The 288,358-nt window shown below is 37.5% G+C and overlaps 2 protein-coding genes across 5 annotated transcripts; one reads left to right on the forward strand and one right to left on the reverse strand.

Annotated features, from left to right (window-relative positions):
* Positions 1 to 69,348: 69,348 nt before the first annotated feature.
* LOC131061267 (GBF-interacting protein 1-like) lies at positions 69,349 to 113,065 on the reverse strand. 2 transcript variants are annotated; one of them, XM_057994844.2, is made up of 10 exons: positions 112,642 to 113,065; positions 108,734 to 108,777; positions 100,397 to 100,529; positions 99,693 to 99,825; positions 98,854 to 99,542; positions 87,310 to 87,709; positions 86,897 to 87,197; positions 70,909 to 71,067; positions 70,318 to 70,815; positions 69,349 to 70,228 (listed from the first exon to the last, which is right to left on the reverse strand). In XM_057994844.2, the coding sequence occupies exons 1-10, from the start codon at positions 112,790 to 112,792 to the stop codon at positions 69,938 to 69,940; spliced, it is 2,799 nt and encodes a 932-aa protein (XP_057850827.2). In that variant the 5' UTR covers positions 112,793 to 113,065; the 3' UTR covers positions 69,349 to 69,937. The 2 variants fall into 2 exon arrangements, with proteins under 2 accessions (XP_057850827.2, XP_057850826.2); XM_057994843.2 differs by having other exon boundaries at positions 70,909 to 71,073.
* A 26,116-nt stretch (positions 113,066 to 139,181) lies between these two features.
* On the forward strand, positions 139,182 to 227,787 carry LOC131061265 (transcription initiation factor TFIID subunit 4b). Of its 3 annotated transcripts, XM_057994841.2 has the most exons (15): positions 139,206 to 139,314; positions 139,582 to 139,627; positions 140,306 to 140,530; positions 140,857 to 141,416; positions 187,973 to 188,068; positions 206,800 to 207,032; positions 207,248 to 207,335; positions 207,454 to 207,589; positions 208,180 to 208,235; positions 208,311 to 208,367; positions 208,455 to 208,607; positions 226,838 to 226,897; positions 227,027 to 227,153; positions 227,273 to 227,386; positions 227,539 to 227,787. In XM_057994841.2, exons 2-15 carry the CDS (start codon positions 139,618 to 139,620, stop codon positions 227,721 to 227,723), a joined length of 2,100 nt encoding a protein of 699 aa, XP_057850824.2. In that variant the 5' UTR covers positions 139,206 to 139,314; positions 139,582 to 139,617; the 3' UTR covers positions 227,724 to 227,787. The 3 variants fall into 3 exon arrangements, with proteins under 3 accessions (XP_057850823.2, XP_057850825.2, XP_057850824.2); XM_057994840.2 differs by lacking the exon at positions 139,582 to 139,627 and having other exon boundaries at positions 139,182 to 139,314; XM_057994842.2 differs by lacking the exon at positions 139,582 to 139,627 and having other exon boundaries at positions 139,182 to 139,314; positions 206,870 to 206,973.
* Positions 227,788 to 288,358: the final 60,571 nt, after the last annotated feature.

Here is a 288,358-nt window from a genome sequence, read left to right on the forward strand (position 1 = left end):
TGTTAGGAGACAACATGATACTCAGGGTCTCCTTGATCATATTTAGCAAGTTGGATCAGGCACTTTCTTAGCTAATACCATTAGAGAACTATTTCGGGTCGGGAAGGAGAAATCACACTGGTGACGATTATATGAGGATTTAGTCACAGAGAGATAGAGGGAAGGTAGCTATCATACCACTATGAGGATGGATACTAGTAGTGGTGGAGTCATGGGACCTCCTCAGAGGAGTGGTGATCATGTGAGACAGGCATCTGGAGGATCTTCTCACCCACATCCATAGAGACGGACAAAGTCAGGTGGTAGTGGTACAGGATAGCCTTGACTTGATTTATATTGATGTATTTTTTATCTGATATCATTGTATACTTGGACTTTTTATTGTTTTATGATGATCTATATGCAGACATGGACTCTATATGATGAGCTATTATTATGCATGTTACTATATATGATGATGATCTATATGCATTGATTACATGGATTATGATCTTTTCTTTTTCTTAATGATGATGCTCTATATGATGTAATGATGAATGCTTTTGATTTTTTATTTTGATAATCATGGATGCAAAATGAAAATGATTTTTAACATAAAATGATGTGAATGAAATGATCTATATGGGAATGCAAATGAATGATTTTATTTCATTTTTAATGCGTAGGATGATGTAAATGCAAATGATCTACATGAAATGTTTTTTATTTTTATATGTAATGCTTATAATGATTATGAATCTAAGTGCAAAAATGCAACTAAATGATCATAATGAACTTCAATGATAATGCAAATAATGATGATGATACACTACATGATTTAATGAAATGTACTTAATGGTGTAAGGAAAGCACAATGCGGAAAATGCCTTCCTAATGTCAATTAACAGGGAAGATAATGCAAGAATGCAGTTTAAAACTTTTACAGAACGTTAAGAATAACATAGACTAAACAAATAGAATCAACACAGATGTTGGTCCTCTCAACTGGAATAGTAACTAAGGGATAAAACACAATTCAGAGATTGAATATACTTAATTAGCTAACTTTTCATGTGGCAAAGGCTCATTTAGTTATCAACTAGGGACGTAAACTTGAAATGGGCCAGCACTGTATGTGCACCAAGTTCATATTGCAACCATTTTATATAACTACAAGAAAGGAATTATTCTTAAAGTAAACACACAGAATCTCTAATAAACTAATACTTAATCCTATAACTGGAAATTGCCTTAAACAATTACTGTTTAAAAGATAAAGCTCTGGTGAGCAGGAGGAACTACTCTATTGTCATGGCTGCAGGAACAGACACATGAACTGTTTCCTATGGCTGCAGGAATAAACAACTGCATAAAACAACTATAACAGAAGTATGAAAACTAGTTTAAAACATACCAAGGATTACTAACCAAGTGAGCCCCCTTGAGTGAGTATTTCCAGAACTTCAGATTACACTTATCTAATCATCCAAAATTATTCGATCTCTTTATTTCATCTTTACTGGAAAATACATACATAACACCAGAAAATGGTGTATTACAAAATACTATCTTTTTCTTTGCTATCCTCAAGAGGAGAGAGATCCATTTTATTTAGAGGAAAGCTTATAACAAACTTCTAACCAACTGCCCACATCCCTACGGAATAGGTGAACATAATTTATTTAACAAAAGAAGAAGAAGTCAGCACAGGACAACGGAACAACATCTGTCCTATAGCTAAGAAAATATAGCATGGCCACCTCCTAGATCTAAGATCCACTAAGAGCAGTTATAAATGTTTTCATTAATCAATCTGCTAAAGAACCAGTCCAGTAATCCTAATCATAACTGCATTTCCTTGACTGGGTCTACATTGCGTTTACACACTTGATGATCTTTTGAACCACCGTCTGTCTTTTCCTCACCTTTGCTGACCCTGCATCAAGATGTTAACATGCGCAACAACATGTGTATATACCAATGTTAACATGATATAACATAAAACATATTTATAATTAACTTTAGGTATTTCCATAGACAGATCATTTAAAACTACTATATGACACCCTTAGGTATAGGTTAAACCAGTTTCAAAACACTTGAAAGGTATCATCTTAGGAAAACATTATAATCCAAATGCCATTTGTATATGGTGAAAATGGATACAATAATAACAATGTTGGAAGACTAAATGAATTCAACCACAAAACCCTAGCCTAACAACAACAAAGATCCACCATAACATATGAAGATTACCTAAGACAATGCAAATCAAATGAAATCACAAAGATTATACCATCACATGTCCAATAGGGTTTGAATCTCCATTCTTCCTATCTCCATTGATCTTGCTTGATATATTTGCTCTCAGATTTTATGTGTGCACAAGAGCTCAACAAAGAACGAAATGTGGTTGCAAGTAGGATCTCATATGAAAAGCGTAGTGTAGTAAAATGCATAAATTGATTAGCCAGTCAGGGTTTGATAATAAAGGAAGCATCTCCTTATATAGAAGACACTCTATGAAATGGAGGGATAAGATTGAGAGGTGTAAAAGAGGTCGGCTATGATTAGAGGGTAGGTAGAAGAAATAATAAAATAATGAAAGGGGTAGGTAGTGTATGAATTAAGAGATGAATGACATGTGTCATGGGTAGAAAAGGCTAATGAATTAATTAAATAAATAAAGATTTATTTAATTAATAGAAGAAGTGGGATAATTAAATAAATAAAATATTTATTTAATTTAAGAAAAGGGTAATTTAAATAAATAAATGTATTTATTTAAATGAGAAATAAGGCTAGAAGAGGATAAATGAATTAATTAAATAAATAAAGATTTATTTAATTAATAGAAGAATTAGGCTAAAGATAATTAAATAAATAAAGACATTTATTTAATTAGACTGGACAATTTTAGGTGTCTACATTTTGCCCCTCTTTGAGACAATGTGGCTTGTCGCGTTGTTTCAAAGAAGATAATATGAACTGATACAAAGTTACCCCAAGATGGGAATGATATGCCCCATCGAGAGATTGGATAAAAATGTGTGAAAAGATCGCAGACAATCTCTCGATAAGAAAGAAAGGCTAGAAAGGAGTGACCAAATAGAGTGATAGAGTCACGGGATAATGAAGACTGACTCGGGAAACGAGGGCTATGACTAGGGCAGTCTATAAGATAGACCATGAGGGGAATACATCCTCATTGTGATCCACACATCCAAGAGATCAGAGTGCAGAGAGAGAATAGAGAAACAACAGTCAGCAGTGATGGCATTGGTGCACAGATTCGATCGTGTTCGCCGATTTCAGAGGCCAACAGATGTAGGAGAGCTGGTGAGTACCATAAAACCTCCTTGTACTTTGTCACAATAAATGTTTTCATAAATGCATGCTAGCTAATGTAATAAATGCATGTTTATGTCTTCTAGGCCGAATCGACAGTTCTGTGATGAACACACGTTGTCGATTGGATAAGCTGCTGAGAGGATACACTCAAGCAGGTCTTCTAGGGAAGACTAGGATAGCAGATAGGGCTAGGATTGACAATTCTGTGATAGAACATACGTTGCCAATTAGGAAACTACTCAAGAGGATACACTCAAGCAGAGGCCCTAGGATAGAATAGATCAAGGCACTTTGTGATGAACAGGGAGTACCAAGACATAGTACTTTGTGATGAACAGTGAGTACCAATATGAGCAACACTTTGTGATGAACAGTGAGTGTCAAAATGAACAGCACTTTGTGATGAACAGGGAGTGCAAATATGAGCAACACTTTGTGATGAACAGGGAGTGCAAAACAGGTAGTACTTTGTGATGAACAGGGAGTACCACTAAGATAGATAGCAACACTTTGTGATGAACAGTGAGTGTCACTAGGATAGAAGCAACACTTTGTGATGAACAGTGAGTGTCACTTTGACTGACATGATTGCTTTGCTTGACTGTAGGAGTACCTGCCTATGCTGGAGTCACGAGAGAGAGTCCCATCGACGCAGAGATTACGACTAGAGCTGACATTCAAGGACCGAGCTGCTATTGAGGCTATGGGTCTGAGATATATCTTGTATGTGCTTGAGTTTCAGGCGAACATGGGTTTGCTGACTGCACTAGCTGAGAGATGGCACTCAGAGACATGCACATTCCATTTACCAATGGGCGAGATGACAGTCACCTTAGAGGATGTATATAGGATTTTGAGGATACTGATCAATGGGGAGTTGATACCCTATGATCGAGATGGAGACAGGGAGGCCCTGAGATGAGTGTTCCAGGATCCGGGACTGGAGATGAGGGCTGGATGCGTGGCTTGGGATACCATGACACAGACATGATTAGCATTACCAACAGTACTAGCAGTAGTGATCAGTGGATTCCTCTGTCCGGATAGGGAGACACGAGGGTTGGTTGTGTAGCCATATGTATTTTGACATCATTGTATCATGACACTTATGATTTTGATATATATATGAGATTCATCCTTGCGGCAGCTATATGCATGTGTACCTATGTGATGAGATGTTCCTGTGATGTATGTTTATGATTATGATATGGATGCAAATATGTATATGATGAAATGCAATATTTTTGTTCTTTTATGTTTTTATATGTTATGCCAATGCAAATATGAATGTATGAAATGCAAATGGATATGATAATGCAAATGTAAAATGTGCTAATATGTGTTTTGTGTAGGATGTGATGCAATTGTGATATCTATATGTATGTATGAAATGCTAACATGTGATAATGCAGGTGCAACTACATGAAATGTAAATGTTTTTGGTGTGTCATTATACTCAGTCACGTGATAGTGGGCTACACGGACTGAAGAAGGACGATGGAAGTAAATCAAGAAAGGGGATGGAAGATAGAAGATATGAAAGTGAAAGAGCTTCTTGTGCATTATCATCATTGAGCTTTATTATGGCAAAATAGGTTATGACAATCGAGGCATATGTTCGACCCAGAAAGTCATTGTACCTGTTTGCATGGAGATAAGACAGTCTCAAACAAGGAATGCCCCAGTTCATAGTAGACTCTTAGTGTCCTCATATCCTTGGACAATTCATAGCATTACTAAGAGACAATCCACAGACAACAAAGAGAAACAGGTTATGATACCCCATCCTTGCCTTTCTAGTCAAAGACATCCTGGAGATAGAATCTCTAGTCAGAGACATCCTGGAAAAGCTAAAAGACATGTCACCAAAAGATAAAATCAAAAGAAAACCAAGACTTGACACCAACATCCATTGTAGTCCTCAAGTTTAGTGTCTCTTGTCACTTGTATAAGTCTTATTTGATTGTGGTCACAATGTTTACTTTTACAAAAAGGATAGATCGCACTGAACCATAATGTTGTCTGAGTCTGTTGAAAGATTTGATTTGTTGAAGCCCATTGCTATTGCTGTGTCTCATCTAAAACTTACTGAATCCATGAAACTGATACTTTATTGCGGAGAAGACGGAACTTTATTGCGGATTTGTGATGCAAATGTTGCTTTATTGTGGATTGTGCGTGGATAGACTGAAGAAAACTGGAAGAAACTGTAATCCTCAAAATGTGTGATGCTCTCAGTTCCACACCCATCACTAGATGTAGGATTTTCCTTAGCCACAGATAGGAGCTTATTTATTATGGATGGGAAGGGGTGAAAAGGAAGGTTTATTATGAATGGCTAACCAATCTTAGGTAGATCAATAACAAGCCATGATGGGAATGGGTAAGTTTATTATGGATGGATAGGTTGTGAGTGTGTGCAAAGTGAAGGATGAAGGTGAATCCTGAAGGAGGGAGGAGCAATGTCCCTACACATGGCGCCGGTGACCCGGTTTTCACCATGGTACTTGCCCAGGGAGCCACCGAAGTGGTTTTCACTGTTGGATGAAATGTTTTTTTTTTTTTTTTGTGTCACAAGGCGCCTGTTTGCCAGGTTTTCACCAAGTAACAATTTTTTTATGTTTATGATTTTTTTTGTATTTTGAATTTTTTGAATTTTTTTATATTTTTTTGTATTTTTGATATATTTGATTTTTTTTTTGTATTTTTGAATTAGGATACTCTGAAGAGCTATGTGTAAAACCTGCGAAGGTGCATGCTGTTGATAGGATCCTCTAAAGGTTCACCCTCTGTGGTTGATAGCTGATATGCACCAGATCCATAGGCTGTTGTGATGATGTAAGGACCAAGCCAATTTGGTTCGAACTTGCCCTTCTTCTCTTTGTCTTGTTGATTTTTAGGATGTTCTCTGAGAATTAAGTCACCCACCTTGAATGTGCGAGGCTTTACCTTGTGATTGTAACTGTGACGTTCCTTGAATGAATGATATGTAGCTCGAGCGACTGTCTTCCTTGATAAAGGAACTGAGATATAATTACTAATGTGTGGACTACGTAGGCCCATATGCGTGTCACCTAAAGAAGTTTGGGCATCCCTGATAACAAAGTCCTTCAAGGAAGCTCCATTAAAGGTCCATGATGTATCGCCAGAAGGGAAAGGATGTGTGGAACAAGTGGATGAGTGATGAAGGCTTATGATTGTGAAAAGAAGTGAAAGTAGGATGACATGATGGAGACTTAGGATCAACAAGTATGCTTTTTGACTTGAAATTTTAGAAATTTTGCCCCCAGTTATTTTGATATTAGGGGAGATCAACTCTTGTTCTTTTTGCTTCATAGGAGTTTTATCCTTGACTTTGATTTTTTCAGAGTCCAATAGCTTTTGATTTTTATTTGGACTAAAGGACTTTTCTTTATTTTTGACTTTTAGATTTTTCTTTTCAAATCTTGATTTTTGATCCCCAATAAGTAAGGGCTTTTGTAATTCTTGTTGATCCAAGTCTGGAAATGGAGTGGAAATGGAAGGAGTGGATGAAGTGGTAAGGTTATGTGAGTTCTCAAGAGGGTTGGTGATACGCTCATTAGATTCTTTGTTGGAACCACTCTTAGGACTATTGATATGAAGAGATGCTTGCACCACTAGAGGAGATTTGCATTCAGACTTCGTAGCCACAACACTAGGTGGTTCACCCCCAATTCCTTGCAAATTGTTTGTAGATTGTTCATGTTGATTGAATACCTTAGAAGATAGTGGGAGTTGATCAACATGAAAGATATACTCACCACATCCTAGGTCTTTAAACTTGAACTTTTCTTCGATCTCTGTTTGTTTTGATGTAGAAGCTTTCAAGGATTTTGGATCCACATATGCTAAAGATGGAACAGCTTCTCGATTGGCTGGAATTGTTATTTCTGATCTAGGTCATAGATTATTGTAATATATAAATGGATTTGGGTCAGCTTTGACAGTCACTTCAACTCCATTGTGAGGAAACTTGATACATCGATGATATGTAGATGGGACTGCGCTCATCTCATGAATCCATGGGCATCCCAACAATATGTTGTATGTGAGCTCTAGGTCTAGGACTTGACAAACCACATCCTTTGTAATTGGCCCAACCTTGAGAGGTAAGGTGACTGTGCCTTTGGATGAACGTTCCTCATCATCATATGCTTTGATGGTAATTTTGTTTGTAGAATTCACAACTTTATCAGATTATCCCAATTGTTTTAGTGCTCAATGTACAAATGTTCAGACTTGCTTCTCCATCTATCAGGACTCGTTTTATTCGATGTTTGTGTACGAAGGCTTCAATGTGTAAAGGTGCATTATGTGGTTGACTTACAGAGGTGTCATCGGCTTCTGTGAATGTAAGGGAGTGTGGAATGGAAAGGTATCCCGCCATGGCTTGAAACTAGTCCACGTTCAGATCAGTGGGGACAGAAGTGTCTCTCAAAATTTTGTCAAGAATGGCTTTATGTGCGGGGGATATGTGTAAGAGCTCAAGGATGGAGATGAGTGCGGGTGTATTTCCTAACTATTCTACAAGGTCATACTCAGGTTTGGTTGATGAGGAAGCTGTGTTTTTAGCTGGAGCACCTTGCAAAGTGAATTTACCTTGACGGGTTGTGACATTACATTTAGAGGTAGGTTCAGAAGAAGATCCGATGCCTTTTAGGACAATCTTAGGTCTTTGGGTAGAATTCTCAGGGGTTTTGTCCTTGATGATAATGGTAGAGACATAATTGTCCATCGAGATGTGATTGATAGTTGAGTCATAGTTGTAGGATGCTTTGGTATAGTTGGTTTGATCATCTGTGGCTGCAGCTTTTCCCTTGTCATGTTTTGGGAATGGTTCCTTAAACATTTCATGTTCTTGATTGGATGAGTGCCCTTCAATCTCAATGTCACCTCTATCAATGAGATCTTGTATGATGTTCTTTAGTCGATGACAATTTCCTGTCTTGTGACCTTTGCTTTTATAGAATTCACAATACTCATCATCATTCCACCAATTTGGTTTGACCTTTGGTTCATATGGAGGAAAATCTAGAATTGTGATTAGTTTGTTTGCCACTAGCTTCTTGAAAGTTGACTCAAGTGGTTCTCCCAATGGGCTGTACTTCCTTCGTGATCTAGAAGTTGTTTGAGTATTCACCTGATTGTTTGTAGAGGTGGATCCTAAAAAAACTATTTTGGGTCGCACTGTATTGGCATCAACAACCCCATCATTGACTGTGTTCTTGTTTTTATTCCAAAATCTTGGCTTATCTTTTCCTTTAAAGTCATCTTTGTTTTCCTTGAATATTTTAATGACTACTTGTTCAATTAGGACCTTTTCTTCGCTAAGCCTTTTTCAATGACGTCCTTGAAGGTGGACAAACAAGCTTTTCTTAAGTCATAACCAATGTCTTTGTTAACATTCTGGGTGAACATTTCTACCATTTGTTTTTGTGGAATTTCACAAGAGCATCTGCTGGCTAGATTTCTCCATCTTCGTAAAAATGATGCAAAAGACTCTCCCTCTTTTTGCTTGGTGTTGCACAAGGTAGTGACTGATATGTCTGTCTCTATGTTGTAGGAGAAATGTTGGATAAATGCCTCTTCTAAGTGACCCCATGACTTAATACCAGGTGGAAGTTGGGAGAACCATTCCATAGCTTGATCACCTAAGCTCTGTGGGAATAATCTCATCAAATATGTCTCTTCTGAAGCTACCTCAATGCAAGCTGTGAAAAATTGTCTTATGTGTGCCTTAGGATCTCCTTTTCCTCTATACTTATCAAACTTAGGCATCACAAAGTGTGTAGGAAAAGGAGGCATTGGAATGCTCTTGTCAAATGGATAAGGACATATGTCTCTCATTGTGTAAGTTGGCTTTGGTGTATTTATGTCCTCCATTTTCTTTTGTAAGTCCCTGATTTGCTGTTCCAAATTGTTCTTTGGTGGAGATCGACTTCTTGGACCATACCCCATGCCTGAAGCACCAATTGGAGGAGGAGCATGTTGCATATATGGATGTTTTGATCATACACATGTTCATATGGAGGAGGTCTATAATGATGCTGCGTATAAGGACCACTTGGTATAGAGTCATGGTGAGGAATGGAATATCTGCTTTGTCCATGTATACCATACTCTATAGGCATGTCATGAGTTTGTTCTAGTGTGTTGCCCCCAAATTTGACGCGGGGTTTCCTTGTGTCCAAATTTTGAGCATGCCTTTGAATATCCAATTGCTTTGGTGGTTGATCCTTAGCATTGGTATGTGATTGAGCATATTTATCTACATAAGACTTCCATAATGGTTTGCGAAGATGAGTATCATATGCTTGACCATGTGTGTAAGGGACCTCTAGTTTTTGAAACAAAGATGATGGTGATTCAGGCACCATATGTGGTCCTCTATTGCCTCCACTATTAGGCCTCCTTTGATCCATGTTGGAGTGAGATTGTTGCAAAGGTCCATGTTCCATTATTTGAGACATGTCAAAATCATGAGGGATCTTGGTTCCACTTTGTGCCATCACTTGTAGAAAATATTGTCTATCTCTCCTCATTATTTCCTCAACCAATCGATTAAAATGAGGATTCATAATGGTGTCTTCCACTTCTGCTGAATGTACTGAAATGTTGTCCATATTGTCATTGTGTGTATCATTGTTGTTTGTAGTGTCCATGTGCTCAACATTTGGAATGTTTCTATAGGCATCCATGTCAAGTAATGTAGTATGATTAGAATTGAAAAACATATCATTGTCATACTCATAGGAGCTCATGTTTGCGGACTCTTGAGCCTCTTTAGCTTCTCTCCTAGATTTTTGGGAACGAGTTTCAACCATGAACTAGGTATTGACCAAGATGTGTGAGACTAGATGAAAATGGAAAGAGTATAGAAGACCAAGAGTTGGATGGAATGTAAATGAATCTAAGGTTTACTTGCAATGACCAAAGTGTAAGACCAAGTATGTATGTAGTAGAGTAGGTGTGGCTTCCAAAGAGAGGATAGTTTCTCTTGATGAGGTAAGTTGACCTTGACTCTAAGTAAGACCAAATGAGACCCAAAGGTGATAGACCTTGATGAGGGACCACTTAGCAAAATGTTGTTGTATGTAGTGTGTTGACAAAGTATGATGAGGACAAGCAAGTGACCTTTTGACTCAAGTTTAGAAAAATATGAATGTAATGTAAGGTGTAAAGCAATGATGGACTTTGTCAGACCCAAAGACAGGTTGAATGCTAGATGAAACCCTAGAGAAATAACCTAGGAAGCTCAAGAATTCTGAAACTGACTGTGTTTATTTGTTGGACTATAAAAGTTTTGCAATTCTGAACATAGACGTGCCTGTATACTGCACATACACAATTTCCTGACATAGACGTGGTTCTGTTTAACATAGACGTGAGTCTACAATTTTGTAAATGCAATGTTGATTCTAAGAACACAGACGCGTTTCTACCCTTCACAGATGCGGTTATACGACACAGACGCTATTATGTTAGACACAAACGCATTTCTGCAAAATTTGTGCAATTTTTTCCAATCAATGAAGTTGCTTTGTTGTGACCAAATCTGAATGTTTGACTATTTTTTTGTGACAAGATGACACAGTGTTGATGAGGACTCAATGTTTGCAAGTGTTTAGACTCCCAAAATGACTCAAAGAAAAGTGTGTTGTTTGATGTAAAAAAAATTGTTTTGCATACACTTGAAGACACAAAAGACACAATGTTTGTTGTTTGGTCTTGAATGTTTGATTGTTCAAAATAAGTCAAACACAATTCTTATGGCTGGCCAACACAATAGTTGTTGATCCCACCTGGATTTTTACCCCCAAGGCTACGCTATTCAGAGTGGATACTTAGATGCTTGACCCCACTGGCTCCACCCTCGGCACTCACTTCTCAGGGTAGCCAAGCATCAGTCCCCACAAAAACTCCTTGTGGCGAACTTTGTATCTCTACTAAGAACCGTATGTGTGTGGGCTGCTACCAGAGGTCCAACCTCCTGCCCCAACAACTAGAAGGATTTGGGCTTCTAAAACAAAAAGGTGCTAGTAAGGGCATCCGCTCGTGTGGCCATACATGCGGCACTTTCAGCTCTGTAAATACAGAAGGCTCCCAGCCGGTAGGGGTTACGCCCTACAAATGATCAAATAAATTTGATCAAATGGGTTTATGGGGAGACATAGTGTCGGTATGAACTTATCAGCACACGTTATTCATAGTTTTCACCATGAATACAATTATTTATAGTGGTTTGGAAGAAGATGGCTTTTCTTTTACTACCACTTGGGTCATTCTCTCCTCACTAGTAGTCCTAATGACCACATGGGGAGACAGGCCCTCTAAGGATTAAACAAAAAGAGCCTATTGCTCAAGACACAAAAGACAATGATTCAATTTTAGTGCACCAATTGAAGTGTTTGCTAGTCTATGAAAACAAGGCACACAATAAAAATAAAAAACCCCAAAGATTTGTTAGTAGTTTGGATTGTTTCAAATGATCACCCTTTCTTGCAAGCACACAAGTTAGGTAAATTTTAGATCCAAAAGACTTTGTGAAAATAGGGGCCTTCAACAAAACATTTATGCTTTCAAGACAAGCTGCACCAATTTCGTTAGCTAGATCTGAAAATGTTAGCTCAAAATAAACCAGATCTGAAAAACCAAATGACTAAAAACTGAACCAATGAAAACCCCAAAACAAAATTAGTGCACACAGATGCGGTTACCATAAACACAGACGCTGCTTCTAGACGCAGACGCGCTTCTATGAAACACAGATGCGGCTTCGGAACGCAGACGTGGCTTCTGGACGCAGACACGCCTGAAAACCCCACAAACGCGATTAGGGAACATAGACGCGATTTCTGGAATCTGCAAAAAAAAAAAAAATACTATCGAGGGCGCAGACGCGGTTCCAGATGTCACAGACGCGACAACAAATCAAAAATGTGATCCAAAAGCGCGCAAACGCGAAAATATCAAAATGTTGTCGAAAATGTCAGATCTGCAACTTCAAAACACAAAATCTGCAACAAGGATGTTAAATGCAAAAGGGACAAGTGTCCCACCGGGCATGCCAAAATGTATATGGTGAAAATGGATACAATAATAACAATGTTGGAAGACTAAATGAATTCAACCACAAAACCCTAGCCTAACAACAACAAAGATCCACCATAACATATGAAGATTACCTAAGACAATGCAAATCAAATGAAATCACAAAGATTATACCATCACATGTCCAATAGGGTTTGAATCTCCATTCTTCCTATCTCCATTGATCTTGCTTGATATATTTGCTCTCAAATTTTATGTGTGCACAAGAGCTCAACAAAGAACAGAATGTAGTTGCAAGTAGGATCTCATATGAAAAGTGTAGTGTAGTCAAATGCATAAATTGATTAGCCAGTCAGGGTTTGATAATAAAGGAAGCATATCCTTATATAGAAGACACTATATGAAATAGAGGGATAAGATTGAGAGCTGTAAAAGAGGTCGGCTATGATTAGAGGGTAGGTAGAAGAAATAATAAAATAATGAAAAGGGTAGGTAGTGTATGAATTAAGAGATGAATGACATGTGTCATGGGTAGAAAAGGCTAATGAATTAATTAAATAAATAAAGATTTATTTAATTAATAGAAGAAGTGGGATAATTAAATAAATAAAATATTTATTTAATTTAGGAAAAGGGTAATTTAAATAAAAAAATGTATTTATTTAAATGAGAAATAAGGCTAGAAGAGGATAAATGAATTAATTAAATAAATAAAGATTTATTTAATTAATAGAAGAATTAGGCTAAAGATAATTAAATAAATAAAGATATTTATTTAATTAGACTGGACAATTTTAGGTGTCTACACCATCTAATCATAAGACCTAAGTAGGAGTATTATATTAAAAATGTATAAAAAGTAGAGTCATTGTTTAGACTCATCATCTCCCCCTAACCTAACTTCTTGTTGATCATCCAGCAACAAGAAAATTTTGGATTCTGGCATTAATTCAGAAATTGCCTGGGGTAACCTACCCAGAACCGCCATTCTTTAAGCTCTAGTAGAATCCTTTCATTTTCTCCAATCTCTTCCAGTTGGTGCGTTCTTCTTCTTCACTATAGGGTGGGTCACTATCTCTACCACTCATTAGTGGCCATAGGAGGATTGGAGGCTGAAAACTGAGAGGAGGCCAATGTCGTCCCTTTGTCCTTCCCAAGTGCATGTACTTGGGTGCTCTGTTTAATGCTGCATAGTAATTTTGCATAGAGTGTGGCTCGAAGTACTTTAATTCATTTGTGAGGCTATCCCAATGTTGGACTATATGTTCTTTTGCTTCATGTCCTTCCCTTGGAGCCATTTGTTCATATTATTTATACACTGCTTCCCTAGGGGGTAGGATTTCCTTTACATAGTTTGGTTCATAAACAATCTTTTGCCAATCAAAGTAAAATCGTATGGGTTCTCTCGATGCAACCCTTAAGGGTAATGAAAGCTCAATTTCTTCCCTGCGATGCACTTGAAACTGCTCTCTCCTTTATATTTCATTCTGCATTCATCACATAAGATCCCTCAACTGGATATCTCCAATGTAAAGGAGAGGGTTCCAATTAACATCACCAGAGACAACATAGTTATGGACATACAATTCACATAGTAAGTTTTTGATTGTCGTAGGAGATGTCTGAAAAGCACTATAAAATTATTCTGGTGTTTGCAATGAAGAACTTAAATCCCTAACAATCCTCATCATTTGGAAAATGATGTGTTGTTCTTTTAAATATAGAGAGTAGATTCGAGGAGGAGCTCGACATTGCATCAGTTGTGGAACCATGGTGGCTATTGTTTCCACCTTAGCTTTAAGATGGGCTATTTCCTTGTCCTTCTACTCAATAACCTTCTTCTACCAGTCGATTATCATCTGCATTTTTACTTTCTCCAGTTCTCAATCCTCATAAAGAGCAAGTCCCACCGCATGACTAGTAAGAGAGGTAGGTGGTCTATGAGAAGGCGCCTTGGGTTTCTTCATTTCTATTTTACTCCCTGATTCAATAACCTTCTCTACAACAGATGCTAAACTGTTTAGTCTCTCAAAATCTACTTCTTCCTATAACTGCTCTATAATTGGAAGCTCCTCTTCTTTCTAAAGCTGCAGTTCCTGCTTTCCCCCCATATTTTGCAGTTCTTCCTCCTCTTCATGTTCCATTTGAGGTTCATTAGATGGAGAAGGAGGAATATCATGTTGAAGTGGACTGTATTGATCTCATTCTGGGGAGTCAAGCAAGATGGTAAATTTTGGCTTGGTTGATTGGTCTTGATTTTAATTCTTTTTACGGAGCCTACCACTACTTCTTCAAACTTTTCCTTTTCTGGCTGCAGGACTACTTCCTGTAACCACCTCCTCAACTACATTAACAGTTTCTATAGGAATTGGTTTTATAATTCTTCTCTTCTTGGCCACAGGAAGGGGTACATTCTCATTTTTACTTTCTGTGTCCTCTTGCTCTATATCAACTTGCTTTTCTTTGCCCTTTTCCTTCCATGCAGCAACCCTAGTTTTTCTTAAACTTTGAGGAGGAACCCCTGTTTCAACTTCTGTTTGTAAGGGTTCCTCTACTGCAGGAAGATTTTGTTCTGAGGATTTTAACGAGGATGAGGGTTCAAGAGGGGAACCAAGCTCTACAAGGTTTTCTCATTCCTATGATGGAAGTGGTTCCTCTATGACTATGTTCTCTACCCTAAACATTCTTGTTTCAAAAAATTCATTCCAGAGCATCGGAGAAACATCTCTCAAGGATTTTTCAACTAAAATATTAATTAGACAATGGTGAGAAACAGAGTGAGGCCTACCTTTCTGGGTCTTTGTTGCACTTATAGAAAAAAGGTTGTACAATAAGCTTGGAACGTTCATCCTTCTTCCATGGCGTAGATGACTTAGGAGCTTGAAGTGACGAGAATGCAGACATGAAAACCTTCCTTCACAGGTTAAATATTTTAAGACATACAATGCCACTACTCTCCATTCAGGCGGAAGGGATTCCTGCCTAGCTCCTTGCCTATCTACTACTAATGGGGGGTCTTCTGGACGTGTAAATTCTACCCTTGCACTATGTGCATCCTTGGACTCTGAGTACTTCTCCCCTTCTATTGGTAGCCCAATTACCTCTGCTATCCTTTCCTCTATAGCCACTACTCTTAAACGTTTTATTTGAGATTCTCCATTTGACAGCGTGCGAGTAAATTCCCTCGCAATTTATTCATTAAACTCTGTCAACTTTAAGAAATAATCCAGCCATCCATTGTTCCTGAATACTGGTTCACAATCCTGGTCCTGAAGGATAACTTCATGGATTGGCGCATGTCGAACAGGCGGACCACCCATCATAGTGATAACACTTCCAATTTTATAATGGTGTAAATCTGTTCAAACACTGCACTAAGTTCCACACTGTAATGTACTCAATGTGCCTTTCCTTGGTCGAAATCTAGCTACAATCTTAAAATAACTCCAAACAGACAGACAAAACAAAACATAAGATATGACGTCGAACTAGAAATTTTGAAAAATACAATGCAATTCGAGAGGACATCACAATTATCTGGCAGAATAACTATCAGTGTACTTCCCCCCCCCCTCAACCTAAGGTTTGACAGGTGTCCACACATGCAGAGGAGAATTAATATAAATGACTGTATGCAAAATATCATAATGAAAGTAATATGGCTTAATTATACACATGAAGCAAAAATAATAGCATAGGAGCATACCTGATATCATGCGAGAATGACTGGAACTTGGAGATATGACACCATTATGCATGGAAATTGATGTGATAATGGGTGAAGTGAAAGGAAAGAAATGAGTGAATACGGAAGGAGATATTTATTATGCAGAAAAGTACTTCCTCGAGATGCGAAAGCATTTATTATGATCATTTAGGATGGATATTAAGATGGAGTGGTGACGACCAAGCCGTCATCAGTGGCTGCAGTAATCTCGACATGCTGGGTAGTGGAAAATTGTCGTAGGAATTCATCTTTGCTCAAAGGTTTACGATATAGGCGTAGTCGATGACCATTGACTAACAATTTAAACTTAACAGGATCTATGGTAGATAATCTAACAACACCATTGGGAAATGTCTCAACTATCTCATAAGGGCCTAACCATCTGGTCTGACATTTGCCTAAGTTATCTTTTTACCTGGAATCATAGAGAAGAGCCCAATAACCCTGCTTGAATGATTTATCCTTGACATAATGATCATGCCATTTCATGCACTGATTCTGAACAGATTCAGTATGTTGCAGGGCAGATTTCTGTATTTCATCCAAAGCATTAAGCTACAGGAACCTTTCTTCTTGTGCTGTAGAAAGTGTCATATATAAGGAAATAGCCGTTCTCAAAGTTTTATGTTCAAACTCAATAGGCATCATTGCTTTTGTTCCATACACCATTTGAAATGGTGTAAACCCTGTTGTAGTTTTCCAGGTGGTTCTATAAGCCCGTACAGCCTCAAAGAGTCTGCTACACGGTCAATCTTTTCTATTAAGGGCTACTATTTTTGTTAATATTTATTCAAGCTCCCTGTTAGTAACCTCTGCCTATCCATTAGCCTATGGATGATAAGGAGTGGATTTCTTGTGCCTGACATTGTATTCATTAACGAAGGCCGTGATCAAAGTAGAAGTAAATTGTGCCCCTTAATCTATTACTATTTCTCTAGGAACTCCATACCGAGTAAAAATTTATTCATATAAAAACTCGACCACTTTATTATCTCGGGCGTGCTTGAAGGCTTTGACCTCTACCCATTTAGTAACATAATCAGTACAAACAAGAATATAGGAGCGACCATTGGATGGTGGATCGATTGGTCCAACAAAGTCTAATCCCCATTTGTCAAATGGCTTAACAACCACTTGAGGGTGTAGAGGCATTTCATTAGACTGAGTTGGTCTGCCCATTCTTTCACACCTGTCACATTTCCTGGTGTATTGAGTTTCATCCTTGTGCAAGGTTGGCCAATAGTACCCTGTAGTTAATATCTTAAAAGTTGTTCTTTTGGCTGCAAAGTGACCTCCATAAGGTTCATCATGACAAGCATGAATTATGTCATATGTCTCATCTTCCCCTATACAACGCCTCATAACCTGACATGGACCTGTGTAAAATAAGCAATCTGAAATCCAAGAGAAGTTAAGACTGTTTTCTACCAGCAGTCTCTTTTCTTTGGGTGAGAAATGTGGGGGTGTCTTGTTAGCTGCAAGGTAGTTGGCTATGTTAGCATACCATGGGCTATTGGAAATAATAGAAAATAGATGCTCATCTGGAAACGCATCATTAATGACTTCACTGTTGTCCAATGTTTGAATCCTTGATAGAAAATCTGCCACCACATTTTCTTTTCCAGGCTTATCAATGATAGTAATATCAAATTCTTGCATTAGTAACAACCATCTTGCTGATCTACATGTAATGGAGCTTTTGTTCATGAGGTACTTGATGGTTGCATGATTAGTATGCACAAATATTTGATATCCTATTATATAGTGCCTGAATTTATTAAGGGCATAGATGACAACTAACATCTCTTTTTTAGTAACTGTATAATTTAGTTCGGGTCCTTGTAAATTTTTACTAATGTAATAAATTGCATTTTTGAAAATACCTTGCTTCTACCCCAAAACTACTCCTTTTGCAAAATCAGATGCATTAGTATGAATGTGAAAAGGAACTGACCAATCAGGTCCTTTAAGTATAGGGGATTGAGTTAAGGCTTCTTTTAGTTTAGAAAATGCATCTTCACATTGAACCGACAATTCAAACTCAACATCCTTTGTCAATAAAGAATACAATGGCCTTGCTATTTGACTAAATTTTTTGATAAATCTCCTATAGTATCCTGCATGGCCTAGAAAAATTCTCACATCCTTTTGTTTAACAGGGGCAGGGAGATTAACTATTACCTCAATTTTAGTTGGATCTACTTGAATATCTGTTTGAGAGATTCGATGTCCCAACACTATTCCTTCCTGCATCATCATAAAACATTTTTCACTATTGAGGGATAGATTGTGATCTTCACATCGCTGCAATACTTTTGTCAGATTTTGTAATGCCTCCTTAAATGTAATTCCATATGTAGTAAAATCATCCATGTAAATTTCCATACAATCATGGGATATGTCTGAAAATATATTGAGAATTGCCCTTTGAAAGGTTGCAGGAGCATTACATAAACCAAAAGGAAGGATTGAATAGGCATATGTGCCCCAAGGGCAGGTAAAGGTGGTCTTCTCCTGATCTTCTGGAGATATTCTGATCTAGTTATAACCACTAAATCCATCCAAAAATGAAAAGTACTGCTTACCTGCTAGAGAGTCTAACACTTGATCTATAAATGGCAGTGGCAAATGATCCTTTTTAGTAGCAGTGTTGAGCTCCCTATAGTCCACACAAACTCTCCATTTGCCTCCTTTCTTGGGAACTATAACTAGAGGAGAAACCCATTGACTATCTGAAATAGGGTAGATGAATCTTGCACGAAGTAATTTTTGCAGTTCCTCTTTAACTATTTCCCTTAAAGTAGGATTAATCCTTCTCTAAGGCTATCTAATTGGTTTACAATCCTCTTTGATATAAATTCTATGGGTACACAATGTAGAATTTAATCCTTTCATGTCTTGATAATCCCATGCAAAAGCTTGTTGTTGGGCTTTGAGTAGTTCTATCAATGACAATCTTTGTTATGTTGGCAATTGACCATTGATATTCAGATTTCTCCCTGCAACAACTTCTATTGGAATTACTTATTTTGCATTTGATATTTCAGATAGACAAGAGGTTTGAATCTCTTGTGGTACCAATGTGTGAAACATATCTATGGTTGTAGGAGAATTTAATAAGCTTGCAGATGGAAGAAGGGTATGCAGAGGACTTATTGGTATACCCACTGACTACGAAGATGTTCCATAATGATTCCTTATGATGTTGGAAAGTACTGTATCATCCTCTTGAAGTGCTATGCATGGATCCCTTGATAACATCATTAGTTGTTGAACAAAGTTAATTTCCTCTGCTTCTTCTCCTATGTCTGGCCACACTACTTGTTCTTGGTCAAGTTGAGGTTGTGCTGGAGAATAGAGTGCAAGTGTTTTAGTAGTAATACCATCTAAAATTGTCATATCTCCAGACCTACAACTTATATATGCATCAGTTGTTGCCAGCCAAGGTCTTCCCAAAATAATTGGATATCCTCCTAATGTTGCCTTGGGAGAGAGGATTATAAAATCAGCAGGATATTCCCAAGAATCTAATGTGACAACAATATCTTCAACCATTCCTTCAGGCCGAACAGTTGAGCTATCAGCAAGCTGTAGGACTGTTGGAGTTGATAAGAGATTAGTAATGTTGAGTTGTTGCATGACATCCTTAGTCATCACATTTATTGCTGCTCCCAAGTCTATCAAGGCATTTTTATTTGAGTTCCATTAATAACTATCTTGACAATAGGGCTACTTGGATCATAATATTTAGGGACTATTATTTTTCCCAACATAATATTAGCCAACTGTCCTACTACATGCACCGTTCTTGGATCCTTTTTCTTCCTCCTAGGTTTCTTCAAACAAGCTTCTTTAATAGCTTTGCCATAGATGGGAATATCTTTAATAGCTTGGAATAGTGGAATTTTGACACATATATGTTTTAGCTGATCAATAAGATCAAAGGCTATATCATCTTGCTGCCTAGATACTTGTAATTCTAACTTTGAGAAAATGGGGGAGTTCTTATAGGTATATTTGGGGTTTCTGACTACTGAACTTGCTCAAGATTTCCAGATTTATCAGGCATGCTTTCCTAAGCAGTACCCTCTGCTGGTAACTCTGTTATGACTGGAGGAGATGGAGTAGGTAATGTTGTCCCTGATCTCAAATGAATATCACTTATATTAAGAGAATATGCAAGATAGTTATTAGGATCAGTTGAAAAGACTTGTTGCTGTTGTGGTTTATTATTTGGATTTGGAATAGGCTGAGTTGGCAATTGGGTTGGCTTGGGTGGAGCAGAATTAGGAGTTGGTGGCACTAAAGTTGGCTGTTGGGACTGTTGTTGTGGCTGGAGGAACCCTGGTGACTGTTTTACCCATTGCTGTCCTCCCCTCCATTGTGGTGACTGCTGCCAGTTAACTTGAGGGGGAGACCAATTCCCTTGTGGCTGCTGCCATTGAGATGAGGAATTCTAATAATTAGGCCAAGGATTCTGAGAGTTATTCCAAGACTGAGGAGTATAATTTCCAAAATTTTGGGAATATGGTGGTTGCCATTGATTGTTTTGTGCTTTGAAGTTCATATAATGATTAGAAAATGACAATGGATCCTGTGGCATACCTTGTCTTGGAGGCCAAGGCCTTCCTTGTGCAACATAAAAAAGTTGTTCATCATCTCCATAAATAGGCTTGAAATCCGGGGAACTTTGTTGGCTGTCAATTTTAGCTAACATTTTGCATCTACAGTCCTTCTTCTTTTGCCGACAGTGAGGACACAATTCAACAAGCATAGCCTCTGCCTCCTCATACTTCTTCTTTGCCTGCAGTGTATCCAATTGGGTAGCCATATTATTAATTATATCTTCTTTAAAATACTTCAACAAATGAGTTATTTCCATTCTTGAGACTGTTGAAGATGATTTGGCAATTGAAGAACCAGACCTATAGTGTTTTCCCCTTTTTGTTGCAGCTCGTGAATATTTTTGACAGATTTGTCTGATGTCATCCCATTGAACTTGAGTAATATCTCCTCCTCCCATTAGATCTAAGGAGTCAACACAGTCATCATCGATGCCCCTCAGAAATATCAACTTCATAGAGTCTTCACTTAAGTTACTATGTTTAGATTTGCTGACACTAAATAAAAACCTTTCCAAATAGTCTTCTAGGCTTTCATCTTCTTTTTATGTCATTTTGAAGATATCATCACCATGTCGGTCCATTCCTCTGCAATAGTCTTTATATTTATCTAAGAAGTTTGTCTTCATTACATCCCAGGTAGTGATTACATTTCTTCCTAAACTCATAAACCATCTCAAAGCAGCTTCTTTCAAAGTAGCAGGGAATAACTTGAGTTTATGAGCATCAGAGGTATAATCATAACTTCTGCATAGGATATCAAATTCAAAGAAAAAGCTGTCTGGATCCTCTGTTACCAACCCATAAAATTTTGGAAGTGAAGAGGCTGGTATGTTCTTCAAATTTGTATTATCATGCAAGTCAGGAATGGGAAACTCAAATGTTGTATTTGCAGGTGGAGGTGGAGGATTTGCTGCCATTGGTCCTCGATAAATGACTAAAGGTAAAATGTTTTATTTAGGGGGTTCGTTCAGGAAGTCTAGATCTCCTTCTGACAAATTAAAGACACTACTAGTTAGTACATAGGTTTCTACAAAAGGGTTTATTTTAGGTGCTTGATCTGATCTTATATCTTGAGTAGAATGCGAGGGAAGAAATCTTCCTAATGCATCCCTTCTCCTTCAATGCATGCAGCTTAATGAAAGAAATTTATAAAGAAAATTAAAAAACTTAAAGCTAATGGTTTACAATAGATTCTTAGCTTGGCACCATCCCCGACAACGATGCCAAAAATGTTGGTCCTCTCAACTAGAATGGTAACTAAGGGATAAAACACAATTCAGCGATTGAATATCCTTAATTAGCTAACTTTTCCTATGGCAAAGGCTCATTTAGTTATCAACCAGGGACGTAAGCTTGAAATGGGTCAGCATTGTATGTGCACCAAGTTCATATTGCAACCATTTTATATAACTACAGGAAATGAATTCTTCTTAAACTAAACACACAAAATCTCTAATAAAATAATACTTAATCCTATAACTAGAAATTGTCTTAAATAATTACTGTTTAAAAGATAAAGCTCTGGTGAGTAGCAGGAACTACTCTGCCGCCGTGGTTGCAAGAACAGACATAGGAACTATTTCCTATGGCTGCAGGAACAAACAACTACAGAAAACAACTATAACATAAGTATGAAAACTACTTTAAAACATACCAAGGATTACTCACCAAGTGGGCCCCCTTGAGTGAGTATTTCCAGAACTTCAGAACTTCAGATTACACTTATCTAATCATCCAAAATCACTCGATCTCTTTATTTCATCTTTACTTGAAAATAAATACATAACACCAGAAAATGGTGTATTACAAAATACTATCTTTTTCTCTAGTATCTCCAAGAGGAGAGAGATCCCTTTTATTTATAGGAAATCTTATAACAAACTTCTAACTAACTGCCCACACCCCTATGAAATAGGTGAACATAATTTATTTAACAAAAGAAGAAGAAGAAGTTAGCATAGGACAGCGGAACAACATCTGTCCTGTAGCTGAGAAAATATAGCATGGCCACCTCCTAGATCTAAGATCCACTAAGAGAAGTTATAAATATTTTCATTAATCAATTTGTTGAAGAACCAGTCCAGTAATTCTAATCATAACTACATTTCCTTGACTGGGTCTGCATTGCGGTTACACAGTTGATAATCTTTGAACCGCCATCTGTCTTTTCCTAACCTTTGTTGACCTTGCATCAAGATGTTAACACACACAACAACATGTGTATATACCAATGCGAACATGATATAACATAAACCATATTTATAATTAACTTTAGATATTTGCATAGACAAATCATTTAAAACCACTATATGACACCCTTAGGTATAGGTTAAACCAGTTTCAAAAACACTTGAATGGTATCATCTTAGGAAAACATTATAATCCAAATGTCATCTAATCATAAGGCCTAAGTAGGAGTATTATATCTAAAATGTATAAAAAGTAGAGCCATTGTTTAGACTCATCAACAGAGATAGAACACCAAGAATTACGTGGGAAAAACCTTTCGGGAAAAAACCCACCACCAATAGTTGAAACACTTTATTTCCAGTAAAAGAATTTACAATAACGTTTCCGTCTACAACTACAGGTATTCATTCTCAGAGTTTCATGAACTGGACACTACAATCGGCTCCTGAAAATCAGTTTCAACATTATAGTTATCCAATGGCTTCATATACCAAATTGTCGACAGTTCATTTGAGCAACTGCACCAATGTTTAAAGTCTAACCGTCTGCGTCGGTCTGCATTCATGAGAAAAACAATATCCCACATGCACCATGAAGTAGCGCTAGTTTGTATTCATATACACCGACAAGACCATCTTTAGTGTCCAAGTGTTTATCTTTTGGACTCCGGTTTGAGCGCACACCCATAGTCGGTCTCTACTCCATTAGCCATCGGTAAGACCAAAAATGCTTTGCTCCGATCTCCCGATAAACTAGTAGATGATCCACTAATGCGACTTCAAACAGGTCGGCTCCATCGATTCATCGGAATAGCCTTCAATAGGTAGACCTGATCTCCCGATGACACCACAACGAATCGATCGAGCCATTGACATAACCCAACAATGTCACCTCGATCACCGATATCAACCCGATCGTCGAAGGCGACCTCATCGGGTCATCGACAAGACAACCAAACAGCTATCCTGATTGTCTGATCTTCCTTGATCTGCTCGATCTCCATCTCAGCTGAGCTACTTTCTTTTCTGCCACGGTGTTACTTCCTGGTTCATCCGCGCATCTAGCTGGGTGCCACCTGACCTACCACTGGACTGCCACCTCAGTCGCCAAGTCGCGGGGAATAACTTTCATGCATTTCACCATAGCGGTATAGCGACAGTCGTTCGATCATCCTGGACTTGCTCACCCGTTAACTCACCTGAGCTTCTCTCTTGCCAGGCCCCACCATGGTCGCCAAGTCGTGGGGAATAAAATTCGTGCATCTCGCCATAGCGGTATAGCAACAGTCGTTCGATCATCCCGGACTTGCTCACCCATTAAATCGTCTGAGTTGCTCTTTTGTCGGGCACCACCACTTGATCGCCAAGCTGCAATGGATAATGTTCATGCATCTCCATCATGCGGTATAGCGACAGTCGTTGATCCACCTTTAACCTGCACGGTCTTTAACTCGCTTATTTTTGCACGTGCTTTGTCGCCAAGCCGTGAGGGATAAACTTCGTGCATCTCTCCATAGCGGTATAGCGATAATTGTTTGATCAACCCAAACTTGATCACCTGTTAACCGATCACAGGAAGAAGATTCCATCGGCTCATTGGCAAGAGTCACACCGATAGCTATTCCATCAGGATAGGTTACTCTGATCAGTCTGAACACAAGTCAAGTTAATTTGAGGCACATATTTCCAACAAACTCCCACTTGGTGAGGAATTCACTGGACCGAATACCATTTCAGACGTTACTGAGAATCATGGTTATGAAGACCCATAGAATTAGAACACCACCTGAACTTGTGAGTGCTCACCAGTTTCATCAAGGCGTCTGCAATATTTTGCAGAGTGTCTACCTTGTTAAGAATAGCTTTTCCATCTTCCACCATGTGACGAACAAAGTGATACTGAACATCAATATGCTTCGATCTGGCATGGAAAGTAGGATTATTTGCCAAACATATGACACTCTAACTGTCACTCCAAATTTCAACCTGCCTTGCATCAAAACCAATATCTGAACTCAAACACCTAAGCCAGACAACTTCTTTACAAGCATGTGTGGCCGCCATGTATTCTGCCTTTGTAGTGGACAAAGTGACTACAGGTTGTCGTTTGCTCATCCAACTAATTGCTCCACCATTCATGACAAAAACATATCCACTGGTGGATCTTCTGTTGTCTATGTCTCCTGCCCAATCAAAATCCACAAAACCACATACACTGAGAGTTTTCTTTGAGTCATCAGAATGACCATGATAGCACAAAACAAAATCTGAAGTTCCCTTCAGATATCTAAACACCCTCTTTATGACATCCCAATGTGGCCTTCCTGGATTCGATATAAACCTGCTCAGTACTCCCACTGGTTGGACAATGTTTGGTCTTGTACAAACCATAACATACATCAAGCTTCCAATAGCACTTGCATAAGGGATGTTCTTCATGTCAACAATCTCTTTTGGAGATTTCAGACTGTCAAGCACAGACAACTTAGTTCCCTGCAAGATGGAAACAACCTGTGATTTACAGTTAGACATATGAAATCCATCAAGAACATTGGTTATATATTTTCTCTAGCTGAGCCAAAGTTTCCTCTTAGATCTATCCCTTTTGATCTCCATTCCTAGAATGTAATTTGCTGCTCCTAAGTCCTTCATTTTAAATTTCATAGATAACTGAGATTTTAAATCTAAGATCATACCTTTTGTATTTCCTATGAACAACACATCGTCTACATACAAAGCTATGATAAGAATCTTATCACCTTCAGTTTTGCAATAAACACAATGATCAACTTTTGATCTCACAAATCCCAAGGATAAAACAAATGTATCATACTTTTGATACCTCATTCTGGGTGACTGTTTCAAACCATACAGAGACTTCTTGAGTCTGCAAACCAAGTGTTCTTTACCTTTTTCCACAAAATGCTCAGGCTGAGACATATAAATCTCTTCTTCAAGATCACCATGAAGAAACATTGTCTTCACATCCATCCGCCCAATCTCCAAATCATATGTTGTTGCAAGTGACAAGAGAAATCTGATAGATGACATCTTAGCCATTGGAGAAAAGATCTCTCCATAGTCAATACCTTCCTTTTGAGAATACCCCTTTGCAACCAATCTTGCTTTGTACTTGTCAATGCTTCCATTTGGACCATACTTCTTTTTGAATACCCACTTGCAACCTACAGCTTTCTGCCTTTAGGCAATGGCACCAAATCTCAAGTTCCAATTTTATCCAATGACGACATTTCATCATTCATGGCTTCCAACCAGGAATCTTCTTTGATAGTCCTAGGCTCATTAGTATCTGCAAGTAAAGCATAAGCACAATTAAAATTCAACATAGAATGACTATACTTATTAGGTGTATACCTATCAGGTTGTCGCCTCTCTCGAGTAGATCTTCTCAACTCTGGTGTTGAGGCTTCTTGAGGTTCAACTGGAGGCTCATCATCATGTTCTTCTTCAAAACTACTCAAACTGCTTGAAATCTCCTCATCTTCAAGTATCTCTGGAGATTCTTCCTTAGTTGGAGGAATTTCAACCTTAGCTTCTCCTTTCTTTCTTATGTTGTGATCTAGTGGCATAGGTTTCAGCTCATGAAAAATCACACTTCTATTGTACATAACCTTACCAGTCACCGGATTCCAAAGTTTGTATCCTTTCACACCAACTCCATAGTCAATGAAGATACATTTCACAACTTTGTTATCGAACTTAGATCTATTAATATCAGGCACATGAGCATATGCCTCTGCACCAAAAACACGAAGGTGTCTTAAAGAAGGTTTCTTACCAAACCATGCTTCCATAGGTGTTTTGTCAACCAATGTTGAAGTAGGAGAGCGATTCAGTAGGTAACATGCTGTAGCAACTACTTCAGCCTAGAATTTTTGTTCCAGCCCAGCTCCGCTCAACATGCTTCTTGCTTTCTCCATTAAAGACCTATTCAACCTTTCAACAATTCCATTTTGTTGTGGAGTGTAAGGTACGGTCTTATGTCTCTTAATTCCATGATCAACACAGTACTTGCCGAAATCTGCACTACAGTATTCACCACCATTGTCTGTTCTTAAACATTTAATCCTTCTCCCAGTCTGATTTTCAACAAGGTTCTTAAACTCCTTAAACTGACTGAACACTTTTGATTTACTTTTAATAAAGTACACAAATGCCCTTCTTGAATAATCATCTATACATAATACTTAGACTTAGACAGAGAAGGAACCTCTAATGGACCAAACACATCAGAGTGAACATAATCCAGAATATCAGAAGATTTATGAGAACTGGAATAAAACTGAACACTGTTATGTTTTCCATATATGCAATGTTCGCAGAAATCAAACTCAAAACTGCAATCATCCAGACCTTCAACCAAATTCTTATTCTTCAAATATTTTAAACCTTTTTCACCTATGTGGCCTAACCTATTATGCCAGAGAATTGTCTTCTCATTAGGAAGTTTAGTATCCAATGAATTAGCATTATGCATCATTACAATTGTCTTAACAGACTTTTCAGAGGTTACATTACAACATATAGGTTCAACATTTAAATTATACAGTGTACCAATGCGATCACATTTTGCCAATACAATGGAACCCCTAGTCATCTTGCAATCACCAGATACAAATGTAACTTGTACTCCAACATCATTAAGTTTACTTACAGAGAGAAGGTTTCTTGCCAGACTTGGTATATGAAGAACTCCATTGATCCCCTTCACTCTACCATCTGGGAATTGAATTTTAATTTTGCCTCTCCCTACAATCTCCAACGTAGAATCACTAGCCAAGTATAACTTTCCACCAGCATACGGTTCATACTTTGAGAACCACTCCTTGTGGGAGATCATGTGAGAAGATGCGCCAAAATTTACTAACTAGGTGTCATCTGAGGTAGGTACTGCCAGGGCTGCTACAAATGCATCTGCATCACTCTGAGAAGATCAGTGTCAAAATACTTCTTCTTCTTCTTCTCCTCCTTGCAATTCTTTCGGATATGCCCTTTCTGCCCACAGTTCCAACACTTCACCTTTGACTTCTTGCCTGGAGATTTTGATCTCTCTTGAGACTTGGACTTGGACTTCTTTCCTTTCTTCTTGTCTTTGTCCTTTGGTCTGCCTCAAACAGAGAGTGCATCTTTTGTTGCCTCAAAAGACTTCTTTCTCATTTCTTCTGACAAAAGAGTATTAACCACAGTATCCATCTTGAACTGGATCGTGGTACTATCGATAGCCATCACTAAGTGATCCCAAGAGTCAAGCAATGAACATAACAGTAGCATGCAATGTTCTTCTTTCTCATTTCTTCTGACAAAAGAGTATTAACCACAGTATCCATCTTGAACTGGATCGTGGTACTATCGATAGCCTTCACTAAGTGATCCCAAGAGTTAGGCAATGAACATAACAGTAGCATGCAACGTTCTTCTTCCTGAATGGTCACACCAATAGAAGTTAACTGTGCAACAACCATGTTGAATGCATTCAAGTGGTTTGCCAATGGTGTTCCTGCATCCATCTTCAGAGAGTACAAATTCTTCCTCAAGAAAAGTTTATTCACCCAGGACTTGCCTTGATAAATATCTCCCAACTTTTTCCAGAGAAGATGTGTAGTTTTCTCCTCATGGACGTTTAACATAACAAAATCAGCAAGACATAGTCTGATTAGACCCCTTGCCTTCTGGTCAGCTAAATCCCAATCCTCTTGCTTCATTCCTGTAGGTTTCTGCCTAGACATAGCAATCCAAAGGTCTCGGTCGACCAACAAGTCTTCCATCTTGAGTTTCCATAGTTCAAAACTGGAACCATTTAATTTCTCCATATCTATGCGCCCTAAGGTGCTTGCCATCTTAACCTGTAAAACAAACAAGTAGATACTTTGCAAGACTCCCACTAAAACAGAATTGACACAAAAAACTAACCCTACCCAACAAGGATAAAAAAGCGGGCCAAGCTTTGATACCACTTGTAAGGAAAGCACAGTGCGGAAACGCCTTCCTAATGTCAATTAACAAGGAAGATAATGAAAGAATGTAGTTTAAAACTTTTACAGAACGTTAAGAATAACATAGACCAAACAAATAGAATCAACACAAAGACAAAACACCAAGAATTAGGTGGGAAAACCCTTTCGGGAAAAAACCCACCACCAATAGTTGAAACACTTTATTTCTAGTAAAAGAATTTACAATAACGTTTCAGTCTTCAACTACAGGTATTCATTCTCAGATTCTCATGAACTGGACACTACAATCAGCTCCCGGAAATCAGTTTCAACACTATAGTTATCCAATGGCTTTATATACCAAATTGTTGACAGTTCATCTAAGCAACTGCACCAACGGTTTGAAGTCTAACTGTTTGCGTCGGTCTGCATTCATGAGAAACACAATATCCCACATGCATTATGAATTCGGGTCGGTTCGTATTCATAGACACCGACAAGACCATCTTCAGTGTCCAAGTGTTTATCTTTTGGACTCCGGTTAGAGCGCACACCCATAGGCGGTCTCTACTCCATCGGCCATCGGTAAGACCACAAATGCTTTGCTCTGATCTCTCGATAAACTAGTAGATGATCCACTAATGCGGATTCAAATAGGTCGGCTCCATCGGTTCATCAGAATAGCCTTCAACATGTAGACCCAATCTCCCGATGACACCACAACGAATCGATCAGGCCATAGGCATAACCCAACAATGTCACCCCGATCACCGATATCAACCTGATCGTCGAAGGCGACCTCATCGGGTCATCGACAAGACAACCAAACAACTATCCCGATCGTCTGATCTTCCTTGATCTGCTTGATCTCTATCTCAACTAAGCTACTCTCTTTTTTGCCATGGTGTTACTTCCTAGTTCGTCTGCACATCCAGCTGGGTGCCACTTGACCTGCCACTGGACCGCCACCTCATCAGTCACCAAGTCACAGGGAATAACTTTTGTGCATTTCACCATAGCGGTATAGCGACAACCGTTCAATCATCCCGAACTTGCTCACCTGTTAACTCGCCTGAGCTTCTCTCTTGCCGAGCCCCACCATGGTCACCAAGTCGTGAGGAATAAATTTTGTGCATCTTGCCATAGCGGTATAGTGACAACCATTCGATCATCCCGGACTTGCTCACCTATTAACTCGTCCGAGTTGCTCTTTTTTCGGGCCCCACCACTTGATCGCCAAGCCATGATGGATAACGTTAGTGCATCTCCATCATGCGGTATAGCGACAGTCATTGATCCACCTTCAACTTGCACGGTCTTTAACTCACTTATTTTTGCATGTGCTTTGTCGCCAAGCCACGGGGGATAAACTTTGTGCATCTCTCCATAGCGGTATAGCGACAATCATTCAATCACCCCAGACTTGATCACCTGTTAACCGATCACAGGAAGAAGATTCCATCGGCCCATCGACAAGAGTCACACCGACAACTGTTCCATCAAGATAGGTTACTCCGATCAATCTGAACACAAGTCAAGTTAATTGAGGCACATATTTCCAACAAATGGAAGGCAAACTAATGCAATGATTGAATGCAACTAAATGAAATGGATGATGATTAAAATGATTCTAAAAAAAATGCACCTACAATGATCAAATGCAAATTGTTTTTGTTTGTCCAAGTATACTCAATCTTTATTTATGACCATTGATCTCTGAATGAAATGAAATGCTTATAATGCAGACGAATAATGAGCTAATCTAAAATGGTCTAACTAAAAATAATACTGCCATTCTTCATATGCTTGGCTTGTAACAGTGCTTGATTTCATCATTGATCTTTGAAATGTTGTAAGAAAATACAAGCAACTTGACATAAAGATTCAAGCTGACCTGAGTATTTATTACATTAATTTTGATATAGCAAGTTTATACAAGCAACTTCATATAAGGAACCAACTTGACCTGAGTATTTCTTGCAAAACAGACAAGGATTATCCCCTTTCATGCATGACTCAAAACGTCCTCCTTGATCTTTTGCCGATCATATCCATAGACAAGTACATACCTTAAAAAGAGATAAACCACAGAAAGCAATCAAAGAAAATAATCATGCCCCATCATAGCTTCTCTGGTCATGGACATCCTTGAGTCGCATAGAGTACATAATTAGCAATACAATCAAGATATAAACACTGAATCTTGTATGTCATTCACATGTTCTCATGGTCATTAATTGATATAATCATTGTGATGAATGATCATTGATAATATTTTGTTACTTGTTGGTTGAGTCTTTGTTTTATGAGTTTCACGATTCAGTTGTTTAAAAAAAATCCTTGATCTTCGTTGCTTTGTTGCTTGTTATCTGTTTTAAAATCCTGGATGTTTTTGGTTTTTTTCTAAATTTTCCGAATGTTTTGGATTTTCAAAGATTCAAAAGATCGCTTTATCAAAAGGAAATTAGCATTTTTCCCCCAGCGGAAACAAAAATTTATTATGGATGTGAAAATTGATCAAGATCCAAACCATGACGGGATACAAATGCAGATTGATTGATTTTGATAAAATCTAAGACAATGACTACGATAAGTATGTCAAAGATTGATAACTGTTGGTAAGCTGCATATTTTCTGCTAAATGGTTCAGAGCAATAGATGTGAAAGATGAAATGGATGAGCTAGGATAGATGGAAGTGATAGATGCTATAGGATGGAGTGGATAGGTGTGCAAAGCGATCTCATAGATGGAAGAACTCACTTTTTTAGATAGCGCCTATTTACCAAGTTTTCACTGTCTAAATTTATTGCATTTTTTCATATTTTGATTTTTTGTTTCTTTTATGTTTTTGTTGTTTTATACTTTTTAGGGATTTTCTGCTCTTCTAATTTTTAATTATTTCTTTAGGGATTTATATGCTTTTTATTTATTTTTTCAGCACTTTATATCTCAAGCATAGAATTTCTTGAGATGGATAGAATTGATAGGTTCATCAAACCAATTACCTTTAGGGGTAGATAACTTGTATGTTCCTAAGCCATATGCTGTTATTATGACAAAATGACCTAGCCAATTTTGTTCAAATTTAGCCTTCTTTTCTTAGTCTTGCTGATTTCTCGGGTTCTCCCTTAGAACTATATCTTCAATTGGAAAAATGTGTGGCTTGACTTTGTGACTATAACTTCTTGCCATTTTTTGTTGATATATCTTCAAATGATCTGTTGCATTTTGGCGATGTTCCTGGATCAGCTCAAGTTCTTGAAGTCTAGAGACTCGTTCTTCTTCTTATGGTATAAGATCTTTTAAGGAAACTCGTAGAGAAGGTATCTCTACTTCTATTGGTAATATGGCTTTTGATCCATAGACTAAGCAATATGGATTTGTCCCCATTGGTGTGCAGATGCTAGTTCGGTATGCCTAAAGAGAAGGATTTAGCTGAATGTGCCAGTCTTTTCCAGCTTCATTGACTGTTTTCTTCAATATTTTCAAGATAGTCTTGTTTGATACCTCAGCTTGATCATATCCTTGTGGATAATATGGAGTAAAAAACCTATGTTTGATATGGAATTGCTCACATAGTTCCTTCACATCTTGATTCTTAAATGGTCGTCCATTATCAATAATAATGCTCATAGAAACTCCATAGCGATGAATTATATAATTCAAGATGAATGATGATATTTGTTTTCCTGTCACTTTTGCCAAAGGTACAACTTCAATCCATTTAGTGAAATATTCAGTAGCAGTCAGAATGAACTTATGTCCATTAGAGGATGAAGGATTTATCTTACCTACCAAATCAAGGCCCCATTGAGAAAATGGCCATGATCCTACCATAGAATACAATTCTTGTGATGGTGCGTGAATGAGATTCCCATGGATCTGGCATTGTTTGCATTTCTTGGCATATGTGAATGAATCTCTCTCCATAGTAGGCCAATAGTAACCCATATGAAGTAGTTTCTTAGCCAGTGTTAATCCACTTGAGTGCGTGCCACAAAACACCTGTGTGAACTTCGTTAAGAACTTTCTCAGATTCTTCTTTTTCAAGACATCTCAATAAAGTGCTATCTAGACCTCGCCTATATAAGGTATCAACAATAATAGTATAGCGGGATGACTGATGGATAAAATTTCTTCTCTGATGGCGAGATAGGTCAGGAGGAAGGATATTCCCTTTTAAGTATTGATAAGTTTGGTCGTATAAGGATTGATTGGTTCCCGATATATGGAAAATAATGTAGGTATGTTGGGATTGAATGGTAGGGGTTAACATATCTTCCACCAAGAATTTGTAACGCTATTGATTCTCCTAATGCTGCAAGAGAGATGCTATTGTAGCCATTGCATCTGCTACTTTATTATCATTTCTTGGGATCTGAGTGAATGATACTTCCTGAAAGTGTTCTTTAAACTCTTCTACCAACTGTTTGTAGGGCATGATCTTTTCATCCTTAGTTTGATAATCATCATTTTATTTGGTTGATGATAAGCTATGAATCACCATAGACATGTAGTTCTTTGATATTCCATTCAATAGCCATTTTGAGCCCAATAGTCAATGCTTCATATTCTGCAGTGTTGTTTATGCATGGAAACCGTAGTCTATATGATTCTGGAATTGTGTGTCCTTGAGGTGTGATGAACAAAATTCCTGCACCTAATCCATATTATGTATAAGAACCATCAAAGTACAACTCCCAAAATTTTGTACTTATTTTCAAAATGTCTGCATCAGGAAATTCAATGTGCAATGGTATGTCATCTTGTAAAGGTGCTTCAACTAATTGATCAACAATGACTTGTCCTTTGATAGCTTTTCGATCAACATACTCTATATCAAACTCACTTAGTACCATAACCCACTTTTCCAGTCTACCTGTCGAAGTTGACTTGTGCAACAAATACTTTAGTGGATCTGTCTTTGCTATCAATTTCACATAATGAGTTAGCATACAATGTCGCAACTTCTGAGTTGCAAATACAACTGCTCAGCATGTCTTCCCTATTGATGTATAGTTCAATTCATAGCCAACAAGTGTTCTACTAATGTAATACACTGGTCTTTCTTTTCCTTCTTCATCATGTTGTGCTAGGAGAGCTCCTAATGATACATTTGTCGCTGAGATATAAAGTAACAATGGTTTCCGTTTGATTGGTGATACAAGTATTGGAGGATTCATGAGACATTCTTTGATTTGCATAAAAGCCTCTTCACACTTCTGATCCCATTTGAATGGAACATTCTTATGTAAAAGATGAGTAAATGGATGACATCTGTTGAGACATAGACCAGCTAGGACTCGAACCTAGGACCTTCCATATGCTGCTGAAGTGCTCTATCACTAAGCTACTGGCCCCTCTTGGATCAGTCCATCATCGATCTAGGTGTGGCTTATTTACAACACCAACACCCCCCTTAAGCCAAACCTCTCGTGTGCTTGGGGCTCCTAGCCTGGACTTGGCTCTAATACCATGTTGAGACATGGACCAGCTAGGAATAGAACCTAGGACCTTCCATATGTTGCTGGAGTGCTCTACCACTGAGCTATTGGCCCCTCTTGGACCAATCCATCGTCGGTCCGAGTGTGGCTTATTTCCAACACCAACAACATCTATCTACCAATTGAGAGACAAATCTTATGATTGATTGCAATCTTCCTTGTAAAGAACACAATTGACTTATTGGTGTAGGGCACCTAACACTCCAAACATGAAATTTTTGTTTTCTTTCAAGTTTTGTGAGTTGTCTTTGTGATGTAATAATGGACCAACCATTTGGGACTCAGTAGAGCCATGGTTGAGTTGTCCAATTTTTTGTTTGAGTCATTTGTGTTCAGGATGCTGTCAGCCTGAGAAGTGAGATACTTAGGTAGTTCACAGGAGAAGTACTCCAGATGAATGTATTCATGTAATAGGGGTCAATGGTGTTGTGTTTAGGTATTATAGGGTGTTTGAGGACCTTCAAGAGTCTTGAAATGCATTAGAATGCAAATTTGCATCTTAGGAGTAAAAAGATGTAAAAGTTGTTGAGCAACATTTTGCAATTTTTGGCAAAAGTTGCATTTTTGGTAGATGGCGTTGAAAATTTGGTTGAACCAATTGATATTAGAGCATAAAATCCAAAATTCACTTCATTGTATGGGTTGGAGGATTGGAAATGCAAGAACAATTTTTTGGATTTTGAAACAAACTTGCCTTTCACTGTTTTTGACAGTTTTCTCTTGTTTTCATTGTTTAATACGGTCCAGTATGGAGTTGGTTGTACAAACTCATTGCAGGGAATGAGTGTTCATTAAATTTTTTTTTCATTAAGTTTTATTTGTAGGTTTCATTGTCTATAGTTGCAGAGATATCATCCATTCTTTGCAACTTGGTGTAAAACCCTTGCAAGTAGGGTTTAAGAGCAAAAATGGCTCTAGCCTAAGCATTCTTTGATGGCACATGTTGAAATAAATAGGAATGATATGTTAGGGTCTATATATAGTTTTAGGATAGTATTTGTGGTTTTGCAGGTCCTTGAGGAGGCGATACAATGAAGCCCTAGGCTCACCGCTGGGAGTAGGTGAGTTAGGACAACAGAAAAGTGTGTTTTAAGAGCACATGGGAATTGGTGTAGGACAAAGTGTAATATGGATGGAAATATCTCTGAGTTCCCTTGAATAATCCTAAATTTTTTGGAGTAGGAGATTTTACTGGTGAAGGCCTATAAAACCATCTTTCCAAGTCACCCGGTGAGCCCTAAACCCTCAAAAATAGTGTAGTATTGGAAACCCTATTTGTATGGATAACCCATATGCAAATTTTTAGTATTGTCTGTAACTATGAAAAGGGTACTCAAATCCATAATTTATTTCTATACTTGTTTGGAAAGTTTTCAAACTAAGTCCCTAAAACCTCCAAGGGAGGGCTAATTCAATTAGGCCTATTCGAGCCTGGTAGAGACCTAGAAAGGTTAGGAAGCCAAAGCGATGGGTTTGGTGATATTAACGGCCTCAAAATAATTCAAAGACACTTGGTAGATGCATCTTGAGTACATTGGAAGTGGTTGGGTGTTGTGATCCTTGCAAGAGTGGTTGGAGCCTTGGAGTGGTGTGTGTGTGTGTGTGTGTGTGTGTGTGTGTGATTGAGGTGGCAACCTCAAGAGGTGCAGTTGATTGTCCAAAACCATTGGATATACCTAGGAGGCAAGCCAAAGAGGTTCAGACCTTGGATGTCTCATTATCATAAACCCCTACTAGTGCTCATTGAAAGGGCTTGAGTAGTTGAAGGGTTCAATAAGACAAGCCACCCAAGAAGGTGTATTTGATCAAGCTCCAAGTCTCTCTGCATCATTTATGTTCCTAGGTGACTCCATTTCCATGATAGCTTTGACCTTTTCTGGATCTACTTCAATTCCACAAGCTGATATAATCTACCCAAGAAGTTTTCCGAAGGTTTCTCCAAATGCACATTTCTTTGGGTTCAATCTTAACTGATATCTCTCAAGCCTATCAAAGATCTTGCCTAAGATATTCAAATGTTCTTTTCTTGTATGAGATTTTGCAATTATATCATCTACATAGTCTTCCATAAATGTATGCATCATATCATGGAAGATTGTTGTCATAGCTCTTTGATAAGTTGCTCCTGCATTCTTAAGCCCAAATGGCATAACATTCCAGTAGTAAGTACCCCATGCACAGGTGAATTGTTCAACCCAACAATAAGAATAATAACTCTAGTTGAAGTCTCAACCCGAAGTTTGGACATTCACTTTGTGAAGTTACTATTTCCATAGCTGGTGTTCATTTGATTGTCAACCCAGGGACATAATACTTGAAATGGGTCTCCACAATATATGCACTAAGTTCCTGCGATAGCTACCCTGCATTACTACAACAACTAACATCTATGTGGGAAAGGTAAGCAAGAATTGAAACTGTTGAAAGGCTATAGGAAAACTTCTGCATTAACATAAATTCATACAAGACATATTGGCTAAGTTCAATGCTGACAAACATGAATTACTCTGTTTTGGTTTGGTTGCAGGAACAGTCAATGTAAGAATGTCTACTACAACTTAAATAAGTAAACTAATTTTAACAAAGACACAGGAGAACTCACCAATTGGCCCCCCTTGGATGAGTGCTTCCTAGGCTTCCAACACAATTCTAAGTGCTCAGAATAACATATCTTTATTCATTGTTCATCAAAAGTCATTACATGATTCAGAATCAAAAGAAACTCAAAACACTTGTAACTTTATTTCTAAAATCCTCTGCTCTATTTCTTCTCTTTTCTTTCTAACCTATGAAAAGAGATAAAGACCTTTATTTAAAAGAAAACAACTACTTCCTTCAACACAGATCGCGCCGATGAGAAAATGCGGATAATTATTCAAGAAAGGAAACAACCAGAGTTAAGTCACTAATAATATGGATCTAAATCGAACCACAATCATAACATATAGTGGCAGTATTTACAACACTAATTCCCACTTGAGTAAGACATCAGTAAGTATTGCACGCCTACTTTTCCTTTGTCGTTCCTTACGCTCATCAACATTTCCGCTGATTCGATCTTTCAGTCACCTCCTTGAATCTCTCATTCTGCAACTGGCGTGACAGGAGAGCCTTCTCAACAACATCATTTTATTCCTGGAATTCAAAGGATAGAACATAAAAGAACATACACATCTATTTTAATTAATCAAAATATCTACTAATTTCACACATGATATTTCCTAAGACAATCTGCATGGCAACATGAATAAATAACATGGCTGCAGGAATAAACTAGCAAAGACAAAACATGCTTTAATAGGTTCAGGCTAACATCTGAAATACATATAGTCAATTTTTGATACATCATTACTATCATGTAAATCAAAATATGAGAAAAACTTAATATTTCTAGGGATAAAAAATATGCTAATGTCTCAACTCATCATGCCCCCCAACTTAAGGTCTTGCTGATCCTCCAGCAAGAGGAAAATTCCTGATTCTGGCACTAACTCTTAAGTCACCAACGGTTCCTTGCTTGTTCCTCCTGAAGCTAAATTCCAATAAAACCCCTTCATCTTTTCTATCTTGGACCATCTGGCCTCTTCTGTAACTGCTTCATAGGGCTTATATGTAACCTTACACTCCAACAATGGCCAGATAAGGATAGGGGGCTGAAAGATCAAAGGTAACCATTTATGGTTTTTCATCCTGCCCAATTGGATATATTTAGGGGCTCTTTGCATAGCTGCATGAAAATTTGGCAGTGAATGAGGTTCTCCCTATTTCAATTCCTCTGGCAAATTATTCCAACGCCGAGTTAGGCAGTCAATTGCAGTTGCAGTTTCATTATGAATTAAATGTTCATATGCTTGGAATATTTCTTCCCTCATTGGCAACACTTGATTCCTTACATCTGGCCTTACCAATAACTTCTGCCATTCATAATAAAGAACTCTTGGCTCTTTTGCTTCCTTCCTCAGTGGTAATGAACAATCAAATTCAATATTCTTATGTGTTCTGGCCTCTGCTCCCATGCTGATCTCATTCTGAATCCATGACATTAAGGCTTTTATGTGGATATCACCAATGTATAGCAAGGGATTCCACTCACTGTCAAAAGTTACAACATAGTTATGCAAGTAAAGTTCACACAATAATTTTTTCACAGCTGCTGGGGAAGTCTAATGGGTATCATAAAATTCCTCAGGGGTTTCTAAAGAAGGGCTAAGGTCTTTGATAATGTGGTTTAATTGAAAAATTAAGTATCACTCCTTCAAATGCAGAGAATATACTCTTAGTGGTGCCCTACATTGCATTAACTCAGGGACCATACTAGTGATTATATCAACTTTAGCTTCTAATTCTTCAATTTTATTATCTCTTTTTTCAATTTCCCTTTGTTGCTTGTCAATAATCCCCTGTAATCTAGCCCTCTCTATCTCCCACTACCTATAGAATGTTAATGCAATAGATAAACTAGTGAGAGATGATGGAGGTCTAATAGCTATTACCTTAGGACGTGAGATTTCTTCAACTAATTCCTCAAGTTGTTCCGCCACATATGCCAGACTTGAAAGTCTGTCAACATCATCCTCCTTCTGAATTTCAACCTCTATTGGGCTCTCTTCTTCTGATGCTTCCACTAAAATAACCTTTGTTTCCTGTCCTTCTGGATAGACTATTTGGGTACTACTCCGAGTTCTTCTTGCATAAACCTTTGGAGTGGCTACAAGAACAGTTTCTACCTATGGCTTTGTTGCAGGGGTATTTCTCTTTGGTCTACGCCTCTTGGCTGCAGGGGAAACTTGAGTTGCCTGTGGCTGAACCATAGGTTCATCATCTGTATTAATTACTTCTAATTATTTCCATTTTCTTTTAGAAGATGCCGCTTCCTTTTGAAAATAAGTGGAGGGCTGCTCAATGTTTGTTTCAACCATATCTTCCTTTGTAATAGTCAAAGCTCTTTCGACGATAAGAGATTCATTCCCTGCAGAAATTATAGCAGAAGAGGGTTCTCCTATATCCTCCTTCTCAACTGCTAACTCATCTGCAACAGGAGCATCTTCAACCCTAAACTGAAGCATGTCTTCAAATACTCCCCATTCCATCTGTGAAACATCCCTAAAAGAACATTCTACCATCAATTTTATCAGACCACGATGACTGACAAAACAATTTCCATTCTTCTGTGTTTCTTTGGCACTTGTGGAAATGACATGGTATAAATTTTTTGGAACATTCACCCTCTGACCATGTCGTAAATGACTAAGTAATTTGAAGTGGGTTGAATGTAAATTTGAATACCTCCCATCGCGGGTAATATACTTCATTATATACAAGGCCACCTGGGGCCATTCTACTGGAAGGGATACCCTTCTAGCTCCTTGCTTGTCCACTATTAGAGGTCCATCTGTGGGGCATGTAAATTCTGCTCTGGGGCTTCTAGCATCCTTTGATTCAGGAAACAATTCTCCCTCCTTCATCAACCCCGTAACCTCAGCCATTCGCTGCTCTGTAGGAATGACCCTTAATCCTTTAACAGTAGCCTCCCCTTGGTTGAATGAATGCATAAACTCAAAGGAAATTTACTCATTATAATCTATTATTTTCAGAAAGAAGACAATCCAACCATGCAGCCGAAAATAATGCTCACAAAGAGCATCCTGTAGCAACGCATCATGGATTATTGGTTCTTGGCGGATAGGATCTCCACCCATGTCTCACTCTGTTAATGTAACAATTTCTGCAGTTGAGAACGAGCAATTGGAATACTCTACAGACTAAAAATGTTCGATTGAAACTTCCTTACCCACTTCCAGTTTTGGCAGTAGAATTCATTACTTTCTTATGCCAAAAAAAATATCTCATTAAAAGAATAATGGCAAGCAATAAAATAAAGGTACTGAAAAGGATGAATAATTACTAATTTTGGAAATCGGACGATAAAACACCCCCCCAACTTATTTTGGCACGTGTCCACACATGCTGAAAGGATTTAGGGAAGTGTACATGGATTTAGCAAAGGCAATAATCATAATGAAATCATAAATGCCTAATTAAGATAAAATAAAATATGTACATACCTGCAGTCATGTGAAAAGAATGGCGAAATGAAATGATTTGACATGAATGAATTGACAGATAAAGAAATGAGATGGGATGACGTGGATGGAAAATTTATTTATGGAGAATAATATTTCCATAAGACATAGAAATATCGTTATGAAATGACACTTGGAGAATTATGAAGTGGCAGGTATGTTTGCTGCAGAGGCTGCAGAAAACCTTACGTCGAATACTTTCTTCTATTGCAGTAGGAACTTGCCCAATTGCTGTAGGAACCTGTGTTTGATCTTTCTTGGCGAATTGCTGCAGGAACTCCTCTTTGGTGGTAGGCTTATGATAAAGATGCAATCTGTGACCATTTACTAAAAGGTTAAACCCAATCGGGTCAATTATGTCCAAACGAACAACTCCATTGTTGAAAACTTCCTTTATCTCATATGGGCCTAACCATCTGGTTTGCAGCTTTCCCATAGTATCTTTATATCTTGAGTCATATAACAGTGCCCAGTCACCTTCTTTAAACTTTTTCTCCTTGATGTATTTATCATGCCACTTAGCTCTCTAATTTTGAATCAGTTATGTCTGTTGGACAACCATTTTTCTCCACTCATCCAAAGCATTCAATTGTTGAATACGGTCTCTTTGTGCTTCAGAAAGTGTCATATTTAATTGCAAAGATGTCCTTAGAGTTTTATGCTCAAACTCAATAGGCATCATTGTTGCTTTTCCATACACCATCTCAAAAGGTGTAAAACCAATTGGTGTTTTCCAGGTTGTTCTATATCCCCAAATTGCTTCTGAAAGTCTGTGAGACCAGTCTTTTTTATGAACAACCGTTGTCTTGGTAAGAATAGCCTCTAACTCCCTATTTGTGACCTCTACTTGTCCATTGGATTGTGGATTATATGGGGTAGATTCTCTATGCCTTATATTGTATTCATTGACCAAGGTTGCAATCAATGTAGAAGTAAATTGTGGTCCTTGGTCGGATAAAATTCCCTTGGTACTCCATATCTTGTAAATATCTCCTCATAAAGGAACTCAACCACCTTATTATCTCTTGCATGTGTCATGGCTCGAGCTTCCACCCATTTGGTGACATAATCAGTACATACCAAAATGTAAGATTTTTCATTAGAAGAGGGATCAATTGGACCAACAAAATCTAATCCCCATTTATCAAATGGTGCAACTAATATTTGTGGGTATAATGACATCTCATCAGATTTAGTAGGTCTCCCAATGCGCTAGCATCTGTCACATTTCCTTGTATACTGTGTTGCATCCTTATATAATGTTGGCCAATCATATCCTGTGTTTAGTATTTTGAGTGTTGTTCTCTTAGCAACAAAATGTCCTCCACATGGCTCATCATGACATGCATGCAGTATATCATATATTTCATCTTCTCATGACTTGGTCAGGTCCACTGTAAAACAAACAATCAACAATCCATGAGAACTTGAAGCTTTTCTCAACTAGCAACCTTATTTCTTTAGGAGAGCAATGAACTGGCATTTTAGCAGCAATTAAATAATTGGCAATATCAACATACCAGGGAGTGTGGGCTTTTATGAGGAATAAATGTTCATCCGGAAAAGAATCATCTATGGCTGTAGGATCTTCCTGCAACTGAAGCCTGGAAAGATAATCTGCAACCACATTGGACTTTCCTGGTTTATCAATAATTGTGATATCAAATTCCTGCATCAACAGTAACCAACGAGCTAATCTACCAATAGTTCAAGGCTTATTCATGAGATATCTGATTGCAGTATGATCAATGTGCACAAATATGGGATATCCTGTTATATAGTGTCTGAATTTGTTGAGTGCATATATAACTGCTAACATTTATTTTTCAGTGACTATGTAATTTAACTCAGCCCCCTACAAGTTCTTGCTAATATAATAAATTGTAATCTCCAAGTTATCAACCTTTTGTCCTAAGACTGCTCCTATTGCATTATCAAATGCATCGTATGAATTTGAAATGGCGAGGACCAATTCGAACCTTTAAGAATTGGTGCTTGGGTCAAAGCTTGCTTGAGCTTTAAGAAATCTTCATTGCATGAAGAATTCCATTTAAATTTCATATCCTTGGTCAGAAGAGAATATAAGGGACTTGCAATTTTGTTGAAATCTTTGATAAACCTTCTATAATATCCAGCATGGCCAAGAAAACTTCTAACATCTTTCTGCTTTACCGGTGCATTAATAATTTGAATAACTTCAATTTTTGCTGAGTCAATTTGTATTCCTTTTATAGAGATATGATGACCAAGGACTATACCTTCCCGCATCATCATGAAGCACTTTTCACTATTCAATGACAAATTATAGTCTTCACACCGTTGCAAAACTTTCTTCAGGTTCTCTAATGCTTCTTCAAAGTCTGAGCCATAAGTTGTAAAATCATCCATATAAATTTCCATGTTGTCTTGGGAAATATCTGAAAATAAGCTTATCACTGCTCTTTGAAAAGTAGCTGGAGCATTAAATAATCCAAAAGGAAGAAAAAAATATGCATATGTTCCCCAAGGACAATTAAATGTAGTCTTTTCTTGATCCTCTGGGGCAATTTGAATCTGGTTGTTGCCACTGAATCCATCAAGAAATGAGAAGTATCTCTTGTCGGCCAAAGAGTCTAATACCTGATCCACAAACGGCAATGGAAAATGATCTTTTATGGTTGCTAAGTTCAAGGCTATGTAATCAACACATACCCTCCATTTTCCTCCTTTCTTAGGAACTATTACCAAAGGTGATACCCATTGACTCTCAGAAATAGGGTAGATAAATCCAGCAGTCAACAACTTCTGAAATTCCTCGTTAACTATTTCTCTTAATGCAAGATTGATTCTTCTTTGTGGTTGTCTAAGTGGTCTACAGTCTTATTTTATGTAGATACGATGGGTACAAACTGTTGTATCAATTCCATGCATATCCTTGTAATCCCATGCAAAAGCATATTTATGACATTTGAGCAAATCCACAATTGCCACTCTTTGAGCTTCCAAAAAATTATTGTTGATATTCAAATATTTATTTGAATCAACTTCTATTTTGACAATAAGAACAATTTGGACTATATCAGAAAAATGAGAAGTACAGACTTCCTGCGGCAATAAAGTATGCAATATATCAGTGGTTGCAGGAAAGTCTGAGTCTGCAGTATTTGGTATTAACTCCTGCAACTGCTGCTCTTGTCTTAACTCATTTGTCAGAATTTTATAAGGAATTGAGTCTTCATCATGAAATTGCATGAATGGTCCTCTATTAATCATCATAAGGTGATTGATAGAGTCAACTCCTTCAAATTCTTCTCCCAAATTAGGCCAAACGGCTTGTTGTTGATCAAATTGGGGCTGAGAAGGAGAATACAAAGCTAATGTTTTGGTAGAGTTCCCATCTGAAATAGTCATATCCCCTGATCTACATCCAATATATGCATCAGTCGTAGGAAGCCAAGGTCTTCCCAAAATCACCGGATATCCTCCCAATGTGGCCTTTGGAGATAGGATCATAAAGTTTGTAGGGTATTCCCAAGAATCCAAAACAACAACCACATCTTCAATCATACCATCAGGTCAAACTGTAGAACTGTCAGCAAGCTGTAGGACTGTAGGTGTAGGTCTGATACTAGTACCCTAAATCAACCAAAACATTCTTTATCTGAGTGCCATTAATGACTATATTCACAACAAGACTACCAGGATCAAAATACTTAGGAATTGAAACTTTTCCTAGCATGATATCTACCAGTTGACCCATTACATGCACTATTTTCAAATCTTTCTTCTTTTTGTCAGGCTTTTTTAGACAAGCTTCCCTAAGTGCCTTACTGTATATAGGAACATCCTTTATTGCTTGTAACAATGAGATTTTAACAGATACGTGTTTCAGTTGATCTATAATATCAAAACTTTTCTCATGTTCTGTAAGAACCTCTTTTTCTTGCAACCTATGGGGAAATGGGGGTAGTTGTTGTTTTCGAGGTATTGTAACTGTTGGACTAGAGATTTCTTGTTCTTTGGGTATTTCAGTTATAACTGGAGGGGATGGATTAGGCAGAGTTGTCCCAGATCTGAGGTGAATATCACTTATAGATAAAGAATAGGTTGGGTATTGATTAGGATCATCCAAATAAGCTTGTTGTTGTTGCTGAGATTTACTATTAGGATTTGACATTGGTTGAGTGGGCAACTGTGTAGGTTTAGGTGGAACAACAGTGGTTGCAAGGCATTATTGCAGGCGATTGTGGTTGTTGACTAGGTTGTTGATATCCAAAAGACTGATTAGTCCATGGTTGACTCCCCCTCCATTGAGGAGCAGGTTGCCAATTGCCTTGAAATTGCTGCCATTGTGCCTAAGGTGGAGACCAATTTCCTTGTGGCTGCTGCCACTATGGAGTTTGATTAGCAAAATGTTGGCCTTGGCCTTGAGGACCATACCAGTTTGGATAACTGCCAAAATTTTGAGCATATGGAGATTGCCATTGATTATTTTGTGCATAAGAATTCCCACTATAACCAGAAAAAGAAAGTGGATCCAGAGGCATACCTTGTCTTTGAAAATTTGGCCTTCTTTGAGCAACATAGAAAACTTGTTCATCATCACCTTGTATTGGCTTGAAGCCGGGAACCTCAAGATTTGCAACCATTTTACATCTGCAGTTTGTTTTCCTTTGTCTACAATGAGGGAAAAATTTGGAAAGAACTGCATCAGCTTCCTCATACTTCTTCTTAGCTGAGAGTGTATCCAATTGAGTAGCCATATTTTTTATCATATCCTCCTTAAATTCCTTCAACAAATGGCTAAGTTACATTCTAGAAACTCCAGTACTAGATGTTGATGAAGAAACTCCTGGCTTGAAATGCCTGTTTTTTTTAGAAACAGATCTGGAATACTTCTTACAAATTTGTCCTATGTCATTCCATGTGAATTGTGTAATACCACCTCCTCCCATAAGATCCAAAGAATCAATGCATTCATGATTGATTCCCCTTAAAAATATCAGCTTGAGGGAATCTTCATTTAGAGTACTATGCTTGGACTTTTTGACACTAAACAGAAACCTTTCCAGATAATCTTCAAGACTCTCATCTTCTTTTTGTGTCATTCTAAAAATGTCATCCCCATGGTGATCAGTGCCTCTACAATAATCCTTGTACTTTGAAAGAAAAAATCATTTCATCTCTTCCCATGTAGTAATTGTGCTACTCCCCAAGCTCATAAGCCATCTTAAAGATGATTCTTTCAAAGTAGCAGGAAATATTTTGAGTCTATGGGCATCTGTAGTATAATCAAAACTCCTACAGAGAACATCAAACTCAAACAAGAATGTGTCTGGATCCTCTGTCACTAATCCATAGAATTTAGGGAGGGAAGAAGCCAAAATGTTCTTGAGATTAGCATTATCATGCTGATCAGATATAGGAAACTCAAATGTTGGATCCAAAGGTGGGGGTGGATTTCCTTGCATTGGACTTGTAGGGGGAATTACTAGATGAAATTATTCTTCTGGAGGTCCAAAAAGGAAATGGAGGTTGTTCTGAGGAAATTTAGATTCAGGGTGGTTCAAATTCTCTAGGGTTTGATAAAGTTCAGTAAAAGGATTTATATCTAGGGAATCAATTTCTGCATGATTAGGATGACTGTGTAGAAATCTACCTAGAACATCTCTTCTTCGTCTATGTATGCAGGTTCATAAAATATTTTCGAACAATCAGGTCTATCAAAAAAAATAATTAACTGAAAACTAAAGAGATAATAACCATAACAGGTTCTTAGTTTGACATCATCCCCGACAATGATGCCAAAAATGTTCAACCCAACAATAAGAATAATAACTCTAGTTGAAGTCTCAACCCGAAGTTTGGACATTCACTTTGTGAAGTTACTATTTCCATAGCTGGTGTTCATTTGATTGTCAACCCAGGGACGTAATACTTGAAATGGGTCTGCACTATATATGCACTAAGTTCCTGCGATAGCTACCCTACATTACTGCAGCAACTAACATCTATGTGGGGAAAGTAAGCAAGAACTGAAACTATTGAAAGGCTATAGGAAAATTTTTGCATTAACATAAATTCATTCAAGAAATACTGGCTAAGTTCAATGCTGACAAACAAGAATTACTCTGTTTTGGTTTGGCTGCAGGAACAGTCAATGGATCTGTTTCCAATGGCTGCAGGAGCAATCAATGCAAGAACATCTACTGCAGCTTAAAGAAGCAAACTAATTTTAACAAAGACATAGGAAAACTCACCAAGTGGGCCCCCTTAGATGAGTGCTTCCTAGGCTTCCAACACAATTCTAAGTGCTCAGAATAACATATCTTTATTCATTGTTCATCAAAAGTCATTACATGATTTAAAATCAAAAGAAACTCAAAACACTTGTAACTTTATTTCTAAAATCATCTGCTATGTTTCTTCTCTTTTATTTCTAACCTACGAAAAAGAGATAAAGACCTTTATTTAAAAGAAAACAACTACTTCCTTCAACATAGATCACGCCGATGAGAAAAGGTAGATAATTATTCAAGAAATGAAACAACCAGAGTTAAGTCACTGATAATGTGGATCTAAACCGAACCACAGTCATAACATATACTGGTGGTATTTACAACACTAATGCCCACTTGAGTAAGACATTAGTAAGTATTGTGCGCCTACTTTTCCTCTGTCGTTCCTTACGCTCATCAACATTTCCGCTGATTTGATCTTTCAGTCATCCTTGAATCTCTCATTCTGCAACTGGTGTGACATGAGAGCCTTCTCAGCAACATCATTTTATTCCTTCAATTCAAAGGAAAGAACATACAAGAACATACACATCTATTTTAATTAATCAAAATATCTATTAATTTCACACATGATATTGCCTAAGACAATCCGCATGGCAACAAGAATGAATAACATGGATGAAGGAATAAACTGGCAAAGACAAAACATACTTTAATAGGTTCAGGCTAACATCTGAAATACATATAGTCAACTTTTGATACATCATTACTATCATGTAAATCAAAATATGTGAAAAACTTAAGAGTTCTGGGGATAAAAATATGCTAATGTCTCAACTCATCATGAATGTTGTCTTTTCTTGATCTTCAAGGGTGATTCTTATTTGATTGTAGCCTGAGAATCCATCCATTAATGAAAACATCTCATGTCCTGCTAATAAGTCCACAATTATATCAATGTTGGGTTGGGAAATCATCTTTGGGACATGCCTTGTTCAAATATTTGAAGTCATTCAGACTCTTATACTTTTATCAGGCTTTGACACTGGCACAATGCTTGAAACCCATTCTGGATAGGCAACATGCCTTATGAAACCCACATCTAATAGTTTCTTTAGCTCAGCTTTTACAAGGAGAGCGATGTGTGGATGCATCTTATTTAACTTTTGTTTAACTGATTTTTCTTTTAGATCCACATTGAGATGATGCATGATAAGATTTGGATTAAGTCCTGGCATGTCTACATAGGACCAAGCAAAATTTATATGTCTTTGTTTGAAGAATTCTATGTATTCTTTCCTCTCTTTATCTGATAATGATGCAGCAGAATGAAATATCTTGGGATCCTTTGGTGTGCCAATGTTTATTGCTTCTATTGGTTCTATTAGAATAGCAGATCTCTCCTGAAAAATATGTAGGGAGGATGTCAAACTCTCCATCTTCTGGCACCTCAAAGAGGTTTTCACCATTAGATACGTCCTTTATTTTTCTTTTTGATTGATATAGTGTTGCCATGAAATTATTTTCAGCACTAGGTCTCTTTTCTTGTTTTATTTCAATTTTGCGACTAGAAAGTTTGGCATTCTCCCGACTGCAAGAAATATTACTTGATTCTGCGATGGAATATATCTTAGGTGTTATGTGTTCAATAGCATTAAGATACACAACTAAGTCATGGTAATTGGAAAAGACATCCAATTCAGGGTTTTCTAGTTTATCCCAATCAATTAGTTCTCGGTGAAGGAGGGGTAAGTCATAATCATCGTCATTGTTAGGTGCTCCAAGGTTCATGACATAATAGTCATAATTTGGCATAGAGTAGGTGATGTCATAGATAGAATGATCTTGAGGATAGTCTCTCCCAGGTGTTCTCCAATCAGTTCTAACAAAATCAGTATTAGTATTTTGTAGTTCACACTCAAGTGGCTCTTCATCTGACGTTTGTCCCTTAAACGAATCAACACACACATGTTTAGTACTGCAAGTTCCTTCTTGATTAATTTCAATAGTTTCATTTTTATTTTGAAGTTGACATACTTGTGTACACGATATAGAGAATTCTTTTGCTAGCTTTTGTCTTCTTTTGAAGTTGACATCTTGCTCCTCATTTGATATAAATATGATATTTCCTAATGCTTGATCCATATCTGTTTATGCTTCTTGTGGCGTTACTTCTTGGTCTTTTTCATTCTCTTTCTTTTGTTGTCTTGCATATGTCTCTTTTCTCTGGATTCTGAGTTCTTCTTGTCTTCTTTCTAACTCTACCTTTTGTTTTGTAAAAGATAAGTCTTCATTTGTGATAGCTACTTTCTCTTCATTCTTTTCTTCACTTGATACACTAGATGATATATCTGGACCCCATTCATATTCATTTGAATCTGTCTCTGAACCATTGTCTAGGATTACATCACTGTACCATACAGGAATATTGCATGGTGCAAATAGTTCTCTGATTTCTGCCATCTCTGCTTTTACCGCTTCTAGAATATCTTGCTCAGATTTTGCATTTGCTTGTATTCCTTGAACTTGTTTACAGGATTCTTCTCCTCTTTTGATTGCAAGCTCTTCTTCCTGTTTCTCATGTTCTTCTTGTTTTTGCTTATTGGCTACTATTTATGTTGCTTGATGTAGCTTTTCTTGCCATTGTTCTTCTTTAGAGACTGATTTCTTTCTCCACTTCGATTGTTGATAATTATGGTGCTTTTGATGTGGTTTTGAATATCCAAGTCCCGATTTATCTTCTTTATATTGCAAGTGAGGACAAATAGGTTTTGAAATACCTTGATGTCGCTAACCAACTAGTCCTTTTCCTTCATATCCCATTTTTTGCATGATCCTATAACCATTGTCATATTGCTCTATGGGAACATTGACTTCTGCAGTTGTTGCTATAGTTTCATTTTCATCTTTGTACAACCAACCAAGAATGTCCTTGTCTTCAGTTTCTCCTGCAAGTGTTCCAACTCTAACAAATGCTCCATTAAACATTTCTTTTGATTTTTCTGAGATATGTGGTTGGATATTTGTAGGCTTTCCATATGATTTAGGTGAAAGTGGAAAATTATGCAAAGAATATTTTACCATTCCTTCATCATTTAATTTGAGATTTTTCTCGAAGGTTTCCCATAACTTTTCTTGAATTTCTTTGGTAGGATATACTGATTCTCTATTATGTGGAACTCTTGTATCTTGTGTTGTCTTCAGATTATTGCATTATTGGATTGAGTCTGCAGTTATAGTGACCTCTTGTCCCTCATGAGGAAATTTTACACATTGGTGATATGTAGAAGGAACTGCTTGCATGTGAATCCATGGCCTTCCCAGAAGAATGTTATAAGAGAGATTCAAATCTGAAACCTAGCATAATGTATTCCTTTCCACAGTTCCTATTTTGATTGGTAACACCACAATTCCTTTAGAAGAACGCTTCTCTTCATCATATGCCTTAATGGTTATTTCCTTCTTTGGATCTACTATATTTTCTAAATATCCCAAAGCCTTTATTAAACTTAATGCACAAATGTTTAAGTCAGCTCCACCATCTATGAGTACACATTTGACACGAGTTTTATTAATGGTGACTTCAACATGTAAAGGAGCATTGTGAGGATGTTGTAAGGATGAGTCATCATTTTCAGAAAATAATAAGCAATGAGGAGCTATAAGGTGTCCCACCATGTTTTGAAACTAATCTACATCCAAGTCTTTTGAAACCATTGTTTCTGTTAGAGTTTTTTCTAAAATTTCCTTATGCATAGGTGAAACTTTGAGAAGTTCCAAAATTGATATTTGAGCAGGTATTCTTTGCAATTTCTCCACTAAGTTATATTGTCATGAAGTGGAGGTTGATTCATTTGTTATACCTGGAAATGTGACCTTCTCTTTGCTTCTCATAATAATGTTGATTGGTTTTGAAGGTGTGTTATCTTTAACAATGATGACATTTACCACATCATCATATGTATAAGTATAGTTCACTTTGTCTTTTCCTTTGTCATCTTTTGATTGAGATTGTTCACCTTTTTCATAGTTTGGAAGCGTAGTTTTGAAGGCTAGGTGTGATTCATTTGTCTTATGGCTATCCACTGTGATAGTTTCATTATTGATTAAATCTTGGATAAGGTGTTTCAATCTCTGATAATCATTAGTTTGGTGTCCTTTATTCCGATGGTAATTGCAAAAATGATTATCGTTCCACCAATTTGGTTTGACTTGTGGTTCATAACTTCTTACTTCTAGTAAAATAATCAGTTTGTTCGCAAAAAGAGTTTTCAAAGTTGATTCCAAGGGTTCTCCAATGTTTGTGAATATCATGCGAGGATTGGAGAAGAAAGACTTGGATTTATTGTTTTCTTGATTCTTATTGCTTGGGATTTGACTCGATAGATTAAATATTGGTTGTTGTTTCGTAACGTTATTGTCGTCATTTCCTCCATTGATGACATTCATGTTCTTTGACCAGAACTTTGGTTTGTCATTGTTGTTGGGTGAACTCACAAAGTTGGTTCCCACTTTTTGGTACGTCTTGATTTTTGCTGAAATCGTACATTTTTTAGAAAATATAATTATTTAAGCTTTAAGAAGTCCCATTTGAAGTAATTAATTGAAGAGAGTTAAATCAAAGGCTCTTAGATCAAAATTTCTTGGATAGAACCTCTCTACTTCTAAATCATACTTGCAATGGAGTCTCCTTTGCATCTATCAAATGCTAATAAAAAACCAATTTTACATTAGCTTTTGGGGGGTCAAATTAATTCATTTAATTTTATTTTTTTTAGGTATTTAGTCCTTATTATAAGCTTTCCAAATAGTATAACTTTTAATATATTTAATTTCATTAATATATTTTTATTTTATTTCTTATGAATGTAGGTTTTTCATCGAACATGAACTTCTTTGTTCAATGCATTGGGAAAAATAGTAAACTAATTCAAAAAAAATCTGAAAAATATCTATGCACTAGATATTGGTGTTTTCTTTCTAAAAAGAAAAGACAATTGAATTTTGATATATATAGAACAAGTTATGTGTTCAAACGTACACCTATATCTGAATTATAATTAGTCGAACTTCAAAACTTAATAAAATGAAAAATATTCAACATATCACTATCAAACCAACTGCATGCCCTGGGTATTGATGTTACAAACCAAAATTCAAAAGAATTAATTTTTTATCATTTATAGAAAAAACCTTATGCGTTTCGGGATACACATCACTCTGAAAAAATGTTGTTCGCTGTAAAAAAAAACTACTTTTTGAGGGAGATGGAAAAATCAATAAAATTTTATTCAAACAAAATTGAAAAAAACATATTTAGAATCTACAAACAAGATGCTAAAAATCACTAGGTTATATCATCTTCAAATTCTTAACGGTTTAAAAGTTATAGGTGTCGAAAAGTGAAGGTTTTTTTCAAAATATTCATCTAGGTGTCAAAGTTGGTCAAAAAGTGGGAACCAGTATTGTGAATTCACCCTGTTGTTGTTGTTGTTGTTGTTGTTGTGATTGTTGTTGTTGTAAGAATTATTGTAAAGTTTTAGCTCTCCTTTCTTTACCATCGCGTCTTCTATTTTCAGACCATTCTCAATCATCTTGGCGAAAGAAGAAGGACATTGCATTTTTAGATGATAACTCATTTCACTGGTAAGGTTATCAATGAATATGTCCATCTTTTCTTGATCGAGTACATCTCTTGGATACCTATTAAAAATTCATTTCCATCGCTGCAAGAAGATCATAAAAGATTCACCATTCTTTTGTTTAACATTGCATAAATCCAACATTGTTATCTCATTCCTTACATTGTAGGAGTATTCTGAAATAAACCAATTCACAAGTTCTTCAAAATATTTGATTCCAAATGGTAATCTAGAGAACCATTCCATTGTTTGTCCATTTAAACTCCTAGGGAATAGACACATCAGGTAAGTTTCATCATGTGCAAATTCCACACTCATAGTACAAAACTCCCTAATGTGATATTGAGGATCATATTTTTCATTGTATTTGTCATATTTAGGGATCTCGCAATGCTGTGGAAATGGTATCATATTCAAACTTTTATCAAAAGGATACAGGCAGATATCTTCCAATGAATACTTCTTGGAGCTTGTTCCATTCTGCATATCTTGTATCTGTTGTTGTAGAGTTTGCATTTGTTGAGTGAGATTTAACAACAGATTATCTATATGGTTTCTCCTTGTCTCTTCGTAAGTTCTTCTATCACTACGCTCTCTTCTTGTGTCATCATGTTCTTTTCTTATCTCTTCATGGCTTTCTTTGTTTATATCTTCGTTATTTGGATCGTCTGTGTTTTGAGTATTGCTTGTCTTCGCATCTTGTTTCAAGCCTTCTATGTTAAAGTCTTGTGGCAATTTAGCTCTTGATTTTGCCAACATCAAAAGATATTTTTCTTTTTGCTTTGCTAATAATTTTTCTATTAGTCTATCAAATTTGAAATCTTGCTAAAGGTCTCTAATGGTGTTATTAACCGCTTCTTCATCAACAACCGTATACCCAAAAGTGTGGAACATTGAATTATCTTCTTCTTCCATTTGTTTTTGTTGTTTTCTGAGTTGTTCGTATTGAGCTCTAGTCCAAACTGGCATGTGATTGTTTCAAAATTTTTGAAGTTTTCTAAAGACAACTCAATAGGTAATTCTTGGTTTAGGAAGGTATGCTTTGTTGATTTTACCACTACTGTTTGTTCGTTGTGATAAAGCGTCTCTTTGTTGAAAAACAAGTCCTTGCAAAATTTCTTCGTCAAATTTTGTCCTGCAGCCACGTAAATAGTGACAAAAATGGTGTAAGAATGTCCTATGTTTTAATAAGATCTTGTGATTGATATACAAGAATCTTATTCTTTTCTGAGTAGCTTTATAACTAGGTTTCCTTTTCTTAAGGCGACACTTAAAAGTCATATTTAAGCATATGATAGTTTACAAGTTTGGTTGATTCCAATGTGAGCGCAATTCTGATTTTGATAGAACCTAGGTTCAAAATAGGAAAGATATATCCAAGATAATGAACACAAGGTGGATTGATCAAATTTTGTGATAGAGGATTTGATATATCCTGATGAGAAACTGACAATGATGTTGTTTTTTTGCACTTAAGATGTTTGAATCAATAGCTTGTTCAATGTTTTATGTTTATGGAAACCTTTTGGAAATAGCTTGTTGGATTGGTGACCCAGTTATTGAACTAGTTTGAAAATGTGTGATAGTTTAAAGACAATTCTACTCAAGAAGTGTTTTGATACTGAATTTAAAATTTTGGTTTGATATGCTTTATTTTAGATGTGAAAAAGCCTTTGTGCTAACTTTTGTGGTCAAAAGTGCTAACTATTGGATAAAAGCACTATTTTGTTGCTTGAAAGCACTATTCTGACTATATTTCAAAGATTCTCTTCAAATTTTCCAGCAAGTTGTTGAATTTTTGCTCATTTTAAGATGATGACTTTCTTCAAATTTTTATCATTCTGAGCATGTTATAGACATAGTAGACACAATGTTTGAAAAACAAAATGCACAAGCAAGTACAAATCTTATGGCAGACTGAGACAATAATTGTTGAATCTCACATGGGGTTTCCCCCGAGGCTACTCTATTCAAAGCGGATATTTAGATGCTTGACCCCACTAGCTCCACCCTTGGCACTCACTTCTCTGGGGTAACCAAGCACCAGTTTCCATGAAAACTCCCCATGGAAAACTTTATAACTATACTAAGAACCGTATGTGTGTGAGCCGCTTCAGAGGTCTGACCTCCCGCGCCAACAATTAGAAGGATTTTGGCAACTAGTACAAGTGGCCATACATGAGGCACTTTCAGCTCTATAAATACAAAAGGTTCCTAGCATATAAAGGTTATGCTCCATAGGGTTTATGGGGAAACATAGTGTCGCTATGATCTCATCAACGCATGTTGCTTGTGACTTTTGTCACAAACACGATTTATTTAGAGTGGATTGAAAGGACTTAGTATTAGCCCATTTCTACTTTGGGTCGTTCCCCTCTCACTGGCCCTCTAAAGGTTACACATAAAATAAAGTAGGTCTAGTTTTCTGATCACCGTATGAAGGTGAGAGCATACTTACCTACTACTTCATCAAGCACGAAAAACACAAGTTTATCTTAGCCTTCCAAAATCTATGTGCAACTACTTTAAAGAAGTCACTCAAAATACAAGTTGCGTGCTGTCAATTTATCCCCTTAGTTAAGCTAAATGAGCAAGATATGATGTGTTACTTTCCAAAATAGAACTCTTAATTAACTAGGTGAGGAAATGCATGAAATTTGCTTAAAAACAATCCTGCACATAGACATGTCAGTAGTTTAAAATTTTCAGTTCTTGGACATTCGGACCTGCGGAAATTTTTTGTCAGTTGCAAATAAAAGTGCTATCCTAACAAATGCATTATCTTTCACCTTAAAAGCACTAACCTGCGATACAAAAATGATGCTCTGTGGACTAAGAAACGAGAAATCACTGACAAAAGCGCTAACCAAAATGACACATGCGTTAACTTGCAGGACAAAAGCGTTGTTCTGAAGATTAAATGCATTGATTTGCAGACAAAAGTGCTAACCTAAATGACAAAAGCGCTAACCTATTAAATAAAAGTGTTGTTAGAACTCACACGGGCATGAATCTGGATTACAAATGCGTTAAATTTGTTTCTGCGAGAACTAGAAAGGATATTAGAAAGATATATGCAAGGCTCTAGCCCCATAGTGGGTGCCAAAATGTGTCGACTTGAGTTTTATCATCAGAATATTACCTGCAACATGTTAGTTTCACAAAATACGAAGGAAATGCTACAGGAAATCCAAACTCAACCAATGAAACTACATGAAATTGATATTAAAATAAAAAGTATTTTTACCTTCATGATTTAAGTCTCATTGTGTCCTAACTCCACTGTTCCTGGTTGTAGATGATGTTCTCACAGACAAACACTGATAGCTTCAAAGATGACATATGAAGAATGGATTGATAACTGATAGTTAACTGATACTATGATATGCAATGCTAAATGATTATGCTAAATGAGAAATGATAAATTGCTTATGCTAAATGATTATGCTAAATTGCTTCAAGATTAAAACTCACGGATGCACAAGTTTTCACAAATGGTTAACTTGAAAACTCACTTGAAGACTAACTCTTTCTCAACTCAAACTCTCACATTTATAGACTTTGAGAGGATAAGATGATGTGGCCTGGATCAACGGTCATGACCAGATTTGCAAATTTGGATGGTTGTGAGCAAAGGTGAAGGTTGAGAGAAAAGGGGAAGGAGAAGACAAGTGTCACTCATCTCACCTTGACTGGGTTGCTAACTAAGGGAATCTAGGGATGGTTGGAGAAGATTTAGGCATGAGAGGACAAGTGGACTCAAGTCCTTCCTAAGATGTAGGGATGTTGGAGAGAATATAGAAGAAGGTTAAGAAATATGTGTACGTACACAATATTTCATTAAATTTGGAAGTTGAAGATAAATGATGAATTAATGTTTAAGAAATATTAATATCTTTAGCCACATGATTGATGACTTGGCAAAGGAAAGATGAAGTGGAGATGGAAGGATGAGTTGGAAAAGGGATTAAATAATTTAGCAATTATTTAATATTTGAGACTATAGGATAGAAGAATAATCATTAAATATTAGATATATAATTGATTGAGGGAATAATTAAATATTAGATATTTAATTAATTGAAGGAATAATTAAATATTAGATATTTAATTAATTGATTAGAAGAAAAGGATAAATTAATTAATTAATTAATTAATTAAATATTTCAATTAAATTAATTAATAGAAAGACATGAAATGAATTAAATAAATTAATCTTTTTCAAATTAACTATTTAATAGAAGAATAATTATTAAATAAATGTTAAATATTTATTTAATTGCTCATAGCCATTTTTATGTGTATACACATACATTTTGTAAATGTGAAATAGTTATGAAAATTGAAATATATAATCTTCCATTTAGCAGCCATAGTCATCCATCCTTCTCTGCTAAACTACTTCTCATCTTATATTAGTAGATTAAACCCTCATTGCTTTGAATGAAAAATAATAGTTTTTTCATACATGGTGACGTCACCACATCAGCTAAAGGGAAGTCAAAATTGTTATATTGTTTTATTAAGAGGTCAGAGTGTGAAACAAATCATGCAAAATTTACATTTTTAAAAATAATGTAAAAAAACTAAAATTAAAAAATTAAAAGTAAAAATTTAAATTTATTAAAAAAAATAAAGAAAAATATTTAAATGGATACAATTAAAATTATGAAATTTTTATCTATGTATAAAATTTTAGAAGGGAAGTGAATGACTTAAAATAAAGATATTTTGTTGGAAGAATAATAATCAAATAAGTAGCGTTATCTTTTTATCAATTTTGATATATTTTGACAAAAATCATATAAGAAATTACATATTAAATAATAATATTGTTTTGATTTTTTTAGTTTGATAAAAAAATTAATTAAAAATAAATATATAAATAATTTTTATTTTACTTTGATTAATTTGAAAAAGTCTTTTTAAAAGTTTAAAAAATTTCATGCAAATCTAAATTTAAAGATAGAAATAAAATAAAAAATTATTTTAAAATATTTTTGAAAATTTGTCATCTATTTAGGAAGGATATCCTTATCCAACAATTTATTTTTTATATTTTAAAGAATTTTTTATTTTTATTTTTGGAAATATATCTTTATTCATATAATTTTTGTCCTTTTTTAATATAACAAAGTTTTTTAATATTGATTAAATATTTAAAATTTATAAATTAAAAATTTTAATCATCTATAATGTTAATTTAAAATAAATAGATGATTAAAATTATTTATATATAAAAAACACACACTCGTCAATTTAAATCGCATGAAGTTTTTATCGATAGATGTTTGGAGTTTTTATTGATAGAGGTTGTTTGAGTGTAATTTGCCTCTTGGTGTAATTACATCGAGCATAACTATGGGGTGGAGTGTAATGGGATGAGAATGCTAATTGTTAACAAAAATCATTTATAAAATATTAAATAGTAGACAAAGTAATAAGAATATACTAGCATAAATATTTAATAATATATATATATAATGTGTTGAGAGATATCCTTCAAGGTGCCTATATTTTAATCAGTTGTTCACACAAAAGTCCAATAAGCACACACACACACACATATATAAATATATACATACACACATATATATGTATACACATATACACATATACATATATACATATATAGCATTATATTATTAGATTATTAAATATAAATATAAATTGCAATTTTTTATATAATATTCTTTTTTTTATATACGTAATGTGCAACCAAAGGTTGCGAGATTTGTATTGATTCAAAAAATCACTACAAAGAGTGGAGTTGTAACTCCAATGTCCATATAGGACCAATTCTGACTACTACCTAATGGTTTCTAACACCACTATCAGAAACAAACCTTCTCTAATACAATAAAAAGACTTTATAGTCCCAACAACAAATAGGACACACAACAAATAGCAAAAAACCCATCAGTAGATGAGATGAAAAGGAACCACCCTCAAGTACTGGTTGTAGCACTAGAGTTGGTGAGCGATCAAAGATGCAAATTGTTGTTAACAATCACACATTTGTTGTATCTTCTTCTTTTTCTGCATTGTGTGATACTCATTAGCATCGCCATCATTAGGAACTTTTAGAGATTGAGATGAATTCTAAGAAAGAGTGTTCTCAACTCCTAAGGAGTAGAGTCCCTCCTCCAATGCACAAGACCCCGTATGAATATTTTCCACTAGATCTGAAGTGGCAAAGTCACAAATTTTTGCACGATTTGAGCAACAACATTCGACTTATTGAGACTGATTTAAAACTACATTTGTATCTAGAGAAGGATCCTCCATCTATCCACCACTTTACTTCCATGGTTCCTTTGTTGAAGAGGTGTCCTTCATATTGGCGGAGTTAGCCATCGTGTAATGTTTAGGGGAACATCTTTCCACCAAGAGGCCTCCCTCTTTAGCTGCATCTAAAACAATTTGCTCATTTTTTGATTAATAGTTTTAATCACTTTACATGGTATTTGGAAGCACATAATTGAGTAAAGTGGAATGGCAAACACCATTGGTTGCAGCATCAGTATTCTCCCCACAGTCGTCAACCATCTACTTTTCCAACCTTCTAGTTTGCCCAAACAGTTGTCCACAAGTTTATTCTACAAAGAAACCTTGTTACCTCTTGAAAACAGAGGGGTCCCCAAGAATCTTCCTGGTAGCACCCCTGATTTAATCTCTAGGATTCTCGCTATTTCTCTTTGCTTGCAAAGATTTGTGTTAAAGAAAAATAATTCAGATTTGTGCTAATTTACTTTTTGGCCCGAAACAACAACATATTTGTCCAAAGCTTGTTTAATGCATCTCGCCTCCCTTAGAGAGGATTCACCGAACAAAATTGTATCATCTGAAAATTATTGATGTGCTATGTTCATCATATTTGGGTCGATGCTTATACCTTTCCATTTGTCCTCTACTCTTAACTTGGAAATCAATTTGCCCAACACTTCTACCATAATAATAAATAGCAAAGGAGAAAGGGGGTCTCCTTGCCTTAACCCTCTACTAGCTTGAAAAAACCCTTGGGAATTGTCATTTAATAAAATAGAAAACTTTGGGGTGATAACGTAGCTTCTAATCAACGCAACTCAACCCTCACAAAACCCAAAATTTTCAAAACAACAAGAAGAAAGTCTCTGTCCACTCAGTCATAAGCTTTCCTGATGTCTAGTTTGATGATCATTAGGTCCACTTCAACTCTCTTGACTAAATGAATCACTTCATGGGCTACAATTAACCTCTGACGAACAAAGCCACTTTGCTTATCTAATATGATATTCCCAATAACCTTTTTCAATCTATTTGAGATTACCTTAACAATGTATACCGTATTGCATAATAAAATTAGCCTAAAGTCATCAAAGGACATAGCTTGCTCCTTCTTTGATATCAAGGCAATAAATGTAGTGTTGAAATTTCTAGCAATATAAGCCTCTTTCCTTGATTCTTCCATCACCTTCCATAGATCATCCGATAAATATTCTAGAAAATTTGATAAAATAGGACAAGGAATCCATCTAGCCTAGGCACCTTATTCCCTTTAATTGAAAACACCACCACTTTAACTTCTTCTTTGGATACCAAATTTAAGAGGAGCACATTTTGTTGTTTTGAAACACTAACTAGAATTTCCCTTAGCAATTCTTCAACAAGACTTGAATCCCTTAGATTATCAATCGATAGGAGATCCCTGAAATAGTTAATTGCATCTTTACCAATTTCCTCTTCCTTATCTAAAAGAGTGCCCTCTTTGCTTTATATTTGAAAAAGTTTGATTTTAGATCTTCTTGCCCTAACTGAATTGTGGAATTTTTTTGTATTTCTATCCACTCCCTTGGGCCAACATTCTCTTAACTTTTCCCAAAACCTTCTGTCTTGCAATTAATTCTGCATACTCTACATTTAAAGCTTTCTCTTCTAAATGGTTTTCCACACCCATACCTAATTTGATGATCTTACCGTTCAACTCCTCCATCTTAGCCTCCACAAGAGATTTTTCCTTGAAGATATTTCTAAAGTTGGTTTTATTCCATTATTTTAATTTTAGCTTGATAAAATGTAGTCTCTTGTAGAACTCGTGGGCTAAATTCCCGTCTACTAGGGGGGATTCAAACCACCATTTCTTAAGTAGATCATATAGTGATAGATCTCTAATCCATATGCTTTCAAATTTGAAAGGGTAATAGATAGGAACCTAATCCTACTCGACTATAATAGCAACTAGAAAATAATCAAAGCTTGGGAAGGGAATAATAATCGACTCAAAAATTAGGGAACTCTCATCCTAGGGACCACCCACGAAAAAATAATCCAATTTCTATGCAATATGAGCCCTACCAATCCTCTTATTTGACCAAGTAAAAGCCTCATTCTTCGGGGGAATTTCCACCAATCCATTCCTTAGAACAAAATTCAGAAACTCTTTTTGAACTTATAAGCCTATACCAACTCTACCCCCACTTTTGTCTGCATTTTCAAGGATGCATTAAAGTATCCCCCCAGAATGACCACCTTCTATTTATACTTCTGCAACATCTCAAAAATTTGGTTCCAACATCTTTTCTTGTCAATGATTTTGGATGGGCCATACAAATTAATTAAAATGTAGTCATAATTGTCTGAAAGTGATGTGATTTTAACAACTTGCCAATTAGAAGAGTGCATTTTACTAGAAAGGTTCATTGTGTTTGAGTTCCACAAGATGCCAAGTCCCCCAGACATCCCATTGGCATCTACCCAAATATCCATCCATCTTCCCTTTGATCTAAAAAAGCCTCTTGAAACAGCTTGAACTAATTTTGATTCTTCTATCAAAATGATATTTTCTCTCGATTGATCAAAGCACCTCTTGATCAATCGTTTTTGGTTAAGTGCATTGTAGTCTCTGACATTTCGGGTTATGACATTCATTGTCCCTCGGGAAGGGAACTGCCCTTCCCACTAAATAATTTTATCTATCCTTTTGCACACCCTGCTACCTCCAACCTCATATGAATACATTTCCTTCCCCAAGCCCTCTTCTCTCCTACCTTGTAGGACTCTATCTCTGATTTAGTCAAGAGGATGGGTATTTTCTCTCTGATAGCTACTTCATCCTCAATGCCCCAAATTTCATCCTCCTCAGAGCTCTCCCAAGGCGAGTCATCTTTTGATTCACCTTCCTCTTCGGGATTATTAGTCCTTGATCCCACCCTCTCCTTAACTGATGTGAATATCTTTAATCACACCCTCTCCATGGTCTAACTCGATATGTTTTGACACAACCCACGACTTGTTCAAAATATCCATCTTGAAGCCCTCTTTTTTGAGAGCAACAATAGCCCCTTATACTTTGGCTAGCGCCTCCCTAACCAATTATGTAACTTCTTTGTTATCCATACCTTCCACTGAAGTTTTATCTCCATTCATAAGAAATTCCTCCTCCAGTCTTTGAAAATCGCCATTTTCACCCTTTGCCTAAAAAGATGAACTGTCCTTCCCCGAAATCTTAATAGCATTCTTGGTCACAACCCTCTGAAGTTTGTCATCTCTAACATCCAACTTACATCCTTTAGTCACAAGATTTGTTAGCTTGTTTCTAATACCAATAAGGTTGGGGGAAAGGTCAACCATATCTATGTAGTTCTTCGTTTGATTCTTAACCTTACTTAGAGCATCTTGCTCACCTTGACCTCTATTATGGGCAGGCTCTAAAGCATCTAAAATTTTATTCACCAAAGCCTCAAAGGTAGTGCCTTTTCCCTTGTTGTCCATGCATTGCCCATCAGAGTGCACCACTCCTTTGCAAACCCAGTAATGTTCCATAACATCCTCCACTTCAATTTTTTGATTCCATATTCAAGCATTTGTTTTGATTTCTAAAGCATTAGGCAATGGACAGTGTGGTTTCCAGTTGATGCATATCCTAGTTTATATACTCAAATCTTTCTCTTCAATGGATTCATTTTCCCTAATGAAAAACCATAATTTGTTTCCAATCTTTTGGAGAGTGTCCAGATCCCAATATTCTCTCAGGAGATTGTATAACCAAAGCCAAATTGGAATCTCCTCAATCGAGGCCTTGGTTGGGTTGAAGTTTGGCTCCCAATCCTTGTCAAATAATCCCCTCCCTCTCGTGAAAAAAGGGACTTTGCTAGGAACCTATTTTTTTAGCATTGCGTCTTCTACTATGACCATATAGAAGCCATTTGTCATGGTGTTGAGCTCATAGGGGAGTTTCTAGTTATTTAAACACCATTGTTTTACCCTACTAAAGGCAGGCCAATCCCCAACCCATTTGATGAAAAGGGATTTTTCCTTCAAACGTGAGACTAATCATTCCATACATGAGATTCTAAGGAGAGAGAGATAACACTATCTTGGGTTGCAGGAGTGCATACCTTATTTGTATCCCCGAGATTAGCATAAAATTTAGGTTTCCATTGCTTTGCGAAAACTCTCCTGCTATCTTCCTTTGCTTCCTCCATGGTTTTGAACTATTCAAGTTTCCATGGTCGCCATTCTCCTCTTCCCTTATAATTCATGTGTGGGCCCTGGAAATCATTTTGTCAATGAAAGGGAATACTCCATTCATTCTCCTAGTTCTCCCAAGCCCAGTTTCGCGAATACCATCCTCTAATCTGCTCCCGACCAAAAAATTCTTCTAATTTTTTACCTCCAAAACCCCCAAACTAGTTCGGCCTCTTGCGCAAACCAAGAGCTTTCCTGCGAGTCATCATTATTGATAATACTACCTATACTAAACCAATGTGGCTAATATAGAGGAATAATTATCAATGTTAGTAATGTGACAATTTTAAGTGTCTACATTTATGATTATTTGCTCCATGTTGGCTCTTGTGTAAACCCATTGCTATCCATGTATTCTTGTATGACTTTTTAGGCTTTGTGACCACACAAATGAGAAATGTTGCATTAGAACATTCCTGGATGTATACATGGTGTAGCATTAATATATTCTTGGGCATACATATGGCGTAGCATTAACACAGATTATTGTATGTATACATTTCCAAGAGTATACATGGTAGCGTTAATACATTCCTAGGGGTAATACATTGCATACCATTAACACATATTACTAGGTGTATACATTTCCATGTATGCTTGCATGACTACTACTCTTAATAAAATAGGTGAAAATGTTGCTTGCCTATCAAGCAGGCATTTGAATTTCCATTTAGATTAAGTATAACCTAAAAAAATAGTTGTTAAAAACACTATAAGGTGTATCCAATATGTGCAACCTGTAATATAAACACAATAAGAAATATAACTGTAATAGGTAAATTTGGGAAAACTTGCAAAGAACTGTTAGGCAATCACAAAACCAAGTTCTAAGCAAAATAACCTAAACAATCAATGAAAGATGAATTCACGATGCACAAAAACAAAAATCAAAACCATTATAATAGCATAGGATCAAATTCATGATCTCCATTGTTCTTCTTATCTCCTTGTAAATATGCTCTCAAAAATTATGTGTGCACAAAGAATATTTGAAAGTGTGATGATGATATGATAGCACAAAGATATGGAAGGCATGGTTCTTGAAAATAAGGGGATTGATCACAATTTATAGATTTTTGAAATTGGTAGAACGAGCAAAGATTGATTTTCAATTGACTAACGAGATCACTTGAGAGGATGAGTTAAGTGTTAGCAAATGGTAAAGTTGCATTTGCAAGTGGAGGAGGAAATAAAAATGAGGAAGAGTTAAGTGAAAATAAATATTGGAAACAAAATGTCATTTGAAAGTGGAGGAAAGGAGTAGTGAGGAATAAGTTAATTGGAGAAAGAAAGGAGTTAAAATGGAAAGAGGGGAGAGATAAGTGCGGAGACAAATTAGCAAGTGGAAAAGTTAAGTGGGGAAGAAGATCTGGTAAGTTGAGTGATAAGTGGAGAGGGAAATGGAAAGGTTGAAGAGTTAAGTGGGGTTGAAAATAAATAGATAAAATTTATTTATTTCACACACATTTGGTAGATAATTAAATAAATTTACAATTTAATCATGAGGATTTTGAATGAAGGGATTAAATAATTATTATTTAATCATGGAAAAACAAATAGAGGGATTAAACAATTAGGATAATTATTTAGTCATAGAAGAATGATGAAAATTGATTGATTAAGGACGAATAATGTATTTCAATTATATAATATAAAATTATTTAATTAATTTTATACCAAAAGTTAGTGAAAACTACCGTTGCAAGCATAGGACAATTTAGTGAAAACTATCGTTGCAAGCATAGGACAATTTTTAATGTCTATGGCATAAGCATTAATGCATATTAATGAGTGCATACACTTCCATATATTATTGGGTGTATACATTTCCATGTGTTTGCATCACTCTATGTGTAGTCTTTTTATGTTGCTTGAATGAATGAATGATAGAAGATTTTTATTGACGTCCACAAGACCAAGCAGTCTATGGGACCCCAAAAACTGAGAACAACACAGATCGCCAAAAGAATCAACTAACCTAGAAGCAAACCCACAGCGACCATTGATCCTTGCAGCTCAAATTTCTCCTGCTCTGAATTTTGACCAAGTAATTAGTCATCCTAACAATTCATTCTTCTTCGAACAAAGCATTTAGAGATCCAACTTTTAGTATCTGTATGATTGCTCCTAATATCATCAAAAGTTGCACACTCCATGATGTAATACCATTCTATTTCCACTTATCGAAATGTACAAAGAAAACAAACCCTATCAGCCCATTCCCCTTTGGGTGTTTTCCACCTCCCTGCTTTGCACCTAAGATGGTGGAGCTAGTTCTTAAATGAGCAATTAGCATTTTTGCTTTCCATTTTATATCCACCTTTATGTAATGTTTTTGTTGATGTTCACATGTAGGATTGAAATGTTTGGCATAATATTCTATTTTTCTCCCAAGTTGTTTTCACCATGTCACTTTAATTTTCTCTCTTACATATTTCTTGATTTCAGCGTTCACGTTTGGGCATTATGTTAGCATGTTGGCATAACTGATGGAGATGATGATGTGTCGATAAAGGATGATGTTGATGTATTGATGGACTGTTGGTGATGATATAATTGTGATATGATTGTTTATGATCAGCTATTTGTGTTGTCATTGATGGCAACCATGTTTGTTTATGTTTGGTATATCATCTAAGTTTTCTAAGTATAGCCTAACCAATAATGGATTGAGTTGGACAATAAAACTGCTAAGTTGTAGTATATCGGTAAGCAAGAACAGAGCGATGATCAAGACACCGATATAGATGATTGGTGAAGAGTTGGATGATCAACATTATAATGAGTCTATGACAAGAACCGCATCGTGTTTGGAGAACCGGAAGTCATGTTTGTAATTGATTGTTGTTTATTCAATGTAGGGTTTGAGAACCGGTAAAAAGATCTTTAACCAGTGATGTTTTAGGGTTTGGCGGTGAATCTTTTCATGATCTTATCTTAGTGGTGACGTGTCAAAATCCGTGTGAAGTGATAAGATGTTGTCTTAGCACTATCAAGGAGCGAATTTTTTGGGAAATAATGAAGTGCTTAGCATAATGTGATAAGGGTTTGACAGCTTATCAGATCGATGTGCGGTGATGTGTTATGATCATTCAACGGTTGTAATTGTCTTGAAATTTGTTGCAATGGTCTGTAATGATCTGATATGATCTAAGATGTAAATTCATTGTAAGTTAGGGTTATGTAACCGACCTAGTTGAAAAGTGTATTTAGGTCGAGTTTGAGGAGAGATTTTGTGTCGGTGATCAGAGAAGGAGAGTGTGTCGAACCAGATTGAGATGTATGCATGTGTGAAGCAGATTGGAGCTTAAATGGATCTGTACTAGCAAGCAGAGAGTGCTTTGATCAAATCATTTACCTGTTGCTCCCTAATAGTTACAACAATATTAAAATCCCTTAACTGGGTAGGTCCTAACACGCCTGATATTGTAAATCTCTTCATCGGGTGGTTCATTAACTTAAGTTTAAATCCTTTAGCAAGCTTACTCCTAACAGGGTAGAACTCCTAACAGGGCTGAGGTTAAAATCTCTTCACCGAGTGACTCCTAACAGGGTCTGCTCTTAACCGAGCATTATTGTAAAGCTCCTAACCGGGCTAGGCCTTTAACAGGGCGCACTTTGAAAGAGTGCAAATTTTGTGGGTACCAATTCCCATCGTGGTTTTTCCCATTTGGGTTTCCATTTGAAAAATCTTTGTGTTCATATGGTGGTTGATTTGTTTATATGTGGATTTGATATGATTGCATTGCTTACATGTTGATGAACACATGAATGAGTAGTTTGGTAAATCTGCTTTAAGTGATTGATTGAGTAGTTACCGATACTGGTTATGCACTATTTTTTAGAAGTATTTTCAAATTGATAAAAAAATTCCGTTTATTGTTATTACTGATTCACCCCCCCTCTCAGTAATAATCGGATCCTCACAATAACACATTCATGCAAATTAATTCCCCATCTACCCAACCACTTGGTATTTTGTTTCATCCAAGTGTTTTTTCTTTTATTTAGCTTTTCCTCCGTCATAATTTTGGGCCAATAGTGATCTTCCATTTTCTTTGTCCTCTTCAAATAGCCTAGCAACCTGATCATAGTAACTACCTCAATCAAGAATGCTCCAGCTTCTGCAAGGATCATCTCATAAGGAATTGCGGTTTTAATTTTGAAGTTGCTTGTGATAAGGTATTTTCGTAATCTTTTAATTGTCCCATCTTGATATTGAGGCATTGCTACCCCAAATCTCACAACCATACAAGAGAACCAAAACAATGTCTTCATAGTTTTCCAATCCCAAAACTCGGTTGATCTGTATTTGTTTTGAAGCATGTATAATTTTTTTCATCCCCCTTGTATCCTCTTCATTCTACAAGCCTCCCAAGTAAGGTTGCTATGAAAGTCAAGGCCCAAGCATTTGTAATCATTCACAGCTTCCAATTTCAACCTCGTTTATTCTTGGAACGAAATTTTGTGATCAAATGATATAATCTACCACACTTTGTCCGTTGTGCATTAGACATGTGATGTTCCCCCATCTTGACCACACTCTCAACACATTACAAATGATCAAATCATGAAGGCTGCATAACCCCAACTGCTCAACTCCAAAATGTGAGATACCTCCTCTTATGTCTTTGAGAGATCCTTTTCCATTTCTAAGGCCCTTCTTCCAACCATAATGGGCTACTAAACAAATCTCTCCTCTTTGAGGCATATTGCTTGATCATTTAAAGTTCTAGCATTGGAGTCCCCTATGAGAATGATCTCACCTAATGCACAATAATCAGATATGTACCCTTTATATAGCTTCACAAGGATCCTCTTTGTTTATATTTTATTTTTTTGGTTTTTGAGCCAAGCAGCTAGAAAGATGGCAGTCTCTTTATCTGTAAACTTCATCCATATAAACTAATCATTTGGATCCTCCTCCATTTTTATGATTTCTTGCCACAAGTCCTTTATTAAAATTATCACTCAGCCATGATCTTTTCCATACTCCATTAACTCATTCCATACTAAGAACTTGTTAAAACCGTCAAAATCTAAAACCTTGCATCCCTCGTGCTCATGAGTCTCAACTTGGACAATGATGTCCTTTTCCTCTACAATGGGCTCTAAACCAAAACCCCTCTTCCATGGGTAACCCTACAATTCCAGCCTACCATAGAAAAATGGTCCTGGGGAGCGCACTGCCTTCCTATTTACTATAACTCGTGATTTATTTGGGGTTTTCCCTTATATAGCCATGCCTCCTTTCCTTCGTTTCTTGCTACTACAACCTTCTCCCATTCCTTTTTTCTCTCTTCTAACTGTACAGAGGTAAGATTTTCATCTTCCCTTTTTTTCTCTTCCAACTGTGCAGAGGTAAGATTTTCATCTTCCCTTTTTCTCTCTTCCAACTGTGCAGCGATAAAATCTTCATCTATGTACAACTGAGTACCCTTAAAATTTGATTTTTATCTTCTATATTTTTCAAAGATGAATATACTTCTAAATTTAAGAAAAACCAATTAAAGCACTTGTTGAGATACTTTATAACTGTTCATGTTTATTTTTCACATTCCCACTGCAAGCTAAAAGGCGAAATTGCAGCTCTGGCCGTGTTTTTACGCTATAATATAAATTTTAATGACTAAACATTTTAATACTAAAACTAGTTTAGCATGTTCTCGCTGTTAAGCAGGTTAATCAATACAAGCCACCTCATTCACGGAGGATTATTTTGCCAAAAGCGATTTCTAAAAATATTCCACGCTGATTACAAACACACTAAATGTAGTGTTGTTATTAATCAATGTTAAGCCACCATTAAGCTGTTGGGCTGTTGTTGGTACACACGAGCACAGATTTGCAGGATCACAACAGCGCTCCTACTTATATAAGCAAATTTAATATACATTTACTGATTTAAGAACTTCAAATTAGCAAATTAGAGATAGGTAAAGGTAAACAGTTATCAGAACCAAAAAAAAAGTTGAATCAGAGTGCTCAGGAAAAAAGACACGATTTTCTATTTATCAAATATGAACTGGAAAGATGAATAACTTCGACCCTTGGGTATTTTTAAGTTCCCTAGTTAATTGGTCAAGGCAATAAAAATCAAATATTGATCAGAAATGACATCTGAAGAAAATATTGGATATTTCACTTCCTACAAGGCAAGTTTTTAGAAAATCAAAAGGCTTTCCTAATCTAAAAAATCAGTGTAAAACACATGTTAGCCTTTCTAACTTCTTGAACATCTATATGCACCAAACAGTGGCAATAAGTAGGAAACATAAAAGCACGGCATGAAAGGGCAAAGATTTGTAAGATAGTTCACACTTTCATATGCTTCATGTTTAGATTTGTAAGATAGTTCACACTTTCATATGCTTCATGTTTTTCTACCATTACAGATAGTGAGGCTCTTGGCTGTGTACAATGTAAAACATGATTATCCTTATATGATTCTGACATCCAATTTCACCAAGTCAAATAGTAGCTTAACAAGTAGCAACTTATAATAAACAGTAACGCAGTCGAGGGCGTGCATCTAAATTATCATTATACTTAGATATGGTCAGTCATGGGTATTCACAGCAAATCGAACACTTCTTAGTACTGATTCCATGATTTGAATTGATTACTCTCTTCCAGTTACACAAGGTTTCTAGCGCGCTTCAGATTGCATCTTGCCAAAATTCACTCTACATTTGTAAAAATTGTTGACCAAATCAAACCCTTGCATCCATGCTTTGGATATAAAGCATGGCACATTCAGTAACTCTAATAAAAAGCTGCAAGTGTACTTCATCTGAAGAAAGGTTATGAAACAGCCATTGCAATAAGAACATTAAGGCTGGGACTGATAACAGCCATAAAAAGACCCCCACCAAAAGTTCAGAGACTGACACATACCATCCAATTCATCAAGTGAATCGACACCCTCTTCAGATTCTTAATCAAAAAGTTTTGTTATGCTTATGTACACTCATCTGGAGCCCTGAGGCAGACCCATAAAGGGATTCAAAGTCCACCTGCCCAGGTAGTCTTGCAACTTCTATATAATGCTAAAGGCCAAATAATAAATCAAACAACATCAAAATGTCAGTAATTACTCCAGTTCAATTGACCTGGTTGAGATTGCTGGTAGCCAGCAGCCTGGGAGTTACTCCCTCCAGCAGCTCCCCCTAATGCATCTGATTGCTGAAGCAACTGTGGGGAATTTTGGGCCACCGCTGACTGTGCGGGATGATACAATCCAGCATATGCTGCATGTCCAGATTGTGCAGGTGCAAATGCTACATTCTGTCCTTGTGCTGACAGGCTATAGTATGAACTTGATTGCATGTTAGGAAGGTTTTGAGGGGTCCGGAACCAGAATGCAGAGCCATCAACCTGCACATTAATAGAACATTATGCATACAATTAAGTTCTCTCCTTCAATTACATTAACAATCTTTGGATAAGGTTTATAGGGTAACAACCTGTTGACTGGGAATGTAAAGATTTTGTTCCTTATTTTCCTCAAAGCCAGCTCTATTCCCTCCACTTGTTGCTGAACTCGCAGAAAATCCAGATGGAGATGTTGTATAGCCAGCATACCCAACAGGAAAACCTGGTTGTGAAGAATTTCCACCTGACGGCATGGGCTTATACTGGGACAATGAATATTTGACTGCAGGGGCAGCTGAAGGGAATGAAGTGACAGAAGGCATAGGATAATTGCTACCAGAAGATGGCTGGGGATATCCTATATTGCCGGTAAAACTATTTAATGTTGGAGGGGAAATGTAGATCGGTGGAAAATACTGAGCAGGATAGGGAATGTATGTAGGAGGGAAGGGAGAAATATGTACACCACCAGGTTGAGGAAACAACTGCATTTGCTGATGAGGGAAAGACATGGTAGTGGGTGCAATTCCAGCCATTTGTGATCCTTGAGCTGTAGGAGCTGCAGAGGCTACTACCACAGAAGTACCAGTCTGCAAAGTCAGATGTATCAGCATCAAACACATACAATAATGTACACTGTTTACAAAACAGAGAGTGTTAGGTCAAGGATTAAGTTCACAAACCTCCTGTGATGCCGATACACTTGCACCTGATAACAAAGCGGCATTCCCATTGTACTTGCTCACAACTGTTGCTCCAGCAAATGGAGAAAAGCGGGCATCTCCATCACCACCAGGCCTAAGAAATGGATTGTAAATGCTTGATGAAGGATCATAGGTTTGCTGCATCTACACAGACCAGTGTCAGAATGAAAAATGTTTGATGTATGAAAAGAAGCTAAAAAGACTACTACTTACAATCACAATGTGTAAAAACAGCAGAAAATTCCAAATTAACTTCACAATTTTTTTTTACAAGTTGCATTACAGAACACAGCACAGACAGACAAGACTACTAAAAATGTGAAAACAAAATATCTTCACATAACATAAGCATAGATAGATAGATACAAATATTAAACGGACTTAAACCCAAAAATCTCCCAATTTCCCTGCCTCCAAACCATACAACTGCTACTTAGTAGAAGCAAATGTGAAATATTACTTATTTTTTAATCAGTTATTTTATTCAATCACTATCTTAATCAGATATTGCAGTGACTCAACTTCATAGAAAATTAACAATCATTGACCCATACTGTTATGTACCTAATTAACTGTCGTTAGAAACCAATGGTCATTATAAGAGACCAATCCCAGGTGCCATTTGACTTTATATATATAATATATGTCATGAACCTAATCACCACATTCACAAGTCTATTTATAAATTTCTATCTATATTATGCTACTATGAAATTCCTTAGACATTGCTTAAGTTATGCATATGCAATTCCTTAGATATTTATTAAGCGTATCTGCTGATCATACTGTAGATCATGAAGACAAACATCTGAATCAAGTTAATGATATTCAACATACAAAATGATAGTGCTTTTTTTCTTTTTATGTGTCTTTCACAGGGGTCCATGGAACACATCCCCAGGCCTAAGCCCAAAGTCGGGATGCCATGGGCCAATGACAGAAAACATATGCCCATCATCCCCGGCATCTGAGACCCAACAAGGAGTCGTTTCCCTTTTAAGGGGGCAATCAGGCATCCCTCAACCCTTCCATTGACATAAGGACATCCCCCTTGGCCAAAAGAAAAAAAGCCTTATTAAATTTATTAGAAAACAATAAAAGGAAGAAAAAATGTCCTACATTAAACCTAAATGTAGAAAGGGGTAACATTAACACCCGAAACCTATAAAATCCTCACCCATGCTCTTCTTCAACCACAAAAGATAAGAGGAATGGAAAAGAAGCAGAAAAGAAGAAACTAGAAGAAGAGGAGCAGACGAGGAAGAAAAGAAATGGTATCTCCTTGAGGTATGTTCCCATTCTTGCCATTTATTCATCTTCCCCTTTTCAAGTTTCTACTTCAAACCTATGTTCCCCAACGGCGTGTCCCTAGGTATTTTTTGATCATTCCTGTTCTGTGTATACCTTGGAAAGATTCTCAAGCCGTCCAGAAAACATTCTAGAGACAAGAGGATAGTCCACGTCCTTGGGGCAACTAGGGACATCTCAGATATCCCTTGATCGTCCTCACAGCAAATCAGCTATTATTTTTTTTAGTCCAAAATGAAAAAAATAATTATTCAAACTTTTTTTTGTGGTACCCCACAACACAATGAGTCCTAAATGAGCAAAAATGAGCCTCCCTCTTCATTCTAGTTCATTTTTACATGCCAAAAAACTTTGCAGCCAACTTGGAAGAAAAAAAATCATTTTGAGCAAGATCTGAAGGTGAAGCTGAAAAAATCAGCATTAGCAAGTGTGTGGGGAGATGGCAAGAAAAGTGGAAAGGGTGAGTGATTCTTCCATTTGGTCTTTTTGTTTCTGAATTTTTTTCAATTTTTTGAAGAAAAAATGAATGATTTTCTTGTTTCTTTAGTTTGCACTCGCATTATTGTTCCACAAAACAACAAGAGCTACAGCAATGAGAGTAGCAAACATAAAATGAAGAAAAGAAACATGTGAACTTTGGCCTCAGCAGGGCTCATCAAGGTGTGGGAGTGTTCTAGGTGAGGGAGAACAAACCCAAAACCCAATTGAGAGCCCTTCCACCATTTTGAAACCTTATGCAAAAGGCCATTTTAATTTTGAAAAATCTCTTCTCCAATTTGCAACAACACTAGACAAAGACAAAGAAATATGGGTGGGTAGGAGAGTATGGTTGTGTCACAGTTGCAAAACACAATTTAAAGGGAGCTACACTGGAGTATATTCTCCTCTCTTGGGCAATACAAACCATGTGGTTAAAGTGTATCCAGATAAAGAGGAAGGGAGCTACACTGGGGTATATTCTCCTCTCTTGGGCATTACAAACCATGTGATTGAAGTATATCCAGATAAAGAGGAGGATGAGAAAGTAGAGGTTTGTAGATTACATATAGTGGTATAAACCGAAGAAGCAAACATCAGGAAAAAATCACGATCAGTCACGATTAATCGGCGATTGGGAAGGTTGCCGATTTTTTCCCCCAATAAGTTTTTTATTGTTTTTTTAAATTTTTCAATTTTTTACGTTTTTTTGTTAATCCGATTTTCTTCCCGATTTTTTCAAAAAATCTTATACTTTTGGTTTGCCGATTAATGCTTCCTTGGTATCAACAATGTCTAAGGGTATGACAAAGCCAAAACAATTTGCACAATCAGCTATTCTTATGCCCTCCATGGTTGCTAGTGGTAGAGGAGATGTTTCTACAAGAGGAAAGAGAAAGACTAGTGCTCGTAAAAAAGCAGAGATAGTAGCAGGTATGTTCAGTATGCAAGCACGGGATGTGGCACAGTCTTCCATTGCCAAATTTTTCTATGCCCATGCCATCCCATTCCATGTAGCACAGTCTTCCATTGCCAAATTTTTCCATGCCCATGCCATCCCATTCCATGTAGCACATTCTCCTTACTTCAAACAAATGTTCAAAGATGTAGCTTCTGATGGTCCCTCGTTCCCAAACCTCCTTGACAATGATTATTCTAAGGTGAGTTTGGTGATCGAGGAAATGAGACAAATTTGGATTACATTAGGTTGTTCTACTATCATAGATGGATCGAGACTAATATTAGCCGTCGGCCACTCAACATCATTGTCACTTGTTCAGTGGACCTTGACTTCTTAAAGCTATTGATTGTTCAAAAAAATGCAAGGATGGGGATTTCCAATTTCATATTTTGTGAGAGCCATAGATATTAGAATAATTAATTCTTTTAGTCAATTACTTTTTTAGTTGTTTTATTAATGGTCATTTAGTTAGTCATTTAGCTTTTTAGTTCGTCATCTTAGTTGACTTATTTAGCTTTTTAGTTCATTTAGTCTTTAAGTGCACCTATTGCTTATTTTATAAGAATGCATAGTTTGCTTTTTAGTGTTTAGCTTTTTAGCTTTATTTAGCATTCTAAGCATTTTAGCTTCATGTTGAAGCTTTAGAACATTGTATTGTAATTCTTTTATATACATTGTATATTCGTAATTAATTCATTCAATTATTTTTCAATAGATAAGGTTGGGATCTCAAATGTTGTATAAGTAGTCACTAATTTGACATATGTGTACATATTAGTTGGCACGATGGTGGAGGGTGCTTACAAACACATCTTTTGAACCCCGCATTCTGTCATGCATTGAACAACACATTTAAAGACATGGGGAAGATATTTTGGGTGCAAAAAGTGGTGGCAAAAGCTAGAGATATTCAAATATTCATTTGCACTCACCACAACTCACTTGCTCTCTTCAAATTTTTTTCAAAGAAAGAATTCCTCAAACCTGTGTAGACTAGGTATGCCATTTATTTCATTTTGTTATAGATGATGCTTAAGATGCAAGAGGCTCTACAGTGGATGGTGGTTAATACAAAGTAAATTGTATGTCCTACTTCAAACACTGCTAAGAAAAAATCTATCAAACAAAAGATCCTTGATGACAACTAGTGGTCCATTGTCAGACAAGAAATTACTGCTTTTATTATTAACTTTTTTATTTTATTGTTTCTTATTGTTTAATTTGTCTTTTTCTTTTTAAATTTTATTTGCAAATATGTTAGCTCCTTCATCTCAGCAATTATCATTAGATATGTCAATAAAGACTCCCCTAGACTTGGAGAGAGATTTATGGGACATGTGACAACATATTTGGGTGGATGAAACAAGCCATTTGTAATACACATCCTAATTTGAGATTATATGACAGCATCTTAAGCCCATTGTGATGTGGCCATGAAACACTATGAAGACCACACTTCATATGAAAGCCTGTATTTAAATCCCAAATGGGATACACCAAAACCTAGGAAGTTGCCTCTTTGTGATGATGACGAGATAAAACAAAGGTTAATGAAGGCCCTTCAAAAGATGTATTCAAGTGAAGAGTCGACTAACTTTGCACACAATGGCTTTGCCTTTACTAATATTTGTGGTCTTATGTTAAAAAAAGGCAAAGGAAAATATAGCTACATAAGCCCGAACCGAGACTATTGGATGGTGGACATTCTAAACTTAATTCTATCTTTTAGCTACATATATATATACATACATACAATAAACATACTGAAAACATACCCAACCCCCAAAACAATTTCTGTTGTATGTAATGTCCCCACTTTGGAATAAAATTTAATAATAAATAATAATAATATATTAAAATAGAAAAGAATAAAAATAAAATTAAAATTAAAATACAAAATTGCAACAATGCTGCCTCCCTATCCTAAATTCCTCCTAAATTCCAATATAAAGACCATCCCTAGGAAACAAACTGGAAGGCTTGCTCGATTTGGCTCCTTCCATAGAAGAAAGCATCTCATACCTATTGTTTGTAACTAGGAAAGAGGGTTCGGATTGCCTAAGGGCAACATCCGAACCCCTATCGGATTGGGGCTTTCCCTTAAAGGTCACGTGAAGGACTGGACCTAAAGAGGGTAACGTGCCCCTAAATAGGACCAGTCCCATATTAATATCACCTCACTAATTTAACTTGGCGCCTAAGTTCTTATATTCATTCAAGGCCGACTTGGGGTTATATGCCCATATAAATAAGTATCATTTGTCATACTCAATCATCATTCGATTCTCTCAAGGAAAGCGAAATTCTTCTGCAACTAAGTATGCGAAACTAAGAAGAAAAGTTGGGCGAACTTATCCAAGGAGGTCAAAGACATTTTGTTTTCCTAATTTCTGTTAGAGAGCAGAATTGGTGCAGACTTGGCTTAATTAGAAGGGCAGATCTGATATGTTAAAAGGAGCAGATCTGATAAGAAGTTGAAAAGTCCAGCTAAGTATTGTATTGGTACAATTAAGATTGAATACATAATACGACCTGTGGGTCTTTAGTGCTGGGTTTTTCCTCCTTGGAGGTTTTCCCAGGGTATTTGTGTTTGTCTCTTATGCACTTAGTTTCATTCTGTCATTTACTTTACTTAATGTTAGCAAACAATTAAATACTGAAAATCTGATTACTAATCTGGGTCATAAAATTGAACATGGTATCAGAGCTAAGGTGTAACTAACTTCAGATTGCAGTAAATCATTTGTTGCATCTAGTTGCTGTTTGTTTTCAGATTAAAATGTCAGGTTTGAGGGCTGAAGATAGACTTGATGGAGCCCTTGATTTTGCTGCTTGGGAAGTCCGTATTCTGTTGATTCTTGAAGAGAATGAACTACTTAAATTCGTAGAAGAAGAAAGGTTGTCCCCCCCTGAAGATGCTGAAGAACTAAAGCAGTTCAAGAAAGACTCCCTCAAGGCTAGGAAGATCATAATTGAATCTGTCAAGAATCATCTTGTCACTGTCATATCTGTAATGTGTAACATCATTGAGTCTGAACCTCACGATGTCGAAGAAGCTATGTCTCATCATGATTGAAAATTAGCCATGGATGAAGTGTATGGGTCTATCATCGAGAATGATGTCTAGGACATTGTACCCAAACCCAAAGGTAAGTCTGTTGTTTCTTCTAAATGGTTGTTTAAAATTAAGCATAATGCTGATAGTAGTATTGAAAAATATAAAGCTAGGTTTGTAGCTCGTGGTTTTTCTCAAAAGGAAGGAATAGATTATGAGGAAACATTTGCTCATGTTGCTAGATATACTTCTATTAGATCTATAATAGCTATTGCTGCAGCCAAAGGTTGGGAACTGCGTCAAATGGACGTTAAGACAGCCTTCCTCAATGGTGTCATTGAGGAAGAAGTCTATATTGAGCAACCAGAAGGTTATGTAATCCATAAAAGAGATTCTCATGTTTGCAGGTTGAAGAAAGCCTTCTATGGGCTCAAACGGGCTCCTCGTGCTTGGTATGAAAGAATTGATAAGTACCTACTAAGCTTAGGATTTCATAAAAAAATGATGATATGCTTATTCTGGTTTTGTATATGGACGATTTATTAATCACTGGTGAAAATAAATTAATCATGAGATATAAGAAAGAATTAGCCTCAGGATTTGAAATGAAGGATTTAGGTCTAATGCATTACTTCCTAGGGTTAGAAGTATGGCAAAAATCCAATGAAATTTTTCTAAGTCAAGGAAAATACACTATTGAAATTTTGAAAAGATTTAGAATGATGGACTGTAAAACTATGTCTACTCCTATGGAATCTAACTTAAAGAAGTTAAGTGTTTCTGCAGCTAACTCTGATTTTGCAGATCCATCCATCTGAGTACAGGCAGTTGATTGGATCCTTGATGTATCTAGTCAATACTAGACCAGATATCTGTTATGCTGTGAATGCCCTCAGTCAGTTCATGAGCTTGCCTAAACTTGTTCCCCTGGTTGTTGCCAAGCACATTATGAGATACCTGCGTGGCACTATTGGTTATGCGCTGAAGTATTCATTTAATACCCCAATCTTCTTGGAAGGCTATTCAGATTCAGATTGGGCAGGAAGTGTCAAGAACAGGAAAAGTACTTCGGGTATCTGCTTCAACTTGGGCTCTACACTAATCTCTTGGGCATTTAGAAAGCAATCTTCGGTAGCATTGAGCACTGCAGAAGCTGAGCACATTGCAGCATCTGTTGCATCTAGAGAAGCAGTGTGGCTTCGCAAACTTCTTGCTGGATTCTTTGGTCAACCTAGTGGTCCTACCACTATTCATTGTGATAATCAAAGCTGTATAAAGATGTTGGTAAACCCTGTGTTCCATGACCGGTCCAAACATGTGGAAACACATTATCACTTCATTCGAGATATGGTGCAAAGAGGCACCATTCAACTGATGTATATTAGCACAGATGAACAGGTTGCAAATATTCTTACCAAACCCTTGTCCAGAGTGAAGTTCGAATACTTCAGAGACAAACTTGGTATTGGGGAAAATGAAACCTTGGTTGAGAGGGAGCTTCAATCTCAGTGATTCTATCCGTAGCGTGTTGTTCATTCTTTGCTTGTGTGCAAGAATGAAAGGATCCACTCTATGCTTGTGTGCTAGATGGAAAATTGTAATTATGTAAAGACCCACTTGTGTATTACACTTTCTATGCTTGTGTGCTAGAGCCATCCTATGCTCGTGTGCTAGGTGGAAGATGTAATTCTATGCTTGTGTGCTAGATCCACTCTATGCTTGTGTGCTAGATGGAACTCTAAAGGTTCAGTTTATGTATTCTCTTCTTCCCTAGTTAAGAGGGAGTGTTGTTTGTAACTAGGAAAGAGGGTTCGAATTGCCTAAGGGCAACATCCAAACCCCTATCGAGCTGGGGCTTTCCCTTAAAGGTCACGTGAAGGACTGGACCTAAAGAGGGTAACGTGCCCCTAAATAGGACCAGCCCCATATTAATATCACCTCACTAATTTAACTTGGCGCCTAAGTTCTTATATTCATTCAAGGCCGACTTGGGGTTATATGCCCATATAAATAAGTATCATTTGTCAAACTCAATCATCATTCCATTCTCTCAAGGAAAGCAAAATTCTTCTGCAACTAAGTATGCGAAACTAAGAAGAAAAGTTGGGCGAACTTATCCAAGGAGGTCAAAGACATTTTGTTTTCCTAATTTCTATTAGAGAGCAAAATTGGTGCAGACTTGGCTTAATTAGAAGGGCAGATCTGATATGTTAAAAGGAGCAGATCTGATAAGAAGTTGAATAGTCCAGCTAAGTATTGTATTGGTACAATTAAGATTGAATACATAATCTGACTTGTGGGTCTTTAGTGCTGGGTTTTTCCTCCTTGGAGATTTTCCCAGGGTATTTGTGTTTGTCTCTTATGCACTTACTTTCACTCTGTCATTTACTTTACTTAATGTTAGCAAACAATTAAATACTGAAAATTTGATTACTGATCTGGGTCACAAAATTGAACAATACCAACCATCCATCCCGCTCTTGTGTGTCATTCAAAACATGGAGTCATCTAAAAATGGGCTAAAAATGTTGGTGTTGGAAATAAGCCACACCTGGACTGGTCCAAGAGGGGCCAGTAGCTCAATGGTAGAGCACTCCAGCAGCGTATGGAAGGTCCTAGGTTCGAGTCCTAGCTGGTCCAAGTCTCAACATGGTATCAGAGCCAGGTCCAGGCTAGGAGCCCCAAGCACATGAGAGGTGTGGCTTAAGGGGGGGTGTTGGTGTTGGAAATAAGCCACACCCGGACCGACAATGGACTAGTCCAAGAGGGGCCAGTAGCTCAGTGGTAGAGCACTCCAACAGCGTATGGAAGGTCCTAGGTTCGAGTCCTAGCTGGTCCATGTCTCAACAAATATAATTAAAATTTAATTAGTTAATGAATGGTCAAAAGACATGGAAGGAAAAGTTTTGGCTCCCTCAAACATGGGATATAAAAGGGAGAAGAGAACCTCATTTTGAGAAGGGGATAATTTGGGAATCAGAAGTGCAAATCTGATTTAAATAAGTAGTGCAGATCTGATTGTGAAAGGTTGTGTCCCTTTCAAAGGGCATAAGTAATGAAGAGTTGCACTCTTTCAAAAGGTGCTAATGGTGAAAGGGTGTGTCTCTTGCCAAAGGGCATCCATAATGAAGAGGTGTGACCTCTCCCTCACATTGAGAGATATAAAGGAAAGGAGTCAAAAGCATCCAGTGACATGATCATCGATCAGATCAGATCAAAACTATTATCAAGTTACAGGAATTGGCAGCCTCCTAGTAAGGAACATTACACTGTAGCGGCCTTTTGTACCCACATACCGTTCTCATACCCGTACCTGATTTGGTAACTTAGCAAACAACTAAACAAACAGCATCCTAATAGTCTCAGATAACTGAAATAAGGATTGCAACTTCAATGTATCCTTTACTTTTGCAACTTGTGCAACCCAAAATAAGAAAAACAAAAGGGAAATCCTTGTGTTTGTTGCAACTATTGATTATTTTTTATTTTTAGTTGCAACGGGCTATAATCAAATAATGTCTTAAGATATTTGGTAACTCATAGAACAATTTGAATTTCTATGCATCACTCTATTTTTGCACCTTATACTACCTTAAATAAGAAAAAGAAAAAAGAAATTCTGTGCAAAATTAGAAATTGAGTCTTCAGTCTCAATTTTATGTAGCAAAAAGTTTACTTTGCTTTTCCAGTGTAAATATAAGTTCCTTTCACCCATGTGACGAATGAGAAGTTTAAGATGTTGAAGAACTCAAAACAATGACAGTGAAGGTGGCGAGGGGAAAAGGCAAATTAAGGGAGCACTCAAAGTTGTTGTCTAGTTGACTGTGTCAAAATTTCAATTGCCATTCTAAGTTGTTGGAAAAGTATCTCAAGAGTTCATTCAATTAGAAGGCCCGTTTCAATTTTCAACAAGCTAATTGCCATTCTAAGGGAGCACTCAAAGTTGTTGTTTAGTTGAATGTGTCAAAATTTCAACTGTCATTCTAAGTTGTTGGAAAAGTATCTCAAGTGTTCATTCAATTAGAAGGCCCGTTTCAATTTTCAACAAGCTAATTGTCAACAAAACTGTTGATTCAGGAGGGACTTGCCTCTGGAAATACCATTTTTCTCTCTTGCATACCATGCAGCATCACTGAAGTAAATACACACCTCCTACACATCGCTCATAAAATGGTTGGGATATACTCTCAATGCTCACTTGAACTGAGGGTTCAGATAATAAAACTGTATGATGGTGCATCTCCACATCTTTACCTCAACATTGGCACCTACTTCCACAACAACTAGTACCTTTTTTTGCCTCAAGGGCAATAGCCTTGGGGTAACAGCCACTCAAGAACTAAATGAGTTTGACAAACATATACGGAAACTTTGGCAGAAGAAAAACCAGTTTCTTGGTGGCAGTTGTGTGAGCCTCCATCAATGATATGCACATCAGCCATTCAGCCCTTATTACATGTTTGTAGTTCCTCATCTACTGAGAAGAACTAGTCTACATGCAGACTCACATCTACAAGAGAGGAGAATCTTATCATTGTACACAAAGCCTTGTGTCTAATGGATCACAAGGCAATCAAGTACAAAGAGATTTCTGCAGCACAATGAGATGAACAGCTTGAGAAGCCAACAGAAATTTGTGAGGATTCAGCTCTAAAAGTATATGGTTGGTTGGGGTCTAGTTGCAAGAGATAGGTGAGTCTAGCAATTCCAACAATAAGGAGTATATAACAGCATTTGCATCAGAGTTAGATTATCCAACTAGCCATTGTATTTTGTGTGTTAGTATGACCTTGTAGTATTGTACTCCATACTTCATATTTTGACCTTGAACAAATTGATAATACAAACATTATGTGATTGTCATTCAATGTTCATCACAAGATCAGTTGATTGTCAAATTGTTAATCTTTGTATGCGTTCCAGCTTGTTTTACTTGTATCATTTACATAAATGATAAATTGCAACTTGTTTTATTATTTTTGTCATTAATTTTTCAAATATTAATTTGTATATATTATTTTATTTTTAACAGCCATCCACCCCCACCATCCCAAAACATAGAGATCACCATTTTTCAGAAAATAAAAAAAAGAACCCAAAAGATATTAGAATATTTAATTCTATGTTAGTCACCTATTTTTAGTTCCTTGTTCAATGGTCATTTACTTTTTTTATGTAATTAGCTTTTAAGCTTAATTTAGCTTGTATGCTTAATTTAGCGTTTAGCTCTTTAGTCTTTTAAAACGATTTGTTCTAATTATAGAACATCATCTTGTAGACTCTATATATACGTGTGTATATCGCTCAATGTAATTATCCAGTTATTGAATCATTCATTCAATTTATTTTTCATGGTATCAGAGCATGAAAATTGAAAATTTTTGAAAGATTTTTTTATTAAAATTTTTGGGAATTATTTTTTAAGAGATATTTTCAAATCTTTTTCTGGGCGAAATTGTTTTTAGAGATTTTTTTTTTTAACAAAAAAAATCATCACAGGTCTTTTCGGAAATATTGCAGGGTTCATGCAGTCAAAGTTTTTTTTGCAGATTTATTTCCCAGATTCGAGGGTTCGTGCTATTTTGCAGGGTTTCTACTAGATCGTGGGTATTTTCTCAATTTTTTTTTTCAGACTTTGTAAGCACGATTTTCGCATCTAGAAAATAGAGATTTTGCTGCAGCAGTCGCGTTTCCATTCCGGGGTATTTTTTTTGGCGTGATTTTCGTGGTTTTTCAAACCCGCGTTTTTCACTATCTGTTTTTTTTTCCAGCGATGGGCGGATTTGTTTCACGATTTCCTGTGCTTTTCCTGCATCGGCGGCAACTGCTAACTTAAGCTGCAATTTTCAGTGGATAGCGTTGTTTGGCTCTCTGATTTTGGGCTTGGTACACCGATTTTTGCCTGTGTTCTGTTCGCGATTTCTGTTTTTTTTGTGGGTGTCGGGTTTTCCACGAATTTTGGTGTCTTCTAGGCGTCGTTTATTCTGTAAATCCAACCTAGGGTTTTTGACCCTATTTTTTTTACATTTTTTTTTATAAAATCGTCTATATTTTTCTGTTTTTTTTTTACAAAAATCAGAGGTATTTTTTTTTCTGCAAATTATTAATTTTTTCCTGATTTTTTTCAGGAAAAATTTCAGGTTTTAAGCTTGCAGAAAATTTTAATTTCTAGGTTTCTTCCAAACCTGGAAATTCGTGCCTTGGGATTCATGCCAGAATTCCCCTCTAGGGTTTCAATTTTTTTTGCAGCTGGCTTCTATTCTGATTTTTTAATCAGATTCTTCTATCTCTTGCTTTCACTCAGTTGACCTCGTTCAACCTCGATTTCCATAATGGCATCTTTAACCAACATCATGTTGGAACACAGTCAGAAGTTCAACAGCCGCAACTACAACACCTGGAAACAGCGCATGTTGACCATTTTTTAGTACCGTTGCCTTGATCAAATTGTTTTGGGCAAGGGTTCTCAACCTACAGCAGCAAGTCCCGACCAGGATAAATTTGATGAGCGCACTCGAGAGGCTGTCATGCTCATCAAATTATCAGTCACAGATGATCAACTCCCTCAAGTGCCTTCAGGTAAAACAACGAAAGAGATTTGGGATCTCTTGAAAGGTCTTCACGAAACGTCCGACAAGAGCCCAGCTTTCTTTCTGAAGAATATGCTATTTTCTATCATGATGGATGAGAAGACATCCATCCAGGCACATCTTACGAAGATAAAGGACATCCATGACCAGTTGCAAGCTATTGGCCGCACCATGGCTAAAGAGGATATGGTAGTGATCACGCTGAAAAGCCTTCCCAAATCCAACGAGCATTTCATTGATATGCTCAATATCACTTCTACTAGTGTTGATTTGAAGTTTCCTAATCTTTGCAAAAAGCTTCTAGAGCAGGATCGATGGAAGCAGCGCTAGTTCGTCCACTGAACAGGCTTTCACAGCCTCAGCTTCATATAAGAACAAGGGTAAAGGTTCGTCCTTCCATCAGAAAGGGCAAGGTCAACCTCAGCAATCTTCGAAGAAGAAGAGCTTATAGTGTTCCTACTGCCATATGTATGGTCATTTGGTGAAAGATTGCAGGAAATTGATAGCATCCCTGCAATCCAAACTGGGAGGGTCCAAGTAGAAAGCCAATTCTGCCACACATCCTGATCAGAAGGAATCTGCCTTCTATGCTTTCATGGCCCAAACCTCATCTGATGATGTTCAATCATCAACCTGGTACATTGACTCTGGAGCCTCTCGGCATTTTACATATCGTCGAGATTGGTTTACAGAGTACATGCCTTTCACTGAATCAATGATCTTTGGTGGAGGCGAAGAGTATACTGTTGTCGGCAAGGGCAACGTTCAAATTTCATCTGGTGGGAGGGATTTGATATTCCACAATGTATACTTTGTGCCTGGTATAAAGCTCAATCTACTGTCATTCAATCAGATTATGCAGCATTCACCACAGCTAGATGTTGTTTTCGGGTTGCACAAGTGCAGCATTGTTGGCAGGGAGACTTGCACTACAGTTGCAGTTGGTATCGAGGATCATGGTCTTTATAGACTAGTTGATTCTACTAGTTCTCAAGAGCTCGCCATGGCAGCTAGGAGTACTTCCATCAGCACTCTTTGGCATCAACAATATGGGCATCTAAATGTCCACTATCTCTCTCAGTTGGTTCGAGAGGATCTAGTCATAGGATTACCTGTGATTCAAACTCACAATCATGGAGCTTGTGGAGCATTTCAAGCTGGAAAGTAGCATAGGTCTCTATTTTCAGATGGAGACGCATGGAGAGCATCCAAGGTCTTGCAGCTTGTTCATGTGGATATTTGTGGTCCCATGAACACTCCATCAGTCACTGGATGCAGGTATTTTCTATTATTTGTTGATGATTTCAGCAAACGCATGTGAGTTTATTTTCTTATGCAAAAATCAGAGGTGTTCACCATGTTTCAAAAGTTTAAGGCGTTTGTGGAAAAAGAGTCTGGCTGTCAGATAGTCACTCTTCGATCCGACAATGGAGGGGAATTTTGTTCTACAGAATTCACCAACTTCTGTGCATCATATGGCATTAAGCGTCAGCTTACCACACCTTACACCCCTCAGCAGAACGGTGTTATTGAGTGCAGGAACAATACAGTCACTGAGATGGCTTGATCTATGTTGGAGCATAGAAATGTTCCAAAACACTTTTGGGCGGAAGTGGTCTTCACTGCAGTCTACCTTCATAACCAATATCCCACAAAGGTTGTTAAGAAGATGACTCCAGAGGAAGGTTGGTCTAGCAGGAAGCCCAAACTGGATTCCAAATGCCAAGCTCACCAAACTGGATTCAAATAGTCAAAAATTGATGTTCATCGACTGCAGTGACAACCATAAGGCTTATCGGCTGATTGATATAGCCACTGATTGTCTCATATTCAATCACGATGTAGTATTTGATGAAGAACAAGGGCCTTTTCAGCCTTCTCCTGATTTGAGCACTCAGGATCAGCCTCCAAAGGCTCCAAGTATGGGTGTTCGCCTTCCCTTAGCTCCACCTAATGGGAGAGATTCAGTTGACTCTATAGTTGTGGGGTCTCCCAAGCAAGACATTGTACCACCTGACTTTCCTCAAGACCTTTTGGATCCTCATCCAGAGGACCTTGCTCCAGATATTCCAAGTAATCTTCTTCATCCTGCAACAGATGTTGGTACTTCTACTTTCCGGCCTAAGTGGTGGGCCAAGACCATTGGTGATCTTCATGATGATCTCATTGAGGGTAGATCAATTAGAGGTAAGGGCAAGCAAAACACAGTTAATTTTGCTCTTATGGCCAACATTCACAGTATTTATGAGCCTCACACATATACAGAGGCTAAAGGTGTACCTGAGTGGGAAAAGGCTATGGTAGCTGAGCAACATAGTCTTCTGAAAAACAACACTTGGGTATTGTCAGATCTTCCTCCAAGGAAGAAGCCCATTGGTTGCAAATGAGTGTTTAAAGTCAAGTATAAAGCTGATGGAACCCTTGATAAGTACAAGGCTCGGTTAGTAGCAAACGGGTTTTCACCGAAGGAGGGCATCGACTATGAGGAGACATTTGCTCCCACAGCGAAGATGAGTACCATTTGGCTTGTCCTTGCTCTCTCAACTCAGTTTGGATGGAAAGTCCATCAAATGGACATCAAGAGTGCCTTTCTCAATGGTGTTTTGCAGGAAGAAGTCTACATGACGCAGCCTCCACGTTTCAAAGTTGCCGGTAAGGAACACCAGGTATGTAGACTAGTCAAAGCACTCTATGGCCTCAAACAGGCTCCTCATGCATGGTACATAAAAATTGATAAGTACTTGATTGATCAAAGCTTTCAAAGGAGTCCTTCAAATCCCAATTTGTATGTCCAACATACTAGTGATGATATGGTCAAATGTTTTTCAAAAAGTGAAAAAGAATCATCCCAATTCAATATGTTTTTACCTTGTCGATAATATGCATAAATGGCTGAATGAACTTGATTATTAAAAACCAATTTTCACCTGGTGTATATATTAGGTGAAGCTTAAAATATTGATTCCTTAATCAACTGAATTCATGATCAAAATGACTAATCAAATTAAAAGATTCAAATAATGAAAACTCAAAACTCAAAAAATCTAAACTAACAATTTGCACAATATTATTGATAAGTTACCTAGATATGTATACATTACAAATACCTTTTAATTCAGTTTAAAAACCTCAAGATATAAGATAAATTTGCAAAACAAAGAATCCATACTGATTGACAATGAAGGTTTGAACAATTATATTTGTGTCCTCAAATGACAAATACTATTTTTACCATAAAGGTCAAACTATTGTTCAATCTTTATATCCAAAAAAGAAATTCAAATTAAGGATAAGCTATTTAATAACACTGTAGACTTGCCCTACTTAATCAAACAGAACTGAGAACAAAAGAGAAACAAATTATATGGAACTGCAAAAGAAAAAGGAGAAAGAAATAACTGTGAGAAATGAACTCCCAAAAATACATATTACTTTTTGTCCAATCTAACCATGAACTGTGTGTGTGTGTGTGCAGTTATTTTAGAAGTTCGTTCCACATTTTAGGAGCAACAGTACAATCCTTCTTAAAACATTGCTATTGATGTATGTAAGAAGCAAGGAACTAAAGAGAAATACCACAAGGCTTGGTTGCCGAGAAGCATCATGCGCGCTGGTCAAAGCAGGCTCATAAGAAGGATATTGGCTACTGATAATCTGAGGTACAAACCCGACACTTGCATAGCTTGGAGTAGTTTCAACAAGTGAAAATTGTGGGTCCAACTGTACAATTGGATCTTGCTTTGACGGCTCAGTTTGGGAAACTGTAATTTGCGAAATAGAATCTCTAACATCAATCCCGGAAGCCAAGTTCTCCACTGTCCGGGGGGATGTTTGTTCAATGCATTCTGTTGGGGACTCTGATTCCTGGTCTGATGTCCTGAAACAATTGAACAAACTAATTATACAACTATTATCCATCAATTAATAAATATTATGCATTAGCCAGGAGTAATGATTTAGTAAATTTATTCCAAAGAAATTACATGAACCTTGAGGAAGGTTCTTCGTTTGATTCCTCTGTCTTCTGGGATACCTCAGAAAGGGGTGAAGAACTCTTGTCATCACCCCCCTTGCCAAACTCCATGCTTAAAGAATTCCCAACGAATGTCCCGAAGCTTCCAAAACTGAGCCCTATACAAGCAGCTTCAGGGACCTGAAGATGATCTGGAATGATAAGGTGCTGCTCGCTCCGGACATTCAACCGTTCGAGCTTTTCCTGCAGCTTTCCAGCTGCATCATCTGAATTAATAGAGTTTGACAAGGGTACAGATGATCTGTTTGTTTCAGATGCATTTGTACTTCCAGTGCTAGTGTCAATCACTCCAACACTGGAAGATGTTACATTCTGGTTAGGTGGTTTACGCTTCCACTCCATGTTAGGTCCAATTGCTGTATGTCAAGATCAACATAAAAGAATTAAGAAATTGCATTCATTAAAACATAAAATACCTTTGCCACATATTTATGTAAATTCTATATCAGTATTCTATATACCACTAGAAATGAATTAGCAGTTCCTGCCAGCCCAAATTAATTAATCTTGGGGGGCCAATACAAAGAAATTTATTGACATCATTAGCACAACTAAAAGAAACAAACTAATTAATCTTGGGGAGCATAGCACAGAAACTTATTTACATCATTAGTACAACTAAAAGAAATACGCACATGGCACTTACTGATAACAGAGGAGGATGTGTGATATGAGTAAAAACTTCTGGCTATCAAACATTTAGATTTTTCTCCAAATGATCATACCATAAAAACTTTAAGTGGTTCAATGTATCAACTGTAAGCTCTTCTTAAATAGGGGAATGACCTGGAAATGAGCCTCTCAAATGCCTAGGAAAAAGCATTTTCTCATTGAGTTTATGAACAAATATTATCTTCAACACCTTATGCAAAATTAAATCCCTCTGAATATCCTCTAAACCTGGCCCTGTACAACTCCTGTTTAACATTACACTATATGCAATATGAGTTTTTATCTCATGTTACTTTGTGAATTCCACCTATATTTGGTATAGCTATGTAAGTGATCCCCCATTTTAACGTAGGGGGCAGGAAGAGGTGTCAGAAATAATGTTGAAAACGACTTGAACGAGCAAGCTTTGTTAGACTATTTACTGTTACATGTCAGTAATTTGATCAGAGTGAAGGTAGGTATACCAATGCTTCAAAGATCAAATGGTTATCACCAAAGACACTAAACTCTCTTTCATCAAGTCCAGGATAGTCCCAAATCTCAGTCTGCTTCTAATCCAATATAGCTGCAAACCGTATGTTAAAACGATTTGAATACACAGCTGGCCTTTCAAAAAAATACAAAACAAAAGCAAATTAATATTTCCATACAAAACAATTGAAAAATAACCATCAATGCCCAATAGACAGCAAAGCATTAACCTTGTTTGTTTCCTTCTAGACTTTACACCAATCTCGTAAGCAAGCTGTCAGTTAAGGAGATGAAACCTCCTGAGAAGCAAAGATCATCTAGGACTGTTGTTTTCCTTGCTGTAACAATAGTAAAAAAACGTGGAACCCTACCAGCCAACAGATGGCAATTCCCCAAATGATGAACTGATGATATGGTCTTTTCCATGATTCCTTCACCAGACAAAGAATGCAAATTTCTCAACTCTATGTGGAGAACATAAAAAGCCAGAAGCCTACCACTTAACCTAATTGCCTTCCATCATGGAGATGATCCATATATCAATGAGTTGATAATCCTATTGAAACATCATTAATGGATTTCTAATGTGAGCCTACTACACTCTCATTAAACTTCCCTACAGGCTTATCTCACCCATGGCAGATATAATATGCATGAAACATCAAAGAATCGGATAAAATAACCAGTAAGACAGAGTAAGTAAACAAGAACAATCACATAACAAGAGATTTTCTCTAGAGAAAACCAAAACAGGTAGAAAAACTCCATGAAGAGTATGCTTACGGCATCTAACGCAATATTCAAGGCCAATATATGGAGGTTCTGTCATGGCCCTCCTTTAAGCTAGTTGGCCAGTAAATATTAAAAAGGTGTTTATAAAATAATAATAAATTAAATTTAAATAAAACAAAAATTGAATTTTTAAACTTGGCGCCTCATTTAAGCCCTGGCACCTTTTTCAAACAGGTATTATATTTTGGCTTAGTGTGCTGGGGCAGAATCATCTGGAGATTGACAAGATTTTGGGGAATGTAATCCTGAAGTTGTGCTTGCAGGATGAAAACCTTAGCAGGTCTTCAAGGTTGGGAAGAAATACCCGACTTTATTTTGTCAGTTTTCCTCTAAGTTGTCTATTCCAACCTGATTTACCTGTTGTGACTAGTGCAGAATTGTGTTTACAGAAGTCCAGATCACTGTGACCTGAACTAGGCTCGAGGAGGGAGCTGCACAAGGATAATTACAGAGGGTGCGACCCTAGTGAGCTCATTTTTTAAAAATGCAGATCTGCTAATTGTAGAAACTCTTGAGTGCTGCAGGCCATACCTTAAGCTGAGCAATTATACAAGATTCATTAGCTCCCCACACTGATTGGCAAACTCTGCACCAGGAACCAGATCGCTGGATCAGAAGTTACTGATAAGGCCAAAGGCCATTACAGTGCTTCACAAGAGGCATCAGAGGCATCAAATCCACTATTAGCCATCTAGAGAGATCCGACTCCATTCCAAGTGCAAACCTTCAGGTCAGAGGGACTAAGCATTAATAGGGTCAGCGCCAAAAGGGGCACTCACCAAAACCTACATGCATATCAGCCAAGAAGCGCCAAAAAGGTGGATGAAATCCAGAACTTGCAAAGTCATTAATCGCCAATCCCCCTGTAGCTGCAATTAAATTCCAACGTGCCCTTTGCTGCTCAGGTCTAGTGCGGGAATGCTCTTGGCAGATCTAAAGAGACGGATCTAGGGTTTTGAACTGTTGGATTTTGCCAAGATCAAGGGCACAATGAAAAGCATAAAAGAGACAATAGAATGACAAGAACAAACTGTATTCTCATCAATAAAAAATGATCAACTGAATTAACCAATACAATGAATAGAGGCCTGCTTATATAGGCAAGGCCATATGGATGTATGAGCACACAAATATGACATGTGGCTCAATGAGAAACAAAGGTAGGTAGGAAATAGGTGTGGGTAGGTAGGAGAAATAATATAATATTCCACATGAGGTGGATCACCCACCGAAGGTGGAATTATCACTCCACAATAAGTGGATATGATAGTGTAATAACAAGATCAACACCATAAAAGGTGGAATTTCTCCTACACACACTATCCCAATGTGACACAAACACCCAAGTGTCTCATATCCAAACTACTATGAAATGTATTATCCTAAGTTAACTTAAGTAAGTGTAATAATATCCATAATGAATATTTATTTACACCAACACCCCCCCTTAAGTGCAACTTAGGGGAATGAAGACTCAAGTCAACAATGCAAGATGGGTCCCGGCTACTAGGCCATGATAGGTACCCATGTACAAAATGCAAATGCAAGCAAAACTATGCAATGCAATCTCTCACAAACGGAGAAAGGGAGAAAACCCAGAGGGAAAAAACTCCCCCCCAAAAGAGAGATGAATGTACAAAAGAATCTCAAAGAAGGAGGACAAAACCTCAAAGAGGAAAAAGTCCCCCCCATAAGAGAGGAAGGAGAAGTCAGCTAACCCCCCCTAATGACACATCCCGCACCCCCAAGAGAGCTCGCAACTACTGGAACTTAATCTCGGTGAAAGGTTTGGTGAATATGTCAGCAACCTGCTCTGCTGTAGGACAATACTGCAAATCAATGACCTGCTCCTGGATGAGCTCTCGGATGTAGTGCATATGAATCTCGATGTGTTTGGTCCGCTGGTGCTAGACCGGGTTCTTCGAGATGGCAATGGCACTCTGATTGTCACAATATAGGACTGTCGACCGTGGAGTAGTGAATCCAAACTCTGTGAGGATCTGCTGGAGCCAAATGGTCTCAGTTGCTGCGTTAACAGCGCCTCGATACTCAACCTCAGTCGAAGAGAGAGCAATAGCATGTTGCTTCTTGCTCTGCCAACAAATGGGGCCTGAACCAAGGTGAAAACTGTAACCAGAAGTAGACTTACGATCAACTAGATCGCCAGCCCAATCGGAGTCTGTGTAACCAACCAAGCGAAGTCTAGTGCCTGCTGCATAGTGAATCCCATAGTGAGGTGTACCCTGGATGTAATGTAGAATGCATTTGGCGGCTTTCCAATGAAGCTCATGTGGTTCCTGCATGAAGCGGGAAACCATGCCAACTGCAAATGAAATATCAGGGCGTGTATGAGTCAAGTAGATGAGACTACCCACAAGCTGACGATACAAAGTGGCATCAACTAGTGGAGAAGAACACTGAGCCTCAAGCTTGACTTCTGAAAGAAAGGGAGTCGGGGTAGGCTTACAATCAGCCATATGGAAGCGTGCAAGTAGATCAAGAGCATACTTGGGCTACGATAGTGTGATCCCGGAAGGTGAATGTGAAATCTCTATCCCGAGAAAGTAGTACAAAAGACCCAAGTCAGTCATAGCAAATCTGTCATGCAAAGCAGATTTGACCCTGCTAATGATGGATGAAGTACTCCCTGTAATGATCAAGTCATCAACATAGAGCACAAGGATCAAATGAGAGTCATCCTGTCGCAAAATGTAGACATTCGGATCGGAATGACACCTGGTGAAACCTGCGGAGAGAAGAAAGGAATCCATCTTGGTATACCAAGCCCTGGGGGCCTGCTTAAGGCCATAGAGAGATTTCCTTAGTCTGCAAACCAAGGAAGTATCCTGGATGAAACCCTGTGGCTGCTCCATATAAATCTCCTCATCAAGGTAACCATGAAGAAAGGCACTCTTCACATCCATCTGATGTACAGCCCAACCATGAGCTGCAGCAATAGCAAGTGTCAAACGAATGGAGTTCATCTTGGCTACGGGTGCAAAGGTCTCAGTATAGTCAACACCTGCAACCTGTGAGAAACCTTTTGCAACAAGCCGAGCCTTATACTTATCCACACTACCATCCGCTGCAAACTTGGTCCGATAGATCCACTTACATTGAACCATCTTTCTCCCCTTAGGGAGATGGACTAGATCCCATGTGTTGTTCCTCATCAAGGAACTATACTCTTCCTCCATAGCTTGGTCCCACTCAGGAACCCCTGATGCTTCCCTAAATGTCTGTGGATCGGAAGCGGTAGCAATAAATGCATGTGGAAGATCCTGATGTTGTGATCGAGTTCTTCGTGTATCCGAAGGATCCCCAACAAGAGAACCCGCGGACTCAAGTGTCTGTCGAGCCCAACGAGGTCTAGGTGGAGGTGGAGAACGAGGCTCCTCAACTGCGGAGGTGTAACCCTGCGGAGGTGTAACCCTGCGAGTCGGAGTTGAGGGAGTCTCATCATCTGAATCACTAACATCACTATCCACAATGGAAGAAGGTGGAGGAGGTAGAGAGGCTAAGCTAGGAGAGCTTTCCTCAAAGTGCACACTCCTCTCAATGAATACCTCATGTGTCTCTGGATCCATCAATCTGTATGCCTTAACACCCTTAGGATATCCAACAAATATGCAAGGCCGACTCTGTGGTTCCAATGCCTTGCGTTTCTGTGGAGGTATGCGAGCCCATGCTGGACACCCAAAGACTCTGAAATGTCTCACAATCGGTTTCCTTCCAGCCCAAACTTCAAAAGGAGTAATACCTTGCAAAGCTTTGTGAGGAACCCGATTCTAGATGTGTGTGGCACAACTGATAGCCTCTGCCCAAAAGGCGGGATCAAGAGAACGTGCATGTATCATACAACTAGCCATTTCTTTGAGAGTTCTATTCTTGCGTTCTGCAACCCCGTTCTGCTGTGGAGTGTAGGCAACAGAATGCTGAAGATCAATCCCCTCAAAGGTACAAAAATCCTCAAGTCTCTTGTTCACATATTCCCTTCCATTATCTGTGCGAAGAATCTTGACCACTTTCCCTGATTGCTTCTCCACACGAGTCTTGAAGTCCTGAAATCTGTCAAATACTTCACTCTTATGAATGAGAAAGTAGACCCAGGTGAAGCGGGAGTAGTCATCAATGAAGGTAAGAACATAGCGGGCCTTACTGAATGAAGGTGCTGGAAATGGACCTGCTACATCACTGTGAACAAGTTGAAGAACTTCCAAAGCTCTCCAAGTTTTCTCTTTATCAAACTTCTCTTCGAGATGCTTGCCCATGGAACAACCTGAACATACACCCTCTGAAAAACTGATTCGAGGAAGACCTGTGACCATGTCTTTAGTGCTTAGCTGCTGAAGATAGCGGTAGTTGAGGTGACCAAACCGCTCATGCCATAGCTTACTTTCTGAATTTGAATGAGTAAGCAAGGCCTTAGAAGGTGAACTTGGCACAAAGTGGGAGAATGAATAAAGTCTAGAGTTGTCATTGACTTGTCCCACTGCTACCAAGGCATCATCATCAAGTTCCTTTACCACAACTGAATCTGGGGTAAACTCAACCTTTTTCCCATTCCCATAGTGAGTGATTTGGTAGATGGAGAGAAGGTTGGTAGACAAGTTAGGAACATAGAGAACATTCTCAAATGTTCCATCATCCATGTCAACTGAACCTTTCCCTTCAACCTCTACTTGTGTGTCATCACCTATGTAAATGTGAGGTACCTTAGATGGTTCCAATGAAGAAAACTGCTCCTTTGTAGAACCCATGTGATATGAGGCACCCGAGTCAAGTATCCATTGCTGTGAAGAACCTGTTGTAGCCACAAATGCTTGCCCTTTTCCCTTAGACTGTGAGGAAGAGGAAGGAGTTGAATCCTTCTTTGTGTAGGCGGATGGCAAGTTGATGTTGTTTTTCTTGAGAAGATTGGTTAACTCATCAACTTGTTTTGCGTGGCATCGATGCTCATCATGACCATACTTTTTGCAATATGCACAAGTTGGTTTATCCTTCTTAGGTGGTGTCCCCTTCTTGGAAGAGGATTGAAAATTGCCTTGTGATGGAGAGGATGATTGTCCCTTTTCCTGGTGTGGTTGAGACTTAGATTGCTTCTTCTTCTTGTTGGAATCTTTGCCTTGACTTCCTTGATTTCCTTGATTTGCTACCAAAGCCTTGGACTTTGAAGACTTGAGAAACCCCATGTTCAACAACTTAGTTTGTTCCAATATCAACATTTCTGTGAAAGCATCAAATGAAGGCATAACATAAGAACTCCCCACTGTCAAACGATGAGTTTGGAAGCTAGACACAAATGCTGCATATTCTGGTGCAAGCTTATCCAACAAATTGAATATCAATTGAGCATCCTTTTTGTCAATTCCACAATCCTTTAGCTTTGCTCTTAGCTCATTTGCTTTGGTGACATAATCATGGATTGTATCAAAATTCTTGGGATCTAAGTTGGTGAGCTCATTGTCAATCTGATAGCCTCTGATTTCATCAACTTGTCCATACAGTTTCTGAAACATATCCCAAGCCTCCTTGATTGTTTTACACTTCTCAATGTGAAAAATGAGGTCATCTGATACATACTTGCGTAAGGTTCCAAGAGCCATGCAATTCTTTGTGAGCCATTCTAATTGAGCATTTGGATCAGCCTTAGGATCAAGTGGTGTTGTTATTGTTCCATCTATGTAGTGTGTGAGACCCTTTTCCATTAGTTTACTCCATACTTTAATTTTCCATGATGCATAATTATGTGGAGTTAATGGTGGAAACTTATTAGGACTCATTGCAACAAGAATGGAAAGAGCACAAAGAGAGGCACAATCACACAAGACACCCCCCCAAATTCACTCAATCAAAGAACCCCCCCCCCAAATGTGATGATTTTGGCACTTTATAAGTAGTGCGTATACAATGGGCCACTTGCAAAAAATGGCAAAGTGGACTTCTGATTTACAATTTTACAACTGCCTCAATAAGGCCAAAAAAGTCTCAAACTATTAATGCAAGAGATCTAACTAAGATCCAAGCAATTTACAAGTACCTAATAGGCCAATTAAGACCAAAATCTGAAAGTACAATTTTCACTCAAAATCTCTAAAATCTGATCATAGATTCTAAAAGTAGACGAAAAAATAAGCACTTTCAAAAAAAACAGCACCTGAAAAGGAGGTCGTATGAGCTCAAACGAGGCCTTTGAAGTTGCAGAATTGAGGATTGGACAGGTACAGCTGAGAGAATCCGAAAATTCCGAAACACCTGTGCATCAAAATCAAAAAATAACCACACCACTGCAAAGATCACGAAATTTTAGCCCATTTCAAAAAAAATTGCACCAAAAAAGGAGCAAAAATGAGCAAGATATGGCCTTTCAAAGTTGGACTACAAAACTAAAAAGCTCAATGGAGAGGGGTCAAAAAAATTTCAAAAAGTGCTGATGTAGCGTTGACGTCAGCAAGTCGCTGTGTTAAATTCGACGGCCGTATGACCGTCACGAAAACTTCGCTCCCTGCTGACTGGGCGTCCGTACTGTACGGACTGCTGACTGGGCGGCTGACTGTGCAGGCCGTACAGATGACGTGGCACTATACGGATGCTTGCGTGGCCCTGTGACTGGGCAGATCGTACGGTCTATGTGGCGTTGACGTGGCGTACGGAGGTCTGTTTTCGGGCCACGTGGCTGGGTCCTGTTGCTGACGTGGCGGGAGGCGGAGGCTGTCAGGTTCGGCTGTTGGCACGGGCGACGACGGGAGTACCGGGAGGAGAAACCGAGGCGGCCGGTGGAAACCGAGGCGACCGGGGAAAACCGAGGCGGCTGGTGGAAACCGAGGCGGCCGAGGAAAACCGAGGCAAAGAGCGGGGAAGCGCCGGGGACCTGCGGGTGTCGTCGACGGGAGTTGTTCATCGCCGGCGGGGTCACGGTAGCGGGTACGGTCGGCCTGCGGAACCTGCAAAACCTGCAACGCGGGTACAGCCGGGTACGGGGGGTCTGCGGACCCCTCAATAATTTTATTTTTTATTTTTTTATTTTTTTTTTCGAAATTCCTCTTTTTTTTTTCGAAAAAAATCCGAAATCCGTACGAAAATAGGCAAAATTGGAAAAAAAAAATTTCTCACCAAAATAGGTCGACTTTATAGTCGAAATTTATGGAAATGGCCTCCCGGATTCAACGGTGATGTCCAAATCGCTGTATGATGCCCCCAAAAAATGAAGATCCCCAAATCCGAAAGTAGAAGCCTTCCACGATGTCTCAAAAAACTGATCAACGAAGCCCCAATAGCTCTGATACCATGTTGGATTTTGCCAAGATCAAGGGCACAATGAAAAGCATAAAAGAGACAATAGAATGACAAGAACAAACTGTATTCTCATCAATAAAAAATGATCAACTGAATTAACCAATACAATGAATAGAGGCTTGCTTATATAGGCAAGGCCATATGGATGTATGAGCACACAAATATGACATGTGGCTCGATGAGAAACAAGGGTAGATAGGAAATAGGTGTGGGTAGGTAGGAGAAATAATATAATATTCCACATGAGGTGGATCACCCACCGAACGTGGAATTATCACTCCACAATAAGTGGATATGATAGTGTAATAACAAGATCAACACCATAAAAGGTGGAATTTCTCCTACACACACTATCCCAATGTGACACAAACACCTAAGTGTCTCATATCCAAACTACTATGAAATGCATTATCCTAAGTTAACTTAAGTAAGTGTAATAATATCCATAATGAATATTTATTTACACCAACATGAACAGCTGCAAGGGAAGCAATGTCATTAGGGCTTCCTAACAACAGCAACAAAGATGACATTGAAACCCTATGCATCCACAGCCAGAGGCTGTGCTTTTCAGTGAAATCTCCCCTATTTGAGGGATTTTGTAACAGCAAATTGTAGGAGCTGTCATCCCATTCTTACATTAATAAATTCCATTAGCAGACAGTTTCCTGCAGACCGTTCTTCTCCTGTGCATGATCCTATGACTACAGACTTGTTAATATGTTGCAAATATATTAAAATGAACTGAGATGCTTGGATATTTGTTTAAGGTGAGAGTTTAGCCATAATTCAGTGGCCTGAATTGGTCTTCAGCAGTTCTCAAAACCCTAAGGTTATAACAGATTCTGCCATAAAAAATCATCTTAGAGGTCTGCAAACAATAGTACAGCTACCCTGTTTCTAGTCTGTCATTGCAATCCACAACTACCCTGCAACACACCATTTGCTTCTTGAATACAGCAATGAGAGTGCCCTTCTCAGCTAGCCAAACCCACACAAAAGATATTCAACTGTCTTTATTGTTATCTGTCATTCATTGATGGCATAGAATAGCAATGGCCATCCTTGGATAAGCATTCAACTATCCACATGGAAACCCAAACAAATCTGTTTGCTACTCTGACGGCCTCTAACAAAGAATACAAGGTGTTTGCTGCCTACCAAATTGGCATGAACCACCATGGCTAAACGGAATGTGTTTTATAGTTCAGAAAATTTTACATCCAATTATATTAAACTTCTTACTTTGCATGTGGTTTCATGGTTGTCTAAAACATTTACAATTGCATGGATTGTATTTATTAATGACAGTGGATATTAATTTTTCATGAAAACTTCTATTTCCAGACAAGATGCTCTTTTCATGAAAACTTCTATTTCCAGACAAGATGCTCTTTTCATGAAAACTTCTATTTCCAGACAAGATGCTCCACATTTTTGAAGTTATGCATGGGCAAATCCAGTAGACAGCAGACGATTTTGGGTTTCCTTTGCTTAAGACTTCCGAGCCACAGACAGATGGATCCTCACCATTTATATGTACAAAATGATTTCAATTTTAATGTAATTTATAGGGATCACCATCATGTAGAAAATGAAACCTGGGATCAGACTACAACATTTTTAGTGAGCACAAATGCACAGTAAGGCTTAGAGAGATCAGGTTGGCTGACAAAAACCTTTCAGTGGATTCAAAAACTCCTAAACCAGCATGAAACATTAGAGCTTGAACAAAAAAATTTAACACATGGGGTATGTATTTTGCAGACAGTTCCTGGGAAATTAACAGGCAACTAACCCTTATCAAAACCAATTTTCTGCTCCAACAGATTTACAGAAGGTTACGAACTCAAGTAGCCAAATCAAAACACAAAACATGCATTCACAGAATCAAGTCTTCAATAAACGGAAAAAAGCCACACCAACATGTCTAGAATATATATTTCTAAACAAGGTATGTATGTTCATCATAACTCGGATGCACTTGTTCAAGATGTTACTTAATACCAGCAATGCAATGCAGAATTGACATGTTGTACAAAAAGTTGAGACAATCAAAGAGGAAAACAATATTATTATTTGTTTGAGTGGATAACTTGCTACCAAAAAACAATTGTAAGAAATGTACAATTATGGATGATAAAAACACAAGTATAATCAAAATGATTGTGCCAGAAATACATGAGCATTGCCAAGCAAATAAATACCCCTAAAAGACCAAAATGACATACAACAACTTTCCTTTCTATAATTTTAACAATAAATATACCTTTCTGACTACCAAAAGGTTGTTGTTGAGGCCTGTTACTGTACTGCTTCCCCAAATTTACTGGATTGCTAGCAGTAGCCCCAGGTGCAACAGAACTGCCTGCCTGGGACCTTGGTTGAAATATGCGATCACCATCTGATGTTAAGGACTTGCTTGCATGATGATCACTTGGTGAAGGATTTACTACAGCTGAATTCAATTTATTGTTCCCTGATGATTTAACATCTGAATTACTTGTATCATCATTGCTGGACTGATTTGAAAGCAATGGTTCTGAGATATGTGCAGGCGGAGAAATTGTTGGCTGGGCATTTGCCACTCTCTGAGCCCCGACTGTTCCAACTGTCCGTTTAATTGTTCCAACTACACCCGGTGCCCGCACATCATGAGATGGAACATAAACAGGATCAGGCGATGAGTTGCCAACTCCTGAAGCAGAAATTGGTGTCAAAGCTATAGGCTGTTGAAATTTGGGTGTTTGCAGTCCTTGCACTGGCAAGGTTGGAGCCACTTGCATGATTTCTGGCTGGGTTGACAACTGTGACATGCTACTTACTTTCACAACATCAGCCATAGTTGTATGTCCTAGTGCAGCTCTCTGATCTTCCTTTGATATCGAAGGTGAAATAATGCCAAGTAAACTTCCATCAACGCCAGTTGGGGTTCCATTGACAGATATTGGCACAGAACTGAAACAATTTACACAAAAGCTCAGATCGATTAATATCATGAAACAAACTTGGCAATGAACGCAACTTTCTACACATTACTAAATCCAGAGCATTTTCCAAAACAAAAACCCATTTATAAAAAAATGTAATTGGGATTGAGTTCTCTACTTTGCTCCAGAAGCAGATGCCTTAGCTTGCACATTTTGATTTCCATAAGATACAACAGCTGGATTGGCAGTCTTGTTTATAAAATTGTAAGTACCATTCTCCCTTGCACTTGAAATCTTACCTCCTTCACTATCTGGATACAGAAGTTCACAATATTAATAAAGTTCAACCCTAATATCCAGTACTCAAAATAAAGTGCAAAAGAAGCATAAGTATACATAATAAGAAATATGCTAGAGGATAAAAAGCCCAAAGTGATGAACATTCGCAGTTCCTCCTTTCTACTAACAAACTCTTATTAATACAAGTGCAGATAAAATCTCAGTAGTGTAAATGACTACACAAATAGATCATCTTGAGATCACTTTAACATTAAAAAAGAAATGGGAGAAATCCCCCGAAAATCAAACTCTAACTCTAAAACTGATCAAATTGACTAAAACTATTTCATTTGTGTAGAACGCAGTATCAAATGGATTCCATTCTCATCATAATTCTATAACATTAGCGCAGTAGCTAAGGCAAGACAATGATGAGAATTTTCATTTAAGATGATGCAATCTAATCCAGAAACATCATGTAAACCATCTACCTGCAGAAAGCTTGGATCCAAAATCCAAGAGCATTATTTATACAAAATATGCTGTATGCATCATATACATGTATAACTAAAAAAGGGCTGCGTGTAAGAAACATGTTCATACCATTCAGAACAGGACGATAGCTCCCCCTGCTAGCTCCACGACCTATCGATAAGCCTCCCCGTGCACCACGAATCTGATTTCCTGATCTTGATCTAGCATCCGCTGAATTTGGTATGCTTGTATTCTGTACCAACTGCATGTAGAAGGGGCCATCATAATTATGGAAGATAACAGCTCACAAGACTATTTCATGATATTAAAAAAACATACTACCAGAATCTTACTTTTGTAGGTGTTGTCAAATGATATGTGATGTCCCCAAATTTTTATATAGTGACTTAATTAAATTAATTGATTATTTCGTCCAAAAATTAATTTTATTTCTAAAGGATGACTATAATTAATTAATTTAATTATAAAATAAAGTGAAGATAATAAAATAAGTCACTTTATCAAATAAAGTTCTCCAGTTATGCTAAAAATTAAAGTCAGCCTAATCTTCTAGATGTCCCTTGGAGTTCTTTATAAGGAAGCTGGCTGCGTGGAATAAGACATGTTTTGAGATTTGATAAATGATTTATGATTTCTGGAGACGAAAACGTTCAGGAGTTGACAGAAGGGTTGGATAAAAACCTTACACTTCCTCGGAGTGGCTTCAGGATGGAGTCCACAGCTGGGCCAAACTTGTGAAGTCTTCCTTTGAAGACAAATTTGCATAGTTACCAGGAGACCCGCCTCCTACCCCTGGAGACACATCTCAGAGACGGAGATGTCTCTGGAAGCTTCTTAACACAGGGTGCTTTTGGCTACTGTCTCCTGCCGTCTCCGAAGTCTCCCAACCAAAAATTAACATCTCTTGCCAAAAAACTTAGGGCAAAATGCAGTAAAAGGCAAAAAAAAGGAAAGCAAATAAATAAAATAAACCTGCAGCAAAGCAAAGTAGTAGGGAAATAAGTAATAACTAAGAAAGAAACCGTGTTGCATGAAGACAAAAATCCATGCAAAGTTATAGTGATCGGATCTATTGATAGTGCAAATTTTTTGAGAGGGACATAAACAATTGTATGACTGATTTCTTGTCATGGTAATGGTCTAAAGAGAAATTGCCTTACTATTTAGCCAGCAATATTGAGTGTGCTCAACACCTATATTACCTTACTTTCACTAAACCATTTAGACTAGCTATGGTACCAGCAATATAAACAATTTTAATTTTAATTTCAATTTTAAAGTTAGTATTAAATTTTGCCACTGTTCTTGTTTTCAAAGTTCTTTGTCATGACATTTTCTGAAAATTATTAAATCATATTAAAAAAAACTCGTGGCTCCAAGTACCCCCATCTCCTATTTTTGAAAATTAACCGTACAATTCTGAGCACTGTAAGTTTCGTGGATATATTTGCCTTGAGCTGTTAGGTTTTATTATTATCTGCATTCTGCAGAATGATAAGGTGTTCAATATTCTTGGGGTTATGCATTAATCATTTGGGCACCATAGTTAAAGTCATTTGCACATTTCTTTGACGGCACCATAGTTAAAGTCATTTGCACATTTCTTTGACGGCCCCATTCACCGAAGGCCATCAACAAGGATTATTCTTATTGGGAACTCCCAATACCCAAGTAAAAATAATAATCGCCAGCTTAACATCTCAAGATGCGATTCAATTATTACCACCACCCATCCTAAGATTTACATCGGGCGATGAGGAATATAATAGATTCATATTTCATCGAACAAGTTCAATGAGGAACACAAAGGTTGTGGGCTATACTTTTGTGAGTGCAGCAAAACAGTATTTTAGAAGACAACTATATTGGCTCCTGTAGATCACATAAACTTCCTTCCTCCCAGCGTGACTATTGGTGAAGACAAAATCATTCTGTGGGCATCAGCAATCATTTCCAGACAGCACAGTGTTGCTCCCTGTGGTGCCATTCATCTGGGTGTGAAGTGTTGATAAGAGTGGAGCGGCTCAACTAACACTCTGGTGGTAATTATTATTCAGCACAACTCCTTAAGTCTATAGTGATATTGAATGTGAGGTACAGTTGTCTGTATTTTATATTGAAGGCATGATGATAATGGAATGAGTGCTAGACAGGGTTCCTGGCTTATATGAACAAGCTCTGTATTGTTTTGCCTAAAGAGATTGAAGTTTCAGTTGTTCATGGCTTACTGTGAGTAAACCCTTTGAAACAAGGCAATAAATATTAATGTTAGAGCATTCCAACACTATAAATTAATATAATCTTATATAGAATGTATCTGTTCTTATATCTCTTCTATGTTTGACTACTACTGTAATGAAGGCCATTTCAGATTGTGTTCAATAAAAAAAAATTAATTAAACAGCTGCCATTATATTTTCTGTTTGTCCTGTGCTTCATCTTTCATCAAAATATTTGGAAATGAATTCAACAAACAAAAACTTGTTTATGTTGAGAAAAATATAGTCCCAGGTTTCGGGATAATCAAAGTATAAATGAGAGGTGGCCAAAATTCAAATAGCTAACCTATGCAGAAATTTGGAATCACACAATTCAAAAAACAAAAACCAGGCCCAAAATAAAATCAACCAGTTCACTAGAAAAGTACAATTCAGATTTTTCACAATAACAGCACAGAAAAGCACCCCAGCTATGTCACAATTAAAATAAAATTGAAAAACTTCCATTGTTAACGAATTTTGGCAATTACAAGTTCAAGATTTCTGACATACCAGACCATAAACTCAGATGTATGCATAACTGTTCTGCTTGTGACTCTTCAAAACATTAGGGATGCAATTACATGAATACTTCCATATCCAGTCACCTAATTATCTTCATCATCTTTGGTCACATGTCAGCGGGACATTTATTGGGTTGATGTCAGCGGGACATTTATTGGGTTGATGTCACCAACTTGATACTGTCAACATCATCATCAACTACAGGCGCTGTATCAACCAGCATTTGACAACATCTAATTCTAGTGGTACCACTTATCTCCTCTGGCAAATATGTTATCAAAAATATTGTTCACAAGGGCTTCTAAAATTTTTAGTCACTCACTGACGTAAAGAACAAAGAAAGCATGGAAGAATTTATGCAGGCTGCACAGTAGTGCTTTAAGTATCAACCAGCAAAAGTTCTAGTTGATAGATGTGAAATAAATGGATTTATCCCACAAATACCCCACACCTGACAATCAGATTCCAAGAAGTTTGAGTATTTTCTAAATTTTTCATATTTCACTATTTTGAGGCCTTTTAGAATGGATTTTTGGAGTCAAACTATTCTGAACTGTTCAGCATCTTTTCAATAGAACAAGTTAAAGATTTCCAAAACATTTTGGAAGGATCCATTTCAATCTATAGTCGAAAAGCTATACTGCAGAAGATTGGCCCGAAAAGCCTCTTCCACCATGTGAAAATATATGCAGTTGTGCTGTCTAACAAAAAAGGATTGCCCTCCTCTTTCTATACAAGCATACTTGCTTTGACACATATCTGCAGTGAAATACTCATGACCAGGCACCACACACTTTTGGAGGCTGTGCCTTCAAACTTTTCGTCTCCGTTACCAAGTTCTGCAAGAACCTACTCAAACACAGACCAGGTTCTGATACTGGTCCAAGTCTGCCCGGGTTCGCCCAGGGCAGGATCCTGGGTGAACTCAGGAAGAACCCAGGGTGAACCCACCTGGGGCCAAACAAAAAATCATTTTTAAATCAAATAAGTCATTAATTTAATAAAGTACCAAAAAATTAATTAACCCTAACTAATCCTAACAGCCAACCTTCTTTAGTCTTTGTTGAGGATGAGGGGCACAAGACACAGGACTTGCATACTATGCAAGTGGAAATGTCACTTGCACTGCTTGTGGTTTTAAACTTACTATGAACCCACTGATACATTAATGCTCTCTATGGAGAGCAATCTGACAATTTATATTGATTTTTCATGTGCATTTGCATTCATATAAACCATTTTGCTTTATAATTAACACTTGACATTAAATTATCAATTTTTAGATCTGTTCTGTCTTTAATTTTGTAAATTTTGTACAAACTAAGTTGCCAGTTCCTCTACGGCAAAAAAAATTGCGGCTTGGGTTCATTTTGTGTATGTTTCTACAAAAAACAAATATATATTTGTAACTTCAAAATATGAACAAAGTTCAGAATACCAGTACCACATAACATACATTTCATAAAGAGGACCGTAACAATTACAAATACTATCTCGATGACAATTTATCAAACTCAGATGTCATAACAGATATTCATTGTACAATATGAAAATATTTAAATCAACAATAAGCATCTCATATGAGTTTTCATAAAGAGCATCATCGTCATCGTCATCGTCATCGTCATCATCAAAAAGAGCATTGTTATCGCCACTGAATTTATCCATGATCTCATTGGCAGCAAATGGACTCCTGCACACACGTAGGAATAGAAATCCAAAAATCTTTGGCACCTTCAATGATCAACCTTGAGCTCTGTACGTGCAAAGACAAGCAAGAATGGAAGTTCACCGAATATATTTGGTTTGTGTGTTTTGTCTCTAAAATAAGGTAATTGTGTTTATTTTTGAGTTGCAAGCAGTTTGGAGGGTAAATTTCAGGTTTAGTGTTGCTTTTAATGTTGACAAGCCTATGTAGGAGGTCAAAAAGTAACGAACAAAAAAATTAAAATTTTAAAAGGATGGTTTGGACACCTGCATCTACCAGACAAACCCAGGTGTGCTTGGGAGGACCGAATCCAAACCCACAGATGAACCATACCAGAACCCAGACAAAGTACCAACCGGACTCGGACAGGGCATAAACCTGAACAAATTGGTAATGTACTGTGCATATAAAGTATGTTTTTAATATTTAAATTTTTTACATACATTGTTTCTTGCTGTAGGTGACAAAAAAATTAAAAATACACTCAAAAATGCAATATTTTGATTTTAATAACAGATCAAACAACCAAGAAAATCTCAATAAAATGAAATATTTTATTTGCAAGATTTGTTTCTGGAAAAATATGTGTATGCTTTTGAATCGACATTTTGGATTACACTCAGTGATCCATCATCAGGATTGAACAACATTTTGTTTTGATATTTTCCCTCTATACATGCCTGTGAACTGTAACTTTTAACTCCTAATGTACAAATTTTTACCATTCCACTCTATTTTTTCTGAAAGATTCAACTGAGTTTTTAGCATATTAGGGCACAGTATAAACATACCTGCAAGAATTTCATTGCAATTTTATGGATATTAATTATTAAAACGGGCTACCACTCATAACCCACCCTCAAAGGGAAAGGGCTACAAAACACTATCAAGGTAATATCAATAGGATAGCTCTGCTAATCCAAGTTCATTAGGTCTTAAAATAAAATAATTAAAAATATATATGGTCCTAATCAAAATCTAGTGCCCAATTCAAGCCAATTCATCAGTTTATGAACTTTAAAAAAAAATTAAAAAATTGGGGGTTTTTGAAAGTTTCGACGAGAATTTTTTAAGAGACATAGCTTTTCCAAATTAAGTCCTCCTTTAAACCATTTAAAACACTCAAGAGTTTTGAAAACGATCTTCACATTAGGAAAGGATCCAATTTTTTTAATTAAAATAATCTACGCCTCAACTAAAATCAATATGGACTGAAATTCAAGGGTTTTCATTTTTGTTGATTAAAATTAAGGAACTTGGTAGCAAGAAGTGACCATACTGTTGAAATGGAAGGGCATTTTATGAATTTAGTAGGGAAAATAAAGACCTTAAAATTAAGGAACTTGGTAGCAAGAAGTGACCATACTGTTGAAATGGAAGGGTATGTTATGAATTTAGTAGGGAAAATAAAGACCTATATCCAGAAAAGAAAATTTGATAAACTCATTAATCCACTTAACATGCCCTTTGGGATCATAATTATTCTTGTTGACACATCACTTTCATTCACTCGAATCTCCGCATCATACATGACAAATCTAAAAAAACACTATAACTAGTAAATTGAAAGAGAGATTGCATGATGACAGCATTTATCAGATATAAAGTAGGGTATCTAAAAAAAATATATATTGATGACATCGTCAAAATAAAGAGATGGGTCTAAGTGATTTACCACACTTGCAAGGTTTTGCTTAGCGTTTGAAACTCAGCTTATAGAGTCATAAGTACTATAATTCTGAAGATAGCATGATAAGATAGCATGGTGAGAGATAGCTAATTTTACTAAGCCAATTCCAGGGAGACCCATAGAAACTTCTCATCTTCTTGAGTGGAACTTATTCCATTTCTTAAAAATTATCATATTCTTGTTTAAATATGCTTTCATTTAACTATTTACATTTATCTCACCCTTGTTTTCCTGCTTAATTGGATCATGTGTTCATAGTTACTTTTGTGTATCATTGTTTGTGTGCTGGACAAAATATTGTATTGAGATGCATTGATACAAGAGTCATTTCTCTCTAGGCAATTAGAATGGCTTTAGATATGAGATATATTAATTGTTTCTCATTTTTTCATTTGCATTTTGGAGTCTGCATTTTATCCAAACAAATCAAAAATATTTTTATCTTTTAGTTTGCCAAGAAATTTCCAATAAAGTTATTTGCTTCTATATGTATACGGGTGTAATATATAAATTAATGTATCTATATGTACATACACACTTCATATATGTAGATACCTACATCTACATGCATATATGTATTTTCACAATTTTATACCAAGAAATTGAAAATATCTTTATCTTTTAGTTTGCCAAAAAAGATCCCAAGAAAGATATTTGCTTTTCAGATATATATGTGTGAGTATATGTATATAAATCTACGTTACCCCAAGTTTCCAGGACGGGGGGATGGGGGGACGAGTTTCCGGGACAGCAAATTTTTTTACCAAATTTGGGGACGGGGGGGGGACGGCAAAGGGGACGGCTATATAAAATATAGGGAAAATTTAAAATATATAGGAAAATTCTAAATGTTCATATGAAAACATGGATAAAGCATGCATCTATACATTATATTCATATGAAAACATGGATATAGCATGTGTATGATACTATGAAAACATTTTAGAATGCAAACATCGAACATACAACATTATCAATAGACTCAATACTCAATATGCACTCATAATTCAGAATTTCAATTCATTCACATTGTCAATATGCATATCATAATAGATATTAAAGAAATAACATAAATAATGGAGCCTAATCAGACTCGGAGGTTAAATTTTCACTACTTCCATCAGCGCAGTTTTCCCCTATATTTTTCGACGGGGATTTGGGGGCAGCGCCCCCAAGTTGGGGTCAAGGGGCATTGCCCCTTGCGGGGCCAAAAATACTTTTATTATTTTATATAGGCATCGGGTGTTATTTTTCTATTGGCAAAAAACCCTTCATGAGATATTTCACTCCCTCGCTTACGCAAAAAACATCATTAAAAAAAAATTGAAAATATGACTTTTTTATTTTAATATTTTTCCCTAGCCCTAGATGTGGGGGACGTCTAGCCGTCCCCGGGACGTACGGACGTCCCCTCAAAATTCTGACAATTTGGGGACGGGGGGGGACGTCCCCTGGCCGTCCCCAAGTCCCCGAAACGTCCCTGGGACTGGGACGGGGGTTTTCAGGTAGGGGACGAGTCCCCGGGTTTCGTAGATATAAATAGATCCATACATACATATATGTATACATTTGTATTGTATGGCCAAACCCAACTGAACCAGCTCCAGGAAAAAAATGGCAAACCACCAAAACTTGATCCAACAATATAGCTTTCCATAATCTTCAGTACACAATAGCAACTAAAAATCTTCTTGTCTTAGTGCATGTGAATTCCCTTCAAGGAAGTTCTACCTGATATGCATTTCTATCTATCCTTTACTACTGGAGTTCCCTGTACTAGAGTTCCCTGTGTTTCTATCTATCCTTTGCTGTTCCCATAGAGTTCCCTGTACGAGAGTTCCTGCCAAACACACACACTAGCATACATGTCTCTTAATCCTAGAGATCTGAGTATCACAATCAGACCTATTCTAGTACTCCTCCCCAAGACGTCAGTTTTCTCTGCAGGATTAGGCATATCAAATAAGAGCGTACCATAATCATAGCCATTGAAAACTAGTGATGAAAGGATCCAAAAACATTCAAAGAGTGTTTTATTACTAAGAGAGGTCTTAGTAAGCTTTTACAGTTTAAACAATTTATAGAAAAGGGCAAAATACCTTGATTACAGGCATTGAATGGTAGAACAAAAGGAAAGACAAAATAAATGCTCAAGCGATTGATCAAATGACAGTTTCAAAATATTTTTAAAATAAAAAATTCTAATATTAAGGCAATAGAAGCATCAAATAATTTAATCTAAAATATTTCTCACTGACATATACCTCTTTTTTCTTGTCCCGTTTCCTCCTAACCTCATGAAAAGGATCTGCAAATTCAATATGAAGTTAGAAAGGTTCTCAGGTTATGCCAAAACACAAACAAACCTGCAGAAGGGAAACAGTAAATTTAAATTGCCCTATAAATATTTATCAAGAAGAATACAAGGTAGATGAGATTAAAAAAGCTGCTAAAATTATGATGGTCAAAGCTAAAATGGGTTGCAGCTACGTATCATATACTTCAAAAGGTTGTTTTATACCTGTAAATTATGCTACTGAATTTGCCAGAAAACGGCTAGAGCAAGACAAAGGAGCAAGGTAGGAAGAATATCAATATGATCTTTAACTCAACTGTTCAATGCATTGGGAAATTGACCTCACAGAAACATTGTTCTATACAATAAAAGTCCACCCAAAACAAGAACTTAACTTATAGTTTCTAGTATGATTTATCCTACAGCAAGTTTCATTTCGTTCTCATTTTCTCAACAAGTAATGAGAAAATCCCACCATTGCACCCACACTTCAATATGGACAAAGGGTCAACAAAGTGACAAGGCCAAAGGCAAACACAAGATAGCATTCAACTGGGCATCAATGTACTTGAATCAAAAAGTGACTGACACGTTAATTTTGGTGAACTAAAGATCAGGCTATTATGTGATCAAAATCATCACTTCATTCGCTGCTGTCTGTGCTATAAATCATGAACAGTATGTATCATATATAACAAAAAAAGATGCAACCATTTAAAATTCCAGATCGCATTCAAGCCAGCATCGATGCTCATGCACTCAAATTGGAAAACAGCTCCCCCATTGAGTAGCCTTTCATAGTTGATTACATTGTCAATCCACAAGTTGGCATTAAGTGTTCATATCTGTCAGTTGGAAATTTAATTTTTGATAGGGCAGCAAAGGGTAACCCAAGTCAGTCAGAAGCAGGATGCAGGATGATAGGCGAAGGCTAGCATGTGCTGCTTCAAAAAAACTAAACAAAGGAACAAACAATGAGGCCAAAGCCCAACCAGATATGCAAACAATTTGGTGTATCTTCAATATTGATAGAAGGAGACTCAATGATCGTAATCAACACAGTTAAAAAAAAATCCCCAGACTAGTTGCTAGCATGCTACACAATGCATGGCAATTATCACATACTTTCACTTAATTCTCAATTAAACATGTATATCAAGAAATAAACAAAGACTCTGATTTTTGACTAATTATACCATCGACAATTTGGAAGAATGCATCATGGATAATAAGACAAAGGCCTGGATAGACTGGCAATAAATTTAACTTACGATTGTAATTCATGTTTCTATAGGATTGAGAAGACCTGTTGTTCTAATATCCAACCCCCTTCATAATTATAATTAAGGCTTATCCTTTTTCAACCACCCTACATCATTATTGAACAAAATGGCAGCCAGCACTAACATATGAGTGATCATCAACCACTTATGAGAAGGGATGCGAAGATAGTTTAAGTCAATGTGACAAAAGGAAATAAAAAGATGGCCAGTCAGCACACATGAACAGTCTATTTAATTGACAAAGAAAACAGTGGTAATTCAACCCTTGTTTGTTTGGTTTTAGCCACTTTGAGCTATAAAAAAAAATCCCAATGTTTTTTTGTCATCAAAGAAACAACAGATTGCATTCCTTGGAGCAATTTCCAACATATGAATCAAGAGAACTTTCAAAAGAAAAACAAAAGTGGCAGGGCACACTTTGAAGATGGTTCTTGGTGAGGAGTTTTTGTTTGCAGATCACTGCTACTGTGTGAATGCAGACATTGCCTCTATGTTTGTGGGTGTTTTACCTAATATGGGAGCACAGGTTTGTGCAATCAGGTCATCACAAAGGCATTCATTAAAATAGGCTTTTTAGGCAACCTGAAAGATACATTGACCAAAGCCATTCCAGCAAAGGGATCAATGCTTCCTAATAGGGTTCTCAAGCAATTGAAAGGGTCAACAATAAATTCATTTGTTCTCTTCCTCACAATCCCAAGCAATCTGGAAAAGGAGCAGACAAACACAGCCAAAAACGTGATAGCCTTTTTGATGTCCAACCCAATGTTGATGAATGCAGGAGAAATTGACTGAAACTTCACCTTTGATGATAACACCAAATTTGAGGAAGAATAACTTGCTCTTCATGCAACATAATGGCAAAAGGAAGTGTTTCTTCTAAGCAAGTAATTGTAATAGGGGATGTCTGATGCTATATCTTATTTTGAGGTTATTTTATTTCATAGTAGACGGATTATTGATTCCATAAAACATTAATATGGTTGCTATGTCACAGGTTTAAAAAAAAATTGGTTTTCATTTTTTGTAAAGGTAAATAGGATTTAGGGTCCCCAAAAGATGGTGGATTTTTCTCTGATCTCTACACATTCCAGTGGCTCGATGCAAAAGCTTTAATGTCTATAAATTTAAATGATATTAACAAAGCGAGTAGTCCCCAAAGCCACAATTAATGTATAAAAAGAAAAATTGACATGAGATTGAGACACAACATTCAAGAAGCCCAGGCCAACATACTTTCCATTCCCAAAAGGGCTAGACTTGAAAATAGGGCTTGAAACTAGGCTAAGCACAACATCCTTTGGCATCCAACCTCCAATACGAGCTATGATTACAAGACCAATCTAGGGTTGACATTGATCAAGAGGAGCATTTGCCAAGCCTTTGACTCACATCAACAATGCAAATTCATTTCTACAACTACGAAGAAAAGATAACATTGTGTGACCATAAGGAGGGTCTAATAGCAATGCTTTAAAAATAAGCTATAACCGATTGAATATGCAGTCCATAGCAAAAGGGCATGATGTCATAGTAATAGGAACACTCCCAGAGTGTGAAAATGAGCCACATTCAAGTACCCCCTGCTGCAATCAGGCTGCCCAAAATCTATGAGGTAAGGATTATATGGCGTATGTGATCATAACAACATTGCAGTGTCACTACTATGGGGTAGGCACAAACATATCCATGTCTATAAATACTCAAAAAGTGGTACAAGTTTAGCCCACAACACTTTAAAAACTCATAAACGTGCCAAGATTTAACAAGAAAAAAATGGAAACGTGAAGCAAGTACATTCCTTCACTAAGGAGAAAGCCCTCATCATTGATGTCGGATACTTTAAATGATTGGTAAACTGCACCAACTTAATGGCCTCGTATTAAGGAGAAAGATGGCACAAGAAAAGACAAAAACTCAAACGAACCCTCAACCTATATATTATTTTGCACTTCAATGTTGCAAATAAGGCTTTAAATAGTACCATTTCAAATCTCTGAAGCCCTGTGTATTATATGGTTATCAAGATTAAATAAATTGTACGCGTCCTTCCCCCCGACCATCAGATCAAACTAGTGTAGCCCAACGGAACTTCTCCTAACGCGAAAAGGCTGCAGCTACTTATGCTTACGAAAAAAAATGGGCATGTTAAAGCAAGGACGCCCTGTTATCACCGAGCATACATAAGCCAAATTTCGGTAGTTCCACCTGCCTCTGCATTGACTAAACTTTCCAAAAACGCAAAATTATTAGCACGGGGGCATCTTTGTTACCGAAAGAACTGAGCACCTCCGACCGCTAAAAATACCCAAACATTCTCCCATGATCAAGATGGCAAAGAACATATCCCTTGGACAGAACATACTCACCAGGTCATAGCAAGCTCATATAAATGACCTGATTTCTTAAAGTGGGTATCTACTGTTTGACAGAAAACGCCGATCCCTAGCCTGGAAAGGCCACTAAAGTACACTACTGCGAGATGGGTATGTTTTTGCAGCGCTTCAAGCTAAGTTTATGAAATACCCAATTGAACTAGAGTGGTAGAATAGCCTTTACAGATAAAGAGTATTAAACAAAGACACAAACTTGCCTTGAGCGAGTAACTTCTGGGCTGTTTCGTCGGGATCCATTTTGCATTCTTGAAGCATTGCATGAATATCATCGTCACTGTACCCCTTGACTATTTCCTTTATGCCTTCAATGATTTTTCGAACCTCTGGCCTGATCCCTCCTCCCTTCATTTCTTCGAGAAATTTTTCCCTGTTATTTTCCTCCTTTAATCCCTTCTGGTTACTCTTCTCTCTCGATGAGATGACCCTAGAGAGGGAAACAGAACATCATTGACCCACTTCTCTCTCTTTCTTTTTTCGTTATATACACAGACTCTCTCTCTCTCTCTTCACTCTTATTTTAAATGTGCTGGGGGTTGCTTACTTGGCAAGACAAGTCGTCCTGTTCACTTTCTTAGGTATTTCATTCCATCCGACCCCTAAACCTGCTTACTTGGCAAAAATGTTCTGACAAAAATGGGAACAATCATATAATGCTTATCTCAGACCATCCCTTACCCTTGTCATCGTTTTCCATAAAAAGGGCAATTTGATGATCTGGCAGATTACGTGTTAGCATGGCCCAATTCTTATTGGACTCCTTTAAAAACACCTTGTCTTGGACTATGCTTCTATAAGATTAAAGCAATTATCACCACATTGATAGCTGAACAATTTGGCTATCAATGTTGACGGATTTACATGAAAAAATAAAATTAGTTGATAGGTTCACTTTATAAATTTGGTCCAATAACATATTGGTAAAAAGGTAAAAATTATTATTAGTCCTTGTCATACATGGAATTATAGCATAGTGGCATTGTTTAAACAATGATTAAACTAAAGCATGAGTAGCCAATTAGGATTCAAATTTTTGTAAGATTTATTTTCTTTCATTGCTTACATCAATGAAGTTACATATTTGTTAAAGCAAATATTAGTTCAAAACATTTTAGTGCTTTGTTATTGGCCTCTTTTATGGTTGTATGAATGTGCATCCTTCTAGGCTATGTTCTCTTCTCATTCTTCTCTGATTTTGATTGGGTTTGGATTTGGTAACTACGTAATATTAGAAGCATGCTCTTAGCCTTCCCTCTCACCGTGTATAACGTGATATCATGTAACCATCAATTTTGACAATTTGGTGAGTTAGGGTTTTTAGTGTATTGACAAATTTATAGTCTACATGCAAAAATGATGTGGACATGCAACTATGGAGAGTTGTTGTTGCACGTGTGAGGTGTTTTCATTATTTTTAATGTGCTCGAATCCAAGGTGCTCTCTAAAACACCAATTCAAAGACCCACTTTTCTCCTAAAAATTTGTGATAAGCTCAAGAAATGTTTTCCTTACTTTTCTTTAATTCCTTAGGGTTTTGGCATTTCTTTCATCACATTTTTTGTAGTTTGTAACATAATGTATAGCGTAACATTTTCCTTTGCACTCAATTACACTATAAGAATATAGAGTAAGAAGTTGATGTTTCAAATAGCTTTTAGGTAAGGTGTGCCTCTTTCCTCAATTCGCCCATGGATTTGGTGCATTGGAGAATAACCATGGTGGCAAAGAGGCATCACCGCCTGTAGCTAAAGCTTGAGAAGGATTTAATGGCTCTTGAGTGGTAGTAAGTAGTCACGATAGGTGACGTTGTGGTGACAATCGGAGGAAGATTTTCAAAAGATGACTCGTTGGGTCTAGGACCAGATTCTCTCATAAACTTGTCAAAATCATCGAACATGGAAGTAGAAACTTCAAACGAATTGGGAAAAGCAGAGAATAAATTCTCAACATTATCATGGGGAGTATCTAAGGCAGACTCACTAGCACTAGTGGAAGAAACGTGAACAACGGTGTTGGGACAAACACATGTGTATCATAGGAGAAGTAGGAGGTACCTATAGTAAAATTGCATGAGACTTATCTATTTGTGGTAGTCCTTCCTCATCATATTCCTCATGCTCTTGATCAAACTTCCTGATCAATATGAACAAGTTTTATTTCAGGATGTTTGTCTTCTAATTGTTCCTCTTGTTCTTTAGATTCATGTGTCTCGTGAACATTAGAGGTCGATGGTTCTCCTTAGGCTTTTCCTTTCTTAGTTCCAACTGTGAACTTCAACTTGGGATCCTTTGAAGGTGTTGTTATATGGAGCCTAATTAGACTCATAAGTTAAATTTCCCCTACTTCTATCGAAGTGATTTCCCCCCATATTTTTTGACAATGGTTTGGGGGCAGCGCCCCCAAGATGGGGTCAAGGGGCAGCACCCCTTGCGGGGTCCATAACCCTAATTTTGTAACCAACATAAGTCTTGATAAAAAGGCTAAGGGTTAGGGTTTTTCTGTAGAGAATTTTGTAGCATTTTGCAGCGGTATTGAGTTGCAAGGGATTGTTGGTTGTGATCGGTTCGATTTACTGGATAATAATATTGGACTCTTTGTTTGGTGGACGTAGCCCGAGTTGGGTGAACCACATTAAAATTGTCTCCTCTCTGTTATTATTTTCGTGTTTTTCATTTCTGTGTTTAATATTTATCTGCATATAATTGTTATTTTCTGCATGCAATTCCTAACAGAAGGAGTGGCAGAATCCTGTTTGTTCTTTGTTTTGATCTTTGATCTCTTTCCAACATGTCCAACTGTATCATCATCACAGCCAATGGAGAAGGGTTTCAACTGGATTCCTTTACTTGAGAGCCATACATTAGTATTTGCAAGAATACTTTGAAATCTATCTTTGATAGAAGTTGATTCCTTGTGAGACCATTGAATGAGGGGCAAAGAAGTTTATGCAACTTTCTTATCAACATAGGCAAGATCAAGAATATTACCATCTTATTCCAGGTCATTTGGAATATCAGCAAAGATCAAACTCCCTAATTTGATCTATAGTGAGCCGACAGTAATCAAGTTTCCTGACATCATGTTCATTTCGACAATCAACCCAAACATCTTCAATACAATGGACGTGAACATATGCCTTTTACAATTTGTTTCTCATTCCTTTGTAGTCAAAATCTCTCTTGGCCTTGAAGATCCTCATAGTTACTCTTCTCATCTCTTCCTCCATTGCCCTAGCTTTGAAAATAAAAGTGATAAAATTATACCTACCAATAGTTAAAGAGAATTTTAGACCGGTTTTGTGAGAACCTGATTGGGCCTCATGAATCACCACCATCTGATGAGCCAACTCCATCAAAATAATTTTATCTGATGCGTATCTTGTGAGCATGAAGGGTTCCCATTGGAACACCCTACTCTGAGATATGTGAAGGTGGGAAATCGCAAGAACATGCATTCATATTGGTTTACAACCTGCCAGACATCATCCAATACCCTTCTATTATACAAATCTTTATTCATCATACACATGTGATGTCCAAAGAAAGCGTCATTCACTCTTCTGAAGTGATTGAAACTGATCTTTAACACCAACTACGAGTAATATTCAAGTACAACAATCCTCTCTTTGTTTTGCCTGATAGCATGGATATATTGATACATCCCTTTATAATAAGTGTTAGAAGTGGTAAGACCTTTCACCCTACTCAGGAGAGTTACCAAATCATTTTTTTCTACAATGAGATCACTTGTAGGAAAAAATTTTGGCCATCTCATTATTTTAGTCCATAGGGTCTTCAACTAGTTGCCATTCATTTTTCTCCTATATTTGTTTGAATTTCTGTCATAGTAGGCCTGAGTTGATTGCATGGTGATGTCTGAATACTTTTCAATATTAGGACACTTGAAAATAGTGTCAAAGAAATCTTCATCCAGTCCGATCAACTTTTTACCGATGGTGTCCTTTACACTCTTTCTAGTAGGATCAAAGTGACTTGTCGCTACCATGATCAGGGTCTTAAGCAAACATGGGAAAAGCAGCAACTAAACGGATACCACTAATGATAACGAACTCCATTTTGTAGTATGAAGGAGGTTTCTCAATTCTCTTGAGAAATTTTGTTAGGTCAACATGACCTATCTCAGTGCCCTTGATATGTTCAATATTTGATGAGACTAATGAAGGCGGGAAGACTAGATGTGGGTCTTGCATCTTGAACTTCATCGCCTTCTTTCTTGGAGATGCCTTTGTCATTTGCACAATTGCAACACTGCAACGGGAAGAATTATTAGTACTTGGAGCAATGCAATTGACCAACCATTTGTTCATTTTGAGTTGAACAAACTCCTAAATGTGATGCATTTGAAGCCATTAGGGTTTCCAAAACCCACGTTGTATCTCAGTAGTTTAGAGATAAATCAAGCCTATGAACCCTTTTTACATGTGTGCAATTGGTGTAATTCAGGTTCATAGGCCCAAATTATACTTGTTAAAAAGTGTGGTTCTCAGGTGTAGTTTGGGTTCATAGCCCTGAATTACACTTTACGAAAGTAAAAAATAGGTGTAATTCGGACTTATAAGTCTGACTTACATCAAAAAAGAGAATCATAGTGTAAGGCGAGTTCATGAACCCGTCATACAATTGAGAAAGGAAGAACACAAAACAAGGTGCAAGGAGGGTTTTTAAACCCACCATACACTAAAGGCTCAAAATCTAATGTAAGGTGGGTTTACAAATCCGTCGTACACTAAAGTGATGACAACAAGGAAAAATGGTGCTTGGCAGGGTCGTGGACTCGCCATGCACCAAGCAAAGGCTTCGGTGCATGGTAGGCCTACGGCCCTACCAAGCACCACTTTATACATAGGCAATGGCAATGGTGTGAAGGGATGGTGGAGTGCGGGTTAATGAACCTGAACTCCACCAAAGCATGGTGTAGTTTGGATTCATAAACCTACATTGCACCAAGATTCGGTGGGATAATGCAAAGCTAACAAGATGCAAGGTGAGGTCACAAACCTACCATGCACCACTTGCAACATATGGTGCACAGTGGGTCTGTGACCCCGCCTTGCACCATACAACAACAAAGGTAAGACAAAGGAGAAGGTGGATGTGAGTCATTAATCTCGAACTCCACCAAACCTTGGTGGAGTTCAGAATGAGGAACCCGCACTTCACCAAGACTTAGGATAGGTAAAAAAATGATGTCAAAAACTAAAATCTTGACAACGGTGAATGTCGCTCAGGTCCATAGACCCAAGCAACACCACAAACATGGTGTTATTCGAGCCAATGAACCTGCCACATACCACGCAGGGATATGGTGTGAATCAAATCAAATAAAAAATGAATGCATTCAAAACATATATTCGAAAAATAAAAAGGATTTTCAAAACCCTAACAAACAAAACAAATAAAGAATAAGAGGAAGAGAAGAAAAAACCTTACCTGAAAAGATGGAATAATCACTAGTAAAATTTGAGTTAAAACTTCTCCTCCCACAACCTCATATTGACTTGGAATAGAAAAACAAAGCCCAAAATACAGAGAAAACAGATTAAAAAATAAGAAATAGACTCCCAATCGAATTGCACAAAGGGATAATTAATAACTTTGAGTGATAAATAGGTGCAAATCAGGTTTATAAACCCGATTTGAACTTGCCAAGGTGTAATTTGGGTTTACAAACCTAATTTTCACTTTAATGCAAAATGGCAAAAAAGGTATAAAGAGGTGTAAATCATGTTTATAAACCCAATTTGCACCTATAATTCATACTTGGTGTAAGTCAGGTTTATAAACCCGATTTAAACCTAAAATTCACACTTAGTGAAAAGAAGGGAAAAACAAGTAACAATCACGTTTGTGACGACGAAAATGTCTTCAAAAGCGTGCAAAGAGTCGAAAAGCCACAAACAGGGCAAACATTTGTGGGGGTTGCCTCAATTTTATCCAATGTTAAAATTGAGGATAACAAGGGTATCCTTGCCCTTCTTCGATTCGTCGACACAACGCACATGGAATCCAAAGGGAGAAATAGAAGTTTTATTAGCTACTAATAGATATTTTATGACGATTCTCACTTGCATTTCAGACAAGAACAAGGGTTTTGAAGGGAACCCTATTTCTACAATCAAGTTGGCCTTTTCATTAAGGCATGGCATGTTGGATTCAATCCTACATAAGAGCTTATGTCACAGGTTCCTATATGGGTGAGACTTCCATGGTTCCCTTTGGAATTTGGGAAAGACGACATCTTCAATCTAGTTGCAACGTAACTTGGTAAACTAGTGGGACCTTCACAACAAACTATGGAGAGACAAGTAATCACTTATGCTCGTGTCTATGTTGAAATTGATTTGAATAAACCTTTACTCGATTATGTGGAAATCTAGATGGGATCAAGTTCGTGGATTCAACAACTTGATTATGAAATGTTGCCTTTTTGCTACCGCATTTGTCATGAATATGGGCATTTGCAGCAAATGTGTCCCAAATTTAAACCTAAAAGGCCTTCTAAATTTGGGCAGAATAGCACATCCACCAACCAAGATAAAGGGAAGGCCCCCATGATGGAAGATAAAAGGGCTTCATCCCAATCAAAACTCGTAATAAGGGTCGAGGTAAAAAGAAGATTTTTAATGAAAGGCAGAATGATGAAGTTTTTAATAAGTTTGATGCTCTGGATGATCTGGATCAGTTTGACGGAGCTATTGCTAATTTGTCTACTGGCCAAGATCTGGTGGGATCAGGAGAATCAGTTGAGGAAGAGAATAATTATATTCAAGTGGAAACACAAGAAGAAGGGACGGGTATGCAAATGGACACAAAGCTCCCCTCAAGGAACTTAGGAGAATTGGGAACAAGTGGAGGTTCAACTTTGATTGATAACCCTGGTCACACTTGTCCTATGATAAGTGTGGGAAAGGATTTACAAGAAGGTAGTAAAAGTAAAGGGACCCCACCTAGCCTTGGAATTCACCAAAAGGTCTAAAAAAGGGTGCTATAAAGAAACCTCCTAAGGTGGGTAGGAAGAAGGATCAAGAAAAGGTAAAGCCAGATGGAGAGACATTAGTGGAGTCCAGAACTGTGAAGACCATTGACTCACACTTCTCTTCATCTCAAAAATGATTGTTCTCTCGTGGAATGTAAGGGGGTTGAATATCATCCCTAGATAAAAATTTTTTTGAGAGTTGGTTGTTTTTAATTCTCCTAATATTGTTTTTATTCAAGAAACTAAGTTATCTATTGATAATATGTTTAACAAGGCAGGAAAAATCTAAGCCCAAAGTCATTGTCAATGCATTGGGGCTCAAGGCAGCTCAAGTGGCATGGCGTGCATGTGGGACCCGTGAAATATTGTACCAATTTGGTGGATTTATAGTAGATCCTCTATCTCAATGCTTGTTGCAAGTTAGTGAGAGTAGTGAGAATATTCTTTTCACTGATGTTTATGCTCCAACTGATTTTGTGGGAAAAACTTTACTTCGATATGTTTGTTCTCTTGCACCTCTATTTCCTTAGACTGTAGTAGGCGATTTTAATGCAATCTCTAGCCTGAATGAGAAGAGGGGAGGCAATTTAAGGTCGGATCCTTCTGTGAATCTTTTGAGAAACAATATTGAGTTTTTTATGGTTGTGGATGTTAAACCATCCAGTGGGTTGTTTACTTGGAACAACAGGAGATGTGGAGGAGAGGCGATAACTGAGAGACTAGACATATTTCTCATTTCTTGTCATTGGTTGAGGGATAATTGGGCTACTACCTTAGAAATATTACATTGGAAAGTATGTGATCATTGACCAGACAAACTTTTGGTTTTTACTTTTGGTTTCAAATAATTCTTTGTTTAAGTTTCAGCTAATGTGGCTCCATGACCCTTTCTTACAATACCTTATGGTGGAGTGGTGGGTTGAGAGGAAGTCTGCCTTTGGTACTGCAATGTATTCAATTGTTAAGCAACTACAATACGTTAAGTATAGGCTCAAGAGATGGAACAAGAACTGCTTTGGTAATATCTTCTCGACAAAAAAGGATGCTCAAGACAAGGTTGAATCTATCACCCACAAAATTAGGGACCCAGGTTTATCAAAGGATCTCTACAAAGAGGAGTTTGCAGCAGTTGAAGAATTAGAGGAGTGGGTACTCTGTGAAGAGATCTACTGAAAACAAGTGTCATGGGTTGAGTGGCTCCAAGAAGGTGATAGGAACACAAAGTTTCTTCATAATATAGTGCGAGATAGGAGACATGGGAATTCTACTACTTCTCTCATTTGTTTTGAGGGAGTTCTTCTATCTTCCTACAAAGAAATTGATCAGGAAGCCATGAGGCTTTTTACATATTTGTTTAATGAAGATACTGACTCTAATAGGGAGGACAAAAGGCTTGTGTCGGACAATATTCCTACTATAGCTAGTAAAGATATTAACGAGGACTTGCTTAAACCTATTTCTCTATCTGAGGTTGAAAAGGTGGTGTTTAGCATGAAGAGGGGTAAAGATCCTAACCCATATGAGTTTCCTATGGAATTTTACCAAGAATTTTGGGAAATTGTTAACCTTAATCTCTAGGAAGTTTTGCAAGAATCTTACAGGAACAAGCAAATACCAAGGGCTATGCATGCCATTTTTTCTTTCCCTCATTCCAAAAAAGGAGGAAGCGAATTCTCTTCACTTTGTGTAATGTGATCTACAAAATAATCACGAAGTTGATTGCGAAAAGACTCAAACCATGGCTAAATAAATTGATTTTTGAAGAGTAGGGTGGGTTTGTTGTTGGAAGACAAATTTTAGATGGGATTATCATAGCTTCAAAAGCTATACATTTTATGGTTGTTTCTAAGGAGAATGCTATGTTCATTAAGTTGGATATGGCTAAAGCATGTGATAGAGTAAAATGGATTTTCCTTCACAAAATGTTAGCGGCCTTTGCTTTCAAAATTGATTGGATCGACTAGGTGATGAGTTATATCACTTCCTCTTCCTTTGCAGTTCTCATCAATGGTGAACTCACAAATTTATTTGGTGCCTCCAGAGGCCTTCGTCAAGGTGATCTCCTTTCCTTGTATATGTTTCTTTTAATGACAAAGGGTTTGGGGAGATTCGTCAAATCTTGTGTTGGGCAAGGGTTTATTCGGGGATGGAAATGGGGTCATGGCATTCCTCATTGTTGTCATCTTCAATTTATGGATGATATTACATTGATGGGTACTGCTAGAATTAATGAGGCGACCAAATTTAGAAGATCTTTGGATATCTATTTGAAAGCTTCAGGGAAAAAGACCAATGAGGAGAAATATTTAATTATATTTTTTAATACCCCTACTCTCATTCAAGCTAGGATCGCTAAGATTCTGAGGTTCCAAATTAGAGCTCTTCTAGTGGTTTATCTCGAAATTTCTTTCTCAGATTGTTGCATACCTGGGGGATTTTGGCAGGATATATTGGCTAAGTTCTGGCGCAAGGTTAGTCATTGGACTAACTGTTGGCTTTCAACTGCTGGAAGAGTGACACTTCTAAAGGCAATGGTTCGAGCTCTTCCTATTTATAGGTGTTTTGTTCATACAACTCTTGTTAGCTTTATTAACGAATTAGATGCACTCTCTAGACAATTATCATGGACAGGTAACTTGCTCTCCTCAAAATAGAGTCTGGTCGAGTGGGATTCTGTTTGTAGACCTTTACAATATGGTGGGTTGGGCTTAAGTCTTTCAAGTATGAATGGTCATATGAATGGTCAAGCTCTTGCTGCTAATCTCTTTTGGAGATGATATAACAATCAAGATAAGGTTTGGGCTAAAATTCTCAATGTTAAGTACCTTGGGGGAGTGGATGGAAAGGATGTTCCATGGTACAATCTGATAGGAAATGGTTCTATCAAGAAGGGAGCTCAATTAGTTAAGCAAGGGTTTTTCTAGATTTGTAACAAAGGTGTTGAACCTCTGTTTTGGAAGGATTCTTAGGATGGATTCCCTCATATTGTTCTCAATATCTACATATACAACCTCTTTGTGATAGTTTTGTTGATGTTGGGTGGAAAAAAGTTGAGGATTTTGAGGTTACTATTAACTTGGGGCAAGGTGAATTGGTCAGATGGAAAGAGCCACATGAATGGCCTCCTAGAGGATCAGATGAGGATAGGGAGGCTCTAGCTAGGATATTGGCTATAAGACTTTGTAACTCCTTGAAAGGGGAAGATATTCTTGCTTGGGGCCCCAACCCAAAAGCTAAATATTCTGTGGCTTTAGGATATTTGGAGCTGGATATATCGGCTAACCGTTGGGAAGATGAATATTTAGTGGTGGAAGCAAGTTTGGAATAGACTGTCTTCGCCTAAGTGCAAATTTTTTATGTGGTTAGTTGTGCGGAACAGATGTCTCTCCTAGGAGAATCTACAAAAGAGGGGGTTTCATTGGCCTTCAGTTTGTGTTCTTTATCATAATAGTGAGGAGAGCACCTCCCATCTTTTCTTTCAATGTTGTTTTGCTAGGAAGATCTGACATCTCTTGTGGGAGGCTTGGAGGCATGCTTGTATTCATGTCACCTCTTTGGTGAATTTATGGAATGGTCTTGGTAGGCCCCCAGCTAAGACTCCCTTTCTTCATGTGGCTTGGGATATTAGACCATGCTTTATTAATTGGCAATTATGGTTAGAGAAAAATCACAAGATTTTTCAAGATAAGAATTTGCTAGTGCAACATGTTTGGTTGTGAGTTATTCATATGGTCCAAGAAACTCTACTGGCTAAGTATGATCTTACTGTGGATGTGGATCCTGGTGACTTGTATATTGTTCAAAACATGGATATTCTTAGGAAAAGTCTTAGAGTTTTGTCTTGGTATAGATATGTTAGGAGTCGCCATGGTAAAAATAAGGCTCAACGGGTGGGTAAGTGGTCCCCTTCACATCTTGGAGGTCTTAAGATCAACACTGATGGGTCTTCTAGAGGAAATCCTGGGCAGGTCGAAATTGGCGAGGTTGGTAGAGATAGTGGGGGAAATGTAATTTTCCTCTCTTAAGTGTATAAGGGTCGATAGACTAATAACCTTGTGGAGGCCCTTGCTATTCTTTTGGCTCTAGAATGAGGGTGTGCTCTTAGATGGAGAAGGATTATTTGTGAGTCTGATTCTCAAGTTGTCATGGACATGCTGAATAAGTAGATGTTCAAAGACATGGAGTGACATTTGGCCTTAGTGAGTAGACAAATTCTCAGTTTGAGGGAGTCTTTTGATTATGTATCTTTTTTCTATACTCCTCAAGAGTGGAATATGACAGCTAATTATTTAACTAAGCGGGCTTTAGATCACCTACATAGATGGGACATTAGAGAGTGGGGTCAAATGCCCCCAAAGTGTGCCAAATAGTTTAAGGAGATTATTAAGAAAGATTTGATGAATTAGTTGGGGTCTTACTTTGGTTTCCTCGGTGTTGCTGGTCTTTTTTGTTTTGCTTGTCTGGGCCTTTTGGCCTTTTGCCTTGCACCGTCTTTCTTGACCCAATAATTTTTTTACCCCTTTTTCCAAAAAAGAAAAAGAGAAATTGAATTTGAATTTGGTTAAACAATAAAAAGCTTGTAATTAAAGCAAACAATCGAGATTAATTATTTAATTAATCTTAAAAGGGAAAAGGGTTGATTGATCAAATTATTAAGAAGGAAATTGATTAATTAATTTATGATGAAAAATAATATTATTAATTCAGAAGAATAAAATTAGATTAATTAAAATTATTAAAATTATTTAATTAATATAGAAGAACAATTAGTGATATCAACGTGATGTAGAAGTGGGACAAAGTGTTTATAGTAGCACATAAACTTGAGAAAATGTGAGATTTTAAATATACTTCTGGATACAATTAGTAAGTTGTCACAACCACAACACTAAAACTTGGAAAGGTGTTGTAACTTATATAAACTCCTTGATACCATTGGCATCCAGTCACAGTTGCAACACTTGAACTTGGGAGGATGTTGCAGGTTAAATAGATTCCCTGATACTACTGGCAACTTGTCACAGTCGAGACACTTAAACTCGGAGGCACGTTGGGGGTTAAAAATACTCCTAGATACCATTGGTAACCTATCACAACTATAACACTTAAACTTGGAATGGTGTCACACTTTAAATAAACTTCTTCATATAATTGTCAACCTGTTAGTTGTAGCACACAACCTAGCACAAGCACAACACTTGAGTGGTAAGATGGAATCTCCCTAATAGAGCTTCAAGTATTGCATTAGCACATGTCTAATAAGACATCGGGGTCCGATGTCTTTTCCTAGTGGGGAAGGATGTCGCATTCCATCTTTTACTTGTCTCAATAATGTGATAAATTGGAATATTATTAATTACTTATCTCTTGATTATTGGATTATGACATAATATGTTAGAAATGATATTATATTTGTTTGTGCAAATGAAAAGATGAATAAATTATGATATTATCATTATCTCATTATGCTTCAATTGTGATTTTTAGATTGATCTGTTAACATGCGATTGAGTGTAGGTGAGAGTCGAAGATGGGGACATGGTTGAGGAGAAGAGATCTAGCCAGTTGGTAAAGAATGATTAAGATGAAAACTCGTATACACACACCATGCAGATTCATGTATAACTTGCATTTGAATGACATGATGGATGTTTTCTAGATGATTTGATAATGCAAATATATAATCATCAATCTGCATTATTTCAATTAATTTGAAAATGAAAATAAATGTGTATACATATTTGTATCCATGTATTCACACCTGCATGCTTTTGTTTGAAATCAAGAACATGATGACTTTCTTTGGAAGTGAAATTTGCTTTCCATGATTACATTAATAAGTTTATGTTTCATATTTGTACATACTCGAAGAAAAATAGATATTTTTTTATCAAGTGTATGATGTCTTATATATATTAATGATAATAGAGAGGTACATCATGGTAGCTTTGTTAAAAATGACAGCAAAGTGTATCAGGCGTAATCAGCCAAACTGAGGGAAAAAGAAACAAAGTCACATTATAGAGGTCCTCAATTAAGATAGTAGAAACATGGAATTATAAAGACATATATAAACATAGGACATAAACTTAGGATCAAAATGTACAACAATCAATTCTCAATACATGGTACTGCCAGCATCCTCATCAAGCTAAGTTGTCCAACCATTTTGCCCTTCTATCCATATCTACTTCTTTCTTCCATAGCCTGGGAGAGGAATAGCTTTTGGAATTTCTTCAGCCACTGGTACTAGATCACCCAGTGTTGCTACTACCAATGCAATCTTTGTGAAGGCTCTATCCTGCATCTTCCTCTTATCCTCCAATTTTGCAATGAAATTGGAGAGACTTATTTCAAATGGGGTCCTTTCCTCAGTGGCCCTCTTCCATGTATAGGCGTGAGATATTTCCCAAGAGAACGTTCTTGTAGATTCATCCCCAATCAGCTTCTCAAACTTTCTCTTTGACACCTTCATGACAACGGTGACCTGCCAAGAGACATTAAATGTTATGAGTCTCTTGAGAGACTCAGTAAGCAATCATTCGATGCCATTAAAAACATCATTATTTCTAAATTTCAAAATTAACCACAAAAATTCAAAAGAGAGTAAAGACCAAAAGATATTAACATTTTTTGAGAGGGCTGACACATAGCCTACCACATTCTCCCAATTTAAGATATTACAATTGATAGAAATGCCAAACAACTTCTAAACTTCTTTAGCAGAGAGACAACAAAAAAAGATATACTTCACAGTTTTTGGAACTATACAACATGTATAGAGAGTAAGGTCATCATCAGTTTGTGCAGCAAGAGACACCTTTTTTTTTGCTCCACCGGTATATTCCAAATATGTTCAAGCAGTTTACTCCATGTAGACCCATCATGGTTCACACTCCAATACCTATTAACATGTTCAAAAACTTCATCATTATCAATTAGTTGTGCATATATATCCTTAGCTTTAACCTTGGTAAGAAATGAACCATTGGGCCATTTAAACCGTGTACACCTCTCCTTATTGCTATCACAGCCCCTAGGGAGAAAAAATAGAACATGCCTCTCTCAACATAGTTTAAGTTCTTCATTGAGACCAAGGAACATCACACTTATCACAAAGATCATGCCAAGATATTAAGTGTCCATCCCTCACACTGTCACTAAGGCACCTAACCCCTTTAGCAACCCAGCTTTTGGTCGAACATTCATGAATGAGTGCAAGGCGTTTATCATTATAATGCAAATTCTACCAAATAGAACATCACCACATATCATAATGTCCTCATTGATAATGCTATTGTTAGAGATTAGATGCCTCATTCCTTCCCAAGCCTTCCAAATTGCTTTGAAGCCATTGAGCCAATAGATTTAATAGTAAAGTGCCCGACAATTAAGTCATTTAGAGGAAGATATTTCCAAGTTGTACCATGTTTAGGAATAGCGTGGGTTATATTATGTCTAACAAGTATTTTCCATGATTTCATACCTTCCAAGGCCTTGAAGATCCATTTAGCAACCAAGGACATGCCCCAAAGTCTTATATCCTTCAAGCCAAGCCCCGCTTTGGATTTGCTCATCATACACCACCTCCACCTTACATCATGCACCTTCTTCTTACCCTTACCATATGACCAAAGAAATTCCCTAACCTGCTTCTGGATATGGTTCCACTGGTAATTGTTGAAAAGCCATGTCGAGGCATAATAAATATTATAAAAGGATAAAATCTTTTAACAGACTTGAACTCTTCCTGCCAGAGTAAGGTAATGTTTATTATATTTTCTAAGCTTATTGTCAATTCTTTTTTGACCCACAAGCACATTTCCTTGAGGTTTGAGTTGATAGCAAAAGGAACGCCCAAATATTTAACCCGATGCTTCGACTGCCCCACAATAGTTACTAGTTATGGTATGGGTATGGGTATGGTAGTATGCCAATTTTTTTCCTTGGGTGGTATGGGTTCAATTATAAAATATATATGTTCAAAATATTTAACTTGATGCTTCGACCGCCCCACAATAGTTACTTGATGCTTTATGCCTTAGGGGGAACTTTTTATGCAAATTCTAAGAACCCCCTCTTCAGTGATCTACAATACGAAAGGTTGCAAAATGGTTAAATTATACATGCAGATGTTATCTGAAAGTTTCACTGAAGATTTGATGCTTCGGTAAGCGACTCTATGAAAATCAAGGTAACCGGTTGCAACATTTATTACAATGGAAAATTAGGTTTTGGAAGGTTAAAAGGGCATTTCAAAGGTTTATTCATCACAATGCGAACAAGAGAATAGTGTAGAGCAGAAGAGCAAAGTGATTAGGTGATCTTAACAATGATTTCAGCGATCCTAAAGAGAATTCCAATGCTCAGTTGCGAATTAAGTTATTTAGCTGTTTCAGGCTATTAGTTTCCGTAAACCCTAAGTTCGAAATGGCTTCAGTTTCTAGAATTGCTACCCCGTTGGTTGTGGAGATTAAGGATAGAGCTCGACCTAATTTTAAGAAACATCCTTTCAAATCTGTCGAGGATGATCTCGAAGGAGCGTTTTCCTCTGTACCCTATGATGTTCTTCACAATGAGGACATTAGGGCATATATCCACTGTGATCTTGATGAAATCAGGAGTGCATACATGTTGAACCTGTATAAAAAAATATCTAGCAGATAGCTTGGGGAAATCTCAAGCCAGAATATCAACATTTGCAGATGAAGGGTTTTTATTAGTTCGAACATTTATCATCTTTTGATGCGAAATAATGGATCCAGTTCATACTCAGAAGAATACATGATGAATTTATGTGGTTGGATAAGCCTCACAAGATTACTCAGCAAGCAATCCAACCCGTGACTTGTTTGAGCGCATCTAGTGAAGTTCCCACACCAAGTAAAATATCAAACAACACTGTAATTGTCACCATTGGTTCCTTGTTTGACAACAAAGTGATGACAATAAATGACATTCTAGAGCATGACGTCAAGTTTGCATCAATGGTGGTCGGATACAAAGTTTACTAGTCTAGCAGGCAAAACTTTGTCTCTAGTACAACCATATACTCTTCATATAAGATGTTGAAGGAAGATAAGAGGTATGACTTATGTACGGTTCTCTTGAATGAGCTGCCAAGTAATTTGAAGAAAACTAAACAAGACAAGAAGCACACCTTTAAATTTGGCACCCTTATCATTTGTTTCGCTTTCTACTTCATGAATGAAATCCTCGGTGTTCAAGGAAAGGTCCAATGGGCCTATGACAGACTGGTTGCTAGGAAAATCTAGGAAGGGATTATGGGAATTGGTGATGCCACAATGAGGATATCTACTTTATGGGGTTATTTCAAAACTTTTCAAGCCACAATGAAGAACAAAGAAAGAATTCCAAAAGAAATAATGGAGAAGTACGAGGAAACAATTTGCTTCGTGGTTGATAAGGACTAATGCTTGATGGAAGCAGTTGAGCCTAGGACTGTGTGGATTCTTCCTATGGGTTATGAAGTTGATGCTGCTACTCTAGATGTCTATGCTCAACACTTGTTGAGTCAGTCGATAGATGAAAAGGAAGGAAGTTTTGGCAAATTCAAGGAGAAGGACATTGAGTTGCACAAACAATTCATTGCACCTGCTAGGAAGAGAAAAGTGACCAAGATGCCTGAGGAAGTAGTTGTACAGATGGGATTCACCTAAGAGGAGGTGAAATAGGCCAAAGAAAAACATGCACATATGCAAGCTAAAGAGGAAACCAAGAATCCTAAGGCCGACCCGGTTCCCTCCAAAGCTCAACCAAAAGAAACCAAGTCTACCCTTGTTCCGGTTAAACCATCTTCAGGGCAAAGCCCGTCTGGTGAGGGAGTGTTGAAGAAAATGGAGAAACCTAAGCGGACTTATGTTATTGTGTCTTTGGTGGCCTCTGAGGGAGGAAGCAGACAAGGCTAAGAAGAAAGGTGAATTTGTAAGGGTGGTGAGGAAATCGCAGTTTGGTGGAGCCCAGCAAAGAAAGAAAGCCAAATCTGAACCTACCCCTACCGGAAAACCCAAGAGAGGAAGACAAGTTAAAATTCAAATTGACAAAAATCTTGAATCTGGTGATCTGCAAGGTAAATACACAATTTCTCCTCCATTGTCAACAGACCAATTGATTGATGAGATAATTGTTGATGGGAACTTGAAGAATCTTAAAGCTTTTTATGAAAATTTAGATCAGGCAGATCAGAGAAAGGTTGAAGAAGTTGTTGTTTTATACTTGCATAACTTTAGCAAAAATTTAATTGAATCAGGGCGTAGTATCCCTAAGGATCCGTACAACATTTTTAATGCAAGGAGGCTAACAACTAGTAATAATAATAGAGGAATGAAGGAAAGAGAATTGATAAATGTTTGCACCTGTGTATCCCATGATGTGGCCAAAAGGCTAATCGAGGAAGCTAACAAGAAAGAACTTAGAAGAAAAAATAGGGTGAACAGGTTGATGATTGGGAAAGTGGAAGAGGTGAGAAAGGAAACTGAAGATATCTGGAGAAGAATCATACAAAATGATCCTTTGTATAAAGATGCATTTATGTCCACTCAGCCTGAAGTAAAAGAAGGTGTTTAAAGTGATTAGAAGGATGAAACTCAGACTGAGGATCATCCGGAGATCAAGGCCACACAATCCTTGATGCTGAGACCGGTGATAATCCTTCGGTGGTAGATAGTTCTGCAGTCCCTGAGATTCAAAAGGATGACATTGCACCAAGTGCCAACACCGATGCACAAAATAAAGGGTATGGAGTTGGAAAGGAACCTGAGAAAGCAGAAGTAAAGAATGTTGAGGTGGACAAGGGTAAAGGAGTTGTTGATTCGACAATTGACACTCTGTGGTCACTAGGACCCACCTCAAATCTCTATCAATCTTGATGATCCTCTAAATCTTAGACAAATGTCATCTGCAAAGAAGCTAATGCTTGCAGCAACTGTTCAAACTCAGGCCAGTCAGGATTTGGTAAAATCTGAGTCAGAAGCTAAAAAGATTATTTTAATGTTGGTTGTTGTTTTGCAGAAGGTGGCTCTAGGTGTACAGTTAGATCCTAATGCTAGCCCCTCCAAAAAATTATAGCAGTTGATTAATAGTGTAAATACCAATTTTGATTCTTTAGAGAAGTCTACTACTAACGAGTTTTGGATAGATTTAAGGAGTTAAGGATGCAAACATTCCAAAAAATGATTGAAGATGATAGAGTTAGGCTGAATAAAGGTCTGCAGACTATTTCAGATGCATTGGCAGAAGGTGGTAAATTATATAAGTCTTGTCTAATTTTGCCCAAGTTCACATCAGGCATAGATAAGCAAATAAGTGTTTTCCAGGATAAACTTGCTGGTATTTCTCAATCTTTTGATCCTAATGTAGCTCTGACCAACAGTGTTGAAGGGAAGACAGTGACTCTCAATGATAAGATCTCGAGCCTTAATTCAAAAACGGATTAAATTTTGAGGAGAGTTGGTGAACTCCAGAACTTGATTGCTCCCCAGTTGCATACCATGTTGAGCAATAAGGTAGATTGAATGAAGGTAATGGCCCAACCTGTTTCATCTGATCTGAAAGATGTAGAGATTCATGCAACTGTATTTAGTGCATTCATTACAGTTTTGGATAAATTGAATAGTGGGTGGGACACTCACCTAGGATTTTTGAAGACCGTTTTTGCTAACATCTTCAAGTACTTGTAAAATCTTCGGCAGGTATCTATGTATATAAGTTTTGGACAACACCCCATCTTTGAAATTGTTGTCAAAGGGGGAGAATAAAGGTGAAAAATGTACAGAAGAAGAGTGTAATTACAGGTTTCATAATTCTTTATCTAAGGGGGAGCCTTAAAAATTCTTTTGATCCAGTGTACAGTTTCCAACACTTAGCCATTTTTCACAAGTGTTGCCATCAATGCCAGAGGGGAAGATTGTTGGCAATTGATACTCATCTGGTGGCTTCTAATGGTTGATTGTTGGTTTAGAGTTGTCATCGATGGCAACTATTCTTGAGATTCCCATCCGGTAATCATGAATCTTGATTTTCAGAAGAGGATGTCAACCAATAGCTAGTTAACCAGTATTTCAGGTTGAACAAAGCAGTTTTGGTTTGGAAGATTTCTGGTGATTGTGGAGTTATGAATCATGTATGGGATGATTGAGCCGACATAGAGACATAATTTTATCATTGTTTTGGTGATCTGCATTTACCTTTGGTGATTCGATCAAGCCGACATAATAATATAATTGTGAATGGTAGCAGACAAAATGATTCCTTCTTGAATATGCCTCTAATTCGATGCGCATGAACGGTGGTAAGATGTTGAAATTGAGGAAACAAAATTCCTTTGTATGAGATGTGGGAGAAGAATCCATGACATTTCCAATTGTCTGAATCCCCTGCCCATGGGATGACAACCTAAGGTGGCAAAATTGGCTCCGAAGCCACCATCTTTTCTTGGTAGATTGAAGATGGTAAACAAATTGGAAATAGTTCCTTTCAAGCTATCTTTTTCCTCTACAAAGGCCATAGACTCCTCTTAAGTATAAGAGTATAAATATGTGTTGCCTCCTCACCCAATTCCCAAACAACTCTAAGGGTCATGTTGTTATCTAATCGTACATCACCCCATTCCAAATGGGGGCCCCCTACTTTTTAGGTCCTCTTGGTATTTTGGTTTTGGTTCTTTAGATCTTTTCATAGCAATCCCTTTGGTCTCCCTGATTTGCAAGTGTTTTTTTATAAATTTTGATCAAGTCTACAAGTGTTTTGAGCAAATTTGACTAAGTTTGGAACCTATTTTGTCTATTTTAGGGTTTTGCTCTTCATACTTAGATTTGAGGTCACTTCCTTAGAGTTTTGGAAAATTTGAATATTGCAATGAAGTTAGGACCCTTCAAGGAAGCTTCCAGTGAAATTTGAGCACTTACTATTGTTAGTAAGTTTCATTGCATCCTGGATTGGCCTAATTTTGCGAAAAAAACAAACTTACTGTTTTGAGTAAGTCTATTTTTAGTAAGCGTAATCCTGTCCTAATTTGCTCTAATATGATATTTCAAAGTACTTACTATTTTTAGTAAGTTTATTTTTGGCAGGTCCATCTTAGGTAGTTGTCAGGACACTGAAGGCAGAGCATTCCTGAAAATCCAAGTCTGAATCTGGAAAGTGGAAAAAGCAGACAAGTGATCAAAAAAGTGACTAGGTATGAAGTTATTTCTTGAAGTGGAAAAAGCATGAAAATTGTTTGAAGGCAAGAGAAATCCACTCCAATCCAAAAATGGCATTGAAATTTGGAAAATAGACAAGTTTGGAAAGATTTCTAAGTTTGTCATAATGCATTCCAAATGAAGACCAAGTGAAAATCCTTCACCGTGCCCAGGGAGTGCTCCAGGAATGAGTTTGGGCACTAAATCAAGGAAGAGGAGGAAAGTTTGAGAATTCAAAAAAAACCCCATCACATGAAAATGGCGTTCTAGATGTGAAATGGGCACTAGAAAGGGGTGCGGGAGAAATTCTCCCCAAACTTAAAAATTCCCCATGTTTAGTAAGGGGTGCCAAATGAGGGTACATGAGGAAAATTTCCCCAAGGCAATAAATCCTTTGCCACGTGGAAAATTTGCCTAAGATGAGACTAGATGCCAAAATGGCATACAGGAGGAATTTTCCTCCAAAGTCGAGAATCCTCCACATGATGAAATTTTCGCCCAAGGACAAGCATGGACGCCAAACAAGTGTAGGGAAGGAATTTCCTTCCAAGTAAGAAATTCCTCCATCGCCAAGAAATACTGCCTAAGCAGGAGGAAGGGTGCCAGATCAGGGTCTAGGAGGAATTTTCCTTCGAAGTCAAAATTCCTACACATAGAGGAATCAATGCCCAAGTTGAGGATGGACTGATAGATAGGGGGTTAGGGAGGAATTTTCTTGAAACATCAAAAATCCTTCTCCATGTGCAATTTTTTCCCAAACTTGAAGGAGGGCGCAAAAATAAGGTCCAGGAGGAATTTTCCTCCAAAGAATAAATTCCTCCATCATGGTGAATCAATGCCCAAGTTGGGAAGGGAGCACTAGAGAGAGGTAAGGGGGTAATTTTCAAAATTCGAGAATCCTCCATAAGGTGGAAAATGCTCCCAAGGACAAAACTAGGAAAATAATTCATGATCAAGGAAGAAATTCAAAATTCAATAAAATTCCTTTCTCAAGAAGCATTATGCCCAAGATGAAGAAATTCCAAGGCACGGAAAAAATTGACTGAGAGAGAGAATTTCTCTCTCCTAAATTCCAGAGCTCAAAATGATTTTTTTTTTTCTAAAATAATGGAAAAGTGACTAATTGATCGAAATCTCCTCTAGGACAAGACAAACATAAGAACACGAGAAAAATCCTTTAGGATAAAAAATTCTCTCTACAATAATTTTATCTCTCTCAAAAATCTAGATGAATACGATTGTTGCCGAAGTGGATTAAACTGTAAAAATTCTTTCAAGGAAGGAAAATCTTTCAAAATATCTTTATGAATCCAAAATGGAAAGATTTTCACAAATAATGAGTTGGCGACGTGCAAATGGATTATTCTGTATTCATGACACATAACTTAAGAATTTATGGAAATTCCCATTTTTGAACTCAACGTTGATGACGAGGCTCATTTGCATGGCGAGTTGTCAAAGGAAACACGATGCATTTTAAATGCAATTGCCAATTTTAACCTTTTGCCAACCTAGCATCTTGGTACTTGAGATTTCTATTTAAATGACGAGTTGGAATTCATTTCTCACAACACTTATTGGAGAAATTTGAAGTTGGAGATAAGTGGAGAAAAGCCAGAAGCAAATAATTTATTATTTTTCCATAAGTTCTTGTTATTAGAGGTTTTTTATGTTATTCCAAGTTTGGAATTTACAGGCCGAAATTCCTTCTTCGTCAATTTATTTATTTCCTCTATGACGATTTTAGTGTTATTTATTTTTGTTTTGTAGGAATGGAGGACTCCAACAAAGCTAAGAACATTTCTCGGTAGGCGTAAATCAAGAACGAACTAAAAGGATTCCTTCCAAAATCAAAGATTATTTCAAAGTGGAAGGAAATCAACGACACCAACTTAAGAACTTTCGAGCTGGGAGAATTCCGGAGCAAAATCTTTGGAATGGTTGGATGTGCTCCATCAACCATTGCCACCAAGATTGTCAAGAGTGGGATTGTTGAGGCTGTCGGTTTCCCTGTAGTCGTTCAATGTCCAGAACTGATTATTGAATACGCAAAACACTATAATGCTGAGAGAAGAGTAATTTTGGCACTAGATAGCAAGCTCTTGACCAACCTAACCCCTGAAGCAATTGGATAGACATTTAGAATTATGGCATACTATTCCATGACTTGTAGAACCAAAGAGAGAGCAACGATGATCTATGATGTTGGCATTGAAAGTTGTGTTGGAATAATTAATAAGGTTTGGATGCAAAAGTCAAAACTGCATATTTTCAAGATGCCCAAGCAAATCACCAATTTTGACTTCAAGCAAGAGTATGTTGATGTTAATTAGAATTATGGTATGTCCACATGCCTTCATATTTGAAACTTGGATGTTTTTCTTTGTCAGTGAAGTAATGGAACACAATGAAATAGTATACTGGACAAGATTAAACAGTCACTATTTGCATGAGAAGATGAAGAATTTGAAGCAGAAGCAGTCCTAATATTTTTATATGAGTTCACATGTCATCTATTCGTTGGCAAGAATGGGCAAATTCAATGGCTTTCCAGGAAAGGGACCCATGGGATGTGGACTAGGATAGTTGAAAGTCCACGAGTTCTATCCATAGTTGCACTTTATGCTACTACTTCTTACAAGTTAGTTAGCGACACCTTTACAATGCACATAACTAGGTTGTTACAAGGTGTACTCCACACAAGGTTGTCACGAGAAGCCATAAAGTTGATACAAAAGTTCAGAGTCTAGTACATTCAATTTCCAAAGTTTACCTGCATTTGAGTCCAAGGGTTTTCTTTTCAGCTGCATACGTTACTGAGATATCCAGTGGATGAGATGGTGTTGATAGAGCTTACTAGGCAATTAACCGCCCACAACAAAATCCAAAAGAAGAAGAAGAAACTGTTAATTGAATTTCCAATTGTCCTAAGTGATTATGCAAAAATGTGTCTGATATTAGTAGTGGTTGAAAAGTCTGTAGATGAATTGTTATTTTATCACCTAACGTCCCATACGACTAGATCCTACTTTTACCTGTACAAGAAGATGAGGATGGTTGCCGGAGTGAAGCACACGTATAAAATCCAGCTAGAGGATTACTAGGCTAATGCTAGGGATGATCTTGAAATTAGGAAAAGAATGTTCTCCAGATTGTCCCTTGACATGATAAGACTTTGTGAAGTTATTCAAGTGTCAGATCAGGTTAAGGAAGATGAAAATATGGTTCAATCGTAGTATGAAAATCTAAAGGATATGCCTATTCAGGCCCCATATTGGTTTGAGCCAAAACTTGATGTAGACTAGTCCTAAAATTCATCGGGCACTGGGTTGAACAACACATCACAAAGTTAAAGGAGAGTAACGATCGACTGACCTACCAGTTGATGGGAGATCTGGACTCCATAGCGAGGCAACATAAGTGTCATCAACCGCCCAGGTCGGAGAAGAGGGAATTTTGCAAGAAGGAACAAAATAAAGGAAAGAGAAAAATGTTCCTAGTAAGTCACAAACAAAGAAGAGAAAAGAAATCCAGTCAGAAGAATCGCAACAAAAAAGGCCAAGGATGGAAGAAGCACAATCATTGACTAGTTCTTCCAACATACAAGAGGTTGATATGTTTGTAGGAGAAGTTGCAAGGAGCCAACCACTAGAAATATTCCTGACAATGCACAAGCGCAAGATATTCTCAGCATCGGTGCTTCCCATCGACCTGTTTAGTAGGAGAATCAAATGTAAGAAATTCCTCCTAATCCAGAACAATAAGGGCAAGATTGTTTCATTATAACAATTCTCAGAGACTTATAGGAGGTTTCACAGGAATAGGAGCAGATGGAAGTTTAGGATCAACCAGAAGCTGCTCTAGATTGGCTAAAGGAACATATGAGAAAGGAGCTAGAGGAAGATATGGATCCCGCACAAGAATTGGAAGAATTTATGAGGAAAATAGATAAACCACCTGAGAAGAAGGCAACTAGGAAGTTTTCCAAGAATACAAGAGATGAGACAGGATATAGGATATTGCACTTGGTTGTGCCCAAGGTGGAAAAGGATAGATGTGAAATCATGCCCGATAAATATAAGATCAGAGAAGTCAATTCGGGGTGTGCTTCCATGACACAAGTGGTGGAAGTTTTTGATGAATCTTCTTTGGCATTGAAATATCAAATGAAAAGGATGAAGGAAAATAATAAGAGGCTGGAGAGCGAAAATAAGGCCTTGTGTGAATATGTGTGAAGCCTAAAACATACACTCAGATAGGAAGAACCATTCTTTGTTCTTCCCTCTTCTCTTCCCAAAGAATTTGTTGATGGCATTAAAAAAATAAGGAGAAGAGCTCGATGTTATAAGGAATGGGTGGAGGATATCTTTGCTTCAACTAGATAATTCATTGAAGATTTGGCTCAATTCCACTAGAGAATTCATGCCATCTTGAATAGGCTAGAGATTGCAGATAGTTCATGGGAAGATGTGCATATTTATCAGGATTTGATTATTTATCGATTAAGAGCATTAATGAGGATTCCTAGGCAGACTTTGATTGATGGGAAAGTTGTCCAAGAGATTGAAATTTATGACTTCCCACGGTGGTTTTATGTCATATGTATTGGGAAGGAATCCTTTGAAAGATTCAACAAAGAGTCAGCATCACTAAAGGAATCAATTAGGAAAATTTAGGAAGAAATCCATAATGCAATTGAGGCATTATTTTCAAGAGGGTTGACTGATGAAGAGCTAACAATTGACTTCCCAAAGGATAGGTTGCACAAGTTCTTTGTGGGATCCTTTTTCAAAGGACATGTGGAAAATGTTTCCTTGTTCTCCGACATGATGCAAAGAATTTAGGAAGCGGTGCCAAGTTGGGAGAAGATTTTGTCCAAGTGCGGAGAAGATATTTCCTTGCTCAAATTCAAGTCAGAGAATGTGCCAAGCTTCTCCCTAGGAGAATTGGAGGCCATCATTGCTAGATTCATTGACTTCGACATTAATGAACAAGATAACGGTCGTCCAATTTTGGACGAGAATTTTTTGACCACATGATGGCATAGGCAACACATTCGTTGCTAGAATGTTTGACCAAGTGGCAGCTGATTCAATGAATGACAATCGTCGTACTTAATGAGACAATGAAGCATCTTTTGTATGTGGCCGATATTGGAGATGATGGTGCATTAGTTACATAGTGGGTGATTTTTGAATGTAAGGGGAATTCAATGTATCGTTGGCGCCATTTTAAGCAAAGAGCAATTAATTAGTAATGGGTGTGCTGCATCATAAATGTATTTTCCCACTATGTGGCGTGATGAACTTGGAATCTTTTGGCCAAACCCTAATTAGGGTTTGCATGATTAATCTTGGTCGTTGATCGGTTTGCAATATGGGCCGTCCATTTTCCTCTTTGATGCCCATTAAAAGGGGTCACCCCTTCATTTGTAAAAGGGGGAGATTGTATGAAATTGTTACGATAAGCTATTGAAGTAATAAACAGTGATATATTATTTTATGATGGTATACACTCGTATTATTTTGTAGCTTGCATGGTTTCACCTTCCTAGGTTAGATTTATTTTCAAGCATTTAGATGAACAAGGTTGATTGCAATGTTTTAAGGTGAAGATCGCTTGCTCATACCTTTTGTTGTTAGATGATTTTTATCAATAGTGTAAGGTTGGATCGAGCTATTTTATGTGTGCGCTTAATCTAAATCGTGGGATGAACATTGTTCTCTGATGGTGCTCATAATGGTTTATAAATCTTTCAAACATAACCTCTAAAGATTGCACCCGCTTCATGTAGTTGTCTTCTATTGGCGAAGCGAATTGTGGTAGATCTCATCCGAATCATTGCTATCTACTAAGTTCTTAGATTAGAATAGATTTCCTAAACCCTTTCCCATTTTATTTTCTGCATTTTCTAATCCAAAAAGTTCTAAAAAAAGAGCCATTCATAGCCAAATCATTCGCAAAAAAATCCTTAAAAGTTGTAAATTTGTACAAGTCTTCTTCATGTGTTAGTAAGTCCCCTTGGATTACCAACAACGTCAACAAATGAGTCTATATCCACAGTAAAGTCGCTAGTACGCAATTGGAACCTTGGAGTCAATGTACGATTTTCCTACAATCTTAGCATACATTTGATTTTGATCAAGAGAGGAAAAAGTGATCTTTGAAAAAATTTATTCTATGTCGGTGTGATCACAAAACACCGCTCAACAGGTCCCCCCTTATATGTTTTAACATGGATGAAGATAACCAAAAGAAGGATTCAAAGGTGGCGAATTCCTTGGTACAACCTTTGCTTAATGATGAACGTATTGGATTGTAGCCTCAAGAGTCATGCCTTTAATTGAAAGATGATCCTATTAATTGATCCTCTAATATAAGCTTGACCATTTAAAAGATCTCTTTTCAAATTTATAATTTTTTTTTATATAATTATATACATTACTATCCGCTAACCATTGCACCTCATTTCAATACAAATACTAATTATAAAATTATTTGTCTCGAACTCTAATATGCCTTATAAAAAGGTTCGACGACACGAGAGAAAAGAACGGTGGGAATTTTTTTGGCTGGCCATAATTTGCCGCCATACTCGCAAAATGTCTCAATCACAAATTCAAATTGAGTCGGTCAGAAACCGGGAAGCTACGCAAGAATTTAATTTAATCGCAGGTATTTTTCCAGAAACATGATATAAATAACTTACAGCCAATTTTGGTCTGCCAGAAAATCTGGTTGAAATTTAAGGGTTTTATTGCAATTATGATATTTTGGACCTTTTTAAACTACGACGTTAAATTTTAAGCGTCGTCTTTCTGTTTTGATCCAGACTTCTAAAACTAGAGTAAATTCTGTTTGCCATCTGCTAGCGTTGGGTTAAATGTGAGCTTCTCTTCCAAGAATGACGATTCTGCTTACTGATATTATTAAATTATGCAGTTGATCTTGCAATTCGCCGAGTTTCGATAGATTACAATGGAACCAGGTAGTCAAGCTGTATTTTATTATTTAGTTTTGTGTTTGTTTGAATTTTAAATTCTGGGCTATGCGGCATCCTTGAATCGCATTTTATTAAGTTTAATAAATTCCTTAATTATTACATGGCAACCTCATGGCATGTCTTCTGAATTTACAATTTCACATAGATCACTCTGTTCTTGTAATTGCTTTGGACAAGTCCGCGAAATTCCTGATGCTAAGCGGCAGGTACCTCAATGGTCGAACAACCTGATATGTAGATGGGAGTTCCTAGGTTTGAGTACTAGCCTGTCCATGCTTTTCAACAAACATTAAATTTTAAAGATCGCCGGCGCCTATCTTATGCTATGCTGACTCTTCATCTTTTTATCTTAAAAAAAAAGTAATAGGACTTTTTCAATTTCATCTGAACTTTTGCAAACCCTAGAAAAGAAGTCAAGACAAAATTTCTGCAAACATAATGATATTTGAATGTCTTGTCAATGTCAAATGGCTTTGAAAGTTTTTAAGATCACTAAATCAAAATTGTTTGAAAGTTTAAAAGAAAATTTAGGTTGCATTTTTGAGCTTCACCGTGTTTGTCTTCTGAGTAATTTCCTATGGCAGTGAAACAAAAATGTCTGAATGTGTTTTTACTAAATAATGATGCAAATTTGACACTTTCTTTGTTTGTTATTTTAAATAGGAGCCCCAGGAACCTTTGCACAGTCAAACATACCTGTTATACATTTGCAAGAATCAACATCTCAATTCCAGCTAGATGACAAAGATGAATTGCAGCAGCCAAAACAACATATTATGCACGGAAGGCATCAGCAGCATTGGGACGATCATTCAAGTCAGCAAGAACAGTTTGAGCAAAATCAGTCCAAGCGTCCAGAACAGCGTCAGCAACATGTTGATGAGCAGAGTGAGCATCTGCATCCAGGAAATTAATATGTTTCAGCGTAATATCTACAAACCTTAGGAACAAAATCGTGGAAATTTGTATGCGTACAAAATTACATCTAACATGCCTCTTCAATGCCAAATGGATGTGATATTGTTTTTAGATAATTGGACAAAAGTTGCCTGAATGTTATGAAGGAAACTTAGGATGAATTTCTTAGCTTTGCTTTTTCTGTCGCTTTGAGCATTTTCTCAAAGCCTTGAAATAAAATTATATGAATGTTTTAAAATAACGTAGGAATCATTTTTGATCTGTTCTTTGATTGTTATGTTGAATGAGAAACATAGGAAACTCTGCAGAGTCAAACTCATTTGCTCTACATTTACAACAATTTACTTCTCAACCGCAAGGGGAAAATCAAAGGTATCGGCTGAAAGATAACAAACATGAACAACAGCAGGAGCAGGAAAAAAAACTAATGGAGGGAGAGCTGCAACAGCAGCAAAACCAGCAGGAGGACCATTCAAATCAGCAAGAACTGTTTCAACAAAGTCAGCCCCAGCATGTAGAGCAGGGTCAACCGCATTTCAATGAGCAGAGTGAGAATCTGTGGCTGGAAACCCTTCAGGTACAACAACAGCAACAGAAAGAAGAACAAGAGCAGCATCCACATCAAGAGAAGCAACAATATATGCAGCAGTCCTTGCAAACTCATCAGCAGTTACAACAGCTACAGCTCCAGCCTCAGGTGCAACAGCAGCAATTTAATCAACAGTCACTGCAGGCTGTCACCAGTGGACAATACACCTCTCGTTCTATTACTTTTTCTTATTTGGTAGAAACGATTTTGCCCCATCTTTCAAGAGAAAAGGCAGAATGCGTTTCTGCAATATTATTGAAGTTCAAAGTAAGTAACAACTTTTTGCTGTTTCTCCTGCTTTTCTTTGTGGTTTGGTGAGTAGTAGTATATTCTAAGAACTATACCATCCATATTTAGAAAAATGGAAATGTTAACTGCTTCTAAACCAATGAATTTCCCGTTGTCCATGAAATGATTTTTAATGTGTGTAATTGTATCGCTAGTAAAAAGTGTATTGTTAAATACTTGTTAGCTGGAAAATTCCAACAACTTTATGGATCTTAGCATCCATGGCTGACTATTTTTCCTTCAAAAATAATATATTTTAACTGAAATTATTTAGTTGAAGAAGTTATAATATCTCGTTCGTAATGGCAGAGTAAATTGCTGAATAGAGATTGTAACCTTTTATTATTGTTTGGAAACATAGTACACAGCTCATGTGAGAACAAGGTCTCGCAAATTTGCTTGTAAAGCTTTTTTCCACTGCTTCTAATCAATTTTTTTTTTTCATTTGAAATGTTATGGTGATGCAGTTGGAATTCACTGAAACAATGACCAACTGCTTAGCTTATCAGAGATCATAGCATATGCCTTTAACTGAAAGCTTTCAGAAACAAAATAGAACCAAGAGCACACATCACAGTATGCCACTCAGTAATTCTCAATATAACTTTTGACAAGTCCATATCAGATTCTACAGACTAATCAATAATATGTAGATGGGTTGACAGACAATCAACGGGCTCCTGTTTCCTATTACAAGAGGAGGTATTTCCCAACAATTCAAACACATATTCTCATCTAATCAAATGAGTTGATATCTAGCACTATTGGGCAATATACTTGTTACTCTATACGATGCAAGAATTATGGAACAAATCCTAACCATTGGGCTGTAATAGATATCTGTTTCTCTGTCACCTTTCTTTAGTTTTTGTACTACAGCTTAAGACCCACAATATTCTCCCCGCACAATTGCTTCTTCATAATACATTCTCATAACCCTCAACAACAGTGATGGTAATGTCTGGCTCATGCATGCCAGAAACTAACACTTTGACTGATTTAACATTTTATGATCTGCAGCAACCTACACACAATTGGAAGCTTTGGTGCAAAACTTTGTTGTCAGTTTGCTAATTATGCTTCTATATCTTGATGTTATCAGAGAACAAAAAGTCCGAGCTTGATTTTCCTAATAAAGATATTTTTTTGCCTCTATTAGCAAATTCATCATTGAGAGATATGATTCCATAATTCCATGATTCCATGTTTCCATAGTATCTTTTTCTTAGACTTGATTAAATAAAACACAGATTTCAAAATCACGGACTTGTTGAAAATGCTTAAATATCACACTAAGTCATGTTTCCTCATAGTGAATTTGATAATCAAGCAAATCTAGCCCTTGACAACCTGTGAAGCCCCAGATTACTTGCTACATTCTGTAAAGGGAGATGAAGAAATCATTTAATATGTCACTGTCACTCTCCGGAGTGACAATCTTACCAACTGTGAGTTTTCTTGTAACACAGTGAGGAGATTTTTGGAGCCAGAGAGTGACCATCAAGCCAAAACCAGGAAGATTTTGAGAAAAACTTTTACTAAAATGAATAATCAAGCATCTCTTAAGCAGGGAAAAGCCATCCAAATGGTTTTGTAGAAGAGTTTCTAACTGATAGACGTGGCATTCTGCTCCAAACTTTTCATCTTGGCAATATTACATATGCTGCAAGATGCAACAAAAAACAAGCCTTATTATCAACCATATCTACCTGAAGCACAGACTCTTTTTGTTTGGCCCTTTTTGTAAGCTCTTCACTGCCAAAATCGAGGAAGCCCTGACAGGGATAATCCTCAGCGAGGATGCCAACAGTGCCCTCAGTTGCCCATGTTTATTAACCCCCAACACTCAAAACACTCATTTGAATTTGCAGTTTTACTCCAGCTTTTACCAGCAGTAGTACATGCAATTCAATACCATCTTCTATCAGCGGTAGCACATGTTATATTTACCTGGCTGTGTGGAACCAGCTCATTGATCTTGAGTTTTGGCCAAATGTCTGTAAGTTAATTTGCAGATAGTCATCACTGGGGGCCATATTCTTTCTGTTCCACATGAGAGGCTACTGAAGTTTCTCTTTTATTCTTATACCCTTGAAGCTATTGGATTTCCTCCCGAGAAGCAATGAACAATCTGGGCGATTGTTCAAATCTGACCTGAACTGTGATTCAGATAAGTTCTTTGTATGCTCTAGAAGGGCAGTATTGTAATCTGCTGCTATACCTAATCTAATCAGATCTGAGATCTTTGGTTGCTGGGTTTTTCCTCCAAGAGGGAGGTTTTCTCAGGGTACATGTGTGTTATGTGTATGATTTACTTTGCATTCTGATTTTCTGTTCTATACTGTTAATCTGATCACTAAAAACTAACAATTACCAAGTTATACAAATTGGCACTAGCAAACAGATACTCAATAATGTGCAGCAAGGTTGAAGCTCCACTAGCAGCAAGAACAGGCCATTTGGTACTCAATGGATTGAAAGAGCCAAGTTCGTGGTCTCTTCTTGGTTAGGAAGTGACGCTATGCCAGTAAATACTGAACCTTCTGCATCTGCTCCCCAATATAAAGAGAATGAGATTGCAGGTTCATCCTATGTGACATCCTCTGATTCACTTGTCATAGGGTTGTTTCCTCAAAACAAGGAGAGTACTGAACTGTAAACCTAAGTGGGATATCAAAGAATGCCATAGGAAACTGATTTTCTCTCTCTGCACAACGATACAATGAGCACATACCTTTCTAGTTTCAGTTGGTTTTCCTTTTGGTTATCCTTTTTGATCATTTCACATGGCAAGATGCCTCTTCTTATTCCTCTTGGAGCCTAGTTTATGGTCTTTCTGACATAATTATGATACTCTTATGTATTATAAATTATGGGGGCATTTTTTGGTATAATATTGGTTTTATGAAATCTAGGAAAGCCTTATTGTGTACAATTAGGTCGTCTCAGGATTTTGCTCTAATAGACAGCATGGTTTCATCTATTAAGATCTAAGTTACCAGTTCTGGTATGGGTACGGGTATGGTAGTATGACAATTTTTTCCTTTGGGTATGGGTATGGATTCAATTATAAAATATATATGTTCAAAATTATAAATTATAAAATATATGTGTTCAAAATTATAAATTATAAATTATAAAATATAAAAACAGTGATACTCATAATTACCAATGAATAGAATATTTAAATACCTCATTCATAATTTGCAAATTGGAAATAATCATAATAAATTCATAATTCAATGATTTGCCAAATCAAAATGCCATTACGCTATGAATATTCAAAATTACAATCAATATTTGATAGTTTCATATTGCTCTTTATCAAAAGAATCAAAGTCAACATTTGGTTCAATTTCATTTGAACCATAGTCAATTGGATTGCCATTCCCACTAGCTGCATCACATGTAGAAGCTGCCTTATCAATAGACACTTCAGCAAGCTGTGCAATTGTAGCATCTAAATTGACACACTTGGACTTATATCTTAATTCTTTGTTGCACCCTCATTGTATTCAAGTGTCTTATGTGACAAGACACAAAGGTTGGAGTGTACATAGACCAAATCCTTAGCCTCTTTGACATTTACATAATTGCAATTAACCGAGTGGATGAAGGATTATGTACTCCAATTTTGCTCAACTGAAGAAGAACTCACAACTTATTGAATTTGCATATAACAATTAGTATTTAATTTTATAAATATAAAACATAATTTATAAAATATGATATATAGCATAATAGTAGTGAATGAAAAACCAAAAAAAATAGAAAATAAAAAGATACATACTTGAGAGAGAATTTAAATTCCAAGAGGCTGCAAGTAAATAGAGTTTTGAACATGTCTCTGCCACAATCATGATAATCTTTCCTATATTTGTATCAAAGAGCAGCAACATCACGATTCCTTAAAGATATGAAATGGCCAAACTCACTTAAGGCAACACTTCATATATCTTCATCTAGAAATATTCTTCTAAATGTAGCCTTTGTTGAGTTTACGATCATATATTATTTTAGCAAGGTCTGAATGTAAACAGAATGTAATTCGTAGACCTATGCAGCAGATCTATTTCTCATGATTTCACAAGGATGTGCACAACAAGTCATACACAGGGATCGTAGTATGTGAATGACAAGTAACTTCTTTTTCCAGGCTTCTAATGTTCCTGTTTGAAGGGATAAATACCTGGAACCGAAGATGTGAAAAGACACGACCCCAATCGGGGTGTCACTACAAGGAGGGGGTGCGATACGAATAGACACCCGATAGGCAAACAATTATTAGTTATCCATTTACAAATGGATGTTAACAAAAAGAATCATACGTGGAAATGTAACAAACAATTGGTAAATTAAAAATCGCATATATATAAGACATCGATATCTCCTGCTGCTACAATAACATCAACACTCACTCTTAGCTAGGGAGATATCTTTCTAAATATCCATTTCATGTAGTCTCTCAACATGACACTCATAATGGCTACACCCATTTGTGGAAGAAGGTTCATCACAGAGTCACTCAACGTGATATCGTCATGGAGTCACTCAGCATGACGTCCACCATGGCTACTCCCATGTGTGGAAAAGAATACGTGCACAAGTGCCCATCACGGAGCCACTCAACGTGATGTCATCATGGAGTCACTCAACATGACGTCCACCATGGCTACACTCATGTGTGGAAAGCACAAAGGTTCATCATGGAGTCTCTCAACGTGATGATGTCATGGAGTCTCTCAACATGATGTCCACCATGGCTACTCCCATGTGTGGAAAGAAACATATGTACAAGTGCCCATCACGGAGTCTCTCAACGTGATGTCATCATGGAGTCTCTCAACATGATGTCCACCGTGGCTACTCCCATGAGTGGAAAAACACAAGTACAAGGAATTCATCGCGGAGTCTCTCAACGTGATGTTGTCATGGAGTCTCTCAACATGACGTCCACCATGGCTACTCCTAGAGGGTGGAAAGAACCACATCTTCGTCTCAGAGATGGACAAGGGCTTTTACCTCAAATTTCTCCGTCTCAGAGAAAGATGCATTAACAAGGGCTTTCACCTCAAATTTCTCTGTCTGAGAGAAAAATGCATTAACAAGCTTTCACCTCAAATTTCTTCGTTCCAGAGAAAAAATGTATTAATAAAAGATAACAAAAATTACTGATGCTAAGCCTTCCTCTCAGCAAGGGCTTCAAGTACTAGTATCAACCTCTTGACCTTCTCATCCAAAGTTGCCTTTGTTGGTTTGTTAGACTCCCTTTGAATGTTATTTCCTCCTCTTCAAAGAAACTGATTGTAATGAAAATCTGTATGGGTTCCTCCTCTTCAAGAGACGTCTCCAGCCACCAACTCAGTCCTATGGCTGCAAGCCTGTAAATAGTGATAGCCACATTCATTGGCGAATTCATCTAGATGAAAAAGAAATTCCTCCAAGATCCTATGCATAGGAGTGTCACACAGCTATGAGGCTCACCATCGGTCAGGCGCTTCAATTCCACCCCATAATACCATAATACATTTGCTATTGTTCCGAACACAAGTAGCCATGCTAGTACTAGTTCAACAGACCGTTTTGAAATCGCCATGCCCCCGATTCTTGAACTCAACTGGCTTGCCATTTCATTTCACGATACTTGCAGGTGCATACTCGACCTACAACGCTCCGTTTAACTACTGTTATCACAAAAATACATGTTCAAAATATATAGTCAAGTCTACATTGATGAGAAAGGGAAGCTGAAATTGTCAGATCAATGACTGAGAAGCGATAGTAGAGGTGTCGAGACTGTAGAATTCATCTTCGCCCAACGTATATCAAAATGTCACATTGTTGAACAGCGAAAGGCGTGTCTACTGATCTTTTCAACGGTGCTTCACGGTCAATTTTTTGTTGCAGTAATAAATGTCCAAAATATGGTCTTGCTTGGGTAATTTGCCATCCGCACAATACCCGTAGGGCCAATGTAGATGTCGTGGAACGCACCATGCAGCAACACCTTTGGCATTGCTTCTGAAACCGTCATCTCCAAACCAAGAAGAGTTTCAGGAATAGTGGTATTTGATTCTCGAACTTGATTAAATGTTTCATGATCTCAATAACTTGTCAATATTTAAAATTTGGCAAAACACAATGAAACAAGCATCCCGAGCCATCATCCAACATAGTACATCTCCATCGTAGTGTTTTTGAGCTTGAATCAAGCAAATCACAAATCTGCCAACAAATCTGCCGCTGCAATCTGTAACACTGATAGGTTCAAAATCTACTTCAACCCCCATTATCGTGCCTGCTCTGATACCACGTTGAGTTTACAATCATATATTATTTTGGCAAGGTCTGAATGTACATAGAATATAATTCATAGACCCATGCAGCAGATCTATTTCTAACGATATCACAAGGATGTGCACAACAAGTCATACACAGTGATCGTAGTATGTGAATGGCAAGTAACTTCTTTTTCGAGGCTTCTAATGTTCCCGTTTGAAGGGATAAATACCTGGAACCCAAGATGTGAAAAGACACGACCCCAATTGGGGTGTCACTACAAGGAGGGGGTGCGATATGAATAGACACCCATTAAGCAAACAATTATTAGTTATCCATTAACAAATGGATGTTAACAAAAAGAATCATACGTGGAAAAGTAACAAGCAGTTAGTAAATTAAAAATCGCATATATATAAGACAGTGATATCTCCTGCTGCTACAATAACATCAACAGCCTTGTAAACCTCCCCATCTCTATATGGTGGCACCCTCCTTGGCAAGGAAAGTATCTCTTTGCTATAATATTTTGGCGATAAAGCAAATGCTAAGAGTTGTAAAGGGGTGGTCACCTTGTTCTAATGGTTTGTAATGTCCCCTAATGGAACCCTCTTATATTCTGTCCTAGAATCACAATTTTAGTACATAGAGAGAACAATAGAAGGACACTAATGTTAACTAAAGCTTGGTTTGGAACCCACACAACAAATTAGACAATATTTCTTTATGTCATGATAGAACATATATTTGTCATTCTTAATTTATTGCAAAGTGTATATGAAGGATTCAACAACCCTTTCTCTTCCTACACCTGTCCACATATGGAGCTCGAGGAGAATCACACAAGGTGCCTCAAGTCTATCTCTCTCCAAAAAGCCCAAGAATACCAAGGACCTTGTCAACTTGGCCTCTTGGCCCACACTCAGGGTTGGCATACCTGCTGGAGCCTAGCGCTCTTGCTTCCTTGTATTCTCCCTCCTAGTATTCCCTTATTCTCGATCTATTACAATCTACTCTAATATAACAACAGAAAGAGTGGATATATGAGACATGAAAGTGTTGCTCGGGTCCGTTGTCTACCAAGTCCAAGGAATGGTTGCTTCTAACCTCCTTGCTAGACTTGGCAGCCCATGTTGCTGTCCCTCCAAGCCCATTACCTATACACATCATCTTGTGAGTCTAGCGTAGAGAGTGTAACTGGTTCCTTGACTCTAAGGGTTCTTATGACCACTTGTGAGCCCCTCATCATCACTGGATTACACCTCTATCCTCCTCCCACAAGATGCAACAAACAGATTGGACCACTTCTTCAAGTGCATACATCTTACTTGGACTAATTCTATATAAATATTGCTACTGTATTTACAAACATATCCAGAAATATATTTATTTGCAGATTTGTATTAAACACATAGTCACATGAGGTTAGTTTGTACCTTAGTCCTTGCTTCTGCAGGCTTAACTAATATGATTCGTGTTGATGCACGGTTGGCAGTATAAGTGTGGCCTTCGATCTGCTGTAGATTGCTCGATGATGGAATCCATCCCGTCTCTCCTTATACCCTTCTCTATCGCTGGGAGATTGTGCCTTTTGAATGGACATCCGTTCTTGAAGCGCGACATCTCTTTCTAGCTTAACCTTTGCTTAACTATGATTTATTTTAATAACCTATTAAATCTGCCCTTATCAACGTTTCTTATACTTAACCCATAATTGATTTCCAAGTGGAGATTGCTGTTAGAAGGAGCGAACTATAATGTTCTTTCATTCCTTTGATGGTTTGTCGAGCTTACTCCTTGTTCTTTATGTTCAATTCCCCCAATGGACAATTGACCTTGTTAGGAAAAGGTTTAAGACAATAATTAACATAGTACACAGCGATTAACAAATGTCCGTGAAGAAATATGATTAAGGGAAAGGCATGTCCTTTCCCAAGAAAAGACACTATTGTTGAGTCCATAGGGTATTTAAGGGAATCGATATTCATTCCAAGAAGGGGAAAAAAGGAAAAATCAATCAATAATTGATTTCTTGCTCCACCCTACTACATATGAGCTATTCATCGAGAGGAGTGTTCAGCTTGAGTAGGGCTCTTCGAGCTCATCTTCCATAACTTCTCCATCTCCTTCCACATTGACATTGGAGTCACTTGGGATACATGATAGAGCTTCTGATGAGTCAGATTCACCTGAGTAGATTCCTAATGATGAGGAGTCTTCTACCTAAAGAATGGGACGGAAACCCTACCTCGACGTAGCTCTTCATGTTAACGTGATCTTTAACTATTCTCTGAAGTCTTAGTGTTGTTCTTTACATATTTGGAACTCTGCATTATCAGCTAAGTGTCTCTTGGCGGCACATTGGGGATATGACAGGTGTGTGAAAGGTTTTACATGCAGCTCTACTTCATTGAAGACTCCATGGGCATGATGAAAGAGTAGAAAGGAGAGCTAACTCAAATGAAACTCAAGAAAGCCCTAACATGCCACGTAGTGGTTGAGATTTTTTTCAACTTTTGATTTCCCTTTAAATACTAAAATAGACTTTTTGACCTCTTCAACGTGGGAAACTCTTTAATAGGATTACTAGAGCTTCAGCAAAATCAATTGAGATTTTTTTCAACTTTTGATTTCCCTTTAAATACTAAAATAGACTTTTTGACCTCTTCAATGTGGGAAACTCTTTAATAGGATTACTAGAGCTTCAGTAAAATCAATGGTTCATATAAATAAAAGGCTTTTGATAATTTTTTTGAACTTTCAACCTGTTGTGACCATTTCACACATCGCCCCATTAGAATGGGGACCCCCTCTGTTTGCTTTAGGTTTTGCTTTCCCTCAAGCTAGTTTTTTTTTTTTTCTCTTTCTGCTTTCTAGGTTTTTGAGTGAGTGAGTGATTTGCCTGGGCTGGCTAGATTAGGGCTAATCTCTGGAAGCTCGTTTAGGGTTTCTTTCAAGCTAAGTCTAGTTTTGTTTTTGGGAGTTGATTAGTCGTCTGCCTAGAACCTCAAGTTTGCCATAATGAAGCATGCCTTTTGGGAGAGTCAAGCTGGTTAGATCAAGGAGCAGGGTGAATAGGTCTCAGGTCAGGTTAGGTCTAGATTGAAGGTTTTCTTGTTAGGGTCCTGTTTGTTTCCCGGTCTGAGTCAGTTGAGCAGAGTTAGTGATCAAAGGAAGGTCAAAATGGTGAATGATAAACGCATGCACCTGATGATGATTGGTGGTGTTTTAGAAGGGTATGACCAAAATTGTTGACTTTTGAAATGATGGAGAAAGTTGTCATCTTTTGCCTTAAAAGAGAGTTTTAAGCTTTGATGTGATGAAAGCCAGTCAAGGACAAGATTTTCACTCCTGACTCTTCCAAAGGGTCCAGAGCAAAATCTCTCCTTCTTGCCTTCTTTTGGACTTGAAAACCTAGTAAAACCCTGCCTGGACTCAGTTGAGTGATAGATTTGTCCTGATTGTGAAGCAAGGGAGTTAGTTTGATCAAGTTTGATGGAGAATGAAGTAAACCAAGGTAAGATCTGGCCTGGAATGTGAATTTCGCTCCTGACCCTTCCAAAGGGTCCAGAGCGAAATTCTTGAAAGTTCTCATTTTTGCTTAGTTAAAAGTAGGATCTTGATGGAGATGTGTGAAGGAAAGTCTATGTTTGCCTCTCAAAGAGAATTGGAATTCAAAAGGTCAAGAATCAAGCTCAAATCTTGATTTTCGCTCCTGACCCTTCCAAAGGGTCCAGAGCGAAAATCCTTGTAGACCTCCTTTTTTTTTCTCAGTTTTGGCTAAGTGTTGCTTTCCAAGGCATGTTTAAGGGTGAATTGATGTGTTCTTGCCTGGAGACAGAGTTAATTGATTTTGAAGAGCAAGATTGTTGCCTAAAGGAGAATCTCGCTCCTGACCCTTCCAAAGGGTCCAGAGCAAAATTCATCATAAACCCTATTTCTTGCCTTGGATAGATTTGCAACCTTGTTCCTAGCTTGGAAAATGACCTAACTTTGCCTTATGAGGTGGTTTGAAACTTGAAAAGTGAGCAATATGGTCTCGAATGAGATTTTCGCTCCTGACCCTTCCAAAGGGTCCAGAGCGAAAATCTTCTTAAAGCTCATTTCTCCCTAACTTTGGCTAAATTTTGATGTGCAGGGTATCTTGGAAGGAAGGTTGGACATTCTTGTCACCTTTGAAGATTTGAAAGCATGAGAAAATGAAGAATTTTGGACAAGAAGGGAAATTTCGCTCCTGACCCTTCCAAAGGGTCCAGAGCGAAATTCCCAAAGGCTCTTATTTTGCATTGAAGAAGGTCAAGTTTTTTGACATGGATGGAAGAAGAATAACTTGCTTTTGCCTCTTGAGGTTGTTTTGAACTGAAAAAATGAAGTATTTAGCCCAAATGAAGAATTTCGCTCCTGACCCTTCCAAAGGGTCCAGAGCGAGAATCTCTATAAGAGACATTTCTTGCTTGGTTTGGTCAAATTGAGGTGTCCAAGACATGATGAAAGGAAGAATGAACATATTGAAATCCTTGGGCATGTTTAGAAGTTGTGAAAATGAAGGATTCTGGCCAAGAAAGGAAATTTCGCTCCTGACCCTTCCAAAGGGTCCAGAGTGAAATTCCTTGTAAACCTATTTTTTAGCCTTTCTTGGACATGAAACTTTATTCCTAGCACAATGAAACATGAAATCCTACCTTGCAAAGAAGTTTCAAGTTGAAAAAATGAAGATTTTTGGTCAAGATTGAGAATTTCGCTCCTGACCCTTCCAAAGGGTCCAGAGCGAAATTTTCTCAAAACTTCTTTTTGCTATCAAAGTTTTGCTAAGTCAAGTGTGGGATAAGGTAAAATCAAGAAGGAATTGCCCCTGGGAGTGACTTGAAGTTGCAAGAAATCATGAAAGATGAAGGAATTGAGTCTGGAATGAGATTTTCGCTCCCGACCCTTCCAAAGGGTCCAGAGCGAAAATCCTCAAAGTCATCTTTTCTTCCAAATTTTGGACAAAACTAAACTTAGACAAGGGTGTGAGAAGGCATTTGGTTTGCCTTAGAGTGGATTTTGGTTGCTAAGAAGGAAAGTTTTGAAGCCTAATGAAAATTTCGCTCCTGACCCTTCCAAAGGGTCCAGAGCGAAATTCCCAAAAGGGTGGTATTTCCTTCAAAATATTGATGAGTCAACTCAGTAGGTGAGATGAATAGATCCTGGAAATTGTCTTGGAGGAGGTCAATGATCAAACTAAGGTGAATTTTGACCTAAAAAGAGAAAATCGCTCCTGACCCTTCCAAAGGGTCCAGGGCGAAATTCACATTTTTTCACCTAATTTACTCATGTGAAATGCTAAAATTTGAAATGCAAGACTTTGATTAGGTCAAAACAAACATGAGCTCGCCTTCCGGAAGATTTTGGAGTCAAGAAAACAAGGTACTCAAGTCCTAATTAGAAAAATCGCTCCAGACCCTTCCAAAGGGTCCAGGGCGAAATCATCAAAAAGCCAATCATTCAACCTTGTTAGATTGAGTCAAAGGCAAGTTACAAGACTGTGAAGATAAGGACATCGGAATTTGCAAATCTAGGTTGTGAAGATTTTGATTTATGAAGAGAGCAAGTCGAGATAAGGGGTTCAAACCATCACTTTGGATATTTTGATGCCTAAGGAGGAAAGAAGCTTTATTAAGCCTTGATCAAACCTTGACATTCCTAAGCTAGCCCATAATTTTCATTAAATTCGCCAATTTGGGAAGCTAAATCAAGTTCACAACTTCACATGAATTAAGGCATTTGCAATTTAATTAATTAATTTTTAAGCCTTAAAATAAATGAAAAATTCACCTTTCAAGCCTTGAAATTAATTTTAAAATTTAAAAAATTAAGGTGAGCGCTCAAGCCTATTATTATTATTTTTTTTAAGCAAGTCGGCCATCCTTTGAAAGGGATTTTGATTTATTTTATTGCTAATTTGCTAAGTCGGCCTCATGGAGAATTAGGGTGAGCGCCCTATATAAGGGAGATGTATTGTAGCAAATGTAAATCATTCATTCAATTCTTCTCATGCGAATTTGAAGAGCAGATTAGAGGAGCAAATTCTACCTGATTTGGAGGCGAATTTCTTGCTAAATTGGAGGATAATTTCCAGAATTTGCTAAGTGTTTGGAGGTTAGTGGAAGGCAAAGTTTTTTGAAGGCTGATTGAAGCATAGTTCATCCAAAGGAAGACCAGAAATTCAGTCCTTATCCAGCAAATTCTGATCTCCTTTTATTCATTTTCCAAGGTTGATAGTTAAGCATTCAAAGAGGAGGTATGAAGAATCAGATTTTTGAAGTTTTTATTCAAGGTTTATTTTGATTTCCATAGCAATCTTAAAAAATCTAAGTCTTGTAAAATCTGATTTCCATTCATAATTAATTTGAAAATTCATAATTCTTGGATTTATCATGTCATTTTCAAATTAATATCTAAATTATTCCCTTGAAAGGTCTTAGATCTTATACCTTAAGATATTATGCTCAAAGCCTAACTCTAAGCTTTTGTGTAGGTGTCAAATGACGACCCCCAAGGCCGGAGGATCCATTACTCGACAGGCTCTCATCAAGGAGGATCAGAGGACTGACGAATTGGAGACCAGGATTGTGTCCAAGTGGAGCAATATTGGAGATACCAACCTAGGAAACTTCAGTGTGAAGAAGTTTCGGGAAGCGCCCTACATCGGCAAGCCGTCACCTATTGCAAAGAAGATAATTGAGAGTGGCATCATCAAAGCTGCAGGTTTCCCTCTCGCAGTCAAGTGTCATGAGTTGATGATTGAGTGCGCCCAACACTATGATTCACACTCAAGGACGATCGTGGCCGATGATGGAACTATCTTAGCCTATCTTTCAAAGGAAGCTATAAGTGAGATTTTTCATCTCCCGGAACATAGAGACATGGTCTACAAAAGTCTAGAAGGAGCTAGGTCGATCTATGAGGATGATCCTGATTCCTGCTTGAACTTCATCAACAAGAATTGGCTACTCAAGAGCAGACCTCACCTGAACAAGATTCCAAATACACCGCACAGAATCGACTTCCAAGAAGAGTTCAAGGATTTGATAACCTTGCTTAATCGGGTCACAGGTGCTTCTCAAGCTTTCTTCTTTGATAAATGGATGTTCTTCTTCATACAGCTGATTGTCCAAGGAAAGGGAATGCTCAATTGGGCCAGAATCATTAGTAACAGCCTGGACGTACAGTTGAGAAGACTAAGACCTACCAAGTCATTCCACATGAGTTCATATGTTGTATACGCCTTGATCAGAGATTTTGAGTATGCAGGACTACCTCACAGAGGAGTTGTTGGAAGAGGACCCGGAGAAATAAGAGTTTGTGATTCTTATGTTCAACTACATCATCCGCCCAGAAGTGACTACAAGCTAGTCAATGATACCTTCACGATGAATATTACCAGGATATTGCAAGGTGGGATTCACAATCGACTGTCTCTGGACGCACAAGAGCTCGTGAAGAAGCATGGTGCATGGTTCATTTAGTTTCCAAAATTCACATACATCAGAGTTCATGGGTGTCCTTCACCTCCCTACATGTTGCCAAGATATCCTACTGACAGGATAATACTACTTGAGGTGACTAGACAGTTGGCAGCTTATGCGAAGGCATCTAGACATAAGCATGGAAATGGAATTCCCGTACCCATCATACTAGGGAACTCAGTTGAAGTGTGTCCTAATACTCAAGCCGCGGAAGATGCAGAGAAGGAATTATCTCTATACTCATTCACATCTTTTGCCTTGAGAGAGAATTTTGATCCCCATGGTCATATAGAAGAAACAGTTGGGAAGAAATACAGGCATGAGTCTCAGGTGGAGGACTTTTGGATGAATGTCCAAGATGATGTCGAGGTCAAAAGAAAGATGCATTCCAGGTTGCCCTTGGATCTCATCAGGAAATGCAAAATTTATAGAGTAGCCGATCAAGCCCAGGATAATGGTAGATACCTCCAATCATCCTATGAGAAGGAAGACAAAGAAGTGAAGATAGATTGGAATGAGCCCGAGGTTTTAGACTTGAGAGCTTTGATGGCTCCCGTTTTATCCTGCACTCGCAGATGGGTGGATGTACAACATCAAAAGTTGAAGGAGCAGAATGTATCTATGACATTCACCTTGGAAGCAAGACCAGAAGAAGGAGAAGCAAGTGTGAGTGAGAATACTTTTCATTCCAAAGGCTCAAAGAGGAAAGAAGGACCTGAGAAGAGAGAACCTTCCAAGAAGAAGCAGAAAACGAATCCTGATCGCCCACCAAGCACATCTTCTAGGCATGAAAAGGAAGCAAGTCAAGGGGAAGATTAGAGGCAGATAGTATATGAAATTGATGAGTCTATGGAATCCATGGTACAGAATGATAAACAAGGGAAAGGACAGACACTTCAGCATTCATCAAGTCAATCTCCCCAAGTTGGTGCTAATGAGCAACATGAAGAAAAGAATGATGATGAAGCAACATCTCCTTTCCGGGAAGATAGACCTCTACCTAAAGAAATACAAGTGAGGGAAACAAGATCTGCCATTCCTGATTGGCTGAAAGAGAGGCTGACGAGGGTAGTTGTGGTTGAAGAGGAAGAAGATGTATTTGACTTGGAAAGCCTTATAGGAAATTCTCATGAAGTAATAGAGAAGAAGAAGGCCACAAAGATGTCAAAGGTAATTAGAGATGAGGCAGGATCCAAAAAAGTGCAGATAGCTACACCAGTGGCGGACAAATATGAGGATGAGATTCTAGCGGAAGAATACAATCTAGAAACATTTGATCTTGGTCCACTTACCATTGAGTAGGCTATGGAAGAAGCAACTGATTCACTGAAAACACTCAAAGACAAACTCAAAGAGGAAGTGGAAAAGAATAAGAAGCTTGAAAAGGAGGTCAGTGCTTGGAGGAATTATTTTAGCCATCTTAACCAGCCTTTGAGACGACAGGATCCAGCAATATCTCCTTCACATGCACTTCCTCTTGAATCAATAAGTGAGGCAGAAAGGGCGAAGAACCTAGTTCAACTCATGAGTTCTTGGATTGATGAATCTCACAAGGTAGCCGTTGAATTTACAACAAGAATGATGAAGACAGTTCATCGAGCTATCCAGGTCCTTGAGATTATCCATAATCTAATGATAACTGTAGCTGCATTCACTCACACTAGAAATGTTATCATCTTGGTCTTACAAGTGATAAGAGAAGCACCAAGACGGATTCTGACGCAAGAAAAGATAATGGATGGAGGAACCCATAGCCTCCTACAGTGGTCAGCTCTGCTCCAGATGAAGGAAGTCCTTTTTGAAGACGTCAACACCAGATGCAGCCGAGTTGAAGGCATCATCCATCCAATTCAAGACAAGGTGTTTGAGGTGTTGTGTACTATCCTTGACAGGCGGATCGAGATCGAGACAGATGTGGACATACAAGAGTTGGAGGATAGAATCAAGGTCATCTTTTGCAAAGAAGAGAACATCATCACAGAAAAGCAACGAGATCAAATGTATACTACTATGTTCCTGATTGAGAAGACCAAAGAACTTGAACCTGGATGGGAGACGACTCTTCTCACTGCTTTTGATCAAGTCCTTCACTTGGAAGAACGAATGAAGAATCTTCTTGGGATTCCCATTGTTGAGATTGAGGGAATTGTGTCCAGATTCATTGAATATGCTAGAAAAGAGCATAGGAAAGGGAACAAAGTTCTAGATGAAAAGTTGTTATAGGATGATGTGGCAACTTAATTCCTATTGGTCTGTCTCCTCGGTGTTTGTGCCAATTTTTTTATTGGCTATGGATTAATAATGTTTATCTAAATGGGGACTTTTTTAAAGAACCCTAATTAGGGTTTAGGTGTCAAAATCTCAGCCGTTGATCTTCTTTTGATCCGGGCCATTCATTGTATTTGAGGATGCTATATAAGCCCTCACTCATTTCATTTTAAGGAGTTAGAGAGAGTTTAGAGTGAAGAAATTTAGAAAGTTGGAGAGAAATAAGTTATTGTTGTAGCAAAATTGAGTAGTGAAGAGAGAAATTTGAACAATTGTTGTCCATTTGGTTAGGAGATCAATAAAATATTGAAGTTATGGTATTTTATTGCAATACTTGTGGCTATCTTCATGATTGTTTATCTTCTTGAATCACTTTCAATTGAAATAGCATTTAAATTTTAAGTTTGAAGGACGAATTGTTGTGCTTGATCTTTGATAAGATTCACACTCCAAACCACTAGCTTCTTACTGATTGTAAGAACGCCTTGTGTGGTCAACTGGAAACATTGAGATTGATTAAGAATTCAATCATCATTAGAAGTATTGATATGTATCTCCTTGATAGTATCTATATCCTTGATGATTTGAAAGTTATTGAATCCCCTTAGAAGATCGCATCAATTCCAGTAGAGTTGTAATCTCTTGGCGATACTGAAATTGGTAGAATCTTATCAAGTCTAGCCTTCATTGAGTCATTCTTAGGATTAGTTTAAGTATCTCTTCCTTGAAACCCTTATCTTTCGATATTTTTGAAAATCTGTCAGCATTAGGAAAATCCTGTTCCCTCATTTGAAAGGAAGTAGCACGGACAAGCTTTCTTTGAAAGTACGTAAGGCCCCTTGAAGAAACAGCAAACACAACGACCACTGGTGCTTATCCACAAGTAGAGATCCTACAAAGCAGAACCTTGAAGTCATCCCGATTGATCCTTTTTGCGACATCTTCAGCATTCAGAGACTTTATTCAAGAGAGGATAAGATACCTTTGGGTATTTTATTCTGTGTTTGGTCGTGTACAAAATACACATCAACACAACTCTTTAAAAACTCCCCTCCAAGAACCCTTATAGGACATATGGCTCATTACAAGGGTATCTTTGGCTTATGGGCAAAAATAGGTAATAGAGTCATCACCCATCAAAATAGAAGGCATGGTACATGGCTCCAAAGATGCAAGTTCATCCTTAGATGAAGCCATGTGGTGTGAAGCACCCGAATCAAGAACCCAAGTGGATTGTTGTGAAGCAACTACAACAAGAGCCTTGCCCTTTCCTTTCCCCTTGTTGTTACCTTGTGCCTTGGTAGACCCCTCATTAGAATTTTGTTTGATAGACTCAGGAACACTGATATTATTCTTCTCAAGAATGTGTGTCAAGTGATCAATTTGTTTATTCAAACACTTATGCTCATCATGACTAGGTCTTTTACTATAGGCACATTGGACCTTCTCTTTCTTAGCCTTGTCGCCTTTAGAAGCTTGGGCCTCATGTTAATTTTAGTGCTTTCAGATTAGAGGAAACTCAGAAAATTAGAATTTGTTTTTAACTAGGTTAATTAGATTTATTGATTTTCAGATTTAAGCATAGTAAGAACTGAATGCAAAAGAGACAAGATAAAAATTACCTTGGGAAAACCTCCTAGGAGGAAAAATCCAGCCAGAAAAGATCCTCAGATCTGATTATGGTTTTAGATTCAATTGACAATTACACACTTATTTGGAGTATAGAAGTTGCAGTCACAAGGAAGATGATATAGAAGACTACACAGCTAGTTTGTTGACTGTGATTATAATTTACAGTCCTTTACTTGAGTCTTCAGTGGAGATCCCTGTCTATGATGATAACTTGTGATCACCAATTAGATCTGCTGCACATACATGGAGTTCGCTGTGATCATCAATTGGATCTGCTACACATACATGAAGTTCGCTGTGATCTGCACCTACATGAAGTTTGCTGTAATCTGCACCTACATGAAGTTCACTGTAACCTAATTGATAATCTGCTACCTGTGAATGAGGCTCGCTGTGATCTGCTGCTTGTAAAGAAGTTCGCTACACAAGAAGGATATATTTCGCATTTACTTGATAACTGCCTTGATGCTATTGTGATAGGTATGTGTCTTATTTATAGGAGAGCAAACACTCCTAATCAAGTCGGCTTAATCCTTTTAATTTCTTTTATCATTTAATTTCTTTTGTGTTAAGAAGATAGGGTCGGCCCTATTAAGGTGTAGCGTGGGGATTTTTTGGAGAGCCGAAAGGTATAGGGCTTAGCCCTATATAATGGAGAAGGAGCTGGCCCCCCCTTAGGTGGATTCCAATGTTGCCCAAGGCAATTGGAATCCGCTAGGCCCTAATTATAAACAACACTCCCTCTTAATTAGGGCAGAGAATCGTAACCATAATCTTCCATTTCGCACACAAGCAAAGTATGGAACCACATAATCATAATCTTCCAACTTGCACACATGCATAGACTGGATCCACCTTGCATTGCCCGCAAAGGGTGGAGAGGATCTTTTCTACCATCTTGCATTGCCTGCAGAGGATGGTCAACAATTACACTAATACCATCGTACATTGCCCGCAGAGGATGGTTTAACAATTACACTTCTCCCTGAGAAGTTTTTACCATACCATCTTACATTGCCTGCAGAGGATGGTTACAAATTACACTTCTCCCTGAGAAGTTTACAATACCACCTTACATTGCTCGCAGAGGGTGGTTAACATTTACAATACCATCTTACATTGCCCGCAGAGGATGGTTAATAATTACACTTCTCCTTGAGAAGTTTACAATACCACCTTGCATTGCCCGCAGAGGGAGGTTTGATACAACACAACGTATCACTGAGATTGAGACTCCCTCTCAATTAGGGTTTCATTTTCCATAATACCAAGTCTGTCTCTGAAGTACGCAAACTTCACTTTGGATAGAGGCTTGGTAAGAATATCTGCAACCTGCTCATCAGTGTTGACATACTTCAGCTGAATAGCTCCACTTTGCACCATGTCTCGAATGAAATGATAGTGGGTTTCCACATGTTTTGACCTGTCATGAAACACTGGAGATGGACATCTTAATACAACTTTGGTTATCACAGTGAATAACTGTAGGATCCCAAGCCTGACCAAACAGCCCTGCAAGAAGCTTGCGAAGCCACATTGCTTCTCTAGAAGCTACACTTGCTGCAATATACTCAGCTTCAGCAGTACTTAATGCTACTGAGGATTGTTTTCTGCAAGCCCAAGAGATCATTGTGGATCCCAAGCTAAAACATGCCGGAGGTGCTTTTCCTGTCTTTGACGCTTCCAGCCCAGTCTGCATCTGAATAACCTTCCAAGGTTATTGGAGTGTTAAGTGGATACTTCAGCCCAAAACCAACTGTGCCTCGCAAATATCTTAGGATGTGCTTGGCCGCAACAAGATGAACATGTTTGGGTATTGTTGTGACCATTTCACACATCGCCCCATTAAAATGGGGACCCCCTCTTTTTGTTTTTGTTTTCCCTGTTCTTCTCTCTGCTTTTAGGGTTTTGAGTGAGTGAGTGAGTTGTCTGGGCTAGGGTTAAGCCTTAGGGGTTTCTTTTGGATATTTTCAAGCCGAGTCCAGTCAAATTTTGAAGGTTATTACGCATCCTCCCGAAGATTGCGATTTTTGAAATAAGATGGGCCTGTCAGGAAGTCAGATATGTCTCAAGTTAGGTCTAGTCAGGGATTTTTTGAGGCAAAATTCAAATCCTGTCTAAGTGTTAGCATTTTGAAGATGGAATTGTATATTCTTGCCTAGGTAAGTTTTGATCAAATTTTGGAGGCGAGATGATGCCTGAAACAGAGAGATCGCTCCTGTCCTTCACTGGAGGCTCAGGGCGAATTTCATTCTAAGTGCAATTTCTTGTTTGCGAAGGCTTGCTAACTGGTTCCCGGCCTTAAAGATGACCTAATTATGCCTTGTGAAATGATTGAAGATCTAAATTATGGATATTTTGGCTTAGAAAGGAGAAATCGCTCCTGTCCCTCTCCCAGGGACCAAGGCGAAAATGTTTTTTAGTGCATTTTGGTCTCTAACTTTTTAAATTTGTTTTGTGCAGGGTCTCCAGGGGAGCTAATTGGATGTGATTTGACGATTTTAAGGATTTTGAAGGTTTAAAAATGGTGAAATTTGAAGGTTTAGGAAGAATTCACCCCTGTCCTTCTCTGAAGGACCAGAGCGATTTTCTTTATACATCCCTTTCCTGGACCTTTTTCGGACTTGAACTCTTGTTCATAGCTTGTAACAGGATGATATCTTCCCTAGCAAAGAGATTTCAAGATGAAAAGCGAAAGGATTTGGCCTAGAGGGCAAAATTTGCTCCTGTCCCTCACTGAAGGACCGGAGCTTGAGTTTCAAATTTGCTTTTTCCTTGCAAGATTAAAGTGATTTCACGATTTGAGGAGGCCAAGGGAAGTGTGTTCTGTCCGTTGAATATAACTTGAGTGGGCCACAAAGGAGGGAATCAACCCAAAGGACAACAATCACTCCTGTACCTCTCCAAGGGACCAGGGCGAAAAACCTAAAAGGCTATCTCTTCTCTCCAAATTGGGACGAACCTCGGCCAAGGCACAAGTTTGGAATGATACTTGAAGTGCTTCGGGGTGAAATGGAGTTGCAAGGACCACAAACTTCGATGACAAGTGGCTAAGGCGCTCCTGTCCCTCACCAAGGGACCAGGGCGAAAACCCCACATATGCCTATTTGCCTAACATTTTGAAATGCTATTTTTTTGTTTTCAAGACTCAAAAGCAAGTGGGGAATGATGTTTTATACTTTGAAGGCAATTGGAGGTTGATGTGATTAAGAGTTTGTACCATGAACTAGAAGGCGCTCCTGTCCCTCTCCAAGGGACTAGGGCGATTTTTGTAAAACCAATAATGTTCCTCCAAAACCACGCCAAGACAAGGTGATGCAAGATGAGAAATGCCTTTTAAAAAATGATGAACAAGGAATCGCTTCTAAAATTTGACCATCCTAGGCTCAAATGCAAAAATCGCTCCTGTCCTTCACTGGAGGACCAGGGCGAAAATCTCTAGAACATCAATTTTGCCTTGCAAAAAACGAGTTGAACATGCACTGAAGGGACGAATGGAGATCATTGCTTACCCCCCAACTTGAATTGGCAATTTAAAAGATAAAGATCAAGGACAAAGTGAAAAATCGCTCCTGTCCTTCACCAAGGGACCAGGGTGAAGTTATCAACATTTATTATTTTTTTGCCTTATTTTAGCAAATCGCACTAGATGCCAAGTTCGCCAAAAAACTTCGAAATATTTAAAATTTTTTTTTATTAAATTGGCATTTAATGAAAAGCGCATAGCATTTAATAATTAATTTTAAGCCTTGGAAAATCGTTTTTTTTTTATTAATTAAGGCATTTCGAAATTAATTATTATTAATTTAAAATTAAAAGAAGAGCGCTTGAGTTATCATTTTATTGCTTAATTAAGTCGGCCTTCTTCTTTTATTAATTTTTGTTTATTTTGGCCTATTTTCACAAAGTCGGCCTATGGGAAAATGAAGTAGTGAGCGCCTATATAATTGGGGTGTGTTGAGCGATTTTATCAATCATTCATTCATTGTATCAAGTGCGATTTGGAGAAGCAAGGAAGAAGTGCGAAATCTGGTCTAGTTGGAGCGAACTTTGTTGAAGACTAGACGTAGTAGATTGATGCTCGTGGGGACTAGAGGAGGCGCAATGCTAAAGGGAGGACTTCAATCTACATTTTGCCTAGCGAATTCTCCTTACTTTTGCATCGTTTTTTAGAATTAATTCTCAAGTGGAGGTATGGCGAGATCATCCTTGTCCCAATGTTGAAATTTTGAATTTTGAACCTCAAGTTTTTGAAAATTGCGTAGTTAAATTAGGAAATGATAACTTAAAGATTTATCATGAAGTTTCCTAATTAAAAGCTTAAATCTTCCTTTCTACTCTATATTCCTACATTGCAAAATATATTGCTCATTATGAAATGTTGTGTAGGTGACGAGATGGCGACCCCAAAGGCAGGAGCATCCACTAGTCGTCCAGCTCTCATGAAGGAAGATCAGAGGAATGAAGAATTGGAGACCAAGATCGTGTCAAAGTGGAGCAACATTGGAGATACCAACTTGGGAAACTTCAGTGTGAAGAAGTTTCGAGAGGTCCCTTACATTGGAAAGCCATCACCTGTCGCAAAGAGAATAATTGAAAGTGGCATCATCAAGGCGGCCGGTTTCCCTCCAGCAGTCTAGTGCCATGAGCTGATGATCGAGTGTGCTCGCCATTACGACCCACAATCAAGATCAATCGTGTCCAAGGAAGGGAACACTTTGGCTTATCTTTCGGAAGAAGCTATAAGTGAGGCTCTCCATCTTCCACAACATAAAGATATGATTTACAAAAGCTTAGAAGGAGCCAAGTCCATGTACGAAGATGATCCAGACACTTGCTTGAGCATCATCAATAAGAATTGGTTACTCAAAAGTCGTCCTCGCCTGAGCAAGATTCCCAATACACCACATAGGATCGACTTCCAGGAGGAGTACAGAGATTTGATAACCTTGCTCAATCGAGTTACAGGGGCTCCTCAAGCCTTCTATTTTGAGAAGTGGATGTTCTACTTCATCCAAGTGATAGTTCAAGGAAAAGGAACAATTCATTGGGCCAGAATTATTAGCCATTGCTTGGACGTACAGTTGAGAAGACTAAAGGCTACCAAGTCATTCCACATGAGTTCATACATCATATATGCCTTGATCAGGAGTTTCGAATATGCAGGACTACCTCACAGAGGAGTGATCGGAAGAGGACCCGGAGAAGTCAGAGTTTGTGAATCTTATGTTCATTTGCATCACCCACCAGGAAGTGACTACAAGTTAGTCAATGATACCTTCACGATGAATATCACCAGGATATTGCAAGGCGGGATTCACAATCGGTTATCTCAAGACGCACAAGAGCTTGTAAAGAGGTATGGTGCTTGGTTCATCCAATTCCAAAAGTTTACATATATTAGAGTTCATGGGTGTCCTTCACCTCCCTATATGTTGCCAAGATATCCGACAGACAGGATAGTGCTACTTGAGGTGACTAGGCAGTTGGCGGCTTATGCGAAGGCATTCAGACACAGGCATGGAAATGGAATTCCTGTGCCTATCATACTAGGGAATTTAGTTGAGGTATGTCCTAATGCTCTAGCCTTGGATGATGCGGAAAGGGAGTTAGCCTTATATTCATTTTCATTCTTTGCCTTGAGGGAGAATTTTGATCCTTATGGGTATATAGAGGAGATAGTTGGTAGAAAGTACAGGCATGAATGTCAGGTAGAAGACTTTTGGATGAATCTCTCAAGTGATCTAGAAGTAAAAAGAAAGATGCATTCCAGATTGCCTTTAGATTTCATCAGGAAATGCAAAGTTTACAGAGTGGCCGATCAAGCTCAGGACAGTGGCAGACATCTCCAATCATCTTATGACCGAGAAGACAAAGCAGTGAGGATAGATTGGAACGAGCCTGAGGTTTTGGACTTAAAAGCTTTGATGGCTCCAGTTTTGTCATATACTCGCAAATGGGTAGATATACAACATCAAAAGTTGAGAGATCAGAACGTACCAATAACTTTTACTTTGGAGGAAAAGCCAGGAGAGGGAGGAGCAAGTGCAAGTGAAGGCAATCCTCATCCTAGAAGTGCAAGTGAAGGCAATCCTCATCCCAGAAGCGTAAGTGAAGGCAATCTTCATCCTAGAGGCGCGAAGAGGAAAGAAAGACCTGAGAAAAGGGAACCCTCTAAGAGGAAGCAATAGGCCAATCGAGATCGCTCATCCGGTTCATCTTCTCGACATGAAAAAAGGACAAGTCAGGATGTAGGACAAGAGAAGAGGATACCTGAAGTCGAGGAATCTATGGAATCGATGGTACAGAATGATAAACACGAAGAAGGACAGGCATCTCAACGTTCATCAAGTCAATCTCCTCAAGTTAATGAGTTACATGAAGACAAGAATAATGATGAAGTGACATCTCCTCTCCGAGAAGAAGAACCATTGCCTAAAGAGATACAAGTTAGAGAGACAAGATCCGCCATTCCAGATTGGTTGAAGGAGAGGCTAACAAGGATGATTGTGATCGAAGATGAAGATAATGTAATTGACTTAGAGAGCCTTGTAGGAAATTCTCAGGGAGTGACAGAAAGGAGGAAGGCCACCAAGATGTCCAAGATGATCAGAGATGAGACAGGGTCTAGGAAGTTGCAGATAGCTACACCAACAGTGGACAAGTATGAAGGTGAAATCCTGGCAGAGGAGTATGATGTAGAAACCTTTGAACTTGGTCCACTCACCGCTGAGCAGACACTGGATGAGGCAATCGATTCATTTGAGGCACTTAAAGACAAGCTTAAAGAAGAAATGGAAAAGAATAGAAAGCTTGAGCGAGAAGTCGGTGCTTGGAGAGGCTACTTTAGCCATCTCAATCAACCTTTGGGACGTCAGGATCCAACAGTGTCTCCCGTGCGAGCACTTCCCCTTGAATCAGTTGGCGAGGCAGAGAGAGTCAAGAGCTTGGTTCAACTTATGAGCTCTTGGATTGACAAGTCCCACACAGTTGCCGTTGAATTCGCAACAAGGATGATGCAGACCATCCATCGAGCTATCCAGGTCCTTGAGATCATCCACAACCTAATGATAACAGTAGCCGCCTTTGCCCACACTAGAGATGTTATCATTCCTGTTCTACAAGTAATCAGGCAAACACCAAGGAAGATCCTAGCACAAGAAAAGATAATGGATGGAGGAGCTCATAATTTACTCCAGTGGTCAACTCTACTCCAGATGAAGGAAGTTCTTTTCGAAGACATCAGCACCAAATGCAATCAAGTTGAAGAGGTCATCCATCCAATTCAGGACAAGGTGTTTGGGGTGTTGTGTTCTATTCTTGGCAGGAGGGTTGAAGATGAGACAGATGTGGATCTTCAAGAGTTGGAAGAGAAGGTCAAGGTCATCTTTTGCAAAGATGAGAATGTTATCACAGATGAGCAAAGGGATCAAATGTTCACTACTATGCTCCTGATTGAGAAAATCAAGGAACTCGAACCTGGATGGGATGCAGCAATTCTCAAGGCCTTCGATCAAGTTATCCACTTGGAGGAACGAATGAGGAATCTTCCCGAGATTCCTATTGCTGAGATTGAAGGAATTGTGTCTAGATTCATTGCATATGCTAAGAAAGAGCATTGGAAAGGGAACAAGGTTCTAGAAGAGAGGTTGTTGTAGATGATGTGGCACCTTAATTATCATTGGTCTATGTTTCTCAGATTTTTGTGCCAATTAAATATTTGGCTATGCATTTAATATTGTTCAATAAAAGGGGAACTTTTTGTAATAAACCCTAATTAGGGTTTAGGTGTCAGAATCTCAGCCGTTGATCTTCTTTTGATCTAGGCCGTTCATTGTAATTGAGGATGCTATATATACCCTCACTCATTTTCATTTTGTAATTAGAGATTAAGAGGAGAAATAGATATTAGAGTCAGATAGTTAGAAGTTATTTTGTAGCAAGATTGAGCATTGAAGAGAGAATTTCAAGCAATTGTTGTCTATTTTGGCTTTGAGATCAATAAAATATTGAAGTTATGGTGTTTTATTGCAATTCTTGTGGCTACTTTCATGGTTGCTTACTTTCTTGAATCATTCTTGGTTGAAGTAGTATTTAAATTTGAAGGACTAAGTGTTGAGCTTGACCTTTGGTGAGATTCACGTTCCAAACCACTAGCTTCTTGCTGATTGTAAGGATGCCTTGTGTGGTCAACTGGAGATATTTGGATTGCTTAAACCTTCAATCATTATTGAACCATTGATATGTACCTTCATGGTAGTGTCTATGATTCTTGATGAATTGAAAAATCATTAGTCACCTTAGAAGATCGCATCAACTTCAGTAGAGTTGTTATTCCTTGGCAATACTGAAATTGGTAGAATCTTACCAAGTCTAGCCTACATTGAGTCATTCCTAGGATTAGATTAGAATTCATCTCTTGCAAGCCCTACCTTTTGATCCTTTTGAGAACTTGTTAGTTTTAGGAAATTCTGTTCCTACAATTCGGAAACGTAAGGCCCCTTGATGAAACAGCATTCACAACGACCACTGGTGCTTATCCACACGTAGAGACCCTACATCAAAGAACCTTGGAGTCATCCTGATTGATCATTTTTTTGCGACATCTTCAGCAATCAGAGGCTTTATTCAAGAGAGGATAAGGTACCCTTGGGTATTTTATTCTGTGTGTGATTGTGTGCAAAATACACGTCAACAGGTATGCTCATAAACTGACTGAGAGCATTCACAGCAAAACATATGTCTGGTCTAGTGTTAACAAGATACATTAGTGAACCGATCAACTGCCGGTACTCTGATGGATCTGCAAAACCAGAGTTAGCTGCAGAAACACTTAACTTCTTTAAGTTAGATTCCATAGGAGTAGACATGGGTTTACAGTCCATCATTCTAAATCTTTTCAAAATGTCAATAGTATACTTTCCTTGACTTAGAAAAATTTCATTAGATCTTTGCCATACTTCTAGACCTAGAAAATAATGCATTAGACCTAAGTCTTTCATTTCAAATTCTGAAGCTAGTTCTTTCTTGCATCTAACAATAAGTTCATCTTTACCAGTAAGGAATAGGTCATCCACATATAGAACTAGAATTAGCATTTCATCATTGGCTACCTTAAAGTATATGTTAGAGTCAGCATCATTTTTACAAAAACCTAGACTTAGCAACTATTTATGAATTCTTTCATACCAGGCACGAGGAGCTTGTTTAAGGCCATATAGAGCTTTCTTTAACCTGCACACATGGGTTAATCTATCCTGAATCTCATAACCTCTGGTTGTTTAATATAGACCTCTTCCTCAATGACACCATTGAGGAAGGCAGTCATAACATCCATCTGATGTAGTTTCCAACCCCTAGCAGTAGCAATATCTATTATCGTTCTAATAGAAGTATATCTAGCAATAGGAGCAAATGTTTCTTCATAGTCTATGCCTTCCTTTTGAGAAAAACCACGAGCTACAAATCTAGCCTTATATTTTTCAATACTACCATTAGCATTATGTTTACTTTTAAATAACCATTTAGAGGAAACAACATATTTACCTTTGGGTCTGGGCACAATATCCCACACATCATTCTTGATGATTGACTGATACTCTTCATCCATAGCAAGCTTCCAGGCATGATGAGTCAAGGCTTCTTCAACATTGCAAGGTTCAGTTTCGATGAGATTGCACATCAATGTAACGTAGTTGGAGAAAACTTGAGGTCTCTTAGTTTCACGGAAGGTGCCACTGCGAGCTGCAAATCTTTCGGCTTCTTGAATGGTGTTTCTTACCCAAAGAGGCCTCCTTTTGGTAACGATAATGTCGCTAGGAATATCAGTGGGATTCATGGGCTCTGGTGGATCATGAAGATCATCTTGAGGAGGATCAACATGCTCCCTCTGAATCTCAGGGTTAGTATAAACATTCATATCTTGATTGTCATTAGTTTCATTGATAACACAAGAACCTTTTGATTTCTTAAAAGCAATATCTTCTTCAAATGTAACATTCCTACTTACCTCAACATACCTTTGACCTGGAATGTATATCCTGAATGCCTTGGAGGATTCACTGTAACCGACTAGCATGCCTTTCTTTCCAGAGGGTTCCAACTTGGTTCGCTTTTCTTTGGGCACATGAACATAAACAGGACTTCCACAGATTCTGAGGTGACTGATGTCTGGTTTGGATCCTGTGAAGGCTTCTTCAGGGGTCATGTTCTTTAGAACACGGTGATGTAAGTTTTTGTGTCCTAGATCAGTAATCAGATTTATGTCTTTTAATTATGCCCTAGTTTGTTAATCAGATTTGTAACATTTTAGTAAACCATAATTCAGTAAACTCAGAAATGAAACAAGTAAACAAGAGACCAACACAAATACCCTGGGAAAACCTCCAAGGAGGAAAAACCCAGCATTAAAGACCCACATGGCAGATTATATATTCTCTCTTAATAGCACAAATACAATACTTAGCTTCCTTTTCAGATCTGATCCCTTTTGTATGACAGATCTGCACTTCTAAGCACTTCAAGTTTGCACCAAAAAAGGCCTATGTCCTCTTGGACAAGTTTGCACAATCCTTGTATAAATTCGCGCCTTTTACTTGCAGAGCTAGTTCACTGAATGCATGAAATGATTGAATTGTATTTGCAAGATGACTTTATTTATATGGGTCCTTAGCCTTTATTAAATCCAAGTCGGCCTCCTTCTTTTGGCGCCAATTTATTTATTGTGGCGTGGAGGTATAGGGTTGGGCTCAATCTTGGGGGCACGTTATCCCTTTAGGATAGGACCTAGTCCTATATGGGTTCGGATGTTGCCTTAAGGCAATCCGAACCCATCTTTGCCTATTTACAAACAACACTCCCTCTTAACTAGGGAAGAAGAGAATACATAATCTGAACCTGTAGAGTTCCATCTAGCACACAAGCATAGAGTGGATCTAGCACACAAGCATAGAATTACATCTTCCACCTAGCACACAAACATAGGATGGTTCTAGCACACAAGCATAGAAAGTGTAATACACAAGTGGGTCTTTACATAATTACAATTTTCCATCTAGCACACAAGCATAGATTGGACACAATTCATTCTTGCACACAAGCAAAGAATGATCAAAGTGCTGCAGATAGAGTCACTGAGATTGGAGCTCCCTCTCAATCAGGGTTCCGTTTTCCACAATACCAAGTCTGTCTCTGAAGTATTCGAACTTCACTTTGGATAAGGGTTTGGTAAGGATGTCCGCAACTTGTTCATCCGTGCTGAAGTGATAGTGCGTTTCCACATGTTTGGACCGGTCATGGAACACAGGATTTACTGACATCTTAATACAACTTTGATTATCACAATGAATGGTGGTAGGACCACTAGCTTGACCAAATAATCCAACGAGGAGTTTGCGAAGCCACACTGCTTCTCTGGATGCAACAGATGCTGCAATGTACTCAACTTCTGTAGTGCTCAATGCTACGGAAGATTGCTTTCTACATGCCCAAGAGATCATTGCAGAACCCAAGTTGAAGCAGATACCCGAAGTACTTTTCTTGTCCTTGACACTTCCTGCCCAATCTGAATCTGAATAGCCTTCCAAGAAGATTGAAGTGTTAAGCGAATACTTCAGCCCATAACCAATAGTGCCACGCAGGTATCTTAGGATGTGCTTGGCAGCCACCAGGTGAACAAGTTTAGGCAAGCTCATGAACTGACTGAGGGCATTCACAGCATAACAGATATCTGGCCTTGTATTGACTAGATACATTAATGATCCAATCAGCTGCCTGTACTCAGATGTATCTGCAAAATCAGAGTTAGCTACAGAAACACTTAACTTCTTTAAGTTAGATTCCATAGGAGTATGCATGGGTTTACAATCCATCATTCTAAATCTTTTGAGAATATCAATAGTATATTTTTCTCAGTGTTCCACAGGCATTGGGGACGGGGGGACGGGGGGGACGCGTTTCCGAGACGGGGGGACCAAGGGCCTAAATTTGGGGACGGCGGCAGGGGGGGTGGCGAGGTGGTGGTGCTCATATACTTGTACATATACATATAGTACTTGAAAAACTAGTTTTGAAAAGATGTATGACTGTATTACAGCGTAAGAATTACATTTCAAATGAGACTATAGGAAATTTGAAATACTAAATCTAAATACCAAGATTTTTAAGTTGTGTTGTTATATGGAGCCTAATCAATCTCGGAGGTTAGATTTTCCCTACTTCTATCGGCGCGGTTTCCCCCTATATTTTTCAACGGGGGTTTGGGGGCAGCGCCCCCAAGTTGGGGTCAAGGGGCATCGCCCCTTGCGGGGTCAAGGGGCAGCGCCCCGCGAGGCCAAAAGTACTTTTATTATTTTCTAAAGGTGTCGGGTGTTATTTTTCTATTGGCCCACGTCCAATTAGAGTTACCCCTTAACCCTCAAAAAACTTAAAAACTCACTTTTTTTTAAAATTTTAATTTTAAACATTGCATATAAGTGGGGGCGACAGGAGACGTCTGGGCGTCTCCCCGTCCTTGGAGAGACGTCTGCACGTCTCTTGAAGGACGGGGAGACGCCCAAACATCTCCCAAGGAGACGTGGAGGCGTCTCCATGTCTCTCTGGGAGACGCCCAAACGTCTCCCAAGGAGACGTCTCCACGTCTCTACGTCTCCCTGGGAGACGCGGGGACGTCTCTGCGTCCCGGCGGCGCTTGTGTGGCGGCGGCGGGACGGCGGGGGACATCGCGTCCCCGTCCCCCCGTCCCCGAGACGTTTCTGACGGGGGGACGCCAAAAAGGGGGGAGACGCATCCCCATGGAACACTGATTTTTCTTGACTTAAGAAAAATTTCATTGGATTTTTGCCATACTTCTAACCCTAGGAAGTAATGCATTAGTCTTAAATCCTTCATTTCAAATTCTGAGGCTAATTCTTTCATACATCTTATGATTAATTTATTTTCACCAGTGAGAAATAAATCATCCACATACAAAACCAAAATAAGCATATCATCATTATAAATCTTTAAGTAAATGTTAGCATCAGCATCATTCTTACGAAATCCTAAGCTTAGTAAGTACTTATCAATTCTTTCATACTGTTGTGACGTTTTCACACATCGCCCCATTGCAAATGGGGAGCCTTGCTTTTTGCTTTCTAGGGTTTGTTTTCTAGGTCTTTTAGGGTTTTGTTAGTTAGCCTTTGCATTTTGAGTGTCGCCAAGGGGATCACATGGATAGCAAGTCCGGCTTGAGTGATGTGCTGATCCTGAAATTTGGCTAAGTCTGAAAGTCCTGATCCTGAAATTTGGCTAAGTCTGGAATGTCTTGATCCTGAAATTTGACTAAGTCTGGAAACTGAAAAACCTCAAAAAACTAGATTTTGCAATATAGCTCCTGGAGGTCTGAAACCACTCTCAAACATCCTGAAAGTATATATGGAATATAACTTAAAGTATAAGAAAGAAGAAAGATAGAAGGAAAATACTTAAATGTTATATTCCATAAAAATTATCCTGATAGAGAGTTCAAAAAGTCAAATTTCGCTCCTGTCCCTCACCAAGGGTCCAGGGCGAAAAGGCTTATTTGAGTCATTCCTGACCTTGTTTGGCTAAGTTGAAACATCAAAGGCATGGTGAAAGACGAAATGAACGTGATAAAGCATCTAGATTTGATTAAAGACAATGAAATGATGGAGTTTTGCCTAGAAGGGTAATTTCGCTCTTGTCCCTCATTGAAGGACCAGAGCGATTTTCTTTATATACACATTTTTAGACCTTTCTTGGACTTGAACTTTTATTCATAACGTGAAACAAGGTGAAATCTTCCCTAGCAAGGACATCTCGTGATGAAAGGTGAAGCATTTTGGCCTAGAAGACAAAATTCGCTCCTGTCCCTCACTGAAGGACCGGAGCTTGAATTTCAAATTTGCACTATTTTTGCAAGATCAAAGTGATTTTATGATTTGAAGAGATCAAGGAAAACATGATTTGTGCGTTGAATATAATTTGAGTGGTCCACAAGCAAGGAAATATACCAAGATGACAAAAGGCGCTCCTGTTCCTTGCTGAAGGTCCAGAGCGATTTTCCAAAAGTGCAATTTTTTTTGCAAGGACAAGGCAAGTTTTGTGATTGAAATGAATGGGAGAAGGCATGTTTAGCCCGTTGAAGATAATTTGGAAGGCTAGCAAAGGACGGATAAGCTTGAAATTGCAAAATCGCTCCTGTCCCTCTCTGAGGGACTAGGGCGAAAAATCTAATATCCACCCTTTCTCTTCAAGTTTGGCCAAATCTAAGCCTTGACATAAGTTTGAAATGAGGTTTAAAATGCCTTGAGGTGGAATTGAGATACAAGATTTGCAAATTTTGATGACAATAAGAAAAAGTGCTCCTGTCCCTCACCAAGGGACCAGGGTGATTTTTATAGAATCAACAATTTCCCTCCAAGATTACGCTAAGGCAAGGTTGTGCAAGGTGAGAAATGTCTTCTAAAACATGGTGAACAAGGATTTGCCTCCAAAACTTGATAATCCTAGGCTAAAATGCAAAAGGCGCTCCTGTCCCTCTCTGAAGGACCAGGGCGAAAGTCTTTGAAACACCTATTTTGCCTTGCAAAGAGCAAGCTAAATGTGTATGGAATGGATGAGAGAGATCATTACTTACCCCACAATGAGAGTTGGCGATTAAAAGGTGAAGGATTAAGAGCAAAAGTGAAAATCGCTCCTGTCCCTCTCCAAGGGTCCAGGGCGAAAAGGTCCTAAAGGCACTTTCCTCCTAGAGATCAAGTGAAATTAAATTCAAAGCTCCAATTAAAAAATTGCCATTTTAAATGCCTAGATGAAGTTTTGAACGTGAAAATGAGGAATGCAAGGCCAAAATTGAAAGTTCGCTCTTGTCCCTCTCCAAGGGTCCAGGGCAAAGTTGGTAGCATTTTTTTTTTATTTTCACCATACTTGAACGTTGATATCCTCCAAATTGCATTAGATGCCAAATTGCCAACTTCGAAATATTTGAAAAAATTAAATTAATTTGGCATTTAATAAAAGACATTGGCATTTAGTAAATTAATTTTGAGCCTTGAAAAATTGAACTTTTATTGTGAAGGCATTTAAAATTAATTTTTTATTAAATTAAAATTGAAAATGGAGCGCTTGAGATCTTATTTTTATTTATTTTGCTAAGTCAGCCTCTCCTTTTTGCAATTTTATTTATTTTTTTAGCCTATTTTGCCAAGTCGGCCTATGGGGAGTAAGGTGGTGAGCGCTCTATATAATAGGGGGGCATTGTTTCAAGTTCAAATCATTCATTCATCCCTTCTAAAGTGTGAAAGTGTGGAGACTAAGGAGGATAATTTGTAGAGTTTTGAAGGCTATTGGAGAGGCGAATTTCTTGCTGGATTGGAGGATAATTTCCAGACTTTTGAAGGCATTTGAAGGTGAATTTCCAGATTTTTGAAGAGGCTAGTGGAGTTTATCCTTTTTCAAGCTAGAGGAGGCGCAATTTGTTCAAGAGAAGGCTTTGATCTACACTTTGCCTAGCGAAATCTATTTTTTACATCATTTCTTAGAGTTTAAAACTCAAGAGGAGGTATGGCGAAATCATCTTGACACCCTTATTCAAGGTTTGATTTTTTAGACATTTTTTGGAAAAATCTAAGTATTACATGGTTAATTAGGAAATGATAACTCAAGATTTATCATGAAGTTTCCTAATTAAAATCTTGAATCTTCCTTTTAAGTTTAATTTTTAGACTTCAAGATATAGTACTAATTGTGAAATGTTGTGTAGGCATCAAATGGAGATCCCGGAGTTGGAAAATCAAGCTAGATCAAGGACGACCTCCTCCAGTCTAGCATCGACAGGGACGACCTTCTTCGATCCAGCATCATCAGGATAAGGGCGACTTCTTCCAATCCAGCATTCCAAGGCGAGGTACATCATCATCTTGCAAATCAAGGACACAAGAAGTCAGAGCAAGGGTTCGTTGAAGAAGCAGATAATTTTAGAAGAGTTAATTAAAGCTAGCTTCTCAACAACATCAAATCGAATATCTACCAAGTTACAAGTGTCAGACAAGGTGGCATCCTAGTCATCACTTCTCCAATCAGTGTGGTCCACCTCAGCACGTCCAGATTCAATGTACCTAACTCATGGGAGGTGGCACAAACTCCGATGTACCTACCCTAGCTATCCATTGGTCAATTTTTCCAGAGAAGACATGTGCCCAATTAATACAATTTTATCATTGGTCAAGCATTAAATGTTATGTAATGGTTGTAACAAACCCTAATTAGGGTTTTCATTGTTGAATCTTGGCCATTGATCTCAAATTGATCTCAGCCATCGAATTGTATTGAGGGCACTATATAAGCCCCGACTCTTCATTTGTAAAGAATAATAGAAAGCAGTTAGAAAGGAGTTAGTGAATAGAGAGTAGTTAGAAGGTGATTAGAATAGCAATTAGAGTAGAGTAGAGAGAGAAGGCAAAGATTGTTGCCAAGATGTTGTTGTAAGAGACTCGTAACTTCATTGAAGAAATGGTGAAATTTATGGGTCGATTCAACAATTTGCATGGTCTCTATACTTCTCATGTTTGATTTTATGTTATTAGATGAGTGGAAGAAATGTGCTTGATTGATGGTGGAATTCGTACATCCATACTACTAGCAGTTTGTTGATTGCAGACTTGCCTTGTGTAGTCAACTGGAATCATTCAGCTTAAGCTTAACTTCAATTGTTGCTTCTTCATTGATATGCATCAACCTGATGGTGTCTATGCTTGCAGTGATGATTTGAACATCATAAAGCTTTCCTTCGAAGATCGCACTAACCTTGTGGAGATGGTCCTGGGATGTCAAAACAAGACTTAGTTAGAATTTCATCAAAGATCATTCATTGCTCTTACATTCTTAGTATTAGGATTAGATCCTTTTCTCGCCCTCATCTTTTTTCTTTTTTTCAAATCTAAGGTAGTAAAATCCTGTGTTCCAGCAATATTCAAAGCAAATCAGAAGTTCAGTCATCAAGTGTAAGTCCCCTTGTGATTCCAGCAAAATCACATCATACCACAGAGAGCTTATCCACACGTAGAGATCCTACATACAAAGAACCTTGAAGTCATCCTGATTGATCCTTTTCGCGACATCTTCAACATTCAGAGACTTTATTCAAGAGAGGATAAGGTACCTTTAGGTATTTTATTCTGTGTTTGATAATGTACAAAATACATGTCAACACATACCAAGCCCGAGGAGCCTGTTTGAGCCCATATAAGGCTTTCTTCAACCTGCAAACGTGAGAATCTCTATTATGGATTACATAACCTTCTGGTTGCTCAATATAGACTTCCTCCTCAATAACACCATTGAGGAAGGCTGTCTTAACGTCCATTTGATGCAGTTCCCAACCTTTGGCTGCAACAATAGCTATTATAGATCTAATAGAAGTATATCTAGTAACGTGAGCAAAAGTTTCTTCATAATCTATTCCTTCCGTTTGAGAAAAACCATGAGCTACAAACCTAGCTTTGTATTTTTCAATACTACCATCAACATTATGCTTAATTTTAAACAACCATTTAGAGGAAACAATAGACTTACCTTTGGGTCTGGGTACAATGTCCCAGACATCATTCTTGATGATAAACCCATACTCTTCATCCATGGCTGATTTCCAAGCATGATGGGACATAGCTTCTTCAACATTGTGAGGTTCAGACTCAATGATATTACACATCACAAAAATGTAGTTGGCGTGATTTTGGAATCTCTTGCTATCTCTAAAGGTTCCTCTGGGAGTAGCAAATCCTTCAGCATCTTGAATCGTGTTTCTAACCCAAAGTGGTCTCTTCTTGCAGACCACAATATCCTGAGGTATATCGAGAGAGTGCATGGGTTTTGTTGGGTCATTCTGAACTTCCTGATCCGGAAGGTTAGTAGACTCCTCCTGTATCTCAGGGTTAGCATCAACTATTGAATCTTGATTTTCAATCACCATATCATTATTGTTAGATAATGAACCTTAAGATCTTTTGAAAGCAATATCTTCTTCAAAAGTTACATCTCTACTTACCTCAACATACCTTTGACCTGAAATGTAGATCCTGAAGGCTTTGGAAGATTCGTTGTATCCCACTAAGATGCCTTTCTTTCTAGATGGATCCAACTTGGTTCGTTTTTCTTTAGGCACATGACCTTACATCGGGCTCCCGAATATCCTTAGGTGGCTGATGTCAGGTTTGATTCCTGTAAAGGCTTCTTTAGGAGTTACATCCTTTAGGTCACGATGAGGCCATCTATTCTGAATATAAACTGCTGTTTTGGATGCTTCCGCCCATAGAAAAGGTTGCAGGTCTTGATCATGGATCATGGCTCTTGCAGCTTCATCAATGGTCCTTTCTTTCTTTCAGCAACTCCATTTTGTTGAGGATTGTAGGGAACACAGAACTCCCTCTTAATTCCTGCCTTAACACAAAAGTCATAGAAACTATCCGAGGTGTATTCACCTCCATTGTCAGACCTTAAACATTTAATTCGATTTCCTGTAGTGTTTTCAACTAAGGCTTTGAATTCTTTAAATCTGTTTAGGACTTCTTCAGACTCTTTAGATTTAAGAAAGTAGATCCATGTTTTCCTAGAGAAAATCATCTATGAAGATAACATAATACAGGAAACCACTAGAAGATGCTACAGACATAGGACCACATTAATTTGAATGAATAAGTTCTAACTTTTATTTAGCCCTACTATCGCTTTTATGAAAAGGATTCTTTACATTCTTACCCATTGCACAACCTTTACAAGCATCATCATGAGATAAACTAAGTTTAGGCATACCTTTAACCATTTTACCAAGGGTGGGAAGAGCTTGAAGGTGTAGATGTCCAAGTCTTCTATGCCATAGCTCGCATGATTCAGGTGCCTCATGAATGAGAGCTTGAATTGGATTAGCTGCAAGCTTATATAAACTATCACATCTATTTCCAATAACACGAGCAATTTTGAAATTAGATTTCTTAGACCAAGCGAGTACTTTCCCTTCAGAAAATGCTATTTGCAAACCCTTATCTTCTAAGGCAGAAAGGGAAATAAGATTTCTTTTAATACCAGGTACAAAAAGAATATCACAGAGTTGTAAGGAAATACTAGAATCTAGTTTTAAAGAGGTAGTACTAGAACCTTTTACCGAGTATCGAGCATCATCACCGATTACCACATGAAGGTTGGTGTCCTTTTCAATCAGATCTGAAAGATGCTCACGAAAACCTGAGATGTGTCTGGAGGCACCACTGTCAAGTATCCACGTATTACTGTCTGTAGGAACATTGCTAGATAGAGCAGAGATAAGAAGATAATCCTCACTTTGTTTGGCAATTTCATTTAAATTGACTTCCCTTTCCTTTGGATCATTCTGACAATCTCTGGCATAGTGACCATACTTATCACATCTGAAGCAACGAATGTGAGAGGAATCTCTTGACTTCTTCCTTGGATCATAGGAGGAGGATCTAAAATCTTTGCTTCTCTTTTCTTTCTACCAATGTCCACCTTTCCTAGATTTAGCTAAGAGAACATGATTATCTTTGCGAGAGTTCTTGAGTTTTCCTCTTACCTCAATTCGAGATTCCTCTTCGATGCAATCAGATTGAAGACGCTCAAAGTTGGGACGATCGACTCTTCCACCAATGCTACGAATGAATGGTTCCCATTCATCAGGTAGACCATTTAATGCAATCATAACAAGACCTTTATCCGAAATATGGCAATCAAGAGTACTTAGCTTGTCCTTTAGTTCATTGATCTTGATGAAGTAGGCTATGATTGAGTCTTCTTCTTTCATTTTCATGTGAAGAAGCTGCTGTCTTAGAGCAAGAGCCCTGTTGAGGTTGTTGACTTCATACATCCCTTCCAAGTGTTTGATCATTTCCCTGGCAGACGCAAATTTTGATATGACAGTGACAAGATGATTCTTGACGGATTCAAATATGATCTTCCTAGCCTTGAGGGAGTCTTTCTTGAACTGCTTCAGCTCTTCAGCATCTTCTGGAGGGGACAACCTTTCTTCTTGTACGAATTTCAGCAGATCATTCTCTTCAAGGATTAATAGAATACAGACTTTCCAAGCAGCAAAATCAAGGGCTCCATCAAGTCTATCTTCAGCCCTCAAACCTGACATTTTAATCTGAAAACAAACTGAAGCTATATGCAACAAATAATTTACTAAAATCTTAAGTTAGTGACACCTTAGCTCTGATACCATGTAAGTTTTTGTGCCCTAGATCAGTAATCAGATTTATGTCTTTTAATTATGCCCTAGTTTGTTAATCAGATTTGTAACATTTTAGTAAACCATAATTCAGTAAACTCAGAAATGAAACAAGTAAACAAGAGACCAACACAAATACCCTGGGAAAACCTCCAAGGAGGAAAAACCCAGCATTAAAGACCCACAGGTCAGATTATATATTCTCTCTTAATAGCACAAATACAATACTTAGCTTCCTTTTCAGATCTGATCCCTTTTGTATGACAGATCTGCACTTCTAAGCACTTCAAGTTTGCACCAAAAAAGGCCTATGTCCTCTTGGACAAGTTCGCACAATCCTTGTATAAATTCGCGCCTTTTACTTGCAGAGCGAGTTCACTGAATGCATGAAATGATTGAATTGTATTTGCAAGATGACTTTATTTATATGAGTCCTTAGCCTTTATTAAATCCAAGTCGGCCTCCTTCTTTTGGCGCCAATTTATTTATTGTGGCGTGGAGGTATAGGGCTAGCCTCAATCTTGGGGGCACGTTATCCCTTTAGGATAGGACCCAGTCCTATATGGGTTTGGATGTTGCCTTAAGGCAATCCGAACCCATCTTTGCCTAGTTACAAACAATAGGTGAGGGCATCTATTCTGGATATATACTGCTGTTCTGGAGGCCTCTGCCCATAGGGAGGTCTGCAAGTCTTGATCATGAATCATAGCCTTTGCAGCCTCCACAATAGTCCTATTCTTTCTTTCAGCAACACCATTTTGTTGAGGATTGTATGGAACACAAAACTCCCTCTTAATTCCTGACTCAAGACAAAAATCATAAAAGCTACCGGAGGTGTATTCACCTCCATTGTCAGATCTTAAACATTTAATTCTTTTACCAGAGGAGTTTTCAGTTAATGCTTTAAACTCTTTGAATTTACTTAAGACTTAATCAGATTCTTTAGATTTCAAGAAGTAGATCCAAGTTTTCCTAGAGAAATCATCTATGAAGATTACATAATAAAGAAATCCACTAGGAGATGCTATAGACATAGGACCACATAAATCAGAGTGAACAAGTTCTAGTTTGTCTTTAGCTCTATTTTCACTTTTATGAAATGGACTTTTAACATTTTTACCTATGGCACAACCTTTACAAGCATTATCATGGATTTGACTGAGTTTGGGTATACCTTTGACTAACTTTTCAAGGGATGGAAGAGCTTGATAATGCAAGTGTCCAAGTCTTCTATGCCATAACTCACAGGATTCAGGAACCTCATTAATGAGTTCTTGGATAGGGTTAGTAGAGAGCTTATAAAGACTATCATATCTATGACCAATTATGCGAGCAGATTTAAAACTAGATTTCTTAGGCCACGCAAGAACTTTTCCCTCAGAAAATGCAATTTGATAACCTTTATCTTCTAGAGCAGAAATGGAATTTAGGTTTTGTTTAATTCCAGGAACAAACAAGATATCACTGAGGTGCAAGGAAATACCAGAATCTAAATTTAGAGAAGTAGAGCCAGCACCTCTTAGCGAATAACGAGCATCATCACCAATTACTATGTGAAGCGTATCCTTTTCTACCAAGTCTGAAAGGTGATCACAGTAGCCTATGATGTGTCTGGAGGCACCACTGTCAATCAACCAAGTATTGCTATCTGAGGGAATACTGCTAGATAGAGCGGAGATGAATAAGAAGTCATCATTTTGTTCTGATACTTCATTTAGGTTGGCTTCACTTTGGTTGGGGTTATATTGACATTCTTTAGCATAGTGACCAAATTTGTCACATCTAAAGTAGTGGACACAAGAGGTATCTCTTGTTTTCTTCCAAGGGTGTTGGGATCTAAATGGTCTGAATTCCCTATTTCTTTTTGGATAAGGTTTCTTCCAATTTCCCCCTTTCTTGCATTGAGCTGCAAGCATGTGATGATCATTTAAGTGGGAACTTTTGGTTTGCCCTCTTGTGATGAGGCAAGACTCTTCTTGGATACAATCATTTTTAAGGTGATCAAGGGTAGGTAACTCAGTCCTGCCACTTATAGTTTGGATAAATGACTCCTATGAGTGAGGTAGACCATTTAGGGCAATCATGACAAGGTCTTTGTTTTCCATGTTATGGCCAATTAAACCTAGCTAATTCTTTAGTTCTGAAATTCTCATAAAGTAGGAAATAACAGAATCTTCTTTTGCCATTTTGATATTAAGTAGTTGTTGTCTTAAAGTAATTGCCCTACTAAGATTGTTAACTTCATATGTACCTTGTAAATGGCTGAACATTTCCCTTGTAGTGGTGAATGAGGCAATAGAGGTGACTAGGTGGTCTTTGACTGAATCAATGAGAATCTTCTTGGCCTTGACAACATCGTTTTTGAATTGTTTTAGCTCGGCTGCATCCGTAGGTTCAGTTAGCTCTTTTGCTTCTATGAATTGGAGAAGATCTTCTTCCTCTAGAGCCAACTTGATTCAAACTTTCCATGCAGTAAAATTGAGATTCCCATCAAGCCTATCTTCAACTTTCAGCCCCATTGACCTAACCTGCAAATGCTACACCAATCTGAAAATAAAGGAGTACTGAATTCTGAATCTGAAAGTTTGATCTAGCCTATAGCTCTGATACCATGCTAATTTTAGTACTTTTAGATTAGAGGAAACTCAGAAAATTAGAATTTGTTTTTAACTAGGTTCGTTAGATTTATCGATTTTCAGATTTAAGCATAGTAAGAACTGAATGCAAAAGAGACGAAGACAAAAATTACCCTGGGAAAACCTCCTAGGAGGAAAAACCCAGCCAGAAAAGATCCTCAGATCTGATTATGGTTTTAGATTCAATTGATAATTACACACTTATCTGGAGTATAGAAGTTGCAGTCACAAGGAAGATGATATAGAAGACTACACAGCTAGTTTGTTGACTGTGATTATAATTTACAGTCCTTTACTTGAGTCTTCAATGGAGATCCCTGTCTATGATGATAACTTGTGATCACCAATTAGATCTGTTGCACATACATGGAGTTCGCTGTGATCATCAATTGGATCTGCTACACATACATGAAGTTCGCTGTGATCTGCACCTACATGAAGTTCGCTGTAATCTGCACCTACATGAAGTTCGCTGTAACCTAATTGATAATCTGCTACCTGTGAATAAGGCTCGCTGTGATCTGCTGCTTGTAAAGAAGTTCACTACACAAGAAGGATATATTTCGCATTTACTTGATAACTGCCTTGATGCTATTGTGATAGGTATGTGTCTTATTTATAGGAGAGCAAACACTCCTAATCAAGTCGGCTTAATCCTTTTAATTTCTTTTGTGTGAAGAAGATAGGATCGACCCTATCAAGGTGTAGCGTGGGGATCTTTTGGAGAGCCGAAAGGTATAGAGCTTGGCCCTATATAATGGAGAAGGAGCTGGCCCCCCTTTAGGCGGATTCCAATGTTGCCCAAGGCAATTGGAATCCGCTAGGCACCTCATTAGTGCTTTTGAAGCAACTGGTTTCTGATCCTTCTTCTCCTTGCTATTCTTTTGTTTCTTATCCTTTTGATTACTACTTTGTCGTTTTTGTTCTTTTGTGCCTTGGTTGGCAGCCATGGCATGCGACTTAGAGGTTTTAAGAGTGCCCATATGGATTAACATAGTTTGCTCCCGAGTAAGAGAAATAGCAAAATCTTCCAAAGATGACATAGTGAATTGAGTCTGAAGTGCACTCTTCGTAGCATAGAAGGTAGAAACAAATACATATATTCTGAACTTAGCTTAGGGAGAATACTAACAATCAGTTGTTCATCTTTCTTTTCATTTCCACAATCTTTCAATTGCAACCTTAGTGACTTCAATTTGGTGAAGAAATCTTGGATTGTGTTGAAGTTTCTTGGACTTAAACTAAATAGTTCATTTTCCAACATATGACCCCTCATTGAATCTTGTTTGCCAAAGAGAGTTTATAGCTTTGCCTAGATTTCATTTGGTGTACTTAAAGAATCAATACAGAATAGCAACTTAGTAGAAACAAACGAACACAATGTTCCATAGGCTTCATCACATTTGTTAAACCACTTAGGCTTATCTTCATCTTTAGCAGGTTTTGTTTCATGTCCCATTGTTATCCTATGTAATCCAACTTTCTTTAAGTGAATTGTCACATGTGATTTCCACTCAAAGTAGTTGTATGGAGTTAGAATGGGCACATATGTTTGATCCATGATGAAGAATGTAGAAAAAGAAGTACTGAAAAGTTGAGAAATGCCAAATGTCTTTATAATTGGATGTTGTGTGTTCAATGAATGAACTGGGGACATAGCTGCAAGGACAAGGCTGCCATTAATTTGACCTCCTATCCTTGATTGCATCAGCTTTATTAGTTTCTTTTACCTATCCTCTCTGCACGACCATTTGAATTACTTACCAATTTCTAGGGCTGCTTGTCATAAGTCTTTGTTATGACAAAGTTTGTAAGAGTTCTTTCTTGAACATCCAACACTTGATCCTTCCTTCTTAGTCTTCTTCAAATTTTGAAGTTTCTCATTGTCTAAGCATGTGTACCATATCTTCATTTGGGATGCCTAAAATGACAAGCTTAGATAGAAAGATCATCCTTTGGCTGATCATTTATCTTATGATTTGAGCAATTTCTAGGACCACTTTAATTTATCACAAGCCATATATCTATGTTGCAAGGTTTTATATGTAAAGATAATGTTGACATAAAAGAAAACGTATCTACTTTTACGATATCCTGCAGTATAATGCATTGTTTGCTCCAAAATGGAACAAATTTGAGAAATGTGTGCATCACTACTCTTGGTAATTTGAATCAAAGAAGCAATAGTCTGCAATTGCCATTATACCCAATTAATCGTGAATCATGGAGCTAGATGATTTATTCCTCAGAAAAATCCCAATCCCGAAAAAATCGTTGACCCAATTTTCAATGTTTTTTTGCATTTAAATCGCATTAAAATCATGTTAAAAACCTCAAAAAATAGCAAAAAATTTGAAAAAATCATTGCAAAAACCCACAAAACACTAGAAAAACTCGTCAAATTACATTATTGCTTAAAAAAAGGGCTGATTCCAAGATGGAATCAGAGTCAGCATGGAATCAACGTTGAAACAGATTGTTATTTTGTCCCTTACTTTTCTTCCCAACCTTTGAAAAACCCTAAATAGGAGTGGGAGGAGCAATGGTGGTCATCAACTGAATTTGAAAGGGCCTTGATCATCCTAAATTGTGGGGGGCATATGTGATAGTGTTGAAGTGTTGGCAAATCTGCTTTAAATTGCAGTTTTTATATGACTCGAGCTCTATGCACACCTTGCCCCATGGATTCTGATGCAAAAAGGTATATAATTAATATTATACACTTTTAAAATTATAACTATTATGCACTATTATAGATGGCACTTTGATTGGGAAGGAGTGAACCCCTATAATTTATAATTAATATTATAAAGTAGTTTTAAAATTTAAACTATTATAGAGTATTAATATATATAAATAGCTATATAATAAACTATAAATAAAAAATAATGTAAAATTTAATAATATACATGTTCAATTTTAATATAATATAGTATTATATATTTTTTTGATTGAGGAAACTTGGGTTTTTAGCCTTGTCTAAGCCTAGAGAGATCACTTACGGAGGATCTCTTCCCACAAGGCCATTTTTTTGGGGGGCCATCATTCCCCACACTTCTCTCATTCAAACCCATGAGCTCAACGACCCAGTGAATATTAGAATATTGTAATGTTTCTTTAATGGTCGTCTTAGTCTTCTTACTCGTCTTTAGGTAGTTTCTATTTTTAGTTTTAGTTTATGATTGTTTCTTTTAGAAACATCGTCTGTTGTAAAATCTTTATATAGAGCTCTCGCTTCGTTGTTTAATATATCATGACATTGAATATTTTAATAACATGGTATTAGGGCCGGTCTGAGCCTGTTTCCCTCACGGGAGGGCTCAAAATTATGGGAAGGCTTTTCCGGTTCTCTGTTTTGATATAGATTTGCAAAGGTGGGTTTTTGTGTTCAAACCATGAAGGGTTTTGACCCGTCTTCTAGGCAAAGATCGTATAGGATTTTGCATGCATAATTTCATGGGCTCTTTTGGAGCTATAATTCAAATTTTTTGTGGGTTCGTAGATCTGTGTTCGTGGGCAATTTGGGTGTTGCATTTGAAGATCGTGGAGGTTTTCTTATGTTTTTTCGTGCACACAAATTTTGGTTTCTGTTTGCGACTATGATGTTTCATATCTGCAACCCGCATTTGTATTCTGCATTTTGCGACCTAGGGTTTCAGATCCTATGTACCTACTATCTAGGGCTTCGTGGAGTCAAGCTTTGTTCGATGTCTTCATCTCCCTGCAAAAATGCGACTAGGGCAGGCAATCTGCCTCTTTGTTTGGTCGCCTGGAGATGTTTTGATGGGTTTTCATAATTTTTTTCCCTTAAAAAATTATTGGTGGGTTTTAATAAATTTTTTCCCTTAAAAAATTTCTGAACAAATGTTCCCGTCTAAGGGTTTTTACTGTTTTTTCTGAAAAAAATGATGCTTTGTAATCTTCAGTTTTAGGGTTTGACGGGTTTTTTCTAAAAAATCATAGCTTCTTGCAGTCTGATTTGGGGCGTCACACTCATCTGCAAAAGTTTGTTAAGGGTTTTCCTATTTTTCCATCTTCATCTTGGTGTCTCTGGCTACAAGGAGTGATACCTTTGTTATCCAATGTCAGGTTGGATGATTTGTGGAGATATCCAGAAGTTCTGCAGATTTTGGGATAAAAGAAACAATCATCAACTTAAACTGAAAATAGAAACTACCTAAAGACAACTAAGATGACCATTAAAGAAACATTACAATATTCTAATAGTGAAGGCACAAGGCCTGTGAGCTTAGTAGCCTAGCGGGAGTTTGAACCTTGGTGGCGACCTTACCAACAAAGTGTTCCTACCGGGACACTAAATGTTCAAAGATAAATACATATACATATACATATACATATACATATACATATACATATATGCATATGTATATGTATACATGATTTTTAATTTATAATTGATATATTTAATTTTTTCTCAGACAAAGACATACAATTCGTCATATGAGCAATGTATCAAAGTGCTCCATGAAATAAATCGGAATGACAACAAACAAGCTTACATACTTGTAATAAAACAGCCTCCAACACATAACCATTAACATTTGTCTCCATCTAAAATAGTAGTTGCAAGCTAGGTATTGCCAAAACCAGTACTTGCTAATCTTTTACTTCAACTAAACAAATGCGATTTTGTTGAATTCTACCCTATATAAAGGACTTACTAATTCCCATTAGGGAACATAAAGCATTGAAAATTGTGGAATATGATCTGAAAAGCTTTCTCAAATATTGAACTACCTCTAGAAAACTCCTTGCTTCAATCACAATGAAAGTCTTGGATCACTTCAAAATGGCTTCCACTTTTACTAAATTCCTAACAGTACCTGGATCTCTGTTTGATAAATTTTGATCTCAGTTACTTCATAGACTTAGCTGATATTTGAACTCAGACTTACTATTTGGTGTATTTAATGATTGCCCTTTTAAAAAGTTAACTGAATATTTGCCTATGTAATCAGCAATATGAATATAAACAACAAAAATCTATTTTCCACAATAAGTTTTTTAAAAAGTGGTTTTTGTCTATTTTTCTACATTCTTTTACAATTTTTTTAAATTCCAATTTTTTCTAAATTTTTTCAAAAAATCTTATACTTTTGGTTTGCCGATTTTTTCCACAAATGATTTTTGCTGCTCTAATCTGAATAACTTTAACCATTTTTTTGATAGTATTTTAACCTATATGCTTAAGAATACCTCATCGAATTTCTGATTGCAAAGTTTCTACTATTCCCTGCATGCATGACAAGTGAAAACCTTCTCAACATAATTAAACCTTGATGTTGAATGTCTCGCTTACAAACATTTTTTTCTGCAATGTGTAGCCTTCCCTCGAATGCTTGTTATTTTTTGGGGTAAAAGTGGCAACAAAATCCCTCTAGATTCTGGATACAGAGTAAAATGAAAATTTCTTTTGGTTTTCTTCTCTACTTGCTATTTACCCATTTATCTGTGTTCTATAGATCGAGTTCATCCCATCATATCTACAAATCAAAGCACTTACTTTCAACAAAGCTCCCTTTCTCAAGAGCAGGAAAGTGATAAATATGAAATCAAACATTCAGATTCGTTTTTTGATTGCATTTGTTTTCTATGTTATGTATTAACTCTCATACTGGGTCTTACCTCGTCCTGACTCAAAGGGGACCTTATTAACTCTTTAACATATCCCACAGAATGAGAACCGAGTTGTATCCTCTTCTGGTTTCTCTTTATCATATCTGAATATATAACTCTTGTTATAGTTATTTAATCACATATTTACTTGTCAGTACTATAATAAGTTATTTATGTTCATTAGTACTATTACATGGAGTTATTCAATTAGAAGTTCTTTATAAAGAGATATATATATTCATGGGCAGGGTGTTAATAGAAACTACAAGCAAATGTTGAGAAATTTTATTGCTTATTTTTATGTGGAATTTTGTTCCCTACATTTGCATTTAACAGAGGAATGAGATAACCAAGAACGATTTTGTAAGTGGTACAAGGAAAGTGGTTGGAGATCAAATACTTGTGCAAACGGTTAAGCAAATCCAGAAAAAGGTAAGTGTAATTGTCACAATTGTTTTGCTTTTTTTGTGTACTATTTAAGTAGAATGTTTCAATGGTATCTGAAAATGACATTTATGTGGTATTATTCAAGAAGTACAACAAGCAGAATCCAAGTCAGTATCAAGCTCACAATCAAATCAGCTGTAGCAAAACAACACAGCAACAGAAACAACATACTCAGGGTTCTCAAAAATTCTTGTCAGAAAAAAGCTTTCATACACAGCTATTAAATGAACAAAATCCATGTCTTTACAGTCTTTACATCAGGTCAAGCACAAGGTAGATAGGATTATAATTGGATTCTCACCATCTAATCAGTTGTAGAAACCACATCTAGAGAACCCTCAGTGTAATAGACAGCCCTGTTTGCTACCTAATTTGTGCTCTCCTTTTCCGACTGAGATGTTTGGCTAAACAGTTTGCTTGCAGGTGTAATATATTGTTTTCATTTTCAGATTTGCAATATGTTTGGAATTATATTTGTGCTCAATGTTTAGAAGCATAACAGAGAAAGCAAACTTGCACCAAGAATAAGAACATCTTAAATCATACAGCAAAGAACAGATTTTCAAATAATAAACTACGTTACCGGGCTCTGCAAGGGGACCCCCCGGGTCTCGGTCCGGTTCCTTGTGGGTTCGGCCCAGCGAACCTAGGAAGAACCTGGGAAGAATTTTGATACTTTTCAAAGGACCCATGAAGAATTTGAAAGTGTTTTTTTTGCCAAAAAGGCAAATCCGACCCCCCCAACCCTAACTTGACCTCTCAAAACACCAACAAGGTAAAACCTATTTCATTTTTGCACAATAGAATGAAAAACAAAGCTTTTTTTCTCCATTTTTCATTGCTCATAAATCTGATTGCTTCAACCCTGTCCTAAATGCATCTCCAGGAAGCAATAAAAAAGGCTACTCATGGAAACATTAAGTGCCTTGATAAAAGCAGACTCTCCACAGGCCATAGATAGTGTATTGTAGTACATGTACTGTCAGAATTAGTAATAATGAACTATTTATAAAAACTTTGGAAAATAGGCTACTTCAGATACTATTCTTGGTGGCATCCTCGCCACCAATTACAGAAGCTAACAAGTTACCGAAACAAGCTTAATTGCTAGTACTGCTATCAATGCTAGTGCTAGTGCCAGTGCCAATGCCATTCCCAGTGGCACTGTTTGTGGTTCTTCTAATTTACCACAACATATGGAGGATGATGATGATATTTTTGACGACCCATATGATATTTGATCAGTGTTGGCTGATTGTTGACACTTGACAATATTATTTTTGAACTAAAATATTAATATGGTGGTGTATTTACTATTTTGCTATGTTATTTGAACTAAAACTTAAATATACATCATGATAGTCAAGTTTTGACTATTAATTGGTGGAATATTTTGCTATGTTATTTGACTATTAGCATAGTGGTGTATCTTGATTTTTGATTTTTGATTTTTATATGTTTTTGTACTAATGAACCCAAAACCCCCCAAAAAAATTTGTCTGAACCCGCGAACCTGAACCCAAAACCAATCTTGAACTGGGACCAACAACTTAGTACTGCAAATCAAATGGCAGTTCTGTCCATATTATTACAACTTCACGTAATGAAGAGCAACTTCAGAAAAGTATCAGAGAATCAGCAATTTATTGCAGGGAAAAAGACCATGACCAATGATTTTGAGCTCATGCCATAGAAGAAACAACACATGCCAAGAGAATGCTGGTCACGTCCAAGAATAAATAGTACTGCTAGGAAGCAATCCCACACTAAGATGAAGGTCTAGCGGCCAGCAAGCTCCTGGTTGATCCAATACTATCACACAGCTAGGCAAATGTGTTCTAAATCTTCAGCGACCGTTAGTAATTCCCACGCCTATCAGCAACTCACGCTATGGAATGAAGGGAAGGTTTCACCAAGAAGAAATGCTCCATGTCAAACTAAGGAGGCTTTGTACCAAACAACAAAACCTCACATGAAAGATGGCTGCAAACCACGACTTGCAGATATATGAATAAGCCATACCAAAACAAATATGTCCAACTTCCATGCCAAAGCAAAAGTTAGCCTCACGCCATGGTAAGGGTTAAAGTATACGCCAAGAATATAAGCTTGCAAATAGGTGTTCAAAACTCAAAACTCAATGCCAAGGAAAGTGACCAATCGCCCAACAAAGAAGCCAATGATGAAGCGGCCAAAAATCCTTCCAATCTAGCAAATAGGCACCAAGATTCTGAAGTAAAGTAGATGCCAAGAAACTCTCAATGTCTCACACCAAAGCTCACACTAATCAAGAAAATTCAACGTTAAGGATAAGTGATAGATACAACAATTGTTGGGGTTAGCAAAGATGACATAGAAGAGTAAGGGAAATGTTGATGTGTTCACTAGGCACATGCAAACTCAGAATAAAATACCCAAGTATCTTACCCTCTCTTGAACAAAATCTTTCAAATGCTGAAGATTTGCTTAAGGTTCATCTGAGAAAGATTCCAAGGTTTTGAATGTAGGATCTCTACGTGTGGATAAGCCTAGTTGGTCGTTGTAATTACTGTTTCATCAAAGGGCATTTATGATTCGAAAAGACTTAACAATTGATAAGCAGATGGTATGCAGTAAGGATTTTCCCTAATACTACTAGATGATTTTAAAAAAAGGGGCACAAGGTGAGGGTTTAGAGGGGATCCTAAACTATTCTAGCATGAATGGATGAAGAAACAATACAAGTGAAACTCAACTAGTTATAGCATTGCCATACACAAACAACTTTGCTAGAACTAATGCAATCTTCTAGGGATGTTTTAAGTTACTCAAATCACTATCAACCATAGACACCATCAATTGAATGCATATCCAGGGTTAAATGATGATTGAACTTAAATACTTTTATAATACTCCAGTTGACCACACAAGGCTTGCTTACAATCAGCAAGAAAGCTAGTGGTATGGATAACGAGCTTCACAATGCATCGAGTACAACATTCCACCATGAAATCTAATACTAAAATTATCATCAAAAGATTAGCTTAAGAAGATAGAAGAACCATGTAATGAGCTTCAAGGATTGAGTAAAACACCATAACTTCTATGTTTCATTAATCCAATGACCAAATAACAACAATTCTTCAAGTCTAACTTTTGCTATTATTGCTCTCTCACTATTCACTATCAATTGTTAACTATTAACTGCTCTCTATTCTCCTTATTAACCTTTACAAATGAAATGAGTGGAGCTTATATAGCACTCTAAAATACAATGAATGGCCTAGATTTAAAGAAGATCAAGGGCTGGGATTTTGACACCTAAACCCTAATTAGGGTTTGATACAAAAATTACCCTATTTAGATAAGCATTATCATAACATAGCCAATAGAAATTGGCACGAATAACGAGAAAACATTTTGCAATAGGGATCAAATTGCCACATCATTTCATAACAACTTTTCATCTAGAATTTTGTTCCCTTTTCCTTGTTCCTTTCTGGCATATTCAATGAATCTGGACGTAATCCCTTCAATCTCTGTAATAGGAATCTCAGGCAGGTTCTTCAATCATTCCTCCAAGTGAAGGACCTTTCAAAGGCCGCAAGAAGAGTCATCTCCCATCCGTGCTCCAACTCTTTTGTTCTATCAATCAGGAACATAGTAGCATACATTTGATCTCGCTGCTCTTCTGTGATCATGCTGTCTTCTCTACAAAAGATGAACTTGATTCTGTTCTCCAACTCTTGGATATCCACATCCGTCTCAATCTCTATCCTCCTATCAAGGATCACACATAGTACATCAAACACCTTGTCCTGAATGGGATGGATAGTGTCCTCGACTTGGCTGCACCTACTATTGATGTCCTTGAATAGAACCTCTTTCATTTGGAGCAAAGTTGACCATTGTAGGAAATTATGAGTTCCACCATCAACTATTCTTTCTCGAGCCAAAACTTGTCTTGATGTCCTTCTTACTACTTGTAGTACTGGGATAGTGATGTCCCTAGTATGAGTGAATGCATCGACTGTTACACCAAGACCATGAACTATCTCAAGAACTCGGATGGCTTTGTGTAGTATCTTCATCATATCTCCTACAAATTCCTTGGCTATCGTGTAGGATCTATCAATCCATGTATGCATGAGTTTGGCTGAGTTCATCTTTTCCACTTGATTTATTGACTCAAGAGTGAGTGCCTGCAGAGGTGAGACTACTGGATCTTGTCGCCTCAATGGCTCATTAAGCTGGCTAAAATAATTTCTCCAAGCGTTAATCTCTTTTTCCAACCTTTTATTCTTTTCTATTTCTTCCTTTAGCTTATCATTGACTGCCCTCACTAAATCAATCGCATCTTCCATGGCTTGCTCAGAGGTAAGTGGACCAAGATCAAAAGTCTCCAAATCATATTCTTCTGCCATGATCTCATCATCATACTTGTCCACTGCCGGTGTAGCTATCTGTATCTTCCTGGAGCCTGTATCATCTCTTATCACCTTGGATATCTTTGTAGCTTTCCTCTTTTCAATCCCTTCTTGAGACTTGCTTAGAAGACTTTCCAAATCAAATACCTTCTCTTCTTCAACTACAACTTCTCTTGTAAGTCTCTCTCTGAGCCAATCTGGAATGGAAGATTTACCTTCTTTTACTTGCATTTCCTCGGGCAATGGCTGCTCGCCTCTAAAAGGAGATGTTGCTTCATCATCATTTCTTTCTTCTTGCTGCTCATTATCACAAACTTGGAGAGCAAAAGACTGACTTGATGATTATTGAGGTGTCTTTCCTTTGTCCTGTCTATCATTCTGCATTGTGGACTCCATGGACTTATCTATCTCATGTACCTTCCCCCTTTGATCCTCACCTTGACCTATCTCTTTTTCATGTCTGGAAGAAGCACTAGGAGGATGATTAGGATTTACTTTTTGCTTCTTCTTGGATGACTCTCTCTTTTCAGGTCCCTCCTTTCTCTTCGATCCCTTGGAATCAGAAGTGTTCTCACTTGCACTCGCCTCTCCTTCTTCCGTTCTTGTTTCTAGGCTGAATGTCATAGTTATGTTTTGTTCTTTCAACTTTTGATGCTAGACATCCACCCATCTGCGAGTGCAACTCAAAACTGGATCCATCAATGCTCTCAAGTGCGCGACCTCTTGTTCATCGCAATCGATCTTCACCTCTTTGTCTTCTTTTTCATAGGAAGATTGAAGATATCTGCCACTGTCTTGTGCCTGATCTGCCACTCTATAGATCTTACATTTCCTGATGAGATCGAGGGATAATCGAGAGTGCATTTTTTTTTACCTCTACATCATCCTGAACATTCATCCAAAAGTCTTCTACTTGAAATACATGCTTGTATTTCTTTTTGATTGTTTCTTCCACATAACCATAAGGATCAAAATTATCTCTTGAAGCAAAAGATGTGAATGAGTAGAGAGAAAGCTCCTTATCTGCAGCTTCAGCTGCTTGATACTTAGGACAAACTTCAATTGAATTTCCAAGTGCAATAGGTACAGGGATACCATTTTCATGCTTGTGCCTTGATACCTTAGCACATGCTGCCAACTGTCTAGTCACCTCAAGTAGTACTATCCTGTCCGTAGGATACCTTGGCAACATATAGGGAGGTGAAGGACATTCGTGAATTCTGATGTAGGTGAATTTAGGAAATTGAATGAACCACGCACTGTGTTTCTTCACAAGCTCTTGTGCTTCTAGAGACAACCTTTGGTGAATCTCCCCTTGTAATGTCCTGGTGATATGCATTGTGAAAGTATCGTTGACTATCTTGTAGTACTTCTTGGGTGGATGGTGTAATTGGGCATAGGAATCACATACTCTTATCTCTCTGGGCCCTCTCCCAACTATGCCTCTATGAGCTAGTCCCGCATACTCATAGCATCTGGCTAAAGAATATATAACATATGAGATCATGTGGAATGATTTAGTAGGGACTAAACTCCTCAACTGCACATCTAGGTTGCTACTGATAATTATGGCCTAGTTGATCATCCCTTTCCCTTGTATGATCACTTGTATAAAGAAAAACATCCACTTGTCGAAAAAGAAGGCTTGAGAGGCACCTACAACTGGATTAAGCATGGTTATCAAGTCTCTGAATTCTTCTTGGAAATCAATTCTGTGAGGTACATTGGGCACCTTATTCAAGCGAGGCCTACTCTTGAGCAACCAATTCTTATTGATGAAATTCAGACAAGTATCAGGATCATCCTCGTAGATAGACTTGGCTCCTTCTAGGCTCTTGTAGATCATATCCCTTTGCTCTGGGAGATGAAAAGCTTCACTTATAGCTCCCTCCGAGAGGTAAGTGAGGACAGTACCATCCTTGGCCACAATTGTCCTTGAATGCGAATCATAGTGCTTGGCACATTCGATCGTTAGCTCATGACACCTGACTGCGGGAGGGAAACCTGCTGCTTTGATGATTCCACTCTCAATTATTTCTTGGCTATGGGTGATGGCTTGCCGATGTAGGGTGCTTCACGAAACTTCTTCACATTGAAGTTTCCTAGGTTGGTGTCTCCGACGTTGCTCCACTTGGACGTGATCTTTGTCTCCAAGTCTTCACTCCTTTGATCTTCTTTGATTAGGGCTTGTCGAGTAGTGGATCCACTCGTCTTTAGGGCTGCCATTTGTCACCTATATTAGTTAGCTTAAATTAGGGCCTTAAAAGGGAGTCACAAAGATGGGCGATTCAAGACCTTAAAATGACAATTATGCTATGAAATTAAAAATTTTGAAATTGAAATTACAAATGAATCAAGCTAAACAATGAAGACCTAAGTTTACAAAAAAAATAATCCTTATTGAACTAAATCAGATCTTCATCAAAATTTTGACATTGCACATACCTCAAACTTGATCTTGAACTTTGAAAGAAATGAACTTGAAAAGAGGGGTAAATAATGTCTTGCTATTGAATTCACCTCCTTCCTAAGTGATGCTCTAAGAAGTTCGCTCCTCTAAAAGATTCAGGTCTGCACCTTAAGTGAATAAAATTCACCTCTGGAGGATCACTGATCTTTAAGTTCGCCCTTTAGAGAATCAGGCCTGAAATTAAAAGTGTTGAATCTGTCTTGACCTGCCTCTATATATGATCTGACTTTCGCCTCCTCAATCACCAATCCGTCCAATGAAATCTGCCTTTGAAATTCGTCTTAATGAGTTCAGCTACTGTAGTTCGCTCTACTTTTGATTTCTGCTTCTGGAGATTGTGATTTTGCACTTGTCAAACCTGAAATTCGCCTTCTAACTGCTGGAATTCGCTCCTCAAATCTGCTCTTAACTTCGCTTTGGAGAAGGATTTCTTTGAATGAATGATGAATGCTTTAAGGATCAACCTTTCTTATATAGGCGCCTCCATAGGGGTTTGCACCTTTTGATTGCAAAGCCGACTTGTTCTAATGAATAAAATTAATTGTATTTCCCTTTAGGTTAGCCGACTTGGTCATTGAAATTCGAAATTTGTTCTTGGCGCTGTTGTGACGTTTTCACACATCGCCCCATTGCCAATGGGGACCCTTGCTTTTTTGCTTTTTAGGGTTTGTTCTTTAGGTTTTTTAGGGTTTTGTTAGTTAGCCTTTGCATTTTGAGTGCTGTCGGGGAGATCAATAGGGTAGCAAGTCCTACTTAAGTGATGCCCTAGTCCTGAAATTTGGCTAAGTCTGGAATGTCCTGATCCTGAAATTTGACTAAGTCTGGAAACTGAAAACCTCAAAAAGCTAGATTTTGGAATATAACTCCTGGAGGTCTGAAACCACTCTCAAACATCCTGAAAGTATATATGGAATATAACTTAAAGTATAACTTCTATCTTATACTTAAATGTTATATTCCATAAAAGTTATCCTGATAGAGAGTTCGAAAAGTCAAATTTCACTCCTGTCCTTCACTGAGGATCCAGAGCGAATTTCGCTCCTGTCCCTCCCAGGAGGACCAAGGCGAAGCGCTCCTATCCCTCACCAAGGGACCAGGGCGATAATACTTATTTGAGCCATTCCTGACCTTGTTTGGACGAATTGAGACATCAAAGGCATGGTGAAGGGCAAAATGAGCATGATGGAGCATCCAGACTTGATCAAAAGCAATGAAATGATGAAGTTTTGGCCTAGAAGGTCAAATTCGCTCCTGTCCCTCACTGAAGGACCAGAGCGATTTTCTTTATATGCACAATTTTAGACATTAAATTTTATTCATAGCATGAAGCAGGATGATATCTTCCCTAGCAAAGACATTTCATGGTGAAAAGTGAAGCATTTGGGCCTGGAGGACAAAAATCGCTCCTGTCCCTCACTGAAGGACCGGAGCTTGAAATCCAAAATTCCCTTGTCCTTGAAAGATTTGAATGATTTCGCGAATTGAGAAGATCAAAGGAGATACATTTTATCAGTTGAATATAACTTGAAAGCGCAATCATGAGGAAAATTGACCCTAGAAGCAAAATCGCTCCTGTCCCTCTGCCAGGGACCAGGGCGAATTTAAGTGATAGCTCCCGTCTCTCTCTCAGGGACCAGAGCGATTTTCCCTATAAGAAAGGTTTTGGGCGAAGATCAAGCAAAGGAGGCGTAACGAGTCCGTTGAAGATAATTTGAAGATTGCAAAAACGCCAAGTGAAGCCCATATTGTCCTAGGCGCTCCTGTCCCTCTCCCAGGGACCAGAGCGATTTCTTCCTTAGACAAATCTCTCGCCAAGATGAAGCAAATTACATGTCAAGGATGAGTGAAGGGAAGCATAGCGGATCCATTGAAGATGGTTTTAAAAGTTAGCAAAGCATGATTGAGCCTACAAGTGAAAGTTCGCTCCTGTCCCTCTCCTAGGGACCAGAGCGATATGGTTAGTGTCCCTTAGTCCTCCCATCCTTAGGCGCCAATATTTTCGAATTACATTAAAATGCCAAATTCGATAAAAATGTGAAAGATTTAATTAAATTGGTATTTAAAAATAGCGCATGGACATTCAATAATTAATTTAAAGCCTTTAAAAATTCGAGGTTTTTAATTACAAAGACATTTAATTAATTATTATTAAATTAAATTTTAAAAAAAGGGAGCGCTTGGGGTATTATTTTGCAAGGTCGGCCCCCTCTTTTATTAAATTTTATTTGTTTTTTGGGCCTATTTTCCAAGTCGGCCTAGGGGCAATTATCAAGATGAGCGCCTATATAAGAGGGGTGTGTTGAGCATGTTAATCCATCTTTCAATCATTTGTCCAAGTGCGATTTTGAAGGAGCAATAAAGGAGTGCGAGTTGAAGGCTAGAGGTGGAGCGAATTTTCCTCAAGGCGTTGAAGGCTAGAGGTGGTGAAGTTGATAGAAGAAGCACATTTTGAAGACTTTGATCCACATTTTGCCTAGCAAACTTGCTTAATTTTGCATCTTTTCTTAGAGTTAATTCCCAAGTGGAGGTATGGCGAGATTCTCCTAGTCTCAATTTTGAATTTTGAATTTTCAATCTCAAGTGGCTTAGTAAATTTAGGAAATGATAATTCAAAGATTTATCATGAGGTTGCCTAATTTAAAACTTAAATCCTCTTTCTAGTCTATATTTCCACGTTGCAAAATATATTACTAATTTTGAAATGTTGTGTAGGTATCAAGATGGCGACTCCAAGCTCGAAGGATCTGCAAGTCGGAAGGTTCTCCTCAAGGAAAATCAAGCCAGATCAAGGACGGTCTCCTCAAGGACGATCAAGCAAGGACAAGGGCGGCCTCCTCCAATCCAGCGTTTCAAGGCGAGGTACATCATCATCCTGCAAATCAAGGACGCAAGAAGTCAGAACAAGGGTTGTCATCACTTCTCCAGTCAGTGTGGTCCACCTCAGCATGTCCAGATTCAATGTACCTAACTCATGGAAGGTGGCACAAACTTCGATGTACCTACCTCGGCTATCCATTGGTCGAATTTTCTAGAGAGGACATGTGTCCAAGCAATACAATTTTATCATTGGTCAAGCATTAAATGTTATGTAATGGTTGTAACAAACCCTAATTAGGGTTTTCATTGTTGAATTTTGGCCATTGATCTCGAATTGATCTAAGCCATCGAATTGTATTGAGGGCACTATATAAGCCCTGGCATTTCATTTTGTAAAAGCATTAGGAATTAGAGAGAATAGGTTAGTTGGAAGAGTTAGAATATAGTTGATAGAATAGCAATTAGAGTAGAGTAGAGAGAGAAGGCAAAGATTGTTGCCAAGATGTTGTTGTAAAAGACTTGTAACTTCATTGAAGAAATGGTGAAATTTATGGGTCGATTCGACAATTTGCATGGTCTTTATACTTCTCATATTTGATTTCATGTTATTAGATGAGTGGAAGAAATATGCTTGATTGATGGTGAAATTCGCATATCCATACTACTAGCAGTTTGTTGATTGCAGACTTGCCTTGTGTGGTCAACTGGAATCATTCAGCTTAAGCTTAACTTCAATTGTCGCTTCTTCATTGATATGCATCAACCTGATGGTGTCTATGCCTGCAGTGATGATTTGAACATCATAAAGCTTCCCTTCGAAGATCGCACTAGCCTTGTGGAGATGGTCCTGCGATGTCAAAACAAGACCTAGTTAGAATTCCATCAAAGATCAATCATTGCTCCTACATTCTTAGTGTTAGGATTAGATCCTTTCCTCGCCCTCGTCTTTTTTCCTTTTTTCAAATCTAAGCTAGTAAGAGCCTGTGTTCCAGCAAAGCAGATCAGAAGTTCAATCATCAAATGTAAGTCCCCTTGTGATTCCAGCAAATCACATCATACCACAAAGAGCTTATCCACACGTAGAGACCCTACATACAAGAACCTTGAAGTCATCCTGATTGATCCTTTTTCGCGATATCTTCAGCAATCAGAGGCTTTACTCAAGAGAGGATAAGGTACCTTTAGGTATTTTATTCTGTGTTTGATAGTGTACGAAATACACGTCAACAGGCGCCAAAGGTGTAATTAGTCGTGTATCAATGCTTCTAGGCTGACTTGCATTTAGCCTTCTCTCCAATTCCATTTCTAATGCAAAGCACTTTGCTCTTCACATGATTTCGCTCTTGTACCTTCAAGAGGTACACACCTCTAACACAAGGTCGCTCCTATACCTTTGGAAGGGTCAGGAGCGAATCTTCTCCTCTTTGCTCAATTCACACTCAATTCCCCTTCTTAGACTTTATTTCTTAATTCTCCTCTCATCTTGTTCAAGTCAATTTGCCTTCATCCTAGCTTAAAACAAGATCTCCTTAGTGCATTAGGTGAGTGTTGTGCGTTGCACACGCTCCTTGTCGCGGACAAGGTCCCCTTTCCTCTTTTTGGCCTTTTGGCCTTAGCCCAATTGACATCCGCGCAGAGTGTCTCGCGTTCTTTTGAGCGAGCCCGTAATCAGTCCATGAGGTGATGATGTTATGAACGAAGGAGCCGGCGAATCCGTAAGATCAATTGAGCCTTCGGGCATGAAAATTCCAAGAGACAGTTTAAACCTGAAAATCGCCTGAGATAGGCGTAGGATGATAGAAACTGGTGAAATCTGCCAAGTAAAGGGATAAAGCGTTTGAAGGTCACATGAAGACCTCAAGTGCCGATTTTCGTTAGAGGATATAGGAGAGATAAAAGGATGCAAATGTCGAAGTTTCAAAACCTCTCGAGATCCTGAAATCCGCACCAAGGGGGGAGACATTAAGTGAGTTTCTAAGAGTTTGCAGAATCGGCCAAAATGCCGAAGTTCGCTAGCATTGGATGATCTATCAAGAAGTGAAAATTCGCAAAAGGCCTTCAAAGTGCGAAGTTTGAAAACACATTCCAAATCACCGAAGTTTGCATTTTTGAGGGCAAATGTAAAAAGTTAAAGTTGGCAAAATGCCCCAAAACCCCAAAATTTGCACTTTTAGGTGAAATGATAAAAGTTAAAAGCTTGCAAAGCCCGCAAAAATCCTGAAAATCGCAATATTAGAGGAAAGCACATTTTTTTAAAAAAAGTTTGAAAAGTGCATAAAATGTCGAAAATCGCGTAGGGAGCCAATTTTGCGAAAAGTAAAACTTAAAATCCCCCTCGAAATGCCGAAGTTCGCATTTAGGAGGTGAAAATGCGAAAAGGTTGAATGCGAGTTTTCAAAACACTGATAATCGCCGAAGTTCGCGATTTGAAGGTGAAGTGCGAAATAAATCAAAGCTTGCAAAGTGCACAATAACCCCGGAAATCGCATTCAAAGGAAGGCACGATTTTTTTTAAGGTTCACAAAAAACGCTAAGGCACCCAAAATCGCGATTTAGGGGATAGTGCGAAAAGTTAAGTTTGAAAACCCTCTCCATTTTGCTGAAGATCGCATAGGGTAAAATCGCGAAGTTTACGAACCTTGTGGAGAAGAAAATGCCATCTTCCCCCCCCTTTTTTCCGAAAAATTGCTCAAGGGAAATCACAAGAGGTAAAATCGCCATTCCGACCAAGGTAACAAATTGCTAAATTTAAGTGTTTCTAATCTGCATTCTCTTTCCAAACCATAGGCGCGCAAATTTGAAATACGGAGTTAACTGTTGGAGTTTGAAATTGCCGAACCCTCCCATTTCAAATTTGTAGGTTGTGAATTTATTTTCAAAACATAGGGCATAAGAGAGACTTTTTCTAGAATCCAAAGGAACTCATTCTTGCAAGGCAAGTTGTGTGAATTCACGCCATTCATTATCGCCAGGTAAGCGTGCTTCGCCTCTCTCTCTAAATCGTTTGAAATATTTGCAAAATCGGATAGGTGTATGTGCAAAATCAATTAAAATGCATTTTTTCCTCGTGTATAAGACGTCAGGCAGTGCAATTGAAATCAGAGTCTGATTCCTAGGAATCAGCTAGAAAACGCATTTTCAGACTTAGGAAAATTTTAAAGCATCGTCCATTTTGAAAGTTGATCCTAAAATGCCCAAGTATAAATTCGCAATCAAAAAGCTTCATAAATACCCATGTTTAAATCAATTAAGCTTTTAGCTAAACTGTCATGCTGTTCATTAAGTTCGGTTTTCAAATTGATCCTTGTATGCTGTCATATCCTTTATCTAACTTGCTTCACTTCCTTTATATCGCCTCGTAATCCGTGTCTGACTGTGCAGGATAAATGCCTAAATTGGCGGTAGAATCATCAAAGACACCTGTTGCAGTCGAGACATCACGAGCGTCCAAATCAGATATCCCTCGTAGAGTCGAAAAGATGAAGTATCAGTATCAGAGAGGGGGACTGAGGGAATCAAAAGTTCAGAATGTTTGGGAGAATGTCGGTGATATTGACTTGGGCCATATTGATATTCAAGATTTCAGAAACTGAGTTTTCTTCCCTAATGCCTATGGCAGGCCTAGGCGGATGATGGAAAGTGGCATTGCCCAGGTAGCAGGATTTCCCCCGACAGTGCAAAACTATGAGCTAGTAGTAGAGGCTGCCCGACACTACCAACCAAGCTCCAGATTGGTGCTCCTCGAGGGCATGCAATATAAAATTCGTCTCCCCCCTATGCCTCCATTCAGTTTGTTGTTCCAATTGTGCATTAGGTTCCAGGAGTATGTTCGCGAAGAATGTGCAACAGGTCGGGACCTTTGGAAAGAATATTTGCATGGAGAAGATGAATTCTTGGTAAAAGGATATGAAACTGGAAAAGAAAAAGTGCTTTTTCCTTTTAAATTTTGAAAAGTGCACTTTTTGGCCAAAGGGTCATATTTGACATCCAAGTCAACTATAAACTTAAAACTTTGTGTATGTGCACTTTTTGAATTATTTTGGATAAAGTTTTAATTACCTTTTTAGGTAGTTATTGCTTCCTTTGGGGTAGTTGCTGATATTTATCCTCCATTTATGGGTATGGGTACCTTTTGTAAGGATGAATCTGGGCCACTTGTTTAGATTAGATCTTGGCCATTCATCTATTTTTGAAGCCTATTTAAAGGGGACTCGTTTTCCCTCTTTTGTAAGAAGTTCATGGATTGTTGTTGAAGCTCTGGCAAAATTTACAGGATTTAATGCAAAATTATGACTGTTCCAATTTCATTGTGAGTGCATGGTCTCCTTCTTCACCAATTTGAATTATTCTGTTATGCTTCTTTCATTTCTATAGCATTTTCTAGATAAACATCTGATAGAATCCTCGCTGTTCAAACTTCATACCATTAGGGACTGACTGATTGTCATTCCTTCTGCATGGTTAATCTGAACCCTTTCACATGCTTAGTTCGGTTAGTGAATACTCATTGAATGAATGTTAAAGTTCTGAAGTTGTGTTTAATAGCATGAAAACTCTATTTTCCTTGAAGATCGCACTAGATTCATACAAGTATTGTGCTTAAATGACTGATAGTGTTTAATCTAGTTATTTGGAGGTGTCTGTCTGTTTTTCTTATTAAGCTATCTTAGCTAAATAATTAGATTTCCTGTATCCCTTTTACTTATCCCTCCTTTTTTCCCTTTTTTTAACTAAGAAGAAAATCCACAGTCCTGCTGAAATAGTATCATCTAACTGGAACCAATCAATAACGAGACTGTTAAAGTTTTAGGGAACTCATCCAACAATTATCTATATCACCGTAAGTCCCCTTTGTGTTCCCAGCAAAACACATCAAACCACTGAGCAATCCCGCAGTCAAGATCTGACAATCAAAACCTTGAGGTCGTCCCCTTTGAGCAACAAAACCAGCATTAGGGATTTCCTTATCTCAAGAGAGGATAGGATACTCATCGAGTACATTCTATTCTGCGTTGGCCGGATGGAGTCGTAGCAATGCGATTTCAGACACGTCAACAGTGAGATAGGGGGTCCTTCCAAGAGGCTCGTTCCTTTACCTTTGGAAGTGTTAGGAGTGAAATTCTCTTTTGATTCAATTCTTTCACCATTCCTCAATACTTTACCTTGAACTTAACTTTTGAATCCTTCTTCCATCATGATCAAGTCGATTTGTCTTCAATTTTGCTTAGGATGAGATCCATTCAATGCCTTAGGTGAAAAATGAAGCCCTTTCAAGAATTTCGCTTGTGTACCTTAGAGAGGTACGGGACCCTTAGGAAAATTTGCTCTTGTACCTTTGGAAGGGTCAGGAGCGAAATTTGCTTGATAGCTCAAATCCTTAACCTTTTGCCATTCAACTTCATTTCGATGTACTTCAAAGACATAAAAGAATTATCTCCCCTTCACTCAAGGCCTAAAAGCATGAATTTGATCCAAATGAGAAGGAAGAGAGGAGGTCTAGTAAAATTCGCTCCTGTACCTTTGGAAGGGTCAGGAGCGAAATTGAAAATGTTGCTCAAATTCTCCATACTTCATCGTTCAACTTGGTTTGAATTCTCTTTTAAAAGCACAAATAACTCAACTTTCTTTCAATCAAGCTGTGAAGGTGTGAGTTTGGATCCAAGTAAGGAGCAAGAATGTCTTTTTTTAAGAAAATTCGCTCTTGTACCCTTGGAAGGGTCATGAGTGAATTTTATGCTTGTGCTCAAATTCTTAACTTCTTCTCCAAATTTCTAAATTCAAGCTTGCTTAAATTCGTCCCCAAAGGTAAGTTCAATTTGATTCCTCTCCAATCAACACTCTAAAGTGAGATTTCCATCCAAATCAGAAGCACAAAGAGAGCCTAAGAAGAATTCGCTCCTGTACCTTTGGAAGGGTTAGGAGCGAATTTGATGCTCTAGCTCAAATTCTCATCTCTTTCTTCAAATCTTCATGTCTAAACCTCATGACCTTGCTCCTCAAAGGGAAAATGAGTGAAATTCGTATCAAACAAAGCCTTAAAGTGAAGTCTTCAACCCAAATAGGGGGGTAAAGGGAGCCTAAAGAGAATTTTGCTCCTATACCTTTAGAATGTAGCTCAGGGTCTCCAATTTTCTCCAATTTTACACGCTCAAGTCTCATGTGCCTTGCTCCTCAAAGGGAAATGAATGGAATTTGCATCAAACTAGGCTCTAAGGTGAAGTCCCCTATACAAGTCAAGGCAATAATTCTTCTTCTTCAAGGAATTCGCTCCTGTACCTTTGGAAGGGTCATGAACGAATTTTATGCTTGCTCCCAAATTCCTCATTGCTAATGGTCAACGTTCATTTAAGTTCATCTCCACATGCATGTTTAAATCAATTTTACCTTAGTCAAGGGCTTGAAGCAAGATTTTGGCTTGATTTGAAGACAATAGAGAGGGCTCCAAAGGATTCGTTCCTGTACCTTTGGAAGGGTCAGGAGCGAATTTGATCAAATTGCCCTCATTGAATCTTCATTCTTCACGGTCGCACTTGATCTTTGCTCCATCATCCATCAACACGACCAACTTAGACTCTAAAATGGGAGTCTTTGACGATACTTGTTCTAACAATTCATTCCTAGATACCCATTCCTGACTTACTTTGATTCAATCTCACATGTCCCAAAGGCAACGCTACCCTAGGACTTACATCTACACTCCTCGCATGGCGAGATGACTCCACACTCTCAAACTCAAATCAAATATTGAACCTAAAAGACAAACCCAAAGGACAGCTATGCGACAGGCTCCTCAAAGGAAACCCTAATTCCCTAACCTAGGCCATCACGGACTCACTCAAATCACCCGACAAGCAGAGAGAAGCAGGACAAAGAGAAAGCAAGACCCAAAAAAGAAGGGGGTCCCCATTTTGATGGGGCGATGTGTGATATGGTCACAACAGGAAAGACCCAAATTTTCATGTTATAAATGCAACTCTAAAGATCAAAAAGTTAAATTTGATTGCCAAAAAGATTGTGAGGTCATCTTCTTGATTTTGATGTAATTCAAGATTTCAAATCATTTCACCTATTCTTGCTTTTCCCTCTCCTACTTCTCCACTAGCTTCTACTTCTAAGTGCTTGTCCTTGTCATCTACTTGATGTTTTTCATCTTCCATCTATATGCAAAACTCCTCTTGTTCCACTTCTTGTTCCTTCCCAACCTCATCCTCAAAATCTTTTTCTTCTAGTTATTCCTATTAACCAACTTCTTGAACCACCTCTTGTCATCACAAGCTCTTCTCCAATAAGGAGCCCTTGTAGAAAGATATGCATCAGACTGAGTCATGTCTAGAAAGAGGATGGTTGTATCCTCTTATTATCTCAATTTTGCATCAGTCATGGGCTATTGTTTATGAGTCTAGCCCAAGAAGCTGGAGAGGCAATCTTGGCTGAAGAAAGTATTTGATGATCATTTGGTAGTGGGGGTGGCCATTCCTCTCAAGGGAAAGCCAATGCTTGATTTGGAGCTGACAAATTTTCAGATGATAGATATAGATTTGGATTAAGAACACCCAAAGGAGATGTTAATTTCTTTGATATTGTCTCGGAAAACCTAAACACGTGTTCACAAAGATGGTGAAGACAAGGGAGCCTTTAAGGCAGAAAACAGATAACTTCACGAAAATATTGCTCGCCTTCTTCAGCTCATTTTGAACCCTGCAAATTTTGTACCACAAGTTTTGCAATCCCAAGATTACCAGAGGTGGTTATATCACCTAGTTGCACATGGAAAGAGCACAAAAGTAAATGAATTAAGATTATTTGTCAACAAGGGAAAAAGACATAGAAACAAAAGATTTTAGAGTTCGAGCATGGTATGATGGGCAGAGTCTATACTTATGAATGTTTCATAGAAAAGTTGAAAATTGCTAACACACTTGGGTCAGAGAGTTCCAGATTCTGCTACTATGCCAGGCTTGTCAATTGGGGTTCCAGAGTAGCGAGTTTTTGATGCTCCTATTTTTTTATCATAACTGTGTGGATCAACTAATTTTAGATGACTTTATAGAAGGTTTATATGTAGAGACTTAATATTTTTTGACAAAAATATATTTCAATAGTTATATTATCAGATTAGGTATTTTGGGCTCGCATTGATTGCAAGGAAATTAGTTTTAGACTTTTAGTCTAGAAACTTCTGTATGCTTTTTATTTATCTTCAATGGATCACATAAATTTTTTAAAAAACTTACAAGTGAATGATATTGGCTCTTAGATTTAGTAATGGTAATTGGTATGCTTGTTGTTTAAAGCCTGCTTGTGAGATTTTGTTATAGTTTGAGTTGAATTTTATTAATATTTATTGTAGGTTCTATAATGCAGTATTATTGATTTTGTAGCCTTTATGCAAATTTCCTTATTGAATTCATAGTATCTTTTGTGTGTTTAAACTAATTGTATCTTTGTGTTCTATTCAATCTTTTTCAGTCTCTGCTTTTAGCTGAAAACTGAAAAGAGTGAGTGCCTGCTACTTGTTTAAGTTTTCTATATTTGACAAAAAGTCATAGAACCCCCTTGTTTTGTGCGTTAATGCTGAATAGCTTGTGCCCTGAACAAAATGATAGATTTTACTTTAAGTTTGTTTGTATTTCATACTCAAAGAAGCCTCATTAGTTCTAGGTTTATTGCAAGAGAATATTAACATTTCATTCACTCTTTAAAAAGGAGCTTCCCCTTCAAATTTGAAGAAAGGTACATCTATAAATGTAATTCCATTTTCGTGTTGCCCTGAAAAGAATAAATTAAATGCTAACACAAAACATCCTTAGAATTCACATATGTTTTGTTGTTTGGGATTATTGGATAAAGTTCGGTACTAGTATAAAGTTCAAAGCGACATGTGAGGAAATTATAGGAGTGTAAAGTCAAAGGAAGCTATATAATTTTGTTTTAGTTGGTATTTCTTTGCCAGTTTTATGTATTGTTTGTTTATGCTATCGATTACATCAATTTTGCTGAAATTGCTCTTGCATGTTGGGAAGGCAACGTTAGCAACTTCTTCAACTGCAACATTGCATCACACATTGTCTGCATTTGGTGGACCTATTTCAGGTGGTCATTCCTCAGGGGATATGTTGCAGGAGCAAATGTGCATTCAGATGCCTTCAGCACCACCTTCCTCAGCAGTTGGTCCTGAGATCAGTACATCAGAAAAGGTACCATTGTTTGGACAAAACAATTGTTACGAGTCATGTCCTTCAAATCAACCACCAAGGTCAGTATTTTATTCATCTTTTTTTTTACTAGCCCACTTTGTATCAAAGTCATTTTGAGATTCATTAATTTCGTTTCTAGATTATAATATTAATTGAATGTGTGTTTAATAATTTATTGATTTCTTTTAATCAATTTTCAGGAAGAGAGAAATTCCCATTTCTTGCTTTACAGAAATTTTTACACGTAATCATTTGCTGTTCTTTTGTAATGCAGGAAAAAACAAAAGGTTTCTGGAGATTACTTAGATCAACGTGTTGACCCACTTAATGATATTACTACTATCAGTGGAGTGAACCTAAGGGTAATGTTACTACTGCTCAGTTCTTGTAACAGAAGGAAAACTTGGATGGCTAATGTTATTGAGTTGAACATAACAAAATGTGTTAAACTTGATAATAACCTGCATTCTGTGTGTTCAGGAAGAGGAAGAAAAGCTTTTTGCTGGACCTAAAGATGAAAGCTGTGTAGCAGAGGCAATAAGAAAAGTTGTGCAAGAAGAGGAGGAGAGAATATTTTTACAAAAGGGACCACTGCGTGCAAAAATAGCCGGAATCAGTAATATTTATGTTGACAAGTTAAATTGTAATGGTTATTGCATAGATATATCCTTGGTAGCAGAAATATTGATGTTCATTGTGAAAATTGTTGTTAGGAAAATCTGCAAATTCTTATAGCTGTATTTATGTTGACTTCTATTTGATATCCTGGGAAATCAAGTTGTAAGGCTTTTTTATTTTGTGAGGAACAGTCACCTTTCAGCTTAGGTGGCTTGAGTCTTTGTAGAAGTAAAATCAAATATTTGTCAGCTTGTTCTCCCTTGTAAGCTTCATGTTGATGTAGTTATTTGTTTCAAGTGATACTGATGTAAAATGCATTTATTTACAAAACGATGTTTTTAGATCAAAGTTTTTCAGTTCCATCTTGTTCCACATAACTGTTTATGGCAAATCAAGTTCTCCATTGTAAGCTTGTTGGTGAATTGCTGTACTTATTTATTTAAGTGATACTAATACAAAATATTTTTCTTTACCAAACAATGTTGCTAGATCAATTTTTTTCAGTTCCATCTTGTTCAACATAACTGTTTAATGCTTGAGAATAAGATGAACTAGCATATTCTAAATAAGTTTCTTTCTTTTTGGCAGTGGCAAAGTATGGTATCAAATATCTTAGCACTGACAGTGAGCGCTGCTTGTCACTGGTAATAAATGTTCATAGACTTCTATTGTGGTTTCGTTCCATGTTCTCTAGATTTGATATTATATGTGCTTTGCAGTGCATTGAGGAACATTTACGAACTGTGATAGGCCAATTGATCAGATTGTCTAAACAGGTGGTTCCCTTGGCAATGACATATATTTTAGTTGAGTGATCTGTAAGAAAGCCACAGTTTTTCCTTATCTTGTTTGTGTGTTTGCAGCGGGTTGATCTTGAGAGGGTCAGCCATAAGGTTGTTTTAACATCAGATATACAACACCAAATTCTGGCAGTGAATAAAAAAGTAAAGGTGGATTTGGAGAAGAAACAGGCAGAAGAGGAAGAAAAACTACAGAAATTATATGGGAAAAGCTTGGTAAAATTTAGGATTACCTTTGGCAGTTTCAATTCTTATTTTAATGCTTGCAATTGTCTTTAATTTAATCGATCTCATATTGTTTTCATATGCCTCACAAAATACAACTTGAATGCAGCATACGTCATTTGTTGAAATTGTGATATGGATTCACAGTTCCTAGCATTTTTAAAAATAAAACACCTTCTTCCCCCATTATTATTATAAGTTTGTGCTAGATAATTTACAAAATTACCCACTTGTGTACCTGCCCCGGAGGTTGTTTAAAATTCTATAGATTAGGGATGATTCCATTCTAGTAGTGGTCCTCCATTTGTTTGTTCCAACACAAGAAAAGTGTAACTGGTTGTGGCATGTCTATTTATATTCATTATAGAAATGTTTTTGAAATTGTAAAAAAATGGGAACGTGATCAGAATTGGTTCTTAGTTTTATGTATGTATTGAGTGATCTATGGTGGTAGATAGACAAGGAAACTCAACCTCAATCATGTGCATTCTTGCCACTGCATTTCATATTGAATCAGTAGGTTGCTAAATGCTCTTGATACTATAGTTGTTTCGTCCAAAAAAATTTGTTTGTTGCTCTCATAATCACTAATGTAGGGCATGACCTTGTTTGTACATTTACAAAACTTTGCTTACATTCAGATTGTAGCCCTATACAAGGTCTTGTTTTTCATATTATCAATGTTAGCTAAATTCCTCCCACATTAAGCTGCAGATTTGCTGAAGGTTTCACCATGCCAAGGAAAAACGAAGCAATTCCTGGCTATTGGAGGCTCAAGTGTAATCTGAAGAGAAAAGATGTCAAAGGTTTGAATCTGAAGAGAAAGTTAGTGAATGGTTTACGAAACTTATATTCGAGTGAGACATTGGAATAAAGCAAATCAAAGTTAAGTTTTACTAGGCACATTTGTTCACGTGGCAATGCTAAGGAAAAACTCGCCATGGTAAAAAAGCGAAGTCTAAGTGAGATTGGTACACAATTTAACTGGCAATGCTGCAAGAAAAAGGTGCAAATGGTGGTAAAGACCTAAGTCACAGGATACGGCGGATTTCATGGATGAGGTTCGAATTTAATTGAATTTCAAACTTCTATAAAAAAAATCGAATTTAATCAAATTTCTTCTATAAAGCACTGCTATCCGCCTCTAAACAAAACTCAGCTGGTCGTGGGTATTCTTTGTACATGCTTTGTATCTATTGGGTCATGAGTGTCTGCAACTGCTGGGTCGCCCTCGGATTTTCTCCAACAAGGGTCGCTATTTTGATAATTTATTAGAAATATACATATATTTAAAAATAAACAAAATTATAGAAGGTGAATTTTATCCGAATTTTTTTTCAAATTTTTCCCTTGTCGAATTTCATCCGAATTTCATGGCTATTGAATTCGAATTCGAATTTGAACCTTGTGACTTAGGTAAAGACCACATGTAGTCAAGATGATGACCTAAACAACTGGTTGGGTGCAATCTTCAAGTGGCTTTGTGTTGTGATGTTTTCACACATCGCCCCATTGCAAATGGGAACCCCTACCTTTTGCTTTCTAGGGTTAGTTTTCTTGGTCTTCTAGGTTCATGTCTATTGACCTTTTGCATTGAAGGGTCGCCAGGGGGCTTATTAGGATATCAGGCTCTGCTTGAGTTAGGTGGATCTACTCAAGAGGTCAGGTCAATTGGGTGATTAGGGGTAATTTAGATCATTCCTAGGGTGTTTTTTGTGTACTATCTGGTCGCACTTCAAGTTGCTAAATCAAACCTTGGTTGAATACATAATATCATCCTGATCCTCAAAGATCCTGAAATTTGGTTGTCTGGAATGTCATCCTGATCCTGAAATTTGACTAAGTCTGGAAAATTGAAGAATCCTCCAAAAACTAGATTTTGCATTATAACTCCTGGAGGTCCGGAACCACTCTCAAACATCCTGAAAATATATATGGAATATAAAGTACTCACTTATACTTAAATGTTATATTCCATATATGAATCCTGATGGAGAGGCTAAAATATCAAATTTCGCTCCTGACCCTTCCAAAGGGTCCAGAGCGAAATTTCACAAAGGACCTAAGATTTCACCTAAGTCATTGAATGGTTGAGCAAATTTGCAAGGATAGGGAAGGAAATGGATCTAGGATCAAGTCTAAGGCAAAGTCAAGTCAAATCCAAGGTGAATTGAGCCTAGAATAGGAATTTCGCTTCTGACCCTTCCAAAGGGTCCAACGTGAATTCCTCTATTAGACACTCTACATTGCCCAAAGCCATGAGCTAATCCATGTCCCAGGTATTATTGAAGGCAATTCACTTGTTTAAATGAAGAAATGTGGGAAATGGAGTCAGAAATCAACCCAAAATGCAAATTTCGCTCCCGACCCTTCCAAAGGGTCCAGAGCGAAATTCACATAACCTTCATTTTCTTCCTTGTCCCTGGACATGGTTTTGAGCGAATTTCTCCTTTCAAGCCATTTTGAGGTCAAACAAGTGTTGTCTTCGTGAGAGAGGGATCCAAAGTTGAGGGAAAACAAGGTATGAAGAATGAATCTAGGTGAAGGAAAACAAGCAAATCTTGAATTTCGCTCTTGACGCTTCCAAAGGGTCCAGAGTGAAATTCTCAAAATCACCTAGTTTGTTCATGATGAAGACTAAGATATGGATTCCTACGCCTTGGTGGAGAGAAGGCTAGCATGTGCTTGTCTTGGGAGCAACTTGGAGCAAGGAAATGATAGAATTTGAGCCTAAGGAAGAATTTCGCTCCTGACCCTTCCAAAGGGTCTAGAGCGAAATTCTCTATAAACCTCATTTTCTTCCTTGTTTAGACTAAAAGCCTTGTTCCTTGGACATAGTAGGGGTAAATGGACATGTTCTTGCCTTAGGAAGAGAATGAAAGCATTGAAAAGTGAGGATTTTGTCCAAGATTGGGAATTTCGCTCTTGACCCTTCCAAAGGGTCCAGAGCGAAATTCTCCATAAACCTCATTTTCTTCCTTGTTTAGACCAACATTTTAGTTCCTTGGGCATATTTGGAAGTGGATTAACATGTCTTTGCCTTTTGAAGTGATGGGATGTGAAGGAGTGAAGGATTTTGTCCTAAAACTTGAATTTCGCTCCTGACCCTTCCAAAGGGTCCAAAGTGAAATTCTTGAAAACACCTATTTTCCCCTTGGAGGAGGTCAAATCCTTGGTTTTTATGGCGTGGATGGAAGTGAAGTGATATGTCCTTGCCTTTTGAGGTTATTTGGAGTTGAAAAAATGAAGAAATGAGCTCAAGACATGAATTTTGCTCCTGACCCTTCCAAATGGTCCAGAGCGAAATTCCCAAAATCTCCTTTTTCTCCCAATTTTGTGTCAAGCCAAGTGTAAATGAAGATTGAAGACGTCCTTTGTCCTTAAGCATGCCTTTGAATGGCTTGTGACCACCAAAAATGAAGGTTTTTGAGCTAAATCTTGAATTTCGCTCCTAACCCTTCCAAAGGGTCCAAAGTGAAATCCTAAATAGGTCCTGTCCTTGGCCTAGATCCAAAGCGAAATCCTCTTTTTTGGTCTTTTTGGGGGTCAAATCAATGACGTCTTCAGGAGAGTGATTCAAAGGTCAAGAGAAGTTCAAGGTTAAAGGAATGTGAATTAAGCCTAAAATGCAAAATTTCGCTCCTGACCTTTCCAAAGGGTCCTGAGTGAATTTTATTATAGGGCTTGTCCCTGGAGAGGATCTTGAGCGAATTTCATTCTAATGCCTTCTTGTCAAAGATATGAAAGGAAATGCTATGTTAGAATGAATTTATTATGTGTACTTAATCACCTTTTGGTTTGGTTTGCAGGTGGAAGAAAATCAGGCCAGGTCAAGGACGACCTGTTCTAGTCCATCATCAACAAGGACGTTTCAAATGCATAAAGGAGGACTTGAGGTGTTTTGAAGTGTTGGAAGGCTACAAGTGTTCGAAGAATTGCAAACTATTTCCAAAACCTTCACTTCGCCACACAAAGGAACCACTTAATGACAGAGAAGGAGGACCTTACTAACACTTCAAGGCGAGGTATGCTACCAGAGAAAAAAAACTTGACAGTAAGGAAACCTCATTAAGCACATAGAAGATCAAGGAGTGCATCTTTCTTTGCATCAAGGACAAAGGAGGATCAACCAAGATACAAACGTCAGACAAGGTGGCATCCCAATCACTTTTCCTCCAGTCGGATTGGTCCACCTCAACATGTCCAGATTCAATGTACTTGACTCATCGGGGATGGCACAAACTTTGGTGTACCTACCCCTGCTTCCTATTGGTCCACACTCATTGAATGTAATTTTTTCATTGGCTGAGGTGTTTGTTATAACAAACCCTAATTAGGGTTTTCATCTTGTAATCCTAGCCATTGATTCTAAGTCAATTAGAGCCGTCAATTTGTAAAGGGCTCTCTATATAAAGCCCTGGCTCTTCATTTGTAAAGGTTAATAGTTAGGAGTTAGCAAAAGAGAGTCAATAATTAGTAGCTCAATAGTAGATAGCATTTTAGAGTAGAGTAGAAAGAGAAGGCAAAGATTGTTGTCAAGACGTTGCAAAAGACATGTAAACTTCATTGAAGGAATGGTGAATTCTATGTGTTGATTCTACAATTTGCATGGTCTCTATACTTCTCAAATTTAATTTCATGTTATTAGATGAATGGAAGAAATTTGTATGATCAATGGTGAAATTTGTATATCCATACTATTAGTGGTTTGTTGATTGCAAACTTGCCTTGTGTAGTCAACTGGAATCATTCAAATTAAGCTTAACTTCAATTATCGCTTCTTCATTGATATGCATCAACCTGGCGGTGTCTATGCTTGTAGCGGTGATCTGAACATCATAAAGCTATCCTTAGAAGATCGCACTAACCTTGTGGAGATGATTATAGCATGTCAAAGCAAGACTTAGTTATAGTTTCATCAGAGGTCATCCATTGCTCCTACTTTCTTGGTGTTAGAATTAGATTCCTCTCCAACCCTTATCCTTTTTCCCTTTTTAAAAAATCAAGTATAGAAAAATTTGTTCATCGGCTGTTGAAGCAGCAGCATCTAGAAGGTGAAATTTTGTAGAAGAGGTTGGTGCAAAATAGTAATCTTATGAATTATAATTCTTTGTTGGCAATCTTATGAAGTATAATTCTTTGTATGCAAAATAGTAATCAAAGGAAGCATATATAACACAATGAACTGTTATAAAGAGATTTTATTTATTTTTAATTTCTGTGCCAGGAATACATGGATATTGCATTAATTTCTAACCTGATATAAAGCTTCAGCAATTAAATTTCAGCCCATTTTCTATACTCATTGCAACAATAAACCCATTTTAGTACAGGCACAGGTCCGAATGATAACTCCTTTTCCATGCTGGAATGTACTGAGTAACAGAAAAACGTAAATAATCAAAACTTAATGCTGGTCGCACAAGTTGCTATTGGAAATCCTTGCATCGGCGTGAACATGTAATGTCCAGCTCCAAATCGACTCAGACAAGGCAATCAATGTGCTTATAAATCTGTTCCTAACTGCTGGGTGGAAGCTATGTCCACCATAAGCTTCCCTCATGTCTCCACTTCACACTCTACACTTTCCATCTTTTAAATCGTGTAATCTTTGGCAGCTATAAATAGTTTCCATGTTTAGCAAAAGAGGAACAAGCCCATGTCCAGCAGTATATTCAATCAATCCCCAACATTTGAATGTCCAACCTGTTAATACAATATTTGCCCAATACCAAAAAATTAGATACCTAGGCAAGGCTATAATGAGTTCCATGATCCAGCAAGCTCTTCACTTGGCACCCAATTTGCCACATCTTGTTCTCGTGCCAAGTAGGAGATTTTATCATATCATCTTATAACGAAGCCGCCCAACCAAAGCAAACAACAGTTCGACCCCCTTTGCAAATTAGATATCCTTCCATTAATGGCATCCAGCTCAAGCCAATCTCAAACAACCATTAAACCTGAAATTTGTCTTATTTTAAGACTTTACAAATTTTTTAAAACTCCAATTGCTTAATGTCCTGTGAGAAATCCGAGTGATCCAACAACCAGCTAGGGTAGAATCTTGCATTAGTGAAACTAGCAATCCCTTAAGGGTTTTTTGTCCTAGGGTTTCTAGCTTCAAAGAAGCTCTCCAAATTCCACAAGGAAGAAAAATAATCCAAGTATATGAAAATGAGCCTCAAAATGTACTTTTATTTTAACCCTAGGAAACTTCTCAAAAAGCTTTCTAATTTTCCACTCTTTTAATAATTCATTTAAATCTTGAAAACAAAGTGACCATTATTTCCCTTTAAATATATCACTTAAATTGCTGAATAACACTTTATTAAATTAATTAAATAATATTACCCCTAAAATATACTTTGTTAGATAATATTAAATAATTAATTTAAATTTTTCCCTTTTTCTTGACTTTAGCCTACAAGCATTAAATAGGCTAATTAGTTGCTCCAGACTACTCCTTAGAGGGAAATATTATAGATTGAAACACATTCATTGTTGGGATATATTTTTTTTGTGATAGTGGTTGAGATGTTGGTGGTGGAAGATGGGATGTTATAGGTTGATAAGACGTAAGTGGCTGATATAAGGATGAGTGATGGGAAGTGTGAGATGGAATTGTGGTTGGTTGGGAAAGTGTTGGTTGTGGTATTGATATAGATGGTAAGGATTGGATTAATTGTCACATGGATGGAAAGGTTGTTTAAGGTGGATTGAATGGAGGAGACATGTTTTGATTGGTTGAAGTGGTTTAGATTTTAAGGTGAATGGGGCTCGATGAAGTTTGGATATGATGTGAAACATTTTGTTGTGGGACAAACGAGAAGCAATCATGAGTTGATTGGTATGTGTGTCATGAGAATTTGGATACATCTGAAGTGGGAGGATTGGATGTTGATATGTTTGGAAAGGCGACATATACTCTATTCAGTTTGGTGTTTTCATTGGATGTATTGTGGGTTGACTAGTGTTTCGCTAGCACATGGGTTTTTGAATGTGGATGTTGTTATGGGCTTCTGTCAAACTAGAGTATGAAGATTGGATGAATCAAAGGGAGGTGTGAGCATGGTTCCCTCCTTAACTAGCTATTCTGTGAAATAATCCTTATTTAAATTGACAAGATGGTCTAAGTAAGCTTGTGTGGTATTGCAATTGATAAATTTTGTGAACCAAGGGGAATATTGAGAGTGGCTTACAAGATTTTCTTGCTCATCAATTGTCCTGTGATGGATTTGGTTTTGTGAGCTTTTGCCTTGAGTCTAATTGCTAGTTAATAAATTTTCATTGTTTTGTTCCATTTTCTTTTTCACTTGCAATCTAGTGATGGACGACATGAAATATAATTTTTGTCGTGGCTTTTCTTTTTATTTGGTTTATGTTTTCTTTTTTGATACTTTGTTTTGATTGCTAAGGATGAAGGTAGAGATGAGAAGATGGATGGTTTGATTGGGTTGATCTAAAAATAATATTAGCTCGGCTTAGGATGGAAAAATGGTGGATGTGAAAGATATGGCTTGAGATTTCTAAATCAAAGTTGACTTTTAATCAAAACTTTGGATTTATGATTTAATCTTTCGTGGTTGTGATAGACAAGTTGTCAAGCAAGATTGATTGGGATTCTTGGACTAGTTAACTTGGAGTAGGCCAGGTTCCTATGCTAATTTTGTCCAAGGCTGGTTAAGATGATTGGATTCAACTCAATTGAATTGCTACTTAAGATAGATAATGCTTTTAAGCACATAGGAATTGAGGATGATGTTAATGGGATTGTGACTTCAAAGGAGACGAATGATGATTAGATTTGGATTTGGATTTGTATTTGAGTTGATTGTGGGATGAGATTGGTTGAGAGATCTAATGATTGGATGTTCGATTTCAAGAGGAATGGTTTGTGAGGTATTTGCTATTAGGTTGGGATGATTTTGGTAGACTCAATTTGGGATTTTTGGTTTGGGATGTTGGGATGTGGGATTCAAAGGATGGTAGGTTTACTAATGATTCCTAATATCTAAAAAGGGTGATGGTTAGATGTGGTTTGTGATTTGGTTGGATTCTAACATTTGGATATGGTGGTAAGTTTGGAAATTGGTGTTTTGGTTAGAGGGTTTTTGGTAGATTTGAGAAGTGTATTTGGTACTGTTGGTGTCTGTTTTATCATCTACCAAACATTAGGATAGGATACCCAAAGGTATTCTATCCTCTCCTGAAAAATCATTACTGATTCCAAGGTCTATATGTGCGAACAAGCGACTTTAGTGGAATAGCTTCTTGGGTAGTGTATGCTGAAAATCTCAAGGGGGACTTACGTTTGACAAGTATCTTGAACTGCTGGACTTAGATGGATTTGGCAATTTTAAGCTCTTCTTTTTTTTGGGGATTTTCTGGGGATTTAGACTTTCAAAAGAAAGGGAAAAAGGATAGGGTTTAGGAAGGCTAATCTAATCCTACGAATTTTGGAGACGGTATCAATTGGGTGCTCTCGAGAAACCAAACCTTGCTTCGCCACACTAGGGACAACTACACAAAGTCGGTGCAATCTTCAATGGGTTGTGCTTATGATCGAGATGTTGGGATGCATAGAGGACGGGCTCAGACTAACTTTGCACGATAAGATGGAAATCATCCATTTGCCAAAAGTATGAGTGGAGATACACCATCAATTGACACTTATCAAATCCTTCATTCAAATTAACAACAATGAAAGCAAATCTATATTAACTTTAACTAGATGTTGAGGAGATTGAAACCATGCAAATCATTCAAATAATAGTGATTACAAAGCAGCGCACATGCAATATATTATCTGGAAATGACCTTAAGCAACAATATATCAAAAACCTCACACTCTCCAAATGAGAGGAGGCAACCTTATATAGTTTTTCAAAATAAATGAACGGCCAAGATCAAACAGTGATCAAGGGCCCAGATTGAAAGTCCTAAACCCTAATTAGGGTTTCCCAAAATACTATCAGCTTAAATGAATAGGAGAGTGACACGTGGCACAACTGCTAATTTCACTGAGGTGAGTGGCCACTTCCTTCTTTCAGAGATTCAATGTATTTGGACACAATGAGCTTGACCTCCTCCATGGTGACACTTGACAAATCGCCAATCTGGAAGTCGATGATGTCCACATCATCGGTACATGTGGCAAGAATGCCTTCCCACTCAACTGCTTGGGTGAGGAAGTTCTCATCGATGGAGAGGAAGTTTGCAATATTTGAAAGATCGCCTTTGTCAATCATCCCTGAATCCTTGAAGAAGCTTGCTTGAATCTTGGCTCTCAGGTTCTCTGCTTGTAAATGCTTCTCCCTTAGGCTTTCCTTCTTCCAGATCTCGGACGCCACACAAAATACCTTGCCCAGGATCTCTCTAACACTTGCCTCTGTCTCAAAGCATTTGGTCTCGGATTTCTTCAGAACCTCAATCCGATTGACCAGAGTATAGTACCATGTGCTAAAGTCGTACCTGTCTTCTGTCTGTATGATGCCTGCATCCACTAAGCTTCTCTTCGACATGCCTCGGATAACCTTCAGATGAGGGAGTATTTCATTTTGAATTTCATCCACCTCTTCCCAATTGGAGGCTAGATCCTGGATACGATCGATCAATAAAGAAGCTGACTCATGTGCCGATACTAAGTTTTCTACCAGTGTGTTAGCACGCACCGAAGCGTCTGAAATCCACTCCTTTGCTTGAGTGTACGAGCCCTTCATATCATCATAGTCTTTCATTGATCCCTGCTGAAGAGGTTGTGGCGGAGTAACCGGGACCTCATGGTTGAGTGGGTTGGTAAGATGGAGAACATACTTCCTCCACTGCTGGTTCTCTTCTTCAACCTTCTTCCTCTTTTCTCTTTCATAAGCTAGACTCGTCTTTAGAACGTTGTAGGAGTCGTCAAAATATTGGACCTCTTGGTCCTGGGTGGGCTTACCCAGCTCTATGGTGGTAACCTTGTAATCATCCGCGGTGACATTGTCTCTAGTCTTCTTGATCTTGAAGCTATCGGCTGCATTAGCCCAATAGTCTTCTAGATCTAGTCTGTGCTCAAACGTTGTTCCTTCGACCTTCTTTATCCTATGGAATGGATCGAAATTCCTTCTTGCCCTGTATTGATAGAAGGGATACCAGGCCACCTCCTTCTCAGCGGTTGTAGCAGCTTGTGATGATGGACATGTTTCCAGCCCATTGCCAATTGTAAGTGAGGACGTTCTTGCCTTCTTCTGCTTATCCCTTTGAATCACTATATACTCCTCCAATTGTCTCACAACCTCGAGCAACACCACTCGGTTGGTAGGGTAAGCTGGAAGCTTGTATGGAGGCTCGGAGAATCCCTGAATTCGAAGGTAAGTGAATTTTGGATATTGGATGTACGAACACCCGAACCGACCGATGAAGTCCATAGACTCTTGAGAGAGCCTTTGGTGCAGCCCACCTTGAAGTGTCCGGGTAATGTGCATCAGGAAGGTATCATTCACTCTTTTGAAATGGAATTTCTCCTTCATGTGGAGCTGGGGATAGCAATCATACACTAGAAACTGGTTCTCCTTGTTCCCAACTTCTCCTCTACAAGTGAGACCTATGTACCTGTAGGTCCTGGCCAAGGAATAAAACAAGTAAGAACTCATGAAGAAAGTCCTATTCGTCTCCAGGTTCCTCAGTTGGCTATCTAGGTTGTCGTTGATCATCTTGGCCTAGTCTATCATTTTTACTCCATTGATTATTTCATTAATGAAATAATACATCCAGGGTTCGAATGGACCTCCTTGAGGATTTCCCATTATTCTATTGCGCAGGACAATCATATCTCTGATGTCCTCCTTGAAGTATGCTCGCACTAGGCTATTCCTCTGGAGTTTGGAGGCGCCCTTCCTCGGCTTGTCTAGCCAGGAATTAACTATGGCATCATATTCCTCTAGGTGGTCTTGGTACAGACCGTTAGCTTCGTCCTTTGTCATATACACTATGTTGTGGTACTCTGGGATCCTGAAGGCCTCTCTGATGGCCTCATCACTGATATTTGCCAGTTTTCTTCCATCAGGTGCAACAATGTCCTTACTGATGGGGTTGTAGTGTTTGGCACATTCGACCACTAGTTCATTGCATTGCATGGTGGGGAGGAAGCCAGCAGCATGTACGATGCCACTCTTCATCATCTTTCGCACAATGGTGGTAGGCACAAGGTTATCTAGACCAAACATTCGCTTCTTAAATTCCCTCAGATTGACATGTCCAAGGTTGGTGTCGCTGATGTTCTTCCATTTTGAAGTCATCCTCGACTCGGGAGGAGCATCTTTGTCTACTTGAAATTTCATAATGTTTAGGGCCTGCAGACAAACAATGGAATTTTAAGTTAGAAAATAATTTGCAAAGTTTCGAAAATAACAGGGCTGCGAAATGGCTAAGTGCTGGAAAATTTCCATTTCATTCCCATACTTAGCCAAAAGAATTGAATTTTCACCTCAAAAACCCTCAATCTTAAGGCTGGTTGTGGTTACCACCAAGTGTCAAAACTTTCAAAAATTTTCATACTTAGCCCAAAAAAATGATTTTCTTTTTCCAAAATTTTCGAAAAAAAATCAATTTATTAAATTCTAGAAAATATTCAGAAAATTCATAATTTTAATTTCACCTTCGACTTGGATAGGAGTAAGGCTAGAATTTTCTCCAGAATACTCAGAAAATTCAGAAAAGTTTAGATAATCCTTCTAGTTGCCTTTCTCCAAAAAATCCGTGAAACTTTTGTCAAAAAAAGTTATCCAACTTCCAGCAATGTCAAAAACTTTCTCCAGATGATCTTCAAACTGAAATACTTCACTAAGCTCTCCTTAGTAACTTCGAACTTCTTGGTGTAATAATGGAGTTGAAAATAAAGTATTTGTAGACAAGGTTAAATCCTCAAGTAGAAACCCTTAAAATCTTCCAACTCATACTTCTAATTTTAACTTCATGTTTCCAAAGAATATCTCAAAAAAATTTCCATTTTGGATTTAATTTTGAAGATATTCAATAATCCTCCAATATTTTCTTTCAAAAAACTTTCCATTTTGGATTTAATTTTATAAATATTCAATAATCCTTAGATATTTTCTTCCAAACAAACTTTCTATTTTGATCTTTGAGTTCGAAATCTTGGGTGAGTTTTGTGACATCATGTATTTTCGTTGATTTCGTTTGACTCTCATGTGTAGGCGGACTTTTAATGGGTTACCTTCATCTTCCAATTTTAGCGAACTTTCCTTATCTCTCCAAGGCATGGCAGAGTTTGTTGATGGCTCCTCTTGGCGGACTCTGAGCAAAGCTCAATCAAGGCGAATTTTTTGGCTAAGGCATAGGGCGGACTTTAGAACATACCCCCTATGGCGGACTTCTAGACATCTTCAACATGGGCGAACTTCTAGACAACATCCCCAACATGGCGGACTTTGGTGGCGCCTCCCCATGTGAAGATCTTGGGCGAAGTTTGGATGCATCTCCTCTGGGCTCTCTTAATCTATGGCGGACTTTGGAGGGTGCTCCCATATGACCTCCCACATACACATGGCGGACTTTCTTGTACATCCCCTAGGGCGGACTTTAGACTATACCCCTATGCACCCCACACATACATGGCGGACTTCCTTGAAGGCTCCTCTTGGGCGGAGTTTTGAGGGGGCTCAAGGCATGTCGGACTTTGGTGGTGTCTCCCCAAGTACCCCACACACACATTGCGAAGTTTGAACCCACCCCTTGGGCGAACTTTTGGTGAGTCCTCTAGTTTGGGCGGACTTTGGAGGTTGCTCCCAAAGCTTCTCCAAGACAATGGCGGACTTTGAAGTGTTGGTCTTCATGGCCTCCCAACCTATGGCGAACTTTGGTAAGATCCCCTTGAATGGACTTCAAGCAAGGCTCCCATCACTTGACATGCTTGGGCGGAGTTTTGATGGTGCTCTCACATGGCCTCCCACATACACATGGCAGAGTTTTGACATAGCCCCACTTCATGGCATCATTCATACAAGGCTCAAGGCGGACTTTAGAGGGTCTTCAACACATGGTGGACTTTAGGAGGGTCTTCTCTTCATGGCCTCCCGCATCATGACATCATTTGAACCTGCAAAAAAAAACCTTGTTAGCTAGACTTAGAAGAATTCTTAGAAAAAATTTCAAAATTTCACATCTTAATCAAATTTAACCGGATTAACTCGAAATTTGAAATCCACGCCTAGGTGGATCATCTGAAGCAATAAAAAGCCTAAAATCTAGGGATTTAGCTTTTTAGGTCAAAACTTGGAATTTTCGAGTTCCGATCGAAACTGGTCAGTGGTGCAAGTGTAAACCCTGGGTTCGCATCCCGAAAAAGCAAAAAAGCAGACATCCCTAAAAAATAGGGAAAACTTTCTAAAAATAGCCATATCGGGGATCGGGCTGAAAGTGCCAAAAACAAAACTTCCTAAAAAATAGGAAAAAGCAAAAAGCAAACTTTCTAAAAATAGAAAGTTGTCCAAATTCGTCCAAATCAATTGCGATCTTCGTCCTTTGGCCTTTCTAAGCACTCTGGTGGTGTTCATATTTCGGAATCACACAATTTGCAAAAAAACCAACTTTCAATCGTCAGGGCCTGAAATGTTCAAAACTAGACAAGGCTTGGTGAAACTGCAGCGGAAGGTCATAGGACACTAACAAAACCCTAGAAAGTAGGAAAAGAGAGGGTCCCCATTTGCAATGGTGCGATGTGTGAAAAAGGTCACAATAGGTACATAATGAAATTTTCGTTAAGGTGTCTTGTGAGGTCTGGGATTCAGATTTTATGGATTTGGGATGCGAAGGTTAAGTGAGGATGGATAAAAGGTTCCTACTATCTATGAAATGGGATTGTTGGAATTGGTTCAATTGTGTGGGAGATGGTTGATGTCTAACCTTAGCAAGAGGTGAAGCATAAACAAACAAAAGCAAAGATATTGGTTTTTTGACTTTTGAGGAATTTTGAATTTACTGGCTTGAAAGTGTTTTTGGGTTTATACGAACACTTTGCAGAATTCTAGAATTATTTAGATGAGAGTGTCACTTTTTGAAGTGAAGGATAGTTAGATAATGCAAAAGTGATGTACCACCTTTAGTAGAGCTCTTACAGTGGAGGTCAAGGCCTTACCCAAAGTAAGCTCTATTTCAACAACTTGTAAGTACAACGTGAGTAACTTCTTGGCGCTACCCACTTATTGGTGCACCACAAATAAATGATGGTTAAAAGGTCTTAATCTATGCTTTACAAGCCCAACTAGGGGATATCCTCAATTAATCTGAATGAGGATTAATGTCGTTAAATGAAAGGAAAATGAGTCGCATAGCTTGGTACAAGAGGGTAACCCACTCTCCTCCACTTTGCAAGCTATAAATTTCTTGCAAGCTTAGCATAGATTTTCACTTCCAATGGATGAGTCTTCCAATCACTCTCCAATTTTCTATACCCCATTAAAACATGTCGACATGGGTCTTCCTCTTGGTGATGAAATCCAAGGCAAGTCCCCAGGGGAAAGGAAAACTAAATGTTTTTGGTCATCTAAGATTGCTTTGTAATTGGAGGGAAGAGGATACACACTTAATCTTTGTAGGATTTAATCTAAAAAACAAAAAGGAAAATATAATATTTTGATTCTCCAGACAATGCACGCATGTGAGGGAAGAGCATACATTTCACACCATTCACAAGCAAACTTGTAGTATGCTAGTTAGTAGTTGCATAAAATGACTTTGGCTGGCAAATCTGCAAACAACTGATTAGTAATTAATCATTATTCGACTTTGACAATTGACACGCTACAAAAATTGAGTTAAGGTGTTTTCTTGTGAATAAAATTGGTACAAAAATAAAAATAATAAAAATGTAAAAAAAAAAAGTTTCTTGAGTTTTTACAACCTGCAATAACAAAAATGCAAAAACTTCAAAATATAATGAGAAGAGTGCAAAATTTTTTTAGTTGTTTTGGTTTTGTAGGTGATTTTTCCTTTTTCTATTTTTTAATTGTTAACAATGAGAGGAACTAAAACCAATCTCCTTACTGTTGCTGCTTCAATTTATTAGCAATGGACATAATGTATTGGGGTTATAGAGTAATTAGATCCTTGAGCTCGATACGAGATTTTGACAATCTTTCAAAGGAAAACACCGGGTACAAGTTGAGATATTTGCAGGTGTTGAGCAAGTAATGTTTCAAGTTCAACAGCTCGAAGTTGCAGTTTGACTCCCACCTGCTTCAATCTCTTCACAACAAACAACAAAATTTATTAGTTTAAAAATGAGTCCTTATCAGAAATTTACTCTATCTATTGATTTCTGTCAAAAATAAAGACTAGAGAGAACAAAAATCCAGCAAATGGAATGAAAAATGGGGCGTTGGAAATCTTGAAAATGATTAGAAGAGAATACCCACATATACCTTGTCAAAATGAACACCAGAGAGAATTGAAAATCTAGAGAATGAGATGAGAAACGAGGCACTGGAAATCTAGAAAATGGCCTGGATAAAATGACCATGCAAGGATCCCTTTTTTTACTGTTACAAAATTTGAATTGAGCTCATTTTCAGACTAATATATTGCTCTATAGATATGCAACCTACTCATTGGTTTTAGGGGCAATGTTCAACAAAGAAACTTTTATATTGTAACAGGTATTTGAATAGTATTTGGCTTATCTAGTGGAGGAGGACTTGGATTGGGAGCTTTGGACTATGCAAGGGAGCTATTATTATTGGTCAGACTAAGAGCCCATGACTGACTATGTGGAAACCTACGGGTTTTCTCAATCATGAATGGACTTGCATTAGGAATCTAAATTGAGCTTATTTGCAAACTAATATGCTGTTGTATAGATCTGTGACCTACTTATTGGTCTTAGGGGCAGTGTTCTACAAAGAAACTTTTGTATCCATTGCTTGTGCCACAAAAGGCAAGAAGATGACAATACAAATATTGCAAGATGCAAACTAATACCCTTCTCATAGTGTTAAGATTCAAACTGTCAGCCTTGTCCTCCACCATAGAAGTCTTCTTTCGGGCAGTTTCCTCTACACCAGCAGCTCATGCCAAATAGTAGAACATAACAACTAATAATAGCAATTAAACTAGCTTCTTATTTTCAGTGAAAGGCTGGTGAGGCTACTCTTTTTGTATTCTATGGATGTGAAGGGAAGTCAGATGATGATGGAGCTATGCAAAGAATATGCATTGAGGCACTCTTTCCATAAAATCAGCAAAACTGTTCAAAATCATAATTAACAAATTTTAGGGTTGTGTACAAAAAAGCATTAATGCATGAGAACTTTTGTACAAAACAATAGCATCAAAATGAGACATTGGAAGGATAATCAAACCATTTTGTTTCCATTGCTGCATGCTGGAAAAGATTGGTTTGTAGAAAATGCGTTAAAATAAAAAATGATATCTAGAAAATACCAATGCATGGCATGCCAGAATATGAGGAAAACACATTAGAAAAGCCTATGCAATTAACATCAAAGAGGCTTTAGAATGAAAATAGATTCACACCGGGTTTATCAAAATGCATGCATGGAATTAGAATAAAACAATAAGCATAAAAAACAAAGTTTAAAACACTATTCTAATTCATGCAAACCTCTTGTGCTCATGATCTCAAAGATATGTGGGTGCTTTCATTTGGCTAGCATAACAACAGCATTCTTTAGGTTTTTAGATTAACAGCATAAGTTTTCATTGAAGATTGATGTATGAGATGATGAATATATAATTTTTTTTTGAATTGGATGGATGGCTGAGATTAAATTTTGGATCATGAGTTTGATCCATGATTGAGGGAGTTAATATGGAAAGGTGGCAAACATGAGCGAGCTGCTAATTATTTTAATTTTTAATTAAAGTAATGATTATTAGCTGACTTAATTTGATGAGTGAGTGAACTGGATTGATTGGTGAGTTAACTAATTGCATGGAGAATGGATGGATGAGTTGTTTGAGTGCATGAAGTTGACTGAGTTTATGAAGCAGTTAACTGATTTTGAGTGATTAGTTAACTACTTGCTAATTGTGTAAATAAGTTATTTGTTTGCATGGATGAGTTGACTGGTTGAATGAATGAATTTACTAATTTTGATTGATTAGTTAACTAAATGAGGTCAAATTTAAAGATTTATTTATTTATTTAGTGCAAAGTGTGAGAATATGAAGTGAAATATGATTCGTTTTTAAAAATATTTGCTGGATAATATGAATATATTAGGTGGATTTCAGTATTTTATTTGTTTCATGGATAATGTGGGAAATTTGTTCAATTTAGTTAAATAATAAGGAATTATTTAATCAAATGATGATGAATTATGGACAAACAAATAATAAGATATCATAGTGTCTACAATTATCATGTCGCTAACTAATTCTAAACTTGTTTCTAAGATAAAATGTAATGCTCATATTAGACCACGGACAAACTTGGCTAAAACTCAACCAAGCATTAATAACCATAACTACCAACATTGCGCATACATAAAGTAGGTAATACACCAAAGAAATTCCCGAAGCTCCTGCCATTGCAACCTAGCTTTGATACCAAATGTAATGTTCAAAATCTAACTTGGGAAAAAATACACAAAAGAAAAACTAACAAAATTAACATTGATCTTAGCACCTACTATTAGTCGATTAAATCTCTTTATCTTAATTTACCTTGCACCATTTAATTAGATTTTAATTAATGACTAAATTTTATACAGATAAAGAGGTTTAATTTACTAATAGTTGGTGCTAAGTTCGATGTTAATTCTGTTGGTTGCATTTTGTATGTTTTGCCCAAGCTGGATTTGGGCATCATCATATGATGACATTCAACCTCCTTATTTATCCATCCATACAGATCTTATTTTGAGCGGGCTTTGGAACATTTTCAGGATTTATTTTATTTCATTATGGAAAATTTACATTGCCAGATGGCTAATTGTTGACCATTTACTTTTGCTATCTTGAAATGTTAGGCCATCTCACAATCCAATAAATATTGCTTATTATCAATATATTTACAAAATTTGTGCAGGATATGGATGCGTTTCATTTTTATGCTTTCTACCATTACAATATAAACTGAAAAAATCTCCAATTATACTTCAAAGTAAATGTGAAACATTCTGTTTGTAAAATGTCAGTTAATTCCTAACAATTTTATCTGTATTGTGAAGAACCGATTTTTTGTTTGTCTTTTTCATCAGACAGAGAACAATGCTAGTACCGAGGGAGAAAAGGATGAAAGCCATGCAAAAATACAGAGGGTAAAAATTGTTGTCAAATGATTTGCAATCTTCAGAAAATTATATTGATACCTCAGTTTTTTTTGCAAAGTATGGCAATCATATCAATTTTGAGTTTTTTCACATTAACAATTGATAGTGTCATTACAGACATATAAAGAATACGATGAAATGAGGTCAAATGCAGCAAATGCTGCAGTAAGAGCTGCAATTGGAGGCGATGACATGTTATTGAAATGGCAACGGATGGCCGAGCAAGCTCAACAAAAGCACAAAGGTGCCGATATATATATCCTCGTTCATTTGTAGAATGATTATGTTTTTTGTTTTCTGTTATGCTCTTTCAAGATTTAATAGCACCTTAAAACTGTAACTTAACAGTTGTCTTGTGCTTAGGTACATTGTATCAAGCATCCAACACTTGCACTAATAGAGATGTAAGTAGGAAAAATATGGTTGGCAGGTTGGAGGCAGGAAATGAATTTGATCGTCTAGATGCTCCCTCAACTGGTAGGTCCCTTCCCTATAGTTCAACTTATAAATGCATTTATTATAAAATTATATTTTCTATCAATATAGAATGAATTTAGTTCAGATCAAATATATTTCTATTATAATTTATGCCTTAAAAAATAATGATTTGTAAATTTTCTTTTCTGTAGGGATAATACAAAATTTAGGGAGAGAATACCCAAGTTCACAGTGTACTCAGACAGAGCCTGTCCATACAATATGTGTAAAAGATGTAATTGCTTTGCTGGAGCGGAAGCCGCACATGACTAAATCGACTTTACTTTATTGCTTGTATGAGAGATATGAAGAATGCAATAAGGAAAAACCATTTTAAAACTAGAGTAATGATGACATGTCAAAATGAAGTTCAAATGATTAGATTTAATCTTTTATTAATACATCATTCTTGCAAACCTTGTGTATAGTCAATCTGCCACCACCTACAGTACATATCATACCTCTGAAGAACTCTCCTTGCATGCCTAAGAAACAAAAATCCTGATGTCAAAGCTATATGAAATGTCTTTTTTAGTTTATTTTCCTAAACTGAATCAGATTGGTTTTGCTTGCTGGGATGTATGTTCTAAATATTTTTTTCTTTCTAGTGTGGCAAACCATTTGTTTGTCCATAAGTGTGCTGAGCAGATTAAACTTTTTTTTGTCTAAATTTGGGTTGCACATCAGATGTGCTCTCACCTGATACATGGGTGTAAGAGAGAATCAAATCAGCACCTGAGAAGCACGATGTACAGTTTTAACACTTGACTCAATCAATGAATTTATCCCCAGTTCTTTTCATTTCTTTTATATTGCCATAATTAGTACCAATAAGTGCTGTGAATTGGAGACCACCACAAAGGAAATAAAATCTAAATATTTATTTATAAACAAATAGAAATAAGGTTATTGAGATGTGCGTACTAGACTAAACTTGTGGTGCACCTAAGATGTGCTCTCGTCTATTATGACAGTGCAAGAAAGGCAACCATAGCACCTGAGGTTCACTGGGTACGATCTAATAAACCTTGACACAACCAATGCATTTACCCAATTTCTCACTCTCTGCACTACAATGAAATTATACTTCAATTTATAGGAAAAACTAAAACCTGGAAGAAAGAAGTATAAAAGCTAACATGATTTCAGTTTAATTATGTTTCATCATGTTATGCTTCAACTTTCAAATTTCAAGTTGCAGTTTAAATCCGACAACATAAACAAGTTTATAGCATACTCAAGTTTTGAAGGTTCGCATCCTACGTGAGCCTGCAGTTTTGCACCTTGCAGACCTAACTTTTGGAGGTTTACATCAGGTGGCTGCAAATCCCTACACATGCACTTGTAACATTGGAGAGAAGAAAAAATCAGACAGTGGAACTAATAGTGATACATATTCAAGATATTTGAGTACATAGTAAGGGTCACAACAATTAGATCAATATGTTTACTATCCAAAAAATGTGTTGGCCTCAAAATAAAGGAAGCAAGGGATGAGCATCTCATAATGTTTTGTTTATTTATTTAACCATATACTCCCCAATATCTTGAAATTTAAATTTCTACTTTGTGTTTCCAAAATTCTGTTTCTTTCAACAAAAAGTTCTTATAATTCTTTTAACTGCCTTGTCCCGATTGCATTCCTTGATTTCCTTTTTTTGAGTGATGTTGATCTTCGTGTTGTATCATTCGATTATGCATGTCCAAGATTTATTTTTCAAAAGATGTATTATATTAAAGTTATGCAATGCTAGAACTTTTGCTTATGTACAAATTTCTCATGTATTGGAGATTCTTAATCATCCAAGGCTTTGAATAATCTCATTTTGGCAGTGCGCTAAATGTTCATTTAAACCATTGATTTTCTTTGTTGAATGTACAATAATAGAGACGTCCTTTTAAAATCTTGATAATAAACTTTTGCTTACCTATTTTGTTAAAGGTAGCAAGTAGACTTCATACTCAACAATATCCTTGTTTGAACACATTGGATGAAATTATGTAGTTGGCCGAATGCCCTGTATGCAACGGCTATATTTGCCTGCATATTGGGATAATGGTTGCTATCTTAAGTATCCCACCTCAAATTGCAACCAATTTCTTCACTTTGTCAAACAATATACCATTGTAATATCCCCAATAGGATATTCTCTAAAATTCTGATTTTTAAACTTTTGATTCCTGCCCTAATTTCTGATTTTTTAAAAACTTGTTTTCATTTTCAGATTGATTAGACACTTATAACAGCCAATAAATAATATCAAACACATCAAATTATTATAGCAAATGGTCCCCCCAATATCAGAGATGAAATACAACATGAGATACACAATATATGAACAATAAATGCACTCAAGTCTGAAACTCTGATGATAACTCTGCTGTCATTAGTCAGAATATAGAAGTCTGAAAGTATATCCAAACATGGGCAAAAAGATGACAATCAAATCAAATTAATACCCTAGGATTTATACATAACAAATCATAGCAAAATGATCAACACATGTTGAAATTGTCCTCTTAGCAGTGGCGCCAAGTTTAGGGCATGCAACCCTAATGCAAAGTGAACACAAACCACCAAGAATGTTGCTTTATATGTGTGCTCAGATCTGCTCCAAGAGTTGTGAATTAGGCTTAAAGAAAATCCTAGACAATGAAGAAATTGCCTTCTAAATGTCAAATTGCCCCTCTCAAGTGGGCACTCCAATTAGGGCAATGCCTAATGCAAGATAAACATCAAAATGCCTCCAATGGAATTAAATATAGACTTTTCACACAAACCTAAGATGTCATAAATTTGATCAGCCACCTTAATCTTTCTTTTCCTTCACAAAATGATGCCAAAATGACGACGAACAAGACCCTAGTCGAGTTGAAATGATGTATTCTCAAAAAATGAAATTTGGACATAGATCTCCCTCATTTAATGTCCAAACCCTAGCCGTCCAAGTTATTATGAAAATATGGCAATTAAATCTCCATATTTGAAGCAATATGTCTTCCATCTGCAAATAAACTTCAAATCCTAATTGATATGATTTTCCTTCTTTCAAACATTAGTTGGTTGAAGCTCCAAAGTGATGTAAAACCTACCAATATGCTCAATGATAAACTTTGGGTGGATTCACCTCTCAATGTGGAGCTGGATTTTTGTCCAATCCACTGATTTCCAAGGGTTGTCGATTTCTTGTAAATGAAAGCCAAAGCTCTCAAGCTTCTCGAGGGAAAATAAATGAGCCAAATATATGTCAAATGAGCTCCCAAGTGCCTTTTTATAATGCTTTCATCCTAACGCCCTAATTAGGGTTTGCACATTTTAAATTAATAATAAATTAACTTTATGATTCCCTTGGTGCCCAAAAGATAAACACTTCATTAATATTTTAAATCAATACCTTACAACTCCCATAATGCCAATACTAAAACATCATATTATATTAAATAACATGAATTAAATATTTAATTTAACTTTAGCATTTAATGTTATTTAAAATAATAACTCTGAACATTATTAGTTGCCAATATATCTTTAATACAAACAATCACCTACTATACAAATCTCAAAACTAAAAATACTACATGTTGAAACTAAGAGGACACCAAACTTGCAATTGACCAAATAGTGTCAAAATTGACACTTACTAAACCTGGTAAGTCTGAGATGAGTTGTCCAAAATCACTCTAGAAAGTGTTGTTCAATTCCATTACATCCTTTGAGCTCGTTGATGGCATTAAAAACTCCCTCTAAACTAGCTAAAATAGACCTTGAAAGATAGTACAAACCACTCTACAAGAGGACTTGAAAGTGGGGACATTAGAATCTGCCTTTCGCAAAGATTGCTTGCTCTGAAGCAACCCGCATCTGCATACCAAACCAACAATTGTTTGCACTTGTATGTCCGCCTGAATACTAGGATCCCATACCACTCTCAAAGATACTGCTTTGCCAATCTGTTGTGTCACTATGATATAATTGTCATCAACCCCATTGTATGTTGTATGTGAATCCCATACCTATCTAGAGTGACTAGATAGGTATACCTGAATAGATCAACCAAAGGGATTATCTTCATGTTGCGGAAGTCTCCTTGTATCATACCTCCCATGGGTGCACTCAACCTTCCTTGATATCTAAAAAATTGATGTTGCTCTACTTTGGCTACAAGTGGAATACAAAATTGCCACAATACTGCCTCCCTATCCTAAATTCCAATATAAAGACCATCCCTGGGAAACAAACTGGAAGGCTTGCTCAATTTGGCTCCTTCCATAGAAGAAAGCATCTCATACCAACCATCCATCCCACTCTTGTGTGTCATTCGAAACATGGAGTCATCTAAAAATGGGTTAAAAATGTTGGTGTTGGAAATAAGCCACACCCAGACCGACGATGGACTGATCCAAGAGGGGCCAGTAGCTGAGTGGTAGAGCACTCTAGTAGCGTACGGAAGGTCCTAGGTTCGAGTCCTAGCTGTTCCATGTCTCAACATGGTATCAGAGCCAGGTCCAGGCTAGGAGCCCCAAGCACACGAGAGGTGTGGCTTAAGGGGGGGTGTTGGTGTTGGAAATGAGCCACACCCGGACCGATGATGGATTGGTCCAAGAGGGGCCAGTAGCTGAGTGGTAGAGCACTCTAGTAGCGTATGGAAGGTCCGAGGTTCGAGTCCTAGCTGGTCCATGTGTCAACAAAAAATACTTTCATTGATTCCAACCTTCATAGTCTCATCGATTCCATCAGTGATTTGTTTAATCTTTATAGTCCTTGTAGTAGCCATTTGTTCCTCTTTCTCTGGTAATGCTCTATAAAACGTCTTTGTAAATGTGATAGCATGGTCTCTATCTGAAAGCAAATGCAAGTAATCTAATTTTATTTTTTTGAGTGCATGTTTGATTGCTTGCAAACTTGATGCCGAGCCTCCAACCCTGGGACTCTTTTGTCCCTCTTCAAAGCAAACTATCCAGATGAGGTATTCAATGGATTTATCAGAGTTATCAAAACGAGCTAGGGTTTGTACAACCTTTTCACTTAGTGAATGCTCATCCTTATGTGTTGATCCAAGTGGTATAACATGTTGAATTTATATGCATCACCTAGATCAAAACATCAACCTCCTGACTGCAATTAACACTTTCTTGTGAAATTTTCTCCTCCATTTTCAAGAGTTCATACTCTTGAAGGACCTTCCCATTAGTATTAGCATGTTGAGTCATCTGAGTATGGGGATTTCTATAATCTTCATGTGATATCTCACCCTCATAGAGTTCACTAAATGTCTCCACTCATTTGTTTAATCTTCATAATTTGTGAGTGAGGTGGTTGTTCTTCAGGTGAAAATGCCATAGAAGATTGATTTTCTAATTGGGCTAATGTAGAATGTGCCAAACTTAGTTCTAAACAAAGCTTCTCACTTTTGATTTTTTGATTTTTGAAGGGCTACTTGAGTAGCCTCCAAGGAGTCCTTAGTATTCATAAGCTTGGAGGTAATATTGTCAGCTTCCTCTTCCTTCTCAATGCATCTGAATAAATTACAAGAAGATTGAGGAGATTATCTTCATTTGAAAGTAGATTTAAATAATTTGATTTCTATTGGATTTCACACATATAGAATTAGGTGTTTGGCTGGTAGAGCAAGGCAACTCTTCCTCCAATTGTTTCTTTTCATAAAAATCATAACCATTGAAAACAAATTTTGTTACTTGTGTTTCTTTTACCAATGCACATAAGATTAGACTCTCAGGGTCCTTTGCAAGGAAAACAAAGTTTTAGTTTCCTTAAATCATTCTTGGTACCTTTCTGAGTTTTTTCTCTAGAAAACTCTTTTTCATTTGTCGTTGGTTCTAACATTTGTTTTTAGTCTCTCCCTCATGTTTGGATTTTATCGCTATCTTATAGTACCCCTTGATGTCTAGGTCCTTCATAAGTCCAGAGAGACCTTCTATTAGTACAAAAATTGCCTTACCAAAAGTATTCCTCTTTCCAACGTTCGTTATGCGACTCACAAAAATTCATAGGATGGTAGGTTCATAGGTTCTGATACTGCTTAAGTATCCCACCCCAAATTGCAATGAATTCCTTTACTTTGTCAAACACTATACCACTATAATATTGCTAATAGGATATTATTTAAAATTCTAATTTTTTAACTTTTGATTCTTGTCATAATTTTTGTTTTTATTAAAATATTTTTTTAATTTTTAGACTGATCAAACACTTATAATACCCAGTAAATAATATCAAACACATCAAATTATTATACCAAATGGTTCGCCCAATATTAGAGATGAAATACAAGATGAGATGCACAATATATGAACAATAAATGCACACTACAAGTCTAAAACTCTCATGATAACTCTGTTGTCGTAAGTCAGAATATAGAAGTCTGATAATAGATCCAAACTGTTGGCATTGTGTTGTCATTGATGTCAACAGGTATAGGAATGTAGTTTATGTGCAGTCATTGATGTTAACTAGTCTAGCAAGCTATTGGTATAGTCTATCACTGGTAAGGAGATGATGTCAACTCGTAAGTGATGTGTTGACAGTGAGTGGTTGCCAACCAATAAGCTTATGACCAGTGTACAAGCAGGGTGAGCAAGATGCTTGGATGTTGATTGTGATGAAGAGGCAAAATGTTATCAAGAATCACATCAACACTAAAGGAGAAGTATGTACAGGTCACTGGTATGCTGTATGGATGTCAAACGATAGGACTCCCACCGGATAAAGATGTAGTCACCACTTGAAGAGATGACCGATAGTGAATGTGCCCAAACCCGATCACATGTGCCTGTTTGAAGATATGCTGCTCAAACAGGGAAGTCACATTAGTGTAATGTAGGATGCAGATGACAAGGATCCACTCCCACCGGTAAGTGGACCTTATCTCCTATTATGCAAAGTGTGCATCATAGTTCTGTGAGATAAGTCAGAAGAGTTAAAGGCAGGTGTTTGAAGGGTCCGACCCGATGATGAAGAAGGCAGGACTGAGAAGTTGCAGATAGAGAGTGCAACCGGTATGCAGATGCCTCAGATGGAAACAATTGAAGGTTGATGACATGGTGTCATCAAGGGTGCCTACCGATAAGAGAGAAAAGAGGCTAAGTGATGTGCTCCTACCTGATGAAGATGAGCATATGGTGGATTGATATGATTGGTAACCGACAAAGGTGCTCCACTGGAAGAGAAGCCAAGTGCAAGGTGATGATAGACCGGTTAGGGTATAACCGACAGGGTTAGTGAGCCGATAGATGAACCCGGTAATAGAGTTGGTCGGTGAACCTATCCAGACCGACATAGATGACCCAACAAAGATGGATGCTGACAAAGTGGCCACGTGGAGTTGAAGTGGCAAGCATGCATGCATAGGTCGACATGTTGAGTTGGTAAAGTGTTAGGTGGTGAGGTAGATGGTGACAGGTTGACATTTATGTTGACTGCGTGATTCACGGGATGCATAGCAGAGGTTTGTGGCTTGAGGTCAGACGGACAATAGAGATCCATCACAGATTGTTTGACTAGATCGAGGCAGGTGAAGGAAACCGCAAAACCATTCTTGGTGATCAACCAAGAGATCTGTCGACAGGTTAAATGCAGGTTGCTAAATATGGATGACGTGTTCCAGAAGGCACGACAATGGCGGGATTGATTGATGAGTTGCAATTCGTCAATCAAGGTGATCAGATCTGATGAGATATGATTGGATTTGGTTCGCCTCGAGGTCGATGAAGAAACCCTAAGCACCTGAAGTTTGAATTGGTTTTTGGTGGGAAAACCAATTTATAAATATGCAAGCCAAAATCAATGAAGGTTGCCGCTGAATGGGAAGGTGTTGCTGCTGAAGAAACGAATTTAGTCAAGTGCTCAACAAGAAGAAATGAGAGACTGACTTGAAGAGAAAACAGGGTTGAAGAGTTCAATCGACAATAGTGAGGCAACCGGTAGTCAACCATTGAGTCTGACAGAGGAGTAAACCGATAGTGACCAAACCGACAGGGTGTAGTACCAACAGGTAGCAAAACCGACAGAGAAGAGTTGCAGAAGATTGTAGAGAAGGCAAGCAAAGAACCGACATAGTATAGTACCGGTGGAGAGCAACAGTGTGGCAGAGAGAAGAGAGAATCGACAGAGAGTAGAAACGGTAGACAATTGAACCGAAAAAGAAGAGGAAGAGACCGAACCAGTGAAGGTGCAACAGAGAATAAGCTGCATCATGAGATAGGGTTGCAGCTGAGAGGTAAGAAGAGAATCGACAAAGTATTGGAGAGAGGAGAATTGGTAGAGAGATTTGCAGAAGAGTTACAAAATTCATTTGTAACAAGACTACTACTTTTGTAATTGAATATAATCATTGTAGACCACTGAGTTGGAGCTCGGTGCAGGGGTTGGTGCTCCTTGGGTTGGTGCCCTAAACATTGTAATAAGAGTTTCATTGTGAGGCTGGATTGGAGTAGTAGAGTCCAACAACATTTCTCATCGAGGTTTTTCCCATCTTGGGTTTTCCTCGTATATGCTGGTGTTATGTGATTTCCCTTTCATGTGTGATTGCATTTGTGATAGTCTCCCATCTAACCGGTAAGTCTGCTTTCTGTTAGATCTGTTAACCGGTATACACACATAGGATTGAAAAGGGAAAATTTTGTAAACCACTGATTCACCCCCCTCTTAGTGGCACATTGTGTGTAACACAAACATGGGTAAAAACATTACAATCATGCCCATAAATGCTGCAACCCCAAATTAGATTAATACCCTAGGATTTATACATACCAAATCATGGCAAAATGAACAACAAATGTTGAAATTGTCTTCCTAGGAGTAGCGCCAAGTTTAGGGCATGAAACCCTAATGTAAAGTGAACATGGACCACCAAGAATGCTGCTCCAAATGTGGTGCTCAGATTTGCTCCAAGGGCTTTTACAAATTAGGGTTAAAGAAAACCCTAGACGATGAAGACAACTGACTTGATAAATTTTAAATGGCCTAGGACACAAGAAGTAAATGTCAAAAGATAAGATCTAATTGACAACTAAGACTTTTAGAAAGATTTTCAGGATAAGTAAAGTTGACACGTGAGTAGGACATACTAGTGAGCTCGTTAGGTAAAATACCTTATTCACAAGGACATACTAGTGAGCTAGTTAGGTAAAATACCTTATTCACACCAACACCTAGCAACCTCTCTCTCCAACAACTAGCCTTAAGTGTAACTTAGGAAGGAAGAAACAAATGTAAAGATGATGAATATTATGGGTCCCAACTACTAGGCCATTTTGGGTACCCATTAACCAATTTGATCTCTCACAAACATAGTAAAGAAGGAAACCCACGTGCGTCTGGAGAAGTCATCAATAAAAGTGAGTACATACTTGGCCCCTGAAAAAGGAGGAGTGGGAAATGACATGAGATCACTGTGAATCAACTCCAAGGGTGCCAAAGCACGAGAGGCTCTTCCCTTCGGAAAGGGATCTCTGTGATGCTTGCCAAGCACACAACCATGACAAACACCATCAGTGCAGGAAATCTGTGGGAGCCCAAGAACAAGTGCCTGTGTACTCATCTGCTGAAGATATCGGTAATTGACATGGCCCAATCGCTCATGCCAAAGCTTACTCACGGAATCTGCATGTGCTATAAGAGAAGAACCTGCACCCTCAGAGGGCTCAAATCCATCAAATCTCTACAGACGAGATGCAGTGTCAACACTCCCAATAGCAACAACTAAATCAGAGTCATGGAGGTCCCGAATAACCACATCATGTGGTGAGAACTCAACTGTCTTACCAAAGCCAGAGTGGCAAATCTGATAGATGGACAAGAGGTTCGTCAAGATGTTAGGGACAACTAGAACATCCTGCAGAGCACCCCCATCCAATGAGACAGATTCTGAACCCAAGACTAAAAGCTGAACCGAGTCACCCACTGCAATCTATGAAGTACCACAAGAGGCAAGAGAGGTAACCATCTGTTGAGTGTGAGTCATATGGTGAGAAGCACCAAAATCTAGAATCCATGTGGACCCATAGGTCGAAGCTCGAGCATGACCTTTCCCTTTGGAAGGAGAAGACTCCTGAGGTGAGGAAATGTGATGCTGCTGCATGGCTTCCTCTAAAGCCTCTAATCATTTCCAACACCTGGAAACTAGATGTCTGTCCTTGCCACAAAAACTGCAAGTGTCTCCTGATTTCTTCTTAGTCTTGGAGGAAGACTCACTAGACTGTGAAGATTTTCCTTGTTTGGGAGGAAAAGGTGTTTTTGAATCAGACTTAGGAGCAGACTTGGAGGAATTCTTACTACCTGCAGAAGGCTTCTTTGGCTTCAGTTTCTACTTTTGTTTCTCCTTAGATGACTGAGCAACCAATGCTTTGTTCTTGGATCCTGAAAGCATATCCAGCTGAGAAAGATGAGACTGCTCATGAGATAAACGCTCACAAAAGAAATCAAAGGTAGGCATCATGAAACAAGCACCCAACCCATGGCCTCATCCATCTTGTTCCTGTGTTGAAGAAGCTCATAAAGACGTTGCAATATAGGTTGAACCTCATCCAAACAAGACCACAACCCTCGTGCCCTGAGAAGCCTCGTGATGCGGGGCTTCTAGGTGTGAAAGTTGTGTGAAGTCAACAACGCAACTGAAGGATCTTCCATGAGAACAAAAAACTCTGCACCTGCACCTGCTTGTTGGTTTTTTTTATTATGTGATCTTTCAGAATAGATAGAAGATGCATAAGGGTTTGTTTGTTTTGAGAGTTTTGGTGTTCTTGATTTCTGATATAAATGATAGAAAGCGAGAAAAAACACCCCCCACAATAGATAAACCCAAACCCTAGTACATAGTAATGAGAAGGAAGTAGTGCATAAGCAAAAAAACTTCAAATTGATATCTCATGTACCTGGTGAACATTCTGAGAAAAAAGAGCACAAATCTGAATAAAGCATGCTGAGAGCTTTCCAACGCCTATTTGTTTTCGAAAAACGGAGTCCGTTTGCCTATTCTACGGCCCCGGAAGTGCAAAAAAGAAGCCCGACTTTGACTGGAAAAAGGTACAGTCAAACAGAAGATTTAGGAAAAAAATCCACCACCACGAGGTCCAGCTCGGAATCACCTTTTTGACGCCTATTCGAGTGCCAAAATTTGACTCTAGATGCTCAAGATAGAACCAAAAAACCAACCCCCTCTCAAAAAAGACTAGAGAGAGGAGAAGGCAGGAGGAGGTGGCCGGAGGGCGGCGACGGTGGTGGTCGGGCCCGGTGGCGGTGGCGAGATTGGGCCAGGCGGAGGTGGTGGTGGTTGTCGGTGGTGGAGACCGGAGGGCCGACAGGACGGAGGCCGGCGGGGGCCACAGAGGGCTGCCGGCGGGGGATCCGGAGGGGCCGATCCACACAAAAAAAATTGCCTGAAATGCCAGATCTGCTTCCAATGCAAAATTCTCAAAAACAGGAACAGATAGCTACAGATCTGAGCTCTGATACCATATTGGAGTTGAGAAATACAACACCACAAGAGCCTGAAGATCTTTTGCAAGCTGAATAACTTGTTACAAGGAGAAGCAAGGAAGCAATAATCTGAAGAACTTACAAAACACAGGAAAAATATGCTCAAAAGATGAGAGCTCCAATTCACAAAAAAAATGTATTATGAATCATAATACAATGAAAAACAAAATTAACCTCTAATAGGTCAATAAACCCTAAAAAGGGAAAACCCTAGGCTTGCACATAATAATTAATAAAATAATTAATTAATATGCACCTAATGTTAGCTCAAGTGTAAAAAGATAATAGGGAACTTAAATAATTAAACAAATATTGTTTAATTAATCAAGTAAAGACCCAATTACTCTAACACCTAGCAACCTCTCTCTCCAACAACTAGCCTTAAGTGTAACTTAGGAAGGAAGAAACAAATGTAAAGATGATGAATATTATGGGTCCCAACTACTAGGCCATTTTGGGTACCCATTAACCAATGCGATCTCTCACAAACATAGTAAAGAAGGAAACCCAGTGGGACCGAAATCCTCTCCAAAAGAGAGGAAATATGCTAACAAACATGAACAAGCGATGGATGGAGAACACAGGACCCCCCATGGATGATATCCATCACAAGTATACAACCAATTATCCATTCTTGAAGACAACACTATCCGATGCTTACAAATAACTTGCCTCCCTTTGGTGAAGAAACAAGACCAAGTACAAATCTAGGATTGCTTCTCATTTTGAATAAGGATGGAGATGAAGAATGATCTATATGTATGATGAATGTGTCTCTAAAATGTGCTCATGTGTTGCCAAGTCCTTGGTAGATGATGATGCCACAATCCAATCATGTACATGCCCAATCAATGACGAAGGTAACAAACCAGGATGAAATGACAACTGATGTTGAATTAGATCCAAAGAAAAGTATGATGTAACAATAGTAGTGCCATGACTATCATTAAAGATTTAAAATGTGAGAACAAGCAAGTATGAAATACTTGTCAAGTAATCATGCTACAACCCCTCAAATTTGTCCTCAAATTTAAAATGTGAGACTCTGCAAGCAAGCATGAAATACTTGTAAAGTAACCATCCCCCAAGATTATATCTAAAAGAATTTGATTTACCTATTGAAAAGAATCATTGTAAGCTAGTGATGAAGCATATTTAGAATTTGGTAAAGCAACTGTAGATGACATGATTTCAATTGGAGAAGGGGGAGCTGTAGGAGAAGTCTCTTGATGGAGCATGTAACTGGTGCAAATCTAAGCTTGCCATTGAGTTTAGAATATCAACAAATAACTAGTTTTGGTATTTTTTTTTCTTAAAATAAATATATGATAGTTTAGGTATCATTGTTTTCTATTGCCTGATTTACATTGGTTTTTTCAAGCTATGTGTGTTTTGGGGTGTCCAGATGAGTTTTTTAGCTGCTTGTTGCATTTAAATGAAATAAAATATTTTTAATTATATCCACAAGCCCAAGCAACCTAAGGGACCCAAGATTAGCACACAATCACTCTTAGAAATATGACACCAAATCCTTATAAAGTTTGTAATCTCCTCATAAGATCAACTATTCGGTAGTGAATTTTGATCAAGAAGTTTGCAGTTTTGCCCAACCTTTCCTCCTTAAACGAGATGTTTAAGTTGTCAATTTTCCATGTTTCTTCATAAATAGTACAAATACCACTATATTTTGAGCACTCCATGATGAAGTGTGATTTTGTCTCCACCACTCCCTTCTTGTGAAATAGGCATATTCGCTTTTCCCACTGCTCTTTAGGTATCAACCATTTGCTAGTTTCACATCTAAGATGATGTGAACTAGTCCCTGACTGGGTTATCAACCTTTTTGTTTCTCACTTAATATTTGCTTCTATGTAGGTTTTTTCCTCATGGTCCCACGTAGGGTTAAATTCTTCTATATAGTAAGATTTTTTCACCTTGTTTGTTTATCCATGACATTCCTAAATTTTTATCTCTCAAACCTTTTTGTTTCCTTATTAGTATTTGGAATTTTCACATATTAACATCCCATTTCTTCATGCATTAGTCATTCTATTTCAGCCATCTGTTCTTCTAGTTAGCTCTTCTTCCATAACAATGATGGTTCTCTATAGTTTGAATCTTATTTAGGTAGCTTAACATATGAAAAATATCAAGATAGATCGATCAATCATTAAAAATTGAGCATTTTTTAAGGGGCTCATGGAGTATTTATCTAGTTTGCATAGCTATACAATTTTCACATTGTTCAATAAAGATTCATTGCATGGTTCACAGTTAATAATCTATTGTACCATTTTCATCCAATCAAAGTTTGAGGGATCATTTTTTTTTTGCAAATCCAAGGTTATTTTGACCTTCTTGTACATTAGGCATTTCTTATGAGGCTTCCATGCATAGCGGTACTGTGTATTGGTACAATGATTATTCAATAAATCCTATGGAATATATACTTGGTACTTGACCTCGCAAAAACTTCCCATGAACTTTGCTAAATACTTAGACTTTTTCAAAGGATCCATTGACAAGTGTATGTCAAACATTGAACGTGTGTATCTTTGGTTTCAATACCTTGCTATTTCAAACAAGCATGTTAAAAATCTTGTAAGGCATTGTATAAAGAATCGTGTCTCTTCAAAACTCATCAATGGCTTCTACTTTCTACTGGAAAAGGTATCGTTTAATGCCACCTAGTTGCATTTTTTAGTGCATCCTTGCAAATTGCATGCTATTAACATTTGTACATGAGATTCCTAGCTCTTGTCCTCTTTGTAGTATCCCTTTTAAATTTGCTCTTGATTGAGGAAATGGCTATCTAGCCCCTAGAATGCACCAAGACATCATTATCCATTATACATTACAAATACATTATAATAGATGTAGGGTTGGATAGCCATTCCCCTTGATTGACACCTATAACCAACTTTATCGTAATGAGTACTTTGTCCATTAGAACCTCCAAAGAGATTCATTACCACCAATTGAGTGACCTTTCATCAAGCCATATCAATCTTCTACTTGAATATTCATACAATGCCTATGCATGACTTTTGGCCACAACGCATTTGATTGGATAGTGGTTGCAGATCATAGTATTTATGACATCATCATTTTCCTTGGAGAGACAATTTTCATCAATGAGCTTTTCAAATTCACAACTGATCTTTAAGAGGGCATTATTTTTAGAATGTTGTAATTGATATCAAAGGTGTGAAGACAAAATTGTCATTGATCTAGTAAATAATTAATGTATACACCTAAAAATGGTCTAAAGATAATTAATTAAATAAGCAATTATTTAATTAATCCCCCTTCTTAATTTAATTAAATTCATTAGCAATTTGATTAAATTCTCCCTTCATCTACTTATTAATAAATCTAAGGATTTATTTAATAGGTTCATTTCAATGGTCCCCTTTGATTAATTAATCCAAATTAATTAATCCTCCCCCCATTTCAATCAATTCTTCTAATCATCTAATTAATTAAAACAAATCAATTTATGAGTTGTTGAAAATTAATGTCTTTTCCTATTATTTGAATTTCTAAATTCAAATTATCCACATGTCTCCTAACTTCTAACCACCTAACCTAACCATCCCTCTAACCTAACCTTGGGTTTTGCCTAACCCTATCCTATCTTGCACATTCTAACCTCCTTATCCTAACCTCTTATGGTGTGGATATTCTTCCCTTGAGACACATGGCACTTTGGCCACATGCCTCCTCTCTTGGACACTTGCCCTCTCATGAGCAAGGCTCCTTGACACTTGTCACCACAGAGATGACAAATGTCCCTTCCTCCAACCTCTTCTCCAACCTCCTCCAATTTCACCCTTGATATCTTCAGACTCAATCTTGACTGTTGATTCTTGCCACCTCACCCTTGGCCTTGGAAATCTTATAAATATCCCCCATTTTGGAGTACAAAGGATCCCATCTCATTATCAATTTAGGCATATCATTTGAGCATTGTTATTATAGGCAATTGCATTAGCTTAATTTGATCATTTTCTAGCATAATTGTTGAATCATGTAGCTTAATCAATCTCTTTTCTAGCTTAATTGCATCATCATCATAGCTTAATCATGCATATCATTAGCTTAATTAGACTCTTGGATCAATCTAACATAATCAATCTCATCTACCTTGCATATCATTATCATTTCAAATCCTCCATCTAGGTGTAGTCAAGTCACTGGGATTGCTTATCCAGAGAGCAAATCCATACTCGCATCTCTTAGGAGGCGATAGGTCGCTTTGTCATGGTTCATCTTTCATTTGCTTCTTATTTGCTAACCATGCTTGTAATGATCTATTGAGTGTTTGTGTTGTAGGTATCACACTTCACAGGCACAACAATTAATATTAAATACCAAAGATTGTTTTTGATTAAAAAGCATCATTATAAATAATTAATATTGAATATCAAAGATTGTTATTGGTGTCAAAGTAAAATGTTATTAATTGTTACAGCCAATATGATTGCCACACCTAAACGTAAGTGCTATATGGTTGGTCCAGCGATTGGCAACAAAGATAGCGATCAACGACTCAAATGACAAAAGCAAAATGGCTATTGAATTATAGCCAAACAAATTAATGGCGATTCTATTAATAAGATATACATCTAATTTATTAAGATCATTAGACACCAAAATCAATGACTTGATGATATTGTGCAGCGACTGATATAAAGGTGGCGGAAGTCTCATAAGAAACAATAGTAAATAAGAAGTCTCAACGATCTAAGGGTGCCTTGATAAGAATGATTAAGTCAGATTCTTATGGAAAGGTGCAAACATTAACAAAATAAGAAGAAGAAAGATTAGAAGTTAAGGGGCGTGATTTGTTCTAAAAGACAATAAGAAAGATTATCTTGAAAGGTGCGATCATGGTTAAAAGAACAGGTTTGATTTAAAAGTTAATTTTAAAAAGAAGAGACAGAACCATTTAATGGTTGTTAAAAAGTCACAAACTTTTTGAAAGGGCATATGAAAGATATTAAAAGAAATGCAATTCATTGTTCGAGGGGTGTGCAAGAAGTGTATATGTGGTGTATGATTGTAAATGGAAAGATCATATCAGATTTGAGTTTGGGAATGATTGAGGGGAGTGTGTTGCACATTTAAAGAGAAGTGTATTTCAAAAAGTGAGTGAGAGGGAAAAGTAAGTATATCAAATACACAAAAAGTAAAGATGATGAGAGCATTGTAAAAAAAAGTACATGCAAAAATGAAGTATAGTGCACAAAGTAAATGAAAGATTTCAAGGCAAGTAAATTTTTAAAGGGATTTAAGTTAGATTTGTGAGAAAAAAGTACATAGAGATTCAAAGAATCATAATTGTAAATTTTATGGAGAGATTCAAGGAGGTCCATATGTAGTTTTAAAGAAGAATTAAGAGCAAATTTGGGAATAAGGACTTATGAAGTTTTGAGAAAAAAATTAGAATGCAGATTTGGTGAAGAAGAAAACAATACCGTCATAATATCCATTATCCATTGAAGAAGCAACATATTGAAGGTGGAACCAGAATTTGGATGTTGGTGCTTCCTAAAAGAGAGATTGGTGTCTCTTGCTAAGTTGGTGCTTAGCAATTAAACATTTCTCAGGTCGAGAAAGGCTTTATAATGAAACATTCCACGCGGAATCCTTGTAGAAAACTAAAGAAATCAAGGAAGAAGACTTCCAAGAATTTGTGCTAGCACACCACGTGTCTAAGATGGGAATAGTGTGTTGCAAGCTAGATTCATGGCAAACAAGCCACTTGTCACCAAGATAAGACTTCTAGAGTTTCTCAATCCCATTCAAAGGAAAAAGTGCAGTATTGGTCTTGATAGGTGTCCAAAAATAGACACATGTCAACTTAAGTCAGAGAAAAACACCAAAAAAGTGGAAAACAAAAAAATCAAGGCCACAATCATCTTAGTTAAGATCATGGGAAATCCAAATGGTACCAATGCCATGTGCATGCAATGATTTAGGATCTCTAGTGCAAAGGAAGTTGCAACAATATCCACGTGATAAGATGGACACACGACGAATATGCAGAAGAGTTTTCAGTTGTGAAAATCATTCCCCCATTTCTATAATAGGTGATAGATCGCCGATTTTTCCACAAATCAAACACTTTTGTAATCCACTTTCTTATGAAGAATAAAAAATAATATTTTCAAGTTTGGTAATTTGCATCTCTAATATGACCTTATCATGTTTTTTGTAAGGTTGGGCATTGGATTGTGCCGTTGTTTGCCTTCCTCTTGTTTTATTTATGCTAGCATGCTCTATGTCATTTTGTTAATGAAGAAGTTGTTGTAAATTCATTTTATCTTTTGTATTTTGTGGTTAATCTATGAAATATTGATCATGTGAGATCTTCCACTCTTCCATTTTCCTTAGATTAGGAACTAGACTATGCTACTAGGGAAGAAATTTAAAGAATGGTTAATTATTGCGAAAATCTTGAGGAATATTTTCATTTCTATTAAGCCTTGGTAAATGCTTCTCATGAGAGGATTTGAATGTTATGCCCTATGTTTGTGTTGCTTTGTTCATTTCATTCTCCTCTCGACAATGAAGTGTTGTGGTGTGATGTGCTCATCCCGAGGAACAGTGTTTCGTTATGATTTTCACAAAAGAGGGTTTTGAAGTGTTGCAAAAGCTTTGCATTGGCTTATCGCCTCACCTTAAATATTTTCCATATCTTCCTCCTTTCCTTTTTCAATCCCTCTCTAAAATATGAAGAGCTGACTTCTAAATCTTGGAGGTCATTTAACAAATCGCAAAATCAAGTTCCAGGTCCCATGTTTGTGAAAATTTAGGACTACACTTATTAAGGGGTGAGCCTTTTAGGAATCAACAATTTTCTTGGCACATCGTTGAAGATTTGGTACATTTATCAACATTTTGCCCCAAAGAAGTATTCAATTAGTGCTCAATGACTCTACTAGATAGTGACTGAAGTGGTGTGTATCTCGGTTTTAGCCTCAAATAGACCTATTTTCCCTATGCAAGATAACTTTTAGTAGGTTTTTGTTCTTGTTTCCACACCAATATGGAAGGTTACTTTGATTATCAATTGTTCTCTCCCCTTTTCCATTAAAATTTAGAGATGTCATCCATACATCCACAAACCTTTCATCACCCAAGCCATTATATTACCTAGCCTCTAGATGAAAGGGATCCCATTGATGTTAGCATCAAAGGGATAATGGAAGATTTCCAAGACCAGTTGAGGTCAATTGAAGTAGAAGAACATAAATATCAAGATCAACTTGCCCACCACACCTTCTTACACTGACAGAAGCTAGAAGAACAAACAAGGAAACAAAATCAAATGCTTGCAACCTAAATTGCTACAAATAAAGAATTGCTTGCATGCAAAGAAAAATTAGTCCCCATGCCAAAATCCTTGCTTACACAAGGAAATCAATTTCCTTTGTCTTTCCTGAAAAAGATTTCCCCTTTGTGAATCCCTGATCATGTCACCATCTCACTATTTAAAGGCGGACCCCATGTTTGAAGATCAAACCGGTCTCACGAAAAAGAGAAAGAGATGCAAAAGCATGAGGATTGCAAGGTACCACACTCACAAGAAAAAGAAGAGGCGAAAAATGACAAGCGAACTCAACAACAAGATGAAAAATCTATTCTCAAAAGAGACAAAGCAAATGGGACATGCCTTTCCTTTGATGATCTTCCTTTTCTTGGACAAAGATGAAGAAGAAAATAAGTCTATATTAGTCTCGTGGATAGTATCAGAGTAACAAAGAGATATAGCGGATTCTTGCAAACACTTGGAGTATAACGCAAGTTCCAAGAATGAAGTAAGCACTAATGAAGAAAGCGTGGTCATTTCTAATACCCTAGAAAATCTCCACAAATCAAAAGACCTCTCTATCTGAGAAAAAAAACAAAGAAGAGATGAAAGAAGCCCAAATTTGGGATGAATTGGATTTTTTTTGCTCATCAATAGAGACCAAATCCTCATTAGATAGAGAAGAAAACTATGACAAACAAAAAAGGGACTTCATCTATGTATGCTTTGTCATGAAGGATTGCACCCAATTGCTGAAGCTCTAAATCTCAATAATCCCATGCAACATGGACACACCTTCAAGCCTGTGGGTTGCTCATAACGAATGTGAATCTCCAGATTATGGGCTAGTTTCCTTCAAAACACCTCCTAAACTATTGAAACTTGCTTGGGAAAAGGGTAGAAAGATTGCTTGAACTAAAACCTATCTTAGGAGGCGATGCACCAAATGTTCTTAGATCTACTTGTTGTCTTGAACTCATAATGTATTCATTAAATAGGCCCTAGTCCTCTCACGACTCAACTAAGAATGGAATACATTAGTATTTCATACAAAATGGACTGAATTCAAAGCTTTCTTGAAGGAAAAAAATCTATTTCACAACTACAAACTACCAAAATCAACTAGCACAATCTATGACCTGCATTAATCATGCATCTTCCTGCATCAATACTACTTGAATGAGACAAAGTCAAGGATTCGAGCATGAAACACATAAACTTAAAAAAATCTTTCATTCATTACAACACAAGAAGTATAAAAAAGATAATTGGTGCTTTCTTTATTGAAAATAAAGGAGTCTACTATTACAAGCCGAAAACATCTAAAAATAAATGATTCTAGATCGAATGGTGAGTTACAATTCTCTAATCTTAAGTGTGGAAGAGCTTCTAGAGCTACAATACATGCCAAAAGAAAAGAAAGAACTAGGAGAGAAATGAAGAACATAGACTTATAGAAGAAGAAGCTTTAAATACAACTGAGGATGAATTGACAATGAATTGTTTCTTCCTCCTTGAAGTTGGCTTCAACTGATGGTCCTTTTTCTTGTTTCTATCTCTTATTTGAATGATGATGTTGCCTTTGGTCGTGCTTCTTTGAAAATTCCCCCCAAAAAGGGTCAAAACTGAAGTAACACTATTGACTAGGCTCTTAAAATTGTCCTTGATTGATGCCTAACCCATTTGGAGTCTCTAAGTGAAGTCTAAGTACCACATTTACCTCAAAATGCCTCCTTTTAAGGCCTTGAATTATTGCATGAATTTGAGAATCCACCTTGTTTGCATTGATTGTTTAATCTCCTATGATGACTCATGTGTTTGCATTTGAGTTTGACTTAGCCTCTTAATTATGTGTAGATCTTCTTTTCAGCTTGATTTTCTTCTTTGACTCAATGCCATCTAAGATTCACTCTTGATGAAATTGTCCTCTTCATTTGTAGACCTCTAACTTCTGACTTGAATCTTTAGTTGCATCTATTTCCATTAATGTCTAAAGAAGGGGAAGCTATTGTTGGAGATTTTCATCCTTGATTGTATTTTGTATCTTGCTCTTACTATGACTGATATTCTCCTTGTATGATCTGTCTATACTGTTCATTATCATTGTACTTTGTCAAAACTCTTGGCTCAATGCTTGTCATGGGTTCCTTCATTGTTGCTTAGGACAATCCAATTTATTATTATTTTGCATCTAACACCTTTTCTTAACATATCAAAAACCTTTGTTGCTTGTGCATTTGACTTGTGAAAATGTCTTAAAGCTCTCTGATCTTGTTATTGTTCTCTTTAATTTATTGTGACTTTTGATGATGATTCAAATTTGTTTGATGAAAAGAACTTGGGACTCACTGTGACATATTTGTCTTCTTTGGCACTGCAAGAAATGTGTATACCTTTGTTACTATTCTCCCATGGTTGTATCTTGTCACTTCATGATGTTTGTCTATGTTTGATGTTTTATGTATTGTCTCCAAAAACCTTCTTATGGCTGTATTACTTGTGCAAAGGACTGCTATTGCTTTTTAGATGATTGATACTGCTATAGGCTCAATCATTTCTCCTTTCAATGGGATCTCTACAAGAAAGATCATCTTTGCACACTAGCACATGGCTATGTGCATTGTCATAGGGTTGTAAAATCTTCACTCACTGTACACAACATATTGTTACTATCAATGCACTTTTAGGGCTATGTATGATATGTGTAGTCACACAAATCTGTCCAGCTTAATTAAATAAATATTCTATATTTATTTGATTAAAAATCCATTAGCCATCAATTAATTAAATTAACATTTAATTAATTCATCCCCAAACATTCTTCTATTAATTAAATAAATTATTCAATTTATTTTAATTAATTCATTAAATCAAATACAAATCAATTAAATAAATAAAATCTATTTATTTAATTAAATCCCCTTTTCCTCTTTTAAATAAATTAAATAAAACATTTATTTAAATCATTATCCCCACCCCACTTGCATTTTCCTACAAATGCAACTTGCACACATTTATTGAAATAAATAAATTTTTATTTTTTTCCTATTTTCCCTCACCCACCAAATCCACTTGCAAAAATCTAATCCCCTTCTAGATTCTTCTAACCCCTTCGTAATTAGCCTAATCCATCCCCTAATTATTGTCACATTCCTAAGCAAAATGGAGTCACTTCTCAAAGACTCCAAAGTCTTTGAAAAGCATTTAATGCTTTGTGTGTTCAACAAATTAACCCCCAAAGTCTTCAAAGACCACTAAAGGCTCTTACATGACCATTTATGGCTCTTACATAACCATTTATGGTTATTTCAAACTTGTCTTTATTGTTTTGACCATATTCATCCATTTCACATTTGCACAAGAGTTTATCCATTGGATAAAAGTTTTATTCTTTGAATAAAGAGTTTATTCATTCAACCAACCTTGACTCTAAATCCCAAGGTCATATCAGGCATTTAATGCTTATTCCCTCCCCTCTCAACCTATCTCACATTGACACTTGTCATCCTGGGATTGGATTGAAAGCCCTCACGTGGATTTGAAATCATTCAATCCTGACCCTTGTTGAGATTGCTCAATCTCAACCATCCATTGCTCCATTTTTTTTATAAATAGAGCCCATTTCTTCATAATCCAGATCCTGAAAACTTGTATGCATCTAAGGTATAGACATTTTAGAGAGCATTTTTAGCATAATTATCTAATACCTTGTTATTTTGGTTAAAATATATCATTTTAGCATCAATAGCATAGCATTAGCTTCTCATTTCATATTCGAAGCTCAATATTACAATCTCAATCCTCCATAAGCATCCATAGTGCAAAAAGTTGCTGAGAGCTACACTATTTTGGAACTTGGAGAGGAGAGGAACAAGGGAGAAAGGAACCAAAACCATGCTAAGAGGCATTTGGAGATGCCTCATTATCTTTGCTTCTTTAGTTAGATATATTAGCATGTTTTTATTATCTCTCTTGATATGCCTTTTTAGATTAGTTTTTGATTGACTAACACTAACAATCTAACGGTTTTGTGTCTTTTTGTGTTGTTGATCATTTACTAACCTTGTGCCATTTAGGAGGGCATCATTTGGTGAACCCGACGTGAATCGAACACCCAAAAATACCATTTTTTTTGCAAACTAACATGTCTGATTGTTGAATTTGTCACACAGGTTGCGCTTCGGCGCTATTGAACACGTTATAGCGCTATTAAATACGTTCTAGCGCTACCGACCGTTTCCATTTTAGCGCTATTGTCACTACAATAGCGCTATTGTTAAACTTTTAGCGCTGTTGTATTTGTTTTGGCGTTTTTGATGTTCTTTTGGCGCTATTGAAACTCTTTCAGCGCTTTTGCCTCATGGGCTTTATCCTTATTTCAACGCTTCTGTGTGAAATAGCGCTTCTGTTTAAACGCAGACTAGCGCTATTGCAACATAATGTTGTAAAACTCACCTTGTAACCGAAAAATTGAAAATCTTAGGCTTGTGGAAGCCCCCCCTTGGACGTAGATTTTACTAACTATTCATTGGTTTGTGCAGGTTAAAAACTCACCATAAAAATCACAAATTCGTCCTTTGGTGCTTTAAAAAAAAAAAAAAATTGATTGAAAAAGACCACAAAATTGTATTGCTTTCTAGTTAGGATTCATCTTTATTTTGGTGCTTAAAATCAACACACAAAGTTTCTTTTCTTGCATCAAACTAAAGAATTTACCAGCCACACTTCAAATTTTGGTGTAATTAAAAACTTACAATCCACTTGTTCCAATTCTTGCAAGCGATTTACTTCAAGCAAAACGTGCTTTTTGTTAAGTTGACCAGGATTTTTGAATTCTAGATTACAAAACACATTGCCTTTTGAAGTTAAAAAGAACACCATGGTTGTTGGAGCAACATCTCCAAATAGTTAGATCACATTTGCAAATGCTGGATTAAAAAGAATAAGTGTTTTACGTGTTTGGCACGCTTGTGCAAAAAATCAGTCGAGTGGTCCTACCTCTAACACACACTATCCTCTCCCTTGGCTCTCGTGGTCCTAGGTGCAAGAGAAAAGTGTTAGTAACGCTCAAAATTTTTATCTTTTTAAGAGAGGCCTGCCAAGAGACACATCACTCTTGGGAACGACCTCACGCGGTAAATCTTTCGAGCCGCTATAGAAATCAGGTGAGAGCGAAAGTTGTAGCCTTGGGTATAGCTGTTCCTACAGTGTAACTGGCCGAAAGGACAAATGGGCCCCACCACCAGTTACAAGGCTCTTAAGTGAGTCACTGCAGAATGAACTTATGTCCAAAAACATCAAACATGACTAAACACTTTTAAGTAGTAGCCCACCCATTCTATTGATTGAGAATATTTGCGATATAATTTAGTGCAAGAGCATAGATGGTTTTGCTCCCAAGATACTCACCATACATATTTCCTTGAGTAGAAACATAGCTTTTTGAAAAGTCACTTGTGGCTTGATAAAAGTGGTGACTCCCCCATCATAGGGATCATCTATTTGTTATGCTCACGCAAGACTTAGTATATCACATCCTTACCTGCCACGGCGGGATTCATAAGGTATGTAGTACCAAAGTCGAAGAAATATCAAGATGTGGGCTAAATTTATCACAACTGGCCATTTGACCTTAGGGATAAAAAGTGTTTGAAGTGTGTTCGTTTTAAAGACCAAGTGCAAATTGAGCCGACTTCAGGCTTTGGAAATACACCTTAAAATACATCTAAAGGAAGGGTCATATAAAAGTCCAAGGATTGGGTTGATCTAGACCCATACTCATTTGTGCCTTTTAGGCAACATTCTTGTGTTTGTGTGCTTGCTTTGTTTTCTTGTCAAAGAAAAATCAGAAAAATCACTTCCCAAAAACAAAATATGCATCCAACCAAACATTTGTCAAAACAACCAAAAACATCAAAAACAAAGTGCAAACAACAAAAAAGAGTCAAAACTTTATGACCATTCTTCACATCTTGCGAAAGAAGAAGAGTCATCAAAATATCAACTTGAAAAGATGACCATTGAGCTCAAAGGCTTTGATCAAAAGGAGGAAATTCTTCTATATAAATAGACAAATATTTGTCTCACATAGAGTCTTTCTGCGTCACATGCGTCTCTACCTTCAAAGCAAAACAAATGAATTTGATTCAGAATCATTGAACCGCAGAGCTTTTATGCAATATAGAGCTCTGAGTTATCACAAAAATCAAGGAGGAAAGATTAATCCCAATTTCTTCCCAAACGTCTGCATCACCTACAACACAGCTCGAGAAATACCTCCAACACCTGAAAGGGAAGAGGTAGAGTTTGTCCCATTTGTGACACAGAGTTTTTATTGAAGTTGAAAACATTTTCATCCATCATCTCACTCATACATAATCACTTCATCATCAATCCATCCCAACTCTCAAAATATTAAGAGGTTCTTGTCCCAAGTTCTCTTTTAGATATTGTTTGAAATCAAACACTTCACATCACTTTTTAGATTGTTTCTACATCTAGGATAAGCTCATCCTAAGAAACACATCTACGCAGGTTAAAACTAGTTCATGAGTGAATCCTCTCATTACTAGGTAGTTAAATCTGTAACACATCTCAGATTTCTCTACACCTTATCACATCAAATCTTCTCAAACAAACAAGCAATTCAAAGAAGGAATTTCGGTTACATCCACCTTAAAAGTGCTAGAGATCCACGTGCAACACAATTCACCAACCATCAATCTCTCATTTCAACAAAAACTCATCATCATTTTCACACAACTTCAACAAAACGCTTATAAACAAAATGGCTCAAACCCGATCATAGTCAAGGCAACGAGAAATAGAAAGGGAAGAAGAAGAAGAGGAAAATCTCAATGAATTTCAAGAAGCACTTAGAGGAAATGCAGATGACGAAAACCCAAGTACTCCCACTCCTGCAACAATAGAAAGGGCTCGGCATAACCCTCTCTTTAACTGACTTTTTGACGAAATACTCAGGAGCAATGCGGATGCTCACTTCTTAAGACTCGCTCAAGAAGGAGCAAAACTCCCCTCTGACTTTGATCTTGCCCAATTAAGACAAGCAACAGAAAGACAAAGTCGCCATGAAGAGGAAAGAGGTAGAGATCCCATCAGATATAACATTCCTCGAGGTAACCCACCCCCTCCTCCTCCAAATGAAATGGAGATGTTGCGGCAACAAGTCGAGAATCTCGCCCAACAGCTTCATAGTGGTGTCAAGACTAACCAATTCTCACTCAATGACATCTGTCCCTATCCTTTTGATAGGAATCTTTACATGCCACCATTTCCTCGAGGATTCGAAACACCCAAATTTGAAAAATATAGAGGAAAGGGGGATCCCCGCGATCATGTCCGAGAATTTCATTCTGCTTGTCTTGAAGTGGCATATGAAGACACCTACCTAATGCGCCTTTTTCCCCAAAGCTTGGGAGGAACAACCACATCATGGTTTTCCTGACTACCAGGTGGCATTAGAACATTTGAGGAACTCATCCAAAAGTTCCTAGCTCATTACTCTCATAACATTGAACGCGACATCACCATGGCTGATCTGTGCAACACCAAACAAAAACCAGGTGAACAATTCTCAGTATTCCTGCAACGATGGCGTCAAATGTCTAGCAGACGTTCTCTTCAGTTACCTGAACGAGAACTAGTGGAAATATTCATTTCCAACTTAAACGAAGAAATGGAATTTCACCTGGATGTCAAAGACACAGACTCTTTTAATGATATGATCACCAAGGGTTTAAAATGTGAACGGGCACTCATCAAGAAAGGACTCATCAAAATCTTTAATGAACCAAAAGATGGTCCTCGCCCACGCATCAATAGCGATAAACCAAGCTTCTAGAATAAAAACAAGAATATCGTCAACCATGGGGTTGTGGATGCCCGGACTATCCAAAATGCACAACCTGTGGTTCGGTTTGCAGGACAAAATCCTCCACCTCAGAATAACACAAATGTTCCTTCCAATCAAGGTCGCATCACATCTCACGATGAACCTAGACCTCGTCAGCAAAAACAGAAACGAACCTACACTCCCTTAGGGGAACCCATTGAAACGGTATTGCGACAACTCATTTCTCAAAATTTGGTCACTCTACCTAAACTATCAAACTATGAGCCTCAGGTCAAACCGGCATGGTGGAGAGATACTGAACACTATGAATTCCATCAAGGAAGAGGACACAAGACAAGTAATTGTCACCGATTGAAAGATCTTATTCAGGATCTTATTGATCAAGGAGAAATTGAAATTGAAGGACATAACCCAAAAACAACCAATAATGATCATTTGATGTTCAAAAATCCACTTCCATCACAAGATCAAAGGGATCCTTCCACTTCCAGGCGAGGCACTGATACCACTGATTATACGCAGGCTGCGTATAATTACACTGTAAATCATCTGTATGATGCCAATGAACAAGTTGCAACCATAACCTTCAAAAATCCCAACTCAAATTGCAATGTTGTTACGCGTCGTGGCAAAGTTACCATAAAGGCAGCTCCACAAGGCACCACCTCCATCCCAAAGCAGTACAACCTTGTGGAACAATTAGACAAAACCCCTGCGCTTATATCCATTTTAAAGCTTTTGCGCCTATCACCCTCTCATAAAACTATCTTGGATCAAGCACTCCAAGAGGCGTCAGTCCTTGCAAATCTAAATACAGACCAATTTCAAGCCATGGTTGGAAGTCTCAAGTCATCACCTTTTCTCACTTTTTCCGAAAGTGACAACTCTTCCTTCCAACAACCACATAACGCCTCACTCCACATTGAAGGATTTATTAACCAGCATAGGATCAAGCGAGTCTTGATCGATAATGGAGCAGGCCTAAATATTTGTACACTGCAGTTGGTCACAGCATTGGGATATGCGGTAGAATCAGTGGATCCTCGTCAGAAGATCACAATCAAAGCCTATGACGATGCGGAGCGTTCATCCAAAGGAGTTGTGGTACTACCAATCCGAGTGGGCCCCGTAGTAAAACACATCATTTGTCAGGTTCTGGACCTTCCTCTACCATATAATCTATTGTTAGGAAGACCTTGGATACATGCCATGCAAGCTGTTCCATCTACCTACCATCAATGTATCAAGTTCCCACATAACGGTGTAGAGATCACAATCCTGGGTGATGCAAATCCCTTTGCATATTGCCATAATATCAGCCATCAACCAGAGATTACCGTTCCTAATAATAGAGAAGCCATTTCTTCCACATCATATATCAGTCCCACCTCTCTTGCCCGTTCAAACACCACTATGCCCAAGCAAGAAAAGCTTAAGATGAAGATCGCAGAGGAAGGTCCTGGGGAATACAACTTGAGTCAACTCTTTTGTGTGGGACAAATGCCCACTTCTCCTAGAACGCATGGTAAACCACAACAGGTACTCCAGCAACCACTAAACATACCAACATGTGCTTTAATGCCTTTCGTTCTTGGAAAGAGTGAAGAGGAAGAAACGCAAGATGAGGACCTGGCAGAATGGATCTATAAGGATCCCATCACCACTGACATCCCTCGAGTTATACTTCCTACGGATTAGTATGGTAAAGGCCTCCTCATTATGCAAAGAATGGGGTATGATGGTCAGAGTGCTTTGGGATATTGCAAACAAGGGCGACATGAACCTCTACTACCAGAATTTGAACCCAAAGGTAATACAGGCCTAGGCTTTGAAAAAGAGATCTTTCCTAAACTCAAGTTCAAAGGAAAACCCAGCAAACCATTTTGTCCACCTACTGCAAAGCGGACACCTTTCATAATCAAAGCACCCGCAAGCACCATCCCAACTGCCCCACTAAGGCTCCAAACCCCAACACTGCCATCACCAATGCCACTCATCCCACCAAACGAACCAGTAATCCCATCAGCAACACCATTAGCAGCAGCAATTGTATCAGAACCCGCAACAACATCTATGGCACCAGCAGTTCCAGCAGAAACCACTGAGTCAATACTACCAATACTTCCCGTATCAGATTCTTTAATCTCCATCAACCGCCCTGCAGCACTGATCATTACAAAGGTACATCAACTAATCACACCTGCAGTATTTAACTCAAAAGACATCCCAATATGGTATAGCAATCGGATGCTAGAAAGTGATTTAGAGACCGACTCACATGAATGGGAATTTGATTCGGTACAACTTAATACTTCAGATGAGGAAGACACATCACCACCTCCACCACGCAAAGACATCCCTGTTTACGGAGAAGCACAGATAAAGACCACTTGGGTTCCTGAACTAGAAACATCTTCCACAAACCCTACGTCTCATCCTACGCTTGATTCTGACAGGGAGAGTACCATTAATGACCTTCACCATAACGTCTTAACCCTCACTGATACATCTAGCACACTTAACCTAATCGATGAAGTAATGCCCATTATCCACCCTGAACTCATCGAATGGAACCAACCAAATCCCCCATGCCTTGACTTCTTCCAAAACGATGAGGCCATCACTGACTTTTTGGAATTAAGGGATAACCTACCAAGCGGGGATCACAAAGCTGGATTCGCCATCAAACTTAATAGCGCAGCATACTTCGGGGCGGATGCCAAACCTTTCAGCTGCAAAAATATAACAATAAAACATGGATCTTCCAGTGAAAACCACACTGTGGCACTGTTTGATCCAACAAAAGTAAAAAGAAAGAGCGTATCCAATGGTGAAAACCTCTCTGAGGTGCCTGAGGATGAAGGGTTTGACATTCTCCCTGATAGTACACAACAGAAATGATCAACGATTCTCATCGAGGAAACCAAAGAGTACAATGTGGGGACTCCTGAAAATCCTCATATCATACATCTGACATCTCTTCTCACTCTAGAGGAACAACCTAAGTTTATAGAGTTCTTCCAAGAGCGTCAGATCAACTTCGCATGGTCATATGCAGACATGCCTGGGCTTGATCCTGATTTAGTCATGCATCACCTCACCGTAGCAGAAGGAGCCAAACCTGTCAAGCAGAAGCTTCGTAAGATGCATCCTCAGATTGCAGTGCTAGTCAAAACAGAACTCAAGAAACTCCTAGACGTTGGTTTCATTAGACCAATTGATTACGCGGAGTGGATCTCCAGTATTGTGCCTGTTGGCAAACCAAAAGGGGGCATCCGCATTTGTATTGACTTCAGAGATCTGAATAAGGCATGTCCTAAGGATGACTTCCCCCTTCCAAATATCGACATCGTAGTGGATCTGACAGCAGGACATGCCATGCTTTCACTCATGGATGGCTTTTCAGGATACAATTAGATAAAGATCGCACCAGAAGATCAGCATAAGACAACCTTCACCTATCCATGGGGCACATATTGTTGGAATGTAATGCCTTTCGGTCTCAAGAATGCAGGAGCAACCTATCAGAGAGCAATGACCACCATCTTCCATGACATGATGCATACTATGATGGAAGATTATGTGGATGACTTACTAGCAAAATCACTCACCAGAGAAGGACATCTCCACATCTTAGATAAAATCTTTGATAGACTGGAACAATACCATGTTCGACTCAACCCAAAGAAATTTGTCTTTGGAGTAACCTCCGGGAAACTTCTAGGATACATTGTCTCAAGCAAAGGTATTGAGGTCGACCCAGCAAAGGTAAAAGCAATCTTGGATATGCCACCACCAAAGAATATCAGTCAACTAAGGACATTACAAGGGCGACTTCCATCCATCCGAAGATTCATTGCACAATTGGCTGATAAGTGTCACCCATTCACACATCTACTACACAAGAACATCCGCTTTCAGTGGGATGCTCGATGCCAACAAGCATTTCAGACACTTAAAGACTATCTCATGAATCCACCATTGCTAATGCCACCCGATCCAAGTAGACTGTTGTTACTTTATATCTCAGCAACAAGTACGGCATTGGGTGTACTACTGGCACAACATAATGTAGAAGGCAAAGAGTGTGTTGTATACTACATCTCTCGCACACTGGTGGGCTATGAACTCAATTACACACCTATTGAGCAAGCTTGCCTAGCAGTAATCCTAGCAGCTACTAAATTGAGGCACTATTTGTTGACACATAAGGTACAACTCATTGCAAATATTGATCCACTCAAGTGTTTACTCAACAAAGCAGCATTGACAGGTCGCTTGGCCAAATGGGTGATGATTCTAAGTGAATTTGACATTGAATATGTAGACCGAAAGGCTATCAAAGGTCAAGTTATTGCAGATCAGTTGGCCGATGCACCCCTCACAGGTGATCATCCTCTTATTTCCAATTTTCCAGATGAAGAGATATTCATGATCACAACAGCACATCCATGGAAACTATATTTTGATGGGTCATACACTAGGCATGGCTCGGGGGCAGGCATTCTGTTTATCACACCCCAAGGTGATAGCATCCCGAAGTCTTACAGGCTCACATTCCCATGCACAAACAACATAGCAAAATATGAGGCCTTGATCACAGGACTCAAGCTAGCCGTACAATGGAAATTACAAGAACTGCAAGTATATGGCGACTCACAACTGGTCATTCGACAAGCAACAGATGAATATCAGACCAAGGATGATAAACTCATGCCATATAAGCAAATGGTGGACAGTCTAAAGACATTATTTACTACTATCACTTTTGAGCAGATACCAAGAGATCAGAATCGCGTTGCTGACGCTATGGCTACCATCGCATCTCTCCTAGATCTTCCACAACATTCAACATGCTACGAGTTCTTGGTAGAACAGCTTTGGATCCCCGCTTATGATATCCCTGAAACCGAGATGATATGTCGCCTTGTCGGTTCCGAATCCCCATGGTATGGTGAGTTCTACACCTATCTCCGCGATCATACCCTTCCTCCCAACCAATCGAATAACCAACGAAAAACCTTCATTCGCCAAACTGCTCGATATACCATTATTGCCGACACCCTATACCGACGCGGTCTTGATGGTACTCTCCTTCGATGTGTGGAACAAGATGAGATAACAAAGGCTTTGGAAGAGGTACATGAAGGAATTTGCGGGACTCATTCAAGTGGTCCATCACTAGCCAAGAAACTCCTGCGAGCTGGATATTATTGGCCATCTATGGAAAAAGATTCCTACTACTTTGTCAGGAAGTGCAAGAAATGCCAAGTTCATGGCGACCTGATACATGCACCCGCCCAGGAACTACAACCAATCACGACACCATGGCCTCTCTATCAATGAGGCCTTGACCTTGTGGGTAAAATCCATCCATCTTCATCCAATGGCCATAAATTCATTATTACCGCCACCGAATATTTCACAAAGTGGATCGAAGCTGTTCCACTTACCCAAGTCACCGGCAAGCAGATCGCCTCATTCATCCTCAACTACATCATCTGTCGGTATGGTGTACCCATGTCCATCGTCATAGATAACGGTCTTCCTTTCAAAAATCAGGATGTCCGTGAAATTTGTGAGAAGTTTCATATCCAACACCGCTTTTCCACCCCCTATTACCCACAAGGCAATGGTCAGGCCGAAGCATCAAATAAGAACATATTAAGAATCCTCAAGAAGACAGTCAATGATGCCGGTCGTGATTGGCATGTTCAACTAAATCCAGCGCTATGGGCATATCGAACTAGCATTCGAACCCCTACAGGTGCAACTCCTTATTCATTGGTCTATGGTGCAGAAGCTATCTTGCCTATTGAGGTCGAGATACCATCATTACAGGTTTTCTTGCATAATCTGATAGATGACGAAGCACATAGAGTGTCCCGTCTTCAGGACTTAGAGTTACTTGATGAAAAGCGAGAAGCTGCATACAACCATCTCAAAGCCTATCAGCAGCGCATGAGCAGAAGCTACAATCACTGAGTTAGACCTCGTACATTTGAGGTAGGTGATCTTGTTCTACGAGAGAATCCTCGCAACCAACCAAACCGAGAACATCAGGGCAAGTTTGAATCAAACTGGCTGGGCCCATATGTTGTCACTGCTGTGTTCGGGTTCGGGGCATATCAGTTGGCTACATCAGAAGGAGAACCGCTTGCAGATCCAATCAACAACATGCACCTCAAACGGTTTTATACCTAAGCTGTACAGAGCATCAGGCTCCCCTACATACCAGAAAATACCAAAAACATTTAGAAAAATGTCCTGAAGAAAATACAAAAACATTCAAAAAAAAAAGAGTAAAGAAAAATCATGCATCCAAACGGTGAACAACCACTCCGGTGGCACCTTGGGTAAGTACGATGGTGAAAATCTGGCAAACAGGCGCCACTCGTAAAGGCTATGGCTCCATTGTCTTTCAGACTTGTTGCGATCACATCTACTTCATACATACATCCATCCGTCCAAAACCATGGCTTGTTATTTGATCTATAATCAAAGAAAGTACTTCATGCGTCTTGCATCCCGCTTTGTCATAGTCATGTCTAAAACTGGGGGCAATGTCTTTAACCTATTGATGGAAGTGGATTCTACATTGCATTATGATTCATTAAAGTTCTTCATTTAAAACTATCTCACAAAATCCAAAAAACATTCAAAACACTTCAAAAAAACCAAAAAATTCAAAAACAATACAAAATCCAAAAACATCGAAAAACATCGAAAATCACACAAAAACATGGCAACACATTGTACATACTCATCCGCACAGATACCAAGACAAACATTGACAAAATACTCACACAAATGACCATTTATCAATCGACCACACCATCAATATCAACACTCAAAATTGTCTTCAACAAGGATGCATCCTTCCTTACCAAAACAAAGACAAGATGACGTTTTCTTTGACAAGAAAATTATGTTAAGCTATCAAATACTTGGTTGATTTGTGAGTACAATCATTTGTTTATCTGTATCGGGATCTTTTCAGCATTGTTTTGTTTTGTTTGTGCATTATTTCCGATGAAGTTCTGGGGCATGTACTAATGGTGTCTACGTGGGAAGTTCACTAAGCTACGTGATCTTATGCCAAATGCAGTCATAGATCACTATGGCTTGCTGACTACAGCGTATACCTCGACCATATGAGCATGAACCATTACCAAGGATCCATATTCTTTATTCTTTATGTATATACTGTTTGTTTGCAGATACAATGCTCTTCCTTTGGTTCCTCCTACCTCATCCAAACTGGATAAAGGTTTTATCTCTTAGTACGGTATGCACTTGTCTCAGGATATGATCAGCCTAAGATCAAGGAGGACGATCCAAGTCATGCATGAACGACGATAATCCTTGTCTGTTCCGCAAGCAATACTCTGGTCGAATTGATCCATTATATCAAGTTGCTTGTATTAACTTGCTATATTAAAATCCATGTAAGGAATACTCAGGTCATCTTGAATCATTATGTCAAGATGCTTGTATTCTCTTCCAACATTTTAAATCTCAATGATGAAAATAGAGCACTATGGATCGTCATTTCATCTCATCCGTTTATATCTTGCATTTCGTTACATATCACCCATTCATTCATTCATATGTAGGTTTTATATGCAAAACTGTGAAAGTTAAGCTGGTCTTGGATAACAATCACGATCGAGTACTCTGATACATCATCAATGCATCATGCACAGTCTTACGAACCTTGCATTCTTCATGATCATATCATCCTCACATTTAGTTGCATCTTGCATTAAACATTTAGTTGCATTTTGCATTAAAAATTCATGTCATTTTTAAACTTAACATATAGTTCATTTTCTTGACATTTAGTTTTCATTAAATCATTTGCATCATTACATCAATCATCAATAATTCAATTCATTCATGGGATCAAATTGTCTTTGATTGTTTTAAATCATTTTATTAGGCATTCATTTAGTGTCAATTATCCATTATCATCTTATCAACTTTTATCATTTATTATTGCACACATTCATTTATAGTTAAAAAGTGCATTCATTCCTTCATTAATAAGTATCTTATTATGCTCATTTTAGGATTCATTCGCATTGCATTCATTTCTCCTCTTTTTTAATTGCATTAAGGTGCAGTTATTAAAACATTAGTTATAGTATCATCACATTATCATTTGTACTCAAATCATATTTAAGCATTTAGAATCATAAATCCATTTGTTTATTAAACATTGGTTCATACCACACACACACACACACACACACACACACATATATATATTCACTTTACATACACATTCATTTAGGCATTATCATATAAACATTTGTACTTTACATTTTGTTTATCCATATTGCATTCCTATAAACATTAGTACCATACCATTTTATATATCCATTTTCCAAATGCATTCATTTAACACATTATCATATAAACATTTGTACTTTGCATTTTGTTTATCCATATTACATTCATCTAAAGACATCTAGCTGCATATTCATACATAACATCATTCATTCGACCATTGCATTAACACCATCACATAAATCATCTCATCATTATATTGCAATAGGAGACACCAACAAGAAATCTTGTTCATAAATCATCATAAGCATATGTCATCATCATGGCATTACATACATAAAAGCATTACATTAAAAATCAAACAAATCATACATATATAAACTTGCATTCATATGTCAGTATCATCATACAAATATGCATATAAGGAACATCTCATCAATGCATACATATACACATATCCATCTAAGCAATAAACTCATCATCCTGCATAAACATCCATACATAATCAAATGCATATCATCAAAATATGGGCTCTCCTCATATATATCATCTCATATATCAGAGTACAATGAAGTCTACAAAAAATCGGCTACCAAGAGCCATCCAAGATACAATCCACAAAATAATGATACAAATACATATATGCATGAATTCTCTCTCAAATGCCGCTCTGGCCTGATGTTGTCCTAACACCTCCCCCTGCTCCACCACTGGTGCCTGCACCACCTGATCCATCTCTCCGTGGAGGCCTCATCGAACCACCACTCCCTCCTGCATCCCCTGATCTCTCCCTCCGCAGCGGACCCATCACTCCCCCACTGCTCTGCACCCTCTGTGATCACTCTGATCTCGCCTGCCGCATTTGCGAATAGCTGAGAGCTCGCTGACTCACTGGCACCACCTGCTCATATAACCCCCGCCAGTACTCTATCTCAGCCTGAGCTCGCCGCATCTCCCTCATCACCTCCCCTGAAGGCCCCTGTGCTCCAATCCGCACTCTCTCCTGCAGCTCCGCCAATCTCTCCACTGCAGTATCTCTCTCCCGCAGCACCACCGTCAACTCTGACTCCCATGCAAATAGTTGCACATCCCTAGTTGCCACCTCTGCCTCCAAATCCTCTATCCGCGTCTGCAAGCGTACTATAATGGGGTCCCACAGATCTCCAATGGCTCCCTCCTCGATGTCCATAGCTGCCTCCCCTACACCTCCCTCTCCAGAAGTTCCCTCCCCTCTGTCCATCGGGATCTCCCTCTCCATCCCCCTCCCACTCAACTGCACTCCTCTCGGAATCAATGGTCCCTGTGAGATCTGTAGAGGCAGTCCACCTCTCCCTCTCCGCTGACTCCGCATCCCCAATCCTCCTCCACCTCCTCCATCTCCTCCTCCACCACCTCCTCCATCTCCTCCTCCTCCAACTCCACCACCTCCTCCATCTCCTCCTCCACCACCTCCTCCCTCTCCTCGACCTCCTGCCCTCCTCCGTCTCCGTCCCCTCTCATCCTCAAACGCTGGGATCGGCTCTGCAGGATCCGATATCCGTAGGATCGGGTGTGCTGCTCGGTACTGCGTATACTCATCTGTAACCCCTGCATCAACGACCCTCAGTCGTAGGTCCCATGGCCTCGCCTGCAGTGTCTGAAACTCTGCTAGTGCTTGATCATAAGGTAGCACTGGACGCCATGCATACCTCTCCCGAATCACCCGTGCATACTCTCCAGATCCACTAGGCAGTCCCTGCTGCCATCCAAACTGCCTCATCACTCTCCCAGGCACCTGTCTCTCCACATGATATGCAATCCTCCCAATGAGGAATCGAGTCATGACCACATAAGGTAGTGCCTCTGCATCATCCTCCCATGGCTCACACTCCAAGTATGGCCACCATATCACTGCATCCAGGTCATCCAATGCTCGTCACCACCACTCTAACTCCCCCAAGTGGGGCTGACTCATCATACCACTGTACATAAACATGTACGGCTGATCCACCACACGAAATCTTAGACTCACCGGTTGAGTCACTAGTAGGTGCTCCCAAGCCCAAATGTGTAGCAGCGTCATGCCCACTGCTAAGGAACCTCTCCCTCGGTACACTACCTCATGGAGCTCCTGATACATGTGCACCAGCACGCACGACCCCCATGCAAATCGGGTCCCCTCGGTCATCATCATCTCGATCACCTGTCCCCATCCCACCACCAACCCATGTGACCGCCTGTCTGGACACAGCAGTCCTCCCACAATCTCGGACAAAACTGCTGGAAGTGGCTCATACAGTGCCGCTATCTCCTCCCATGCGATCGAGCCATCATCAATAAATACATCCTCATCAAATATCCTCTGCACTGCCACAGTCCCCCAGGATCTATCGTACGTGACCAGCTCTCATCGAATCAAAATCTGTAGGATGCGCCACACATCCTTCAAGGTCACGATCATCTCCCCCTATGCCAAATGAAAGGTGCACGTCTCGCTGTGCCACCGCTCCGCCAGTGCTGTGATCAATCCGTGATTCATACGAATCACGGGCATGTGCATCACCTCATAAAGACCCGTCACTGCAATACAATCAATCTCTGCCTGGGTCAATCGGTCCCGCAACCCCTGTGTCGCAGGATGGCGCTCGCGTAACTGCAACACGCACAGATCCTCCTGCACATGAACATTCATCAATCACCATCAGTTGTTTTGTTTTCAAACTTTCTTAAGTTTAAACCTAGACTATCAACAGATACTTTGATCAAGTATCTTCGGGTCTCAACAGGTAAGCAATCATGGCCACCTAGACTTCAACAAGCATTTATCCTAACAAATGACCTAAGTCTCATCAGGCTGCTATGATTCAAAACAACTCCCACTTCACTTCGCCATCCATCAATCATTGGCATCAGAAGATTTTTCTTCATTCAAACTGAGGCATCTTTTTATCCTAAGACCAAAACGCTATTTCACCAACAAAAGCGCTAGTTTTTCAACAATAGCGCTACAACCCTAACAAAAGCGCTCAATAAGCTATACAAAAGCGCTACAACTACAAACGCGCTAAAACAACTGCACAATAGTGCTCTTAAAAATAATAGCGCTCAATTAAGCCCTCAATAGCATTAGCAGTGCACAAGCGCTCAAACTTGCATACAATAGTGCTATATCAAGCCAAAAGCACTCAAACAATGGCTCAATAGCGCCATTGCGGCACAATAGCGCTAGTATATGGAGCAAAAGCGCCAAAACCAAAGTTCCAGCGCTCTTGCTCCGACTTGACTTAGACTCAGCTAAAAACCTAGCAAAAATGCACAAAAATTGAGTTTTCGAATTTGCGTACCACTGGTCCGTAGTCATCTGGGCGTTGGAACTGTCGGACTCGCTCGAATCTGTGCTCGGTGATCGGAATCGGCATCCTAGCTGCTACTCACTCCTCCAAATGTCACTATCAGAGCTCTCGTTTTCAACTGGTCACGATCACAAATGATCCTGTTTTCACCCCTTTCACCCCATTTATACCCTTCGTGGTCACCGTAACTTCCCCCCTGCTCATCATCGTGGTCCCCGTGAACTTCCCGAGCCCCCCATTTCTCCATGTTTCCCCCTTTTTCTTCTATTTTTCACCCGTTGTTGCTAATTTCTTCTATTCTACCTCCCCTCCACTTCTCATACTTTTTCAAGAGATCGCCCGATTTTTTGAAATTTTTCGGCCCATCTCTCGAGGGGGCATACCACCCATTAAATTAACATTTTATGGGGCATTTTCTTCACACCAGTTTTTCTTTCTTTGAAACGACGCGATAAACCGCACCGTCTCAAAGAGGGACAAATGTAGTCACACAAATCTGTCCAGCTTAATTAATTAAATATTCGATATTTATTTGATTAAAAATCCACTAGCCATCAATTAATTAAATTAACATTTAATTAATTCATCCCCAAACATTTTTCTATTAATTAAATAAATTATTCAATTTATTTTAATTAATTCATTAAATCAAATACAAATCAATTAAATAAATAAAATCTATTTATTTAATTAAATCCCCTTTTCCTCTTTTAAATAAATTAAATAAAACATTTATTTAAATCATTATCCCCACCTCACTTGCATTTTCCTACAAATGCAACTTGCACACATTTATTGAAATAAATGAATTTTTATTTTTTTCCTATTTTCCCTCACCCACCAAATCCACTTGCAAAAATCTAATCCCCTTCTAGATTCTTCTAACCCCTTCCTAATTAGCCTAATCCATCCCCTAATTATTGTCACATTCCTAAGCAAAATGGAGTCACTTCTCAAAGACTCCAAAGTCTTTGAAAAACATTTAATGCTTTGTGTGTTCAACAAATTAACCCCCAAAGTCTTCAAAGACCACTAAAGGCTCTTACATGACCATTTATGACTCTTACATAACCATTTATGGTTATTTCAAACTTGTCTTTATTGTTTTGACCATATTCATCCATTTCACATTTGCACAAGAGTTTATCCATTGGATAAAAGCTTTATTCTTTGAATAAAGAGTTTATTCATTCAACCAACCTTGACTCTAAATCCCAAGGTCATATCAGGCATTTAATGCTTATTCCCTCCCCTCTCAACCTATCTCACATTGACACTTGTCATCCTGGGATTGGATTGAAAGCCCTCACATGGATTTGAAATCATTCAATCCTGACCCTTGTTGAGATTGCTCAATCTCAACCATCCATTGCTCCATTTTTCCTATAAATAGAGCCCATTTCTTCATAATTCAGATCTTGAAAACTTTTATGCATCTAAGTTATAGACATTTTAGAGAGCATTTTTAGCATAATTATCTAATACCTTGTTATTTTGGTTAAAATATATCATTTTAGCATCAATAGCATAGCATTAGTTTCTCATTTCATATTCGAAGCTCAATATTACAATCTCAATCCTCCATAAGCATCCATAGTGCAAAAAGCTGCTGAGAGCTACACTATTTTGGAACTTGGAGAGGAGAGGAACAAGGGAGAAAGGAACCAAAACCATGCTAAGAGGCATTTGGAGATGCCTCATTATCTTTGCTTCTTTAGTTAGATATATTAGCATGTTTTTAGTATCTCTCTTCATATGCCTTTTTAGATTAGTTTTTGATTGACTAACACTAACAATCTAACGGTTTTGTGTCTTTTTGTGTTGTTGATCATTTACTAACCTTGTGCCATTTAGGAGGGCATCAATATGATACTTGCAACATTGGCATGCATTTTGTTTTTCATTCAGATGCAGATACCTTCAAAATTGTCATACAATACTACGACTGTGAGAGTTATAGCTCTTCTTGTAGTTGTAGGTTTTCATTTCACTGTCCATTTGAGTATGTTTCCTTGGTGGAAGATTTGAACCTTTTTTTTATTCCCTTCTTCATTAGTACGACAATCATATTCAATTATCATATGTCGTCATTGGATTGTTCTTGATTGCAACTCTATCTTGTTTACCCATGTAAGAAACCCATTCTCATTATTTTGAGACAAATCCATGGTCCTATGACTAATATAAAGTGATTCTTTTGACTAGGCTTGAAGGTTTTGAGCAATGAATGACGTAAACCCTTTCAATGATTGAAGTACACAAATCATGCTATTGAATGCATCACTTCTCCATGATGACCTACTTATATATAGATGTTTTAGTATAAGCTCATCACTATCAAGTTTCTAGCTGCTCACTTGGTACATAGACTGCAAATAGGGTATGGTGACACTAAAGGTTTTATTGCTTATAGTGGGTCTACTTTGCGATTGCCTTCATGCTCTTGACAGGGATATTTTATGATTCTATCCTTGATGAAGCTTTTGTCACATTTTTTTTCTTTTTTATATGATATTACCGATCTACAAAACAATGCTTCCATCCTTTGAAAGACTAATAATTTTGATCTTTCATGCACTGTCTTTCATAATGAACTCTTCATTAGTAATGGTTGTCATTGTTTCTTATGGATAGTCATTGCCTTATTTATGAAGGTTTATGTCATGATTGTCCTCATTTGTCAGTAAATGATTCCTTCAAAGGGACTTCTTGTAGCATGGTTGTGTTCTTGAAGTTGTTGTTGGACATTGCTGCTGCTAGGATATGTTGTTGTCATTGATGACAACATATTCCTGCTTCGGTGATTGCAGATTGGTTTATTGGGATTATGGTTTTGTGTGTGGAGTATTTCTAGTATCATTATATTCTTTTGTATTGGTTTTGGTGATCTGGGAAGCTTAATTGGTCATATCATATGATACGGTTTTGCAGTTTGTTTTTCTGATTAGTGCTTTGCAGAGTTCAGTATTTCCTCTGGTATATTCTGGTTTGATTAGATCTTGAGATGAGTTTTTGGGATATTGTTTGGAATGGTCTTGTGTATCTTTATTTCAGATGGTTCGTGATTTTGTTCCTTGCAAGTTATCTTTTTTTCGTGACAGTTGTTGTTGTTTGAGTATTCTTGAGGTTCAGACGTTAATCGATGAAGATTTGATAAGTGGTGTTGGTGTAGTTGTTGTTGATTATTCTAATGTGCTTGATGGTGTTTCCTAATTGTGTCCTACTTGTTTTGGTGATCTTCATTGATCGTTGTGCGAGTTTTTGGTGATTTTGTTGAACCGGTGATGTTCTTCGTGTTATGCGGTTTGCTTGGTGGTGTAGCGTGTTGTGGTTGATCTTGGCGTGATTTCCAGTGGTGTTGCGTGTTTGGGAATTTGAATTAGGTCCATGTTATGTCATTTATATCATCATATTGGTCTGATGGTTAATGTTTGTATCGTGTGATGTAATTTTGTAATTGTGAGTTGAGGGTTTAGCCGACCTTGTTGTCAAGGTTGATGAATTATATAAATAGGTGATATTGTCATGTAATTTAGATGTCAAGGTTGTGTCTGCATTATCAGAGAGTGGTGTATGCGCGAACAAGTGATTCATCCTTTGGCATTGTGATTGAGCAGAGATTGGTGTTGTAAAGCAGACAATTGTGCTTAACCAAAACTGTCATCAAGCATTTGCAGATGCTATTATTGCAGTTCATTTCTTTTAAAATGTAGTTCGAATCTTGTTGTAAGTCAGTGAGACTTCCTTGAGGGTTGTAGTCTTCCGGGTCATTATCTTTTGAGCAGTGAGCTCTAGGCAGTGTGCCTTAATGCTTGTGCATTCCCCATTGTAATATTTTCACATACTACTGCAAAGTATCATCTTACTGTGGGTAGGTTCCCATAGTGGTTTTCCCCTTAACCGGGTTTTCCACGTGAAAATTTTGGTGTTGTGTGTTGTGTTATCAATTAGCTTATCTTTGTTATTGTTGTAGTTTATCGGATATGTATTTGTGATTAAGTTTGTAGATCCGATGAAAATTGATTCACCACGCCCCCCCCCCCCCCCCCTTCTCAGTTTTTTCATTGTTGTTGCTAATAGTTGCACCCTTCATTGGATTGCCTTTGATCAGTATGTTGACTTGTTTACTCGGTCTGCTAATCTCGTTGATTGTCCTCACTTTCTTTAATTTACATCATATAATGACATTTACCTTTCCATGACTGCATTTTCATGCATAGAGCTTGAACCTTGTTAATTTTATTCTTTATAATCCCTCACTGGTATCATATTCCATTTGACAAGGAAAAGCTATAACCTATTGTGTCTCTAGTCAACTCTTCTCATTGTGGCCTTTAAGTGTATTGTGTCTTTTTTCCTTGCAGTTGTAGTAATCCTTGGGGTTTGACAACTTGCAATGACTGTCCTCTTTTCTATTGTCAACTTTGGCATTGTTCATTGAACATAATTTTCTACTCTTACAATTATATTGTTCATTACTACCTCCACATTGTTATCTCTTATGTTTGTGCATAAATATCCATCTTCATATGCTTGTTTGATATATCTTAGGCGCTCATAAGATTGAAATGCTAAGTGAACTATTAATACAATGAGTGCAATTGGATCATTAATCATGCAATCGATTTGACCATTACCCATGCAATTTTGAATGATGTAGGTTGACTTGAAACTTACAGTTGCATCTATTCAATCAAGGCAAAACTTAAGACATTGTAGTCACTCGGAGATTAATTCCTTGAACACGTTTTTGTATAAGAAAAAGAAGATAATATCTGAAGGCTATTCCACTACTTCATGCTTTCTTTTTATGAAATTCTATTATCTAAACACTCTTTATCTGTGAGAATGAGAGAATAGGCATAGTGAAACTCACAAATCCATTTTTACATTAACCTTCACGTTCTTGAAAAATTGTCCTTGACTAGGGTTTGTGCAATTTGTAAACCGTTTCTATAGCACGCCCTTGATATCTACAACTTCAAAAATATATTTTCCTGCATGTAGTTGCCATTAAAGGAGAAAAGTGTTTGAAGAGAGGAGATAAAACCCTAGTCGATTTCCACTTCTCTTTGTTTTTTTTGTCCAATGCATTTGAACCGTGACTTTTGGTCAAGATTCTAGAAAAGTTTGGGTGTGGGGAATAGTTAATTTTATTTTTTGACTAAAGAAAATCTTACAAGACATTTGTGTTTAGCCTCCATAGGAATGTGAACAAAAAAATGTTGGAGATTGTTGTTAGCAGGAGCTTGTATGCTTGTCATTGATGTCAAACCTAGTTATCCAGATGGATGTTGGTGCGAATATGCTTTGTCAGACCTTGGTTAACTGGATGGATGTTGGTGCAGATACTTTTTCGGTGTTGGTTGTTTCATCCTATCTTTATGGTGGTCCAAAATGCTTTTGGTGCCCTTTAGATATGTTATAATTGCATTGTGGTTTAGTGAATCATATTTTTTTTGGCCTGGATATGTTTTGGAAGATGTATTAAGATTTCTATTTGGGTCTCACCTTGGCATGTGGAGATTTGCATGGAGTATTTTGCATTGGAAGTGGTTATGTGGCCAACTAGTTGATTATGTCTACACATTATGCTTTGTAACTTCCTTTGGAGTATGTGTTAGCATGTGTAGATTGTCAAATCATTCATGGAATGATGCATTATAATTTGTTTTGATTCCCTCTTTCTCCTGGAGTGGACCAATCAAAATATTTTAGGTCTGGGTCACTTATTTTAGTGTAATATCGCTTATTCTATTGTGATCAACTATCAATTAAGTTTCTTAGTGTTGTATCTCATATTTAAGATTTGTAGATGGGTGAATGAGAAGTGAATTGTGTGAGAAGTGTATGCAAATGATTTGCAAGCAGATTTGAGTTTGTGATGATGAGAAATTCAGTTTGAGAAGAGCTTTGAAGGTAATATATTCTACAAGATAATGTCTTGTGACGGTCATTATTATCAGAGATGTTTGCCATGTTATTGGTTGCTTGATTATTGTTCAAGGATGATTTCATGATCTAGAGAATCCTTCTCAATTTTAGTTTAACTATTTCATTTGTTGCTAATTGACAGTGAGTCATTTTGCATCAATTTGTATCTTTTTCCTGAAGAAGTGTTCTTTAGTTGTACAAGTCCTCTTATATCTTGCCTAAGGTAGTGCTCCTTAGTTATACAAGTCCTTCAAGTGTTGGTTCTCCTTGGTTGCAAGCCTAAAATATTGTAAACATTGTTATTCATATTGAGTTAGATTATGATCATGGTTTTTCCTAGTTTGGATTTTCCATGTAAATCTAGTGTTCATGTGTTTATGCTTGATGTGCTAATGATGAAACTGTTGTTGTTAAATAAGTAGATTAATAATTATTTTTGAAGTTCTAGACTAATTTACCTCCCCTCTCAATCTTGTTGGGTGTTCAACAATTGGTATCAAAGCAAGGTTCCTCTTTGGAAAGCTTAACCGCTTGAGGTAGATCTAGAGATGGTGTAGGACCTTCATGTTAAAGCTTCAATGTTTGATGGAACAAACTGTAATTCATTGGAAGGAAAGAATGGAGTTTTATTTGGAAGCATTGCATAATGGAATCTAGGAGATTATTTAGACATGTTTTCAATGACCTCTGAGTGGAACATCAACTCTACATGAGATTAAGGCTTAGGCGACAAATACAAAGGCTAGAACAATTCTTAACAACTATGATGCAGGAGCATCCTCGGTTCTTGGAAATCTTGCATCAACCCAAAAATTTATTTTCAGTTTATTTTTTGTTTTGCAGTTTCAACATTTATTTATGCATTTTCTTGCATTTGCTCACCAGATCGTGCGTAGTTGGATTTTGATGAAGGACATAATCATCTACCTTATTCTTGAACTGCGAGACATTGGGATCTTTTTCCGGCAAGATATCGCTTCTGGATTTCAAGACAATTTTCTGGCTTAGAACACTAGAATCGTTTAGACCTATTTTCTATTGGCGAATCTTGTAGATCCTTTCCATAGCTTGCAGAGCCCCAGTTCGTTGTTTCCAACATTCCTTGGCGTGTGACCGACCTTTCCTCTGATCCACACTTCTTCCTTTAGATTTTTTAGAGGATTTTCATTGGCGAAGGATGACCTGGTGGTTTTACACGTTTCATCATGTTCATCGTTGTTTGATTCTTCTTGGGTCGACCGGGTCCCTCTAGACCATATAAATCAATGTAATTTAGCTTGTAGTAGATGGAGAGGAGAACCAAGAAGATCTATCTCGAGGTTAAGAGGTCCAGTATTGACCGAGACTGTAATTGAGCATATTTGTAGCAGGCCAGTGAGCCAAATCTTGTAGCCTGCATGTTGCTGACAAATTGTAAATAGTTTTTCATGATATAATCATTCAATTATGCATTGCCTCCATCATCTTGTCTTTCTTTTGTTATGTTTTACTCTTGCTGGACGATCTAGATAGATCTAATTGAGGTTCCTCCTAATCGTGGTTGCACCAAGTGGCATCAGAGTGAGATTTCATTCGGAAGATTGTGTTGTCATGAAGATCTTGTTGTGGGGTGGTAGATTGTGGATCTGACCTGCAGTTGTAGAGGATTGGTGTGAAGAGGAAATAGGAATGGTGGAGCACGTGGGAATGCAGACCTTGCTATAATGGAAATGTTGAGAGGAATTGTAGCTCGGTTAGAAGCTATTGAAATAGCCCAACATATTGAAGATGTGAGTGAATATGAGGAAGAAGAAGCACTGACAGAACAAGAAGCAAATCCACCAATGATCGATCCAGAGGAGGAAAGAGTCTTGAGGGTTTTGAGTAGGGCGAACACCAAACCACATTTTACCCCACCAGAGCATGATGGCAAGTCAGATTCAGATGAACTAATGGATTGGATATCAGAGATGGAGAAGTATTTTGATTTTGAGAATACCACAAAAGAAAGAAAGGCGAAATATGCCTATTTTTGGTTGAAAGGTCAAGCATCTCTTTGGTGGGAACATTTGCAGGTTGATAGGCAAAGAAGAGGCAAAGAGAAGATCAAATCATGGGAGCGGATGGTTGCCAAGTTGAAATCAAAGTTTATGCTAGTTGATTATGAAGTAAATCTGTTCCAAAAGTTGCAGAACTTGAAGCAGAAATAATCAAGTGTGAAGGAGTATATCGAAGCATTCTACAAGTTGAATATCAGATCTAGACATGTCGATGATTAGATTGAACAAGTTGCAAGATATTTGAATGGATTGCAGATGTCTATACAAGATGAACTCCATTTGATCAAGTTGTAGAGTGTTGAAAAAGCTTACCAATATGCCTTGAAAGTAGAAGAGAAGTTGAACAAAAGACATGAGCAGAGACAAAGAGGTAGAGGTGGAAGGTTTTCCGGAGGAAGATTTTAGGGAGGAAGAGGATATTCCAGAGAAAGAGGAACTTGTACATATCAGAACAAGGACAAGGAAGTAAGCAAAGATGGTAGTTCATACTAGAAGGATGACATAAATTTCTACCAGAGAAGAGAATCTAATAGCTACATGAATGAGGGTTATGGAAAAGGTGACAAAAGATTAGATAAGAGAGTGTTTAGAGGAACTTGCTTTAAGTGCAGAGGAGAAGGACATCGTGATTTTGAATGTAAGAAGGCATAAAACACTAGAAGGACAACATTAGTAGAAGAAGACCCTACCGGATTAGCTAACGAATTGGAAGATGGAGAACTGCTGATGATGAGGAGAGCTTCGTGTCATACCAGAGAGGATGAAGAACCCTTGCAGAGGAGAAATTTTCTCAAAAGCAGATGTAAGGTATCCGATAAGTGTTGTAAAGTCATTATTGATAGTGGTAGTTTAGACAATCTTGTTTCTGAGGAGATGGTGAATACATTAAAGTTGGAAAGATTGAAACACCCTAAGCCTTATTAGATAACATGGATTCAAGATGATCACAAGTTGTTAGTAAGTGAGTAATTCTTGGTGAAATTGAAAATTGGAAATTATCATGATGAAGTTTTGTGTGATATCATGTGCCTATGGATATTTGTCATATCTTGTTGGGTAGGCCTTGGCGGTATGATATACAGGCAATACATAATGGAAGAAAGAACATATACACTATTGTAGCAAATGGGATGAGGCAAACCTTGTTACCCTTGGAGGAGCCCCTGAAGAGTGAAGTCTATACATATGCTAAAATTTGTTTGGTTGATGGAAGGAGATTCCTGGATGGCATGAGACATGAGAACGTGTGTTTTGCCTTAGTTCCTAGGAAAACTGAGAATTTGAAGCATGAGGAAGAACCACCAGAGGAGATAAAGGAGTTACTAACAGAGTATGCAGACATCATTTCAAATAACGTGTCTGATGTATTACCACCTGTAAGGAGTATCAGTCATTGCATGGACTCGATTCTTGGAGCTAGTTTGCCTAACAAAGCAACACACAAGATGACACCAACATAAAATGATGAGTTGAACAGACAAGTGCATGAATTGTTGAAGAAAGGTTTGATCCAAGAAAGTTTGAGTCCTTGTGCAGTACCAACCATGTTAGCACCTAAGAAGAATGAAGAATGGAGGATGTGTATCGATTCTAGAGCAATAAACAAGATCACAGTGAAGTACCAGTTTCCTTTGCCTAGGATGGATGACATAATGGATTGTTTAAGTGGAGCCAAATACTACAACAAGATAGACTTGAAGAGTGGATATCATCATATCAGAATCAAAGAAGGAGATGAGTGAAAGACAACGTTCAAGACAAATGGAGGATTGCATGAATGGTTGGTGATGACTTTTGGGTTGACTAATGCACCAAGTACTTTCATGAGATTGATGAATGAGGTATTGAAGAAATTTTTGGGTAAGTTTGTTATTGTATATTTGGATGACATTTTGATTTTCAATAAGACAAAAGAGGAGCATCTGTTGCATTTAAGACAAGTTTTGCAGAGGTTGAGAGAAGAGAAGTTGTTGATAAATCTAAAGAAGTGTAGTTTCATGAAGGAAGAGTTAGTTTTTTGGGGATTTGTGATATCTGCAGATGGATTGAAGATAGATCCAGAGAAGGTAAGAGCAATTGTTGAATGACCTACAGTAGAAAGCATTGGAGAGGTAAGAACATTTCATGGATTGGTTAATTTCTACCATAAGTTTATCAAGAATTTCAGTTCAGTTTGTAGCCCTATGACGAAGACAATGAGAGAAGATAAGAAAGAATTCAAATGGACAACTAGAGGAAATAAGAGTTTTGAATTGTTGAAGCAGAAGGTGACTGAGCAGCCTGTGTTAGCTTTACCGGATTTCAACAAAGTATTTCAAGTAGACTGTGATGCAAGTGGGAATGCAATTGGAGCCGTGTTAAGTCAGGAAGGGAGAGCAATATCTTATTTCAGTGAGAAGTTGAATGATGCAAGAAGGGGATGTTCAATGTACGACCAAGAATGTTATGCCATAGTTCAAGCCTTGAAGAAGTGGAGACATTACCTGTTGCCTAAGGAGTTTGTGTTGTATACTGATTATCAAGCCTTATAGTATTTGAACAGTCAGAGTAAGTTGAATCAGTGACATATGAGATGGGTAGAGTTTTTGCATAGTTACACCTTTTTGTTGAAGCATAGAAGTGGAAAATCAAACAAAGTTGTTGATGCCTTGAGTAGAAGGAGGAGTTTGCTGATAGAGATGAGAGTGATGGTATTAGGATTTGAGGAGTTAAAGACCTTGTATGATGATGACTTGGATTTTGCAGAACCTTGGAAAGCATGTAGAGTGTCGGTTATGGTAGATAGAAGTAAGTGGTGGGATTATTTCATTCAGGATGGGATGGTATTCAGAGGAGTTCAGTTGTGTATACTTAAGAGTTCTATGAGGGAGAAACTGATAAAGGAGAAGCATAGTGGAGGATTAGTCAGACACTTTGGTATTTTGACAAAACAATAGCATTGGTGAGTGAACATTACTTTTGGCCTCAGATTCATAAGGATGTCAGGAAATTTGTGTAGAGCTGTAGAGTTTGTCAGGTTGCAAAAGGTAGTAGTCAGAATGTGGGATTGTATGAACCTTTTACAGTTCCAGAGAGAGCTTGGGAGGATATAAGCATGAATTTCATACTTGGATTACCTAAGACACAAATAGGAAATGATTCTATATTTGTGGTGGTGGATAGATTCTCAAAGATGGCTCATTTCATTCCTTGTAAGAAGACATCAGATGTAGTGCATATATATGACTTAATTTTCAAGGAAGTGGTGAGATTACGTGCATTATCTAAGAGCATAGTTTCAGACAGAGACACTAAGTTTGTTGGTTATTTTTTGAGAACACTGTGGAAGATAATGAAGACAGATTTGAAATTCAGTTCCACTTTCCACCCATAGACTGATGGACAAATAGAGGTAGTAAACATGAGTTTGGGAAATGTATTGAGATGCTTAGTTGTAGTGAAGACCAGAAGTTGGGATTTGATTCTTTCACAAGTAGAGTTTGCCTACAATAATTCAGTGAACAGGAGTATCAAAAGAACACCTTTTGAGATTGTTACCAGAGCACACCCTAGAGGTATATCATAATTGAGGGATATCAATAATGAAGACAAGTGTAATGTAGAAGCAAAAGAATTTGCATATCGCATGTGTTGGCATTTGGCATAACTGATGCAGATGAGGTGACACAGTTGAAGACTGATGACTGCACCGGTAGAGGATAGAAGTCTATTTGTGATGAAGAGATTGAGATTTTATGATTAGATGACTTGATCAGTTATTTATGTTGTCATTGATGGCAACTGATGTCAAATGATGATTGCTGATGTTCCTGATGTTTATTTTGTCATCTAAGTGATTTGGTTTACCAGAAGACAAGGTTTACCGATAGAGAACTGAAGTCTATGAAATAGGACTTTAACCGGTAAAGTAGAGATGTTTTGATTGAATTGGGCGATCGACAATGATTGGTGATTTGTGGTTTGGAATGTGAGCTTGTATCATGGAAAGGAGCATCTGATCAGAATTGGAACTTGTGATGACTATACGAAAGCATGCTTCAAATTTGTGATGAAGTTTTGCTAAGGTTTTAGTAGGGTTTAAGACAGGTGAATAAATCATCAAACCAGTAATGATTTTTGTTATGACAGTGATCAGCGACGAGTCTACATGAAGGTGGTAACATGACACAAACCACATGAATGATTTAATCGGTGTTTTGGCGCGATTCAAGGAAGAATTTCTTGAGAAACAACGAAACGCTTAGTGGAGTGTTTTGAGGCTTTGACTTTGGTACAAATCGGATTTTTGTGATGGGTTACAATCAACCAACGGTTGATATTGCATTGTAATTTGATGTAATGATCTAGGATGATATCTTATGATTTGTATTGTAAATTCATGATGTAATTAGGGTTTCGTGACTGACCTAGTTGAGATGGCTATTTAGGATGCCATAGTTGATGTTTATGATGTCGGTGGTCTTAAGAGAATGTGTTAAGCCATCCAAGTGAAGTGTGAGATCTGCATGAGAGTTGTAGAGTGTTGTGCATAACTGGATTTGATCAAGAAAGCAGAGAAGTGCAAGTAACATATCACTTATTCACTGTTGTTCCCTAACAGTTGCAGCAAGTTAAATCCCTTGACCGGGTAGGTCCTAACATGCCTTAAAAATTTAAGTCCCCTAACACGGCAACTCTCAAAAGAGTGTTAAATCCTCTCTCGAGGTTGATCCTAACAGATCATCAAGCTCCTAACTGGGCTACTAGGCAAATCCCTTAACCGAGTGACTCCTAACAGGGTCTGCTCCTAACAGGGCGTATTGTAAGCTCCTAATAGGGCTAAGCTCCTAACAGGGCGTACTTCAAAAGAGTACAAATATTTGTGGGTACCAACTCCCACGTGGTTTCTCCCTATTTGGGTTTCCACGTCAAAAAAATTATGGTGTTCATGTATGGAATGTTTTTCATGTGATGTTCTTGTTTATGTTTCATTTTATGCATTATTTCTGAGACACCAGTTATGATGTTTTATCAGAGGTTTATCAAAGGTTACTGGCATTGATAAGTTGATAGAGAAAATGTTTGATTTGATAGATGAGGATAAAGAGTTGGTAAATGATCAAATTTATATGATTTCTGAAGTGGTGAAAGATTTGATAGATGTGGTTGTAGACGTATAAATTTGACCACTTTCCTAAATAAATATTTAATATTTATTTTAACCATATCCCCTTATTAATTAAATCCTATTTAATTAATTTCTTCGCATTCATCTATTTGATTAAATAAATTACTCAATCTATTTAATTAAATTCACATAAACCTTTTCTAGCCTTTAATTAAATAAATCACTTTATTTAATTAAATTCCTATTTCTCCCTTTTTAATTAAATTTACATTTAATTAAAATTGATCCTTGCAAATAAATAAATCTAATTTATTTATAAAATCCTAACACTTGTATTTATGCAAGTTGCATCTATTTTTGGTTGAAATAAAGTAATTTTATTTTAATTAAAATCCTTTTCTCTCATCCACTTGCATTTTCCTACATCTCCCACTTGCCTCCTAAACCCCTTCTAGATTCTTCTAATCACTTCTAATTTAGCCTAATTCATCTCCTAATTATTGTCACATTCCTAAGTAAAAGGAAGTCACTTCTCAAAGCCTCCAAAGTCTTGAATAACCATTAAAGGCTTTGTGTCTTCAAATGGTTAACCTCTGAAGTCTTCCAAACCATTAAAGGCTCTTACATAACCATTTATGGTTAACTCACCTTTTGAACTTTGGTTAGAGACTTTCCTCTAACTCAACCATCCTTTTGACTCAAGGGCCTCATCAAACACTTATGGCTTTGACCATAGTTATCCATTTAACCCTTGCACAAGAGCTTACCCCTTGGGTAAAATATTTATCCATTGGATAACCCTAACCTAACCTTAACCCTTACCTCCCAAGGTAACTTTCATGTCTTCTTAGGCATTTAATGCCTCTTGCATCTCCTCTCAAGCAACCTCTTGTTGACAATTGTCACCATTTCATTGGTGAAAATTGTAAACATGGATTGATTAACTTTCAATCCTAGCCCTTGTTAAGATTATTCAATCTTAACCATTCATTGCCCTATTTTCCCTATAAATAGAGCTCTCCATATCTCCAAGTCTTTATGCATCTACATTATATCCTAATTTACTAAGCATTTTAGCCTCTCTTTGTTAAAACATCATCACAACATTTAGAAGTTTTTTCCATATCATAGAATATTCATGCTAAGCTAGTATATCATGTTAGGATAATTTATTAATCTTTTATCATATCAATATCTTCATCTTAACTTAATCATCATAGTTTTAACACATCATATAGATCTTAGAATGCATTCATGCATGTAGATCAAATATCACTCGTTCTTGGAGTTGTCATTCCTAAATCACTTGCTCAATGATCTGAGAGCAAAACATTGGCTTTAGGGATCCTGTGAGATAGAGAACAATGGGACACCCCTTGGGAAGTTAAACTAGTTCAATTAGTTTATATACTTGCACCAAGAGTCTCATTGGTATGTGGGTTTTTTGATCTCAAATTATTTGTTTTGGTCATCGCATTTTCCTGCGTACAATGGTAATTGATTTGACTAATGTGTTAAGTAGATCTGATAAAAGAAGTCGAGACATTCTGATAAATGATTTCATATCTGATATAAGTTTCTTTTTGGGTTTAAAGTTTCAATTGGTCTTAATACTGATTCACCCCCCTCTCAGTATTAACCAAATCCTCATAGGATTAACAACATGAAGGCTTTACATGTTCAAGTTAAGCAACATTTGGAGGATATGAACATCAAATATAAGGAGAAAGCAGATGAGAGGAGGAGACATAAGAAATTTGAAGTTGGTGATGAAGTGATGGTGTATCTGAGAAAAAAAAGATTTCTAGTTGGAACCTATAACAAGTTGCAGATGACAAAGTTTGGAACTTGTAAGATCTTGAGGAAATTCAGTTCCAAAAATGCAAATGAAGTGGAGCTACCAGATAATTTGGGGATTTCACCTATATTCAACATTGTAGATCTACATCAGTATCATGAATCAGAATTCATTGAAGATAGTATTGCAAACTTGGAGAAACAATCTCCCCAGAAGGACCCAGATCAGGTTGAAGACATTTTAGATAGTAGGATTGGGCGTAGCACCCATAGTAGTCAGTACAAGGATTATCTTGTGAAATGGAAGGATAGACCAGTTGAAGATTCATCTTTGATTTCTCAGGAAGAGGTGGACTGCCTTGGTTTTCCTCTGACCCCAACAAAGTGAGGGACTCACTTTTTCAACAACCCCAGATGTCTGATGTAGGAGCATCCCCAGTTTTTGGCAATCTTGCATCAACCCAAAACATATCTTTTTAGTTTGTTTTCTGTTTTGCAGTTTCAACATTTCTTTCTACATTTTCTGGCATTTGCTCACCGAATCTTGCAGGGCTGGATTTTGATCAAGGACATAATCATCTACCTTATTCCTAAACTGTGGGATGTTTGAATATTTTTTCGACAAGATATCGCTTTTGGATTCCGAGATAGTTTTCTAGCTTAGAACACCATAACTGATTGGACCTATTTGCTATTGGCGAATTTTGCGGATCCTTTCCATAGCTTGCGGAGCCCTAGTTCGTTGTTTCTAACATTCCTTTGCATGTGGCCGACCTTCCCTCTGATCCACACTTTTTCCTTTGGATTTTTCAAAGGATTTTCATTGCCAGAGGCTGACCTGGTGGTTTTACACATTTCATCATGTTTATCATTGTTTGATTCTTCTTGGGCCAATCGGAACCCTCTAGACCATATAAATCAATGTAATTTAGCTTGTAGTAGAGGGGGAGGAGATCCATGAAGATCTATCTCGAGGTTAAGAGGTCCAGTATTGACCAATACTGTAATTGAGCATGTTTGTAGTAGGCCAGTGAGCCGAATCTTGTAGCTCGCATGTTGTCGATAGACTGTAAATAGTTTTTCATGATATAATCATTCAGTTCTGCATTGCCTCCATCATATTGTCTTGCTTTCATTATGTTTTACTCTTGTTGCACGGTCCATATAGATCTCATTGAGGTCCCTCCTAACCATGACTACACCAAGCTATCTTAGTGATGAAGTATTTGGTAAAGTTAAAGGAATGAAAGAAACTAAGGGAATCTGAAACAAATTATGTGATGCATACGAAGGTGATCTGAAGACTCAACAAGCAAGACTTTTGAATCTAAAGCATAAATTTGAAGGTTTCAGAATGGCTAACGATGAAAGCGTTTAGAGCTATATACATAGAGTGAATGATACAATGGAAGCTTTCTGAGTTGTTGGTGGAGTGCTTGAAGAATTTGATGTTATTAGGAAGATCTTGTTTACATTGACCAAACCCTACAAACTGAAGAAGTGTGCTATTGAAGAATGTCATAATTTGAACAATTAACTACACAATTGATCAACTTATTGGTACAATATCTACCTATGAAATTGGAGATATGAAAGATATTAATTCCTATCGAAGAGAAGTTGCATTCATTGTTTTAAGGATATCAGGAGTGAACCAAAAACAAGTGAGAACGTGGATGCGATTAAAGAAAACTTTGTAAGAAGTTTGGAGCGAGGAACTAGAAAGTACAAAGGTAAGTTGCCTTTGAAAGGCTTTAATTGTGGAAGAATTTGTCATTATGCTTCTAAATGTATATAGAAAGAAGATTACAGAAAGCCAGAGGATGATGAAAAGAAAAATAAATATAGAAGAAATGATTTTAAGAAAAGAACAAATGATAGAGATAAAGAGAAAAAGAGTTTCTCCTCTATGGAAATGCATTCATTTGAAGAAGAAGATGTTGAAGACTCGAATGAAGAATCTTATTTTTGGCTATAGAGGAGAAGTATTAGGAAAGATCCGAAAAAATGAAAGAGCACTGAATGCTAAAGTTGAACCTAGATCATGGATCTCATTGATTCTAGGTGCTCGAATCACATGATCGGAGACAAAGACAAATTTATCACTCTAAATAAGTATGATGGTGGATTTGTGAAATTTGTGGGAGAGGAAGCTGTACTAATTTGTGGAATAGGAAGCATCTTGACTGATGGTAAACATAAAATTGATTGTGTTTATTATGTAGAAGGACTAAGACAGTCTATTGAGTGTTAGTGAAATGTGCAATAGAGGTTATGAAGTTGTGTTTACATAAATTGAATGTATGATTAAAAAAAGGGAGAATTGGAAAGTTGGTAGCGAAAGGAATCAGGACAAGTGGAAACGTTTATTACATAAAGGACATAAGTGGAAACAAATGTTATCTAAGTTAGAGTAATGAATGTTATCAATGACATAAGAGGATGACACATATTAACTTTGATAACATGATAAATATTAATAACTATAAAGCAGTAAGAGATTTACCAAGGATTAATAAGCCTATTGACAATGTGTATAGGGTATGTCTATTAGGAAAGCAAACAAAGAGAAGCTTCAAGAACAAGGAGTATTCTACGTTATTTCCATTGGAGATAATTCACACAAGCTTGTGTGGTACTATGAGGAAAAGCAGACTTAATGGTGAAAGGTATTTAATGTTGCTCATTGATAATTATTCTAGAATGACATGGGTTACATTTTTAAGAGAAAAGTCTAAATATTTTGAAAAATTTAAAGTTTTCAAGCCAATGATAGAGAATCAAGTTGATGCTAGCATCAAGTGTTTGAGATTTGATGGAGGTGGAGAATTTGCTTGAAATGAATTTGACAATTTTTATGAGAAACATGGTATTAGGAGGCATCTTTTGGCTTCAAGAACTTCTTAACAGAATGGTGTGGTAGAAAGGAAGAATAAAACTGTTATTGAGATGACTAGAATTATGATGAAAGATGTTAACTTGCCTAATGTTTATTAGAAAGAAGTTGTGCATATTGTTGTTTACATTCTTAGCAGACTTCAAAATAAGGATAAATCATACAAATACACCTTATGAGTTGTGGCATGGAAGACCACCTATTGCGAAATATTTCATAAGTGCTATATCGAAGAGATGAGAATGACTTGAGAAAGTTTGATATCGAAGCCAGTAAAGGAATATTCTTGGGATATGCTACGACCAACAAGGCATACTGGTGTTACTAAAAGATTAAACAAGATGGTCGAGGGTACAAATGTGAAAGTATGCGAGCATGGAATCAGGATGCCCCTAAACCTATTCAAGAGATTGAATTTGAGATCATTCCTATTGTTCTAGAAGAAAAGACAATTCCAGAAGAAGCAATGAAGAGAAACCAGAAGAAGAAGAAGAAGAGCACAAAGAAGAAGTGTTATAGAGTTAAATGAGCAAACTAATTGTTGTTTACTTTTACTCATTGAACCTAAACCATATGAAGAAACAAGCAAAGAAGAAATTTAGGCAAAAACAACGGAAGAAGAAATGAGTCAGATATAGAAGAAACAAACTTGGGGGATAGTACCTAGACCGATGGACTAAAATGTTATAAGAATAAATTGGGTGTTCCAGAACAAATTAAATGAACAAGGACAAGTGGCAATAAACAAGGAAAGAATGGTATGTAAAGGCTACTATCAGGCAAAAGGTATTGATTTTGAAGAAACTTTTGCTCCAGTTGCTAGGATAGAAGCTATTAGAATGTTTCTTGCATTTTTTGCCTACAAGAATTTTAGAGTACATCAAATGAATGTTAAGAATATTTTTTTAAGGAGAATTGGAAGAAGAAGTATACATTGGACAACTAGATGGATTTAGATTGTTAGATGATCCAGACATGGTTTGTAGATTAAAGAAGGTAGTACATGGACTCAAACAGGTACTTAGAGCATGGTATGCAAGACTGGACAAATATTTAATACAATAAAACTTTAGGAAAGGAAATGCAGATAACAATATTTATTTTAAGGTTGAAGGCATTAAGTTATTGATTTTTGTTGTTTATGTTGATGATATTATCTTTGGAGAAAGTGTTTTCTTGTGTAAAGAATTTGTAAAAGAGATACAAAAAGAATTTGATATGTCTATGTTTGGAGAAATGTCATTTTTTCTTGCTTTTCAAGTCACTTAGTTGGATGATGAAATTTTTATTTCTCAAGCTAAGTATGTTAAAGAATTGTTGGATGAATGTTCGACAAAGATGATGCATCTTTGGATGTTGATCAAAAGAAGTATCTAGATCTATGATTGGAGGATTGTTATATCTTACGGCTTCTAGACCGAATATTATGCAAGCTGCATGTTTGGTTATAAGATTTCAAGCTAGTTTAAAGCAAACTCATGATCAAGCAGTGAAGAGGATCTTCACATATTTGAAAGGAACTCAAAATTTTGGCTTATGGTACAAGAAAGATGGAGATTTCATGTTGAAGACATATACATATGCTGATCGGGCCAAAAGTGTTGATGATAGGAAAAGTACCAGGGGTGGTGCGTTCTTTTTGGGAGACATATTGGTTTCGTGGATTAGTAAGAAACAAGAATCCATATCATTATCAATTGTAGAAGCTGAATATATTGCTACAACATCTTGTTGTACTCAAGTTCTGTGGATGAAGCAAATTCGTAAGGATATCATAGTAGTATATGATGAAGCTATTTTTATCATGTGTGATAATACCAGTACTATTAATATTTCAAAGAATCTAGTCATGCATTTAAGAACTAAACATATTTCAATCCGTTATCATTTCTTTAAGGAGAAGGTTGCAGAAAAGGAAGTCATATTATATACATTTCTACATTAGAGCAGATATGAAACATTTTTACTAAAGCATTGGCGAAGGATACTTTTTAAGTATCTCAAGCAAAATTTAGGGGTTATTGCCCCTCCTTTTTCTAACTAGATTACTTTTTATAATATTAAAAATAATATAATGTCTTGAATAACAGTATTTTATTTATTATAATATTAAAATTATTTTGTAGTTAGGTTAGGATTATCCTTATGTTATTTAATATTATACATATAATATTATAATATATCTTACTATTTCTAATACAATCTCATTTCTCAAAATCAAAATTAAAATCAAATTACAATACATATAATTTTTTAACCTACAATGCATTTATTTATAAGTTTCAATTATAATTCAAATGACATTGCTTATATTATTACATTTATTACTTCTATTACAATATTGGCAAGTAATGGTCACAACACTTGTTTTTTTAGTTAATTTTATACTCCATTTTATATATAATTTTTTAGCAAAGTTTATATTTCATTTTATGTTTTTATGTTAAAGATGTTTGTACACTAAATTTTAAAATAAATTAATATGTTGCTATAAAATGATTAATAAAATTTTAACATTTATTAATGTTGTTTATATATTTTCTAAATTTTAAAGATAAATACAAATTAATAAAAATGTTATTTAAATTTTTGGTTATAAATAATGTTAAAATTTAATTTTAATTTTCAATTTAGAAAGGTCAAATAAGAATTTCACTTTTATAATTATTAATAGTTATTTTATTAGAACTCATTATAATTAATATTACATAAATATAAAAAATAATATAATATTATACTACAAATTAGTAATTATATTTGAGATTAGTTTAATTATTATAATTATAATTAGATAAATTTTAAAATTAAATTACGATTATGCTTTTAAGAAAAATATCTATTTTCACTATAAAATTTGTATTATATTATAATTATTATGTTGAAGCATTCCCTATATGAAGTGAGCCACCTACTTATTGAAATCAATGGTTTAAAATTAGGGAGAAGAATGAATACTATAGAATTAATCGCTTAAATTTATATTGATTTTAAAAAAAAGATCCTTTATAATAAAAAATAAAAAAATATACATTTTAATATTATTTATTAGGAGACGAACCGAGATGTAAAATACTTTAAATTAATAAAATTCTTCCGGCCCTTGGCCTATTACCATATATATATATATATATATATATATATATATATATGGAGTTAATTTTATTAAGTTTAAAAATTTATTTTAATTATTTATGTCTTTTTATAATAATTAAAATTATTATAATTAATTTAATCTATAATTATTTGTTTAATTAAAATTTTAATTATGATAGGATAATTATATTTTGAATTAATTTTTTTCTTTTCTTACTATTTTCTTTTAATATTATCTTCTTTTATTAGATATTCTATTATTTATTTATTTATTTTAATTATTTTACTTCTTCTTTTAAGGGTTGATTTTTATTAAGTTAAAATTTATTCTAATTATTTATGTTTTTTTAATGGAATTACGAATAATAATTAAAAGATATTAGAATTTATACATTTTGTCTTATTAAAATTTTATTTATTATAGAATAATTATATTTGAATTGTATTCTAATTTATATAATAAAATAAATTTCAACTTAACACCTAAATTAAATGTTTAAAGTGAGAGAGAAAGAAAGAGTAACTAACTTTTGATTACTCATTTCATGCTAATAATTTAAGGATATCATATGTCCTTGGGGAGTTATGCTTATGGTAGTATATCATTTGATTATTATCCCCATCTCCATCTCTCTCCTTTATCTATATCTCCTTACCTCTCCCTATATTTCTCTCTTTTTCCCTTCTATCCTTCCCCCCCTTTCTCTCTCTCTCTCTCACTCCCTCTTTTTATATCTCTCTACTTCTATATCGTCTCTCTCCCACTCCCCCCCTCTCTATTTTTTTGTATATCTTTCTTCCTCTTTATATCTATCTCTATATATCTTTTACTCACACACACAAACACACTCTCCAGCCTATTTCTTCTTTGCTATCTCTATTATATCTCACTATCTCTAGATATTATACGCTCGTCTTCATCTCTCTTACTCTCTCCATATCTCTCTCTACCTCTCCATATACCACTTCCTAATCTTTATCTTTCTATCTCTCTATCTCCCCCTCTCTAATTGCCACCATCTTTCTATCTCTATTTCTTCCTCTCCCATTTTTTCTCTCCTTCCATCTCCACCTCTTGCTCACCCCCTCTATATTTTACAAGTTATATTTACTCTCTAGATCCTTTCTATCCCTATATCTATCTCTTTATATCCTTATATATTGCCTCTCTCCCCCTTTCTATCTTATCTATCCCTATCTACCCATCACTCCCTTCTTTTTATATTTCTCTACTTCTGCTCACTAATACTCTCTCTCTCTCTCTCTAAAGTCTAAACCTTTCTCTCTCTATTACAAGTGTCTTTGTTAGCTCCTTTCTCTCAATCGTGCCCCCCCTCTTTCTCATTTGCTCGATATCTCTTGCATAACATATCTTTTTCTATATTTGTCTTCATCTCTTTTTGGCTCATCTATCTATCTCTTTCTATACACATTATATCTTTATCTCTCTCTCTATCCCTCTCTATCTATCTATATTTTCTTCTATCTATATCAATTTCCACCCACTCCCTCTCTCTGGGCCATCCCTCTCTATATCTTACTCTCCTCTCTATTTCTCCGCATCTCTCCCTCCCTCATTCCGTCCCTATCCCCCTATTTATCTCTTTATCTCTACCTCTCTCCCTTTTTCTTGGACTATATATCTCTATATCTCTCTCTTTCTCTTTCAATATATATCAATGTCCCGTATTTCTCTCACCCTCTCTCCAGCTCTATTTGTCCATTTATTTATGTCTCTCCCTCTTCCCCTCTTTGTGCCCTCTCTATATCTCTAACTCTCTAGTTCTATCTCAC

Source organism: Cryptomeria japonica, chromosome 11 (assembly GCF_030272615.1).
Source record: "Cryptomeria japonica chromosome 11, Sugi_1.0, whole genome shotgun sequence".
NCBI lineage: Eukaryota > Viridiplantae > Streptophyta > Pinopsida > Cupressales > Cupressaceae > Cryptomeria > Cryptomeria japonica.

Excerpts from the sequence above, each read along its gene's own strand:
- LOC131061267 (XM_057994843.2), bottom strand. The coding sequence starts at position 112,792 with ATGAAGGGAGGAGGGATCAGGCCAGAGGTTCGAAAAATCATTGAAGGC. Across the intron at positions 71,074-86,896 it reads CTCGGCAACCAAGCCTTGTG|ATGCAGCAAACCTATGATCC; the intron begins GTATTTCTCTTT and ends TGGTCTGTGTAG. Across the intron at positions 70,816-70,908 it reads GTGTATCGGCATCACAGGAG|ACTGGTACTTCTGTGGTAGT; the intron begins GTTTGTGAACTT and ends CTGACTTTGCAG.
- LOC131061265 (XM_057994840.2), top strand. The coding sequence starts at position 139,242 with ATGTCTCAATCACAAATTCAAATTGAGTCGGTCAGAAACCGGGAAGCT. Across the intron at positions 139,315-140,305 it reads AGAATTTAATTTAATCGCAG|GAGCCCCAGGAACCTTTGCA; the intron begins GTATTTTTCCAG and ends TATTTTAAATAG. Across the intron at positions 208,368-208,454 it reads TGATCAGATTGTCTAAACAG|CGGGTTGATCTTGAGAGGGT; the intron begins GTGGTTCCCTTG and ends GTGTGTTTGCAG.